The sequence below is a fragment of the Zootoca vivipara genome, chromosome 4 (genome assembly GCF_965207765.1).
Source record: "Zootoca vivipara chromosome 4, rZooViv2.hap1.1, whole genome shotgun sequence".
Classification (NCBI taxonomy): Eukaryota; Metazoa; Chordata; class Lepidosauria; order Squamata; family Lacertidae; genus Zootoca; species Zootoca vivipara.
The window spans coordinates 48,915,642-49,203,999 of record NC_142587.1 but is presented as its reverse complement, the minus strand read 5'-3'; the positions used below and the strand labels follow the sequence as shown (position 1 = coordinate 49,203,999).

Genomic DNA, 288,358 nt, shown 5'->3' with positions numbered 1-288,358 from the left:
TTATTTCCAAACAGGAATGGGAGGAACTAATGAGATCACCTTAAAAAATACAAGTAAGTCAAGCAAAAATGTGCAGAGAGGAAACTTGCCTTTGGTGTCATTCACAAAACACCCATGACTATGTAGGTGCAATGAAGTAAACACAGAAACCAACACCCCAGACCTATGCATCTTTTATCCATAGGGTGCCCATTCATTTCCGTGGAACTTACCGGTAGTTTTTTGGGGGGTGGCGGGGAGGTTATGGCAGAGGAGAGCAGCTTTTAGATCTTTTGGATCACTCTTGATTTTTACTGGAACTCCAAAACATACCAACTAGGACATGGCACAAAAAACATACGTTAGAATTAAATATTCAGGTAGGTAGCCATGTTGGTCTGATGCAATTGTCCAGTAGCACCTTAGATTGTTCAGTAGCACCTTAGAGACCAACTAAGTTTGTGCAGTTTGTTCTACAGATACACTGAAACAGAAGTCACCAGACCCTTTAAGCTTCTGAAGAAGTGTGCATGCACACAAAAGCTTATACCCAGAACAAACTTAGTTGGTCTCTAAGGTGCTACTGGACAATTTTTAAATATTTATTTATTTATTTCGTTAGAATTAAAGTACAGGTTGTCCCTGAGCCTAGGGATATGTTTTCAGTACCAGAACTGATGTGAACTTACATCATGGCCCACCTGTCACATCTGGACGACTGGGTGAGAGGGAGATTTCAGCTGCCCAGGACTGACCTACAATGAATCCTAAACTTGTTGATTCAAAAACAGGGCTAGCCCTACTGTTGGGCAGAGTGCTGTGGCTACATCAGCCAGCTAATATCAAATGTTATAACAAGACAGCCCATGATTAGTAATTATTGCTGTATTTGTATTGTCTGGGAGGAGGAGGTGCACTTGTGAGATTTTCTGTTACAGATGCCATCATAAGTTGGGTAGACTTAGATAATGGGCATTTTGACTTGGGGTGTGGGGAGGGGATACCACCTGTAAGACAGCAAAATGCTTTCAACTTGCCTTGATTAGAAGCAAGTCCTGCCTTGTTCACTGTACTAAAAACTCTCAAATGTTTTAGATTTTTTTTATCAGGGAAGTAAATATTTATGGATCTGTTTTAGATTTAATTTTGCTTGCTTTCATGAAAAGGCTAATGGAAGAATGTTGAAATGCCCTATGAGACCAAACAAACAAAGAATAGTTGAATCAAACAGCAGAAATTATTATCTTTGTCAAACTGATGGCATATCATAGAAAGAGTAGTAACAAGTTGGAAGCCAGCCTTGATTAATACCAACAATTATTGGTATAAATTAAAATGATCATAAATATTTGAGCTTAAACTGAGCCAGCAACCTACATTGAAATTGGTCAATTTATTGTATAAATTTTGATCCTTGAATAGGATCCTTGATTAATGTAAGGCTTTAAAATTGAATAGCTGCTAGCTGCTCTAAACATCTCTTCTATGTTTCACAGTTAGGCTGCAAACCCCCTAAACACACAATGTTGCAATCCATAAATAAACCCTAATGAATTCAGTGGGGCTTACTCCCAGGTAAGTAAGGTTAGAACTGCAACATTAAATAGGAAGTGAATACAGCTAGAAGTAAAGATACATATTCCCACTCAGGGAAGCCTTATACCCGCTTTTATTCAAAAGACTTTAGGAGAACATCTTCCGATGTTCCATCCACAGACATATAAACACCTGTTTAAAAACACAGGATTAATCCTAGAGGTAAAAAGCAATTACGTTCTAATGTATGTTTTAATAATCTTTCCCTCGTGTTACTTCCCCCCCCCCACACCCTTAAGAACTTTTGCTCTCATTGTTCGGGCTTGCCCCATATGCTTAACCCAGAAGATTAGAATAGTGAACAAGTATTCTAGCATATTCACTTACCTTATTGAACTCAATGAGACTTACCTCTGAGTTGACAAATATAGGAACGTACTGGAAATATGAGTCTGCACAGTAGTCATCCTTAAACACAGTAGTTTATATGGATGATCATATATTGACTGTAAAGGACAGCCAGGTCACTATGGCAGTGGGTAAATAAATGTAACACACATACAGGAAAGGAAAGCTAGTAGCATCTAGTTTTAGGTGTACATCCAGTCTGGTTTTTAAAACTTGAGCATCTTATTTCTTTTCTTTTTTTAAAAATCACTGCCACCACCAATCACTACTTACTACCCATTTGCATGTTATTCATATAGCACCTTTGATCAGCAAAATGGTATGTCATATGATAAACCACCCCCTTCATGGATCAATGCCTTGTCGTGGCGAAGGGGCTTGAATAACTCAGAGAAGCTATGAGCTATGCCATGCAGGGCCACCCAAGATGGACAGGTCATAGTGGAGAGTTTTGACTAAACGTGATCCACCTGGAGAAGGAACTGGCAAGCCACTCCAGTATCCCTGCCAAGAAAACTCCATGGACAAAGACAACAGGCATATAAAAGTGGAAAAGACCCTGATGTTGGGAAAGATGGAGGGCATAAGGAGAAGGGGACGGCAGAGGATGAGATGGTTGGACAGTGTTCTCGAAGCTACGAACATGAGTTTGACCAAACTGCGGGAGGCAGTGCAAGACAGGAGTGCCTGGCGTGCTATGGTCCATGGGGTCACGAAGAGTCGGACACGACTAAACGACTAAACAACAACAACAAATGATAAACCACAATATTATTACTATTTTACAGAGAATCAAGGCCACTGGGATTGCCAAGTATATGGCTTATTTTCTTAAGAGTTTCATAGAAAGCAGAATATTACCATATGCTGTGGCATTTTTCATCCCCTTTCTTCATGGCTTCTAGGCTCACACAGCCTGAGAGAGCTCTTGCCCTTTAAAAGTTTCACTGTATTTGTGTGAAGATGAAGGAAATAAAGAGCGCCCTGGTGATCAAAAGCCCTGGTGATTATAGGCAGTGCTAGAAATGCTTAGTATGCAATATAATTTTAATTAAATGAAAATAGGATGTTTATGCTTTGACCAGTTGAAACATGGTTTCTACTTATATTATATAGCATATACATATGCTAATACGGTAGCAGTCGCACAGTTAATGTCACCTGCTGTTTGGCTCTAATTAAAGAGCCAATAAGGGACTTGTTTTGGCAGGCATGAAAATCTCTGCAGAGTTTCCAGGATGCTGCTTCTCCTGGGATCTAGCAGGGCTCGTTCCCATCATGTTCACAATTTCAATTACAGCATTGTTGAAGTCGTGCATTGCTTTTTTAATTAGTAACCTTTTGCTCAAGGTGTACTATTCTGCTGCCTTAATAATGTTTCCTGTTGGATGTTTTACTCAAACAATATTATGATGAGTTTTCAGAGAAAAGAATTCTTTCTTTATCAGCTGTGGCCTCTCTTCCCGACCCACCCCGCAGCACTTTCACTTCATTGAAGATATCCTGTGCAACATTCAAAGTTACAGGAGGCCTCTCAAGTTTTGGACTGCAGAATGAAATCATCCCATTTTGCCATTAATGAAAGCTGTGTTACAGGAAGCATCTCTGTGATATTTATACTTCCTTTCCTTGTGCCTTTCATATTCAAATGCTTAAGAATGCTTTGCTTAGTTACAGTCCATCACATACACAGTCTTTATTTGCTTTAGAAACTTATCCATCTCAAGTAAATCCCTTTCACTCAAAAGCAAGTCTACTTCTGACTAATGATCTCACCATCAAAACAAAACAAACAGTACCACCTACTGATGGTAAGACAAAAGCAGTGTTGGACAAAAGTAGCCCAAGAGCGTATAAATTCTCATCTAACCCCTGTTTCATTGGAATTTTGTCACTGATATGGTCTACCTGGTTTGCTTCACATTGAGTACAATGAGCTGTAAATCCAGTTCAACTGGTCATTTAAGGGCATTTGTACCCACAGCAGCAGCTCTTGATAAATAATATAATGTTTGCTGCTGGCTATTTGCCTTATACAAACATTTAAATTTGTCTACAGCTTGAGTTACTGGAAAGGAAAGGCTGTAGGTTAGCTCAGTGGCACATCTGCCTTGCATGCAGTCCTCTGGTTGAAGCTGTCTACTTGAAGGGCTGCCCTGTCCATTTCCAGTTAAAAGATAAACAAGGGAGCGCAAAGGTATTAAGGCTGCCCATCAGCAGTTATTACCTGATCCTATGGTCATATCCTTCCCCATTATGGGGAGATTATTATATTTAAATTCTGGTAATTATTTCTAAATATACATCTATACATATAACTTAGGAAATGCAACTTTTGCCCTCTTTTTGGGAAGGATGCATTTACTCTCCCCACCCCATGCATCCAGATTCCTAGGAGAGGGCTAATGGAGACTGAAGTCCTGTTGCAGCCTGCCTCAAGTATCCTGGCAAAGGTGTCAAGTATCTCTTTTGTTAGGCAAATTGTTACAGGCAAATGGCCCACAATCTTCCTCTGCAGTAAGGGAAAGCCTTCTCATTGTCTTTTCACTTACAAATCCTGTTTTAAGGCCACATTTGTGTATGAATGAATAGGGTGAGCCTGTGACCTGCATTCAGGAAAAGCCAGGCTGCTCAGGTAATGCAATCAGTAACCATTATCAGGTATCCTGGGAGACAGGATTTCTGCTGTAGATGTATGATGATTTCGGGGTGTTCTTTGGCTAAGGGGGTTGGGCAATGTCAAAAGTCTTTAAAGGTTCCTGCACACTTTTGTTCAAGGTCTCTCCCTCCTTGGAAGGCGGGGAGGGAATTCTGTTGCAACAGAAAAAAATAAATACCTGCCTTGCATTCCACTGGATCCAGTCTCCATCCATTTTTCTCTGACCGATCATGGACTTAGGAGACTCAGAGCCCCATGGGGAGCTGGGCAGTAACAGCTAAACCTCAATTTTTACATCAAGACACAGAGAGGACAGAGTTTGTAAGTTACAGAATTGGGGTTGGAGCAGCTGCTTCTCTAGAGATCTGATATAGAAGCACTGGCCTCTGGTTATCTCTTGAAGTGTTCAAAGCTGTAAACCTGTACCTATGTTCAGCTTGTATATTTGCCAATAAACTCAAATATATATATATAAATAAACTCAAATATAATAAAACACTGTGTTCATCCAGTTGCTTCATTTCAGTGGAACCCACCCCAGGCAAGTTATGCATTACTTGAACAAAGTTGAGTGAGCATAACATCTTTTTCTAAGGACGAGTTCACTGATAGTAGGGATGTGACAGTGGCAGGAGAAACAACATGACCCGCCTCCCCCTTCAAAAAAAATCATCAAGTTCGAGAGATTAATGTAATCAAGTGAGTGTGTTGACTGTAAATTAGAAGAACTAGATTATTATCACAGCTCTGCGCATGGTATCATACTGCTGCTCATGATTAAAAACACACACACCTTTAAATGGGGATAATAATGAGCTGCAACTCTAACCTATCCATGTTTACTTAGAAGTAAGTCCCATTGTGTTCAAAGAGCTTTACTCCCAAGTAAGCATGCATAGCACTGTAGCCTATGCTATGCTATTGTGGATTTGGGGACTCTTAGATAAGATAGCCTCAGTTGACCCTGTTAACATGGAACAAACAAGCTCTGCAAATCCAGAATGTGCTCATGTAGTCTATGAGGTGTTTTTGTTGTTGTTGTTGCTCAATGGAAACAAATAATGATTGTACTTTGGGTGCAGCAAGTCCTTGGATATCCAACAAATGCCTTAGCTTGCCAGTCCCTGAAGGCAACTCTGTACATATTGCTTCTCCTTCTACAGTTGCTGGAAGAAACCACTATGAAAATCATCAGGCAATAATATCAACACAAAATTGGTATATGCCCCCATATTCAGAAAGGTCCAGAAAAGTCTAGGCTGCTCCTATACCACATCTGCCTCTTCCCCCAGTTTAGATCCCCAATTCAGATGCCAGCATCAGAGGAGCAATATTCTGAGGAGCACAACAGAAAAAGAGAGGGTTAACACTCCCCCCCACTGCAACCCTGACAATGATCAGCTCCCTCCCCAGTGGCTGCTATTTGAATTTTTGGCCCCACCCACTTTTGCCTCTGCCCCCACCCTCTGCAGATAAGGGGTCCCTTGAAGGTTCTCCCATTACCTCTGCTTGCTTATTCGGTCCTGTAGTTGGGTAATATTAGACTCTGGACTTCATGTCCTATGGGGTGTTTGTCCTCTTTAGGTGGAAAAAATCTATTATGTCACTCACTCCAAAATGTGGTAAGCCAGCCCTGGTGCTTTGGGGGCCCTCCTGGTCCTACGGCTAAGTGGAACCCTGGATGTCTGGCCCCAAGTCCTGCTCTGAAGACACCACTGCAATTTATTGATTGTGCTTTAGGTTTGCTCACGTTTTACCTTTTTAAAAAATGCAGTATCTTGTTCATGTCATAACTAATACTTTCTCAGATAAATAACAACTTCCTTCAGTTACTCCTAGTCCCCAGTCACCAACACAGAGGGATTTTGTTTTCCAAGAACACTTACATTTTATTATCATGGTAGTAATCTTGTACAATCCACCTTAAGGCAATAGTACAACTTCTTCTGTATGGGTAACAGCTCTCATCAATGTCTGCCCCTGCCCAGAATGAAAGCTATTCTAAAAAAATAATAATAGGTGAATCATTTGCTTGCAAGTCAATGTTGCAGGTGGGGCAGTGGCAGTGCACCCACTGGGACCATCTGGCTATGAGCTTGATTTTCACCCATGCAACTTCCAGCACTGCTGCTTCCTATTTTGCCAACATACCGTATATTGTTGACGATTATTTTCCTGTTTGAGTGCTACCATCATCTTGGTTTACGTGTTTGGTTGTGTATTACCCACAATCATTCTTTTCTCTCCAGGCTCATTATGGCAACAGCAGCTTTGTACGGCTCAGTTACAGTATCCTAGGAGATGTACAGTATATGCTTTAGTCAGTACTTGCCTACAGTTCCTTTCCTTCCCCCACACCCAGTAGATAGGTCAGAATCCTGGAGTCAGCTAAAAGGTTGGAGAGCACCCAAGAGGAAAGTGCATGTGCAGAGTATTTGTTGATCTAGGCCAGGGCAAATAGACCAAAGCAGTGCTTGCACTAGGAAATGTCAAGCGACACGCATGAAGTTAAATAAATTGGAGTTCTCGTTAATAAATGCACCAATAAAAAACAGACAAAGAACTCAGGCCAATATACGATTCAATAGTGAGAATTATCCCTACTAACAAATCAAATATGAATTGCAAAAACAAGAATACATATAGCCATATAGAAGTTGTAAACTCAAAGCTACAAGGTTATATACAAAAAATAATCTGTTACAGCATTAAATGTGAGTTTTTAAATTGGGTCGAGTTCATACTAGTCTAAAATCAGGATATATCAATGTCGTGTTTGATGTAGAAGTCTTAAAGTCTCAGACATGAGTCAGAAATTGATTTCTGGACAGACGAGAACAACTGAGGAACTTTGTTCTAAACATCATATGCATGAGTGTCTATTGTACAAAACACCATACAGGATTTTTGAGTGAACTTCTGCACTTTAGAGTTGATTCTCCTTGGAATGTATGCCACAGGCTACAGCCATTTAAATGATTGTCTTCTTATGTTAATTTTTGTTACATTTTTGTTATAATATATTCCATATTTTTCATTGTTTTCACAGTTTTGTTTATTCTGTAGGTGCCTATGGGAAGCTCACAAGCAGGACCTGAGCACAACAGCGCATATAGGTGCTGAACACTATTATTGCTGCTATTCCACTAAGAGCAGACTGCGAGGCTGATTTCCTGCCAACAGTAGATCCTCACAAGGGCTCACTGACCTGCCTCCTCTTTCATACAGGCTTTGGTTTTTGACTGCTTAACATCTGGTATATTAAAATTTAACGTTAATATCGAAGCCTATTGAATAAAGCCAGTGTAATATTCTGTATTTAGATCATCTTTCCTCATCTTTTTTCCACCACATAAAATGGTGGAGAATTTTTCAAAGAGGTGTATCACGTGTCCTAAAAAGTACACAGCTCTCCTGCCGACGGGAATTATATGCAACCCCCTTAATCTTGAAAAGCTCAGAATAAAACACTTCCTGGTTAAAGCTTTTCCTTCAAGAGAACGTAAATGCTGTTGGAACAATTTGTGCACCCCGGAGAAGCCAATATTCATGTTTTGCCATCCTCCGGTTTCTTCTGGTCACAAAACCACACAAAAGCTTTGAAGAAATGTTAAGGTTTAGACTAGGAGTGGGGAATGTCAGGCCCAGGTAACCAATGCAGTCTCCCAGCCTCTCTGTCTGAGCCTTGGAAGTCTCCCTACCCATGTTTCTCTGAAAATAAGACACCGCTTTTTAAAAGGATTGGACAAATTTAGGGAGGACAAGGCTATCAATGCATACTAGCCACAATCAGTATGTTCTGCCTGTGTCCTGTTTGCAGCAGCGTCACTAGCCTTCTGGCTGCCTGGGGTGGCAAACCTGAAGGCACCCCACCGGGGGGCGGGGCGTGCATCGCGCACATGCATCGCATGCCACGACACACACGTCACACTACAGAGTGGGTTGCCAGGGGGCGGTGCTCCAGTGCCCAGATCCTAGGATCCTGATGCTGGAGTGGCGCTGCCGGCAACCCGCTCCGTAGCTCGCTGACGCCCCTCGCCGCTCCGCCTGAGTAGGAAGAAGCACAAAGCGCGGGGCAAGCCGATCCATAACACGCTTTGTGCTTCTTCCTACTCAGGTGGATGCGGAGCAGCGAGGGGCATCAGTGGCCACCGCTGACGCTGCTCTCTGGCCTGCCCCTTGCCTCTGCCCCACCAGGAAGAAGCGAGGGGCGAGGCCAGCAACATCGGGGCCTCCGCGATGGCGGTCACGCCGCTGCCACGGTAGCAACAGCCATCAGTGGAGGTGGCGAGGCAGCACCGCGCTGCCCCCCGCAGAGTGGAGTCTGGGGTGCCCCCGCCCCCCTATTGCAATGCCCCTGCCTGTTTGTAGACTTCCCACAGGCCAGTCACTATGAGAATAGGATGCTGAGCTAGACGGGCCATTGGCTTGATCCAGCTGGTTCCTCTTATGTTCTTAGGGAGTATTGTCTGGAGTTAGAAGAAAAAGAGGTTGGGGGACACACACACAATGAATAGTTGATGTTCCTTTATGGCTCAAGCATACTGCCCCACACGTTAGGCACTAATATCTACCAGGAATGCCTGAAACATGAGAGTCATTTTGGAGCAAGTGACCCACCCTTTCAGTTGGCTGAGCATGAGACTCTTAATCTCAGGGACTAGATGACCCTTGCGGTCCATCCCAGTTCTACCGTACAATTCTATGATTCCTTCCTCCCCAACAGATATCCTAGAATAGGCCTTGAAATCTGTAAGCCACTGGATCAGAAGAAGCAGGTTTTAGAATGACAGCAGTTTGCAACAGGCTGGAAGAGAATCAAAGAGAGTTTTGAGCTAATAGGCTGAAGGTATGGAGCAGGCTTCCTCAACCTTGGCCCTCCAGATGTTTTGAGACTACAATTCCCAGCATCCCTGACCACTGGTCCTGCTAGTTAAGGATCATGGGAGTTGTAGGCCAAAAACAGCTGGAGGGCCGAGGTTGAGGAAGCCTGGTATGGGGTGTCAGAAGAGATGCCTTTCTCTCTAGAGATCTGGTGTGGGGTGTTCTGCTCGTGGATGTGCCTAAGTTGTCTGTCTCTACCTATGCTTAAACTGTATACTTGTAAATAAACCCAAATATCACAAAGAACACCACAAGTCTCTAGTGATTTAGAGGAAGTCAAGCCCAGGTAAGCAATGCCTCCCCAATTTCACACCACTTGAGGAAGTAGGGAGGGTGTAATCACATCTAAGCTTGCAACAATGTCACCATTGCTTTGTTTGTGTTTCAAGGCATACCTTTCAAGCTAGAACTGCTAGAAACTGGTAACAGGCTCTTACACATGTTGTTTACAGTGCTAACAGAGCTAACAAGATAGCATTCCCTTCACTCGAGGCCCTGCAGAGATAAATCAAAGGATTTGTGTGAGAAAAAAGAGGCAGTTATGCTAAAAAAACAATTGAGCAAGACCAGAGCTGAAGGGGAAGTAGAGTGGCGGGAAATGCTGCAAACCCAGGTGTCTTACGGAGAACCTGATTCACGGGATGGCCATGGATCACCACAAGGGATTCACGTTTCTGTTAAGAGCAAGACATTCCTGCACTGTGTATGAGCCACGGGCAAGCTGTGGCACTTCCTGTCTTAATTTATGGCCTGCCAGAGGTTTGCCTTCAACCCAGTTGCCCAGTATACAGTTTCAAAACCGCATGGCAAGGACAGACTTGCTGGCGGGTGACTCTTCTGGAGAGGTTGAGCCATTCACTCTCCTCCTCTGGCTACCTTGAGGTTTTTTTCACATAATGTGTGGAAAGGAGAGTACAATGGCACAACACTGCCTCCACCCTGCTGAACTTTTGGGATCCCTTCCAAACTGGGGCCAAGGTATTGCAGTTATTTTGCTGCATTTTGCAGTGCTCCCCACAAAACTGAGTAATTTATCAAACCAGGCTTTGTTTAGGATTGCTACTTGCAAAGCTTTAAATTCCACACTGAATTGAGTGAGGAGATGAGTTTTCTTGCCTGTATTTCTCAGTGTCTGCACCCTCCCCACCTGCAGTGTGGCACAGCTGGTGTCCTGCTCACTATAGCAGAGGGAGGAGGGACAGAGCAGGCAGGAGAAACTGCAGCTGCCTTATCTCTGGATTCAGTAGGGATTTGAAAGTCATCCTGCACAACTTGTGACACACTGAGTTGAGGGCACAACCATCTATGGCTGTCCATATAGAAGGGTGTAATCAACTTCCTACGTAATTTTGTTGCCTGCCTGGGACTGCCAAACCTGGGGGCAGAGAAGTTATCAAGTACCAGGTAGGTCACAGTCCTATGATTCAGTTTGCATTACATGTTCCTTAAATCAACATGAACACATACTACTGAAATGTGCTCCACTCTGTCTATTCACTCCAGAAAGCTGAGGCCACTTCTACACTGTGATACCACTTTAACAGAGCTACAATTTGAGGAGTGGTTTAACAATTAGGGGATTCTCACAACTCCCACCACCCTCAAACAGACTATAGTTTCCCAGCTTATTTGGGAGAAAGCCATGTCTGTTAAAGTGGTATCATAATGTACTTTTAAATGTACAGCTCAATGTGAGGAGGGAAGACACTCCACACCACCTCATGAAATTAATGACTGACAGAATCTCTAGATAATATTTGGGATCTTGAAGACAAAATACAAGTTGCAGAGGAATTCCTCCATTAGCCTATGCTAACCAGATGGCTAGCTAAGTGCAGAGCCATTATGAAACAATGGAGTGCCATTAAGGGCCATTGGTAATGCAAAAGAACTGCCCCCCCCCAGGAGTGGACAGAGATAGAAGAATTGACAGGTTGCCAAGATGATGGGGGAGTGTGTGGTGTCTGATGGACTTTTATCCTTTTTATAAATCTAGGGGTGTGCTGGGAGGAAGAAGGACCTCCATGAGTTGCTGGGTGGACCAGAGTTCACACAAACACACAAACACACACACACCGGATTTGAAGATAAGGAATCCTATGGGGCTGTCAACTCCCAGATATGAAAGTAAGGGTGCTGAATAAGGGAATTTCCTGCAAAAAAGGGAAAGTTGACAGCACAGCTGGAACAGAACTCCATGTGGCCCTGGCTAGAGGAGGCTGCAGGTAAAAACAAAAAGGTAAAGGAGCCCTGGACTATTAAGTCCAGTCAAAGGCGACTATGGGGCATGATGCTTTCAGGCCAAGAGCCAGCATTTGTCCACAGACAGCTTTCCGGGTCATGGGGCCAGCATGACTCTACAATTCAATGATAAAACACACTATCAATGACTAAACCACTTCTGGCACAACGGAACACCGTGACAGAAACCAGAGCGCACGGAAACGCCATTTACCTTCCTGCTGCAGCGGAACCTATTTATCTACTTACACTGGCATGCTTTCAAACTGCTAGGTTGGCAGGAGCTGGGACAGAACAACAGGAGCTCACTCCGTTGCAGGGATTTGAACAGCTGACCTTCCAAAATAACAAGCCCAAGAGTCTCAGTGGTTTAGACCAGGAGCCATGACTGACTGCTGCTTTGGCCCCAAGCTTGCTGAAGCTATGAGAGGGGCACCGAGAGATACCGTGTTTCCCCTTTTTTAATACGTAGTCAAAAAGTAAGGCATGGCAGGGTTTTTAATCGTTTGAGAAATGTAAGACATACCCTGAAAATAAGCCATACTTCCGCGACGTGCGGAGCAAGACCACCGAGCGCCCCAGCCAGCTAGCGGGACCCAGCACGGCGGTCGCAACAGGAGGAGGAAGCCTGCCGGGTTGGGTTGGTGTCCGGAAGCGGCGGCAGCTGCTGCAGCGCCAATAAAGAATGCAGCAGTCCCGCACGGAGCACGGAGGGCACAAGCCAGCAGGACCCAGCTCCTGCAATGCCGGCCGTGGCAGGAGGAGGAAGCCTGCCAGGTCGGGTTGGCGCTCAGAAGCGGCGGCGGCTGCAGCGCTGACAAAGCAGCGCCACATTCTCTGTGTGTGCGTGTCCGTCCCTTTCTCTGTGCGCGTGCGCGTGCGCGTCTCTCTCTCTCTCTCTCTCTCTCTCTCTCTCTCTCTCTCTCTCTCTCTCTCTCTCCATGTGTCTTTCTCTCTCTCCCCCCCGTGTGCGCATCTGTCTGTATGTTTGTGATCGCGTCTCTCTCTCCCCCCCCCCCCGACAGAGAAAAGGTGCCGCGCAGGTTCCTCTTCGGCTCGTCATTCAGCTGCCTTGGCCTCCTCACCGAGAGCTGATGCCGCTCCTCTCCCCCTCCTTCCCTTCCCCGCTCCCCTTCCTTCTGTCGGTCCCCCTCGCGCTTCCCTCACGAGCGTCTCGGAGCCAGCGTGAGAAAGCCCGGGGAGCAGCCTCTATACCTCCGCACGTGCACACACCCGGCCGCCGCCGCCTTCGAAGCCAAGCTGAAGCAGGAGGAGAGGCACCTAAAGCTGCTGAGGGAGATGAGCAGCCTCCCAGTGCTCCCACCCAACCGCAAGTGCTTCGACTGCGACCAGCGCAGTCCCACCTACACCAACATGACGGTGGGCAGCTTCGTGTATACCTCCTGCTCCGGCATCCTACGAGGTTTAAATCCACCTCACTGAGTGAAGTCCCCCCCCCCCTGTGCACGTCTGTCTCCTAGGCAGGTGGCCATCCAGCCTCTGCTTAGAAGCCTCCAAGGAAGGAGAGCCCTTGATTCAGGATGGGGAGGAGGGGAAACGGAGAGAATAGAAGAGGCAGAAAATGTGCACGGAAGAGAGCACCAGGCATCCTGAGCCAGTGGGACCCAGTTGTACCGGCACTTTTAAAAAAAAGACACCCCCTGAAAATAAGCCACCGTGTTTTTTTTTGAGGAAAAAAAGTTGTAAGACGGTGTCTTTAAAAAGGGGAAACACGGGTACTATTGGGGTATAATGTTCTGTGCCCCCTCCATTGCAGACTTCCAAGTGTAAATATGTGTTAATAAACCATAGTTCTTAAACCTCTGCTGTGCCTCAATACTGCCAATGGAAACATAACCACTTGCCTGAAACCCCTGGAATCTCGCACTGCTCATGGGGGTAGCATGTAACTGCACAGTGTGAATGTGGCTTAAGAGACTCCCTATTTCTCTACCGAAACTTTACACAGCTATAAAAGGCTGGCTGCGGTGGGTGTGTGGAAGAGCTGGGAAGGGGAGAATTGGCAGGCACAGAATGAATTAAGTACTACTCACTTCCTTGTACCACCTTTCCCCAACTCACCTGCCTGCTATTTTGGCAGAGAACCAAGGGCAAAGATCACACGCTGTTCCACCTTGAGAAATGCACTGCACAGGGGAATAGAAAATTTGTGCCACACACATATCTTCTGCATCAGACTTCATTCTATTCTGATTTATAGCTGATTTAAAGGTATTTAGTTTCACAGTGGCATGTAAACAAGGAAGCTTTCTTGTTTACTTCAAGGAATGGTGAAAACCATATTTGATTAAAGTTTACAGAGACTAGGTTTTTTATCTTATGTGAAAATGGAAGGTTGACCTTCTTGATTGAACTTGAAAGGAGAAAAGAGGCCAAACTCTTAGCAATATTATTTCTGTTTGGTCATATGACTGGCTAGCCCGCTGCATATTTTAACTTTTAATATTCTGCAGTGACTACTCACCTAACAAGTAAACCTTAACAGTAAGTGACAGGTCACATGCTTACGTTAAGCAACAGGTTAACCTTTAAGGAAGAAGTAAGATTGCACAGTCATTGTGTGATCAAATAAACACTGTATTACATCCATATTGACTTTGCCAATGGCCACACTGGCTGGAGCTGATGGAGTCCAAAACATCCCAGGACGGCAAAGTCTGGAGTAATTAGGAAAATCCGACTACTCCTTCCTTCCTTATCTTTTTCCCCAGGCTAAAAAATGTTCCAAATGTTGTTGCAGATCCACTCACAGCGTCTCTCACCTTAGTGGGCAAAGGCAAAGGCACAATAAGTGCAAACAAATTAGACAAGGCGATGTTAAGGGATTTAAAATTGGCCACACAACTCCCATTGATTACAGGTGCAGAGGCTTTGGCTCAGGCACTGCATGTATACCCATGGTCAGCCGAGGGCTGGAGCTTAAGCAGGGTCGTACTTGGGACTGAGGCCTCCTCCAGACAAGGATCTACTGAGGTAGCCCTTCCCTGGCTGCTGTTAGAAGCTCTACAGCCTGTCTGCGCCAAGTTTGGCTTCCGGACAGAGACTTCCACTTACACCCACTGGTGGAGGAAGGCGGGTTCGGGGGTGTGGTACGCACCAGGTGTCAGCCATGAGGGTGGGTGACATCGCCGCACCCCCCCCCCCCTGCTCGCTGAGTGGGTGGCGCCCCTGGACACTTGCTGCACGGACGGCGGACTGCTTGGGACGGTGCTACTGCGGGCAGCTAGCAGCGTTCTCCCCCCTCCCTGACATTCTGGGTGCCGGTGCAGGTAGCTCCGCCCCTGCTTAGACCCTTCCAATGGGCTACTCTGAGATCACTTCTGCTTGATGCTGGGGTGATGCACTACTTCACCCCAGCCCGGTATTGAACTAAGGATTCTACCCAATGCCTTATCCACCAAAAGTTGTAACTTCTGCTATGAGGAAGGCAAAACCTCTAAATGTGTCTGCAGGCATATTCCTTCCTGGATCCAAATATGGCAGCTATTGTTAAACCGTAGCAACCATAGCACAATTTACACTGGGCTCAAGGAAGCAAACAAGGTTAGCAAACAAGTTAAACAACAGCATAAAGCAGGCATGTCCAACAGGTAGATAGTGATAGTGGGCTTGAGGGCATCCTGAGCAAGTTTGCAGATGACACAAAATTGGGAGGGGTGGCTAATACCCCAGAGGACGGAATCACACTTCAGAATGACCTTATGTCAAGCCATATGTCAAGAATGCTTTGATGGTGTTTCCTGCTTGGCAGGGGGTTGGACTGGATGGCCCTTGTAGTCTCTTCCAACTCTATGATTCTATCTTAACAGATTAGACAACTGGGCCAAAGCAAACAAGATGAATTTTAACAAGGAGAAATGTAAAGTCCTCTTGGGCAAAAGAAATGAAAGGCACAAATACAGGATGGGAGACACCTGGCTTGAGAGCAGTACATGTGAAAAGGATCTAGGAGTCCTGGTAGACCACAAACTTGACATGAGTCAACAGTGCGATGCAGCAGCAAAAAAAGCCAATGCAATTCTGGGCTGCATCAATAGGAGTATAGTGTCTAGATCAAGGGAAGTAACAGTACCACTGTATTCTGCTCTGGTCAGACCTCACCTGGAGTACTGTGTCCTGTTCTGGGCACCACAGTTCAAGAAGGATACTGACAAGCTGGAACGTGTCCAGAGGAGGGCAACCCAAATGGCCAAAGGCCTGGAAACAATGCCTTATGAGGAACGGCTTAGGGAGCTGGGTATGTATAAAATGATGTCATATAGAGGAGGGTGAAAGGTTGTTTTCTGCTGCTCCAGAGAAGCGGACACGGAGCAATGGATTCAAACTACAAGAAAGAAGATTCCACCTAAACATTAGGAAGAACGTCCTGACAGTAAGAGCTGATCGACAGTGGAATTTGCTGCCAAGGAGTGTGGTGGAGTCTCCTTTGGAGGTCTTTAAGTAGAGGCTTGACATCCATATGTCAAGAATGCTTTGGTGGTGTTTCCTGCTTGGCAGGGGGTTGGACTGGATGGCCCTTGTGGTCTCTTCCAACTCTATGATTCTATGATCACTGGACGTCTGTGGTAGATCACTGGTAAATCACTGGCTTCCCCCTCCCCCAAAGAAGCTAAACAACTGTGGCTCCCCTAAAAAAAGCTCAACATTTTACCTTCTCCCTGAAAAAACTCAACAACTTTGACCTGAATGCCCAAAAAGGGGGTAGATCACTGCCAGTTTTTAACTCTGCAAGTAGATCGCAGTCTCTTGGGAGTTGGCCACCCCTGGCATAAAGAAAAGGTGGGTGGGTTGCTCTTCAGCATACTGTGGCACCGTGCTCAGGTGCAGCCTTTTATTTCCAGGTGGTGGACCAGAGTGAAAACTTCCCCACTCTGGTCTAACTGCTGCCCAGGCTCCACCCCCCCCCCCCAAACTGTTGCTGATAGGGCAATTCAAATTTGTGGATTGTGGCCTATCCTGCTGTCCATAGCGGCCTTCACGAGGAGATGACCCAATGCACTGACTTTAACACTGAAAGGTGTTATGTTAAAGTGTTGTGTAATCTGTGCCTCACAGCCTTTCAAAAGGAAGAAAACACAATTAACCACAAAATGAAATCATTGTGTCAGCTGACTGACAGCAGAGCAATAGGAAAAGTATTCCTTCCAGTAGCACCTTAGATATACTGAAACAAAAAAAGTGTGCATGCACACGAAAGCTCATACCAATAACAAACTTAGTTGGTCTCTAATGGGACCCAGGTGGCGCTGTGGTTAAACCACTGAGCCTAGGGCTTGCTGATCAGAAGGTCGGCGGTTCGAATCCCTGTGACGGGGTGAGCTCCCGTTGCTTGGTCCCAGCTCCTGCCAACCTAGCAGTTCGAAAGCACATCAAAATGCAAGTAGATAAATAGGAACCGCTACAGCGGGAAGGTAAATGGCGTTTCCATGTGCTGCTCTGGTTTGCCAGAAGTGGCTTTGTCATGCTGGCCACATGACCTGGAAGCTATACGCCGGCTCCCTCGGCCAATAATGCGAGATGAGCGCGCAACCCCAGAATCGGTCACGACTGGACCTAATGGTCAGGGGTCCCTTTACCCTTTACCTTTAAGGTGCTACTGGAAGGATTTTTTTTATTTTGTTTCTACTACACGGCTACCTACCTGTAACTAGGAAAAGTATTGACGTTCTATAATTGTGTCACTTAGCAGCAGCAAGTTAACTATTATGCCCTTAGGTTATTTTCCATACTTGGTGAGTTGTGTGGCTATTATGACCTTGAAAAGATATGGGGCATCAATTATAAATACACAGGCTGGATCTAGACACATCAAAGAAATGCATAGTAAATTTAAACAGGGAAAACAGGTAGAGTCCACAGTGCCATCTGGTGGCACAATGTTATATTGCATATACAACACACATCAATCTTTCTTTCTTTACCAATCTAGCTGAGTCCACAGTGAGGGTGAGTCAGGATAATCAATAAGAGAGAAGCTATCTGAGGTTCTCAGTATCATTTTCCACTATTATATACTTACAATGGCTGCGTACTCACCATTCATTTAAAGCACATGGCCTCCCTCAAAGAATCCTGGGAACTGGAGTTTATCTCCCATAAAACTACAGTTCCCAGCACCCATAATAAACTACAGTTCCTAGGATTCTTTAGAGGAAATCATGTGCTTTAAATTGGTGGTGTCTGCATAGCTTGACTGTTCATAAATTCCTTTATTTATTGTATACAGGCCTAGGATCCATTGGATCCAGGAATAAATAAATTTGCAGAGATTAGACTTGCTAATAATCTGTAAATTATCAGGGATGGTAATAAAATAAAATATAATAATAATAATAATAATAATAATAATAATAATAATAATAATATGTGGTGGACTTGCCAAAAAATTAAGCAGTTTTGGAATCTCATCTATGATGATATGATGAAGATCTTTAAACTAACATTTGCAAAGAAACCAGAGGCATTTCTACTTGGAATCTTAGGCAGTGATATCCCAAAATATATAAGAGAAATCTTCTTATACGCAACAGCTGCTGCCCGGTTATTAATTGCATTGAACTGGAAGGGGGGGGGAGTACCAACAATAAGGGAATGGCAGAATAAGTTATTAGACTATGCAGAATTGGCTCAATTGACAGATAGATTAAGGGGAAATGCAAAACAATCATTCACACAAAAATGGGATATGTTCAAGAAATACCTACAAAAATGTAATGACATAATATCTATGGCAGCATTTGAATGACCCTTGTGTAAATTATATACCATTAAACAAGGAAATACGGTACAATATGTTATAAGAAAGTACTGTTGTTGTTGTTGTTTAGTCGTTTAGTCGTGTCCGACTCTTTGTGACCCCATGGACCATAGCACGCCAGGCACTCCTGTCTTGCACTGCCTCCCGCAGTTTGGTCAAACTCATGTTCGTCGCTTCGAGAACAGTACTAGAAAGTACTAGAAATTATAGTAAGAGTATAGTAAGAAGTATAAGTACACATTCAATGTCGTAAATGTAACTTACGTCGGGAAATGACGGGAAGTGTGTTTTTATTTGATTTAGTTTATTGGAATTTAGTTCATTGGATTTAATATTCTGATATATTTTTGTTTAGTTTAAAATTATAAGAAAAGAGCATGTACAAGTGTAAATTAATATCTAATGCAGGTAGGTAGCCGTGTTGGTCTGAGTCGAAGCAAAATAAAAAAATTCCTTCAGTAGCACCTTCTTTAGCACCTCAGCCCAGGACTAATTGCAGCCTTCAGCAGCCATTAACAGCCATCTCCAGGTTTACCACTCCCATCAGCCCACCACCCATTCCCACCCACCCCCACCACCCTCTGTATATATATAGGGTCTGACACTTCTGTTTCTAGTGTATCTGAAGAAGTGTGCATGCACACGAAAGCTCATACCAAAATATAAACTTAGTTGGTCTTTAAGGTGCTACTGAAGGAATTTTTTTATTTTAATATCTAATGGTTTAAGTATTTAAGGCTGTACATGTAGCAAACACTATGTATGGCTGTAAATTAACAAATAAAATTAATAAAAACCGGGGGGAAAGAACCCAGAACATGGGAAGCTGCCTTATTCTGAGTCAGCGCATTGATTCCTCTAGCTCCATGCTGTCTACACTGCCGGTATCTCCTCAGGGCTACCGGTATAGACAGGTGACATTCCCAGTCCTTCCTGCAGATGGCAGGCATTGAACCTGGGATGTTCTGCATGCAAAGCAAATCCTTTGCCCCTGAGCCCTTCCCCCTGTCTCTCCAGCATGCCGAGGCTGCTGTCTTACGTCTCAACAGCCTTGTTTTGGCTACATAGCCCTGCCCATCACAAACTCAGCACCTGAATTTGCTATTAGTGTACACAATATTTATACAAATGAAAGTTTTGTACTGTATTAAAAGATCAGTGTAACATACTGTGGAGGGCAAGTGAGAATCCATAATCTGGAAGGATTATGGCAGGGAAACAGCTACATAAAAGAAACCATCCAGACAAGGAGCATAATCTAGTAAGAGTACAAATTTTCTGATGAGAATTGCCTTTCTCCATAACGTCCCTGAGCAGGTTACGATATAAAAACGGAAGATGAAAATCAGTTCAAACAATTTGCAGTGAAATTAAGAGTATGGGTCCTAAGACCATATCTCTCATGTGCCAAGGGTAAACAGGTGCATCTCCAGCATATGATGAAAGCCATGTGATGTAGGCGTCAGACACACCTCTCTCCACTCTTATAAGATGTCTATTTACATAACAACATTGATAAGGCAGTGTTAGGCACATAGGAGGGAAGGGTGCTGTCTGGCAGTGCAAGGCCTGGGTGAGTCAGAGGCAATCTGGGCGCCCATCTTACTCCTGCATCAAATAGGAGTCACAGGAATTTATTCCTGGTGCCTGCCACACACAATGCTCCTTATTATCTGGGTCCCTGAGCAAAGGCTTGAGGCAATGGCATGCTACTCGTGGATGTCTTAATCCAGAATATCTCATTTGTCACTGAATCTATCATGCTATCATGGGCTCTCATACAATATTGCAAACAACAAAAGAGGGGTTTGGGAATGAAATGAAACGGAAGCATCAGGAACAAAGAACAGGGGCGTAGTGCTAGGCAGCAGGTGAGGAGGTGGGTGCTAGTTCTCAGCAGCTTAACTGAGCATCCTTTTTCTCTCAACCTATGTTTCCTGTCAGGTCTATCTTTGCAGTGCATCACTTCTCCTTATGAAATCATACTTTCCACTAAGTTTAAGAGACTGTATATACTTTTAAGTGATATCTGCTCTGGTCTTGGCTGTGGGTTTCCCCATTTTCCCCAGACTATGAAACAGATGAGCAAAGCTGTGATTCATATTATTCAGATGGGCTTCCTGAAACACACCTGTTTTTCATTCATTCCTAGATGTATATATGAAGACGTACGAGGCATCTTATAGCAACAGAATCATATATAAACTGGATTAAAAATGTAATTGCTATTCACAACAGACACAAATGATGTGCTACTGATGGGAAAACAAACTAGAGATATTCAGACTGAGGGCCTTGCCACACTTCCGTTTGTCCCACATTTTCTTAGATTTTGCATCAGATCATTAGCACTGGTCTGAAAGCTTTTCATTTGTACCGCAAAGCAGAAACATGAAGAACTGCTTTTTGCCGCTGTATCAGAACAAGTGAAAAACCCAAATTGAAATTTGTTCCCCTTTTGAGTCAATCCTTTTTTGAGCTCCTGAAAAGAACAAACACTTGGGAAGAAGTTTGGGAAAAGGAACAAACACATTCCTTATGGCACAATGAGTGCATGTTCCTTTTTTTACCTCCATTCCTTCTCTCCCCACCCATGCATGGAGTAAAATTTGCCAGTGGTCTCCAGAGTCCATTTTTGTTGTTGTTGTTGTTGTTTACCTATTAGATTATCTGTAGTAAGGGTCAATCTAGATTAAATGTGGGTGGGCAGGGAATACATGCAGGTATTTTAACACAAGTTATATCATACAGATACAGTATTGCAAAAAGTTTGCATGCCAGAGAAGAGCCCAATCCCATGGTCTATGCTCATCTGGAAACACAAACACACACACACACACACACACACACACACATTTCACATTTGACAAAATGAGTTTGCATCAACATATTCATGTGAGTGACATGCTGTGCATCTCCTTCTCTTATACCCAGCTAGTATAGTCATGGTCATATGGTATTGGTGGAGGTAGTATTGTGTGTCAGTGTTAAGACTTAAAAATTATTATTAAACAGAAAACCGGTTTATTAACAGTAACTCTAAAAACTGGAAGCAAAAAACAGCAACCATTTGCTCTAAGGATAAAGAGCAAAGGCAGCCAATGTTGGAAAAGCCAGCATAGCAAATGGTCAGGGATGATGGGAACTGCAGTTCAACAGCACCCAAAGAACCCCTCGTTGTCTACCCCTGGTAAAGCAAACCTACTTGTTGAATCATAATTGCACAATTGCAAAAAAAGCTACCCTAATTTTTTTTTAAAAAAATCAGGACATCAACAATGGCTGAAATGAATGGAAAACTGCATGAAATGTGATTATGGTTCAATTGTGGAACTTTATTCCATGGGACTAACACACCACTAGGTGTCCTCTGTTAACCATTCTTGTCCCGCGCAGCTGTCTTGTCATAGCAAATGTGATGCTGCTGTTGGTCTAGTTTCAGGCAGGGTGTTGCTTGGGACTGACTGGTTTGGGGTTAAGGCAGGATTGCAGTTCAAGTCAATCGTGGCTGCTCTTGTGGACCAGCAATGAACTATGTCATATTTTCGTAGCATGAAATACAAGCCTCTAGGATACAAAGGGAATGATGAGCCTGAACAATGCAAATCTCTTAATATTTGAAACCTCCAACAATATTGTATAATATAACAATCACATCCAACTTGTAAATCTACCTCGACTGATAACACACACCTCACATATGAGTGAAATGCAATGGACAAGAGCAGGGAGGCACTCATCCTGCCTTGAATTCAGCCTTCTTCTTTTAATAGCAATTTACCCTTACATTAAGGTTACCAGATTTTTTTCAAAGAATCCAGGGACACTTTTTTTTGAAAAGAGAAAAAAGTTATTAAAAATATATATATTAAGTAGTAATATATTCTCTTCTGTGGTCTCCTCTGTCATGCAGCCTTCCTCTGCGCCCTGGCCTGCTCTCTTGGAGCGCTATCCACCGTGCAGTAGGCTTGGGTCAGGCCTGGGCTCGGCCATGTGCCCTTGCCCTCCCGGTGCTCTCCTAACTCTCCTCCTCAGCAGCGTCGGCAGTGCGGCAAGGTCAGGGCTCCCCTCTTTTTCTCTTTCTTCCTTCTCCTTCTCCTCTCCTCCTTCTCCCTGCGTCAGCTCCGGAGTTTTCCTGGCCCCGGAGTGCCACTGGGCAGGTGGCTGGGCGTTCTCGCTCCCGGCTCGATTTGGGTCATGGGGGGAGGGGGTCAGCGGTTCCCTCAGTTGACGCTCCGGGCATCCCTAGTTCCCCCTTGGCAGTGGCGACGGCAGTGGCAGTCTCAGCAGCCCGGAGCCAGCCTGGTAGCGCTGTTAGCTCTGGCTGGCTTCAGGAGCTGCTTGCTGCCGTGGCGCCCGCCATTTTGCCTCGCCGGAAGCCCCCATATGATGTGTCTTATATATATATATATATATATATATATATATATATATATATATATATATATAATTTTTTTATTAATTTTTCAAAAATAGAATATAGAATATTCTATAGAATATAGAATAGAAAATAGAATAGAATATAGATGTGTCTTGTGCCGTTGAACCAATCACGCAACATTCATTCCCCACTAATAAATCTACAACACTTAAAATATAAATCCGGGGACATTAAATGAAATCCGGGTACATTCCGGGGATGGATTTTGTCCGGGGACAGATTTGTAAATCCGGGGACAGTCCCCGGGACATGGGGACATCTGGTAACCATACCTTACATTCCCGATCCTTCCTTCAGGAAGCACCTTTACTAGGGCTTCTCAAGCCCCAGGTCACCTACTTTCTTTTGGGAAAGGAGGGGGGAAAAACACTCCCCCATCAGTTACAGTTGAAGAAATTTGTTGTGATTTAAACCAGTTCTTTATTCAGATCAGGACTGGCCCAAGACATTTGGCACCTGAGGCAAACCACAAAATGGCGCCGTCGCTCCCTGCCAAGGAAGAAGGGGTGATTGAAGATCTACATCAGGAACAAGGGTGAAATAAAGAGCTACATTGGGAATGGGGTGGGGTGGAGGGTCAAATCAACCTTACCCAACAGTTGAAGTGGCAATCAAAGGCCATGGGTAGAAAGGAGCCCACTCTAAATCATGCCAGGTGGGAACAGAGCCCAGAGACCCCATCATTTTCTCCCTAGGGGGTGAGGAGGCCAGCAGCACCTCCTATTCACCGAGAGGCTGTTATAGAGGCAGCATGGGGTGGGACTACCAAAGAGGCAACAGATCCAGCCTTCAAGGAGTCTGGTGCAGCCATCTCTGCCACCGCGGCAGCAGCACCAGTGAGCAACACGTTCTTTGGAGGCTGGATCTGCTGCTGCTCCTGTGGATCTTGCCACCCAAGGCTGTTGCTTCACCTTGCCTCTTGCGTGGGCTGGCCCTGACTCAAATGCCATTTCCCCAAACCTTAGATTGCCCAACTCATTGATTTCACAGTGACTTCAAACCAAAGTGCAGCTATTCTTCAAAATTCACACTTCTCGGAATTTTGTAATGCAATTCTCCAACGAAAACCTCTAAAATTGTTAATGTTGGGGGGAAATGTGAACAAAATAACATATATTCATGAAAATACACAAATGCATATTATTCTACTATGTTAAATGGCTTGTAGAAATATGCAAATTTGGTAAAATCACATGCAAATGCACACATTAAAACACTGACATTTGGGGGGGGATTCTTTTTTATTTCTCTCTCTCACACACACACACACAACACAATTCACAACCTTATGCAGAAATGTGACAAACTAAACTTCAGTTGGGGAAAAATACAAACTGAGTGAAAATGAAATTGACAGATTTGTCGATTCCTTCTTCATAGGATTTTACAGCCTCTCTGGGACAGAAACCCAGTGACCTCTGCCTCACATTTCTCTGCAAACCCACAATTCTATAGAATCATAGCATGAAGTATGGTCTCTTAATTAACAACATTTTCACATATGAAACAAAAGTGGGATATGGAAAGAGTTCTGAAGCACATCATCCTGATTGTTTGCACTGAAGTTGCTCCAGGTTTTACACAGTGAGGAAAGTGGGCTATAAAATTATCTTGAACTCTAGTGACATTTCATTGGAACTATGACTCAGCCACACAGTTGCAAATAAAATGTTTTAAGTGCAATATACGACGTGACATTTGATGGGGATGCAAAATAAAAAAAATCCTTCAGTAGCACCTTAAAGACCAACTAAGTTTATATTTTGGTATGAGCTTTCGTGTGCATGCACACTTCTTCAGATACCATGCACACGAAAGCTCATACCAAAATATAAACTTAGTTGGTCTTTAAGGTGCTACTGAAGGAATTTAATTATTTTTTAAAAAAATTATTTTGCTTCGACTCAGACCAACACGGCTACCTACCTGTAACTAGAACTATTGATGGGGATGGTAAGTCTTAGGGAAAATTCAATGTATTTTTAAAAAATGCTTTTTTTTAAAAAAAAGCATTTTCATAACTTTTAAAATATGTGCATAGATTCCACCTATAATAAGTTCAGTAAAAAAAAAACATAGAGGAAATGTTTGCTACAAACTCAGAAGTTTTGCTTTTATTCTATAAAAGTCTATCTGTGTTCACAATCACCACTAATTTTACAGGAACACGTCTTCTCGTTTAGGATTATGTTTACATGCATTTTATATAAAGACAAATCGATCTGGATTTTTTGAAGGATATTTGTGGTTTAGGCAGCAATTTTGACCCCCACTTACCTGCAATTTACTTCTGACATTAGGTTTGCTGTACTAGTTAGAGTACTAGCTGGTTCGCTTTTGGAAGCAACCAAGCCTTCAGTCGTTTATCCACATATTTTCCAAATGATACAGATTCCCTGGATCTGCAAATCAGAGCTGGAATCCTTGTAAGGTAGGCTTCTTATCAAGATACATGTGGTGAATCCTGCTTCTGGTGTGGATTAAAATCTTCCATTCCTCCACCCTTTAGAGATACAAGCAACTGAAGGAACAACAAAATCCCCAAGTTAGCAAAATAGACCTTAGGGGAAATAATCTCAATGCAGCTTTCTTTCTAGTTTGGGGAGAAATACTGCTCAGGTTGGCACTTGTTTTAGCTAAAGGGGTTCATTTCTTCTATTTGTTGTGGTGTCAATTCATAATGAATTCAACTTTCGCATATCCCCCACCCAACTCTGGATGGTGAGATCTGCAAGCCCATCCCACACCGACAGGTTATACATCGGAGTGTGAGAAAGATGTAGAAGCTCTGCCTTGGACACTATGGAGATATATGGAGACAAGGAATGCAAAGCACTTCTGTTCCTTGTTCCCTCTGCATCTCCACCAGGCCTACACCCAATCGGGTAAGTTCATTCATCAGGGTTGCTTATCATGGGGAAGCGACCATGGATACGTGATAGAGATTGGCCCCAGTTCCAATCCTTGCCATCTCCTGGTATGGCTGAGAGGGTCTACTGCTTGAATCCCTAGAGAGCCACTGCCACTCAGTATTGAACTGGACGGAACAATGGGCTGACTAAGAAGTTGGGGTAACATTTAGATACTAACACCAGTTGCCACCAGAAATGGAGAAGAACATGCAGCAGTAGATGTCATATTGACCACATGAAGAGCAAAAATGAAAAGAAAAAAGAGTCAAGCCCCAAAACTGTCCTGAAAAATGTGAATTGCCCACCATATTTTTGGGGAAACCTTTATCAGAGGCACAGAAAGTCAACTTGTTGGATCATTCCAGTAGAGTATGTAACTATTTTGTTAAAGTTCCACACATTTTTTCAGGACTATACAGAGGCTTGCCTCTTTCTCTTTTTCCTCATTCTGACGGTTTTGCTGCTTCCCTCTTTCCTTTCACAGGCAAGAAGAAACCTTTCTGCAGGAAGAACGTCTCGCTTCCTCCATGTGATCAAGGTTAATGTACACAAATAGGCCCGACAAGACGGCAGAACTAAAGACCAGACCAGAGGTCACTCGTCACTGCATCAGAGACGACCTCAAATGTAAAGCAACTCCAGGCAATAAATAAATAAACTCTTCTTACCAGAATAAAGGATGTACATTTAGAAAATCTGCATATGTTTTCTAATTTTGGATAACCTGCCAACAGGACAAAAAATGAACAGGGACTAGGGACAGATTAAATATAGTGACAAGACCTAGAGAACAGGAGTTCCAGGAACAGAACGACAATGCTACAGTCTATTTTATTTTATTTAATAAAATCTATACTGCTCTTTACCCAAGGGCCCCAGGGTGGTTTACAGTATAAAAACTCACTTCTGATTAGATACATCCAGGATTGTACTGTGAGGTATGTAAGTCAATGAAGACTTGACCTTTGGCAGTTCTGCAGATTCCCTTTGACCTCTGAGATCTTTTACTAGGAGAGCAATCCACATGTTTTCTGTCTTTCTATGCAGTTATGAGAGCCCTTTATTGCTTTTTATCACAAAGTGAAATCCAAGGTCCATCAGATGTTGGTAATAGATTATGTAACTGCACAGCAGTCTCTAGGCATAATAGTTGCATAGGTGTTGAAAAGCTGCCAACTCTCGATTTTCAAAATACTGGAAAGTATGTTGGACTTCCTTATATCAAATTAATTCAAAGGGAGTTGTGTATTTTTGATCATTGGAATTTATGTATTTATGCATTGCTGTTAGCTGTCTTATAGCTGCTTCTAGTTACAAAAAGAAAATACATTTAAAGAAATAAAAACGCAAACTGCACATTTTGAATGATAAACCCTGTATTTATTTGTTGTTGTTTAGTCGTTTAGTCGTGTCCGACTCTTCATGACCCCATGGACCATAGCACACCAGACGCTCCTGTCTTCCACTGCCTCCCACAGTTTGGTCAAACTCATGTTCATAGCTTCGAGAACACTGTCCAACCATCTCGTCCTCTGTCGTCCCCTTCTCCTAGGGCCCTCCATCTTTTGCAACATCAGGGTCTTTTCCAGGGAGTCTTCTCTTCTCATGAGGTGGCCAAAGTATTGGAGCCTCAGCTTCAGGATCTGTCCTTCCAGGGAGCACTCAGGGCTGATTTCCTTCAGAATGGATAGGTTTGATCTTCTTGCAGTCCATGGGACTCTCAAGAGTCTCCTCCAGCACCATAATTCAAAAGCATCAATTCTTCGGCGATCAGCCTTCTTTATGGTCCAGCTCTCACTTCCATACATCACTACTGGGGTGTATTTATTAACAAAGCACATTTAATAGGTTTCCATTCGGATGATGTGTACTTGCTTCGGGGTGTGTGTGTGTGTGGCGGCAGTAAATACCCGTGTTCAAATCTAGGAAAGAGGATTGTTGCACAGAAGCTAGCAGGGAGCACCCTCTAAGATCAGTTGCTGTAGCACATGTGACATGGTGTACAAGAGAGCACATGAAAACTGATTGAAGTTTCCCTCCACTTTCAGATCTGTATATACTGAGTCAGAAAAGGGATCCATCTCTGGCCATTCTCACAATATCAGCCTACAAGGATGTGTTTGCAAAGCTGTGATGTAAGCAGCATTCCTCAGTCCCATTCTGTTAGGCAGCTCTTTGTTCTTTCCTCCATCCACCCACGGCCTTCCTTGTTTAATGAGTGTCAAAATGAGCACTCCCACTGCTTTAAGCAACTATTTACATTTAATTCCACCCAACCTCAAACAAACCTTTCTGTACCTTGATGCAAGATTCAGAATTTGTTTTTTCCTTATACAGACATGATAAGGTTTAACGTCTCATTCAAAAGCTCTCAGAATGCAGCCTATGTGTGGAAAAAGGAGAGCCCTTTGGAACATCTGTTCAGAAAAATCAATTAAGATATTGGTGGGGGTGGGGGCTGTTCTTGTTATCCTAAACATTCTGCAATCGTGTCCTCTGTGTGTTGTGTGAGGCACAAGGTTTTGCCAGAGGGAGACTTGGACCCTTTCCTTTTGACCTCCAAAAAGTGGTCCTCTAAACTTCTCCCTTGTTTTGCATAACCACTGGAGAGTTTGGCAGCCATTGGCTGTGCAATATGTAAACCACACTTGCTGAGATAGCCCATCCTAGTTAGACTTCCTTTATTTGCTCCTCTTAAGAACACAGCGGCCCTCTCTGCATCCATGATGATTTGTGCTCATGACGGCATCAGGCTGTTTATATGCTGTTCCTCTTTCAATACTCTCTGCGCTTCAAAAACTTTCAGCAGAGATCTACTGCTTCATTTCCAGTCAGTCCATTACCTGTAGTTTCCTGTAACTTTTCATACCACAAATGCTTCTTTTTTTGGAGGGAGGTAGCCCTACTTTTGTTATGCTATAATGCAAGAATGCCCCCCCCCCAACACACTAGCACTCTAATGTTGGGGGGGGGTGCAGTTCACACAGCATTCTGCTTTATGCTTCACAATGCACCCCCCAACATTAGAGCGCTAGTGTGTTGGGGGGGGTGCATTGTGAAGCATAAAGCAGAATGCTATGTGAACTGTCCAGTATAAATGCACCACTAATGCACTATTATTGTGTCAATGACATGTTTGCAAGAAACCACCAGGTTGGAGAAGTGCCCAGCCCAAGGAAATCAAAGGTCCAGGACAAGTTTCAGCTGTAGGAAGAGAAGAAATGGAAACCTGGTGTGGAAATGGAAACTCATGCCTTCAATGAAGAAACAGATAGGATTTGTGAAGAAAGTGATTTTGACAGGTGGGTGGGACAACACACCTGTCAACCATGTGATGTGACAGGTCATGTGTAATATCATGTGACAGATGGGTGGACCCATCTGCCAGTCAGCTTTGGCCTGTGAGGTTGATCCTGATATGGGTCTGCCCTGTGGAGTCAAAAAAGGTTCCCCACTTGTGATTGACATCAAAACCTTCAGTCCTGCCCTTCCTCTCGACAGAACCTGGAGGGCCATGCCATGGGTGCAACGGTGGCTTTATGCCACCATCCATGTCTCGGGCTTCCACAAACTTAAATGGGATGGAAAAGCAATTCTATCCATGATTCCCTACAACAGTGGGCATGAGCTGGGGACAGGAACCCTTTGCCCAAGTGTCACAAACGAACCATACAAATAATCAAACCTGCACATGACCGCTCCCGAGAAAGCAGGTTTTCCTGCCTTCCCACTGCATTCCTATTCCTCCAATTAGCAAAGTACTGCAGACCCCCTGTTTTTTGAAAGCCAACCATGACCCCCCCCCCCACTTTTGAACATATTGGTATCTCTATGGTACTTTTTGCTATGAGAATGGTGCCACAGACCCACCCCCCTAGGTGGATTACATGGATCGACTAATTGGGACCACCAGTTAGGAACCACTGCTCTAGGGAGTAGCCACCTACTGTTTTAAAATAATGAGAAATTATTCACGTTTGAAGGGTGCTAAAATTATCTACAGGTAGCGTGTGATTTCATATTGACCTTTCACCCAAGAAACTGGTTTGATCAAGATGTTACTGTGTGGCAGTGGAACGTAGGAAAGGTGCTTTATGCCAACTCAGTCCATTGATCCATCTAGCTCTGCACTGTCTACACTGCCTGACAATGGCTCCTCAAGGTTTTATTCCCTTCCAGCCCTACCTGTTTCATGCATGTCAACCTAGGCATGCTAAAATTACCTTTTTCTTAGAGTTATTGCATGCATAATGCTTTGACAGGCCATTTACCTAGCTTTGAGAGATGAGAGTGGTTTCTTTGCCACCGGAGACTCCTGCATTGCTTCTTAAATATGTGGAAATAGCCTTTGGGGCACTGTATAATGGGGCATCAGATTATTTATTTATGCCAATATGAAGTGAGTGAAAGCAGCCACTGCTTGATAGCTGTAATGACTACCTGTGAAAAACTCCATTCCTGACAAGTCCACTCAGAGCCTGTTTAGCGTCCCCGAGAAAGCTAAATATCTCCCAGTCTAGACCTTGGATTTGAGAGCTTTAGTTATGCCTATGCATAAATCTGCCATCTAGCTGTGCACCTTCCAACTCCCTAGAAAACAATACCTCCCTTGATCCTGATTGGTTTCCCAATGTCTGTGACCCTGCCCACTCCTATTCAATGAAGCCATCAGCTGCACATGCAGTCATCTGCACATGTGCAATGAATGTCCAAATGTGCACACATCAGCTTAACCGTGGCTTACATTTTTTAATTGCCTGAAAGCTGGTTTGAGGGAAAGTGCATCAATCAGCAGTATTTCTCAAGAAACTACAGGATACAGATAGATTGTGTCTAAAATAGCATGGCCTCAGCTTGAAACACCCGCAGAGCTGATGGATACAACCCAAGTGACTACTGTATGATTATCAAGAATGAATTGTTTATTTATTGTTTAGGGTCTTCATTGTAAAGTAATTTGATAAATATCACCATCAGTGCTCTTATTTATGGATTCACATTTACTGCAGTGGCCCATTTTTAGTCAGACAATAATGAGCCATTTTTAGTTTATTCTGTGAATCTTCCTCATTGCCACCACATTATTGCTGTCTGGAAGGGGATACAGCACAGCACAGCACAGCAAGAGTGCGTCAGAAATAAAAACATAGTATTTGCGGTATATAAAGAGTTATTGGATATCAGCAGGAAATTACAGGATATGCGCTGAGTGGAAAGGAAACAGAATGACTGCCTCCAAAACTGTTGCAGAGGCAAACAGTATTTAAGGGATGTAACTGTCCCAACAGAATCATGAGCACAAATCATCATAAATGCACAAAAAAGACACCATGAAAGGGTCCTCAGGCTCCCAGACTCCTCTGTTATCTGCAAGGAGAACTATGAAAGTGTTCCTTTCATTTTTCCTTAGCCACAGCTTGTTGTTTTACTTGAACGGATGAACTGGTCTGGTTTGCATGGAATGCTAAGCAAAAAGCTACCTGGAATTCTAAGCCAATGTTGGCTTAGTGTGCCATCCAAACCAGGCCACTGTCATTAATTCTAACTATGGTTTGTTTGAAACAAGCCAACTATGGTTTTAAAAGAATCTCATAATTTACAGTTGTAATTTTCTCCTATTCAGCCCTCCAACCAAGGCAACAGTAAAATAAATAGGAATAATAAATAGAGTGTTAACATTATGATTTATTTATTTATATACCACCTTTTCCACAGAACCGGGACACTGTATTCTGCTCTGGTCAGACCTCACCTGGAGTACTGTGTCCAATTCTGGGCACCACAGTTCAAGAAGGATACTGACAAGCTGGAACGTTCCCAGAAGAGGGCAACCAAAATGGTCAAAGGCCTGGAAACAATGCCATATGAGGAACGGCTTAGGGAGCTGGGTATGTTTAGCCTGGAGAAGAGAAGGTTATGTTCAAATATATAAAATGATGTCATATAGGGGAGGGAGAAAGGTTGTTTTCTGCTGCTCCAGAGAAGCGGACACGAAGCAATGGATTCAAACTACAAGAAAGAAGATTCCACCTAAACATTAGGAAGAACTTCCTGACAGTAAGAGCTGTTCGGCAGTGGAATTTGCTACCAAGGAGTGTGGTGGAGTCTCCTTCTTTGGAGGTCTTTAAGCAGAGGCTTGACAGGCATATGTCAAGAATGCTTTGATGGTGTTTCCTGCTCGGCAGGGGGTTGGACTGGATGGCCCTTGTGGTCTCTTTTAACTCTATGATTCTATGATTCAAGGCAGCTCACAAAAATTAAACACAGATAAAACACAGATAGCTAAAAAGATATAAAAGATAAGAGCTTAAAAGTAGTTAAACTATAATAGAATTAAAATGATGCAAACGAGAAAGATAATACCCTTGTTACCTGTTTCATCAATATGTGGCAGGGGCCAATGCAAATTAAACAGCGAGACAACTCCTTAAAACACACACAGCCTAATGTATAATACAGACGGAGACAGATTTTTAAAGTCATTACTCAGCTCTTATTCAGACAGAATTCCCTCTGACTTTAATGGAAGCTCTTTCTTGCGTAAAACCTTGACTAAAGCTTTCCGAGGTGTGATGCAAGAATATTGTTTTATCAGGCTTTGTGTCGGATAATTGTTTGTGACTGTAAATGTGAGTCTGACCCAGTACTTTGCTGAGTAACGATAATGTCATATGTGAACCTTCCTCACAGAGCTCCAGTGTAATTACATCTAATGGAGTATGTTTTAAATAAATTCCCTGTAATATTAACAGCTGGGGTGCTGCAGTGACAGACTCTTTTTTTTTATTACGACCTCAGATTAAAGAAAGTTGTGGATTCCCTGGAAGCCTCGGGGGGGGGGGGGGCAAGTCTCTACCTTCATTGGCAAAACAAGGGGTTAGCAGTGAAGCAATCAGTTAGCACATGGCAATTATACATCAGTACACAGCAGAGGGATGTTGGGGCTCGCCTTGTTCACACACAATGCAAAATCAAACCATGGCTTAGCATGAATGAGAAAATGCCTGGGTTCCCAGAGAGAAGGTGGCAGATGTAGTGATCTTCCCTGGGTCCTGCTGCTACTGCTGCTACTGCTGCACTATCCAGGTTGGCTAAGCCATAGTTTGTAAACATTGTTTGGTTTAGGGAACTGTATCACACAATTCAATCCAGGGCCATTTTAAGCTTATCTGCCACGGTGGTGCAAGGATCCCTCTGGCGCCCCCCCCCCCACGTTTCCCTCCAGGTGGGCAGCAGCTGGAGGGTGGCTCCTCCGGCGGGACAGAGGCTCTGGAGGCGGAGGCGGAGTTTTGACAAAGTTTTTTAGCTGAGGCGGGTTTCTAATCAGAGTTCTCTAGCTTCGCGTCCCTGCCCCACCTCCACATCCCTGAGTTACCCGAGGCTACCCACGCGGGGCCAGGCTGCCTTGCTGTAGCACCTATTCCCACCAAGGGCGAGGAAAGACGGAGTTTGAGGCATGGCAGAGGCGGGCAAGGGTGGCACTTCCAGTGGGACTGGAGGGCGGCTCCTCTGGCAGGGAGGAGGCCCCGGGCGCGGTGTGGCATGGCGAAGGCGCCCTCAAGAACTTGGCACCGTGGCACCTCACGCCACTAGCCTCTATGGCTAAGACGCCCCTGATTCAACCAAGTGTGAATTTGACGGATTTGGCTTTAAATGCGAATTTAATCAAAGTCAGCCACCATCCCCACCTGCAACACAGGTGTAACTGTTGGACTGAGACAAGGTGAGTGCAGTTTGAAATCTCCACTCAGTCACAAAGCTTATCGAGTGACTTTGGCTAGACACTAACCTACCTCATAGAGTTGCAGGCACACCAATTCTCTTGATATTTGTTTGAAGGGGGCCTGGTGCATGCATGGCGTCACACACACAACACACGCCATCAGCACACGCTGCCATTTTTGTGAGCACAGAGCCTATGAATTCATATAGGCTCAGCATGCTGCACAGGAATGGAAATATCCACTTGAAGTTTAGAGAAGGTTAAACTTTCTGTTCCTCCAACACTGCTGCCCTGATCCAAATCAGACATCAAAATACACTGGTCAAAATAATTTTGCATCACTGTAGAGCAGAACACCACACATTGAAACAAAAGGTGCTTCCAGACAGGTGGCTCTTATCCTGTCATTGTTCTTCCACTGTTGAGCTACCAATGGAATTGCAATTGTATAGCCTGCTATTTTCTGTTCATAGCAGTGGGCATGACATAGTTGTTGTGGGAAGGGAAATGTCTTATTCATCTCTCTCTCTCTCTCTCTCTCTCTCTCTCTCTCTCTCTCTCTCTGTGTGTGTGTGTGTGTGTGTGTGTGTGTGTGTGTGTGTGTGTGTGTGTAGATATATATCAGCATTTCTGGTCACTGCCATGTAAGCAAGGTGGTCAATGACAATGACTGGCAAGGTTCCTTAATACAGTGGTACCTCAGTTTGTGAACGCAATCCGTTCCCCGGAGCAGTTCGCTCGCCGAGGCATTCGCCTGCCGAAGGCACGCTTTTGCGCATGCGTGAAGCGCCAATAGAACGCTTCTGCACACGTGCATGCTGCACAGACCACATCTGCGCATCTGACGCCACGGAACCCGGATGAAAATACTTCCGGGTCTGCGGCGTTCGTAAATGGAGGTTTTCGTAAACAGAGGTAGGTGTAAACCGAGGTTCCACTGTATATATTTTTAATAGCATTATAGCACTATTTCACTATAGTGTTGTGGTACGCAGCTAATATTTTAATATTAAATAAATGATGACTAGAAAAGTGTTCTACTGCTAATTAAAGACTGGGGTTTAAAAAGAAAAAAGAAAAGAAATGGGCTCATAAATTTAAGCCTGCCTAAGACATTGCTGCCCACATCAAAATCCTGCCCTTTTAGAAAGCCAGAGGACTAATGCTACTCCTACATTCTTCTGGGTGTTTATGGTGGAAACCAGTCTTCCTGGAAAGAAGGAAAGGAAAGAACAAGAAGGAAAATACAGAGTTGCAATGACTGTGCCATGTGGATGCCTTGTGAAAAGTGAGTGAACAAAGCATGACAATTCCAGTTGTGGGAGCACCTTAGAAATGGGGTCCCTCTGAGTTGGGCAGGCTGTTGGCAAAACACCATCTAGTGTGGACCTCCATATCAGCAAGCTTGCCAGTGGCAGTGGGCAGCAGCCAGCGCTGCTATCTTAGTGTTCAGTGGCTCCACAGTGCTCCACCACAGTGTCACATAGGGCATTGTGGGGAAATTAAAATGGCATGCAGCTTCTCAGAGCCAGCCAGATAAGTCTGCTGCTTGAGAAGCAAGCAGGTGGGAGGTACAGACAGGCACCCGGCAGAGGTGGGCCTTGTAGGAGTGTGTGGGCCCTCACAGCTGTCCAAGGCTGCTGGGTGATATGCTCACCCCACACAGAAGCTGTGCCTTGAGCATTGATCACTGACGCTTTTGCTTTGGTGAAGAGAGCGAGACACGCAGATCAACAGAAAAGGGAGGAAGAAGAGTCACAGACACCTCAGCATTTTGAAATCAAAGTGTAGATCTGGGGTGGGGAACATTTTTCTGCCTGAGGGCCACATTCCTTTAGGGACATATTCCAGTAGTGGGAAGGACAATGGATGCTTTGGAAGATTTTACACTGACCCTCGCATCTCCATCCTCCACCTAGACATGAACACTGTTCAAGGACACCTTCCAGTCAGCAAAAGTACTCAAGGAGGGTTTGAAGTAGGCTCACTAGGGTCATAACCTGGGGAGGTTTCTAAGGGCCTGACAGGGAGCTCTGAAGGCCCACACATGGTCCCTGGACCTGGGAACCCCTGTTCTGTCGATTTTCACCAGGTGTTAGAGACCAAAGAGCTTTGGTAAGCTTCCCTTTGAACACCAGTGTTGTTGCTGTATGTTCCCAGGGTTATAGACTTATAACACAACAACCAGCTAGTTATTTGCCTGCCTTTTGGAATAACAATAAGTCTCCAGTAATATTTGCATATTTATGCCAGGCTCTTATTGGGAAATTTCAGTCTCGGAAAAGCTGCCTATTAGTTGAAATGTAGTTATTAAAAAGGTATATAGTATGTGGAAGAAGTTCAGTGTCTCGTCACTCCACCCACCCTGGCATCTGATATCGCTCTTAAGAATGCATCATGGCATGATGAACATTAATATAATACCAAACATTACAAAACCACAATTACATCACCCCACACTCATTCAACATTCACTAAATCAAGCACATGAGCCTACTTGATCAAAGGACTACAGGAGAGCAAAGGTAAACTGACTGCCATCTCACTGTCTGTTATTGAGATGGAGCAATACGATAAAAGTTTTATGGGATACACCAGGATTAAAAACCTACCAGGTTGTGATCTAATTAGCTGTAATTTATCTTAGTTTAGTTGAAACATAGTTCACTAGATTTATACTGCAATGAGTGCTTAATGGACATTTTTTTGTAAGAAGTCTCAGATCTCTGACATAGAGGGGAAAGTTTCCAATGTTTCACCTTTTCTATGTCTACACCTACCAAACCAAGCCTCACATAGCATTAAGAACATAAGAGCACTGCTGGATCAGGCCAAAGGTCCATCTAGCTCAGCATTTTGTTCTCCCTGTGGTCAACCAGATGCCTATGTAGTCCACATGATGTTACTCTTAAAAAACAACACACTTTCCCCTTGTAAATTCTGATTTACCCGATTTAGGGATAATCAAATAAATTGGGCTGGGCTGGGCTCTGAAACACTCTACTTGAAGTCACAGGCTATTTCTTTGGGTGTTTTTGAGTGGGTGGATCAGTTCTCACTGTCAGCTACTTCCCCTTTTATACTTAACTAAGTGTGCACCTGAACAGTATGTATGTTGATAGACAGACAGACCCTGCACAAAACCAGATTTGCACAAAACCAGAAAACTGCACAAGCAAACCACATAAAAAATATCCACACCAGATGCAGCGTAGCAACCTTAATCTGAAAAGTGTGCATTTGACATTTACAATGGTTTTCATTTATTTGCTGTGCTCTGGAACGGAAGAGCTTAGCATTATATACATATTTTCCTTTTGATCCTTCAGATTTGCACAAAACCAGAAAACTCACAAGCAAACAGCATTAAAAACATTCTCTGCTGAGAATTTACAATTGCCTGACTTGGCGCTTTTGCACACTTCCTGGATGGTATGTAGGTATGTATGTATTTTAAAAGTGCACATGCAGCCCTCTGCATGTATGCCCTGTCACTACCAGTAGTTAATCAGCATAAACAGAACCAGCAAATTAGAAGGCAGGGCAAACGCAAATGAGAAGACCTACTAGTATGAATGGGGAAGACCAAAGTCGCTGCACTTATACAAATGCAAACATTTGTGGATGTGGACTACTGTGACTTAATTCAAACAGATAAAAAGTGGGTTAATAGCTAAATAATGCTTAGATGTTGACAAGCCCTCAGAATATTGCCATCATGGCCAGTAGTCATTTATAGCCGTATCCTTCATGATCTTGTCTAATCTTCTTTTAAAGTAATCCAAGTTGGTGGCCATCACATCTTGTGGGAGCTAAGTCCATAGGTTCATTATTAGGCACCATCACTGTTTTTTATAAGTTTTGTTCTCTCTTTCCACATACTTCCATAAAGTATGTTTATGCAGAAGCTAATTCCACTCAGTTCTATGTAACTTTCATAAATATGTTCAGGTTTAAGCCCTCTAAGCAGGGACTATTGTCTGAACAGCAGACACTATAGCTCATCCGGGTTTAAAAAAAGGGGGGGTTAATTTATTCTGAATTGCAAATGTGGATCTCCTGTATCAATAACATCCTTGGCTGGCACATGCACAAGGTGTTTCGTGTGTCTTGGATTAGTATAGCTCTCTGTATTGCACCCATAACATGTGTAACATTCACTTAAGACACCTTGCAACAGCCAAACCTCATCCATAAACATCTGCCAGTCCCCAACTTCTGTTCCAAGTCACAAGAAGAGATTTCGAAATATCAGCCCACAGAAATGAAAAAGCGAGAACATATCACATATCACAACAGAGCCAAAGCTACTCACCCTGGGGCCGGTACTGGTGATGGGAGCTCCCTGGTCTATGCCATTGCCACCTGCTCACCCATTCTGCCCCAGAAGGCAGAGTCCGAGGAAGCAATGAGAGTGAGCAAAAGGCACAGCAGCTGCCTGGTCCTGGTACAGTAGTTGCAAGCCTATTTATATCATTGCTGCTGATATTGTGTTGTACATTTATTTATGTTGCAGAGAAATGGTCCTGGTTTTAAAAGCTTGGGTCAATCAAACATGGACTTGGATTTGGCAAAGCGTACAAAGTTTTGCAAACCTTTGAGGTTGCAAGCAGCTTGAGGGCAGGATCCTCTCTTTTGTTTGTCGCTCTTGTTGTCCCACAGAGCAACAACCTGCACACTAACAGTACTATGTAAATAAAGATTCTTATGGATGACCAAGCAAGTATAGTGTGTTGTAAAGGTATAAGACACGCAGGTCCAAACCATACCTCAAGACACCATAAGCAACTACAGTATGAGAGTGTATAATAAATAATAATAATAATAATAATAATAATAATAATAATAATAATAATTTATTTGTACCCTGCCCATCCGGCTGGGTTTCCCCAGCCACTCTGGGCAGCTTCCAACAAATATTAAAATACATTAAAATGTCACACGTTAAAAACTTTCCTAAACATAGAATGGTTCATGCACATCATACGCTTAAAGTACATCTGAAGCACACTCCTCCCTCCAAGAATTCTGGGAACTGTGGTTTACACTTCACAGAGGTACAATTCCCAGTACTACTGTGCCCTGAAGTACTTTTTGGAGTTTGTGTGCTTTGAGATTTGGGGCAAGATGCTTGCATTGCAGGGCATTGGACTATTATGTTGGACTGTTATTTTCTCCTACCAATAGTGAACCCACTTAAGGACTCTATACGTGCTCTTGAATACCCCATAAGGGAAAAGGAGCAGGTTTTTTTTTCTTATAATACATAGCATACATTTTCCCCTGGCCCTTTCCTTTTTGCTGAACTCTCAGTTGTGTTATATTCCTTGTACTGTACATGCCAATTGGAATTATAACACTTGTCTATGGCAACTAGCCCACATCCAGCTACGCAGGTTTTCTTAATAGCAAAGAAGGCAATTAAATGCCTTTGCATCACAAGAGACATTCCTTTCTTTCAAATGGTTACTGATTTTTATTTTATTTTAAATCCTTTAACAAGGCAAGAGATGAGCTGAGATACTGAGGAGCTGCATTAGGATATTCTAAGAGGTTACGATAAGACAGGGAGTGGAGGAGACAGACTGTCTTCCAAAAGGATTTGCTTAATTTAATATTTAAAAATGCTTAATATAATATGTTGAAATATGCACTCATTTTTCACTGGTAATAATTTTTTTAAAAAAAAAAACACAAACAAACAACTTGCCGCTGCAGATTTCAACATATTGTATAAAGTGTCCTGTAAAAACAAATTAAAGTTACTTTCATTTTAAAAGAGCTGCTTTTCCTTTCAACTGCACTTGAAACAAATGCTAATTTAAAATTATGTCCCTGTTAAGCAATCTCCATTTTAAGTAAAGGGGGGCTACTTGCTCAGCTATGAGGGGAATATAGAAAATGTATTTATTTTAGTATTAAACATTTGCTAGAGCACCTTTAAACTGCAGACCCCTAATCCGCCTTTCTTTCACTCATCCTGAGATCCAGGTGAGGTTAGATTGCTTCTGTTTTACAAAGAGTCTATTGAAGTGTGAGGCTTAGTGACCCTGAGCAAGGTAGACTTTGAACTGAACACACACAAATATACACCCACACAGGTGGCATAAAACGCCAGATCTTACCTTCCACTATTTATACTAGCACCTGGACTGTTGCTCCTGTGAAAGAGAAAGTGGAGAATATAACTTTGAGAACTGGCTGGCAAAAGCAGGCTTAACATTCGCATGACAAGCACAGGTAAACCAGTGTGAAAACATGCTCCAGCTTCTGGAGAGTGTAAGTCCTTCAGGTGCCCTCTAGATCAGAGCATTCCAAACTTTTCATGTTGGTGACACACTTTTTAGACATGCATCATTTCATGACACTGTAGTTCAGTTTTACCAGCAAACCAGAGGTTAAACTAACCCCTTTCCAGCCCTGGGAGGAGCGTGGGGAGCATTTGTGCGACTCACCTACACACTGCAGCCGACACACTATTGTGTCATGACACACAGTTGGGAAAGCTCTGCTCTAGATGCTTTGGACTACAAATTCCATCAAGCCATGCTGGCTGGGCCTGATAGGACTTGTAGCCCAGAAAATCTGGAGGGCACTGGTTGGAGAAGCCTACCCTACATTCTGCTTGAGAGGCATCACCAACCTTTGGAGACCCATTGGCTCACACAGCATAGGCCACACACTCTTCTACTGGCTACAACAGAATGCTTTTTCCAAGCCTGATTACAGCCGGGGAAGGGATCCTGCAAGCTCCAGAGAAGGCTTCTGCTGTCACACATGTGCCTACAGGCACCAGCTCGCCACTGAACTCCCTCTGAGCATCAGTGGTCAGCATAGTTGGGCACCTGCCAGGCGCGTCACAGAGAGGCAAGGAGCCCAGGCCACCGCTGCCTGGAGAATGCTGCTACAGTTCCTCCAGCCCACCCATATCTTCTCTGCAGCAGCGCTTTTGCCATCCAACCCCTCTCATTCTGCGCCATCCCCATCATAGGCTAGCAAGGGGTGGTGGGATGATGAGGGAGCCACTATAAACCTGAGCTGGCTGAGGAAGAAAGGAAGGAAAGTCAGGGCGGGAGCTGTTGGTTCCACAGCATCATTCTGACCAGGTTTAAGCTGAAGCCAGTGCCCAAAGCCATGTTAAATGCTTTAACTTCAGAGCACTGCTAAGCACCAGAGAATCTTCTTACAGGTATTTCTCAGATCAAGCCAATTAGATGGCATTTGTTTGCTTCTGCCTTTCCTCTTGGAGAGCTTCCAAACAGAAAGGGTTTGCAAAACCCGGATAGCTCAGCTGGTTAGAGTCACACATGCTTAATTCAGTGTGCCTCTCATCCTTAATCCACAAGGAGACTGTGACAATTGGTGCATTGCTGACGCCAGACCAAAGAGCAGGATCAGTGTAGAGGAACCAAAGTGATTACACAAGCACTGACAGCACCAAACTCCCTTGCACTAGATGGAGCCTCTTGCTGGAGGTACTTTTAGAAATGCACTGCATTTCTTGCTTAGAGCAGCAAGCCCTGGAGAAGCAGCCACTGCGAGTAGGGGTGAGAAACCTGATCTTGCTGGCAGTTCAGATCCTACCTCTTGTGGGCCAAATTTGACAGGTGGGCAGGGCTGTCCACCTGTCAATCACCCAACATCACAATGGCATCCAGTGAGGATCATTGGGACTTCAAAGTACCAAGCCGGGCTTTGAAGAGTCACTAATGAGCAGGCTTGAAGTCGCTGCCTATCAGCTGTTGGGTGGCGGCCTGTTTTCCGTAGGGATTGGCTGAGCATTGGTTCAGAGTTATCCACTTCTAAGCTTTACAGTAAAGTTGTTGTTTAAATTCTTGATGCAAGACCTATCTGGGCAGTCTTCAACATCGCCTCTCTTTTTTTTAAAAAAAGAAAAAAGTAAGAACACCCAATTATATGCCTGTCTCCACAGCTTTTGTGGACATAAATCATGTTGTTTTCAGCAAGAGCAACTTTCGCTCCATGTCCTCAACCCAGCTCTAGTCACACATAAGGAGGAGTGGCACGTGGCTGGCAGCAATGAGGGTGTGTATAGGTACAGGTTCCTCCAGCAATTATTTATTTGCTGGATTTTTATACTGCTTTTCCTCCAAGGAACTCAAGATGGCACAGATGATTCTCTCTTTTTCCATTTTATCCCCACACCACCACAATGTGAGGTAGCTTAGACGGAGAAATAGCGAGAGACCCAAGGGCACCTAGCTAGCTTTGCCAATGAGTGGGAATTTGAACCCCATTCCCATTTCATTTCCAGGGATACTCTACCAACTGCATAGCATCTCGGGTTAAGAACTTAATTCGTTCTGGAGGTCCATTCTTAACCTGAAACTGTTCTTAACCTGATGTACCACTTTAGCTAACGGGCCCTCCCGTTGCTGCTGCGCTGCCGCCACACAATTTCTGTTCTCATCCTGAAGCAAAGTTCTTAACCCGAGGTACTATTTCTGGGTTAGCGGAGTCTGTAACCTGAAGCGTCTGTAACCTGAGGTACCACTGTACATACAAGGGGATTTAATGGTGTTGTGCATCCAAATCTCATCCAGAGGTGTGTACATGTGGATGCATTATCAATGTGTTTCTGCATTTGCATTCAATCTGTGCATGCATGGGAGGTTACATTGTATGCAGATTTCCCTTGCCAAACTGGGTCAAATGTGTTTAAGAGCCTACCATCAGTCAAAAAGGGACATCTCTAGAAAGCAAGTGTTGAGGGCAGCTCTATTATGAAGATAGCTTGTGGCAGTACCTGCCTTGCGGTTAGCATTGTTCCCCATTGCAGAGAAGAAAACATCAGTTCCTCCCTTATGGAACATAACAGGGCGATATGGAGAGGTGGAAGGAAAGGGCAACAACTTTTTGCAAGACATCAGCGCTCATTGGCTGTGCGGCATGCCCTGACTTGCCTCACGAAACAAGCTGAGTAACTTTGCTATACGATGCTCAAATACATCAAAGAGCACAGCACATTCATGAAGAGTCAGGAAACCAATTTTGTGATAAAAACTCAGATATACTTTAAGCCTACCACCACCTGCTGTTTCTAGATGTGTGCTTGCATCACACAGATTGGGTTTTATGAAAGGGTTACTACTGAAGAGACAGCCTAGGAAGCCATTGTTCCCTGGCACATGCACATGCACAAGCCAAGGCTTGCCCAGTGTGCTGGACTGGGAGCGGAGATGGCTGGTCGGGCACTCCCTATGCCAAGGCTTGCCTCAAACACCCAGCACGTGGCATGAACACAGAGCTGCACCCAGCACTGCCTGCAGCTGGTCTTTAGGGACTGGCAGGTGATCTTGTGCCATGGATCCAGTTAGGCGATAAGTACATAATACAGGCATTGGGTGTGAATGAACATTAGGTTAGGCTGCTCAGTTATTATGATAAGAGTTCACGTGTCTTGAGACTGACAAGGAATAAGGTGTGCATTCCATGCACTTTGGATACCAGTACCTCCAGCAGACCATGCATGGTGGTGTTCACCCCCCACGATCATCTGTCTTCCCCCAACAGACGACATTAGAGATAGGGTGGTGGTAGATACAGGATCATCTGGAAAGACTGATAGCTCTGCAGTCTGAAGGAATGTAGGGAACCTCCAGAGTTTTCCCAGAAGCAGCTTTCAGAATTATACACAAAATTGCTCCACTGAGGTCAATGACTTTTTATGGTCAGATGGAATTTTTCTTCGACCCAAAGCCAATGATTTCCCAGAGTAGTTTGGCCTCTGGCACTTGGGCCAGATTTTATAGAAATCTGAATGGTTACTAATGCATACACATGTTCAGGTGGATAGAGTATTCGTCCAAGTCTGCCAGCATTGCACCACCGTAGGACAATAAGGAAGCAGTCTCAGTGGCGACAGCTGAAGCTGAGGAGTTTCCTTCTCCTTGAGATGCTCCAAAGCAAGCTGAGCTGGAATGCCTTCCAGTAATGTTGGGATATATTTTAATATATGATATGATCATTTAGATTGGCTTTTGGTAGCATGGGTTATGCCGGTATGGGAAGATAATTTCACTTTGTGTCAGAGTGCCAGAGTATGGTCTGAAGGCACATAATGCAGCCACTTTGCTGAAGCTAAGCAGGTCTGGGACTGATTAAGGCCTGAATGAGAGGCCACTTGGTGTATTAGTACCCCATGAATACCACCTTGGTGGAATAAATCATATACACGTATTAGTAGATCCACATTTTCTAAGCAGCCACGTTGCTTAAAAAATGTGGGTCTAGTAGACCCAAATTGAGTTGCACAACTCAAATTGAATTTTTTGTTTGGAATATATTTTGAGAATCCCAAAGTTTGAGAGCACAGATATTGTGTAGGTAGAGTGTTGTAGTAAGTTGGCTGTTCTGCTGTAGCTAATGCAACCCACCCCAGCCCTTTTATCAGAAGTCAAGACCCTAGAGGACTAACAATGAGTTCAAAAATGTACTTAAGTGGATACAAAAAACGCAAATTCGTGGACAATTTGTGCTGATCTGTCGTGGAACAACCCCATTGAAGAAGATGACAGTAGTTACCCAGAACTCGTTGCTGGTTGTGAGGGGGGACCTATCACAGTTCAAGCTTCAGGGCCCCAAATGTCCTGAACCCGTGGCCTACCTGGCAGCAGAAGTCAGTATACCAAGTCTAAAGGCCAGGAAACGCAGCCCAGAATCAATCCAAGTAGCCAAGCCTGAAGTCCCACAGTCAGGATACAGTCCAGAGTCAAACCCAAAGCACAGTCCTGTAGAGGTCCAGGAGGATCCAAATCAAGGTCCATCAACATAAGCAGTTGAGCAGACACAGCTCTTTCACTCTGCTTTGCTTTTGCACCTTGCATGCTGATTGCAGCACCTGGACTTGATGAGGCAGGTGACCCTCACCTGTTCTGAGTCTACTCCAGCTGAGGAATCACACCCCTCCTCCCAGAGCTAGCGAGCCCCACCTGGCCATTTCTAAACTCTAAGCCCTGTGGATAACTCAGTTGGTAGAATATGAGACTGGTAATCTTAGGGTAGTGGGGCAAAAGATTCCTGCATTGCAGGGAATTGGATTAGATGACCCTCGTGGTCCCTTCCAACTCTACAGTTCTATGATTTTACCATCTTTACAGAAGCCCATTAGATCCAGTCCTGCCTCAGAGATAGCAATGCGGGAATCTTTTGCCCAACGTGGAGCTCAAACCCACAACCCTAAGATTACCTGTCTCATATTCTACCAACTGAGTTATCCACAGGGCTTAGAGCAGGCATCCCCAAACTTCGGCCCTCCAGATGTTTTGGACTACAATTCCCATCTTCCCCGACCACTGGTCCTGTTAGCTAGGGATCATGGGAGTTGTAGGCCAAAACATCTGGAGGGCCACAGTTTGGGGATGCCTGGCTTAGAGTTTATAAATTTATTAATGGTAAGAGCAGCTTGACAATGGAACCAGTTACATAGGGGCAAGGGGGGCCCCTTGTATAAAACTTGTATAAAATATTTGGGGGGCATGTAAGCCCCTCCCCACATAATTGATCACAAGATGAAGTTCACTCACACCATTTGAATGGCAATGCCCATTAACCTTGGGGGCCCCTGGACCCATAAAATATTTTATTGAGAGGGCTGAAGGGACCTCAGTCCCTAGGAGTTGTCTGGGGATCCATTGGCAAATAGTAGGCTCTCCCTCACAGAGGTCTTCAGGCAGACTGTTGAGGATATTTTAGCTCTAGATTTCCTGCATCAAGCAGAGGATTGGACTAGATAGCCTACAAGACCCTGTGATTCTGTAAAACAAATATATGATTTGACTCCAGCAATGAAGATACATACACAGAAACCATTTCCGCACATGGATTCCCTTGCTAGTTGTTGTGTGCCCCCACAGTGTGCAAGGGAATGTGCATTTGAACATAAAGCACCCAGTGCAGCTGTGTTTGCATTATATCTGGAACAGGGCCATGGTTCTATTCTCTGAACCTTTGGGGTAGTGTTGGCTATGCATCCTAAAGAAATGTTAAACCAATGCACGTCCCTGGTATGAACTGTCTCACCAGGTTATAGCAGGTGGCCTGGGATCATTGTAGTTAAGTGATTACTCTTCTTGTGCACATGCAGCCCGTTGTTGCACCTACGGATCTGTGGATTGGTGCACGTGTGGTTGCACAAAAGTAGATAATAACCAATTAATCAGAGGGCATTCCTGAGAATATGTTAATTAAAAATGCAAGATTTCCATACAGGAACCTGTAGTTAGCCACAAGAGTCTAGAGACATCAATAATTACTCACCCACTCACCCACCCTGGATAAACAAGTTAAGGGAGAGCCCAAACAAGAAATTCAAGAAATAAGAAAACAGATCAATATTCAAAATCCTACACATCTCTACTCACAAATAAGTACCAGCCGGTTCACATTACTTACTCTCAAAGCAAATGAGCATAGGTGGGCAAGGCTAACTATTACAAATGACTCCTACAAGGAACATTTGGGGAAACTGTGCAGGGCCGGCTCTAGGCCTGCCTCCGGTGGCACGTGGTGCCAGGGCGCCAGGCCACCAGGGGCGCCGCTGCGCCCGCTGAGAGGCGCGGCTGAGGCTGCCCCAGGCGCACCTCTGCTGTTCAGCGGCTTCAAGCCGCTCTCCGGAGGCGCGCGGGCCTGTGGCCACCTCCGCCGCGCACAGGGGCGTCGCAACAGGGGGTGGGCAGCGCCCCCTGGCCCAGGGCCGGCCCTACGGCAGGCTGGGTGGCGCAGTGCAGCTGCGCCGGGGGGCAGCCGCACTGCGTGTGACGCCTGCACGCACGCCGCGCTGGGAAACGGGGCGGGGGGCACCGGAAGAATCAATCGCACCACAGCGCCAGGGCGCCGGGCATGCTTAAGACGGCCCTGAAACTGTGTGTATGAATTAAATAGCTCCATTTATTTATTTATTTATTATTTTACATCTGAAAAAGGTCTGGCATCTGTGTTATATATCAAAACTGGGGAGAGAAAGTCTGTAGAAAACTAGTAGAAGACCAGGGTTCTTCCTCAGAGGATTCTATGAGATAATTTGAAAGAGGCTCAAGTGGAAGCAAGCAATGGCACACACACGCCAACAGGCAGTTCTGCTGAACAAAGAGGGTGAAGCAAGGATGCTTTTGCAACCAGCTCAAGGAAAGGGTTCCAGGCCAGTAGTGTGCATCTGCCCAAGTGATTATGCTTACCCATGCTTAGATTGAAGGTCACAAAACAGTCACAGCAAGGATAAATGGTAGCTAAGCAAATAACTGGCTTATTCCCAAACATGGTGGGGGGTCCCCCCCGTTAAGAATGAAAATATTTGCACCCCATTAAATATTTGCACCCCATTAAATATATCCAAGGAGGCAAACAACAACAACAACACAAAAATACAACAGCAAAAAGAACTGTAAGAAAAAATAAAAGTCCAACTGCTTTTAACCTATACAGTTCAGCATCCCAGTATCTTTCAGAGTTCTGCCCAGAGTTCTCCCTGGGTACTTTGGCCTTCCATCATAGGCCATCTCCTGTTGCAACCTCTAAGTGAGGTTCAGAGGTTGGCAAGAAGGGAGAGGGCCTTTTCTGTTGTGGCTCCCTGTCTGTGAAATGTTCTCCCAAGTGAATGCCTCCTGGCCTCCTCATGAACATCTTTCCACTGCCAGACTAAAACTTATCTCTCTCTCCCCCCCCCCAGTTGTTCTTTTGGTGGGTTTATTTAGGAGTTATTGAAGTGGTTTTAGTTTAGTAGAATACACTACAGTATTTTGCTTTTATGTTATGCCTTTTTTACTCTTGTAATACACTTAGATGCTTCTCTGAAGTAAGGAAAATAATAAAAGAATGATGCTAATAATATCATCTTACATTAGACCCTAAAATGACATTACCAAAAGAGATGACACCCATCATACCATCTGTGCTATTCCATGCACACTTGCCAAGGATTGAGTTCCATTGAAGGCCATGGGGCTTACTTCCAAGTAAACATGCCTAGGATTGTGTTATTAGAAGAAATGGAGCTAGAGTGGCTGCCTCTGCTTTCACACAAGGCCCACAATCTGGTGTCCTCACCTGAGCACAGACAAATCTCTTGCATTGGAAGGTAAATGCATCTCTTGGCACAGATGGAATTCTGAGTGGGTGCCTGATTGGTTTGCAGATGGGCTTGTGCATGTACTTCTCATGTTTTGTTCTCCATCATGGGCATAGCTTGTGGAATAATAATAATAATAATAATAATAATAATAATAATAATAATAATAATATATTTATACCCCAGCCACTCTGGGCGGCTTCCCAAAAAATATTAAAATACAATAGTCTATTAAACATTACAAGCTTCCCTAAATAGGGCTGCCTTCAGATGTCTTCTAAAAGTCTGGTAGTTGTTTTTCTCTTTGACATCTGGTGGGAGGGTGTTCCACAGGGCGGGTGCCACTACTGAGAAGGCCCTCTGGCTGGTTACCTGTAACTTGGCTTCTCGCAACAAGGGAACTGCCAGAACGCCCTCGACGCTGGACCTCAGTGACCGGGAAGAACAATGGGGGTGGAGATGCTCCTTCAGGTATACTAGACCGAGGCTGTTTAGGGCTTTAAAGGTCAGCACCAATACTTTGGATTGTGCTCAGAAACGTACTGGGAGCCAATGTAGGTCTTTCAAGACCGGTGTTATGTGGTCTCGGTGGCCGCTCCCAGTCACCAGTCTAGCTGCCACATTCTGGATTAGTTGTAGTTTCTGGGTCACCTTCAAAGGTAGCCCCACATAGAGTGCATTGCAGTAGTCCAAGCGAGAGATAACTAGAGCGTGCACCACTCTGGCGAGACAGTCTGCAGGCAGGTAGGGTCTCAGCCTGCGTACCAAATGGAGCTGATAATTCTGGACACAGAATTGACCTGCGCCTGTGAGTCCAAAATGACTCCCAGGCTGCGCACCTGGTCCTTCAGGACCAGGGAGTCCTCCACACCTGCCCCCCTCAAAACAGTACTTCTGTCTTATCAGGATTCAACCTCAATCTGTTAGCCGCCAACCGTCCTCCAACTGCCTCCAGACACTCACACAGGACCTTCACCACCTTCACTGGTTCTGATTTGAAAGAGAGGTAGAGCTGGGTATCATCCACATACTGATGAACACCCAGCCCAAACCCCCTGATGATCTCTCCCAGCAGCTGCATGTAGATGTTGAAAAGCATGGGGAGAGGACAGAACCCTGAGGCACACCACAAGTGAGAACCCAGGGGTTTGAACCCCCACCACTTTCTGAACACGGCGCAGGAGGAAGGAGCAGAACCACTATATAACAGTGCCCCCAGCTCCCAGCCCCTCTAGACAGTCCAGAAGGATGTTATCGTCCATGGTGTCAAAAGCCACAGAGAGATCCAGCAGAACTAGGAAACAGCTCTCACCTTTGTCCCTACCCCACTGGAGATTATCGACCAGTGCGACCAAGGCAACTGCCCCATGATGAGGCCTGAATCCCGACTGGAAGGGATCCAAATGGTCCAACACTGGATCCAAATCACTCCAACATTGCACACTGTTCTTTTTGTCCTACCCAAAAGGAAGGATGGCGAGTGACTTGTTCTGGCTTTTCAAGGAGGCATGCCTCCTTATCTTTTCCACTCCTTTACTGAGAAAACCATCTCATTAAAGTGTCGGCAGGTGACTGAACAGCACACAGGTTATCTGATTAAGCCTGACATCTCTTCTTAGCTAGGAAAAAAAGAGCTAATGGCAGCAGGTGACAGTGGAGACACGGGCAGTGGCGGTGGCAAAATCAACCTGCCAATGTCAACCTGAAATGCCACAAGAACGGAATAAAATCTAAAATGCTGACCCTACTCTTTTGAAAAGGGAGGCTTGTTGCCTCTTACTCAGAATCATGTCAGGACAGGCTGGGCAAATTACCGGCATTAGCTTGCCACCCAAAGTCAAAGGGTTTGCAAGAAGAGAGATGTGAAGTGAGTCACTGCGCTTCATTCATGAAAGGAAGAATGGCTTTGTGGTGAACGCTCAGGATCCATATGGCTCTGAAGCTGCCTTGGCTACAGCAGTTTGTTGCCTGTGATCTGCCTTGGGCATGTTGCATCCAGTACAGCCACAGCTTTATTCTGTTGTGGCTCAGAAGCCTGAAAGAGAATGTGTGTGCCTTTGGGTTGTTGCTGCTTTTCAATCACTTTCTCATTCTCATGACAGATGAGTCAAAAAACTATTCTCTTGTAGGGTTCTGCCAGATACAATGCTGAAGTTTGTTGCTTGTTTGTAAAACACACACACCCCAACCATTTGCACATAAGTTTGAAACACAGCTCCACTGGGAAACATAACAAATAATTAAAATGAATATGTCCCTGTACCTCAAGGTACGTTTTGGGCTGCTCCACTATCATATATTACCATGACTGGTGAACTAACAACTTTAGGTTCTGCAATAATTTTTGCCAATCAAAACAGTTGTGTTGCAAATACATGATGGCCTCAGGTGTCAATAACAAAATATGAAGTCTGTATGCTTTAGGCCATTCCAAATCGTACATCAAAACCTTCAGAAGAGTGTCCTCTAGGAGATGGCTTTGAATTGCATCTGGCTCAAAGCTTCCTTGGGGTGTTGGATAATGTCAAAAATGGTGTCCCCATGCCAATATGTAGCAATGGATAAGGATTTGGGAACCAGCAAGCAATGTCAGTATCATTAGCCAAATTCCTTTGGGAAGTTTGCAAGTGCAATAGAGAAAGCAATCCCCTTTGTGTTGTGGTTGTTGTTGTTTAGTCGTTTAGTCGTGTCCGACTCTTCGTGACCCCATGGACCAGAGCACGCCAGGCACTCCTGTCTTGCACTGCCTCCCGCAGTTTGGTCAAACTCATGTTTGGAGCTTCGAGAACACTGTCCAACCATCTCGTCCTCTGTCATCCCCTTCTCCTAGTGCCCTCAATCTTTCCCAACATCAGGGTCTTTTCCAAGGATTCTTCTCTTCTCATGAGGTGGCCAAAGTATTGGAGCCTCAGCTTCACGATCTGTCCTTCCAGTGAGCACTCAGGGCTGATTTCCTTAAGAATGGATAGATTTGATCTTCTTGCAGTCCATGGGACTCTCAAGAGTCTTCTCCAGCACCATAATTCAAAAGCATCAATTCTTCGGCGATCAGCCTTCTTTATGGTCCAGCTCTCACTTCCATACAACACTACTGGGAAAACCTTTGTGTTAATCAAGGCTAAATCTCCACAACCTTAGCCTGTCACCTCCCTGCTTTGCTGCAGATGTTCTATTTGACGTTCAGTAAGAGACAAATGAGTAGGATCCATTATTCTGAATGCTCATTGCAATGCAGGTGCACAGCTGGATGCAGGTGCTTCACCTGTAAGCTAGAAGCAGAAGTGGACATACTGTTGTGAGGAGGACAGAAAACCAGGAAGAAGGAGCATGGAATGGAGTGACTGGAGCCCTGGACAGAAGCACTACATACTGCAATGTTTTGTTGCGGGTCCCACCTGAAACATTAAAATACTCCAGCAGCCTAAGAGGAAATATTCAGAGTAACATAACGGAGGTTTCTGCCACCTTGCAAAGGTTCACTCATTTATAAATATATGGACAAGACTGCTTGCTTGCTTGTTTTCCAGAGGAAAAGGGCAGAGATTGTTATATTGTACTCTCAGGGATCAAGTGTGCTCTAGCAGTGCTGCTGGCTACGCCACAAGGTAAACAATATACATGGAGAACACTAGCATATTCCACCATTGTTTGTTTCAACTACAAAATTGCCCTTTCTTTCCTCTGGCAACATTAACAATAGCTTGCGGCCAGCTTTGGCTGTGTACACATTACCGGCTTAAAAACACAGCTAGGTCATTCTTTTTCACAATTCAAATTGAAGCTGGTTCAGGGACAAACACATCAAAATGCAGCATTTCATAAGAAAAGACAGGATGGATATGGACTGTGGCAAACACCAGTTGAACACACAAATCGGAAGTAGGGGTTCTGGCTAGCAAACTTTGCCCCAGAAGACGAACAGTGGAAGGGCACTGGTGTTGGGAGGCCTCATTAGGGAAAGCGCATCTCAGTTTAAGAACGCCTTGGGTGTAAGAATGGATTTCCGGAATGAATTAAGTTTGTACGTAAATGGAGGTACCACTGTATAGATCTCCTGGGAGTTGCCAATAACTTGAGAATGGGCCAATCGTATCTTATCCCGCTCTTGGTTTCCTCATATGAAATTGATATTGGTAATGTGGACTGTTTTTATTTTATTATATTATTCTTATTAGGACTGTTTTGACTATGTTTTGTGGTGTATGTTATGAACTTTTAAAATACACCCATCCTGGGATGAAAAGCACAGTATACATTTCTAAATTGAACAAAAAGTATTATAATGCAGTGTTAAGACCATGGCTGTATAATTTAAAGCACAAGACTTCCCTCAAAGAATTCTGGGAACTGTAGTTTGCTAAGGGTTCTGGGAAAGATAGCTCTGAGGGGTAATTTAAATTTCCCAGGCTTCTTTGGGGGATGTAATGTGCTTTAAATATATGGTGTGTGCACAACCCATAATAAAAAGGATGCCTGCATGAATTGGAGGCTTTGGCTCATGGCTGGGATTGAAATGGTGCATGCATGGGACTTTTTAAGAGGGATTTATTTAAGGCAAAGGACATCGCATACCAGAAAAGCAAACTGTGTCTCATGTGACCCAACAACACTTAAGAGCCAGTGGACAGCATTAAAGGGATAAGTAGGAGCTGGCAGAACCGTGTCTCTAATTGACATGAACACCACCCCAGCCCAGCAATGAAATGTCAACATGTTCCTGCCTTCTGAACAATGCTTGGACGTTTGTCTTCCAAGGTGTGGCTCCGTTGGGAAGGCCTTCTGGGTAGAACACCAAATTAACTCCCTGCCACTGAAGAAGGCTCCTGGGTTGGCGCACTTTGGGTGCTCCTGCATTGCGCCTCTTGCACACTATAATTTGGGTATGACTCGAGTGCAGTACAGCCCAGTGCAAATATGCACAGGAGTCGGTTTGTAGAGTTTCTGCTGCCCATCTGCCTGCTTTTAAAACTGCTGCCGGACTGTAAGCAGGGCATCTGTTCAGGCAGTGTGTTACCCACAGCCAAAAGAAGAAGAAGAAAAGATAATTTAAAAGGCAATGCCCAGCCTGCATTACTTCAGCTGACCGTTTGTTTAGGCCAGTGGTTTGGCAAGGTCCTCACCTCACAGAACAAAGAAATGGCAGTCTTTGTTAAAACCGCATCTACCAAAAAGTGCATTTAAAGCATACAGTTCCCCCCATGGAATCTTGGGAACTGTAGTTTGTTCAGTGTTGGGGACCCCATGATTCTTTGGGGAAAGCCATTACTGTTAAAGTGGTATAAATATGCTTTAAATGCATGATGTGGATGTGGAAGTGTGTGGGTGGAAGTGTTAAAGATAGTAGTAGTGGTGGTAGTAGTAGTAATGATAATTTTATCATTTGTACCTCACCCATCTGATTAGTTTGTAGATAGGAAGTGTAGATACAGGCCTTGGCCACAGGCATCTCTGTTAAAGGAATGGAGCTTGGAGAAGTGATTTGGAGGAGGGAGAAGGAGGAGGAGGGCAGCTTGATAAAAAGAGTAGACAGAGCCGGCCCTACCTCAGACAGCAGCACCCTCCCGAGCCTCAACTCACAAGTTGGCAACATGTGTGCCACGTGGATTGCTCTTCACCCTCTAAGCTAGTTCATTGGCCTCACAGAGAAGAATGTCTCATCATCAATGCTGAAGTAAGATTCAGTTGTCTCCCCAGTCAACTTCTGAGCATGGAATGTTGGGCGCCATCTTGTCCTTTACCTCAGGTAGCAAAATGTATTGGGTCAGCCTACTGAAAGCAGTAGGATGCAGGTGGCGCTGTGGTCTAAACTACAGAGCCTAGGGCTTGCCGATCGGAAGGTTGGCAGTTCGAATCTCTGCAACGGAGGTGAGCTCCTGTTGTTTGGTCCCAGCTCCTGTCAACCTAGCAGTTCGAAAGCACATCAAGTGCAAGTAGATAAATAGGTACCGGTCCAGCGGGAAGGTAAACGGCATTTCCGTGCGCTGCTCTGGTTCGCCAGAAGCGGCTTAGTCATGCTGGCCACATGAGCTGTCTGCGGTCAAACGCTGGCTGCCTTGGCCTATAGAGTGAGATGAGCGCGCAACCCTAGAGTCGTCCGTGATTGGACCTAATGGTCAGGGGTACCTTTACCTTTACTGAAAGCAGAGGAGCTTTCCCCAAACATAGGGAACAGCATGACAGAGAGCACAAGTATGGGTGGAGAGCTAATGGGCAATAAGCAGGAGAGGGAGAGCTTTTAGAATCAGGACACATTCTCACACAAGCATCCTTACACAAACCTGTGTTATGTAACGGTCAGAGTGTTTGTCATCAATGTGGGAAACCCCATTTCAAAGCCATCCTTGGGCATAGAGCAGTCAATTTATAGAGTGCTTATTCTTAAAACACCTCAGAGAAGTTTTTAGTATGGAGTTAAAAGGTATGTTCACATTAGCACTTAACTCTGCATCCTGTGCTATCCCACTGCTTGTTTAGAAGATGCATTCATACTACGTTAGCCACATTCCATATCAATCCTGTAGTTTCTGGACAAATATTTCTGTTTGATGCGTGCTTTTTTCAAACCAGCTTCAATCTGACTTGAAAACTGGATGTGGAGTAACAGTAATGTGTACATTTGAGGAGGCTGTTGCGCATATGCAGCGGACAGCTTTATTGATAGGAGTTCTGGTGTGTGGGTGGGTGTGGGTGAAAGCATACCCACCCCCCAGAGCTGGCTCTGCTATTAGGCAAACTGAGGCAGCAGCCTCAGGCACCAGAAGCCCCCAAGATGCCTCGCTGCCTCCACCACTGGCACAGAAACAGTGCTTATATCGGGGCTGATTTAGGCCGAAACCATGTCCAAAATCATGCGAGATCTCTTGTGATTTCAGTGAAATCTCACCCGAAATTCCAGAAGCAGCAGGGTGGGTGGAAAAGTAGTAGCTGAAGTTATGGTAGTGGCAGCAGGACAGGGAAAGGTGGCGCTTCCTGTTTCACATGGCTTGAAGCACCGCTTGGAGAAGGAGAATGATCTCGCTGCATTTGCAGATGCAAATGTGAACACCCCCAAAGACTCCAGAAACAAAACAAAGGGGCAAGCACTCTATAACATACAGCTTGGTACCCATAGTCTGGAGTGGGGAGCACATGGCCTTCTATGCAAATTTCTGGGGGTTATATGCCAGTGGAGGGCAGGGCCAGAGACAGAAAGGGGCAAAGCAGGTGAACTTGTACAGTACTGTAGGCTAGTTTCTATATACACCCAAGTACCTCTCTCTCCTCCATCGAGGCAAACAGGAGTCATTACCAGAGCTCAAGGACACATTCCAGCCAGTAAAAAAACACTCACGGGTGAGCAATGCTGTGAGAGGTGTGTCCTGCTGGGAAATGGTGTGCCCAGGGAGAGTCCCAGTAGCCAACTAGAGAGGACTGAAGAACTGCGGTTGGTCTTTGGGCCTAGGGATCCCCACTACATTACCTATGCAAACAATATACAAAGCTAGAAAATTGGACAAAACAAAATGAATACTCAGACTATAAAATATTTAAAAAATAACAAGTCTGAAAATGGAAGATAACCAGATCCCAAGTTGTACAAGGCCTTGTATGTTAGCAACTAGACCATGAATGTGGCTCAGTAGCTAACAGGCAGCAGGCGCATGCTCCTCTCTCTGCGCATCATGTAAAGAACTATATGAATGTGACGATCTAGGTGCCAGGCACTTTGGATGGGATGGGATCTGCTCAGACTCGAGGGGTGTCAAACTACCACATCCACCAAGCCTTTACAGCTGAAGCGATGGGAACATGGCACTAATACACTTCTCCGTAACAAACGACTTTCCCAACTGCTTAGGAGAGTTGATGGTCAGGTTATATAATCCCGGAAACTTCTTTTTACTTTCAGAATTTTATTTTCCTGCGATTGCATACAATGAAGATAAGATTGAAATGATGGTGTTTTTTAAACAACAACAACAACTGCAGTACAAGGAGATTTCTGGAAGCAGAGTTTCCTTTGAATGTGTGTCTCAGTCACTCAGATAAGTCCACAAATTTGTCACATTTGACACTTTTCGTGTATCTGTTAAACCAAGGTTTCCCAAAGTTTTGAGTTCATTGACCCTTTGACCATCTTATAAAGTTGACATTGGCTATTCTTAGGAATGTACATGAATTAAAATCAATAAAAAATGCTGCATTGCAGAATCATCTTATTAAATCCAGATCTTCCTCATTGGCAAGGTACTCTTCCCCTTTATTTCTGAGGCTTATCGTTCCCAATTATTTTTTGTGTGCTGTACCTTGTTTCCTTCTTTTCCATGACGAGGCTCTTTCCAACCCCTGGGTCTATATTCACCTGCTACACCGTCCCATCCACCCTAGCAAGTATCAAGTACTTTGGAAAACTCCGCACTAAACTTTGTGAGTATTACACCATCCTCCCAAAAAACACCTCCCTAGAAGTTGCCAGGACAACAAATGGTGTTCAATCCAACTCTTCTGCTTCTGCAATGCAAGCACGGAATAGCAGTGCCCCATTTTTCCTCTGCCTTCCCCAATTCTGCCCAGCAACATGCCTGTTATTTCAAGCCTTAGCTTCACTTAGTCAGAGGCAACAAATTATGCCACATAGTTGAATTGCTGCCATGAAACAGCAAGTCTGGAACTGTTCCGTGTTCCATTATCTGCCCAAGCAGCTTTCTATGTTATTATAGGCTTATTATTATATTTGTGGTGTGTGTCTTTCCCTCAGTTCTGCATAGTTACATTAAAGCTTAAGTCCACAAAGCTAGGACAGCTGATAGACGAATGAGGACACTTCATATACCCAGAGCAATGTAGTAGTTACTACTGGTTACTTTGTCCTCTGAAAAAGGGGGCTACACAGATCACTGCCCTCCATGTATGCGGAGATCCTAATATCAAAACACGAACAGGATTGCAGGATCTGCTCCATGAGATCTTTCTTTGTTTTCTGGGTCAGCCTGAAGTTAACTAATTGGAAATCTAAAACAATGGGCTGTGCACATTATTTATTTATTACATTGAAAGTCCCACCTTTTTCACACTTGTAGTTTTGGATATAATGGAGATGTAAAATATTTGGATTATTGTAGGAGGAAATGGTTAACAAAAGGACCCACAAAGGGGAGGAGGGAAGTCCAGGAGATTCTTTGGAATCTTGTTTATATGTTGGTTATTGGATAATTGATTGTAAAACTTCAAACTGAAAAACTAAAAAAATTTTTTGAAAAAGAACGTCCCACCTTTTTCTCCAAAGTGCTCAAGGCTACATACATAGTTCCTGCTTGGGAGAATGTAAAAAGAACTCTGTTGGATGCCTATCTAGGTCTGGAGTACTACTTTCCCACAGCAGGGCATGAGCACAATAGCGCCTTCCCAACTCGGATAGCCAGAAACTAATACTTATAGGCATACAACCATTGTGATTAGAAGCAGTGTTTTGTTTCTTAGAGGGTACTTAGAGGTACTTGAGGGTATGTGGTACTGGCATGCCTTTTTGTTGTTAAAAAGTGTGGCACTTACTGTAACAACTTCATGATGAGTACTAGCATCTATTTCTCTAGAAAAAAAAGCACTGATTAGAAGACATTAGATTTGTCCTCCATTGAATTTATCTAATCCTCTTTTAAAGCTGTCCAAGTTTTATGTTGTTAGGGCATTTTATTTCAGAATTTTTAACTGCTTTACGTTCAGCTGAGCAGCAATGGCAGCCACCATTATATCTTCCATTAGTGACTATTAACTAAATTCTTAGCAGTAATTTAACTATGAGCTCTTTCCTAATTGCCGCTTTTTATTCTCATGCAACCCACTGGACGGCAGTCCAGTAATGAAAGTTAGATCCTTTAAGTACCCAAAATCCCCACCAAAGATTGTTGGAAATGTCAAACTGAAGATTGGTTATAATCAATAGGCAAAAGTGTATAGGTTTTTATAAGAGTCCAGTGAAACAGAGCAGTAGTATTTATGTGCCTTAAAACTGACTTAGGGCCAAACTTCTTGTACTATTTTATACTTTAGTGCAACAGTGGGACTATAGAACTGGGGAGATGTTAACCTCCCCACTCCCATTTCTCCCATTAAAAGTAATCTCCCAAACCTATTTTTGCCCCATGACTACCTGTAGGTTTTCTCCATGGAGCAAACTGCATGAAAATTTTAAGAAGGTTAACCCCCATCCATGCTGCAATCCTGTTCCAATTCCCCTCTCATCTTCTGTAACTTTCCCCCCTCCAAATAAAAACATGAGAGATCCAAAGCTTGCATCATTTCTAGTACAATATATCACAACAAATGCAATTAATCCTGTAGCACCTTAAATGCTAGCACATTTATTGAGGCATAGGCTTGAACTGTAGTCCATAGAAATTTATTCCATACTATATTTGTTCAGTTTATAGGACTCTTTGTTGGTTCTCCAACTCCTTTAATAAGTTCAGGCTTGGCATACTAGCTATACGTCTGTCCAGTTAAAAAACAAAACAAACAGCTTGACAGTTCTTGTTTTTTAAAGAAAGCTTCATTTTTTAGGCTAAAAACATTTTTGGAATGTAAAATCCACAGATCTGATTAACTTTTTATTTAGGTTTACCAGAATGCAACATTCTAGCTTAGCAGGTTGGTATTTTAAGAGGCCAATTTGGACCAAGAAACATGTCCTGGTGGTGAGCCATGATCAAGAAACATATCCACAAGTTTTTTTCTGATTCCTGTTTGAAACTAGGATCCAACTGGGTGTGGCTTGGGTATGGACTCTCGTATAGCTCAGGTTAAGACTAAACTGATGCATATTGTAAAAGTGCATTGTCCTTAGTTCAGGAAGGCTCCTTCCCCTCTATAATATTATGGGTCTTAATAGATGGCTCTTTCCACATTAAGTATGGAGGGCAGGCACTGCCAAATTTAAATTGCCTGGCTTTTTAGATGAATAAAACTGAGCTCTCCTACACCCCTTTTGGGATATCTTTTATTCAGGGATGGGGGAACCAGCAGCCCCATCCTCAATGTTGTTAGGCTACAGCTCCCATCATCCCTGAACCCTGCCCAATAAGAGCTGAGAGTCCAACATCATCTCAAGGGCCACCCAGGGATAATGGAGCAAAGGAGGAACGAGATAGGGCAGGAGCAGCAAGCAGGGGAGCCTGCCTTTCTTCTCACGTGATGGTCATCATGTGAGTGCCCAGGACATAGGAACATTCTGAGAATCCCAGTGCAGACTCAGATCTGTAGCAGGAAGGGTTAACTGCATGGCCAGGCACTAATTAAGGGGAAAGGGGTCCCAAGCTGATCACCAGCTCCCAAGAAAAGGTGCATTCCCACGACCCTGCACCTTCTGCCCTTAAGGTAACAAGTGGGTTCTTGATATATTATTAGCCTTCACAACACTCTTCTCAACTGACAGCTTTATTAAAATGCCGTGCTAATGGACGGATCTTAAGCTTTGTCCCTACAGGCCCCACAATGCATGAACAGACCTGCCACTTGAACATGCTCAGGATTCTCTGTGGCAACAGGAAAGAATGCTGTTTTATTGCTAACAACCCTGCAGGCAAGTCTCAGCCCTTTCATTCACAACTCCTCAGTTACACAATCTTGACTTCTTCGCAGGACAGGTTTACCGGAAAAACAAGATTCATGCAGGCTTGTTTTAAAAACCAGGATACCCTTATTGTGTGGTCTGTGAAGTCAATACGGTGTAAGGGCCAGGTTTTTCCCCACAACAGGAGAGAGCAAAGAGACAACCTGCACTAAATGGGGACTGCTTGCTAGGGAGCTGGGTGTTTCCAAGACTGTCTTCTCTCATCCAGGGAAGGCTGTTCTCTTTAAACTGGCCCATCACTTCCGTGAACACCCAACTCCCAAACAAAATCCAGCGTTTTCTTCCAAGGTACTTTATGAAACATATATTCATTCATCCTCCCCTAATTATTCCTTCCTTGGCACACAGCATGCTTGCAACAATCACAAGTGCTTTTGCTATGGCCAACACTTTCCTATTTATCTTCGGCGTACTATTATATAATCAGTCTAAAGCAGAAGTGGGCAGGCATCAAAGCTTGTACAATTGTATTTTTGTTTACTAGAATGCCCAAGGTCCACCACCTAGAGCCAGGAGCAAAATAGGGGCGTGGGGGCAGAAGATACACCAAGAAATAAAAGAACAAGGCATCTCTAAGTGCATGCATAGCCCAGGAACTTGTTTTCAGAACCGGAATTTTCACGTGAAAACCACTTACTGGTTTTATCCTAGGCCTTCTTCATATCAGTAGCCTGATAAGTGTGGAGAAGAGCTTTTCATTGTTTTTGTTAAAGGACTGGGAGTCCAAAAGGCTGGCCACTCCTACTCCAAATCACCCGAAGATCTAACTGTGGACCCTGATCAACCTTCTCCCTGTACCTGCTCTTATTCTTTCGTATTACACCTGCATTTGATATCATCTTTCAATCTGAGCATACGCCATTCCCACCATCCAACTGATAAGGAGGAACGCTCCACAAGATGGTTCCACGCTGGATCTTTCTCTCCCAGTTAGTCATTGGACTTTTAATATCAATGTTTGCCAGTTTATTTCACATGAAGACACCACTGGCACAAATCTAACTAGCAACACCCTCATAAAACCTGTTTAGGCAGCTGGTGACATCGCACCAACCAGATGGACAAGGCAGAGCACAGAGGAATTTCACCTGTCTTAGGAATTAAAGAAGAGACGCAAACTAGGTCTGGGTGCCAGTAGCTCTTCTGTGGAGCTTTTCACATTGTTCTGGTATATTCCCTAAGGCAGTCGGTGGCAGCACTCAAGGGAGAGCTGGGAAATTAGAAAATGCTTGCTGATGTTATGTGATTATTGTATGGAAATGCTTAGCTATGTGGAGCATGTGCCCAATGTTCTTAAAGACTGCCTAGAAATATATACCGGTATATATTAATAGGAAATTAAATCCTCCACTATTACCAGTGTGGCACCGCTGCTTAAACTCTAATTTACATTTTAAACAGAAAGCTACAGCAGGGAAAAGATAAGGGCAACCTGTAATTTTATTTTTGGAATTACCAACTCCCCTTTTCATTTGAGAGTGTGTTTGAAAGTCAAAATTCACAATGAGCAGGCTCAGCATAGTCAGCTGCCATCTTCAGCCTGGGTTCTTGATTAGTCAGTAAGAAATGCAAACAAATTTATTGCCTGCCAACTGCCTTATTGATGGGAAATAAAATATGTTTTAGCAGAAGTGGCATTTATAGTATTTCTAAGCCACTATTAAATAAAAGCTAAAGCAAGCAATGAACTGTTTTTAAAAACAAAGCTGGGAGACACTGTGGTCCATTGAGGACCAAGGTTTATATAGGTTCATTGAAAAGCCCTGGCCCACAGCTGTGCTTCCTGCTAAAAGGAAGATTGGTTGCAATACGGGTAGTGGTGTGTGTGTGTGTGTGTGTGTGTGTGTGTGTGTGTGTGTCACAGAGAGGGAAAGAGGAGAAACAACATCAAGATTGTGAAATGCATTTGCCCTTTGAACACAGTACATCCACAATTCAGTTTATTATGAAGGCGGTGAAGGTACTGTGTGAGTGTCTGGAGGCGGTTGGAGGATGGATGGTGGCTAACAGATTGAGGTTGAATCCTGACAAGACAGAAGTACTGTTTTGGGGAGACAGGAGACGGGCAGGTATGGAGGACTCCTTGGTCCTGAAGGACCAGGTACACAGCCTGGGAGTCATTTTGGACTCACAGCTGTCCATGGAGGCGCAGGTCAATTTGTGTCCAGGGCAGCTGTTTATCAGCTCCATCTGGTACGCAGGCTGAGACCCTACCTGCCCGCCAGAGTGGTGCATGCTCTAGTTATCTCTCGCTTGGACTACTGCAATGCGCTCTACGTGGGGCTACCTTTGAAGGTGACCCAGAAACTACAACTAATCCAGAATGCGGCAGCTAGACTGGTGACTGGGAGCGGCCACCAAGACCACATAACACTGGTCTTGAAAGACCTACATTGGCTCCCAGTACGTTTCCAAACACAATTTAAAGTGTTGGTGCTGACCTTTAAAGCCCTAAACAGCCTCGGTCCAGTATACCTGAAGCAGCATCTCCACCCCCATCGTTCTGCCCGGACACTGAGGTCCAGTGCTGAGGGCCTTCTGGAAGTTCCCTTGCTGCGAGAAGCCAAGTTACAGGGAACCAGGCAGATGGCCTTCTCAGTAGTGGCACCCGCCCTGTGGAACCCCCTCCCATCAGATGTCAAAGAGAAAAACAACTACCAGGCTTTTAGAAGACATCTGAAGGCAGCCCTGTTTCGGGAAGCTTTTAATGTTTAATAGACTATTGTATTTTAATATTTTTTGGGAACCTGCCCAGGGTGGCCCAGATGGGTGGGGTATAAGTAAATTATTATTATTATTATTAATAATCTCAAACACCATTTTACAGGCAAACCACAGCTTCTTTTTTAATGGATGAACCAGACTTTATTTGAACACTTGAAAAAATAATGAACATTACAAAAGGCGTATTAAAACATACCCATGTCTGAAGAGGCACAACTTTCTGCAGTAGAAAAAGAGGCACAATGAACTGAAATACTATATATACACAGTATATCTTTAAATTAGGCTACCGAACACAGCAAAATTCAGAAGGCAGGGCAGTACTGTACACGTGGTTCATAATCTACACCATTTAAAAACTACAACCATTTAAAATCTTTTAAAGAAATTTAAACACACCTTGTGTGTGCCTATACAGTGGGCCCGCCACCTATGCAAGGGTTTGGTTCTGGGGGTCCACTTCCAAAGGCTGCATTGTGTAAAGTCAGGAACCCCAGGAATGCCCCCCCGCCCGAGAACCCTGCTAACTGGGTTCTCGGAAGGTCTCAGGAGGGCCCTGGGAGCAACCTTCTCAGAGCCTAGGAAGAAAGCCTTAAAAAGCTCTTTGCATGGCAGGAAAACCCACTGGGTGCACAGGTGGGGGTGGAAATAAATAACTGGAGAGTGGGGAATAGTGCACTTCCCCCACTCTTCGTTTATTCCCCCCCTTCCAGCCCATGTTAAGTTTGCAATCGCTAAGTTGTGGGCCCTGTGTGTGTGTGTGTGTGTGTGTGTGTGTGTGTGTGTGTACTTTAAACGTGTGTGATGTATTCTACATCACCAATTAATTTCTATGCAATACTGCCTTCAGTTAACTTTTGGGTGCTAACAGTTCTAATTGCAAAGACTTGCTGACTAGGGTAAAAGGAAAGCTCAACAATTTGAGAAAACAGAAATGTGTGGCTTTGAAATAGGCACTTCTTACATTCTTTTTCAACAAACTCTTGCACATTGTGAAACAGATTTTGATTGCTAGAGTACTTTTTGTACGCTATGGTGTCAGTGTGGGGGGGTGAGGAAATCAATTTCAAAAACATTCTAGCATGATTTTTGAAGACATCTTCTTCCCCATCATTTGTCTGAATGTAAAAAAGAAAGAATAAAGGATTGAAATATTAAGATACTGACTCTGTCCGGAAAGCAACAAGTGTCCACTTCTTAAAGCAATGCAATGCAGATTGCTCCTCCTACCATCTTCAGGGCAGATCAACTCCCCCCCCCCCACTGCTGAAGCCCCGGGGAAAGAACACAGTGTCTTTACATATGGCTTGCTCAACAGCACATCACAGGAAAGTGCCAGGCTCCGTGCTCAGGATTTCATGGCTCCTGCTCCCACGCTCCCTCGGTTCATTAGAACGCATTGCTACATCAACAATGCTGCTTCTGCCAGGATGGAACTCAGACTCACCTGCAAATTTAAGCAGACTCATACACATGACACAAGGAGCAGTCAGAGGAAAAACCCTGATCGTCAGGCTCCCAGAGTCTCCATGGAAAGTCAAAAGACATAAACCAGCAGTCTGTTCACTTAGCTCTCACCGAGTAGCATAGTAACGGCACTGTATCCATTTTGTTTAGCCGCCTGCAGAGGGGTCTGAAATGTGAGGGCGCCATGCTTTAACAGAACCTCAAGGGTGTGTGGATGTCCCCCTTTGGCTGCCAGATGTAGAGCTGTGAAGCCTTCCTCATCGGGGTCGTTTACATTCTCTGGGCTGACAAGCTCCTCTACTACTTCCCAATGTCCATTTCCAGCAGCAAAGTGCAGCGCCGTCCTCTTGGAAGGCCCCTTGGCCAGGACATTGGCACCTTCTTCAACCAGCAACTTGGTGGTTGATAAGTGGCCCCTGCAGGCTGCCAGGTGGAGCGCAGTGCAGCCGTCGGCCGTCGTGGCTTCTACGTCTGCGCCCCGGTTGAGGAGCATCCTCGAAGTGCCCGTGTGGCCGGTTTCAGCAGCAACATGGAGAGCGGTGTGGAGTGAGGCATTTCTGATGTTGACATCCGACTTCAGGTCCACAAGTGTACGAGCTACTCTGTAATGCCCTCTCTGGGCTGCCAGGTGCAAAGGGGTTCTCCCATCCACTGTCTGTGCATTCACATTCACCCCGGACTGCTTGGCAAGAAGCTTCACGATGGATAGGTGACCTTGCCATGCTGCATAATGCAAAGGCACCCAGCCTTCCTTCCCTTTGATATCTGCATTAACCCCTCTTCTCAGGAAGATGCGCACAATGTTCTCTTGGCCATACTGGCAGGCCACATGGATGGGAGCTCTTCCTTCAAAGTCTACTTCGTTCAGCGAGGCGTTCTTCTCCAGAAGAAGCCTGGTGCTTAGCTCGTCCCCGTTCAGCGCAGCAAAGTGAAGTGCCGTCCACTGGTCCTCATCCTTAGCATTCACGTTGATTTTCCTCGCCAGGAGCAACTCCACAATGCTTTTATTCTTCTTCTCTATGGCCATGTGGAGGGGTGTGGAGCCTCTCTTGTTGGTCAGGTTGGGGTTGGCATTGTAAAGGAGGAGCCACTTGACACACTCTTCTTGGCCCGACTCAACAGCCAAATGCAGGAGGCTATAGTTCCCATCCAAAACCAGGTCAACGTCTTGTGGCTGGAGGATCTTCATCAGTTTGCCAGTGTCTCCAGATGTGATCGCCTCGGCCAGCTTTCTTTTCTGGATGTCCGTTGAACCAAGATCTGGAGAAGCAAAGAGCAACATTAGAATTCCATGACAATCATACATTAAAGGCACAAGAGAAATAAATAAATGGCAGCTCCACTCTTCATGGCCCTGCTAAAGACCCTGGAGAGCCAGTGGCAGAGTAGATAATACTGGGCTAGATGAACCATTAGCCTGACAGCTGCCTGTGTTCCCTATGTAGATTCATTAGTTCAGGTTGCACAATGCATTCTTCATACTATCACCTCCCTAGGAACACTCAGGACACATTTCATGGAAAGAAGCCTTTGACCCTCAAATGCCTTGGTTTTAAGGCAGAACTGGAGAAACTCTGACCCTCCAGATGTTGCTAGACTTTAACTCCCATCATCCCTAATCAATGGCCATGTTGGCTGGTACTGATGGAGTCCAACAACACCTGAAGGGCTAACGGTTCCCCAGCCCAGTTTTAAGGTCTTGGCAGAATTGTGGTGTGCAACTGGTTTGCTATCAAACAAACAAGATAAAGATCAGGCAACTCCTCTGAGGTGGAGGCTAACTTCAAAACAGAAAGCCTAAGTCTATTGATTTCAATGGGCTTACTCTGAATATGACTTAGTTGGGTATCACCCCAAGAGACGTCATGATCATTGCTCACAACTTCTTTGGAAGCCTATGAAAATGAGGGGGAGCAGTGATTGATATGCAACAACTTAAAACATATAGCCAGCCGCTTGCCATGGAAAAATGAGGGAGGGGACTTTCTGCTGGCTGTGCCGCATCCTCCCACAAACGATCATCTCATGGCAAAGTTGCCTTCAATATAGGACATGAGAAACCGCTAATTCCACAGCCACCCAGTCCCAACACACACCCAGAATTCATTTTTCCAAGTTATTGTTTGCTAAAACTATAAAACCCTTACCGCTTTCAGAATTCTCTCTCTCAAATGACAGGGATAGGGAACCGCGTGAAGAAAAGGCAGAGTCTACTGAGGACACTCCTGAAAGCCTCTTGTCGCTGGAAGCAAGCCTAGACTCAGAAGCACTACGACTGAGTTCTTCAGGCTCTTCTGTTTGTGAAATTCCCGAGTCAAGTTGGGACAACAACTCCGAAAGGCTATAATCCTTAGATGAGGAGGATTCAGACCCTTGCTTTAGCTGGGATAGTCCAGGCAGCTCCTGGAACAAAGAGTGTGGGGTGGAGAGAGGGAGGAAATTACAAATTAAAAGTGCTTGTCAAATGTTACCCAGGAGGGGAAGAAGGCACCAATATCAAGTTATCTCTATTTTTCACATACAGTACTGCTGAAATACATACCTTGGGGTAAGTCCGAGTATCTTTGGTGTCCTCCTGAACTATCAGTTCCTTGTTTTCAGTCTCTGGCTTTTCACAAAGGTCTTCTGTTTCAGAAGTAATTTCTTAAAAACCAAAACAAAAGCCAAAGATTAGATTTATACTAGTAGAAGATGGGTCAAAAAATATGTGCATCATTTACAGCAACTGTGTATTTTTCCCATATACCATAATCTCTTTCTCAACAACTGGCCAGTTTAGATAAGAGAAACTAAACTTTAAACTACCCAGCTGCTAGAAGATACTGCTTCCTACTTGAAAGTTTGGCCAACCACTCTTTATATAACATTATCATAATTTTTGAATCAAGGTGTTGTTGGTCCAAACTCCCACTGCTACAGCAACATATTTCCCCAATGTGCTTTACTTCCTCTGTGTAAGCAATTAACTCTGTGGGGAATTTCTGCCCTGTAAAGACTGTATTATGTCACCACAAAACCTACTGAGATGGAATAGAGTATGCCAGTTGCACAACATAGCAGGTTATGGTGCCATGTTCAAATCTGTCACCAGGAGAGAAGATTAGTTGTTGTGCCAAGGGAAGGATTTGCATTCCCACCCCAGCATGCTTTTGTGCGCACACACACACACACACACACACACACACACACAGCTTCAAGCTGCCAGCTCTTTTTCCCATTTTACCAAAATGATCAAGGGGCTGAGGAAATGTTTGGGACCTTAGTTGAGAACAAGGGCAGGTATAATGTGGGCTGTATCATCTGTACATTACAGAGAAAATGGGTAGAGAGAAATTTATCTCCCTCTGCCATCATCCTAGAACCAGGGCCAGCCAAAGAAGCTGAATGGTGGAAGGCCCAGGACGGACAAAATAAAGCACTTCTTCATATCATGAATAGTTAAAACTATAGAGCTCACTACCACAAAATGTGGTGATGGCCACAAACCTGGATGACTTTAAAGGGAGATTAGACAATTCATGGAACATAAGCTACCTATGGCTACTAGTCCTAATGGTTCTGTTCCACACCCCCAGTCAGAGGCTTCTGAATATCAGCTACTTGGGATTATGAACAGGAGAGCATTGTTGTGCTCATGTCATGCTTATGGGTTTCCCATAGGCATCTCACAGAGAAAACAGAATGCTGGACCAGTTCCAGCAGGGCTCTTCCTATAGCAGAAATTGCACAAGGCTCTTACCCGCAAAGTTAACTGCAACATAAGGAAGCTGCACAAACTGCAATATGGCAGTAAAACCACATCCAATCACCTGCTGTAACATTTCAGACTATGCTGATTCTTCAACCTGCTTTTTAAAGCTAATCAAACATGACCTTAACTCACTCTTCATGACACCTCTTTCATGCTACGGAATACGCAGTCAGAAACAAGAGACACCTAACGTTTTACCTGGGATTTTAAGGATCAAAACGTTAAACCTAGGCAGCAACTTGGGGAGCTAGCCAGATCATTTGACATCTAAATCAACACTTTCATGATCGGACAAGTTCTTTGATAATCCCTTCCCTGTAGTGAGGAAGTGCCCCATACTGCTGCCTGAGCAAAAGAGTGGGTTGGGTATATTTGCATCCATCATTTTTACAAGATTTTGGTGGAGCTCTCTACCAGGGATTAGTAGAGTCCCGAACACTGAAATGACTCACTGGGTTTGCCAACTAGTCGGTAAAAAGTTTACCTTGAAATGTTGGCCTTTTGCTAGGATCATCTTGCCAGCACTTTTGCATCAGTTTGATCAAGCTGTTACACGCATGAGGTCTGGATCTGGAGACAGCTGGCAACTCTGGGCGGTGGCCATTCACTACTTTCACCATAATATGTAGAATATTATTCTCTTCTGCAAAGGAAAAGGCACAAATTAATATTACTCTGAGAACTGAAGCAGCCTCGGACCAATATCTCAGATCACCTTAATCAGAGTCCTCTTTCCTGTTAGAGTTCTCTTTCTAGAAGAGAAAGAGGTATGCATTTCAACTGACTCAAGAGTCTCATAGATTAGGGTCTCTGGATCAGATGGTAATGGCAGAAGGTATGTTGCCTAGCTCCCTGCATACATTGTTTCAGGTTAAAGTCAAGGCTGCCTGCTCTTTACTTACCTGACGTTGAGGTCTGAACAGCTTGGCTAACTGTTAAGAGGACACTGGTGGATGCAACATGTCCCCATCTATTCATATGAGGGTAGATGCAATGACCCTTTTGTTCCTTATCAAGCCTGACACTCTATGGTCTCCAGTCTGGCTTTCAGTGCAGAAATAATAGCTGAGGCTTCCTCAAAGCTATGCATGAAAGGTGGTGTTGTTAAGCAGCTAGAACAGGTGTATAATCGGCAGTGATGAAGCTTGGGCATTCTGAAGGCTAGTCCCCTCAGGGTGGGCCTACACACATTTGAGGAGGACTTTTGTTTGATGTGCTCATCTAAAATATGATCCATTACACAAATATTTATTTGCTTACCTGAAAAGGGCTTTTTCTGTGTGAGAACTCCCCAGATAACAATGGAAAAGCTGCAAATAGAAACATCAGTTAATGTTAACTTTATAAAAATCATAGGATGCACTCTCTTCTTCTTGATTACTGTTAGGCTTTCTAGTGCTAATCATCTCAGGCCATCAACTAAAAATTTGGTATGATGCTATAATTGAAAAAGGGTCTCAAAAGAACATAAGAATTGTATTTGTAGACCAGACCAAGATCTATCCTGGTGCCATCCAGATATTTAATGGACTCCAAGTCCTGTTAGTTCTAGTCTTCTTGGTCAGTAGTCATGGATGATAGGAGTTGTAGTCCAACAACTTCCGGACAACCCTGTTCTAATTATGCCTTGTGTACAAAATTACTTTCTATTCCTTGTCCTGAATCTACAGCTGATCAACTTCACTTCTGGCGCACAGAAAGAGATGTTACACACCCATGGTGCTTGCACACTGCTTCTCCACAGCCTGTTGACAATGTCACCTTTGGGCTGGACGTTAATGAAACATGATCACTGAAACAGCACTTGCTACACAGTGCATAAACCTTGCTTTTAATGGCTCTCAAGTGGCTTGGCATGTTGAGGTGTGTAACCCAGATCAGCTTCACCCAGATGGCCCCAAAGAAAATTAGGAGGTCTGGAAAATGATCAACTGGGTTCCAACACTGCTCCCTAAAGAATCAAGAAATATCTGCAGGTGTGACCTTGGTTTTGCCAGTTCAAGAAGGAATTCAAACACAGAGGTTGATTTATCAAAATTTTGGTGAGCATGAGAAAAGTGCATTGCATTAAAGCTACAATGACTCCCTTAAGTATCTCCTAAGTTTTGAAGAGTTGGCCTTTGTGTCCTGTTTTGTTGATAAACAATTGCAACAATATGGTTAAACAAAATATCAATTCTAAGGATTTCCCAAGAGTTTAATTCTACCAGAGTTATCTAGCAAATACGGGCGAGAAATAGATGCACTGAGGAAGAAAAGTACAAACCTGTACACATCATGTTTAGTATCGAAGTACCGGGTCTTCTCTTTAATGCGTTCTGGGGGCAGGTATGCTATAGTGCCACAAAGCCCATCCATGCTGAGATCATGAGAATGTGAAAGGCCATTGCACTTGGCTAATCCAAAGTCTGAAATCTGATAAAGTTAAAAAAAAGAGTTCCAGTTAGAGTAGTCTGCAAAATCATTGCTGCATGTGTGGTTGCACAAACTCAAACACAGTGGTTTTGAGGACTGGAGACAGTTGGGCTTAAGTGCTTACTCTGGGCCTCACAAATCAGCACTGTTTGTGCCTCCCAAGCAAGAAAACATGCTGATGTCTGCTAAATGTTATGCAAGGAAATAATTTTAATAATAATAATAATAATAAAATAAATAAATAAATAAATAAATAAATAATAATAATAATATATTATTTATACCCTGCCCATCTGGCTGGGTTTCCCCAGCCACTCTGGGCAGCTTCCAACAAAATATTAAAATAAAATGGTCTGTTAAACTTTAAAAGCTTCCCTAAACAGGGCTGCCTTCAGATGTCTTCTAAAGTCTGGTAGATGTTTTTCTCTTTGACATCTGGTGGGAGGGCATTCCACAGGGCGGGTGCCACTACTGAGAAGGCCCTCTGATAGATATACACTGTAGAAATTGCAGCAACCTTGCATACCCAGGGAGTGACCAAAAAAAAAAGGGATTCTTCTTTCGAATAAAGATATGAAAGCAACAACTGGTGAGCATCAGGCAGATGGCTATGGAAAGAATAAGCAAGTAACAGCAAGCACTTCTTAAGAGTTCTCACACCCAATTATGTTTAAGTGTCAAAACAAAATAAATCCATAGATTTTCTTCCAGGATTTTGCTTAGGAGATTCAAAGGGAGGGAGCTGGCAAGAGACAAAAAGCTCAACAGCCTCATAAACAGAACTGTTAATGTTCCACACATTTGAAGCATTTCTGTACAAGGCTAAAGGCCTTATTATTCTACCTCCTGAGACACTTGGTTCCCCCCCCCAGCTATTTAGGAATGTAGTGCAAGACATTGCAAACCTAGGGAAATACTTAGGAGGAGTGACTTTATAGGTTAGGTGACTGTTGCACCAATGTGGATCACTTTAAGAGAGATTTATCTTTGTGGTTATGTACTTGGAACAAAATGATGTGCAACAGAGGCAAAAGAAAGAAAGAAAAAGGAAGGAAGGAAGGAAGGAAGGAAGGAAGGAAGGAAGGAAGGAAGGAAGGAAGGAAGGGAAGGTTACTAACTGCTTCTGGTTAAAGATTACTTTATTTTCATATGTAATTTGCCAACCCTGAAACTCAGGGAAAGTAATTTTTAATAAGTACACACCACTGCAAACCACTTACATTGTTTTTGATAAGTTAGTTGGCCTGATAGGAGAAATGACAGTATGGGTCGGGGGGAGAAAAAAAATCTACAGTGGTACCTCTACTTATGAATTTAATGCGTTCCGAACGCACATTCGTAAGTAGAAAAAATTTGTAAGTCGAATCCCATGGGAATGCATTGGGAGAAAAAATTAATAAGTCGAAGCAACCCTATCTAAAAATTCGTAAGTAGAAAAAATCCTATCTAAACCGCATCCAAGATGGCGGACGGAGCTCCATTCGTAAGTAGAAACATTTGTAAGTAGAGTTATTCGTAAGTAGAGGTACCACTGTAATGGGAAACAACAGCAAAGACGTTTCAGAAGTAGTTAGATGCACAGGGTGGAGAAGGAAGTGGGGAAAGATTCAATGTATTTGTCCCTGAATGTAAATATCCAGACACACCCTGAGTTCACATATTTTTGAAGCAAGAGCTTTTATCGTGATTCCTGAAGTCCCAGCTCAAACTTCAGCCAAGCCAAGGGGAGCAGGGCAAGGTAAACTACCAAAGGCTCATGTTTTAGATATGCCCCCCCTCCAGTCTCCCACACTGAGTGACAAAAGAGATTATTGTCTAAACTTTTGTATAATTTGATTTCAGCCATGCAATGGCACACAAATTTTTGGAGGACCCAGGTGCAAAAGTGACTAATTTTGGCATTATGAATCACTAGACAACGCAAACTCATCTTACAAGTCTCTGTTTTAAGCAAATTGTTATCATTATAATCAGAACACAGAAGTCAAGCTGCAGCTTTGAGCATATCAGAATGCTCTGACAACTAAATCAAACTGAGTTGTGCCTTCAAGGACTCTCCAAGCCTTGGCAAGAGAGCTGCATTCTGGAAGGAGTCGTGTGGGTTTGAAATTAGATGCTTTGAAGTAAGTTTCTAGCACTGAGCATGGCGTTTAGTCATACAGCTCCTATTAACATCAGTGGGAACCATGTAGCACACACAAAAATACAGTCATAAAAGAAGGGCTTTTAATTAGATTCAAGACACCTTCTGACATGCCTATGGGTGGCAGACAGTACAGCCAAATGCAGCAAAAATCCAAGAATTCTCCGAGATTTTTTTAACCTTTTTGCCACGTCTGGGGTATTTCTTTGAGAGGTTTTGATTTCTGCTGTACACCATCCAAATAAATGGATAAGGAGCAAAAGAAGAATTCCACTGCAGGAAGCCAACACCTCTATTTTGTATTCCATCCGGTAATCTGGATACCAGTTTGGATAGGCATGCACAGATTAGCCAAATTTTGAGGGCCTTGATTTCACCCTTTGTACAACTTCGGGTGCAAACATCAAAGTTCTATGGGAATTCTGCAACAGCCTCCCACACAACCAGGTAATAACATCTGGCAAAGAGAGAAATGAAACCAAGTATCAAATCCCCTTTACAAATAATGTGATCTCAGGCTATTAAAATTATTGCAGAGATATGTGTGAACAGCTACAGGGAGTGACTAACACTTGCAACACACATTCTTTGAACCCCATGGAAGAGAGACAAAAGCAACTTTAGTTACAGCAAGCTATGTCTCCTCACTCATATTTCCATGCAAAGCACAGCTTGGACACCTATTTTCAGCTAACCTGAACTCCTCGTTCAGCTGCTCTTGCCTGTTAAATAATATTGGCTGGAGCCCTATTCTGGAATGTTGCAACCCCTTACAAGAACTGCTTTCAGAAAAGCGAATCAAGATTGCTAGGGTGGGCCCGGGTGGTTGCTCTAGGGCTCCTTCCACCCCCAAGAACTCCAGCAACCACCAGAAGCTCTGAAGAGTCCTGCGTGTGCCCTGAGTATTTAGACTCCTGGAGACACCCTTGAACATTATGGCACCTGCCCCCTCCGTGTCTCCCAGTCTCAGTCCTACTCAGTGCCTCCTGCTTCCTTTCACCTCCTGCCTCTGTTCTTGCCACTCCCTCATCCCCACAGTCGCTATGCCTCAATGTAACTAAATTAAAGGATGCACCACTGGAATAATAAACTATTCTTCCCATTGCCTCTGTTTCCCCCCCTTCCTCAGCTGCTTGCCTGATTCTACGTTAGACTGGAAGGCCCTTCTTGGAGTAGGGACTGATGACACCTGTTCTTTAGATAGTGCCATGCACATAAAAGGCACTATAAAAATAAGCTAAACAAACAAACACACAACACGATCAACAACTTAGATCACAATCTAACCATAAGGCTGGAACTAGAGCAGCTTCAAAGGTTATAGAGCACAACTATGGAAGGTGCCAGGTGGGTTTCGGGTGGGGAATGAACAGAAAAGTCATTGGTAAGGAGTTTTATTGCACCGCACTCTAAGCCAAGGATAGCCTATCGAGTAATAAAGCTGGATTAAAAAGTAAGCCCTTCTGCTATGACTTCTGTGTGTTTAGTTGTCAGATATAAGCATGTGACTGGAGAGCTTTGAACTTGGATTCAAAAGGCACTTCTGCTTGTGAGCACTTTCTTTTGGAGAAGGGCATTACTTCTGTTCCCTTCTAAAAATCCCCCCCCCCACGCTATGGAGTTTCCTCCAAAACTCTGGAATCAGTTTTTGGGGTGAGAATTAAACACAAACCTCACAAATAAAATCAGAAACACATTTAAGTCCATTTCCAGGGGTGTAGTCTGGTGGGTTTTTGTTTTGTGCAACAGAGCCTTGTGGCACCTTAGTTTATTAGTCCTTAAGGTGCCAAAAGATGCTCTGTTGTTTTTACATCTAAGTAAAGAAAGGTATTCTGCTACTTTCATAAAAATGCATGGGACTTAAAACATCTATTGCACGGAACCGGCAATTATAAGTATGCAGTTATAATTGAATATTTATATATAAATATAACTGAATATAATGTTTATATATAATATCTGTAACCAAAGCAATTTCCTGTATTCTGGCAGTGTAGCATACCATAATGTTTTTGGGGGGAGCATCAAAGGTTGAGAAGATGAATTTTTAGAAAATTAAGGAGTTTTGAACTGGGAACAGAAACAAGCTCTAAACTCCTCATCCCCCAAGGAATCCAGGCATCACTGTAACTTTAATGCTGTGCAAATATCTAAAAATCTAGGGTGCAGGTCAGATATTAATGGGAAACCATGGCTCCCCACTGGTACATGAATGAGCTGTTTCAAGCACTGAACACACCAACTCCCTCCTGAACCATATCAATATGTTCCAAAACCAAACATAGGCTATTTTTTACAAAGATCTGTCTGTTCTCATTCACACCACAAGTAGCAAGATACTAAGCACATTACACAGGAACAGAATTTTGGCAATTAATTAGTTGAAAAAGAAACAGTGAAATCCGTTTTCAGCTCTAATAGTAATCTTTGTTTTAGTGGACTGCAGATGAGCCTCGGCACGTCTGAGCAAGTAATCAGGCTCTTATGGCAAGGAGAAGGGGCTTCTGCAGAATTTCCTTTCTATTTCTAAGAACATTGGCTTAGTTTTACATGTGAACCAAGGCTCCTTGTTAACAGTGATGGTTAGTTAAACAGGGCAGCTTCATAACCCATGGCCTGAAATAAGCTTGTTTGGCAAATTAACCTCTCTTTGTTGTGTTGTTATTAATTATTATTATTATATAACAACAACAACAACAACAACAATAATAATTTATACCCCACCCATCTGGCTGGATTTCCCCAGCCACTTTGGGCGGCCTCCAACAGAAGTATTAAAATACAATAATCTATTAAACATTAAAAGCTTCCCTAAACAGGGAAGCTGCAAGATGTTTGTTATATGCCACAATTCAAGATTATTTATGCACACCTGCACTAAAATATTCCATAAATGTATTTTATATAGAGGAAAGATGTTGGTTTGTAATACCACACTGCAACTAGCCATCTATGTAAAGAAAAACATGGGTATCAACCTTTACTTTTCCTCTTTACTTCCCCTAAAGAAGTATCATTATCATACAACCTCTTACACAAAGAGCTTTCAATTCTAAACATAAGATTGCTTACAGGCATGAGTTGGGATCTGTCTGTATGATCACCACAATAGCATTTTCTGAAAGTTGAATTATTATTATTTTAAAAAAACACCTTTGCAATATCTTGCTTTTTTTCTTTCCCGGTACTCATTTTTTTTTAAAAAAACTTTTAAAACAATGGAAAAGCTGTAACTGTGTTTAGAAAACAGTGACAAACTTTTAAAGCAGGGGTGGGTAACCTTTGGCCCTTCAGATGTTGGTGAACTACAACTTGTATCACTTCCGGCCATGCCGGCTTGTACGGATGGGAGCTGTAGTCCAACAACATCTAGAAAGCCAAAGGTTCCCCACTCCTGCTATAAAGCAAGGATAATATGTGACTTACTGAACTCACAATCAAGTTGCACGTCAAAGCAGAATTTGCACTGAAAGGCCCAGAGACAAACCTCTCCTTCAGTCTCATCATGACAATGATATGGCAAAAAAAAAAATGTGGGTCAAATAGCAATGGCCTAGGACATACCTTGACATGATAATGGCCATCAAGTAGTATGTTTGCTGGTTTAAGATCCAGGTGAAGCAGAGGTGGGGACATGCAATGAAGGAAGTTCATGCCCACAGCTGTTTCATGGATAATTCGGAATCGCAGGTCCCAGGGCAGCGGTTCTGCAGCCAGGAGCTTCTCCAGTGATCCTGTCTCCATGTACTCCATGACCAAGCCCACAGGCTCTTTACAGATGCCATAGACTGGAAGGATGTAGCGAAATTTTGCCATTTCCATCTTCTTGGCTTCTTCCAACAGTTCCATACGCTCCCTATGTAAAAAGGGTAAAGTGCAGGACTTTAGCATTTCAGTCATCTATTAGCGTCAAATTTTGTATGGGAAATTCTTCCGTTTTACTGATATTTAGTGCATACATTTTTATGTATCCATTAATGTATTCACAACCTTTGGCACAGCATTATGTCTGAAATGGAGATCATGGTTTGTTGTTGTCCAAACAAATCATGATCTGAAGCCAAGGTTTGTTCTTGCTTACCAGTTGTGATCTATGGGTTTGGTTATAATGCTAAGCCAAGGATTGTGGTTTGTTCCTCCCACTGACTAGTGGGGAAGACCAAAGGAGGAGTGAATCTCCTGTTCACAGCACACCATTATTATGCATGGCTTATCATGATATGCAACTCAGCCGCTGTGTTTTACAGAGCTGAAATTTAACTTCTCTGGAATTTCTAAGTTGTGTACATTTTATCAAGCCAAAATCATTTGTAAATGGGTTTCATATGAAAGCTGCAGGATGGTCTTACAGTTACTAATCTCATTTAGGTAGTTACGGAGAACTAGAATATGCACATAATTTTGGCTCATAAATTATCACCCTTTTGTCCAGGCAGCACAAAAAGGTTAAATAGATAAGAGTATTATAAAACTTCCCTTTGTGAAGCACTTAAAATATTCATCATGGTATTGAATTTTATCTGCACTACGATGAAAAAGTTAGGACACTGATCTGAAGTGAACTCTCCTAGGCTTCTACTCCCTAGATTTTAGATAGGCATGGGAACAAGCACTCTGAGAACAGGATGCCTCTTTGGTCTGCTCTAGAAAGATTCTTCTTGGGTTTTCAAGTATCTAAGACTTATTATCCACATTTTCATTCCAACCTTTTCCAAGAAGCACACGGAGGTTATTCTATTTTATTCTCACTGTAAACTATGGGGTAGGTTAGCAGAAGATAGTATGCATAACTTGTCCCCAAGTCATCTAGCAGTTTTCATGGTTACACTGAGTTACAGAGTTACGCTGAGCAAACTCCCAGATTCAGATGCCTAGCTAAGAGCCCCAAAGCTTTAGACTACCAATACAAATCTCCCTATTCCATAGTTTTGAAATTAGTTAGAGACCTCACGACTGCAGATGAAGGAGCAACAGGGAATAAAACTCAAGCAAAGCTATAATTTACAGTTTGTAAAGGACTGCAAAAAATAAATAAAATTGTGCTGTTTGCAGGCCCTGTTAGACACAAGCTCTTTCCATTTCCTGCTAGTGCTTCCATTTTAAGACATTTTATTCCACTGTTTAGGACCAAGGGAGAGAGTATAATTCAATGTAGCACAAAGTACAGGGGGTATGTATGCAAGGAATGAGGTCCACTCACACAACAGGACTTTCTCCTCCCACCATGTGCCCCCAGACATGTTCTAGGGCTTTTCCCCAACCCTCAAGAGCAGGGTTAAGTGGTGGGGCGTGCAGAAGAGGAGGGAAGGAAGAGCTCCGTTGAATGAGATGTTGCTTCCCACCCAAACAGCAGCTAAGTTGAGTCCAGCCCAGTGTGTAAGAGAAGATAGGGTTAAGAACACTATGATAAACAGAATCCAACCATGGTCTTTGTTGATGTGAAACACAATGAAGCTGATGTAACTTGAACATGGCTACACATAGCAAGATGAGAAGTCTGTTCAAGTCACTGCATTCACCTTACTTGAAAGCAACATAAAAATAGACTCATGGGTGACCTAAATACAAAAGCAAAAGTGTCCGTAAGACTCCTAGTATTTTCAAGTTTTCTATATTATTTGCTAAATGCCCCCAAAGATGCTATGAGGCCAAGTCCTCCTAATTCATCAAATGCCATTGTGTCAGCCCAAACGACTGTATGTGGCAGAAACAATCCAGTATTGTTCAAGAATTCAGTACATCAGACTTCAACAACTGGGTGCCCTCCAGCTGCTTTTGACTACAACTCCCATCAGCTGGAAGGCAGCAATTGGTGAAGGCATCAATACATAGTAACAAGGGGAAAGGGTTTTCCTACCTAAAATTGGGACAGAAGGGGATACTTATACAGTTGCCCCCGAAAAGAGTTTCATTTGAGAACGGTGAAAAATAAGTGAAATCAGTGCTAGGTAGCCAGTCATTAAATTAAATCTACAGTCATTAACTAGCAAGTCCATATCTAGAAGTAAGAATCTGGTGCAGTAATGTTGCCTTTAAGGACCAATGAGTCACATCAAGAAGGTTCAAACTAGAGAGATGCGTTGGAGTCTCCTTGGAGAGGAGACTTGGAGGCCCTTCTTTAGTTCTCCTCCCCACTTCAATACTACCGGTACAGACTGGGTGTGGGAACAGATGGTGGGGTCTCTTTCTAGTATCCAGTGTGGCTGCTATTACTGCCCTGAGGCACCTCTCTTTTAAGATAATTACTTTTGAAGAGAAACATCAGGGTGCTTTGACATGACAAGGAGGAAGGGAGTGTCAGTGAATGAGCAGCGCAGCCAACTCTTGCCCCTAAGCGTACATAACTCACAGAGCTCCAGCTAGCGTGGGATACAAACTGTAGAAAATCTCTGAATACTGAGGTGGAATTTGTGAAAGTGGGTGGGCAGTCGTAGACCGAACAGGCAAAATAAAAGCCACCACCAAGTCAAAGGCAAATTTACACACAATGTTAAATGAAAGCTGGTTCCTGGTTTTAGGGAGCCCTTGGGAGAGAGGCTCTCAAGCCCCTACCCGCAGTTCTCCTGCTCCTCACTGTTGCCCACCTACTTGACACACACCCCCTCTGGGCCCAATTCGGACCACCTCTGAGAGACAGAAGGCATAAGGACATACTGATCCTTGGTTCTCAAGCTACTTATTTACTTGCCATCTCCAAATGAGGGAGTAAACAGGTAGCTACAGCAAAGGGGAATGGCAGTAGGGGCAGAAGATCCCATGGACTGACCCTGGGATTCAACTGTGAGATGGAAAGGACATGTGCTGAATACTACATACTCATCTCCAGCCACTGACACTTTTTTGACTGGGGAAAGCCCAGTTCTGGGTCCAGTGGTGGGGAAAGAAGCAGGAAGCAACTTGATAGAAACTAAGAAAGGTAAAGTTTACCAATAATTTCCATATTAAACGACATTTGCCTTGAGGACTGCATAAATCTTGGAAGCTCTGTATGGGAGAGGAACTTGAAAAGGGAGATTATTGCTGTGGGCAAGAGAAAGCCAGTGGCCTCCAACTTCTGTATGAACAGAGGTTTGTTTCAGAAAGTTATTCCTTGCTTTATGCCTCGTTTGCCAAGTAAACAGAAAGGGGAACGAACTAGCATCCTAAATTGGATAGGTACAGTAGCCCTATTCAAGAGTTCACCTGAATGTGTGTGGGCAAAAAAAGGGGGGGAGGCAATGCATCCAAGCCCCCTCCTGAAATATCTTCATTTTGTATTTTACTACATTGAGAGGGAAAGGTCTGAAGGGAGGTCCTAAGCACATTAAGCTAAACTTGCTTAAAATCATCCTTTTGATCAGGAATCCTGCTTAACAGGGGTCCTGGTCACAAAGAGGAGTCTAAGTGGATTCACGAGAACACACTTCTGCTCCACTTTAGATGTTCCATCTCAATGCAGGAAAGTCTGAAAGAGGAACGAGCATGCGCAGGGATGTTGGTGGCAGGACCGGTGCGCGCGCTTTCCCTCCATTCCAAATTTTATACCACACATATTCACACCGAGTGCATGAAGAGGGCTTCAGAATATTAGCTATCAAATATTCTCAATTTTCCCATCACACTGAGGACTACTAAAGTGTCCCGAGGACACCACGTGTGCCTAACTGAACAACGATGAAAGATACCTGCACTCACTTGGTTGACATTGCTCAAGTTCTAAGCACAGGGCACAGCTTGTCAAAAGCTTTTAATGGCAAGGTCCTGTTCCATTATCCCTAGTGATATGTATCTATTCTCCTTGATTAAATATAATAAAGGACAAACATGTTCATCTCACTTTTGCACCTTTTCATCTCAGTCTTAACACAATGGAGGTATCTAACAAAGTAATAAAGAGTAGGCACACTAAGAATCAATGGGCTTAAATTCCGAAATATATCTAATCCTAACCTATCACCCAAGAAGATAATGTTTAGAGTATCACAGACATCTAGCTCTCTTCAGGTGCCCTCATAATGTCCCCCCCCCGCCACCTCTGCACATTCAGCAAAACATCTGGAAGGGACCTTTGCACTCGTCCAGCTATATCTGCAAGATCCTGAGCACATGGAAGCTGTCAATGTGCTGAAATCCTTTTCAGATGTGCCACTGAATCTGAGGAGGTCAGCATGCACAATCCCACTCTCTGCACATTGAGTGAAGGTGGGTTTTGAAAATGTGAAATGGCCTCTTTCCAATGCCATAATTCTAATTTCCCCTTAGTCTTTCAGACTAACATTAAGCAGATAACAGAAAAGCCCATGCGGCTAAAAGTATTTCTCCTGAATTAACACTTTTCTCCCTATCCAGAATGCTGAATGACTGGGAAATTCCATGGGGGCCAATAGTCACGGAATGTTATTTATTTTCCAGGTGTAAAATTCCTACCATTGAAAAAGAAAGAAGTCTTCAACATGGATCTAATTTTCTAATGCGTAAGTAGCTGTAAACAGTCACACTCCAAATCAGCCTACGCATGCTTTGTATGGGGGATAGATTATATTTTTGTCAATTGATTTCCCCCAATCAGCAGCAAGACTACAGCTGTGTACACACTTTGGCTTTAAAGCATGTTCAAAACACATTCTTTCCCTCAAAGAATTATGGGCACTGTAGATTGTTAAGGGTTGTTGGGAACTAACTCTGTGAGGGGTAAACTAGCCCAGAATTATTTGTGGGAAAGGATGTACAGTATTTTGAATGTGCTTTAAAGGTTCGGTACGTGCACAGCCTACCTGTTGGACAAAATCCATGGATCAGGTGATCCATCAAATATGTGTAATAATCAGAAAAGCTTTTAAAGGAACCCCTAAGGTACGCCGCCTTACTTCTTCTGCATCCCTCCCGTTCCCTCTTAGAAAGTTTTATTGTTCCCTTTGCATTGTTCGAATATGTATCTCCTTTATTATAACACCCAAAGGATTGTACTCTAAAATTTGCAATTATAAAAACTTGCTAGGCAAGCTTTAAAAGTACATGTTTCTAGCATGTACTTCCTGAGAGAAGCCAGTTAAATGCTTCATTATTACTCCAAAGAGAGGAGATAATGATCCCACAGTAGTCAGTAAAATATATACTGCATATATATGCAAATGATCAGGACATTAAAATACTCAACTTGGAGATCTCTATCAATAATAATTACTCCACTTATTTAATTTTTCCAGCAAAAAAAAGATCAACTTTATCTATATACCTGTGCACATTCCAATACAGGACCCAAGCCGAACCTGCAAGAATATATTATCTGCGTTGGGACAAGGAAATCTGCTTTGTCTCCTAGCAATTGTTGCTAGTTTTGAGGGGTTTTTTGCATGACTCCTGTGCATATCCTAAAGTACTGAGAGGCACGAGTTCTAAATCCTGTGAGTGTTCCGGCAAAAAAAAGAGTGTCTACTTATGGGAATTTCTTTTTGAAAAAAAAGTGCCATATAAACATTCACACATAACACCAAACCACGGTCTACTGTTAGAAAAATGAGCTGCAGCAAACCTCAGGCTCTCAGATTTCCTCTCCCAATCTGGAGAGGTCAGGAGAAGTTATTAAGCTTTCGTTCTCTTTTTAAGTAAACTGTGGGTTGTTGTGGACAGACAAACTGTGATCAATCTCAAAGAAACAAACTGAAAACCATGATCTATGTAGATGTCTGGTTTCAATAAACCACAGTTAAGGTTAAGCACGTCTAGGTTTGGATGTCATAACAAGCTGCAGTTAATAAAAAAATGAAAACTTCTGAATTTCCCTTGCAGCAACCTTGAAGGAGAAGAGGGGAGGTTGAGTGCAGGAGCCCAAGGATTAATGTGGCTCCTCCTTGTAAGACAACCAAATTTAAGAACTCTTATGTAAGGTAGAACACGCAAGAGCAAAAAACATGGAAGGGCAATGAAAAGGAGAGCAGGGCCCCCAAACTAGGAAATGAGGTTTAGCGAATCAGAAAGGGAATTTATTTTTCTAAAGTACTAAAAACTGCCCCAAGGCTTCCCTAATTTCATTGTTTTGAAAACACATTTTGAATAGGAGGAGACAATATGCTTTTCTCTATTAGGTATAACTGAATAACTGAATGAAAAGCTGTATTCCCTTCCTTATTTGCCTCTCAAGAAAAATACAGTGGCACCTCGACTTACGAATGCCTCGACAACCGAATTTTTCGACTTTTGAATGCGGCAAATGGCCACACGCTTATGAATTTCTCGACATCCGAATGGAAACCGTGGTGGTTTTAGATAGGGTTTTTTTAGATGGGGTTGCTTCGACTTACGAATTTTTCCGTTTCCAATGCATTCCTATGGGAAATCGCGTTTCCAGTGGCGCTTTTCGACTTACGAATTTTTGACCTATGAAGGTGCCTTCGGAACGGATTAAATTCGTAAGTCGAGGCACCACTGTATTTTGGTGTTTGTTCCTCTTCATGTCTCATTCACTTTTAGGCACATGAAACACATTTCAGTTTCCTGATTATAATCCTTTTTTTTCCTGTTTGCATTATCCTTCTAACATCAGTGTGTCTCTATGGAGAAGAGAACTGTAGAATAAAGGTAACTCTCTGCCTCTTCTTCAAGTGGGCTCCAAGCTGAGCTCCTCCTGGCTTTGCAACTGCAATGCCAGGTGTGAGTACTGATTCAACCTTCAGTCTTATCCTACCAAGGTGTACAACCGTGATTACGGATATTCTTCTACATCTAAGTCATGATTAAGCATAAAAGCAAAAATAGATTTGAGTTTGTGGTTTGTGACTATGACTCAAAAGGCAACTGGATCAAAGGGGAAGGGGGGGAATACTACCATACCGTATATACATAGTATATGGGATGAGGAGCTGGGCAGGCATCAGATGTTGTGGGACAGCAGCTCCCATCATCCCTGACCCCTGGCCGTGCTGGGTGGGTCTGATGGGAGTTGGGAGTCCACAATATCTGCAGGGCCACAGGGTTCCTATAGCTGACAGCATATTTTAAGGGGATTGGTGAAAGGGCTCCAGAGAAGCAGCAACTAGGCTACAATGAATACACTGGGAGAAATGGAAATAATGAAAAGTTTTGAAAAATAACATCTCTGCCAACTTGCATTTAACTGAGGCATTTTGCAACATAATGAAAAGGTGTCTATCTATTTACTGCCATTAAAAAAGAAAACCCACCACAAAAGCTTTTAGGGCTTAATTTTGCTTTTGCTTTGCTTTTTACAAGGAGCCAAGTGGCTTCCTGTTACACTGTGAAGGCTTGCAGGGCTAAGTGCTTTGCAGCTGATTGACCATCATCATCAGTCTGTTCTCAAAGAAGAGCTGTTTCCAGAGATCCCCAGCTCCTACCCAAATTCGCAGGCCACATTCCTGATACTAACAAAGTTAATTTTTACAACATGATGTCAGGGGGAAATCCTTGATAAATGGAAGGGATCTTAGCACTCGCTTTCCCAATTGCTGCTGCTGCTTCTATTTTACCATCCTCCCCAGTGCAGTGCTCTGAGTGGACCTAGCTGCTGTGACATAATAAGGCACAGCAGCTGGTGGAAAGGAGTAGGCAGCAACGTTGCTGTGCAGTGTCCAATTCTCAAAGGTCCCATGCAGAACTGTAATTGCCTAGATATTATCTAGCTTTAAAAAGCAATAAAGTTGTGCCTTAGTTGCCCATGGCAACCTGGCTCATGTGATATAAAAAAACACAGCACACAGATGTTTATATGCTGTGATCTTATTGTCTTGGACTCTGGATTTTAAGAGGGGGAATTCCTTATTTAAAAATAATTGCACCCAGGGAGAATTATTTCAAGCATAATAGCTTTGGCTTTCTTTCTGAGCCCCCCCCCCAAAAAAAACCAGACTGCCCCGAAAGTAGTCTTGCTCCCAGTTCCAGCCTACAACTCTCACAGCCTAAATAGTTTGGGGATGGCAACAATATTCCAATAGTGACCTTGGTGAGAAAGTCATGGTAAATTTCAGCATAGGCCAAACACAAATACAGAGATACCTCTGAACACTTATGAAGTTAGAATGGTAGTCACAACACGCACATACTGTGATCTTACCCACTACTGGGCTACATCTCCTCTCTCCAAGGAAGCTCACTTGGTTGGTCACCATGAGAAGATGGTGGACTAGATGAGGCTCTGGTCTGATCTTGTCTTGTTCTGAACTAGCAAGCTGCTTCCTGGGCTCAAAGAGCATTTCAATACAGCTCCACTCTGTCCGCCTCAACACTCATCTGTCTGAGATGCCATTCATCATTAGTCATGCTGTGTGGCATTTACTCTATGAAAAACTCTCTCAACTGTAGAGAAGCAATCTCTAGTTCATAACAAACACACACAAACAAGAGTCAACGATTATGTCTCTCTCCTCCATTCTTAGGCAGTGACCTTCGGAGAGATAAAAAGAAGACCCACACAAAGAGAGGATGAGAACCTGTAGACACTGGCACATCATCCATGGAAATCAAATCACATTAAGTGGAACCCCCAGTTGTAAATCTATGACAAGTCGCACAAAGAAAAGAAAAGAACCCAACGACTCACTTAGAGAAGAATTATCAACCATACAAATTAATCTAGTAGCAACTTGGCTATACAAGGGTTTGATACCGTGACACAGATAGGCCATCAGGAAACTATCCCTCCATTATAACCCAGCCTTTCTCCACTCCCCACCCCAGGCACAGGCCTTTGTGTTTTTCTAATATCACAATGGGCCTAAAGAGAAGATCCTGCTTGCATGCCATTTCATTTGTTTGCACTTCAAAAGAAAGCACCCAAAGCACTTTCTGCTTTGGTGGTGCCTACTTTGACCTCTGGAGCTGCAACGGGCAAAGCTTAGCAGCACAAGCCACCACATGCCCTGATTGAGGTAGGGCCTATAATGTGCTGGGAACTGCTCCCAGCCAAGAGTGCATGACGTTTAACTCGGTGAGCATGAAGTTCTTACCACTAGCCTGCCCAAAGTGGTTAAACCCCATCATTACCACCATCATCAACACCACAGTAGGCCCACCCAGTACACTGTAGGCAAGAAGCACCGCAGACAGACTGTTGGAGGTGTCCCTCGCTTCTTTCTGCTTGAAGTTCGGCGAAGGTCATTAGTTATACACAACAGGTTTAGCAACTATATTTAGTCACCATTATTGCATACAGTTATGAAGGAGCGAGGTGATCGTGGCCAGAGCCATCCAAGACCCCACTTCAAAGTAGCCTTTAAAAAGCAGCTCTTGAGGCATTAAAGTAACCAGCTTCTAATTCTTTTTGGAAAGTATTGCAGTCCTGCCCAGCTAGGCAGGGGAGGGGGGAGGAATCTTCTAATCCTTCATTTACCTAGATAAAGTTTTTAGCATCATGGTTTATTCATTACTGAATCACACATTGTTCTTTCCAAATCCAAGATCAGCTTACTTCCTACAGCGAGGCATTTTTTAGAAACAAAAATATTCATTGTCCCTCTAAGCTGTACGAGCAAACAGGTACAGGCACTATTGCAACAGGAGTCATGATACAAAAGGACAAGTTAGCCAGAACTTTCCTTCACGTTATTATCGAACGCTTTTTTTTACATAATGAGAGAATATAATGTGATTTTTCACTATGGAAGGGGAAACCTTCTTAGCTTGAGGGCCACAGTCCTTTCTGTGGCTAGAGGCAGAAGTGGCCAAGCTAAAGGATGCGGCCCTCACCTTTAAATAGTAGGATACATCCCAGCCTGCCAACACAATATATACACATACACACACACCATCACAATTTCTTCATCCAGGCAAGCAAGATACATTATCACAGTTCAAGAACACATTCCTTGAACAGACAAACACACAAGAAGGGTGCAGAGCAAGGTCAAGGAAGGGTGGGTAGGTCCTGACAAGAGGGTGTGGCCTAGGGCTTGACATTTGGTCCCTAGGCCAGAGGTTCCCAATATGGACTATCTCCAAACAACAGGACTTTCAAATCCTTCAGCTAGCAATCTCCACAACTGGAAAACACACACACACACACACACACACACACACACACACACACGATGATTTCCTTCAGAACACTGCAAGTCCAGAAATATGTACAGAAATATTAAGAATAGATTCAGGAAGAGGAAACAATTAAAAATGATGGTGGAGAGCTACATGCTACAGTATTTGAGAACATGCACATTTCTTGTGTCACAAAAAGGTGCTCATTTTATATCTCTATGCCCACTTAGGGCTTGCACTTTTCCCAGAGATATTTCAGGAATGGTATTTTTAAGCATTCTTGCCTCCATCGAAATAGAAGCAGCCAAGCTAAGTCTTCAACAAAACTAACACTGGTAGAACACTCCTGGTGTTACCTCCCACTAGAAGTCAATCATAGAGTTGGAAGGGTCCACAAGGGTCATCTAGTCCAACCCCCTGCAATGCAGGAATCTCAACTCAAGCATCCATGACAGATGGCTACCTAACCTCTGCTTTAAAAACCTCCAAGGAAGGAGAGCCCACCATCTACTGAGGGAGACTATTCCACTCGTACAGCCCCCATTATTAACAGACACTTACTACATACGCCAGTGAACAGAAGAGCTCTTCCATGGCTAGAAAGTGAACTCGTATACCCAGTGTGGGTGACTTACACAGCGTGTTCAAACTTTCCACATTCATCTACCTGCTGTGGGCCTCTTGCAAAACGGCAGAGAATCAGGGATGTGCTTTCTGGAACACTCCAAGGATAAGCTGGGCAACAGCAAGATCTGTTATGTACTGTACAGCCTGGCAACATACTGCAATGAATTATCAATAATAGTGGGCAACTGGATTTCGGGCGATTTGTCTTATGGATACCGTCAACGAACCCCATGATTCTGTGGAGCTACCTGTCTTAGGCCAGGATATGGTTTCTGTCAACAGAGATCATTGCACTTGAGATCAAATAGTTTCCCCCGCTCCAAATCAGGATGGGAGAATGTGCCCTTCCCTAAAATAAAGGGCTTGGCATTTGAAGCTATATTCTTTCATCTTGTTGCACACTATGGTATGGGTTCTACAGCTTGACCTGTGGGGGCAGGTGAGTAGATGGGCAGACAGAGAACTGGGCTAGATCACCCCAGTGGTTCCTTTTTCAATACTTTGCTGTTAGCAGCGTTGTGTCAGAATCAATATTTTTAACATATGAAAAGCATTTAAATGTACAGTGGCTAGGTCTTGTACCAAAAGTGCTTTTCCCTGACCTCCAGAGGTAGGGGTCAAATATTTTAGTCTAGATATTGCTCAAAAATCATAACTGAATAGTGAGTACCAAGTGTCTGGAACATTTTGCAATAAGCATGACAACTTAGCAATCAAATTCCATTGTAGCAGTTTAAAGTGATGTCTGAGTGATGTAGCTAAATTGACATATTCACATATATAAGCCCAAGTTTTCAAAAGCGGTAAGAGATTTTTGAAACCAGTGTTTGCAGACACGTTGGTCCTGCAATACAATATCAATGCTCTACGCACTCAAAGTGTTTAGTATTTCCCTCTGATGCTTGTTTTTCCAAGAACTACCCAAGCTCTGAAAATTAGGATACATATAAAAATATGACTATAACACATTTAGGGCACTCTATACACATCATCCACCTGCTGTGAGATGTTGCAAACTGCAGGGACTCTGCAGTGTGATTTAGAGTTCATGTAGAGCGAAAGTAATATATATATCCATCAAATATACATCAAATGAGGGATGACTTTTACAGGTTTGTTAAAGCTTTGTTCAGCAGACTTTAGTACAGCATATAAATGTGAAGATAGTGATCGGTTTCATATTTTTGATGCCTACAAAGTTGCCCCAAGAGAATGAGCTATGCTCGGGGGTAGAATCCCAAAATTAGAAAACTTCACAGGTTCTCAGATCAGAAGCCAAATATTTGTGATCTGTTGCTAAAAACAGCTCAAGGTATCACATTGAAGCCTTATACCAGGTCAGATTATTTGTCCACCTGGCTCTAACTATCATCAGGTCTCCAGGGTTCTTCCCACATTTTCCCATTACCTTGCTACCTGATTCTGAGGTGCCAGGGACTGAACCAACCTGGGATCTTCTCCATGCAAAACAAGTGTTCTGTCCCACAGAACTATGGTTACCACTGAGGAAGCCCACCAAGCACAGTGACAACTTGCTTCTGAGGAGATCTGAATAAGGGTATGCTTTTAATTTCCAGAATTGACAATTTCTAAATGGCAGCTCAGGGCTTTTGCTGATGATTTCTGGGATAAAATGATGCAACACAAGGTTATCTGGCAGCCCAACATTACATGGAAGCAAAACAAACCCCAACAGGATTTGCTTTCAAATACATTTAGGACCAACGCAGGCTGCATTTTGCAACCTAGTCTCATGTGTGAAGCAGCAAGTGACCCCTACAGCAAGAATTTTAGGCTGGATTAAGACTTAATTTGCAAATGGGTTGTTTAGATCTTGCAAACAGTCAACTGGCAACAAGATTTTTGTTTAATCCTATGGGAAGAAGGGCGAGAAATAAATTTAATAAATAAATATCAAATTTGCTGCAGAAATGGTAAATCTCTCTATATATTTTTAATAGGGCCTTTTTTCTACCAACAATGTCATATGGTCCATGCAAAAAAACTTGCACGCATGAGGAACACCGACCTTGTTGTTTAGTCGTGTCCGACTCTTTGTGACCCCACGGACCATAGCACGCCAGGCACTCCTGGCACCGACCTTGCAACACCCTAAATTAGTTCCACTGAAATTAATGTCACACCATGAGTAACTTTTCACACTCATTTCTGTGGGGTCCAAGTGCAACGAAACTTTTTAGTCTGGATCCAACCCGTTGTTGCTAACCATTCATTCAAGTTGTTACAGGTAGGTAGCCCTGTTGGTCTGACGTAGTCGAAACAAAAAATAATTAAAAAATCATTCCAGTAGCACCTTAGAGACCAACTAAGTTTGTCATAGGTATGAGCTTTCGTGTGTATGCACACTTCAGCCTTTTCCAAACCCACCGACGCAAACCAGCTTCGACCCAGAAAACCGGGGGTGGGGGTTACATCTTCCTTCGCCTCCACCGTTTCCGTTGCACGCCACCCTTGCAGAACAGCCGGTCCTTTCTGCAGAACTCCGAAGCACAACTCTGCAGGCAGCGACAAGCCGATCGCTCCCAGCGTCCCGTACTGTTGCCAACGCGTTTTGCTTATAAATGCAGCCTCCTTTTCATTAAGCGAGTGCATTACAAAGGGGCCATTACCGCAAATCTGCAGGCAAATTGGCCTCGCGGTGCAAAAGTGCCCTTTGTAAGCAAACGTATTGCATGCGCGGCGGCGTATAATGAAAATAATCGTTTCACAAGCGAGGAGCAAACAACCGGAGGCAGCGAGCGAACCGGAGCTGCATATGCTGGGACGGGACAGGACCGTGGGAAGCGGATGGTGCCCCTTTCAAAGTGTTTCTGCTTCGCTTTCATGGAGCCGAACTGTTTCGCCAAAAGGCCCTTCAAGTGGAACGATGGCGTGGCAGCCTGCCAAATCGCCCTCTGAGTAGAACCACTGACTTCAATGGGTCTACTCCGAGTAGGACTTAGTTGGAAAGCATACATGGGGTTTTAATGCACACAAGTCTTTTCTTTTATTTCCTATCCCTTTCCTTACTTCAGGCGGCTCAGCAAACTGAAATTAACTCTGCACCTTTCCTAGGCTGCGCAAAGCAAACCAGCCGAAGGAGGGAAATAAGACGGGTGTTTTTTTTCGTCCTAGCTTCCTCTCTACGCCATCCGAGCCGCACAAGAGATAGGCTTTTAACTACCAGACTTCCTTAAGAAGTCGATGACACAATCAGGACAAATTCCTTGCATAAAGCGAAGCCTCGCATAGGAAAGCAGCGCCGTCTTTAAAACTGCAAATTACTAGCATATTTTTACGCGCGCGCGCACCGCGCTGCCCCGGACCCCGAACTAAGCAACAAGAAACGAAAATGCGAACATCTCAACCAAAGCGGATTTTCAATACAAAACAACACTTTATATTAAGTTCTCAAACCCAGCAGCAGACCTGTCTAAAACGTGCTTTTGACCAAACGGAGAATTCTTTCCTAGCTAGCAGCAGCCCAGGACTGCAGCTGGGCTCAGCGTGGGAAGTTACCAAGGGGTGGGGTGCGTGTGCAAGCAGGTTTGCCGTTTACGACTTGCAGCGCCACCCTGAGTGTGCCTCCTCAGAAGTAAGCCCAGCAGATCTGGCTCCCTCGGTCCCTGGTGGTTCGACACCTGCACGACTCCGCGCGGCAGTCTCGAGGGCAACGGGACCGTCCACCCCCCGCCGGCAGCCCCCTCTGGAAACCAAGGGAACCGCTCCAAAGGTCACAACGCAGCCCGGGCAGCCTTTCAACGGGTTCGCCGCGGCGCCCTTCGCGCGTATTCTGGACTGCACTTGCAAAACGACGCCCAAAAATAAAATAAAATTGCGCCACTTCTAGTTGACAAGACACCCCCCACCCACAAGCAGCTGGAACCCAACTCAGGGGTCCCGACTCCTCCGCTGCCAAGCGAGCCGAGCTCGCGATCCTTCCCCGCTTCGGTCGGGGAAGTCCAACCAGGCGGCGCGCCTCCCTCCTCCTCCCCGACGCCCAGCCCGGCGACGCGGGCAGCCCGACGGGCCCTTACTTCTCATCCACATGCAAGCTGGGCGAGCACTTGATGGCGAGCCAGGTTTTCCAGTGGATGTGGCGGACTTTGTAAACCTGCCCGAAGCCTCCCGAGCCGATCTTCTCCCAGCTGCCGAACTCGCTGGCGTCGAAGGTTTTCAGCAGCCCCATGGGCCACGCGGAGCGGCCCTCCTTCTCCATACGGCCCCCGGATTCTTCCCCCAGTGTGACAGCCGGACGACTCGCCCCCCGCGCGAGACACACCTGAACTGCACGGCCTCCCTTCGCGGACTGAGCGCCCTCCCATCTGGCGGCGCCGTCTCCTTTCCCCAGGTGACTCAAGGTGTGCTCATTCGCCAGGCCCTGACGTCACTTCCGGCGTTCAGCAAAGTCGAGCGGCCCCAAAGGGAACTGCCAGGCGAAAGCGCAGGGGTGGCATCAGCCTGGCTGGGCGGTTGCAAGATTTGCGCGCTGGGGGTGGAAGGCAGCTTCCCCGCGGGAAGGAGAGACCACTCCGAAGCGCCTCTGGAGAAACTTGCACGGCTCCCGCTCTTTAGGGTGAAAACGGGAGTGTGCGAAGGGATGTAGCTCCCAGGTTCAGTCTCCTTCGCCTCCAGAAAAGGTTAAGAATGGCCCCACCCAGGAGTGCCAACTTGAATAAAATATTGGGGGGGGGAGGTAAGCCCCGGCCCCCGGCCCGCATAATCGATCACAAGACACAGCACCCGCACATCATTTGAATGATATAAAAAAAAATCCTTCAGTAGCACCTTAAAGACCAACTAAGTTTTTATTTTGGTATGAGCTTTCGTGTGCATGCACACTTCATCAGATACACTGAAACATTTGAATGGCAATGCTCATCAACTTTTTTTGGGGGGGGCAGCCCCCACGAATATTTTAGGGGGCTGCCCGAAGGGAACTCAACCCCTAGGTGTTGGCTGCTATGGCCCCATCTGATAGTCCCTCAAGACCGGTGAATTACTAGCAGATCTGTAATGGACCATCCGCACATCATTCCGATTTATTGTGGTTCTGCAATGCATCCCTCATGTTGGTGTGTTATTGGTGCGCTGTAGCAAAACAAAAGTGGAGCCGCCACTGCCACCACCCAGAACATTCAGAGTACCAAAGGTTACCCGGCAGCTATCAGGCACGCACCTATTGCAAAGGAAGTGGTTTTATTTGTTGTTCATTTAATGTCCTAACTTTCTCCCAGCACAGTACCCCAGGTCACAACATGCATTAAAAACAGGTGCAGGTTAAAAACACACCTATCAGTTGTATTTTTAAAGAAACAAGTAAATTGTTATATTAAAAACCACTGAATCCATGCAATTTAAAACCACTTAAAAGCACAAGAGAAGAAAATATACAACAACACCCACTATTAAAAGACCCTGGCCTGCTGCAAAACAAAAACCCCTCTTTGCCTTCTGGCAACAGGAAAGCAGAGAGGGAGTCTAGCCTTCTGCAGAAGGGAGCTCCACAGTCTGGAAGCAGCTACCTAGGAGGCCCTCTCTTGTGTCCTTACCAAATATGTCTGCGAGGGTGGTAAAACTGCTGCTATTTAAAAAATGTTTTTACTCTGTGTTCCCTGTCCCACCCCTGCTTTACACAAACTGCTGTTGTTTAAAACCAGCTACTATCCCCCCCCCCTTTGTATACTTCCCCCTTCTCATTCCCGTGCCATGGTCATGGCTCTTGTCAACCTGCCTTCTCTTTTGCTCCTCTCTGCAAACCCAGGATTGTGGTGAGGCAGTACAAATCTTCCAATGTGGGATGCATAATGGCAGCCTTCCATATTTTATGTATATAGGAAGAAAAGGAAATAATGGATGCAGTGTATCACACCACTATTATTGGCAGCCTTCATTCATTTCAGTAAATAGCAGTTTCTACATAGTGCAAGTTAGTAAACAGAAGCCATATAGCACCAACATATGGTGTTATCTTGCCATTCCTCCCGCCCCATTTGCTCCAGATGGTTGGGGGGGGGGCTTACTGGAGCAGATTTTAAGGGATTGCAGGGAGAGCAGTTGCCAATTTGTTTCCAGTTCCAATATAATGTGCTCATGTTGACCTTTAAATCCCTTAAATGGTTTGGGATCAAGTTAGTGGCATTTGACCACAGAGTTGACATGAGTTTCTTCAAATGCGAGCAAGCCCTTTTGTGTTCTTTATTTGCATTTCTGTAACCTTTTTATGTGTGAGGTTACGTGCACAGATTTCAAAGTGTTTTGTTTACAGCTCCTTGGTTTGAGCTCACACCCACCCACAATGCATGTAATTTTGAGCAAGCCTTGTAAAGCCAAACTCACTCTGTGTTTTATTGATGCCCACCTTCAGCGTCCTCTTGTTGTGCTTGCCTTAGGAATTGCAAGGTCCAGGAAGCAGAAGCACAGTAATCCACCTCACAGAGCTGAACTGTTGTATGTTTCAACATGTTTATGCAGATAACAAGTGCTCTTCAAACCAAAGAACATGGAAAGATGAGACAAATGGCCTTTGTAGTTAAAACAGAAACAATAAACTAAGAAGTACCGACACCCCTCCTCAGGGCTAGTATGTTTTTCTGATGGTTTGATAATTACAAGACTCTTAGTAGACAGAGACAGAAAATGGGAGAGTAGGGATGGCAGAATATGCCCATTTTGGTGTCTCTGAGCTTATCATTTTTCCATTTTTTTTTTAGTTTTTAAGGAAACTTTATTATTACAGAACATCAAGTTTTCAAGATTACAACATCGAGAGTAATAATATGGCAATATCACAGACACAATGAATGTATAGAACAGTACTTATTTCCAAAAAGCTAATAATAATAATTTATTTATATCCCACCCATCTGGCTGGGCTTCCAACAAACATTAATATATATCGAATATCACAGATTAAAAAACTTCCCTAAACAAGGCTGCCTTTAGGTATTTTCTAAATGTCAGGTAGTTGTTTATCTCTCTGACCTCTGATGGGAGGGTGTTCCACAGGGCGGGTGTCACTACCGAGAAGGCCCTCTGCCTGGTTCCCTGTAGCTTTGCTTCTCGCAGTGAGGGAACCGCCAGAACGCCCTCGGCGCTGGACCTCAGTGTCCAGGCAGAACGATGGGGGAGGAGACGCTCCTTCAGGTATACTGGACCGAGGCCGTTTAGGGCTTTAAAGGTCAGCACCAACACTTTGAATTGTGCTCGGAAACGTACTGGGAGCCAATGTACATCTTTCAAGACCGGTGTTATGTGGTCTCGGCGGCTGCTCCCAGTCACCAGTCTAGCTGCCGCATTCTGGATTCGTTGTAGTTTCCGGGTCACCTTCAAAGGTAGCCCCACATAGAGCGCATTGCAGTAGTCCAAGCAAGAGATAACTAGAGCATGCACCACTCTGGCGAGACAGTCCGCAGGCAGGTAGGGTCTCAGCCTGCATACCAGATGGAGCTGATAGACAGCTGCCCTGGACACAGAATTGACCTGCACCTCCATGGACAGCTGTGAGTCCAAAATGACTCCCAGGCTGCGCACCTGGTCTATCAGGGGCACAGTTACCCCGTTTAGCACCAGGGAGTCCTCCACACCTGCCCGCTTCCTGTCCCCCACAAACAGTACTTCTGTCTTGTCAGGATTCAGTCTCAATCTGTTAGCCGCCATCCATCCTCCAACTGCCTCCAGACACTCACACAGGACCTTCACCGCCTTCACTGGTTCTGATTTGAAAGAGAGGTAGAGCTGGGTATCATCCACATACTGATGAACACCCAGCCCAAACCCCCTGATGATCTCTCCCAGCGGCCGCATGTAGATGTTAAAAAGCATGGGGGAGAGGACAGAACCCTGAGGCACCCCACAAGTGAGAGCCCAGGGATCTGAACACTCATCCCCCACCACCACTTTCTGAGCACGGCCCAGGAGGAAGGAACGGAACCACTGTATGACAGTGCCCCAAACTCCCAACCCCTCTTGACGGTCCAGAAGGATGTTATGGTCGATGGTGTCAAAAGCCGCTGAGAGATCCATCAGAACTAGGAAACAGCTCTCACCTTTGTCCCTAGCCCGCCGGAGATAATCAACCAGTGCGACCAAGGCAGTTTCAGTCCCATTATTAGGCCTGAATCCCGACTGGAAGGGATCCAAGTGGTCCGCTTCTTTCAGGCGTGCCTGGAGTTGTTCAGCGACCACTCACTCAATCACCTTGCCCAAGAATGGTAAATTTGAGACTGGGCGATAATTAGCCATATTTGCCGGGTCTAAAGATGTCTTTTTAAGAAGCGGTTTAATGACCGCCTCTTTCAGCGGGTCTGGGAAAACTCAGTCACAAAGGGAAGCATTCACCACCCCGCGGAGCCCGTTGCCCAGCCCTTCCCGGCTCGCTTTTATTAGCCAGGATGGGCAAGGGTCAAGGAGACAGGTGGTCGGTTTCACTCGTCCAAGCAGCCTGTCCACATCCTCGGAGGTAACAGATTGGAATTGATCCCATAGAATATGACTAGACAGGGCTCTGGCACTCTCCCGCCCTGGCCCTGCTCCCACGGTGAGTCTACCTCTTTCCGAATCTGAGCGACTTTATCTGCAAAAAACTTTGCAAAAGCATTGCAGGAGATCTTGGGGTCCTTGCCAGGCCCCAATGACGAAGGTGGTTCTGATAGATTTCGAACCACCTGGAACAGTCTCCTGCTGCTGTTTTCTGCAGATGCAATGGAAACGGCGAAGAAGGTCCTCTTCGCCGTCACCATTGCCACTTGGTAGGCTCAAAGTTGAGCTCACTGAGCGAGTTTTCCACCACCGGCGCTCTAGCCGTCTTAGCGACTGTTTCATCACCCTGAGCTCCAGGGAAAACCACGGGGCTGTCCGGGCGCCATGCAATCGGAGAGGGCGCTTCGGAGACAGACAGTCAATAGCCCTGGTTAACTCCACATTCCAGCGGGCCACCAGGGAATCAGCTGAAAGGCCATCAGCAAGGGATAAAACATCCCCTACCACTCTCTGGAAGCCAATTGGATCTATTAAGTAGCGGGGGCGGACCATCCGAATCGGTCCCACCTCCTAGCAGAGGGGAAGGGTCGAGGAGAAGTCCAGCTGCACCAGGAAGTGATCTGACCATGGCACTTCTTTTGTTTCGCTTTTACTTAGTGTCAGATCCCCAACATCCATAGAGGTAAACAATTAATTCATTTTTCCATTCTTGAGTTCTCAACATTTCCATATCAGTTTGCAATTAAATAAAAAATTCCTCGGAATTTTTTTGGTGAGAATATTTTATAATATACACATTTTTCTTTGCAGTTCTTCCTACTTCTACCGGTATATATGTGCTTGTCTAGTCCTGTGGCTCTGGAAAACAAATAGGCAAATGACTGTGGCCTTCTGCTCTTTAAAAAGAGAGATGTGGGCCATGTCAAATGTTAAGACATCATCTTAGCTTGTGTTTAGCCATGTACATTAACCTCTGCTGCACCTGCTGATTGATGAACTTCGTAACCTGACTTATGTACTGAAGTTATCTATGCATCCAAGCCTTTGGCAAAAACAGAGTCAAGGGTCCAGTACAGTTTCCACCAGGGAGAACCAGGACAGTGAGCGCTTTGCTCAGTAGATGTGAGATTAGAGTTTAACTGTCCCTTTCCTTGCAAGCAGCGGCAGACAGACGACTTCAGTCACACTGTGGCAACAAAAAGGAAAATTCCCCTTCTTTCCCCACTTTTAGGAACTACAGAGTTAAGGATATGAACTCTTGAGTTCCTTCAGAGCTTTTTGAACTAATTTGATGAATGTCATTAAACCAAACTAGTCTATTCAAAGCACTGGTCAAACTGGGGGGGAGGGTTATGGCAAATGTCATGTCTAGTTTGGCCCTCAGGCAGAGCAATCGGACTCTGGCACTGTTATATCATAGCTGACATAACTTCATTCCTGTTTAAAGTGATCCTGACTTTCTATAAGTCTGTGTAAGTGCACTATGATTTTCACCCAGTAGAAACAGAATAAATTTATGTCATCATAGTTATGCACTAAGAAAATAATTCCTGTGTTTGCTGTGTTCTCTCATATGCTGCATATTGGGCTGCATATTGTAAGATTTTCTGCAGTAACAGAAAAGGTAAATTTAAAAGAAGAGGACTGTTTCACAGCAAAACTGAACAGCCAGATTAACCCACAGGTGAATCTACTGAAATTGCAGAGGAAGGACACCATAGAGAGTTAGAATCATAGAATCATACAGTTGGAAGAGACCACAATGGCCATCCAGTCCAACCCCCTGCCAAGCAGGAAACACGATCAAAGCATTCTTGACATATGCCTGTCAAGCCTCTGCTTAAAGACCTCCAAAGAAGGAGACTCCACCACACTCCTTGGTAGCAAATTCCACTGCCGAACAGCTCTTACTGTCAGGAAGTTCTTCCTAATGTTTAGGTGGAATCTTCTTTCTTGTAGTTTGAATCCATTGCTCCGTGTCCGCTTCTCTGGAGCAGCAGAAAACAACCTTTCTCCCTCCTCTATATGACATCCTTTTATATATTTGAACATGGCTATCATATCACCCCTTAACCTTCTCTTCTCCAGGCTAAACATACCCAGTTCCCTAAGCCGTTCCTCATAAGGCATCGTTTCCAGGCCTTTGACCATTTTGGTTGCCCTCTTCTGGACACGTTCCAGCTTGTCAGTATCCTTCTTGAACTGTGGTGCCCAGAACTGGACACAGTACTGACCAGAGCAGAATACAGTGGTACTATTACTTCCCTTGATCTAGATGCTATACTCCTATTGATGCAGCCCAGAATTGCATTGGTTTTTTTAGCTGCTGCATCACACTGTTGACTCATGTCAAGTTTGTGGTCTACCAAGACTCCTAGATCCTTTTCACATGTACTGCTCTCAAGCCAGGTGTCTCCCATCCTGTATTTGTGCCTTTCATTATTATTATTTTGCCCAAGTGTAGTACTTTACATTTCTCCTTGTTAAAATTCATCTTGTTTGCTTTGGCCCAGTTCTCTAATCTGTTAAGGTCATTTTGAAGTGTGATCCTGTCCCCTGGGGTATTAGCCACCCCTCCCAATTTGGTGTCATCTGCAAACTTGCTCAGGATGCCCTCAAGCCCATCGTCCAAGTCATTGATAAAGATGTTGAATAAGGCTGGGCCCAAGACAGAACCCTGTGGCACCCCACTAGTCACTACTCTCCAGGATGAGAAGGTGCCATTGATGAGCACCCTTTGGGTTCGGTCAGTCAGCCAGTTACAAATCCACTGATTTGGTAGCATTGTGTAGCCCGCTTTTTACCAGCTTCTTTACAAGAATATCATGGGGCACCTTGTCAAAGGCCTTGCTGAAATCAAGATAGGCTACATCCACAGTGTTCCCTTCATCTACCAGGGTTGTAATTCTGTCAAAAAATGAGATCAGATTAGTCTGACATGACTTATTTTTCAGTTTCTAAGGAACGCTTTCCATGGTCAAAATACATTGACAACAAATGTGTAAGAGAGGTATCAGTTTCCCTGCCTTTCCCCCCTTGCTTGCCCCTCCATTTAATACTTTTTTTCTGAACTAGTCTAGCCTGTTGACCAAGTTGAGAATATACTGTTTATCTAATAAAAATCAGAACAGAAGATGGAACTTGAAAAAACATGCATAGGAAGATTGAGCAAAGTGCTACAGATAGTAAGGGGGAAGGGAGAAATCAAAGTTATATGCTAGCTTAAGAAGTGAAGCAAATCCAAACCGTCCCCAAAACCTGATTGTCCATAAAAGTTAATTATAAGTTAACACACAAAAAATGAAATTGCTACCCTAACAAAACAACTCCCATAGGTGTCATTTTCACATTCTCTACAAAAGGGCAACTTGTATATGCACAGCCAAGACGACTCCTGAGCCTCTATTTAAAAATGTTAAGCTCTCTCATTATGATATTAATGGTTAAAATTAAGAAGTCCTTGCGACACATGTATTCTGTTGCAAGGCTTGTCTATAAGGAGAGAAAAGGGTATCTCTTTGCCTTTTCATGTAGACAAGCCCTTAAACAGAATATACGGTATGTGAAAGTGTTGCCCAAGGTCTTCTCATCTGGAAATGGTGCAATAACTGGAATGACATTTAAGGAATATGACAAACACTAGAAAATAGCTGTTCTTCTTTAAATCTGGATTTGATTAATGAGATTTGGAAAACCGCACCACACAGAAACGTACTTTCAAGTAGCATAGTGGAAGATACACTTTGATCCAGCTGGGTCATCTACGTATTCAAAGGTTAGGGTGTCTGTAAACTGCTCACCACTTTACAGCTGTTCAGTAATCTGTTGTCTGATCCTTGGAAGCCCTGTGTTTATCTATAGTGGCTGGTCAGGGTCAGTGGAGATAATAGTCAGTGTCTCTCAATAGGGCATTTTGCTGCAGATGGCCGAGGCCCCCAAATGATCACCACTTTGTATGGTGCATTAATTCCATCCTTACACCTGCATTTTTCACTGGCTTTATTCGAATGCTCTCTATTTCTATTCATCTGTTTTAATTTTATTTACTTTCAAAGCTGCCTTGGGGGCCACTGATTTTCCAAACACAGGTAACTCCTTGTTTACACGAGGGTTGCAGTCTGGGTCATCACGCACATCTGCAGAGCACACATACACAGCCCTGCTCCTCCCCCTCCCCCTTCTGTCAGTGGTCATGTGCCAATTGAATGCGCGCAAAATGGTCTATAATAAATAGAAAGATGCAAAACCACAGGAAGCTGGATTATACCAAGCTAGCTAGCTCAGTATTGTCTACACTGATTGGCAGCAGTTTTCCAGGGTTTCAGACAGCGGACATTCCCAGCCCTACTGAGGATTGATTATGGGACCATTTTACATGTGAAGTAAATGCTCTTTCATTGAACTGTGGCCCTTCCTCTTTATATAATAAGTTATTATAACTGAGTTATGTTTGCAGAACTTCTTGTGTCATCTTTGTTAGGAAAGCTGGAGTTGTGCATGTTGAAAGTAATAAATTGGGAAGGTCACAGGGGCTGTCTCTACAGAGCCCAATACCAATACGTTGAACAAGTCATTGTTGGCTGTAGTGGCAAAGACCTTTTCCACATGTAGGATATTAAAACGTATTTTGTGAATTATTCAACTATTTCCTGTTCTCTCCCCAAGTAGCCGTGCAAGGGATGGGGAAGGTGTCATGCCCAGCCCTTATCCAGAGAGCATCTCCCCAGAGGAGGAACCATGCCTCCCACTTACTTGTGGGGAGCAGGCAGGGTCCCCCATTGCCAACCCGAGAGTCCGGGGGAAGCTGAGCAAGGCTGAGTACAAGCCAGCTCCTTAACTGATGGCAACTTTCATGTGCAAAGTGTGCTCCTTTCCTTATCTTGTCAATCCTTTCTATTACAAGATTCTAATTCCATTTAACAGATAAGGAACAAAGACAGAAAGATAGTGAGTGGCCTTGGACAGGATTAAGTCCTTCAGCTACCACATTTGAACCAGGCTTCTCTTGAGATCCAAGTGTCACAGGGTTTGGTGGCCGGAGGGTTGCCACTTCAGTGCGCCTGTGCCTTCTAACAGTCCGTGTGACGGGCAGAAACTGATATGCAGCTCTCCTTAGCACTGTAGCACATTTCTGCCTGTTATGAATCTGTTAAAACCAAAGGCACCTTACTTGAAAGAAAGGGGTTGGTGGAAATAATAATCTTAATTGGAAGTGGTGGGAAGATTAATATCATAACCTTGCCCTATTGATCAAAATATCACAAGAGGACAGTGGAGGGGGCGCGCGCAGATATTCTCTCAGAAGGGTTCTCGTCAGTAAAGCTCCTCTATACACCCCCCCTACAAACTTTTCCATTTCACATGGTAATACCAGTTCGGATGGCTTGAACTTGATTCCAAAGACCATTTCTCTAAAATCCTTAGGAGTATGTAGTAGTTTCACAGATTAATGTCACAATTACACCTTTCTTTTGATTAAATAAGAGTCCAAGTTCCCGTTCTTTGGAGGATACTGTATCAAATGCCCAATTATATCTATCATTTTGCAAGCCGCTACCATTATAGAATAATAAGATCACAGAATTGTAGAGTTGGAAGGGACCTTAAGGGTCATCCAGACCAAATCACTAACCACTTGGCAAACTACAGTTCCCAGGATCCCTTGGGGGAAGCCATGGTCTTTAAATCTATGGTGAACATGCAGCCACTCTGTAAAGAGAGAGAGAGAGAGAGAGAGAGAGAGAGAGAGAGAGAGAGAGAGAGAAGCTGTAAAGTTCCTTGTACTCACCACTGCTTAACAATAGGGAAGCCCGGTGGATGGCAGCTGTAGTCCAAAACATCTGGGCAAAGTTGGCAAAGGCTGCTTTGAAAAACTAAGCTCTGGTTGTGTTAATTGTCAAGTCAATATTGTCCTGTTCCCAACAACAAAGTGTGCAAACCTCCTAATTGTCAAGTCAATATTGTCCTGTTCCCAAAAAACAAAGTGTGCAAACCTCCTAATTGAATAGAACAGACGTTTTTGGATAGTCCCTCCAGCCTCACTCGAAACAGAACAGGAGCCCTATTTAAAATTTGGCTGGGGGATTGTTTTCTTACTTCACTATGCAGCTCAATTAACAATTACAACGATAATAGTTTCTAAATGTTAGGTTTGAACTAACTTCCACCGTGCACAGAACCAGGCTGGATTCATGCCTTTCATCTTCGCTAGGCACATAATTTGAGTACATACCATGCTGCAACCTACGTCAGCAGCTGCATATGCGCGCATGAAACTTTAAAAGGTGACATCCCATTTCTTCTGTATTGGCCATGGAAATGCCACTGCTTGCTTTCTGTAGTTTAGCTGTGGTTTCATGCATAAACCCCAGGAAGTGTCTTTGCATTGTTAAGCCAAGATTTGGGGGCAGAAGTCTACTTTACATGCGACGTTTTCCCCAATACACACAAACACCCCTGTAAAAACAAAACAAAGCAGTAAAATGAAATGAAATATGTAGATGATCATATATGACGATCATGCAAGGGTCTGTTTTGCTGGGTGAACATCCTCTGCCAGTTGCAACTTTCAAATGAGCATACAATTTGCACATTGAACATTGCACACTCTTCACACACATTAGTGTGCATCAGTTTGTTCATGCAACAATGTACACCTGTGTAGAGAAAAATACTGTGAAGTGCCACTCAGTTTCCCTCTTTTTGGCAGCTCGCCCCTTTGGCTACATTCCTGTGATGTTTTATGCATATGCTCAAAGATCCTAAAAATGCCCTCGCATCTGAATGACTTTAAACAGCTAAAAAGGTCTTTGGAGATCAAAGGAACCCTTTGCATGCCTAAAATTACTCCTAAGTGTTAAATATTTGCTGTATTTGCTTATAAGGGGCTTTGGGTTTTTCGGAGATGAAAGATTCAAATAATCCTCTTTATCTACATTGGTAGGTTAAGACAGCAAACAGTCGAGCTTCACAGAACTCTTGGAACATTAGGAACACAGACCTGATTTCTTTGTTGTCAAAAGGAGCAGAAGTCCAGCTAATTTGAGCTTCATTATCTTTCCCTCCCCCAATAACATAAAATTGAAAAAGAACCCACAAATGCAACTGAACCACAGCATGAATATTAGCCCTGATTGCAGGATTCTTCATTGAGGCAAGCGGCTCTGTCCTCCTTGCTGAACTGAAAAACTCCCATTTCCAAACTGATCATGCTCTTTAATTTTGGTAACACTGATTGCCAGGCAGGCAAGGCAGGCAGAATCCAGTAGAATCTCTTCTCTCACAGGGAAGTTTAGGGAAATTTTTAATGACTGATGTTTTAATGAATTCTTAACCTTCTGTTGGAAGACGCCCAGAGTGGCTGGGGAAACCCCAGCAGAGTAGAAATAATATATTATTATTATTATTATTATTATTATTATTATTATTATTATATCACAGTTCTTTGTGATTCTAGTACCTGCTTCCATTCAAAGATTGCCCCTGTGTGTGTGTATGAGTACATAGATGAATTTATAACTGATTTATTGAACCCACCCACCCACATAATATTTTTTTTATATAAAGGAGTTATACTAGGTTGTTTCACTACACACTTGATGCGAAGCAGGAGTACTGCAGAATCCAAGGGCCCTTTAACAAGTGACAATTAAGAGTCTCTTAGGCCAGTACTACTAGCATCAGAGATTAGCATCAGGGCCACTCCAAGCTGTTTCTGTGCATTAGGAAAGCCATTTCATGGAGTCTTACTTGGAAGTTGAATCTTAACTCGGCGTGAAAACAGAATAATGTTCCTTACCACAGCTTGTCCTGGTCAGCATTGTGGGGCACCTACAAAGGTAGAGGGCCCATGGCTCACCCCATGCAAGCAAGGAAAAGATGGAACATGAACATCCACTTCATCTGGCCTTGCACTCCTCCCTTGGGGGGGGGGCTATTTGGATTGGGCTCATTGTGTTAGAATTGAGGAGAAGGGAGCCCTATTCAGAGAGGGCTCCCATCCTCAGTGAGGATATGATGCCCAAGAACCCTCCAAAGTCCGGAGCTGGTCCCAAAATGAGTCTTTGATCCAGGTAAAAGAAAACTTAGTTTCACCCTGTCCAATTTTAGTCCTTTTTGTGCCTTGTACACATGTGCAAAAGACTGTAACTCTATTGGCAGTTTTGAATGCTCAGGGACCTGACTTTTAAACAGACTGACATCCTTCATGTACCTCTTGTGTTTCCTGGGGAGAAGATGCTTCCCACATCAACAGATCACCCTCCATCCATCATTGTTACGCTCAAGACATGTGCCCCACAATAGAGCTTCAGCCTAGGCTTCAGCACTAGCTGATTCAGCTAGGATGAAAGAAGAATGCACCTAAGCAGGAGCAGCCTTACTCCTGTCCAAATATAATGCAGTCAGCAGGAGCAATGGGCAAAGATCTGCAAGCAAACAAGAATGCAATTTTCAAATGACTTGAGTGGAAAAATCCTAAGGCTGCAACTCCCTGTGGACATTTGCTTGGGTATAAGCCCTGTTGAACTTAATGGAATCGTTTCTAGGTAAAGATGCTTAGGATTGCATTGCAACACAGATTTGGAAAACTGTGCTGTATCCTGCATAATAACGACATGAGAAAGATCCTGTCACCTTCTTCTTAGCATAGGTCGTTCCCTCCAGTGCAGTTTTGCCTGTCTACCAGAGTAATGGCGATTTAGATACCCATTGACTGGTTTTGTGCCAGGCTGCTAAAGGTGTGGGAGAGAAAGAATCACCAACTGGGCTTGCTTAAAGTGCTTCAGGAAACAACTGTATTCCAGTTTATCTTTCACATGATGAAATGCCTGATTTCTATCCACATATTTGGGTCAGAAACCTTCCTAGAGAGAGTCATCTCCAGGTTTCCCTTTACAGCACAACCTATACCCTTCTGTTGCAAAGTAATATTAGGTAAGCATCTCTAGGCCTGCAGTGCAAGTCTATATACATGTTGACTCAGAAGTAAACCCAACTGAGATCAATGGAACTTAATCTTAAGTAAATGTGTAGAATTGGAGCCTTAATTTGGGGATTCAGTTGACATGGTAACTTGGGGAACGTCTTTCTCCTTGCAAAATATCCCAGGGATATAAGGGTATGGAGAAATGTGGGTTGTGCTGAACTAAGTTCTACACCCCCAGTATGGCTTCCTTTTATCACATATACAGCCCAACAAGACAACAACAAGAACCCACCAACAGCATATGAATCAATCTGGCTTACTTGATCTAACAAGCCCTCCACTCCCTCACAAATGCAAACAAACCCCATTGCAGCTAACCACAGATAACCAACCACAACCTGGGCCCCCAACCTCTCTCGCTACCAAGGGAATATAACAAGTAAATAGAACGAGAACGTATCTAGTTGACACTGACACAAAACCCCACACGTACACTGTAAAAAATATAAATTTCACTACCACCCCTCCTCTCCACCCCCTCTTCTTATACTGTACTCAACACTAATGTCTCATAACAAATACTGTACTCAACACTAATGTCTCATAACAAATGTAACTGATCTGTAGAAAAGACTGTAAAACTTGAAAAAAGGGACAAGGCATGTACTTTCGTAAACCAAGAAAATCTTTAATTATATTTCTAAGGACACCTAAGTTCTACTCCACTGAAATTAATGTACCTAAGTTAATCACGCTCATTGATTTCAGTGGATCTACACAGAATTTGACTGACATTGGATACAGCCCTGCGAGAATTAGCCGTATGTGGGCACGGTCTGCAATGATTTCTGAGACCACTGAGATACATGATGGGGTCACCTCAAGCATGGAGATCATTGCAGGCTGCATCCATGTGTCATGTTTTCATGGGTGATCATGTGAAGAGAGAAAATGACCAACAGCGGCTGTGTGAAGTTTCCACTAGTACAGGAGAGTCAAGTTTATTGAAGCCTGTTAGGGCAAAATTCTGGGTGCGAGAATGCTCATCAGGCAAGGGCCTGTGGTCGTTGCGGAGTATAAAAGGAAGGAGTCCAGCCACGATCCGGAGCAAACAGCAAGGTTTATTACTGCGCAGCAGGTTCAATGCCAGACTGAACACCATGAACAGGGCTGCAAGAACTTTTAAAAGTTCCCACCACCACCCCATACTGCACATCGAAAGCATCATACATACATCACTTGTGACAGGGGTGTTGTTGTTGTTGTTTAGTCGTTTAGTCGTGTCCGACTCTTCGTGACCCCATGGACCATAGCACGCCAGGCACTCCTGTCTTCCACTGCCTCCCGCAGTTTGGTCAAACTCATGTTCGTAGCTTCGAGAACACTGTCCAACCATCTCGTCCTCTGTCGTCCCCTTCTCCTAGTGCCCTCCATCTTTCCCAACATCAAGGTCTTTTCCAAGGATTCTTCTCTTCTCATGAGGTGGCCAAAGTATTGGAGCCTCAGCTTCACGATCTGTCCTTCCAGTGAGCACTCAGGGCTGATTTCCTTAAGAATGGATAGGTTTGATCTTCTTGCAGTCCATGGGACTCTCAAGAGTCTCCTCCAGCACCATAATTCAAAAGCATCAATTCTTCGGCGATCAGCCTTCTTTATGGTCCAGCTCTCACTTCCATACATCACTACTGGGAAAACCATAGCTTTAACTATACGGACCTTTGTAGGCAAGGTAATGTCTCTGCTTTTTAAGATGCTGTCTAGGTTTGTCATTGCTTTTCTCCCAAGAAGCAGGCGTCTTTTAATTTCGTGACTGCTGTCACCATCTGCAGTGATCAAGGAGCCCAAGAAAGTAAAATCTCTCACTGCCTCCATTTCGTCCCCTTCTATTTGCCAGGAGGTAATGGGACCAGTGGCCATGATCTTGGTTTTTTTGATGTTGAGCTTCAGACCATATTTTGCGCTCTCCTCTTTCACCCTCATTAAAAGGTTCTTTAATTCCTCCTCACTTTCTGCCATCAAGGTTGTGTCATCTGCATATCTGAGGTTGTTGATATTTCTTCCGGCAATCTTAATTCAGGGTAAAACGTCAGAAAAGGGGAAGGTGCAAGGGGCATTAGCATACAGGTAAACAGGAGGTAAACAGGATTAACATAAGGTAACTGAGCCTAGGGCTTGCTGATCAGAAGGTCGGCGGTTCGAATCCCTGTGACGGGGTGAGCTCCCGTTGCTTGGTCCCAGCTCCTGCCAACCTAGCAGTTTGAAAGCACGTCAAAATGCAAGTACTGTAGATAAATAGGAACCGCTACAGCGGGAAGGTAAACGGCGTTTCCATGTGCTGCTCTGGTTTGCCAGAAGCGGCTTTGTCATGCTGGCCACATGACCTGGAAGCTATACGCCGGCTCCCTCGGCCAATAATGCGAGATGAGCGCGCAACCCCAGAGTCGGTCACGACTGGACCTAATGGTCAGGGGTCCCTTTACCTTTAAACAGGAGGTTGTTGTTGTTGTTTAGTCGTTTAGTCGTGTCCGACTCTTCGTGACCCCATGGAGGTAAACAGGAGGTAAACAGGAGGTAAACAGGAGGTAAACAGGATTAACATAAGGTAACAATGCACGATGTCCCAGGACATTGTTAAGCAAGTACCAGTAAGTATCTGGGAGGGGATCCTTGAGTACCTGGCGGTGAAAAACAATGGGTCCAGGTGTGAGAATTGCCTCTGGCTTCGGAGGGTTGGGAATGGCAGGAGATGGTACCTGAATGGATTATGGATATGCAGAGGAGCACCACCCTGGCTACCTGACTTCTTGCTTAAGGGATTATGGCTGTTCCCTGCATCCCTGAGAGCCCTTGGCCAGAGTAGAAAAAGGGAGTTTCATTTAGAAATAAAGATACACGGTATTCATTCATAAAGAAATATGGTTACATAGAGTCTCAGGCAACAGAGAAAGGGTAGGAAAGGGAGCCTTTATTACTCAGGGCTTGATCTTGAGGGGGTTCCTGTTGGTGCGATACTAGAGTGGTGTTGTAGGATCAAATGGGGTCCCCTTGAGGGCATTTGTGCCAATCTTGATTCCCAAATGAAGCCTCGTTTGGGTGCCCCCCCCTATATATTTACTGCTACTCATAAGAACATAAGAAGAGCTCTTCAGGATCAGACCAATGGCCCATTTAGTCCAGTGTCCTGTTCTCACTGTGGCAAGCCAGATGCCTGTAGGGAACCCACAAGCAGAACCTGAATACAACAACACTCTCCCTTTTATAAACTGATGTGTACATACATAAAGGTAAAGGGCCCCCTGACCATTAGGTCCAGTTGTGACCGACTGGGGTTGCGGCGCTCACCTCGTGTTATTGGCCGAGGGACCAGGTACAGCTTCCAGGTCATGTGGCCAGCATGGTGAACCAGAGCAGCACACGGAAATACCATTTACCTTCCCGCTTGGAATGGTACCTATTTATCTACTTGCACTTTGACATGCTTTCAAACTGCTAGGTTGGCAGGAGCTGGGACCGAGCAATGGGAGCTCACCCCATCACAGGGATTTGAATGCTGACCTAATCGGCAAGCCCTAGGCTCTGTGGTTTAACCCACAGCGCCACCCGCGTCCCCATATACATACATAATACATGCATAAATATTAAAATGGCATTCATTCTTCTAATTTCATGCACATTACTTTCCCCCAATCTGCACAAAAAGAAAGGCACAGGTACTTCTGGTATGTAAGCCAGGCTACAGGACTGGCATGCACCCTGAAATATTAGCATAGCATTATTATCAAAGGGGAAGCAGACTACGTGTCCTCAAATCCCACCCAGAAATCTGTTAGCTACTTGTTAGGGGTGTTTTCATAACCAATCACCAGAAGAAGTAGCAGTGGTAAAGATGGCTGTAGTACATTTCCAAACAAGTGCTCAAATAGGCAATAGCAAGAAATAATGGGGTTTTTCCACACACCGAGAAGCTTAGTAGACAAGGTGTATTATTCCATTTATTAACTTGTCTTATCTAGGAACGTTTATCACTAGCAATTGAAGCAGAACCCAGCTACTCTGACACTGTATTTACACAACAGACTTTTTCATCTCCTAAGCTACCAGTATTTAAGTGTTCCCTGGGTATGTATGCACTTGTATGGAGATATATAATGTGTGAACCAGGTGATCACCATATGGATAGCAGCAATTCCTGTAATTTCAGTGTCTGGAAAAAAGAGTTGCTGTGACAGTCCACCATGCCGATTTCTTGTTTCACATATGGGCACATGCAGGCAAAATTTACAACAAGGCCAGGTCTAGATATGCGGGAGTCTAGGCAAAGTGTCCTCTCTTCCATCCGTTGGCCCTGGTGGGCTTCCCTGGCACTGTTCCAAGTGGCACTGGGCAGCTGGGTCCAGTAACCCTGCTGAATTTCCCACAATGCTCCAGAATGACACCAGGTTGGGGACATTGTGGGAAATGTAAAAATTGGTTGGACCAAGTTGTCCAGTGCTGCTTGGAGTGCTAGGCATCAACAGTGGGCCCTGCCAGGGCAGCGAGGCCCTAGCAGCTCCCCAAGAATGATGCCGACCCTGGTATACGACCACAGAATTGTATTGCGTGAATCAGACAGCCCTAAATGTTTGTACGGCCAATGAGAATGACAAAAAAGAAGACACCAACATTGTTATTTCTTTGCTTCTTGTGATATTTTGTTGTTGTTGTTGTTGTTGTTGTTGTTGTTGTTGTTGTTGTTGTTTAGTCGTTTAGTCGTGTCCGACTCTTCGTGACCCCATGGACCATAGCATGCCAGGCACTCCTGTCTTCCACTGTCTCCCGCAGTTTGGTCAAACTCACGTTTGTGGTTTCAAGAACAGTGTCCAACCATCTCATCCTCTGTCGTCCCCTTCTCCTTGTGCCCTCAATTGTTATAAAATCATATTGGGGGGGGGGCTGCAGGACACCATTATTAATGAACAGAGAGGGGTGACAGAATTTGACAGCTGCAATACCCAGAATCCTGTTCAATGCCATCTTCCCTGTCTCCCCACCCCTCCCGCTAGGACGCGACCCTGCCTGAAGGAAGGCTTAAGGATCTGCATATGCACAACAGTTAGCATAAACTCACACATTTCCCCTCTCCACCTCCCCTCCGCCCAGAACAAAACAATGTTTCCAGAAGAAGGGGGGGGGAACCGCCCAAATCCAAAGTGACACTTTTCTACTCAAGTTAATAATACAGCCTATTATATGTTCTCTTACCATGAAATCTCTATCCGCTGCCTCTGTATTAGAATTGCTAGTATCTCTCTGTATTAGAGTTGCTGTTTTATATCTTAGAACTGTATATGTCAGGACTGCTACCTTTTAATTAGAAATCCCTGTATTACGTAGGTATGTTTTCCAGGTATATTTTCTGTATGAACCCTGTATGATCCCAACCCACCTGAACCTTGCCCTACTACCACCCTATACCCATTCAAGGACACACGGACAATAGAGGGATTAGCTGGAACAACTTTATTCAAATAAATTGCCATCCTCAACGTAGCCCACCCTTCCATGGCCTGGAGGAAAACACCTGCCGGGTGGACTTCCACCCCACGGAAATCGCCAGGAACTGCCCCACCTCTGCACCCATCTCGACTGATTGCCCTTCCTGCCAAACAACAGGGAGCACCATCAGCGACAGGAGAAGAGCGATTGACATCTCTCCATCTGAAAGGAAAAGTCATCTCCGCACCCAGCTAATCCGATCCCCCACCCGTCGCCCTTGTCTCCCCCTCCCTCCCAGTCCAGAGATTTCCATGCAGGGACAGGAGGGTATATAAGGGGACTTTACCATTTTCCGGGGTTCCTTCCTTCTTTCCAGAGGCAGGGACCCTACAGCTGTAGCTTTGCATTCTGCAATAAAGGGATCAGTTTGTTTTTCCTGACAGCATCGTGTGGTCTCTGTCATTTTCCCGGCGGAGCTGAACTTAGTGCAAATTTTGGAGCTTCCGACCCGCGTCTGTCCTTCTTAAAAGGCAACGCATTTTGGGGTACATTTTTCATAACACAATCTTTCCCAACATCAGGGTCTTTTCCAGGGAGTCTTCTGTTCTCATGAGGTGGCCAAAGTATTGGAGCCTCAGCTTCAGGATCTGTCCTTCCAGTGAGCACTCCGGGCTGATTTCCTTCAGAATGGATAGGTTTGATCTTCTTGCAGTCCATGGGACTCTCAAGAGTCTCCTCCAGCACCATAATTCAAAAGCATCAATTCTTCGGCGATCAGCCTTCTTTATGGTCCAGCTCTCACTTCCATACATCACTACTGGGAAAACCATAGCTTTAACTATACGGACCTTTGTCGGCAAGGTGATGTCTTATTTGGTCACAAAAAAGTATACAAGGAGCCTGTTAAGTTTCTAAGCTGCCACAAGAGTATTTGTTATTGTTTTGAGCTAACATGGCTGGTCCTCTGACACCTTTTCCTGGCATGGGCAGAACAGTGCTAGCAGGACTGAGAGTATCTGTGTCTTTCCTTTGGCTTACACACATTCACCTCCCATAGTTACAACGGCAGAAATAATAAAAATGCCAGGCTGGCGTATTGCCTCCCCCCCCCCACCAGTTCTAGGGACATGTCAGGTGAAAAGGAGGTATTTGGATCTGCTGGACCCAAAGCCCCCCTCCATCTCTTATGTGCACCCTATCCTATGGCCCCATGAACACTCTCATCAATCATAGGATTGCACTTTTTTGAGTATGCTGAAATGTATCAGGAAGTCATTTGCTGGTTACTTGGCTGCCTATTTGCTGCCCGGAAATATTTCTTTATTACATGCCAGAGAGTAAGAGATTCCACCACACAGAGATTCTCATACCAGGAACCCACTGATTGCACATTACACATTATATATCTCTCATCTCTCTCTCTCTCTCTCTCTCTCTCTCTCTCTCTCTCTCTCTCTCTCTCTCTCTCTCTCTCTCTCTCTCTCTCTCTCTGCTTCTGGAAATTTTCAGTCTCTTTCAGCCCATTTTTCTCATTCAAATAACCACAAAAGTAAGCTTATGCCCGCAGGAAAAATGTGAGCATGTTGAGATCTGCCGCATAGCATGGGAAAATAGCAGAAGAGGGAGGAGAGGGAGTGAAGATAAGATATATTTGCCCCCTGGAGCAAGTTTCCCATTCTTTCTTCTGGTTCTGTAAGTAGTTTTAACTTGCATTAGTGCACATGGACACAAGTTTATCATCGCTCATTGGGCTAGATTCCACCTCCTCCGTGCAGAAAGGATCTCCTTTAAAACTTGCAGGGTTAGGGCTAAAATTAGCAGATCTTGACTTCATACACCATAAAACAACAAAGCAGAGTGTTTTTTGCATGACTCATGCTCTCCTGCATATAGCTATTTTCCTCATTAGTTCCACATAAGCAGCTGGCTCTGAGATCACAAGCAGGCTTTTTTCATAGTTAGCCTTGATACATACACGTGGGGTGCTACTTGCTGTGCAAATGGGAAGTAAAAATTTAATATTTTGTTTTGATGATTTGTAAGCCGCTTAGAGGTTTTCTTAAAATCGAGTGGTATGGACATTTTGTTAAAATGGAAGAAAACGATGACATCACATTTAGTTCAGATATGTGGGCAACACCAGTTGAAATTCTAAAAGCTTGAAGCTGGGAGAGAGCTCAGCTAGGGTAGCTAGATGAAAAAGGGGACAGAACTCCTATATATTTTAATAGCTACACAGAACAGGAACCGTCTTCTTTACCAATGAATGATAATTTTATTACGGTCAAAGACCAGCTTTTGAAAACACATTTGGGAGAACAGTCCCGAAGTACAAAACACACATAAAAAACTTTATACAACAATAAAATTAATATTTATAAATGCAATGAGCATAAAAATACTTAAAACTTTAGAAAAGCTGCTGCAGAGAACTGGCCCTGGGTCGCTCGGGGAACCGGAATTAGGGACTTTCAAATGAACTGGTTTGTCTCAGGGGAAGGTCTCTGTCTGCAGATCTGGACACAATCTGGTGACCGTCTGGGTTGTCTTCTGGTCTTTGCCTAACAGGAGCATGTCATATATTTGCTTTTCCGGGGTGTCAACTTAGTAGTATGGAGTCCAGGGTCTACCTGCGTGCCTCTTCATAGAAGGAACATCTAAAGAAAAGGTGCTCTGGGCTTCCTATTTCCCCCAGTGCACAGGCACAGAGTCTTTGAGCATATGGGACTTTTTGTAAGATCCTTCCAGGACAGGCGTGAGCAGGGCCGAACTTCTGGCAAGTGTGAAAGCCTTTATTGCGTTCTTGGCTAAGAGAAAGGAGAGGTAAGCTGCCGGAGCGGCTATATATCTCTGTTTCTCCAATTTTGTATTCGGGGCATCTTGAGCTGTCCTGTTGTCTCTCAATGTCTATTGTCTGACTGTGGCTTTTGCTTGGCTCAACCCCATAGTTAAGAGGGCTTGGGGAGCAAAGCCCATTTTCTGGAGAGTATTCAGGACTGCTATCAGCCAGCCTGACTGGAACTGACCGCAGAGGATCAATGGAGCTATTCCTGGGGGGGGGGGAGCAGATTTAGTGTCAGCCATTTGTAAATTGATGATAGGCAGATGAAAGCCTCCACTCTCATCATCCCCGTTTCTAGTCTAACCCATGCGTTTGAGATACATCTGGGGACATGTAGGAGAGCTCTAAGAAATTTAGATTGCACACTCTCCAGAGGGGAGAAGGTAGAGGAAGGTGGGCCCAGAAAGGCTCCATAAAGGAGCTGTGCCAATGTTTTGGCCTTGAATAGTTTCAGGGCCACGGGGACAAAAAATCCCCCTTGGGCTCTAAAACATTTGAGGATGCAGTTTGCGGTTTTTTCCGCAGAGCTCTTGGTAGAATTTGTGTGGAGTTTGTTGAATCCTGAGGCCTGTATCACCATTCCAATATATTTGTTGTTTGTGACTTGTTCTAATTTGTGGCCTTGAAGTTCCCAGCTTCTAAGCTTTGGTTCTTTCCCAAAGGCTAGTATCTTGGTTTTTTGATAGTTGCTTTTGAGACGTTTGGATTCACAGTATGTAGCGAGCTTTCTTAGTGCCCTTTTGAGTCCGATAGGAGTTCTAGATAGAATTACCACTTCATCGGCATATAACAAGACCGAAATGTGCCAGTTTGCGAGCTTCGGTGGATGGAGTTCTAAGTCATTTAGTGCTGCTACTAAGTTATTTAAATAAAAGTTAAATAATAGAGGGGCCAAAAGGCACCCTTGCCTGACTCCCTTGTAGGTTTTAATGGGGTCTGTTAGGTGTCCTAGACGGCTGCACCTGACTCTGAGAGCTGTGTTTGCGTGCAGTGCCTGAATTAGTAGCAGAAGCTGTCTATCAATTGCGGTGCCCACTAGTCTGTTCCAGAGTCTAGTTCTGGAAACTGTATCGAAGGCTGCTTTTAGGTCTACAAAGGCAGCATCTAGTGAGGCCTGCCCACTTGATTTGTACTTGTCTATGAGGTGTTGTAACGTTAGGCAGTGGTCTATCGTGGACCTGCCGGGTCTGAAGCCCGCTTGTTCAATTGCCAGAATATCCTCCTTCTCTACCCATTCAGTGAACTTGTTAAGCAGGTGCTTTGCATAGAGCTTACAGTGGAGCCTGGTTTTGCGACCGCCTCCGTTTACGATGAACTTGGAGAGCGACCGCCGCGGACCCGGAAGTATTTACATCTGGGTTCTCCGTGTGTGGGTGCGCAGAAGTGATCTGCGCAGCTCACGCATGCGCAGAAGCGATCTGCGCAGCGTGCACATGCGCAGAAGCACTCTATCAGCGCTTTGCGCATGCGCAGAAGTGTGCCTTCGGTGAGCGACAAACTTGGGGAGCGACCGGCTCCCCGGAACGGATCGTCATTGTAAACCGAGGTACCACTGTACTTATCACACTTAGTAAGCTGATCGGCCTGTAACTTCTTTACCAATATTAAAAGTTGCAGGAGCTGCTACTTATCACACTTAGTAAGCTGATCGGCCTGTAACTTCTTTACCAATATTAAAAGTTGCAGGAGCTGCTGACTCTACACACAGTACAACCCAGACATAGGTTTATCTTCTAAGTTGAAATTGTTGGAAGTGCAACAGCAGGAATCAGGACCAAATTAGGACCTTTAGAAGCCCCACACACTTATAAGTTTTTGGTGACCCCATATATATCTAATTCAAAGAGGAAGAGCTTAAAATGATGATGGCAGATAATAAGCCGTAGCACTGTATATTTTAAAATAAAAAAATAAATTTAAAATGCAAATTAAAGCTGACATTTAGTTGTATGAATATCTAATTGTGAGGACCACTATCCCAATGATACTTGAAGTTTGGAATAATGAGCCTCCATAATTAAAAGTTTACAAGATTCCTTTTGTGAAGTAACATTAAGGACGTGTTGACTTGTGGGATCCCTAGGAGCAAGCAGATCAAAAGAAAGGAAAGAATGTTAGTTCAGTTCACAGTATGCATTAGGGTGCCTCAGAAAAAGGCCTTGAGGGGGAACGAGAAAGCTTAAGGAGTACAGTGGAAAGTGAAGTGATTTGTGACTGCATTACCTCCTGATGCAATCATAAGGCCCCTTGCCAGAGGTCAGGGAAGGGCCTGCACCTCTCTGATGACCCATCTCGAACCTGTGCTTATCAAGACGACTAACTACAGAACACAATACATAGATATCATTGTTTGGCAGTGAAACTTTAGCCCTTCTTGGTATTATCTTCTATATGTGTGTTGTTGTTGTTTTGCAGAAGCTGGAACAGATAGTATTTTATTAGTCATGTTATGCATGTATCTAACTCATTGTTCCTTGTTCATACAGACTTCTATCTGCTGATAACCATTTCCTAAAACAAAACAAAACATGGCAGGATTGTACATGAAAGCTGGGAAAGGCATCTGTCAGGGGAAACATCTTGAGTAATTTCTTGCACCTAAGGGGCAGTATCTAATGAAGTACAGTGGTACCTCTACTTACGAATAACTACTTATGAATGTTTCTACCGTACTTACGAATGGAGCTCCATCCGCCATCTTGGATGCGGTTTAGATAGGATAGGATTTTTTCTACTTACGAATTTTTAGATAGGGTTGCTTCGACTTACGAATTTTTTCTCCCAATGCATTCCTATGGGATTCGACTTACAATTTTTTTCGACTTACAAATATGCATCCGGAACGCATTAAATTCGTAAGTAGAGGTACCACTGTAGTTCTGTTGCCATAAGGGCATCTGGCTGTGCAACATAACCTCCTTTCCTTCTCCTTGTGCACCACTTAAATCTGTTCTGTGGGCTCCTTCAACCCTCCAAAGCAGATTTGGGGAGGGCACAGGGTTGGGGGTTGAGGGAGGGGGAGTCCTGTTGTGCAGCCATTGAGTTAATGGAACTATTTCATTGGATACCTGCCCAGGAGTTTCTCTCTGATGACTTTTTAAAGCAGTGGTTCCCAACTGGTGGTCCAGGGGCACTATTCACATAACAAAAACTACCAGATAAATGAAAATTTCGAAAGTAGGGGGTCCATGGCTTGGCTTTTGAAAAAAACAGGGTGTTCGCAGCATTTAGCTAACTGGGAGTACTTACTGGAGGCAACTGTGCTGGTCCATGGTGTGTGTGTGTGTGTGTGTGTGTGTGTGTGTGTGTGTGTGTGTGTAATCTCAAAGTCATAGTAAGGTAATACCTTTACTAGGGCTAACTAAATCATTGTTAAATTTGCTTGGCATTTTACTTTGTTCTAATCAAGGTATTACCTGTGGCTTTGGAGCTCTTAAAATACTTGATCATATACCAGTTTGTAACTTTCCACAGTGTGCATGAAACTATTTGAATAAGCACATTATCTGGTTCATACCACCAGGTGATTAGGAGTAAATCATTATCAAGTGGCTATAAGCAATGTTGTCTGTACTAATAGAGAGAAGACACTGCTTTCCTTAGTTTCCCATTCCTAAGAATTTGTTTATTATTTATTACATTCCTATCCCAAATTTCTTCCAAGGAGCTCATGACGGCATACATCATTCTCCTACTCCCCATTATATCCTTATGAGAACTCTGTGAAGTAGGTACGGCTGAGAGGCAAGTGACTGGCCCAAGGTCATCTAGTGAGCTTCATGGCTGAGCAGGGATTTGAACCCTAGTCTCCCAGGCCCTAGCCCAACATTCTAACCACTACACCACAGCTTGCACGATGCTTTGGTTCCATCATGCTGTACCTATATTCCTGAGAGACAGTGGTGATAAAGGGTCAGCCTGGATCCCAATAGATGAAACAAATTTGGAGGCCTGTGATGAGCAACACCCGCCCCCCGGGCCCAATTTCCAAAGGCAGTGTGGCAGATGCCCAAGCAAAACGAGACTGTTGTGTATCTGTGAAGCTTTCAACTTTGCACACTAGCCATGAATGGAGGAAATGAAGATGGAAGGTAGGGGGTTGGCCAACCATCTGAACTGCAATGTTGACTAGAAATCCTGTATACCAGCAGTGCCCCTCCAGATGCTGCTGCAGTTTAACTCCCATCAGCCAGCCAGGGCAGTAGTCAGGGCAGATGGGTGTTGTAGTGCAACATCTGTAAGGCCACAGGTTCCCCAGTACTGCTACATACTAAAGCACAGGAAGACAGGCAGCTGCCTTTAACTGAGTCACACCATTGATCCCCCTAGCTCAATAATGTCTAAACTGAATGGGATCTCTCCAGGATCTCAGATAGGGGAAATTCCCAGCCCCATCTGCTGGAGACTGAACCCAGGACCGAAGGGGCACCATCCATGCATCAGCAAGCTTTGTGGAACCCCAAGATTTCAAAAAGTACAAAATAAAAAGCGGCTCTGAAAAACAGCTCGGTGAGGACTGAGCATGCTCAGAGGGCACAGAATGCTATTGGCAGGCAGCGGGATAATAATAATAATAATAACCATAATAATTATTATTATTTATTTATACCCCGCCCATCTGGCTGGGTTTCCCCAGCCACTCTGGGCGGCTTCCAACAGAAAAATAAAATAAAAGAATCTATTAAACATTAAAAGCCTCCCTAAACAGGGCTGCCTTCAGATGTCTTCTAAAAATCTGGTAGCTGTTTTTCTCTTTGACATCTGATGGGAGGGCGTTCCACAGGGCAGGCGCCACCACTGAGAAGGCCCTCTGCCTGGTTCCCTGCAACTTGGCTTCTCGCAACGAGGGAACCACCAGAAGGCCCTCGGTACTGGACCTCAGTGTCCGGGCAGAACGATGGGGGTGGAGACGCTCCTTCAGGGATGGAAAACGTAAGGGTATGCAGTGAAGTCTCCTGGGAAAGAACATGACTGGCTGGCACCCAAGGGCACTCCAAACTGCAATTTCTTTTTCGCAGGTTCTATAAGTACACAACTTTAGCATGCAACTTGTTCCTATGATGTGTACTGGAAGGTTAGAAAAGTTTCTGTAAATAATGGCATACAGTTGAGAGCAAATGTTACTGTGAGGAAATCATCAGTCAATTGTCAAATCTTATTTTTCCTTTATGTCTTAGCTAGAACAGTTGTTCACAAAGGCAAAGGCAAAAGAAATGCTTATTCATTCCCTTCTTTGTCTACTGCTGGGCTCTTTAAGTCATTCCATAAAAGATGAAGACTGAATTTGTATTTAAACACATGATATGGCAGATACATTGAATACAGATGCAAAACAAAACACATCCTCTTCTGCCTGAACAGATGACACAACAGCTCTATAACTACCTAACTTTATCAAAGCAAGTGATTTTCATTAGCTTTAGTCTAGGCTGCCTCCTTGTGGTCAATATAACCTACAATCGGTATTATATTGTGACTTGCACCCAGGCAATTTGTTGCTGTGCATTTCAGATTTCCTCCGAGCAAAATCATGTATCAGTTATTATGAAGAAAGTAATCAAAAGATACATGAGATCACTTTAAAAAGTGCCCCTTAATTTGTAAATACCCACCAAGAATACAGTGTGAAGTGCAAAGGGTAATATCGAACAATGACTCCCAAATATTTATGACATGATAGAAGACTAATTGGCAAAGTCAGTTTCAATGGGAAGAACTGGTCTTTCAGATCTATTAGCTAAATGTAATATTTAATCAACAAGCAGTTCTGTAAACGATTCTAAATTATCACATTAAGTGTTTAGTCCACAACAAGCTTGATTCAAGTTTTAATTTTACTAAACAGAAGACCATAAATGTTGCTCTAACATCAGACTGGCTTTTTTTTTCCAGGTGACAACCCAAGCTGTCTTATTGGTAAAGTGGGTTCTTCATCACCAACATGGAAATGATTCATGAAATGAGGCATATTTCACATCACGGACTATCCCCACCCACTTATTTTCCCCAAACGTTCCATTAGATACAGGAATGGTCTAAGGAAAACAAAAAACATTTCTTATTTGCTCAATTCCATCCTTACATCCCGCTGTCAAGTTAGTCGCAACCTAACTCAGTGTGACCGTTACACTTAAACGCTCTTGCTGTGCGGTTTTAGAAGATACTGCTGTTGTATTTACTATTTCTTATTTCCCTGTCTCCTTGCCAAATGTACCACAACCCCCAAGACCTCAGACTTCTCGCTATTCCCAGCAGCTGATTTCACCCCATATTTTGAACAGGGCTGGCGGTGTTGGTAGCGACTCTCAAGGCCTCTGCCTTTCAAGCTGTTGGGCCAACATCAGCATGCCCTTATTGCATGCGCTCTTTCCTCCACCTCTGTTTGGTTTCCAGCAATCGATTCTTCGGTGTATGTGTCCCATGGGCTCCTACAAGCCCCTTCACAGTTTGGTGTCTCCTTTCAAGTATAAGTTAGTAGCTGTACATCTGCTGCTGCTGCTGTTCTGTTTGAACCTGTGGCTGCCCCGCCTGCTGCTGCTGCTGCTGCTGCTGCTGCTGCTGTGTGGGCTGGGCCTGCGTTTGAAGGGCATCCGTTTGAGGCACCGCCCTCCAGGTTAAGGGATGCTGTTCAGATATCTGGCTCCCTAACGGAGCGATGGAGTTCACCAGAGTAGTCAGGTTTATAAAATGGGCGACTGACTGGGGGTTTGCCGGCTCAGGCTGCGACTGTATTTGGATATCATTTTGGCGGTTGCCGTGCAACATGGCAGAACCGGTGACTGTATCGAACGTCACAGTGAGGATGGAATTGTCTAGCTGCAACTGGCGCTCGGGAGTAGCCAGGTGGCCCACAGCCACAGGCTGCAGGTTTGTAAACTGGGTTCCAGCTGGTGTAGTGACGGGGGTAACACTAATATTGGTCAGGCCAACAGAGCTAGAAGGGGCTGTGACATTTGGGTCTCCAAGAGTCACCACCACCTGGGGGAAAAAGAGAGAATTGAAAAATTCAGATTTATCTGTAGTGATCATTTTTAGAGCAACTGTTAGCACTAGAAATGCATGCTGTGAGGGACAGTCAACTTTGCTACCTCTCTTTTTTGCCTGCCGATGGCATGGTGGGAACGAGTATGTCATATAAACCAACCCACACTCTCTGATCATCACCTGAGGACTTCTTCGTGTGTCTCCTCCATGGAGCGGTCTGGAGGTTGGCAACACGAAAACAGGCCTTTTCTAGCTCCAGGAGGCTTAGTTTGGTCAGAATCTAGTATACACTTCCAGAGTTATTGCTAAATACATTAATTCTGGTAAATGAGCCACCATAGCAGCTAGACGACTGTGGAAAATTGTGTTCTGGGTTTTTGGACTCCTCTACCCATGTGGTTCCTGATACTATTAGTTGCAAGATGTGAAATACATTGACATTACTTTCAGTTCTCCTACCCCACTATAATAGAATAGCTTTCCCTCCAAGCTGGTGGCCACCGGATACTTTGGACTGCAGCTCTCATCAGCCCAGCCTGCATGGCCAGTGGCCACGTCTGATGGGTGCTGTGGTTCCAACCATATGAAGGGCAGAAAGTTGGGGAAGGCTTTAGCAGAAGGTCTTCCTTCCACCCCTCATACAATATCTGTTGTTATATTACAGGGTTGAAAGCAAACGGTGATAAATCAGTGCACTTCATGGATTTAGGTCATACATAGTGGCGCCCACCCTGTGGAACGCCCTCCCATCAGATGTCAAGGAAATAAAAAACGATCTGACTTTTAGAAGACATCTGAAGGCAGCCCTGTTGAGAGAAGTTTTTTAATGTTTGATGTTTTATTGAATTTTTAATATCCTGTTGGAAGCCACCCAGAGTGACTGGAGAAACCCAGCCAGATGGGCGGGGTATAAATATTATTATTATTATTATTAATAATAATAAAATAATTTCCATCAAAGGTGATCACCACTACTGGCAATTCAGGCAATACTTTCAGTCGAGTTCCCCAAATTGAAGGCAAAATTCTCTCAGATTAGAAAAATCTGGATTTCTTAAACTCTGGTATTTCCAGTCATGTGGTGATGGTATTTCTGATTCCCCTCCCATTGCAATAGTTCATCTCTAGTATGTTTTGAAATTGAAATTACTTTTCAGAACAAAATACTTCGCTTGTATCTCACCATCAAGCTAAGTTGGTCATAGTTACCTGGGCCAAGAGATGAGCAAGGCTATGGTGACTGCAGGGCAAAACAATACGGCTGCCATAAGTTTGGGGGCTTTGGGGGATTTTTAAATGATTTTTAAAAAACCAAAATAATTCCCCCTTGCCATACGTCCAGGTTTTCTTGGTCATTTTGCCAATTTCACGAAAATCCCCCCTGGACACCAAAATGCTGTCTGATTCCCGGACGTGTCTGGGAAAATCCGGACATATGGCAACCCTACAAAACGAAGAAGAGGGGCCCAGGCTACTGGTTGTATTCATTCCTACTGAAGAAAGAAAGTGGTTGCATTGAAGGGTCTAGTGCGGTTGGGGCAAAGTCTATTCCTCCCCAACGTCAACAATGAGGTAATCAGTGTTTGCCCCATGAGAGATGTTTGATCTAAATGGTGCCTTAGCAGACGTCCCCAGAACGCAACCTAATATTTGCTCACATAGAAATGAACTTAGCAACTGACACTGACTCTGCATACAGAGGCATAATGAATTTTCAGGGGATTTCAGCCACCAGGGATCTCTTCCTTCCTCTCACCTACATATTATACTGGTGAGATTTCCACAAATTCTCCTACTGAAAAATTCCATGCATACCTTTTAATATTCCTAGGATATAAAGCCACTTTTTTTGGGGGGGGGTAATTACCACCTTCTCCCGATTCCTTGGTAAAGGGCACTCACCTGCTGAATGCTTTGCACAGCTGAATTGGTCTCATCTCCCACATTCCCTGTGAATTCCACTTCTTTCTCTGTGTATTCACTGAAGGCAGAATCCTCAGGCACTTGGGTTTCTTCCTCTTCATCGGGCTTATGCTTTCGTTTATGACCACGTTTATGAGCCTTCATATGCTTGCCTTCCGGTAACTCTCCCGGTTCCAGGGCTAGGTCTGACTGTAAGGGGAGTTTTCAATGAAAGCACAATGTCACTAATTCAACACTTCAACATCAGGAAAAATTCCTGTTCAAAACTGCTGAATTTTTAAAAATCAGTAAGTTTGATTTGATCTGTTGAGGACTCAATTGAGACTGTGGTTTCCTTTCATGCTACGCGTGTTTATTAGTGCAGCAAAGGCAGGAAGATTTGTGCTATTCCTGATGTTGTGAATGGTCAGTGTGCTTATTTTGCATAGATTTCTACTACACAGAAATGTCAGGCTGTACCTCTTCCATTTCATGGCCTTCCAGGACCCTTGTTTTTTCCCTCTGTACTGATGTGTATCTGGCAACGGAGGACAACATTTCATGCACCTGGTAAAGTGGGCTTAAGCCCAAGGGTGGGGAACCTTTTCCTGAAGTCTTCTGAGCGCATTCAGCAGAATATGCTTGGAATCTCCCTTCAGACCTTTCCCACTAAATGCAGGAAGGTCCGGGCTGAAGCTGGCACATGTGGGGATACTGGGGGGTGGAGCTGGCACATGGGTACTTTGAATGCCCCCAAAAGGTAACAAAAGTGTTAATATCAGGCTACACTTGCATTTTACCTGTACAATTCCTATAGATGAAGCATCAACAGTTGTGGTTTCTGAGAGCTGATCCAAGTCATCAATTCTAACTGAAAGCACCTGGAAAACAATATTTATATGAAGGAATAACATATTTATAGTAGTATTAACCTGCAATTGTGTATAAGGAACAGTTATGCTTATATGTAACAGGCAGATTGGTTTGTTTTATATTATGTTTTATATCATATATGTATATTACATTTTATACAGCCATTCAAATCTGGCTAGTCACTCTATCAGCTCAACTAAGGCTAGCTACCTTTTGGGTCCTTCTGAATGTTTTCTATTCAAGCTGGTCATTGTATCCACTACATAAGGAACCCTGAACTTGTGTTCCTCATCCCTTTTCTACTTACATTATGCCTTCTAAATGTCAACCTCTGGATTGGGACTGGGCTGTTTTGTTTTTAATCTGTGTGCAGCATTTTAAAGGAACACACCAGTGTTACTGCTACAAGTTCTGTTTTCTGCCCAAAATAATCAATAAGTGGTGTGTGCTGTATTAAGAACTGGCATTCCTAAGATGTGAAAAGCAAGTGTTGGCAGCCATCACAACAAAGCTGCACAAAAATTAAAAATTCAGAGCAAGGTACCGTAACATGTAAAGGATGCGTCTCCCCAGGAAGTCAGCAAGAATCACAAACTCTTAATCTGTCATCAAACTCACCTCTGGATGTTTTCGCCTCATGTGACGACTCATTGAAGCTCTGGTGGAAACCTTCGTCCCGCAGAGCTGACAACTCTGCGCTTCTACCTTATCGTGAGTTAGCTGAATGTGCTTCTGAAGCATGTACTCTGTGACGTACTTTTTATCACACACTGAGCATGTCCATTGCTTTCCCACTAGTAGTAGCAAGTGAAACAAGAAGTTGAGCATTAATTTTCAAGTAGGGCATCTTAATATTACAACATTTCAATTACGGGCTTTCCATTTTTTAAAGAGATATAAGGTATGGAACCTGGAGGAAGTATTCAATATTTGCATAATTGGGAGACACTTACATACTAATTAGGATGGACTGGAAGTTAAAGCAGAGTGATGAGTTCCATGGAAATGTGACACTTGGGCATCTGGGGACAACAATCAGGCTGTATTTGCCTTCTGAGATCAGGGGCTGACAGGATCTGATATTACTAACCTTAGCAAACCTGAACCAATGTGGTTTACTGCAGATGAGGGAATGTGGCTCAACTCCCCCTCAAAGTCTGAATTATGTCAAATAGTTGACATGAGACTTGCTGTCATATGGATGAAACAAAAAGAAGTCTTGTGGCACCTTCAAGACTAACAGGTTTATTATGGCATAAACTTTCATGGACTAGAGACCACCCCATCAGATGTATTAAAGCTTACCCCAAGTTGGCAGATATATGTATACATGGGTTTTTGGGGGCAGGGCAGGGTGGAATAGAAAGCAATGAGATCAGAGGGAACTGAAGTGCACCAAACACAGGCTGTTACAATTATGTTCAAAGGAAGCTTCACAGAGAAGCTCCAGTGTGAAGCCACTGAATTACCAGGTATCAGAAAGTTCAGTTCTTATAAGGTGTGGTCTGATTCAAGATTAACAGGTTTTTAAAAATTCTACTACAGGTGTCAGATCACCAATGCATGGCATTACATGTTTTGCATTACACCTGTCAGTGTTTTGAAAAAATATAGCAAAGGTTCTGACCTCCTTTGCCTGCTTTGCCTGGTCCTTGGACCCTAGTCGGCACAAAGAGTCCTTGATAAAAAAACTTTGCAGAATGCTGCTTTTGTTATAAAAACTCCTCCAACCATGACCAACACCACACACAACCAGCTACCAACCAACCCACCAAACTAACATTGACCACTCTATATATACAGGTACAATTAGGTGAGGGGCTACATGAGTCATTGTAGGCCGCTGACTTAGTTCTTTTAGCATTAAAGAAACAGCGGCCAATTTTTAGCCGTGACAACATCATCCACACTGCTTTGTGAATGGTCATTGGAATGATATTGCACACATTTGTTTAATGGAACAGTTTAATGTGTTCTTTTGCACTGCACTTCCCGCTAACCTCAGCACCAAACATCTGCCGCAGATGTGCATTCATAACTGCCAAGTTAGGATAGTGCTCAATGCACCTGATGAAGTCAACTCTAGTCCACAATAATTAGATAACAGATTTGTGAAAGGTGCTAAGAGACTCCAGTGTTTTTGCTGCAACAGACTAATATGGATATGAGACTAATATGGATGTCAGGCAGCTGTTAGTGCTTCAAGGGAAATATATAATTGTAGGCACGTTTCTTACAGTATACTGTACTAACCAAGCTACCTTAAAAAACATTTCTGTTTTTCAGCCTTCTATAAAAGAGAGGTTAGATTCAGGGCTATGTATTCTGCATGCCACTGGGGGTACACTGTAAGTGCAAAATCTAGAGCAGGGTTTCCCAAACTTGGGTCTTTCGCTGTTTCTGGAGTACAACTCCCATCATTCCTAGCTAGCAGGACCAGTGGTCAGGGATGATGGAAACTGTAGTCCCAAAACAGCTGGGGACCCAAGTTTGGGAAACCCTGACCTAGGGTCTTAGCATTTATCTTTGTAAAGGAAATTTTAAAATCAGTGGCATAGAGTTCCAGCCAAACATTACCTGTGTGAATGAGCTTATGGGTCTCCATTGTATTCCTCTCGCTAAACGTCTTCCCACAGAGCTCACACATGAAATCTTTGATTCCTGCTAATTAGAAACTAGGTTAAGTACCAAAATGATAATCACCCACAGTTCCTTATGGCAAATGTGAAATTGTGTGCTACAAAAGGAATGGCCAATTAATTGTTCCTTTAGGCCCAAAGTCATGCTGGTGTTTGCTAAGATAAGCAGTGTAGTGAATGCTAAATGGAGAGCAGATTCCAGGCAGCGCGCGCGTGGGGGGGGAGGGGGGCTTATTAACTTTTTGGCATTTATGCAGGGCTCCATCTGGTTCCCCAAACTTCTTAACATTTGCACAGAGGTGAGGAACCTGACACCCTCCAGGTTTTGGTAGGCTAGAACTCCCACAATCCAGCAGGGTATACAATTTATGAAATGGAACAAATAAGCTTTGGCACAAGTCATGCTGACATAAGAAGCTGTAATTGGAGACTCTTGCAATCACTTAAGTCTGTGAGTCCCACCTACACCTAGAAAACCTCAAAATTGCACTATTAGTACAGTACAGTTGTACCTTGGTTCTCGAATGCCTTGTGACTCGAAGGTTTTGGCTCCCGAACGCTGCAAACCTGGAAGTAAGTGTTCCAGTTTGTGAACGTTTTTTGGAAGCCAAACGTCCGACGCAGCTTCTGATTGTCTGCAAGAAGCTCCTGCAGCCAATCGGAAGCCCGCCTTGGTTATTAAACGTTTTGGAAGTCAAACAGACTTCCGGAATGGATTCCGTTCGAGAACCAAGGTATGACTGTATTCATGAAATCAAGGAGCCCTTAAAAGTAGAAATAAGCAAAATGGAATTTATTGACAAAAGACTACATAGTCACAGTTCTCCTCAGAGCAAAGATTTCAGCTCTTCATTTTGAAAGCACTAAGAGTTTTCCATCTCTTCACATGTTTAAAAAATGCAGGCATCTTCCTCTAGCTTTCTACCTATATAAACCATAAATAGTTATGGACAAAGTTATGTGGGTACATTGTGTGTGTGTGGTTTTTTTAAGGGGCTAATGGTATTAACCACAGTCAACATCTTTATGTGTGCCTGTACACATTTGCACACTCTCCACAGGAACCTGGAAATTTGATAAAGGGTCTAGGGCAAGTAAAACGGCAACCTGACACACTCTTCCCTATTGACTCTGCGGCAAATTATCTTGCCCTGCGCAAGGGCTGTGGAGTTCCTCCTCTCCGTGGTGTTCACCTGTGTGCCTTTTGTAGTGCTTCAGCATGTTGACTTTCTGTGCAAACTTCCGATGACACTCCATGCATTCGTACTCCTTTATCCCTTTGTGAAGCTTCATGTGGTGCCGCAAGGCGTGTTTTGTTTTCATGCCTGTAAGGGATAAAGTCAAGGCTTAAACATGGTGGGGAAGCCCTTTCCACACCCTCTGCTCGAGAGGCATGCCAAGGAAAAGACTCTGCACGAGAATGTTCCAAGCCAATGGCCACCTCTAAGGAAACTTGAAGAGAACGCCTGTTCTGTACCAGTTGGCTGAACCATGGTCTGTTTCAGAAAACAATTCACCCAAAAGCTTCAAGAGACCCGTGAAAAAGGGCAATGAAAGATCTCTGAAAGGCTCTTTATTGGGAATAGTGAGGCTCAGCATGCACGTGCGTGCCAGTTTATTTATTTAAAGAATCCTGTTCATTCAGCTGCTGTCTTTGAAAAGCCTAAGAAGTAATTCTCGACGTTTCAAGGCGGCTCTTGGAATTCAAGTGAAGTGGAAAACCATCACAGAATGGCAAGAGGGCAAAAGGCTGTCCTGTTTAATCCTACTGATGCAAGGCAGGAATGTTCACACACTGAATCGTGCCATCCAGACAACATGTGTTATCGCAGAAAGGGGCTTGCAGAGCAAGCAGCTGTAGAAAACACAAGCGTGCAAATACTGGGAAGTTACAGGTGTTTTAAATAAGACGGCATCGATACAGGTGTTTGTTTGCTTTAAGTGGGAATTTAAAACCACCCTGCATGTATGATGGGCTGGGATGCAAATATTTTAAATTATTCACTGATTAAATGAAACACTTAGAAACAAGATCCAACAAAATCAATGGGACTTCCTCTGCAATAAGTCTTAAAGACACTTACGCTTCTTGTTCACAGCCAATTCTGTCATTATTATTAATAACTACATTTGCATCCTATGCTTCCTCCACAAAATTCAGGACAGTGGGCAGAGTTCCCCAGGCCCTTCAGTCCACACAGCCACCCTGTAGGGTAGGGTAGGTTAAGAGATAGTTACTTGCTGGGTGGGGATTTGAACCCACACCCAGTACTCCTATAAGGAGTAAATTTCCTGGTAAATTTCCTGCTACATCTTAGGCACAGTTATAACATCCCTGATTTGTGAGTGTCAGCTTTGTGCAGAAAAGATCCCAGGGTCTGTTCTCTGGAATTTCCACATACAGCTGGCAATGTCCTCTATATGAAACACTGGAGAATTGCTGGAAGGCAGCGATTGCAGAAAATACTGGGCTAGACAGAGCAATAGTCTGGCTCAGTATAGCATTCACGTCCTTAATGAAGCATGTTCACAACCAATGAAGAAAAAGCCACTACCCACAGTCCTGCAGTGCCACATCACCCAGGCACACATCGGCCCAGAAATGAGATGTGCTTTGCGACAGAGCAACTTCTCATGAAAAATTAAACAAACATTAAGCACCCCAGATTCCTGATCAGTACAGTATAAACGCAAAAAGAATGGTTCCAGTAATTTGAAAGGAATCACTCTGATGATCAAGGTAGATTCATATTCTGAAATAACTATTTTTTTAACCATGTACCATTTACTTAGGGATATAAAAGCGGCATTTCATACCTTTGCCACATTCTGCGCACAGATATTCTCGAATATTATCATGGACTCTCATGTGCTCTTTCAGCATGTCCTTCCTTGCAAATGATTTACCGCACTGTTCACAGGCATGATTTTTCACACCTTAAAAATAAAATAAAACAAATTGCTATTTTAAGGGGACTGGGGTGGGGTGGGGAACGTTAGGTTTTGCGTGCAAGTAAAAATGAAGTCAACCCTTTCGGCGGTCGTCCCTCCCACTCTCAAAATAAAAGGGTTTTACGAACTGGTGTGGAAAGAGATAGAAACAGGGAAAAGATACATAGAGAGCTGTAAAGGAGCCTCTAAAAAGAGTTGTGGAAAGAAGATGCAAATCAAAGAGGCAGCAAGGAACAGAAGGAGAGGGGACGAGAGACAGGTGGGGGGGGGGGGAAGCTATGATCAGCACGACTGAGGCAAATTACAAAATAAGAGATGCACTGAACTGCACTGAGTCTTGAGGCTACAGAACTGAATGAGAAATGAGTCCTCTCCTAAAGAGAAAGAACATCCCATTTGACTTGTCCACCCGCAAGGCAGAGGTGTGTGTTTCCCTGATAACACTAGCAGGCACATCACTCCCCCTTGCCATGTGGACAGCAAGTGCACAGAGTCAATAAAGAGAAGCCAGGGGAATATGAGAAGCACAATGAACTGTAAAATGCTCGGCAAATTGCATTGGTTCTATAGACTTCACGAGTTGCAGGTAATGTAATGATGGACACTTTCTGTACGCTGATGAATCTCCTCCCCCCTCCCCCAAATCTTCCCACCCTCACAAGAAAAAAATGCTATTTGGGGGCAATTTTTAATGCAGAATTTTCTCAGCACAGAATTAATCCATCACAGTCTATGTTCCCAACAAACAGGATTCAATTACGATTTTTTTTTAAAAGCACAAGAAAATATTTGTTATTGAAAGAACAGTAATAAAAGGAGTCTACCTGTATGAATAAGTTTATGCCGTTCTAAATTCCCTATGCTGTTAAAAATCCTTCCACAGATTTCACATGGATGGATATATCTAAAATAGGAAATAAAAATCAGCTAGAGACATCCTTTTTTCTAATTAATTGAAAATTGATTATCTGAAAGGTGTACTTTTATTTGAAGAACAAAATTATCTGAAACAGTTCATTAATAGAGTAACACTACACTTTTGAGGGATGTAGAAAACCAAGTTATATTTGTCTCTCTACCTAGACAATAGTCCCTGCATTAGCTCATGGGTTCAGGAATACAGATTTTAACATTTCTGTGCATTTCAAGTGAACACTTGTAATGTGTTACAAGTGCTTAGGATTTTTATGTTGTGCATGGCTTTACAGTTTTAAAAAAACTTTTCTTGTAAGTATATAAAAAAAAATACTGTATTGACTTATCCATCTAGAAATATTTAAGTAGCATCACACCTTCTTTTCTTTTTTAAACTACAGTGGCTTGATTTGGACATCATGCTATGGTTTAGTGTTACAAAGGCAGTCAAGCCTTGGGCTTGCATGTTCTCTCACTATTGTGAATCAGCAAGGAGGAGATCAGAAGCTTCCATTTAAGATTAACCACACTATAGCATAATATCCCAACAGTAAACTGTATTAAGAAGTCAGCTTCTTAAATTGTGACTTGAAGTTGGCTTGTTACAGCAAACCATAGTTAAGAATAGCAACAGTTGATCTGGGTTTGACCACAGTTTGCTATGTCATCCAAGCCAAAACAGAATTGAAAGCTTTTACATTATTCCCTTCTGTGTCTCATCTTAATGCTATACTTTGCTTTAGTGCTAAGTCCATGCAATGCCCACTGTCTTAGCAGTTTCTTGAGCTGGGCTTTTTCTTGGCAGCTTCTTGCTGTATAGGATATAAACCAGGGCAAATCCAAAGCATGGTCAAGTTGACATACAGGTGAAACTTGGAAAATTAGAATATCGTCGAGAAGTGCATTTATTTTAGTAACGCAATTTAAAAGGTGAATATATGAGATAGATGCATGACATGCAAAGCAAGATATGTCAAGCCTTTATTTGTTGTAATTGTAATTGTCATTAGGCGGGTCAATTATAAATGGAATGTAATTAATGACATGTAATAGCGAGGTTTATTTATTTTTTATTGTAACTATTTGTTTTATTACTGTGGAATTTCCAATAGAAAGCATTTGTAAAAATAAAAATAAAAAATAAAAATAATAAGTTGCATTATTGAAATAAATGCACTTTTCCACGATATTCTGATTTTCCGAGTTTCACCTGTATGTGCCCTGGAAATGCTGCCTCTCATCTCCCACCCTTTGCCACACACACAAACCTTGTCTGAAGCAGAACATTGTGCTTCCACACTCATAATATTCTTTCACTAATTACATTCCAGAATTTCCCATCTTCGTTTGCTGCCATGGTCATTATTAACCTGTGAGTATCACACTTCAAAACTGCACCCTCTCCACGGGGTAGAGGGGGGGTGGGAACAGTAGCTGCTGCTTTTGGAGCACATGTGCAAAACTACTCAGTTACTTTTGCAAGGTAAACACACTTTAAGTAGGCCACAGTCCACCATTTCCCTCAGGTCTGTCTCTGACTGATCTTCTTTGCTAAGGCTCCACAACCATTGCTAAGAAATCACTCTCTGCTTGCAGTCCTGCCTCTAATTCATGTGTAGGTTCCACTGAAGTCAATGTATTTTCCCCATGCCCATCTGGCAAGACTGCATCCTTGATTTAGTTTTGTCAGACTTATCTCCTTACTTCTGCACATTGGGGTCTGGCAGGTTCTCCCGATGAATGACCATGTGCGCATGGTAAGTTGCCTTCAAGGCAAAGCGTCTATTGCAGATGCTACAGCCATAGCCTTTCTCCTTGTGAACTTCCATAATGTGTTTCAGGTACTCTTTTCCTCGGCCAAACGTCAACTGAAGAATGAAAGAACAGTGAATGCACCACACTGGGGAGATGTGGACAACCTTTGGAAATAGTAACCACAAGCTATTGCAGCATTGAAATAAACAACAAGGCTAGCTAATAATCAGACAATATCTGTGTTGATTTCTGCAATGTGGCACTGAAGACTATACCACTGTTTGGTGCGGTTTATATGATGACTCAGGATCTTTGGTTTCTAAGGGAATAAAAGCCGTTTTCAGCCCAATTTCTGTAAGGGAAGGCACTATTGCTAGTTTGGCTGGGATTAATAGGTCATGCAGGAGATAGCTAAAGACTGCACCTGGGAGGCAGGGAAGCTATAAAGGGGCAAAGATTGCAGATCCAAAGACGCTGAAGGAAAGGTGCAGAGTAGGCAATGGAATAAGATTTTATTTAGCCAGCTAATTTGTTAGCTGTGGACTTCTAGAATTATCAACAAAGAATATGTAAAGGAAATTGGATGCTTGTTTCAGCAAAATTTCACACAAACCTCTGTGGAAGAGGCGAGCTGGAAACCGGACTAATATTATTAACAATTTCAGCCACCTTCCTTCCACAATCAGCCAGACAGCTCCTGTTTATACAACACAGGCATGAAGTGGCAATGGCCTATCTCACATTTTACATGTAAACAGGCAGGACTTCCTAACATAGCAATAAAGAAAGATGGAGCGGTATTTTTTTTATTAAAAAAAACCAAACGAAATCATGATATCCTTACAGTGATGGAAACCTACTTTCATTTTTTTCTTTTTAAAGTAAAGTGCTTAACTAACATTGCCTGAAATTAAATGTATTTGAATGACAGATACTGTGTGAATAAGAGAAGAATTCCTCTCTTTTGCCAATACTTGTGGGTTAAGGCCCTTGATTAGCTGAGTCTCAATCAGCCTTCCAGTTTGCAAGGTCTACCTTGATTATTTCAATAGAGGCAGCACATTTTCAAGTGTATGTTCAGATCTCCTGCTGCCACTGAAATGAATGCTATTGACTGCATGTGCAAGAGCTCCATATACACAAACACACCAGAAAAGACACAGAGTTCTGGGTCAGGGAACATAGCTGAACATCTTTTCACTATTTTCAACATTTCTTTTAGCAACCCAACTCTCCCACTCCATTCCCACTGCAAAATGTTTGAAAGGAGTAAAACTACCTGGCACCTTTTGCAGCTATACTTGTGAGGCTCAGAATCCACACTTCCGTCTGAGTTTTCATCGTTCTCCTCTGAAGATATTCCGATTTTGCCAATGAACTCTTCTCTCTGGTGGTCATCCATGATTGCTATGTCCTATACAGAGTGGAAGCGCAAACTCAAAATGTTGTCTGACCAAAAAAAACTAAGTAAACACAGCCATCATGACTCTATTAAGTCTTCCGAAACAAGGAAAAACAATAGCCTCACTTGCTTCTCAGCTGAATTTACATAAATAACAAACCAGAACTATTGGAATAATGGCTTGTTGTTCTGTTGCCGGTTTTCAGATGACTGAGCTTTGTGCAAAATCACTAAATAGTGAAATATATCGCCTTCTTGCCTACACCTTGGTCAAAAACCAAACCTTTCAAAAACTAAATCTGCTAAGGTATTACATTCGCTAAATCTTCTGCATGTTCCCTTCAATGATGCTCCCTCTTTCAACAGATGCTAACTACAGTATTCTTCATACCTTAGTCGTATTGAATTGACAGAGGATAGGAAAAAAATGGCCCTTTCCCCCGGTCCACTACTGAGCTCCTTTCCGATTCTAAACATTATTGCAGACTTGCTGCAACATCTTTAAATGGGAATATTATTGCTTAATCTATTGTATCGCTCATAATTCAGTCTTAAGGAAAGCTGAAGCAACCAATGCCACATGGTTGGTCTCATGATTTCCAAATTGGCCTTCAGCCTTTATCGCTTGTTAAACCACTGCTCCTCTTATTTCAATGGTTTCCCAATTCTCCTTGGTAGCTTCTTCATAACCCTACACAGCTCCAGTTCTGAATCACCTCACACTGAGCACTGTCAAGTTTGTTAAACATTGTACCTTAAAATGAACATGAATATGATCTCTGAGCACATCTACTCTGAAGAATTTGCGGCCACAAATCTCACAGGTGTATTTCTTATCTCCATGGGTCAGGAGGTGCTTGTTCATATTGCTCCTACATGAAAATACCTGAAGGGGAAGAAAGATGTTAGCAGGTGAATTCTGTTTTCCTGTCACATGTGAGAGATCTAAAATACCCTTGGTTCATACTTTGAATTAAAGTTAGGTGACATTACTCAAGATTAGAACTTATTCCCTGACTAAACCAGCTAGAAAACTGCCCAATAATTAAACTTTGAATTCTAATACAGAACTACCCACAAAGTTTTCCAGTTGATCTCTATAACTTCATTTTCAAATCAAAGTTTAAGATTTTATTAAATCTGTTTTCCATTTTTTTAGTCATTTTCACAACACTTTTAATGTGCATTGCACTGTACATTTTATTATGATTGTTTTCATAACAACCTAACGATGACTATTAATTTCCCTTTCAATATTATGAACTAACGCCGAAAAGGGCACGGCAGCCTTGCACCAAGACCATTTCTTGAGAATGTCTCTTAGCAGGGATTTGATTCTAGCGAGTAATCCTATGAATATTTATGTGAGAATAAGCCACATTGAACTACAGTGGTACCTCTGATAAAGAACTTAATTCATTCTGGAGGCCCGTTCTTAACCTGAAACTGTTCTTAACCTGAGGTACCACTTTAGCTAATGGGGCCTCCCGCTGCCACTGCACAATTTCTGTTCTCATCCTGAAGCAAAGTTCTTAACCTGAGGTACTACTTCCAGGTTAGCGGAGTCTGTAACCTGAAGCACCTGTAACCCGAGGTACCACTGTAATTAGGATTTCTACCCAAATAAACTTGTACAGGATTGCACTGCACATATCTTAATTCTGGGTCCGACACTTTTTTCACTGGCATAATAAGGAGGGTGACTTCCGTTCCATAGTAATAACATCCAACTTAACAACAAAGTTCTTAATAGCCAGCAGTTGACCGAATAAGGTCACAATACCAATGAATGGATGGATGGATGAACAAGCCACAGGTTAGAACCCAAAGCATTGCATATCTAGTTCTGCATGCCCAAGGGGACTTTGAGTTGGAACTTCTTAAGTAGCAGAACACCATTCCACATGCTGTGTGTGTGTGGAGCTCAACCTATGGGACTTAACAGCACAATCTCTCACGATTCTTTGACTGTGTCTGTCAGAAGACCACTGGGACCATGCTCATGTGGTAGCTTCCCCTGCTTTGCTTCTCTCTCAACTATCACCCATCAAAAAGCATCCAAGAAAAAGGAAGGAAGGTCACCCAGTTGCTTGTGCAACATTAATCTGTGTGGACTTTGCCGTCTCTGCTAACCTCATGTCAGTTACACAGACTGGAAAAGTTTGCCATAGTTGTATGGATTTTGGGAACTCATTCAGAACACGTTCTGAATTGTTGCGTGTTAAAAGCACGGCAAAAAAAAATAATGTGTGAGAGTATGCCTGTGGTTTGAAACAAAAGTTCTACTAATGTAAGTCAATGGAAAATCCTACCTTTCCACAAACAGGGCACCCAGAAGGTTCTTTCTTGTAGCGAACCATGTTCTCTGTGCTGTGCTCAAAGTCCTCTCTTTTCACACGCCTCACTCCTTAAGAGAACAGTTCCCACCAAAAAAAGAACAAAGAAAGAATAAACCATGTTTCCTACTTCTATGAATAATGCACACCATAATCAATACAGCAATGCATGGAAATGACTGCTTAAGTGCTGCTTAATTTCAGGTTTGCACATAAACAAACATGGGTATTGGGCTGAGAGGTAGCACCTTGGTTGTGCAATGATTTGTGCCTCATGCATGCCATCTATTTTATTTATTTATTAGGCAGGTTGGGCTAAGAAAGGGACTGACCCAAGGCCAAGCAGTGAGTATTTTGGTTGACTGGGAATCTGAACCTGGGTTTCCTGGTCGTAGTCCAACACTATAACCCCATATTTCCACTGCAAGCACAATGGTTCAGCTATCTAGATGCAACTTAAGGACATACCAGAGTTTTTCATGTAAAAGGGGGGTCATCGTGAATAGCCCTTAAATCTCATCCTGAATAATGAACAATTTAGATCATACTTGTCAGACAGATAGCTACACTTGGATGGTTCAAAGCCTTCTCACCCTCAATTCCAGTGATTCATTACCATGAATGAAGAAAAGAACCAGCCTTAGTGTGTCATCCTTCGAATTTTAAAATGATTGCCATAGGGGAAAGGAAAAAATTATTAAAGGTCCAGGAAGAAGATCCATCACAAATGTACTTACCTTCCAGGTGCCTCCTCTGGTGATCCAACATGACATCCTTCCGGTAGAACAACTTGTTGCAGATCTCGCAAGCAAATTTCTTGTCCCCATGTTTCTTTTTGTGTTTTGAGAGGTTGCTGTTTGTGGAAAAAAACCTGAAGCACATCTCACACTGAAAGGTCTTGTCGTCTGGATGAAAAAGGGGAAGAAGGGCAGATTTCGTAAATGCAGTTTTTAAAAACCATTTAGTTGTTTCTAAGAATAAGCTGTGGAATCCAGCTGCACAACTCAAGCAGGGGCCATCTCTGAAAACCAACAAGCAGCTTCCTCTTGTCTAATCCTACACTACCCGTTTTAAACACAAGCCCCTGTCTCCAAAAGTAGGGCATTGCTGTAAGAGTGTCTGCTGTGGCTTGTGCCAATGGTATCTGGCATACCAGTTGCGACACCACTTGGATATTACCAAATAATTGATGCTTATCAATGTAGATGGTTCTGTGCTGAGCCACCTTGGTGGGCCAGTGTGGTGGATCAGCATAGTGATTCCCTACAATAATTTGGATACTGTACCGATACAGCACTCTACCCTGCACACGCATTTGATGGTGATTATGGGAAGCGCTGCAGTTCAGTGGTAGAATATCTGTCTTACATGCAGAAGAATCCAATCCTCAACGTCTCTCATTATGAATACTTCCTTTTACAGTTTTGCTGATTTTATCTGCATGTTATTGATAGTTTTTAAATGTTATTTTATGTATACCAGGTATTTTAAAAGCAGGTTATATTTTTGTCTGCATAAACAATAAAAACAGAATGTCCAGATGACTTCTATTACTCCCTCCTTACAATTCCAGACCATTTCATGTGACTTAGGTAACGTGGTTTGATTATCATCATACCTGTTCTGCAGTTGTGGAATTCTAACGCGCTCTCTATCCGAAAAGCTTTTTCACATGTAGCACACTTGTACCTGTATTCATTGTCAACCTGAGGATTAAAAACAGAAAAGGAATCACAATAAATATGTCCAAACATATGAAATTCATACTTTTCAAACAACAATTTTCTTTGATTTGTTTCCCCAACAGAGCTGTCACCCCTCCCACAAAAACCCCCAGAAAATTTAAACACTGATAAATTACAGGAGAGGTTTCTATGGTAATTTCTGAGGTTCTTAAGCTTTTGTACAAGTAAAGGCACCAGATTTTTCTATAAACAAATAACTACAGGTAGGAGAAGGCCCATTCTGAGATCTGCAGACCTTGCCTACCTATCATGGTGTGTAACCCACTTTCATCCCACAATGGCTTGCTGATGGAGACCCATACAAACCTCATTCCTACTGTGCTTGTATGAAACATGCTGCTTCAAACTCTCTTTTCGACTGAAAAGCTTGGCACATTCTTCACACTTAAACAATTTGTCACCTAAGGGATTAATCACAAGAAGACAGAGTTAAGTCACCTGCTTATGCAACTAAACCGCTACTCTAATAGGTGAAAATCTGCAGCCCATCTTCTTAGGTACTGCTTCAACATCCCATCATATAAAACTTCTTTTAATTTTGTTTTTCTGCTAGATTGGAGAACTCTCTTCGACTGCAGCCATGAGTTGTGGGAGCTCTGAAAACAAAACCAGGTGACCCCCCACCTGCACCCACCATGAGAGCGGATGTGCCTGCTGAGATTGCTGCTGTTCTGGAACATCTTGCTGCAGATGTTACACTGATAGACGCGCTTGTGTTCCCCAAGTTGCTTGATCATCTTGCGCCGCATCCCATGTCGGCTGGAGAGGAGCAAGCTCCTCTTGAGGGACATGGAGCTTTGATGGTGAGAAAACCTGCCAGATTGGAAAGAAAGAGGCAGGTAACAACGAAGCAGTTCACTGTGTTGCACAAACACCATCTCAGTGTCCTGTTACTATTTATCATATCTCTTATCTGTGCTCTTCTCGTACAGTCAGCCTACTGTAGGATTCATTTATTAGCAACCCTTTGGAACAGGACAGGGTGCTGGCATAGTCCTCTCACTGGCCAGCATCCTATAGCAGGAGCTCCCTACATATGAAGCTCCTCTCTGCTGTGTTAGCTTTCCATGGGGGCTCTTTCAAAGAGATGATCTGCCATACACTCTAGAAGCAATATTGTCTCAGGACTGAAATACCTCAAGGACCACCTCTCCCCCATATGAACTACCACTGTGTACATTTGCTCAAGGGAATTATCTAAAATAAAACCAATTACCGTACAGTGGAACCTCGGTTTACGAACACCTCGATTTACGAACTTTCGGTTTACGAACTATCCTAACCCGGAAGTTAGTAAACCGAGGTGCCCGAGGCCTACTGAGCGTCCGATGCCTTCGGGGAGGCCGGGCCTTCGCTCCGATGCCTCCCGGCCTCTGCGAAGGCATCGGAGCAAAGGCCCTGCTGCTTTAGGGGGTGTTTTTCCTCGTCTAGAACGGATTAATCAACTTCCCATTACTTTCAATGGGAAAGTTCGCTTCGGTTTATGAACACTTCGGTTTATGAACAGACTTCTGGAACCAATTGTGTTAGTAAACTGAGGTTCCACTGTATTTTTCAGTGTATAAGACACCCCCGTGCATAAGACCTTCCCTATTCTGGGGGACTCAACATTAAGAAAATGGGGGGAGATTGCCCTGTGTATAAGACGACCGCCCCCCTTTTAACATTATTTATTAGTAAAAAAACCTAGGCTTATACACAGAAAAGTACGGTATCATCGTTAGGGTACAAAATTTCACCATGGGTCTATTATCACAGACTGAATTGGATTTTTATATTTTCCTTCAAATAAGCAGAGTTTTGGTCTGCTTATGTTAGTGCAAATGATCACTTTTTAATCATGTTTCATTATGTCCAAGATAATAAAGGTGTTCCGGTGGGATCAGAATTGCTGGGAGTGGAAGGTCACGTATGGTTAGGATTCCTGTTTTTTCCTTTAACCCCATATACCTTCTGAATATCTACTCCAAAAGGTTGTGGAACCCGTAGAACAGTATGGGAGGGAAGGGATGGCTAGAGAGAAGATAGAGAAAATCACCAAACCCTCCTCTAGCTGGAATTCCTGCTGAATGTGAGTCATGTCTACAAACAGAAGGAGCCTTTCCATTCATGGAAGAGCAAGATTAGATTCAAATGGAAAAGTAAAACTGGATTCAGCATTTTAGCATTTGCCTTTTCTGGAGGGACTTACTTCGATATAGAATTCCTACTGTTTGCAGTACTGGGTATCTTCGCTAACACCACCTCCATAAACCTTGCTTCTTCTGTAGGAGGAAGAGCTATGTCATCAGGTGGAATCTCCGTTATAATTTCAGCAACATGTTCCTCTGTCAAATGAATTCATTGTTATCAGGAAAGGCCTATCAGTTATGAACTCTTAATATACAACCATACAAGACACTGAGCTTAATGGTTCGTGCACACCCTAGTTAAGCCAAAGGCAATGACTAGGGCAACAGTTCGGCCACATCTGGAAAGCCAAAAGTTTCCCACACCTGCCTCAGAGAGCCAGAGTTAGACAGGGAAGGCAATACCGGACTAGATGGCTCAGTACAAGGCACTTCAATATGCTCATGTGCTGTGATACACCACTTCTTAATAAATTTAGCTCCCCAAGGCAAATATGTCATAAAATGTAAAATTCAGCTTCTTCATGCCCTCTGCCTGTTAAACAAAGTGGCTGGTAATGCAAAGTAATTCGCTTAGGGCAGTATTGGCCAAAGGCCCTCCAGCAGTTTTTGGACTTCAACTCCCATCATCCCTAGCTAACAGGACCAGTGGCCAGGGATGGTGGGAATTGTAGTCCCATTGGCCTAATTAGACCCACCTGCGAGGCTATTTTGGCCACATCATAACCACCTATATCATATATGATGTCAGGTGTAGGACAGGTAAAAACTTGCTTCAGCTGCAGATGCCACCAATTAGCCTATAAAGCCCCATATGAATTGCTGGGGAGGTAGCACTTTGAAGGGAGTCCTGCATGCAAAAAGCTCACCAGATGCTACTGTGACTGGATTCACATGACAGGTGGGCAGCTAGGCCTACCTATCAAGCATGGCCTGAGGGTGGGGGGAAACACGACCATCTGGCCCACTGGGTGAAAAGTTTTCCCCACCCCTGAAATGAAGTATCACTGATAGCTACTTTTAGTAGTTTCTGGGCTCACCAGAAGAGTCTTTATTGTCCACAATCACAATGGGAGTTTCTGGTCTTGCCACTTTGGGCTTCCTGCCCCTTCGTGGTTTTCTTTTCCCTTCCACTGAGGTGTTGGCACTTTCACGGGCTACGGGCTGGTCTGCAGGGGGGGCCTCCATAACCTTTTCTGGAACTGCATCATTTTGGTTGCTCTGTGGAGCTCCTTTGGCTTGCTCCAAGTGACTCCGGCGATGCTCTGCAAGGGAAGAGCGATGAGACAAAAAGCAGTGAAAGGCCTTCCCTTCATTTACATTGAATGCCACCTAAAGTCAACAATATTCCAAACCCAACCTCTGTACAAAGTTGTGACAAGACTGCTGTTGCAGACAGTCTACTAATATTCAACGCCATGGGTAGGCAAACTAAGGCCCGGGGCCCAGATCCAGCCCAATTGCCTTCTAAATCCGGCTGCGGAAGGTCCGGGAATCAGCATGTTTTTACATGAGTAGAATGTGTGCTTTTATTTAAAATGCATCTCTGGGTTATTTGTGGGGCATAGGAATTCGTTCATTTTTTTTCTTTTCAAAATATAGTCCGCCCCCCCACAAGGTCTGAGGGACAGTGGACTGGCCTCCTGCTGAAAATGTTTGCTGACCCCTGTTCAACACAGTCAATGGGCAATATCCAGCTGTTGTGCCCCATTTACAGAATGGACTTCCACCAGTACAAATGGAGCTTATCCTTCCTCCCCTATGGAGAAGATTAGGATAACACAGAATGCTGAAGGTGACAGGGAAGGAGGGGAATCTATTCCTATCTCATGGTGTGATGTTAGACCCTGCACCATGAATCCACAGGAATCACTTAAACAAAAAGAACCAAACAACTTCACAGGAATTGCATTCTTTATTTGTAGCCAACTGCATGGGAGGAGAGTTTCAAAGGCACAAATGAGTGGTATTAAGTGCTATCCTGTCTCTGAAAACATACACCTCAAGCACTTTGAACTTCAATTAACTCTGTTAATAACAGGTCTGGATATAATATACAATTCCTCTGAAATCCCATGGGAAAAGCCCAGTGGTATGACAGTCATAATATTTCTTTTATTTCTGGTAGACATTAAGTTTCTTTCTGTCTAGATTGAGAACTGAGTCCATTTCCTTAGGTAGCTACTTGCATTTCAGGTCAGTCACTACTATATGGTTAACTATACTTCTTGGAATACGGGGAAGGGGAGGGTAGAAGTTCTTCACAATGTGTAATTTGAAGTATTATGGAATTATCTTCTTATGTATCCCCTAGAGTTCTAGAAGCAAATCATCCTGCACTTGTTCAATTCATTACGAATTCTAGACCATAACCCAAGGCTGTGTCCATGCACAAGTAGAATGGATTTCTACTTGCAAAAGGGGACTTCTCGTTACTCTCTTCCCCTCCCATGCAGCATTCATAATATATTTCAGAAGGTTCAGGGACTTTCTGTCATACCACAGATTTGGAGTCCAGGGGGTTGAGACACAGGGAGGGAAATTCAATTGCATTATGCTGGATTTCAGCCCCAGAGAGTTACTTAAGGCACAGTAGACTTTTGACCCTTTTTGAGGAGAGCGGACCTCGTGCCATAGTACAAACCTTCATTTCGACAGTGCTTTCAACTGGGGGGATTATCACCATTCAAGGACAAATTCCTGCCAATCAAAAGCACATGGCGAGGGACTGGAGCAGGTTTGCTAAAGGTGTGCCCTGGGGAGAGCCCCAGGGGCCAGATAGAGAGCTCTGGAGGGCCACATGTGGTTTCTGGGCCCGAGGTTCCCCACCCCTGTCTAAAGATAAGAGGCAAAGAAATGAACTATTCAAATGCTCTCTTTCGAAAACACAAGCCAAACTACTGTAGCTGTAAACACATTCAACCTTTAAAAAATACGCCTGTGGAAATGTGGATCTTAACAGTGCCTCGCTTTTGCTCATCATCAGCTGGGTTTATTGGAAAGCTTTCGAAAACACTGACACATGGATGGGGAAATGGAGCCAGACAACATATAGAGGACCACGGGTTCCCCACCCCTGCTCTAAAATGGCAACTGGCTGGACTCTGCTTCAGCGCCTCACTACTTTCTAGAGAGCTCACTACATCACAACAAACAAAAATTAGGGGCTTAGTATCTTAAACAAACTGAGCAGCAAGCTCTAGACTAGGGATGGGAAGCCTGTGGTCCTCTGGATGTTGTTAGTAACCCCATCTTTCATGAGCCCCAGGCAGCATGGCCAGTGGTGCAGTAACATTTGGAAGGCCACAGCCCCCATTTCACCCACCCAACCCCGGTCTAGACATTCAAAATATCAGGTTTAAACCGTTCCTTCAATACCCATCAGAGATCAGTTTCACCTCAAGCGCTATCATACGCCATCAGATTTTTCTCTAATACAGAGCTTTCCAAACTGTGTGTCATGACACATTAGTGTGTTGGCTGCAGTGTGTATGTGTGCGTGTGAACTCGCCCCATACTCCTCCCAGGGCTGGAAAGGGGTTAGTTTAACATTCTGTTTGCTAGTAAAACTGAATTACTGTGTCACAAAATGACCCATGTCTAAAAAGCGTGTCAGCAACATGAAAAGTTTGGGAAGCTCTGCTCTAACAGGTGATTTGGTTATGTAGTGTTCGCACAACAAGAACCGTAGAGTTTCCATACCTGAAAGTTTAGAACGTGAGAGTTTTAATTTTTTGAGAGAATAAGTGCCACTGGAACAGGGAGGCTTCGAAGTAATTTTGTTTTCTTCTTGGTCACATTCCATCACTACTAAACAAACGTCTGTCAGAGAAACAATGTTTGCATTAGTTTATTTTCCTACTAACCACATTGCTGTTACAATGCCTGGTGTGCCTCTGCTGAAACTCAGATCCTTGGAAGCTGTTTTATATTTAAAAGTAGAAAAGATCAATCAAAGGAAGCATTCCATTACGTGTAACGTATAATACGAACCAGGACATAGATTCTATCAATTTATTTTCATGTGAGGGAGATGTTTGCATGAAATAAGCCCCACAGAGAAAGTGGGAACATTTTTTTGAAATAGTTAAAAAAAAAACTACCCGCCACCCATCCACGAAGCAACCCAACGTACCATTGGCAACGCTAGAAACTTGCTTTAGAACGGGCTTTTCCATTTTTTTGGCGTAGAAAGCGGCGTACCACACTCGTAACTCTGTGCCTGGTGGGATGTCCCGGGATGTAGTGAAGTAAATGTCATTATCATGCTGGAAGGCAGACAGGTTCTGGTGTTCGTATTGGTTGGCTGGCCTCACCATCATCATCCAGTTGCAATCATCTTCATTAGATGTATCAAAATACACTAGAGGTCCATCCTTCTGAAAAACCTAATAGACACCCGTGCAAAGAGGGAATTCAAACTTTGCAGTAATGATCAACTAATAAGTACGCTTCCGAGCACAATTCAAAGTTCTGGTGCTGACCTTTAAAGCCCTTGGAGTGTCTCCACCCCCATCGTCCAGCCCGGACACTGAGGTCCAGCGCCGAGGGCCTTCTGGCAGTTCCCTCACTGCGAGAAGTGAGGTTACAGGGAACCAGGCAGAGGGCCTTCTCAGTAGTGGCGCCTACCCTGTGGAACACCCTCCCATCAGATGTCAAGGCAATAAGCAACTATTTTGCTTTTAAAAGACAACTGAAGGCGGCCCTGTTTAGGGAAGTTTTTAATGTCTAATGCTGTATTGTTTTTCATATTTGATTGGAAGCCGCCCATGGTGGCTGGGAAAACCCAGCCAGATGGGCGGGGTATAAATAATTTATTATTATTATTATTATTATTATTATTATTATTATTATTATTAAATAGCCGTAGACAAGGATGCATTTTTGTTACCATAGTATGACCTGCCCATGCGGTCCGTGCATCTAGACATTACTGTGACGACATGAGAGGAAGAATCTGGCTTCCATAGTACAGTGGCTTTTATTTCATACCCCTGACTTCACAGATACAGGCAAAGTGAATGCAAACCTTCCCCATCAATGTGGGGCACAGAAAGTCACGGCTGCAAAGGAACTATCAGGTGTCTTACAGTGCACTCCCAACTGTTCCTGTGCCACCCGGGCTAGTATTTTGAGCCTTTCAAATTTGGTACAAAGAGCAAGCCCTGCTAGGATCAGGTCCACTCCATAGTCCATCTTTCCCCATAAGAGGACTGCCAAGTTGAAAGTTAACAGATGGAACTAAAGCCAGAAGATTGCTGCATGCCATTCAAACAAAAACACTATAGCATTAGCTATTGGTACTGAAAAAGCTACTCTCTCTGTGTGTGTGTGTGAGAGAGAGAGAGAGGGGGGGGGCAGACAGGCAGAGAATGATTAATGAATGAACTGGCTAACTAAAAAAAGAACCAAATGAAGCAAATACACGTTCAGACAATGGTAGAGCCTGGTTGCTCCATTTCTTAGTGCCTTCACATTATCACCAACCCAGACAGCGTCAATGTACCTTTAATGGAAATGCTGACTCCTTTTCCAGTTTGGTAACTCTCTTTGATTCAAAGGGGCCAAACTGGGTACGCTTCACCAGCTGTGTTACTGCAAAAACGCCTTCAATCCCATCTTCAACTTGCCTGATCTCCAGGTTGGAGGGAAGGGATGATCTAAGAAATGAATATTTTGATGTATAAAAGAGTTGACTGTACAAAAGATCTGCCAGCATCCACAGAAGAAAAAATTCAGCCCTGACATCCACAGGGAAGAGCTGAGGGCTCATCCAGATTTCCATCTGTGCCATAATTTTAAGGCACAGGTACGGGCTTTAACCCTCTGTGTTCAAGTGGTCTTTTTTATTGTTGTTCTGGCAATTTCTGTGGGGAAACCCACATTTTACCATTAAATCGGAGCAAACGGCAATTGACATAGATTGCCATTTGCACCAATTCAGCACTAAAATGCAGGTTCCCCCACAGAAAGCACAGAAAGGAAGGGGGGGGGAACACCACTCAGACATGGAGCTTTAAAGCACGGGTCTGTGCCTGGAAATCGTAGTGTAAAAGAAAATCTGGATGGGCCTCTTTCCTCAGTGACAAATTTTCTATATAAACTTTCTACATTGACATACTACAATACTACATTGTTATATAGTATGAGGGTCAGTAATTGCCTATGAATGGGTTCAACAGCTCTCTAGTGAGTGGTAATCAGCAATTCCTCAGGACCATTTCAAAAATTATTTTTTCTATATAAACATAGGTAGCAACCTTATGCCAGGTTGGAGCATTTGTCCATTTCGACAAATATTGCCTGCTCTGATTGGCAGGCTATTCAGGCAGAGGCCTATCCCATCACCTGCTACTTGATCCTTTTAATGGAAAATGCCAGGAACTGAACTTGGGACGATCTGCATTCAATGCATGTGCTTGATCACAGAGTGCTTCCTCAGCAAGCACTTCCATATGGGCAGTGGCGGAGCTTCATGCTCCGGCACTGGGGGCGGAGGCGGGGCTGGCGCCCGTTCTGGGGGTGGGGTGCACCTCCCGGAGGGGCGTGACACACGTTCCAGGGGCGGGGAGTGTGTTTTGGGGGTGGGGCGGGCGCCCACGATGGCACCCCTTGCCCCTATCTTCCTACGCCCCTGCATATGGGAAAAGACACGAAAACCCTGTGCAGATCTACACACACTTTCCCCTACACTAAAGTTATTTCCATGTAGGAAATCAAAACTCTTAAGTGATCCTGAGTCTCAGGTTTTATGGTAGAAAATGCACATCATGCTACACTGAGGCATGCTATAAATAGCATTAGTAATACTAATAATTAAGAGAAGTGCAAACAAAGATGCTTAGGCTACCTAAGAAGAAGATCTTCACCTCAAGTTGCTGTTTTTATTGACAATTTATTAGCATGACCAATGACTGAGGAGAAAACCGATCTGCCATCCAAGTATTGTGTCCTTTGCCAACGAAAGGCATTTTCTCTGCTTCTCATGCTTCCAAACAAGACTAGTCCACTTAGAAGAAAGGGTTGTACCCAACTGAAGTCTCTGCACTCAGGCAATGACTTCAATGGAATTTCCCCTCCCTCTCTCCTTCCCCGGGACACACCCCAGACCACCCCCAAATCTGCCCTGGAGGGTTGAAGGAATCCCCAGAGCAGATTTGCAGGGTATCTGCTTGCACAATGACTTAGATACAACTAAACTGAGTCATCTGCAAATTCCGTTTTTGTGTCGTTCACATTGTACAATCCACATGCTCCACTGACACAAATGTGATTAGCCTTGCTTTTCTCCCTCGCTGCAATAAATGCCAGAAAGCTGTCATCTACATATAGGAAAAGGCAAAGGTTAAAAGGGATGATCTAGCCATAATACTCTGCCCTGGCTGGCAGGACTATTTGGCCCCCCATCTTCTCATGCTGCTGAAAACACTCCAGAATGAGAACTTGCGGCTTAGAATTGTTTGGGAGACATTTAAAGTTACATGCATGTGAGTTCTCCAAGACTGGGAGCATTCCTAGTTCAAAATGTGACACTAGAAGCAAAACAAATGAGAACAGAAGACTCCCTTTTGCATCTGGCTTCATTACTTTAAAATTAAGCAAGCCAACAAGGCAAGAGTTGGCTTACCTTGCCCGACTTAGCACAAAGGAGTCTTTGACCATCACCACTGGGCCCAGTTCTGGACATTCCGAATCATGATGCTGATTGCAATCTTCACACCCTGAAAGCAGACAAAGGAAAAAGCAGGTAGCCATGGACCTTCACAGTGTGCTCCAACAACTGTGATATTCAATTATCCGGTGGCCACATACAGTACTTGTTTGAATCGATAGTATATAGTTCAACTCATCCCAGGGATAAATAAGGAATAAAACGGCACTTGTGTTATCAGGCTATAACAGCACCTGCAAAAATTCCCAAAGAAAATAGGCTTTTAATAAATGTCTAACAATTATAGTTTTGTCAGTCGAGGAAGGATGCTTAAGAGGAAGGGGAAGCAACACTTGGCATAACCGATTCTGGCTGGAAAATAATATTCATATTCTCTGAATCAATGCGTGCAAAGCCGCTTTCTTCTGGATGTTACACAAACACCTTTCACCAGACTGTTTTGTAACCGTTCCAGCTTAATTTACGTCAAGTTCTGTCTCTTCATTGTTCAGAGCAAAGGCTATTCCAGCAACCAAGAGGCATCACCATTTTCCCAGGCTCCACAGAAGGAGCAAACATCTCTAGGAGTGAGTTATGTTTACAGCCATAGCTGCTTTTCCCTTTTTTTTGAAATAGTAGATCCATTCCATCATCCAGGCCATGCTTTTCAGAATGCCCTGTTCTAAGCACAGGCCCAGGACTTGCAGAGACTGGCAGGGCGAATTCGGGGATAAAGAATGCTAGCCTGGCTGTGGTTGTATGCAGGGAAAGAACTTCAGAATAAAAAAAGCTCCATCGACTGAGCTTCAGATGAACCCAGAGCCTTATTTTGAAGAGCCCCAGGCCTGTAAACAACCGTGGGCAAGACACCACATGAGTGTGCAGGCTTCCCTCCTCACAGCTGCTTTATTCCTTGCCTCCTGGTTGGGGAGGAGCTGTAGCGAGGGAGGAGCGCAAATGCTTTATATGCAGAAGTTCAATCCCTGCCATCTCCAGTTGAGTCTGAGATCCTAGGGAACTGCTGAAGTCACCAAGTTTACGGAACAATGGTCTTACTCGGTACAAGGCAGTTTCCAATTCCCCATTGTCCTCCGAGAGAGCTTATGCAGGCCTGAATAACATGCTAAGCCAAATATAATGTTATAAAAAGAGCCCCGTTGAATCAAGACCCTCTAGTCCAGCATCCCTTTTCTCAAAGTGGCCAACCAGATGCCCGGGGAAAGTCTGCAAGCAGGAGTTAGGTGCAGCAGCGTTCTCCAAACTTCTGGGTTCCAGCAACTGTTTCCCACAGTGGAAGTAGAACAAAGGCATTGTGGAGAGTAGCCTCCGATAGCCTTGTCCTCCACACACCTGCCCAATCCTCTTTGAAAGCCGTGGCTCGGCTTCCATCTCTTTTCTTTGGATCTTAGTCAGAAAGCACGTCCAGCATCACCTCTAATTGTCTTTTGCGCCAAGGAAAGTTGCTTCCAATCTTACCTTTCACTTATTCAAATTTTAGACCTGCACCGACACAGCCTACAGAGAGCTTATTTATTAATTATCCTCCATGCACAGGTCTTGAGGCAATGCACAAGATATATTTGGGGGGCGGGGAGAGCAAAACAGGCACCCATGGCAAAGATCCATTCGTCCAGCTGGAAAAGCCCATTGAAAGCCCTGCTCCGAGTTACAGTAGTGCAGGCTTCTGAGATCCTTGGAACTTGTAAGAGAGGTCTCCCACCAACCACAGTGTCCTACTGGGTATATAACCTGGCCCTGCATGGTATATGCCGACACCTTGAACTTGGCAGTCAGTGTAAACCCCACAGGCAAGGAGTTATATGTTGGCAGTAGTATGCTCCCAAGCTGCTACATTCTGCACCAGCTGGAACCTCCTGGTGGCCTCACAATCCCTGGTCTTCCAATCCCTGGTCTTCTGCTTTCAAACCATCACTACTGCAACTCACTATTTTGCTCTCAAATGATGTCTCTTGTAGTCCTGCTACAAGTCATCCTGTATTTTTTTTAGTAGTATCTTAGACTTGCTGGTAAAAAAAAGCGGAAGAAAGCACCACAGCTGTCAGCACTGCAGAGTCATCACAACTAAACAGCACTCTTGCATGCTCTTTTATGCCTTGGGGGCATCTGCAAAGCTATTAGTGCTGTTCTAACCCCTCAGTATTTATTTACTGTGATGGTGCATGAAGAAAAAACACAGAACAGCACAATAACGAAACAAAACAAATTGTTCGGCTTCTAAAATGAGACTGCTTGAAGCTATGAATCTGTGGTGTCAGTTGCTATGAATTAAGTACCATCCCCCTCACCACTTAAATTCCCACAGCGAACAAGAAATCCTACTAAGGATTATTCAAAAGCTTCCCACAGAACTGCAAAAAATGTGCATTTTCCAAGCACATGCATCTCAAACTTCTCCATACTCCTCTCTGGTGCATCTTTAATCCCTTATAATAACTTTACCTAGATTGCTCTCTTCCATGTAGTAGGGAGCAAAACACACCTTTCACCCCATGCCAAACAAGTGCACTTATCCCACCTTTGATATCACCAGACACCAATGCCCAGGCGTACTGTTTGAGAGGGTGTTCACATGTAAAATTCAGTGTGTGTATGCCCAGATTGAACAGCTGATATCTCAGATAAAATCTGTAAATCAACAATGCAATCTGGGCCCATGCATTTATGGCAGCGGTTCTGAAAGGTTGTGGTGCCCCAAACTGGTGTGGCAGGAAAGGATGGCAAGTGTAGCGAGAAGATTCAAGGACAATCAAAGAAACATTTAAACATTTCACTATAGTATAGTATCAAAATATTTTTTATTATTTGCAGAATATGGATGGGTATCTTTTCAAAATGACAGCAAGAACATCAAATGATACTGAGGACAATCCTAGTTGTGAGCTAAAATCACCATTAAAACATAGTGCTAGAGAAGATGCGTTTATCATTATAGTTTGGGAATGATTCAAGTTCTTAGCTGCATTGTTTCATACTTTCTGGTTTCCCATGATGATATTATAAAGTAGTTGTGTTCTATGTTATAAATCAAGCACTACTAGTTGTTGTTTCTTTTTGTTTCCCCCAATGTATTTCTAATCACTACAAAATTCAGTGTGGCACAATCAAATTTTTATTCTGAAAGTATGACTCAGAGAAAAAAGTTTTGAGAACCAGTCATTTATAGTATTGAACACCATGCTTCTTTCCCCCTCTCCAATCCCCCCATCTTTTCTGTAAATCCTATTTTAACCTCTCAGGTCTCATCCCCAGACAAGAGGAAGACTACGTAGATGTGCTTGCATTTGTTCACCTTTATAGCTTGCCAATGTGCCTACTAATACCTCCTATAGCAGTAGCAAAAGGTCTTAGTAAATATCCCCAGAAAATCTACAATGCATGGCAGACTGTTTGCTGTGCCTGCTCAGTTCCTGACTACACTGGCTCAGCCTCTCCTAAATGGAACACAACCACTTAAATTGTCCGCATTTTACTGGGTGCCGGGATCGGACATCCACCGTCTCTTCTATTTTGAACACAGGACAGGTGGCAAAGAGCCCAAAGTAGGATATGTGTGCAATAGCCCTCATTTGGCTCTCACTGATAATTAATATTCAGAGGCATACTTAATGCAGAAGTATTCTTGGATACTTACAGATAAGCACGGCCTCCTTGCTGCCATCCTCTGCCATTTCGGAGACCTTTGAAAACAGAAGAGACAAAGATTCCAATGAGACTATTAGGCACTTCATAGCAAAAGGCTCACCTACCCGAAATATGTGGATTCCAAGATACTAATGAAAGTGCTTTTTTACGCCTAGAAGAGGCTGGATAAAAACAGGCCCCAGGTTACATTCGGCTGGAGTTTTGCTATTGATTTCTAAAGGGTTATATTACTCCCTACAGTTAAACACAGAACATAACTCACAACATTAAAGGAACTACATTCTATTGAGTCAGACCATCAGTCAGATATTGTCTACATTGATTGGCAGTTCTCCAGGGTTTCAAATGGGATATTCCTAGCACTGCCTAGAGATGGTAGGTGCTCTATCTCTGAGCTACAGCCTTCCCACCATCCACTAATGTTATTGTTTTAAGAACGCTGTGCACGATAACTTGAAAATTTAACACTCAACCTTGTGTCTGAGTTGCAGAACATGACAAGTCCCCTAAACAAACATAACTTCCATACAGGAAAAAGCATTTACAGAGCTATGTACGGCACATGTCCATTCCATGTGATCTTATACATATGGTGGAAAGCCCTAGCCAATCCCATTTACAAATGGCCTTCACTTGAAAAATAAAAATAAAAGTGAGGTACCTAGCTTTGAGGTTGCAAAGAAAAACATGAGATCAACATATGTGGAAATATGAAAACCTCCTAAGACCACCCAAAAGTATCAAAATGTAATAATTTGAAATGTATTGATTTCCACGATAAGTTCCTATGAAACTCTGCATGTAATGGGACATTTGGAAGGATCAAACAGCTGGTAAAGGGTTATTATTCTCAGTACTGTTTCCTGAAACAGCAAATGGCAGGATTGTTGGCTCATTTTACAACGATTTATATGCCCTTCACCAGAACGTTCCAGGGCAGGTTATATCAATATAAGATACATCACTGAAAACAGTCTAAAAATATTTTCTATCACAACTAGAGTGGGTCCTAAATTATATGTATCTCAAGTGTAAAAAGAACAGGGTAGAGATGCATCTTCAGCATACAACAAAAGCAATGCAATGAAAGTGTCAGATGCACCTCTGTGGGGAGGAATTACACATCTCTTATGACCCAATATTCTCCAGAAATTATATGATTCTCAGAGCCCAGTACTTACTGTTGCAGTCCAGCTTTGGTTCAGCTCAGTGCAGTATGGCAGCGAAAAGGACCAGTGAAGGGCAAGGCAGCTGTGAGCTCCTCCCTGGAGGCTGCATGGTCCTGCTAAACCAGCGTTTCCCAAACTTGGGTCTCCACCTGCTTTTGGACTACAATTCCCATCATCCCTGACCACTGGTTTTGCAAGTTAGGGATGATGGGAGCTGTAGTCCAAAAGCCGCTGGAGACCCAAGTTTGGGAAACACTGCGCTAAACCATAGTTTGACCTGGCACGACATGCAAACCACAGGGGGTGCTGCTATCGAGAAAACTGAAGGCTCCTGGTAGCCCAAGAAACACTACTTTTTGCGGAAGGGTTAATGTCAGCTTTCTTGTACAAAACTAGTACAACTGGGATTCACACATTGCACCTTGAGGCGACAGACACTTGGAGCGACAGACAATCCACCACAATCTGAAGAATATGTCTGAAGTTTTTATTTCTAAGATGACACTTGCTGCTCACTCAGATACTCAGTCTCCCCACCCATCATTGGCGACCGCTTCTAAGCTTTCAATCTGGTACTTTCAGAAACAGCAGGTTCTGTTCTGAAATGTTTTGCACATAACTGCAATAGGTAAAAACGGAGAGGGGCCAAAACTGGTATTTATTTGGGCGTCTTCTGGAAATGAAACTCCTGAGTGCAGAAAAGACAAGCAAGGGCATAGTAATGGCACTTCTTAAGAGGGCTCTTAAGCTTTTGCTTATGGAGAGGCAATCTACAAAACAGAAAGAGCTCGATTTCAATTACAGGTGAAACTCGTAAAATTAGAATATCGCCGAAAAGTGCATTTATTTCAGTAACACAACTTAAAAGGTGAAACCAATATATGAGATAGATGCATGACATACAAAGCAGGATATGTCAAGCCTTTATTTGTTGTACTTGTAATGATTTGTCGTTAGGCCGGTCAATTATAAATGGAATGTAATTAATGAAATGTAATAGTGATGTTTATTTTTGTATTATTGTAACTATTTGTTTTATTACTGTGGAATTTCCAAAAGAAAAATTGTAAAAATTGAAATTAAAATAAAAAATAATAAGTTGCATTACTGAAATAAATGCACTTTTCGACGATATTCTAATATTCCAAGTTTCACCTGTATTTCCAGTAATCATTTTTTATTTGTGTATATTTACCTGAAAGCATAAAGGACCCTGGCAGTTCACTTTGGCTTAATTACCTAGAACGCCCATGTGGTTAAGCATGATATTCACCAACTACCTCTGAACTTGTAGGGCACAGGATGTTTCTCCTAATAGATATAGGGACTAAGTCAGGCATGGCCAAACTTGGCCCTCCAGCTGTTTTGGGACTACAATTCCCATCATCCCTAACCACTGGTCCTGTTAGCTAGGGATGATGGGAGTTGTAGTCCCAAAAACATCTGGAGGGTCAAGTTTGGCCATGCCTGGACTAAGTGAATAAGGGGTGCTTCACAATTTTATGTAGCAGCAAACATGTTTTCCACAACATTGATGTCCATGGATGCCCAGTACAACTAATCCTAGCTCTCTGGAAACACTATTTTGACTCTCATGTTGTTTTGATTTGTGGGCAAATCATTTCAAGTGTGTATCTTATGTAACAAGTACCCCGTAAGTCTGTTAGCTTGGATGGCTCAAAAAGTGATTAAATTCAAATGATATTCTCTCCATAGCTAATATATGACAGCTAAATGGCGCCTCCATACCCAGGAGTATTCTTCTGAATATCGCATGCCATTACACCCTGCTTGTAAACATCCCAGAAGCACCAGGATCCTAAACAAGACATGTCCAGGAAAAGGAGCAGACTTGACTATAATTGTGTTTTGACCTCCACCTTCCTCTAGCACAGTTTCCCAAACTTGGGTCTCCAGCTGTTTTTGGGCTACAACTCCCACCATCCCTAGCTAGCAGGACCAGTAGTCACGAGATGGTGGGAATTGTAGTCCCAAAACAGCTGGAGACCCAAGTTTGGGAAACCCTGCTCTAGTACTACTGTCCCAAACATTGACTTTGGGACACAAGTGGTATGACAAGAATGAACCCTGGACAGTCCAAAATTAGAATCATAGTTGGAAGAGTTCCAAGGATCATCTAGCCCAACCCCCTACAATGCAGGAATGTGCAGCTACCCCACATGTGGATCGAACCTACAACCTTGGCATTATCAGTACCACACACTAACCAGCTGAGCCATATAGATGACAGGTGGGAAGGGTGTCTGAAACACTGCACTATACAGTCTTTAAGTTGCAAATCAACATGTTGACAAAAGCAGTCAATACAGAGTCAATATACTTGGTTGCAGTATTTATACATTTGTGGCAATTTTCAGTGCTTATTAACTGCTGTTAGCACTATGGTTTTTCTTTTCTTCTTTTTCGTATTTTTAATACATTAGCTTCCCATTGACACGCAAGGCAAAATTCAAATGCACCATACTAATTAATTTTATTGCAATGCTTTCATTTTGAAAAAAATATAAATGAATAATCATACTGATATCAAGGCTACATGACTACAGAAATAGCATCAGTGAATAAACACAGATAATAACTTGCAGTAAACTGCTAATTGGTACATTTTTCTTAGGGCAAGATAGGTGAGGAACTAATTTAAAAAGCAGCATCAAAAGAGTGAGATCATATCTGAGTATAGCTGAGAAAACAGACACCTGATACTTAGTAAACAGTCCAATGCTAATCCTTCAACTAGATGAGATTTTAAGATAAATAAACGTGCAAGTATTTGCACGGTTAAAGGTATTAGAGAAAGTTTATTTACATCAATAACAGGAGAGGAAAGAGACTGCAAGTGGATTAATGGATTAACTATTATCTGAATTTGTGCAAGGAAACAAGAAAAATGCTTTCCAATATTTTATTTTGCTCACTTATTGAATATTATAGTATTGGTTTCAATTTTATATGAGATTATTTTGAAGCATCTTTGCCAACTTAAATGGCCCTCTAATAGTTAACTTCATGGGTTCCAATGGTGTTTTAGGACCATACAATGGCACCCATGCATCTTGTAGTTGAATGTATCAATCATCAAGTACGCTGTGGGCACCATTAAACCATAAAATTTATTGAACAAACATACCTCCCCCTTTATATCTACTATCAACAGTTGTTGGAACATGTAGCCTTAATTAACTTCCTCAGCATGTGTGAAGTGGAAAAAATAAATGCACTATGGAAATCGGCAGTTTCCCTTGAAAACACTCCATGACATTACACAAGCCAGAGTGCAAAGTATTAATCCAAAAATTGGAAATAAAAGTCACCACCCCCATATCAGATTAGTACATGAACAATAATCCTACTCTAAATTCCATCTTGGGGATTTTACAAACCACACATGACGGGTCACTTCCCACACTCCTTTCTGACATGTTAATATTTTTGACACGGTGTAGTATGTGGCCCTCGATCCAGGTAAACAGGTCAAGAAACACTGCATCTGCATTCTATGTCTTTTTTATTAAAACCAGTTAAACTTGCAGTTTTCACATTTATTTTCAAACATGGACATGACCCGCATGATTAAACTAGTATTTTGAAAAATGTAATAAAAAGAGAGCAATTTATGCCACTGGATGCATCTGCCTGGCTAAGAAACCTTTGCCAGCCCATCCACATCAGAGGATGAAATACAGTTCCAATAGTAACTCCTTATAACCAAATGGATGATTGGAGAATGGGGGAAATACCTGACTCAAGCATATATTTAATATTTAAAATATCATGAGAACAGAATATAATATCATCGGCATAATCAGCAAGCTATTCTACCAGATCTACTTCTCAACCGGGGCGAGTGGAGATTTTTTAAAAAGAGCATTTTAAATGTTTATTTCAAAGAAACCCACATTGTTTCAATGCATTGGGAAAACGCGACTGCAAGAACAGGACATGCCAGATATGCCGAATTTCCCCAAGGTCCGCGCGCGTGCGTGTGACCTTGTGTATGTGGCACAAAAGGACCAAGCGGGCGCCAGAGAGGGGGCACAATCCGCGGGAGAAAGCGCTGCCTGCGGGTCCCGCACCTCTCCGAATCGCAGGCCACCTCCACACGCCCCCTTCGCGAGAGCGACGCCTGCCTTGCACCAAGCGCAGGCACGGCGGGGAAGGGAGGGCGCTTTGTCCTGCACCCGGGCAAGCCGGAGCCCTTCCATTCCCAGCCCCAGGGAAGAGCCTTGCCTCTTCGGGTGCACCGCCCTCTCCCACCCAGAGCACAGGGGCTGCCCCACCCAGGTCCGGCGAGGGTTGGAGGGGAAAGGAGGAAAGGGCGCGGGGCGGCAGAGAACCGCAGTCCAGGACGGCGGCGCCAGGCGAGCCTTGCCCGCACGGGGTTGGCGGGCGGGCGGCTGCCTGGGTTGGGCTGGGGATCCGGGAGCGGCTCCGCCGGGTTTTGCTTCGGACCCGCCTCGCCCCCTCCACGCCGCGCGGCCGCAGGCGGCTCCTGCCTGTAACAAAGAACAGGCGGCGTGGAGGAAGAGAGCGGGACGGAGGGGAGGGAGCAGCAGGCGCCGCCGCGGCCGCTGCCGGGGGCCCCGCCGCGCCTCCCCGAGAAGCGCCCCGCTCGCGCCAGTGGGGGCCCGCCGGCCCAGAGTCCCCGCGCGAGGGGCGAGGGCGGCTCCCGGCGACGAGGGGGCGGCGCGCGGCGAGGCGGGAGGGTGGGGGAGGGGGGGCTGCGTTACCTGCTTTTGGAATGTTCACACCCGGATCGAATCCGGGCTCCAGGTTCCGATCCGAGCCGGAAACCACGCGCCACCGGAAGCTGGAGCTTTGTTGTTCGCGAGGCACCATGGGAATCGTAGTTCAGGGAGTCGGGGTGGGGTTGGGTGGAGAAATGTTGCTGTTGCGGAGGCAGTGAAACCTGGGCGGGCCGGCGAGGTGGATGGAGAGAGTGGCAGCCGAGCGCCTTCTGCTGAGCCGCTTTGTGCTAAGAAGAGGAAAGGGCAGAAGGTGTATTGCGACAGCAGCAGCCAAGAGAGGGATATAGAAGGAGGATGAGCAGCGCTGTGTGACACGCGTACATGCGCGCCACCGCCTGGCAAAGCTGAGCACGGGTGAAATCCTGGCACCTGCCCAGGATTACAGTTTCGGTTAAGCGGTGTTGGTTGCCGCCCTCTTTACACACTAGATTTGCAGCGGGTGGACAGAGTGGCCTCCCCTGGAACTGACGAGGGACTCGCTTTTGAAAAAAACATGCCGTGCATTTTCGTTTTTTTTAAAGGCAACGAAGTGCTGGATGACATTGAGGAAGGAGACGTCGTAGCGCAACCTTTTGCAGGGCTCCATAACCGCGTCGGAATGCACATGGAAAGTTGCGCGTCCAAACGGTTCGACGTGTCAGACAGAGACAGATGTTTAGGGGCGGATGAGACATTGGGTTCCACTTATTGGGGTACCAGCTTATTCTGAGAGCAATCAGCAGTGCTGGTGTTGACCTTTATTAAAACCAAAGGCTTGGGTTTAGGTTAGTTGAGGGACCGACCGCCTTCGTCCATTTCATCCTGCCCAAGAACTGAGACCTCCCACACCCCCAGCATCCCTTTTCTCCGTCTTTCAGGTATTAGCCGTAGATAATATCCTCTTGGGGAGGACGGGATACCACGCCCTCCCCTGAAAGTTTCGTCTGGCTCCTTCACTGCTTGCGTTTTACCAGAACAGTTAAATTTCTCTTTTAAAACAGGCTTTTAAATTCCATCCAGAGCAGCTGGAATAGGAGAGCATTCAATGCCAACGGCTCTATCACTCAAATTGTGCCCACCCCCGTTAGGATTTCTCCCCATCTTTAAGGGGTCTGGGAAAACTATATATTGGGGGGGGCACACAGCAGTTTAGAATACAGAAGCTTCATCCATTTTTGTCTGAGGTGCCCTGTGTGTTATGAAAATGATATTTTGGCAAAATCTTCTGGAGTTTTTCCAAAGAGTCTTCTAGACCCCTTTGCAATGGGAGATAGGTGTTGATCTTTTTTTTTTTACTTGCAATGCAGGTAAAAGGTTGGTAATTTTCTTTTTTCAGCTAAGCTTGGTGCACACTTAGTGTGTTAATACATTCATAGGTTAGTTCCCATGTGAGCATTCGTGGACCTTTGTCTACTCATGAGCACAAACCAGAGTGCAAACCAGTATTGAGGTGGGATAATCCAACAAGTGAGATGGTTGTATCCACACTGCCCAGGCTTGCACTCCGGGGAGGTCAATTTGGTGCCGCTAACACATTGATTTGACTTCACTCCCATGAGATACACACCATTGTCTCTCGAAACAAATGCCAATAACAAGGTTGTATTCACACTGTGTTGTTCCCTCCCCTCAACTCTCAATTAGTACTTCACCTACCTTAAGTTCTGGAAGCCTGGTGGTCCCCTGTGGACATGCAGACAGGCACTTGTGTGCACACACACCTTTTAAGTCTTTTTTTTTTTAAATCAAGTTTTCCAGTGTATTATTAGCATGATTGCCCACTCTTCACCCCAGGGTCCCAGGTGGATTATGATAGTAACAATCTATAGTATCTGACGAAGTGTGCATGCACACGAAAGCTCATACCAAAATAAAAACTTAGTTGGTCTTTAAGGTGCTACTGAAGGAATTTTTTTATTTAATTTAACCCACTGTTTGCATAAATGAGCAGTCAAATAAATGTATGCCACTCCAAGCAAGGTAAGGGTTTGGAGTCACTCACGTGGAAGTATGTTGCTTCCTTTCTCCACTTTTGCTTTCATGTTCCTGGAGCTGCAAGGGCAGTTGTTTTTTTAACATAGCTGTTTTGTGCAAGGGCAGTTCTGCACAAAAGAGCTGTTTAAAAAATACAAGTAACTCACACCTTAGGTGAGGGGATGGTACATAGCACAACCCACCCCTGACATACTCAAAGCACCCTCTTAGAACTGCCCCTAAGTGAACAGTCTTTCCCTCTGGAACACTGAACAGGTCTTGGCGAACACACACACAGACCGCCCACCAAGCTAGAGAGAGTTCTCAAGAGCAGTGTTTCTCAACCTTTTTGGGGCCACGGCACACTTGTTCCGTGAAAAAAATCACGAGGCACACCACCATTAAAAAAGTTAAAAAATTTAACTCTGTGCCACCCTATATTATAATTATGACTGTAAGAAACACTTGCCAAATATTGCTTTCCGGCGGGTCAGTGCTGTGTATTGGCGGCCGCCAGGCTCGTTTGCACTGAGCTTTGGGAAAGAGGAGGATAAATATTGTTTTCCGGTGGGTTAGCGTTGTTAATTGGCGGCCGCCAGGCACGTGACAATGCAAATCGCCCTTCTCGCCGCCGCACGTCGGGGCACACCAGCCAGCGTCTTACGGCACACTAGTGTGCCGCGGAACAGCAGTTGAGAAACGCTGCTCAAGAGAGCCTCTGAGAGCCAAGTAAACAAGTATGGGAACTTAAAATCTCTCTGCCTTTTGTGCATTTAATTTGTACGATTCCAACCAGCCAGCCTTCAACTGCAAAAAGTTGAAACAGCACATGTTAGAAGTGTGTAAGTTGCAAGTTACGTGTACTGCAAAACAACAACCCCCTCCCTATTAACCAATGGGAAAAGACAGGCTGCATCTTTGCCTTTGGGCTGCTAAAAACAAAATGGAAGTGGGGGTGGGGATATGTAAAAGGAAGCATGCAGTAATGAAGCTACACAATGCACTTTTGGCATTTTTTTTTAAATCCAGCAACAGAGCTTTAAGGTTTTCAAATAGTTTTTAAATGTCTTCAAGTATTTGTAAGTTAGAGCAACAAGTGCTTCTCTTTCTAAAAACAGTTTTGCATTTCATTCCACTTATGTGCCATCGTCAAGCTATACAATAAAGCAAAATAATAACTGAACACATTTGCAATCCATCCTAAATTCACTTACATGGAAGCAAGCCCCATCCATTATGAAATGGGCCTTACCTCCAAGAAAGTGTTAACTAGGATCACATGGTGCTTATACACAAATATTTCATTTTTATAAGTTAATACTCTTAACAGTCCATCTATAATAAGCTTTCATATTAGAAGCTAGCATTTGCCCAACATACTGGAAACTGTTGCTTCACCTCAACAGCCTTCTTTTGCATATTGGTCTTTAGAATGCTGCATCCAAACCATCATAACTTATGCAAACCACTAATGCATATCAGAAGCAGTATCCCTCATCCCAATGATCTCTCTTGATTCAGTGGTTATATGCAGCAGTGGTATTGGTATAGATTTTGCCTGAATAAAAGTTTACAAGGGTTGATTGTTTATTTCAATCAAGCCACCTGTTCCAAAGTCCCAATGAAGTCAGAATGATTAAAATAGGCTAACGTTTACAATTTCAGTAAGAAATATATATAATACGAATGTCAGTTTAAAGCTATACACATGTATTATTTCCCCCCTTGTCTTCCAGTCAGTAAAGATTCCCCAGCCTTGTTGATATTTTAAACAGCAAACTATTTCAATACTGAAATACAGACATCCCTCAATGTGTGCATTTAGCTCCAAAATGGGAATGAGAAAGAAAAAAGACTAAACATACTGTATTGTCAGTCATTACTTTTGTTATGATGGGGTACATTTGTTTAACAAATGGTGGGCTCCCCGAACTACAGTGTTGCACTGGCAATGCAGATCTCTCAAAGGATAACAGATAATTTAAAAGTCATTTATCAGCATACCATCTTAAAAATAAAATGTTTTTTTCATAATATATGCACATATTAAAATTAAGAGTCATAATAATTGCATAAATTACAAGTTTGTATGGCTACTATATCAAAAGCAAGTCTAATTTACACAGCTTTAGCAATTATTATTCCATCAGGCTACCCCACTCAGTATTTCATTTCTCCTTCCAGTAACATTCTGAGGCTGCAATTCTCTGCACCTGGGATTAAGCTGCTCTGCATACTGCAGGAATCACTTCCGAGTACAGTGGTACCTCGACTTACGAAGATGATCCGTTCCGTGGCCATCTTCGTAAGTCGAGGTTTTCGGATGTCGAAGCGCCGCTTGTGTGCATGCGCGAAGCGCGGTTTCACGAAAAGACTTCTGGGGTTGTCGACTTCGGGAGTCGAAACCTTCAGAAGTCAAAGCGTTCGGATGTTGAGGTACCACTGTAATTATATACTGGATTGCTTTGCAAATGCACGTATTCCACTTCAGAACATCTGGATCAGGGTTTCTTTGCTCTTTCCACTTCTACAGCTCGATACCCTGTTTAAAATTTGTATTGCTACTCTTCATTGCATTTTCTTTAAAGCACAACCATTATATGCCACTATTAACATACATTCATGCAGACAATTGTCCACCAAAGCTCCCTGGTACTGTATTTTAAGCCTGATATCTAAAAAGAAGTGTTTTTGAACTAAGGCATGCTGATTTCAATGCACTTACTTCCAAGGAAGAAGAAGAAGAAGAAGAAGAAGAAGAAGAAGAAGAAGAAGAAGAAGAAGAAGAAGAAGAAGAAGAGGAGGAGGAGGAGGAGGAGGAGGAGGAGGAGGAGGAGGAGGAGTTGTTTGGATTTGATATCCCGCTTTATCACTACCCGAAGGAGTCTCAAAGTGGCTAACATTCTCCTTTCCCTTCCTCCCCCACAACAAACACTCTGTGAGGTGAGTGGGGCTGAGAGACTTCAGAGAAGTGTGACTAGCCCAAGGTCACCCAGCAGCTGCATGTGGAGGAGCGGAGACGCGAACCCGGTTCCCCAGATTACGAGTCTACCGCTCTTAACCACTACACCACACTGGCTCTGTAAAATAGCCATAAGTCTTCTAACCAATACCATGTCCCTGCTTTGCTGCCCAGCCTTTTCCATGGACCACAGCATTAGTGAATCTCAGTAAGCATATAATAGTTTATATTTCTGTAAACAGTTGCTCATGTGCAGGTCATATACATTTGGCATGTACTACCAGGCTCTATGCATACGGTTCAACTGATGTGCCGTTCAGTTTGCTCTTGCTCTTGCTTTTGAAGAGAATTTTCTTGTTCAAAATGCGTGTTAAAGTCCCCCCTTTTTTTCGAGTACCATCCAATGTGGGTTGCTCTAGGTAGATGAGGTCATTATGTGACTGGCTCATTCCTGGGTCTTTTTGATGGTGCCGTCGGAGGAAAAATAGCTTTGCACTCTTTTTTAATAGCCCACCTGCAATAGGGAAGAGGCGAAACATTTTAGTAGGTTACGGTTTCTTTATTAAGTAGCCTTTATCTGAAATAGTAACACTCCCTAAGCAAAGCACCTGCCCCACTTTCAATCCAATTTCTCTTTTCTTTTTTAGTCATTGACTTTCTTTTTTTAAAACAGAAGTAGAAAGCATAGTCCCAATTATATATTTTAGTAGATGTGCTAGAATACCAATAGTAGTACATAGCATTTATATAGCTCTGAGTATTTACGGTAATTTATTTCAATCATCCACAACAACCCTATGAGGCGAGTCACTATTCTCTCAGGGGAGGAAGCTAAGGCCAATACTGTATGGTGGTTCTCCTGGTTCTCCTATTGCCATTTAGTCATACCGTAGCTCAGGGTCTATATGAAATCTGGAGATCTTGCTCATAGCTCACACTGCTAACACTTCATCATTACTGGAAACTACCCCAAATATTTCGGTAGCAGTTTGTCTGACAATTATGTGAAAGTGTAAGAATTCAGCTGTATCACTTTAGGACCATACCTGAGAATAAATGTAACAGGCCTTTTATTTTCCATAAAAGTATATATTAGAAGGTGTACACCTATTAGAAAGGCTTATGGAGTATACACATTTAAATCACTTCATGCCAATGTAACTTTTATACAACTGTAGGTAAGTAGAAAAGACAGGACAGGACAAAGAAAAGCATTCTATATAGTAAGGACCCTCAGTTAAGTTGTTTATAAACAGACAGCGATATCCAACTAAGTCATACTCAAAATCAGACCCACTGAAATAAATGGACTGAAAATAAAATCCATTGATTCAGTGTGTCTTCTCCAAGCACAACTTAGTTGGGTATCACCCACAGACCTAGTCTTCCTGACATTAAACTTCAAGGCTCAGATAGGAGAATTAAAGTTATTCACTCTCTCCTTATGAAATTAATAGTTCAGAGTGCTTAGCTTTAGGGGGATATTTCCCCTAGTGACAAGCTACAATGATAAACATATTAAACCACAAAGCAAGACCCACTCTTACTTCAGTGTACAGCTGCTTAGGGCTAGATGGCTATTACATATAGAGAAATGGAACTGATGCTTTATTTCTCTAGTTCATGAAGTCAGCAAAACGTATTTGATAAAAAATTTTTACCAATTGCTTTTTTTAAAGGTCAGGGTATCTGGCATAAGTGTCCATAGCTACTTTCAAGAAATGACATTTTCAGGTTTATTTTATTTCTATAATGTATTTAATCCTTCAGGTATAGAAAGTAAGTATAAGATGCGTGTGGAAAAGGAATCAGTGCAATGATATGTTGAAAGTAGCATTATTTTTATTGCATAGGATTATGCAAAGAGGCTAAGCAGGTATGTAACCAGCACAAAATGAAGCTACGATTCTAAATGAAGAATTCCTTTACCTTAGTGTGTTAATGCTAAATTTTGCAAACAGGTTGTTCCACACTGTTAAGACATATTTTGCCAGGGAGATTTACAGCCCCAGTCTAGCACAGTTTACAACTGCCACCTCAGAGTACAGCTCCCTTCAAAGGAATTGCTTGTTCTGCGCATGTTGATTCATGTTAACTATGTCCAATAATTTTTACCAAAATGTATGCTAAAAATGACAAAGAATTACTTCTCTAAGTAAATAAATGGTCAATCCAGTTTCAGACTAGGCAGGTGACAACACTAGTTTTTATGAGCAACCTGATTGGTCAGGCTTCAGAAAATCAGTTTATACTCCTCCTTCCCCCCCTTCCCTCCAACTACAATGCAAGTATTGGTGCAGTCTCCCATCCATAGTACTGATCAATAGCACCAAGAACCTGAACATCAGGGGCCATTAGCTTTAGAGGTCTTAAAGCAAATGATTATGCTACCACCTTTAATTTGGATGAACCTGTAGACAAATAAGTCACATGGTGTTAAAAGCCTCTTTGTTGGATCATATCTAACAATCTCACTTTATAGATTCCTAGGCAACAACATGGTTTACTCTGTGCTGTTGGGATTTAGTTTTAGGCATGACTGGCCAAATACATTTTGCTGTCTAAGGCAAAGGACGGGTTGATGCACCTGTCTTCCCCTCCACTGCACTTGAGTGTAGATGGCTAATTTAAGGGGCAAAGGGCAAACCACATGGCACACACCCCTCACATGGCACACGATGCCTCAACACTAGCTGCCCACTCTACCCAGTACCAGGTAACTGACTACTCAAACAAATGCTGCAATGCAGTTGTGTCAGCATGCAACACAGGAGCCCAGCTTTGCATGCACACACACAATGCCTGCTGTTGTCTGTGGCACCCATTTGTGGTGTAGAAAGCAGCTACTTCATTTGCTAAAGTTGTATTGTGTCCCATCATGCCATCTGCAGTTAAAATATCCAGCCAGCTCATTCCAGGCAACAAGAAAGTATAATCTCTTGTAAGGTGGGTTTGTGGGAGGAGGAGCTGCCATGCACTCCCACCATCCACTATTTAAAAAATGTATATACGTATTCCACTTGTCAGGGTTACAGAGCATGGATCGTGCAGATCAGGGTACTTTCTCCTCAGTACGAACCAATCACAACCAAGCCAAACACATCTGGGACTGAAAAGAAGAGCTTTCATGGCAAAGGACATAGCATCCAGCAAGCTCCGGAATAAGCACCTCTCCGCTCATAAATTAAGTACTGACTACAAATGCGTAAAGGGTACATTCCAGGAAGCCAAGTCATGCAAAGAAATGTTCTGTGAGCACAATGAGAAAATGGTCCTATCCAGAAGGAGGAGACTTCACATCTCTAGTGCAGAATGACTTTTGGGCTTCTTTGGATACTAGAATTTGCAGAGTACAAAATATTCTCTTATTGCAGTAGACATGAAGGCATACACACACACATGCAAACAACTACTTCCCTTTCAAAGCACATTGTTGTTGTTGTTGTTGTTTAGTCGTTTAGTCGTGTCCGACTCTTCGTGACCCCATGGACCATAGCACGCCAGGCACTCCTGTCTTGCACTGCCTCCCGTAGTTTGGTCAAACTCATGTTCGTAGCTTCGAGAACACTGTCCAACCATCTTGTCCTCTGTCGTCCCCTTCTCCTAGTGCCCTCAATCTTTCCCAACATCAGGGTCTTTTCCAAGGATTCTTCTATTCTCATGAGGTGGCCAAAGTATTGGAGCCTCAGCTTCACGATCTGTCCTTCCAGGGAGCACTCAGGGCTGATTTCCTTAAGAATGGATAGGTTTGATCTTCTAGCAGTCCATGGGACTCTCAAGAGTCTCCTCCAGCACCATAATTCAAAAGCATCAATTCTTCGGCGATCAGCCTTCTTTATGGTCCAGCTCTCACTTCCATACATCACTACTGGGAAAACCATAGCTTTAACTATACGGACCTTTGTCGGCAAGGTGATGTCTCTGCTTTTTAAGATGCTGTCTAGGTTTGTCATTGCTTTTCTCCCAAGAAGCAGGCGTCTTTTAATTTCGTGACTGCTGTCACCATCTGCAGTGATCAAGGAGCCCAAGAAAGTAAAATCTCTCACTGCCTCCATTTCTTCCCCTTCTATTTGCCAGGAGGTGATGGGACCAGTGGCCATGATCTTGGTTTTTTTGATGTTGAGCTTCAGACCATATTTTGCGCTCTCCTCTTTCACCCTCATTAAAAGGTTCTTTAATTCCTCCTCACTTTCTGCCATCAAGGTTGTGCCATCTGCATATCTGAGGTTGTTGATATTTCTTCCGGCAATCTTAATTCCGGCTTGGGATTCATCTAGTCCAGCCTTTCGCATGATGAATTCTGCATATAAGTTAAATAAGCAGGGAGACAATATACAACCTTGTCGTACTCCTTTCCCAATTTTGAACCAATCCGTTGTTCCATATCCAGTTCTAACTGTAGCTTCTTGTCCCACATAGAGATTTCTCAGGAGACAGATGAGGTGATCAGGCACTCCCATTTCTTTAAGAACTTGCCATAGTTTGCTGTGGTCGACACAGTCAAAGGCTTTTGCATAGTCAATGAAGCAGAAGTAGACGTTTTTCTGGAACTCTCTAGCTTTCTCCATAATCCAGCGCATGTTTGCTATTTGGTCTCTGGTTCCTCTGCCCTTTCGAAATCCAGCTTGCACTTCTGGGAGTTCTCGGTCCACATACTGCCTAAGCCTGCCTTGTAGAATTTTAAGCATAACCTTGCTAGCGTGTGAAATGAGGGCAATTGTGCGGTAGTTGGAGCATCTTTGGCACTGCCCTTCTTTGGAATTGGGATGTAGACTGATCTTCTCCAATCCTCTGGCCATTGCTGAGTTTTCCAAACTTGCTGGCATATTGGGTGTAGCACCTTAACAGCATCATCTTTTAAAATTTTAAATAGTTCAGCTGGAATATCAAAGCACATGCGAGTGGCCAATTCCTTTTTAGTTTTATTTGTTTAAAGGGGGGGGGAGTGGCCGTTACTATGCACACACACCTCTTTTGTTCTCTTGATACAATAACTAAGTTTGTAACATGTTACGAAGAGCTTGGCTTTGAGAGAAAATTCTCTCTTTCACAGCACCTCCATGCATGAGTGTTATATTTCCACAGTTTATGAATTCTAGCTCCAAACGGACTAGATTCTGTACATTGCTGTTCAGAATGACAAGAGCTTTGCAAGTGACTTGAAATGATATGTGACAGTCCTTTTGTCTTCTGATGCAGCTCACTTCTGCAGGGAGTGGGTGGGATTTAAAGCACCAAAGGAACATGCAAGCCAAGGGTGCTGAATTCTCTCCCCACTCACTGCCTTCCATCTGTGACCATTTTTCATAGAAGCTTTTCTTCTGGCTGGGCCTACTTCTGATACCTGAGCCTAGCTGGCAGGGAGGAAGGACTTTGGGGGAAGAGGGCAAAAGCAGCAAGCAGAGGAAATGACAATTTCTCCAGTTTTCTTAAGGAAAATTCATTCACACAGACTAACAGCTGTACCAACTAAGCTAGAGCTACAACCTATATTAATGGCTATGTCTACAAACACCTTTTGGAGGGGTAATCAGTATAGCCATGAAAAAAACAGATGAAATGTTTCTGGTTTGGTTTTCTTTTTTAAGTAAAAGGTTCAAGTTATATTAAGTGTCTCACAGTAAAGCTACACACTCTCAAAACATCAAGACAGATAACTTACTGTGTAGGCAATTAATTCTGGTTGGCATAGTGGTCCACTTATGTTTACAAAGAGAATAGGTAAGAAAGTTGGAGTCAGAAATATAGGTAAGGAGGTAAATATAATGAAGATTCAAAATATGCAAGTTCCAGGTTATATTGAGTTTAGTAACAATGGCTGAGAACCTGAAGTTATGCTTTACATATTTGTCTTCCTTATATATTTGTTGTTTAGTCGTTTAGTCGTGTCCGACTCTTCGTGACCCCATGGACCAGAGCACGCCAGGCACTCCTGTCTTCCTTATATATACGGTATATTAAAAAACACCCTGGTTTTCCATTTTTTAAAAATCCCTCCTCTTGAACTTCTCAATCTAAGATTAAAAAGAACCACCACCCACACTGTAATGCTGTCACACTATTGCATTTTTAAAGAGCACCTACTGACACTGGGTTTTTTCTACCAAATTTAGAATTCATATAACCAGTGTTTTTTCCTGGGGGGACGGAGGGGTACACATACCCCTAAACATTTTGTTAATCTTTGTACTTTTGTCCATTTACTGTATTTTCCCCCAATTTGAACTATAAAATGGTGATTTTCTTGAGTCCAAATGAGTGTACCCCTGAACATTTTTAAAGAAAAAAGGCACTGCATATAAGAAGTCATCCTTTTGCATGTGGCGCTCTTAGAGCTGCTTCACATACAAAGTTGTACAAACTCACCACTTTCAATTAAAGTGTCACAGGACTTGCCTTGGGTTGTTTGTATGCATTGGTGGGAACTGTAGTTAGTATGTATTCATAGACTGCACATAATTTTAAAGAGAGAACATACAGCCATCTCTCATGTTACAGGGTATGCTGCCAGTACACACTGCACGGGTACCCATGATGTGCTTACTAATTGTGTAGTGTGCAACAGCTCTTATTAAAGTGCTTGAACACCTTTATTTAGGATATATTAAAGCTGGGTTTTTTTAGTAAGAAAAATAAAGATGGTATAACTTGAATGAATTATTGAAGTACAACGGAAACTAAAGTAATATGTGGGCATTTTACAAGAATTGCTCATTGAAATTCTTGCAATTATAGAAAACTTATAAAAAGATTTGAGTCTAAACACTTGGCTGCCCTGGCCTGCTTTGGAAGAAAGGACAGGATATATGTTTCATAAATAAAACTATATAAAACAAGTAATAAATATAGGGCCGAGTACAACGTTCTTTAGAAGCCCTTTTATGTAGATACCTTTTTTTGCCAAAACTGTACTTTCTCAAGGGTACCACTTTTGAATGAGGTACAGCACCCATTTACTAAGGCAGAGAGATGAATAAATGCACTAGAATAGGGGAGAAGTTGGTGTTCTTAAACAAGTTTATATGTAGCACTAATTATGAAAAGGTCATGAAACTGCTTAAAAAGTGTGCTCATTTTTTTTTTAAAAGAAAAAGCTCCAAGAGAAATCACATTACCTTTGGATTTCTTCACAGTTCCAGGTTCCGAGATGCTTATGGAGCTCCCAGACATCTTATCACAGTCTTGGTCTAGTAGTGCATTGCTCTGCCATTGCTCGCTACTGTCATCTAAAGTCCAGGCATCATGGCTATTTTCCTGGGGATCTTCATGGGCGGGTATTGTTTGGGATACATACAGTGAGAGTTTTTCATTGGAAGGAGACTGTGCAAGAGACCCTTCTACACTGAAAGACTCATCTTGCTTATAGGAGCCATCCATGGTTGCCGCATAGTCCATCATGAGTGCAGCTTCAGTATCCTGAGATAAATTAGTCTGGAACAGTAAAACAAAAGAGATGCAGAGATAAAACTGGTTGAGAAAAATGTATAGGAACCGAGGAGCTGTTTTAGGCATGTCCAAACCCTTGGGGGATTTTTTGGTTATTCTGCCCTTTTGAGCAAGAAATTTATTTAGTTTTTAAAGTAAATTCTAGGAGGGAGGGGGGAAATTATGTAAAGGGTGGGGTTCAGGGGATGCTGACTAATCTTACCTTTGACACCCCTGATATTATGATTGTGCTTTTCTTCCTGGGAGACTTGAGTTTTTGCTTTGCAGATTCACTTAGTTGCCGAATGGCTACCTCAGCCACAGGATCTGTGCCATTCAACACCAGCAGCTCTGAAAAGAACGCGGTTAAGAGAATGAGAAGATGCAGGCAACAACTGAAGACACAAAGAATCAAAGCAGGAATATTTTAGTACCTAGTAGAAAGCCAGTTATTTATGTAAACTAAGCCTTGATTTACCAATATTTTTGCCAGTGCACACTCCACTGAAATGCTGGTTTCGACCTATAAAGCCTTAAACAGCTCAGGACTGCAATTCCTCAAGGACTGCCTCTCCCCATATGAACCAGCCCGAAACCTGCAGTCATCATCGGAGGCCCTTCTTCGTATATCCCCCTCTGTGAAAGATATGGAGGGCAGCAACACAAGAACAGGCATTTTCTGTGGTGGCTCCCTGCCTGTGCAATGCTCTCCCCAGGAAGACTCACCTGGCACCTTTGTTACATATTTCTGGTGCCAGGCAGAAACATTCCTCTTTTCCCAGGCCTTTGTTTAATTAGCCAGTCTATGGCCTTTTAAACTGGGAGGGAGGGTACTGTTTTTGTTTGTTACTATGTTGTGTATTTTTGTGTTTTTATATTGTAAACCACCCTGTGGTACTTGGATGAGGGGTGATATAGGAATTTAATAAATAATAATAATTCAGCTCTGACCCTCGAGTTGTGTTTATAGAGACAGACCAACTTTCAGACTTAATGCTATTTATTTACATGTTAATATTTTTAAATGTCTCTGTGAGCTCTTGCACAAGTAAAACAAGACATAAGGTTTACATTCTGATGCATTAGGTAAGGAGCTGCCTTACAACCATAGCAGAGTTCTCTCAGCCATAACTTACCTGTATCTGATGATGATAAAGCCTTGCTTACTGAAGAAGTATTTCGGCAATGGATTGCCTGAACAGACAAATCCTTTTCAATCACCTTTGTTCTAACAGGACTTCGCATTGGTGAATCTAATATACAGAGTATCAGTTATTATCTCAACTGCATATTTCAAAATATATTCCTTAATAAAGGTCTACTAGGCAAGATATGATTCGATCTACTGGCAACTTCAAAAACCAAAACAAAACCCTTAAAAACAGCTCTGGGGATTTCCAGATCGAATCTAAACACTAGGAAGTGCATTTTTAATTCTTCCCTCCCATGACATTTCTCACTTCCAAAATCCTTTCACCAAAACTGATAACAGTCTTGCTGGGTGAAACAGGTACATATATTGGAACGACTCACAGACCAGCGGTTTACAATTGGTCTTTATTTTTCGAGTTTCTATATATTTTTTGGCACATTTTAAAAGCTACCTCACTAGGTCATGGATGCAAAACCTGGACACGAGTTCAATAAACAGAACTGGACAATCTTGACAATTTGTGAAAACTGCAAGCCAGATTAATTTTATTGTGATTCGAGCCATTCAGCTAGTGTTAGCACTTTCACACTTATTCTGAAAGTGAGCCTAGAGTTACATTGCACAGATGCCTTTTATACTACAGTATAGTAAATTTATAATTCATGCCTGGTAGATCTCTCCACTTGCAGTCTGAAGGACTGACATGACAGATTTTAAACAGACTTCCCATAAATTAGTAAAAGTAACAATCAATCTTCTTTATTACTGCAATAGGATTTTATTACTTGGACATTCAATCAATATTGTGTGTGTGTGTGTGTGTGTGCGCGCGCGTGCGCATGCGCGCATGAATATAGTCTCAGGACTAAAGAAAACAAATGGTTCTAAAGTTGAACACATGCTGCAGACCTTCTCTTGTTTTCTTGTCTGTGCTACAATATATCTAACACACACACACACACAAAAAACCAAACAAACATACACAACGATAAAGAAAGAATGTATTGCAGATGTCTTTAAGTTTCCAAGTCTCCTGATGGCAGCCTGCCTTTCATCTGGTCACCAATACATTTTTACTTCTCATTCATTTCCAAGGACTGTTCAAAATGCATCTCTTGAGTACAAAGGTAAGTGCTTGGTCCTCCTGCCAACCTAGCAGTTCGAAAGCACAGGAAGTTAAATGGTGTTTCTGTGCGCTGCTCTGGTTCACCAGAAGTGGCTTTGTCATGCTGGCCACATGACCCGGAAGCTGTATGTCAGCTCCCTCGGCCAGTAAAGCGAGATGAGCGCCCCAGAGTCGTCCACGACTGGACCTAACGGTCAGGGGTCCCTTTACCTTTAAGTGCTTGGTCAGTGGCAGAATTTGGGCTCTCAAATTTCAGCTGCTCCCTGTGTGACTCTCCCCACTTCTCTTGCTCCATTCTACAGCATTCATTTAGCACCCCCTGCACTGTGGCCCCCAGTACAACAGCACCAGTTGTGCCAACTTGGTAATACTTGGCGAAGCTATCCATGCACAAAAATTAAGAAAATAAACCTCATGGAAATTCTTATGGTAGCAGCTTCTTACAATATTTTTGAAATTTTTACTCCTTGTACCCTTCACCTCCTGAAAGTGTATGAAAAAAATCGCACTCTTTTTCCAAATTAATTCCTTGTTTTCAACAATATTTCAGTATTTACACATGCTGGCATATGTACTTAAAGCATTTGGCTAGATGATAAAGAGTATGAATTTTTGAACTCATCATGCAGCTATTTGCAGAACTCAATACCAGGCTATACTGTGGAATCTCGGTTTACGAACACAATCCGTTCCACTGAGGCGTTCGTAAACAGAGGCATTCGCTCCCCGAAGGCACACTTCTGCGCGTGTGGGAAGCGCCGATAGAGTGCTTCTGCGCATGCGTGAGCTGCGCAGATCATGTCTGCGCATCTGACGCCGCAGAACCCGGATGTAAACACTTCCGGGTCCGCAGCGTTCGTGAATGGAGGCTTTCGTAAACAGGACTGTTTGTAAACCGAGGTACCACTGTACTGGTACAGGAACCAACCTTGTGTGACGTCATCATGTACCAGGGCCACAGATAATTAGGTAATTAGTTACCTGCCTTTCATACAACTTAAATATGTACCAAAGAATTGCTGCTCTTTTTTTTTGCTTTTTTTTTTAAAGTCAAGCTTTGGGAGCAATCCAAAGTTGTGTTCTATTCTTTCACCTGAATGCAGAATAGATGGTCTCCCTTCTATTAAAGGCTTGGCTTTCACAGCAGTAACAGTAGTGATCACAGTCCCACAGGGCATCACAGTTCGATCTGTCTCTACTTTTGCAACAGGAATCTTGGGGGGAACTTGCAAGGTTCTAGACTCTGAAGGTTCTATGTATAAGAACTAAAGAAGAAAAATAGTTAGGATTTTAAAATTCAATTAAGGACAGTTCAGTAGGGATAAATTGGTGACAAAATTTGGATAGGCCACATATAAGGGAAAAACCTGCAATGTATGACCATAGTCCCACTGATTTTTGGAAATCATGTACATAAAAAAAAGAAAATTTTGCATTATCGTTAGCTACTTTGCACTGGTATAAATGTGTACCATTTACTGAAAGAATTTATAAACTGTGTTGGACTAGAGGACCCTTGTGGGCCCTTCCAACTCAATAATTCTATGACCTTTTAAACGTTTCCAAAGTGGTGTACAATAGATAGACAATGTTAACAATTTTAAAACAAATCTTAAAAGCACCAAATTATGCAAATTCAGTATACACCTGAGTCATATTTCAGGGAAAGCCCTTAGTTCTCAATAGCTGCCTGAAAGCAAGAACACAGGGTGCTTGTCTAAGTTAAGTTGGGAGCTGATTAAAACTGGTTGGGTCAGGAGGAAAAAACTAGTTTGAGAAGCCAGCTTATAAACTTAAAATTCTACCTCTGCAGTAATGGATCCTACAGTAGAGCTACTACTGCCGAGCTGACTGTTCAGTGCAAAACCTTTGTGTCCAGAAGGCTGTCTCCTGAACAAGTCCAAAGGTACAGCAGCCAGAGCTGAGAAACCACCTGCATTGAAAAGAAAAATGCACTGAAATCTACCTGTACATGAATCTACTAGTAGATCAGCATCCTATTAGATTGTTGTTGTTGTTTCAGAAATAAAAGATTAGACATATACAGTAAATGAATTTATCTGCAATACTTACTATCCAGTCCCTCTTTTTCTACAATCTTTACTTGCAGTTCTTTTGATTTGGCATTTAATTCACTGTGAACAGAAAAAATGCATTTTAAACATTGTTCAGACAGTCATATAATTTCATATTTTGCGATATATGTTACTGACTACAGCCTATCCACATCCTGGAAAGTTTCATAAGGTGGATTCCTATCTGCCAAAACAGCTGCTAAAAGGTAAAAGAACCTTGCAAGAAAAATAAAAAAACTTACCTCTCCACACACCTCACTTATTGCAGTATGTCAAATTTACCAAAAAGTAGAAAAGAACATATTTGGTAAGACCACTGTAATGTCTTCAGCAATACTGAAAATGTATTAAGCTGCTAACAGTTAAGAAAATACAACCTCTCTTATTTAATCACTCTTCACTGGACAACCCAAGCACCACCTGTGTTTGTTTAAAACAAACAGCAGCTAAGACTCCCCCCCAAATGCATTTGCACTAGAATATTAAGGAAATATGATAACTTATGAATGCTTAGCAGATAGGATTTCCCACTGCCCCATAGTGACATCTGGAGGGTAATAGAAGGTGTGACATTTTCCATTGTGCTTATTAAAGTGTTATTAAAACCAGTACTTACAAGATGAATTCATCTTTCCAAGAGAAGTCCATGGGACTATTGGCTGCAGAACTTGAAAACTTCTGCAAAGGGTCATTGAGCTGAATTACACATATCGGGCTAATTCCACCTGCAATGAAGGCAAAAGATGAGGAGTTTGTTTCAAGTAAGAATTGCTTTTCACATTTGAGTGAACTACTGGCAGGAGACCTGATCCAAGAAACTCTTTGGGAGTTGTGTGAGAAGTATAGCCTGTACCAACATGGCTAGCAATGCAAGGTTTGTTATCTACAGGACAACAATGCAGGTGCAAAGTTACAAGAATGAAGTTAGGAACTCGGGAAGGTTCCTGTGAGCAGAAGCTTAATCATTCCATCTTTGGGCAGGGGAATGTTCTGTATGCACAATGGCAAATACAGATTATTTTCAAAACAAAAGCCTCCATTTCCCTTTTGATTCAAGCCCTTAGTAGCAAGAAATGCAATTATAGATGTATGCTTTAAAAAAAACCTGTTTTAATGTTTGAAAGCTGCTCAGGAGACTCAAAGATCCTGTTAGCCATTCATCTAGGGCTTCCTTAGGAAAAATACAACCAAACCACGATTCAAATCACAACAAAAGCAAGACTATACTGCTCCAAGATCAATTATCATCCAAATTAGGCCAAGATTTGGAAAGCAGGAGTAACACTCAGTTAAAAACAGTATGCAAAGTCAAGGTGAAGAGCTCTACCCTTAACTCTGGCCTGCCCTGAAGTTAGGGAAACAAGCAAGCATAGACTTGTAGAACCTTACAAAACCTGATGGGCAAGTTTTTAAGTCAGCTTCTCGTAAACATGCTACACAGTTCACAGCACACACAGTGTAATTCCACCTATAGCTTTTGGCTGTTCTGATGTTTTGAGTTGTGTAAGGCACTTCTAGTTAATGCAACAGAAGAAAGTGTTTCAGTTACTAAAATACTGTCAGCAGTGAAGCAACATATGAGCAATGTAAGGTATGAAAAAGGATGGCTGGAGAGAAATATTTTTCCATACTGAAGTTAAAAATAATATTTTTAAGAAGTATTATTATAGAAGGCCCATATGACAGAGATCAATGAAGAGTGCACTCTACATAAAAGATAAAGATCACATCTCTCTGGGGTGCTTCCCAGTGGGGGTATGGGTCACCCAGTGTTCAGAGTGCAAGGCAAGTTCTTTCCTAACCTCAGAAGCAACTCTGGGGATTTTATTTTGGCAAGAGTGTTGAGAAATGTCTCCTAAGGGCCTGGAGTCCACACATGGAACTGCAACTCAAAAGAAAAGAAAGCAATTTGTTTGAGGTGTTAGCATGCCATACGGATGTGCCTCCCTGTGAGAGTTCTCCACCCTACATACAAAATCCTGAAGCTTCAGAGAGGGGAAAAAATAAACCAAATCTCAACCAGTCAAGTAAACTATGTATCCCTGAGGCAAAACCCAAACCTTTCTCTGCAATTATGGGATATAATTATGACCACTGCTTGTAATTTTTGCAGAATTAAGAGATTATAATACGGGGACAAAGGGAAGGAAAGCCAAGTTATTTACCCGCAGTGCTTTGATTGGTCAGTGTAGCTTTGATGCTTTTCATCATCAGTTTTAGTTCATGAGCCCTTGGAGGTTTAGGAGGACTGGTGCCCTGAGGCACAACACCTGTTTTTTGTACATTCTATTAAAAGGAAGCAAAACAAATAAGATTATTTTAGATAAACTCCAAGCAATTTATGTTCACATCAATTAACTTCCAACAGTCATACATATGTGTGAATTGGACAAACAGATTTAGCCAAAGCCCTGAGTCATAACTTACCACAGCAGTAATGAAGATGGAGGCACAGCAGCGACAAAAAAACAAAACAAAAAACAGACTTTAAAATAAAAATAGATAAATACCTGCAATGCCTTTACATCTGTAGGTTTTGTACTCAGAATCACAGAGGGAGATGCTGAATTTATGAGATACCGCAGCACACCTTTAAGTGTTTCTGATACTGCACAGGCCCCAGCTGTCTGGTCCTAAAAAGGAAGAATACATTGATACATTGCACTGCTTGTAAAATTCAGAAGCTTGGTTCGCTTTCGAAAGACACTACAGTGGTACCTCGGTTTATGAACACAATTGGTTCCGGAAGTCTGTTCATAAACTGAAGCGTTCATAAACTGAAGCGAACTTTCCCATTGAAAGTAATGGAAAGTGGATTAATCCGTTCCAGACGGTCCGTGGAGTAACCGTTCATAAACTGAAGCGAACTTTCCCATTGAAAGTAATGGAAAGTGGATTAATCTGTTCCAGACGGGTCCGCGAAGTACTTAAACTGAAGCGTTCATAAACTGAAACATGGGTGTAATTGGTTCCGGAAGTCTGTTCATAAACTGAAGCGTTCATAAACTGAAGCGAACTTTCCCATTAAAAGTAATGGAAAGTGAATTAATCTGTTCCAGATGGGTCTGCGGCGTTCATAAACCGAAAATTCATAAACCGAGGTGTTCATAAACCGAGGTTCCACTGTACAGCTATATTGCTCTACATGCACTGTACTGAACAAAAACAGATTTTTGCTCCACTTCTCTGCTCGTGGAACACTGGGCTTAGGTTGCCTCAGGAAAATGGAAATATGTGTAGACATAAGCTCCTTTCCTATGCTCTTACTTACAGCAAAGGGAAATAGTCAGAGCAGTTTGTAAAGCCATGATGCACTCAATTAGAGCAACATTGTCAAAAGCCAAGTCTAAAACATAGCGGTGGTTATCAGCCAAGATCCAAGCAAGAGATCACACTGATTGGCTTACTTCCTGGCAAGGCCCCACAAGTCATTAACAAAATTGCTGATCCACATTGCTCACCAAGTAGGGTCTGTGGTCATAATGCTGCATTATGACTATTTATGGAGAATGCAGCATTTACTCTGAACAACCTTGACAATTCTCTGCATTTTTTTAAAAGCAATTCCTTTGTGCAGATGCCGATCCATGTGCAACATTTAGCTGTGGATAATGACTAAGACACAGGACCAACAGAATATCATCTTTAGCCAAGACCAGGGTAAGACACAGGTCATGTATGCATGTTGCCAACACCCTTTGAACACACACTGTTCTTCAATACTTCAGTCATGTATACCCCTCTGCTAACCTCCTTATTCTTACCCCTAAAAGGTGCGCTGCAACAACTTAAATACCAGTATTTGCCCCTTTTCTATTTCTGAATATTCAGTGGGAGACACAGAAGCTAAATCCAATCCTGACTCCTATGTGATATTTTAGTAGCATGACCCCCATAAAAACTGCTGCTCAGGTGGGGTCTCTAAACCTTGACTTTTAGAAGAGAGAGCTTTAAAAGTCCCCTTGTAGGATGAGAAAGCCAACCATAACATCCCCCCAATACATAATTTGGGGCAAACAGCGGCCCTTTTTGTTGCACCACAAAGTGCTTTTAAGTCTTCCAAGCTTGATGTGTGGTGGAAACTAATCCTCAAGGGGGGGGGATGTAAAAGAAGTCTCGTTGGGTGTGTGGAGTTAATCACTGTTCTCTGTAGTGTGGCAAAGATTAAAATATCTGTAGACTATTATTAAAGGTGAGCATTGGAAGCAGTGGCTTATAATTACTCATGCAAAACTGACACCTAAACATTTAATTTTAATCATTTCAAAGAGCCATGCTTCCAAACCAGTATGCCATGGATTGCAGCTATACATCCTGCTCCTAAGTAATCTGCCTTGGAAGCAGTCCTTCCAGGTGTCAGATCAAGGTATTAGTGATTATTTTAAAAGTTAGAATCAAATTTGTATAAGCTACTGCAAACATTTTCATTAATTTAACATGTAGTTTTGATGGAAATCATGCTAGACACAAGCAAATGCTAACAGACTTACCTCCTGTACTTTAGTAGGCTTAATTTCAGTGTTTGTTTCTGAGGTCCAGCTGAAAGACCACTTGACCTGAATGTCTTCCTCTTTGGATTTCATTGAAAGTTTCAGCTGTAAATACGATACCATTACCATTTTAGTTTTGTCCATTAACAGATCTTGTACCCTAATTCTACTAGTTCAGGCATCCCCAGACTGTGGCCCTCCAGATGTTTTGGCCCATCAACTCCCATGATCCCTAGCTAAGAGGACCAGTGTTCAGGGATGATGGGAATTGTAGTCCAAAACATCTGGAGGGCCAAAGTTGGGGGGTGCCTATACTAGTTCTTCCAGCAGTTCACAATGGTTGCAATTCATCAAGCAAGTACTGGGAATTTCCCATTGTCAGTCTCTGAATATTTTGTGCTTGTAGATATATATAGCCACAAAGGGAGCCCAGTCACCCACATAATTCCTTGATAACCATAAACAATTAGATCAATTTAACCTGCCATAATTTATAATTCACGCTTGCTAAAAGCTGAGCCACAGCAGTCATTAACTGCATATTAGGGACACAACATTTCATAATGTCTCCATATCGGTTTATATTTAGAATCCTGGTTCTGAGGGTTCAGTCAAACTATAGTTTTTAAGTTCAGATGTACTGGCAAACTATGGTTTGATTCAATAAGGAAGTAATGACTTAAGCCTTGCATGCAAGGGGAGGAGGAATAGTTGAGCCTACATCTCTAAACCATGGCTAGCAGCATTCTTCAAATGCAGTCAATATTAAACTTGAGGAGGACTTTTGAAAGAGTTCCACTTACTAGACTATCTGGGCTAACCTAATAATAGAATTAAATAAAACTATAGGTAAGATTTAGCAAAGCAAATTCAAAAATTTACCTGCAAATGAAGTGGAGACAGCTTTACACTGTAAGACTGACATTCCGAAGTAACAGATGAAGAAACAGAAGAAGGATTGGGCATACTGACAATAAAATGAAAGGCATTTCCAATTACATTACAAGAGACCACCTGGAATAAAAATAAAACTTAGCTTTAGAGACTGCATACACACATTTATACAGGAGACTACTATGTGCATTTATGTAACTGACTGTCACTCACTGACAGTAGAGTTCAAACCTTCATTGTGACAATGCATGTGGTCTAAAATTAAAGGAGGCTTCTCCCCCACCTCCTCAGGTGAATACAACCAGCATATAATATTGTCCATTGTATCAAAAAGTCTAATTTTAGAACCAAAATTGTATTCTTCTAAAGACAGAAATAGAACAAACAAGTGAGGAGCTGCAACACAAAATGGTGCATTATATGCCCAGCCTCTGAAAAGAGCATTCAAGGTTCCATTAAGTAATTGGGATTTGTAGGGGAGGGGAGAGAGGAATAGAGATTTCCACCCCCCTTTCCCACATTCCCGACACCCTTCCATCCTATGTTGCTATGTAGAGCTAGCCCTGAGCCCAATCTCTCCACCCTGCCTTGCTCTGTATTGGAGAATAAGGAAGTTTCTAGGGAAAGGGAAGAGGTGGGCGTTTTTTCTTCCCTCCCTCCTGAAACTGCCATGGATTGTTCAGGGAGTTTCTGGCCCCGCCCCCACCAACCAGGATACAAGCTGTTTGGGGCTTCAGCAGGTCAGTTCCTACTCTCTCCCCAGCCGCTTCATTTTCCTTTCCTTCACAACTGACACCCTCAACTTTCTATGGAATTTTGAATGTGTGTGTGTGTGTGTGTGTGTGTGTGTGTGTGGTGGTAGGGAGACGAGTGGTGTCAAATGAAATAACCAGAAAATGAAATTTAACAGGAAGATATATTAAGTTAGGGAACTAGCTCAGTTATTTTTCTGCAACATGCTTTTAACAGACCGGTTGCTCTGCTTCATTAGAGAGGGGGGAACCCTTTACACAGGCAGAAGCAGAACCCCCTCACTTTTTTCTCCGCCATGCCATTTAACTGAAATCAGTATCTTTAAAATTTGTAAATCATGTCCAGACTGTTTGTTGCTCTAAGTTTAGTTATTAATACAATCAGCCTCTAATGCGAAATCATGTGACTGACAGATTTTCAACATCCTATTAGAATACACAATTATTTTACTTGCTTGCTTTACGGCCACAGAGAGATTTGTGAAGGTTAGGTCAGGATGGTCAGACAAAATTAAGAAGACGCTTTCTCATTACCATTATTAGTCTGATTTCTGCTGAAAACCAATGAACCACCACTATTCGCCTCTAGGCTTAGCTGCAAGAGTACAGCATTTTCTCCCTGCCCCTGGTTCCTTTCCCACAACCTTTGCAAATAATAATGGCAAAGGCTATTATAAGCACATATTTCTCTTTCTCAACCTATTCTCTTTCCCAAGAACAGGTTTGCCTTGTAATTCCTATTAACTATTTCTTGTCTGCTAACTTTCAAAAGCAGAGTGGCATAACCCTAGTCATTAATCCTGTAATTAAGAGATCTGTGCAAATTTTTACATAGCTAACATGGAAAAGGTTGTTTATTTACCAGCATGATGCACAATTTAGCCAAACATTTTGTGAGAAACATCACAAGTAGCAAATTGGGCAAGACTGTATTGATAGTTAGTGAAAACCATAAACACATACTTCTGGGCGTAGTGATATTGTTACATTACTAGTCCTTATAAACGTTGTATTTTGCTACAAAAAAGAAAAGACCACAAATATCCAACTCTCCACTCAACAGCCAACTCATACAATACTCTCAGGACAGACTGTATAACAACAAGCAGGGAACTCCTTACTGTGATTCCACTGGTGTTATATATCAGCTTAAAGAAGTATTTTAAGCTCAGTAGGTCTTATTCCCAGGTAAGCATACATGGGATTTATGCCTTAAATTGTCACTATGGTTACTAAAATTGCAACACTTACAATTTTCCCCAACTGTGATGTTTTCGGGGGCAAATTAAGTGGTCTATACTCTTTTAGGGTCTAGACCAGAATCTACTGAAAGGAACTCAGGGAGAGGGCTGAATATCTATGTATCAAACAGCATAACTAGGTCTCTAAAGTACTCATTGGGCATTCGACAAGTGTGTTTATGTTAACATGCAGTGATGAGACAGTGACAGGGGGCTGCCGCTGTTCTGATCAAATGTTAACTCCGGTTGAGGAATGAGTTAGCTAACAAAATGCCTGAAGACAGTTCAAGTGATATTTCTTCCTTGTACTGATCAGGCCCACATCTCCTTAATTTCACTAGTGCTAGGAAGCCATTCATTAGCAGTAAAGTATTCCAACAAAGAAATGGGTTAACAAGGCACAGTGTGCAGGAATAGTTATGCTACTTCAGGCTGTTACTGAAGAAGTCTTCACATTGTATTGGGCATTCCCCCCCCCTTTTTTCAATATAAGATAATCCTGGCCATAGCAAGAAAATTATAAAGAGGATTATTGCTACCGTATGATTTTCTGTTATCAATATTTACAGGCACGTGACTGAGAGGACACACCCACTGCTAGAGAAAACCATGTATTTAACAATGAAGTGAAAAGTCTGCAGAATGCCACTCCCACAGTTCACAACAGTTAGGAATTGCAGACAAAATTATGTGAACTTTGTTCAGGGTGTGCCTTAAGCTAAGAACAGCAGGAACAGAGAGATAAAAGTGTAACCCCATCCAGAAAGGCCAGCCTACAAGATGAACGCATACCTCCTACTAGGCTTGTTTACAAGGGATTAAATTGAACCCTTGATCCTTCCTCCTGTTTTGATATTATTACCGGGGTACTTCTGCAACAAACTCAAAGATTGTGAAGCCAGAAGGACTTGTGCTCTTGTTTGCTTCTCATGGAGACACTGGTATGTCAATTCCTAGCATACTTGTGCCTGATTTGCAAATAATTTTCTTCACTGGAGCGATTTCAGATACACTCCAGTGAGAACAGCCTTGCAAAAAAGCAGTCCTAAAATATTTTGTAGTACCAGTTAAATTAAAGACTATGTAGATTCCAAAGCCTGACAACCAAGTCGGTTGGCATATTACTAACAAAGACAGAGTTCTTAAAATATAACATTTTTATTATTATTTCAGATTCTAACTAGGGCTTTCTGTGAATTCGCAGGGCTTCTATCTTAACACCAGATGCTAAAACACTATGCATATGCTTCTTAGAAAAACAAAATGCAGCCCTTACAAGTATATATTCATTCCTGGTCTTTATATTTGTATAGCTTATATTTTATGGGATGCAGTTTATAAGAGGGCAAGTTATTAACCAGTTGCATAGGGGCATACTGCATTTTTAGTACAGACCACTTTATTTGTGTATACTAATGACCATAAAAGAAAAAGGCAGACAGAGACAGGCAGACAAAGATTGGGTGTGCAGTCCAATAAAGAAAATAAATTGTTACACTGACAGATACGTATCATTTAAAAATTGTCCTTGACTCAGAAATTCTAGAGTTCAGAAATTCAAATACCTACATTTTGGTGGGGATGGGAAAACGAGACAAGAGACCCACAAAGTAAGGAACTAGCAGGTAAAGCAAGCTCACCTTTTCATCAGCAGACTTTACCACACTTACAACATGTTGTACCACAAGCTCCAGAGGCTGAGGAGCTGCATGTTCTTCAAATGTAAACAAGCGGGAGTCCTGGGGGAGAAAAGTAACATTTATTTGAAATAGTTTCCATAGCCAAAGGCAGAAATGCTTCTGAGTTCCAGTTGCTGGAAACCACAGGAAGGAAGAATGCTCTTGAGCTCAAGTCCTCCTTGAGAGTTTCCCACAGTCATCTGGATGAACATGGTGAGAACAGGATGCTAGACTAGATGGGTCATTGGCCTGATCTAGCAGGCTCTGACGTTCTTAGTTCCCTTTTTGGCATGAGTTTCAGAGTATATGTTATAATTGAAGTTCACAGATTCCAAAGAACCCCAAACAACTGGATGTTCAGCTAAATTCCAAGTCCTAGAACAGGACTAAATTTAGGAAGAAATATTTGACAATTAAGTATGCAAATATGCTTGCTATAACAGCTGCTTGATTTAATCTGAATTAGGTGTCTGAGAATCTCAACTGCTTATATTAGAAGAGCCAAAAAGCAACTTATATTTATCTTGCTTAGTAATGTGTGTCATAAATCATGTGGATACAAGATCATCACCTAACTGTGTCACCTAATTATTACTTCAGTATAAACAGAAACCAAGTAATGGCTACTTAATACTGTGGTGGACATAAGTTCTTAACCCAGGGTACCACTGTAAACTTAATTCGTTCTGGAGGTCCATTCTTAACCTGAAACTGTTCTTAACTTGAGGTACCACTTTAGCTAATGGGGCCTCCCACTGCTGCCGCCACACGATTTCTATTCTCATCCTGAAGCAAAGTTCTTAACCCGAGGTACTATTTCTGGGTTAACAGAGTCTGTAACCTGAAGCGTCTGTAACCTGAGGTACCACTGTAGTTTTAAGAACTACTGTAACCCCTGAGAGCAGTCCATGTCTACCCCATACTGACAATACTAAACAGAGTAATTTTACCAACAAGTTACTTAGCATTATACAGCATTTTAGAGTGTTCAAAGCATTCACATGAACTCCCCCACTCTACAACTTATCCAGAATGCGGCAGCTAGACTGGTGACTGGGAGCAGCAGCCGAGACCATATAACACCAGTCCTGAAAGACCTACATTGGCTCCCAGTTCGTTTCCGAGCACAATTCAAAGTGTTGGTGCTGACCTTTAAAGCCCTAAACGGCCTTGGCCCAGTATACCTGAAGTAGTGTTTTAATAAAAACATTTTTTTAAAGAGTCATGGTCACTTAAGACTGGGTACATTTACCTTTCTCTTTTGCACTTCCAGTCATGTATGATGCGATTTTAATGACCTGTTCACATTTGTCACGTAACAAATAAGTAAAATAAATAAAAGCTCGCACACCCCTTCATGGAAATATGAAGAATTTAGTAGCCATCTGCATTGCTAAAAATTTAGGATTTCAAGCCTCTGTGTGTGTGTGTGTGTGTGTGTGTGTGTGTGTGTGTGTGTTATCTCTTGAACTTGCAACATTAGCAATGAAGTCACATTTAACTACCAACTGCTTATTATATGTTGCATATGCTCAGTTGTTACATTAACATTCTTCTCGAGTCTGTGATGAAACAGAAGAAGCAAATCAGAGTTTCACTGGCTTCCTGATGACAGCATTGTTGTGAGTTGGACGGCTCAGTGAGAGAGTAAAAACACATTGCACTGCCAGGCAGTGAACTCATCAAAAGAAAAAGGATGCAGTTGCTTTCTTGGAAAGGATGTACGCATGCAAGGCATTGTTAGTTTCCTATCAGCTTTCCTACAGTGTGCTTGCTTCCTAGCCTTTGACCCCCCTCACAATTTACAGTTCAATTTGCAGGGGGTTTTTTTGTTTTGTTTTAAAGATATTAAGATCTAAAGCAGGCATCCCCAAACTTCGGCCCTCCAGATGTTTTGGACTACAAATCCCATCTTCCCGACCACTGGTCCTGTTAGCTCATGGGAGTTGTAGGCCAAAACATCTGGAGGGCCACAGTTTGGGGATGCCTGATCTAAAGGAACACAGACAAGGAACGTGCTAGGTCAGGTATCATTAACCTTTCCTGACCTAGGACCCAGTTTTAAGCCAAACATGCATTTGGGGACACATTTATTAACCTTTTACCATACATATAATTGCAGGGTGCTAGTCAGAGGCATGCCTAAGGGTTGGTGAAACTGGCCTTCATCGGGGTTGCAGGCCTGGGGGGCTCATGAGCAAAAATCACCTATCAGTGTATATATGTATGTGGCGAAGCACTGAAATGCAGGATAAGCTTCCCATCCTTCACACAAAGGGGTGCAGTAAAGTGATTTTTCAGGGGCGGGCACCAATAAGGGACCCTAGGTATGCCTCTGGTGGTAGTGCTCCTTTTGCAACCCACCTTGGCTCAGGCCATGATCCACAAGCAGGTCATGACCTACCAGTTGCAGACCAATGGGCTAGATGACTATGCATGGCACAACTGCTTTGATTTATATTTTATATAAATTTCATGAAACAAAAACATAAGAGAAATAATAATAAAGAGAGCTCGGGGGGGCAGCTACCCCCCTAGATCAAGTAAGTAAATAAAAAAAATACTTAACCGACCAATTTCATCACAGATAACTCAGTTCTGTCTCCCCTAACAAAAAGCCTGTTCCCTCCTAAATCATGTCTATGCCCATAGGTGGGAGAAAAGGATGGCTTAATGAACTCTTGGGATAGGAGTTTTAAAGGATAAGGTAAGTGAACAAAGTCACAAACAATAGTGAAGAAATTGCTCCATTTTCCAAAAATGTAAGAAAACCTATAGAGCCTATACATAACCTACTTGCAAATTGTTGTCTGGTAGCCAGGAGGAAAAGATCCCTTTTTTTAGATTTTAGATTAAACAAAATGACACTGATCATTCCACACAAAGTCTCACTGATTTTAAGGAACTGTACAGCCCCAATTAATTTATGCTTGGGCCCTTATCAACCACTCTCTGTTGACATCAAGTCCACTCCCTAAGCAAAGCTGAAAGATCCTGCCAGTGTGTGGTCAACGAAAATCGCCTGCTCTCAGATCAGTGCAACCAGTGCAACCCACAACACTTAAGAATCGAGCAACTTTTACGGTGCAATTCTCATGGCACCTTGACTTGAGTGCAAGTTCTCTGCCCCCGCCCCTCTGTAAACAACATTTGTCGTTGCTAAATTCCAGACTGCAGAGCGCCTGAGCGTATCCCCTGTAGTCTGTTTGCAGCAAAAACAGCACGCAGTCTTGCCGTGGCCCCTCCAAGACTAACTAAAGTATGACGATGGCGGAAGCTTCCCTGGACCACGGTGCGCTTCCTCAGGTGCACGAAGTCCTCTTCTCCCGAGTTGCAGATCTATATGACAGTTTGGCGAAGCAAGATCGCGACCAGCGAGGTGAGAAGGGAAGCAGATGGCGAGCCCAGCTCCCTACGGCTAAGGAACCGCTCAGAGATCCCCTCGATTCTTTCTCCGTCTTACCTCCCTTGCTTTGGCTTCCCGGTTAAGCGCCGCTATCCAGGCTTTCTGCCACTGGCTCCTCCAGCTGCTGAGAGACAGCAGCCAGGCGAAGAGGGGACCCTCGTCCTCGGGCAGAAGAAGTTCAGGCGTCGGCGAGGGCTTCCTCCTCGCGCCTTGCCGCAGAGCGCCCAGGCCCCACTGCACCAGGTAGACGGCGAGCACGGTCAAGGCGGCCGCGAACAAGGAGAGCAGCGAGAGGCGCTGCAGCTCGCCCAGCCAGTAAGCCAGCCAAGACATGACTGACCATAATTAGGCGAGCGGCGGGGGAAGCCTCCTCACATGGCAGCAGCAGGATCCCTCCCCGCCTCCCCGCGAGCATCAAGGCATCGGGCTCTTCCGCGCTGCCGCCCGCCCACAACGAAGAATCCCCTCTCCTGAGGGGCGAGAGCGAGCAGCGGCTCCGGCCGAGGCGCCCTGGCGACGGAAGGGCTCGCGAAGGACATTCGCCTCCCTCAGCAGCGAAGGGCGCGAGAGAGAAGTCGCCCGAGCGAGGAGCCAGCAGCGAGCGGGACGCGAGGAGGAGGAGGAGGAGCCCGCGTCACAGGGCAGGACCTGCCCAGCCGAGCCTTCAAGCAGCGCCACACGCGCGCAGCTACCGCAGCCGCCGGCCGGGAAGAAGAGGAGGAGAAGCAGCAGCAGCAGCAGCAAAGCGCGCCTTCAGAAGCGCCGCCAACAAAGCGCACTCCTCGGCCCTGGGAAGCGGAGGAGCCAGCAGCCGCATCCTGCCCTCGCTCTGCTCCTCTCCGGGCAACCCTGCGCGACGTGCGGGGCTCCTCGGGGCCCAGCAGCTGTCCTGCCTCCGCGCGTCGAGGGATTTGTCGTCCCGCTCTCAGCTAAGCTGCCCCGCCGCCTGTGGGGAGGAGAAGGGGAGGGAGGAGGAAATCCCCTCCCCTCTCACGCGGACCGGGCAGCAGCGGCTCCTTATCCCTCGGCCGCCCTTCCCAGCCGGCACCTCACAGCCCTTAAAGGCGCAGCAGCGGGCAGCAGTTGCGCCCACCTTTCCTCCGGCCAAGCCTGCGGAAGTGGCCGCCCAGCGGCCTGGACAATGGGAAACCATCTCAGATGTCAGGTCCGATTTCAGCCTGCGCGCGCAGCCTTGCGGTGCATCTCTGGGGCTTATTAGCCCTTTTGCGTAGTGCTGTCAAGGTTTCGAGGCAGGCCAAAATCGTATTGTTTTAGGGCATATTCTTTGATAAGACCCTTACTTTAATAATGCCAAAAAAAACCCCACAAAGTGTTATTGAAGTTCCCAGATAAATTGATTGGCCTTATTTAAAGATGGTGAGCCAAGACCCCACATAGGTATAACTGCTAAGCAAAAGGCATTTCCCTAAAATTGGTCAGCTGTTTGTCTGAATATTCACACATAGAACATGTGGATTAATGTTTGGGTCACCTCTTTGACTGACAGTTGAAGCAAGTGGTTTGATGCTGCATAACAATGAGTTTGACCAAACTGCGGGAGGCAGTGGAAGACAGGAGTGCCTGGCGTGCTATGGTCCATGGGGTCACGAAGAGTCAGACATGACTAAATGACAACGACAACAATGTACCATGAGGGACGCAGGTGGCGCTGTGGGTTACACCACTGAGCCTAGGGCTTGCCGATCAGAAGGTCGGTGGTTCAAATCCCTGCGACAGGGTGAGCTCCCATTGCTCGGTCCCAGCTCTTGCCAACCTAGCAGTTTGAAAGCACACCAAAGTGCAAGTAGATAAATAGGTACCGCTACAGCGGGAAGGTAAACAGCGTTTCCATGTGCTGCTCTGGTTCGCCAGAAGCGGCTTTGTCATGCTGGACACATGACCTGGAAGCTGCACGCTGGCTCCCTCGCGAGATGAGCGCCGCAACCCCAGAGTCGGTCACGACTGGACCTAATGGTCAGGGGTCCCTTTACCTTTAACAATGTACCACAAGACCAAAAAACAGAAATGTGACAGCTTTGACAAAATATAGACCTAAAAAGTGGATAGGGCATTTTTCGATGGCAGCTCCTCGAAAGGTGGCCAGGTTTTGGGAAGAGCTAAAGCAGGGTCCCCAAACTACGGCCCCCGGGCCGGATGCGGCCCAATCGGCCTTCCAATCCGGCCCGCGACGACCCCCGCCGCCCGCTTCCGCCGCCCGCTCTCACGGCGCGCGGCGCAGCGGCGATCTAAAAAATCGCCAAAAAATCGCCGAAAATCCTTTGTGCGCATGCGTATGGGCCTCTCCTGACCCGGAAGAGGTCATTTCTGGTGCACTTCCGGGTCAGGGGAGGCCCATACGCATGCGCACAAGCGATTTTCGGTGATTTTTTCCCCGCACGGGCGCGTGTGCGCATGCGCACGGGCGCGCACTCCCCCGCCCTCCGGCCCGCTGCGCGCGCACTCCCCTGCCCTCCGGCCCACCGCGCGGTCGGCGCGGCGGGCACCGGCCCGCCGCACGGTAAGTCTGGGGACCCCTGAGCTAAAGGGAGCTGCCTCGGCTTAGAAAAGTTTGGCAAGAACAGAAAAGCTGCCTCGGTTTGGAAAAGTTTGGCAAGAACAAACTGAAGGAGGCTAAAGGTCAGACTGTTATATACATGTATGGTCTGGTGTGATTTTTGGCACCTATAACAAGAAAACAGCAGAGAAGCATGGACACAGTATGCTTACCTATATAAGTGATAAATTGTAATTTCTAAGTATTTGTATATTGTTTTATGCTTATTGTTTGAGTTATTGAGATTATGTAAAATAAAACAATTTTTTCTTGTCGTGCATCCTCTGTGGGGAAAATGCTTTTTGAAAGTACTCTATGCATTCTCCAGTCAACTCCATGCAGCATGTTTACACATTAGGAAAAGTTGTACATCAGCACACCCGCCCCATTATGGGTCTGTATTACAGTGGTACCTGCTAAGATATATAAATGTGAAGGGGCAGGTGAGACATATGGTTAGAAGGTAGGTTTAAAATAACCAAAAATACTTGGGTTAAGCTTACACTTAACCCAAAACATCCCTGGAAGGACCTCACATGCCTGTAGCAGATCATTTCATCAGGTTTCTGGTTGTCCAACTAAAGCAGGGAAGAATCTCAAAAGCTAATTTTCTCCTCCTGAAAGCAGCCATAGGAGAACAGAGGGAGGGAATGAAGTGTCCTGGCTCTCTGACACCCCAGTATGGAACCCAGGGCGCCCATCTAAGCTGCTGCTTATCTTAACAGTAAAACAATTGCTTGGATTTTTAAGTGCTAAAGAAAAAAATGCCGTTTAATTTCACTGCACAGCTGGATTTTAATGAGATCTCAGCATCAGTTGCCTGGGCTGCCAGCTTCCATTATAAACATGGGAGCCAAGAGCAGGGAAGGAGACTATGCTGGCCTAGCTATTGATCCCAAGAATCAGAGTGCGCCTTTAAGCAACTACACAGGCAGGGCAACAGGGAAAACTACTGCAAAGGGAAGGAGGAACTGTAGTGGCAGAGGGGGAAGGGTGGAAAGGACAGGGCAGGTGGCCCTGGAAGCACTCCTGCATGCAACTGGGCTGCATGTGACACTTCTGAAATTTATTAAATTTGTATACTACTCTCTTCATCCAAATATCTCAGGGCAGTTCACAGCATGAAAATACAAAATTTATGTATCCCAATGCTGCAACACGTTAAACTAGTGATAAGTTCCTCTGCTATCACAGGGTCTTACTGCCACCTAATGAGAACTGGAGCACTTGGCAGCCTATTTCATATTAGACTCCCATGAGACAGAATCACTCGAAAGAACATGTTTATTTTACTCCAAATTTTCTTAATAAAGATCTAGGTAAAGAAAACATACAGTAGAAAAGTAATACAAAGCAGCAACGTTACATTAAAAGAAGGGATTCTGAAAACAGGATTTCTCAGTCCTAAAAAAGTTAATTGGATTGCTACTTAAAATTCAGCACAGATTTATTAAACCAGTATAATGCCTACAATATATAAATAATTATAAAAACAGACCCTTTTTAATGAAATTTGTATATATCTTTAGTTTGAGATCAGAAGCAATGTCAATAGAAGTTAAATTACAGTCCTTTTTGCATATTGGTGATGGCTACTCCAATTGCCCTTTTAAAGAAGCCCCAGAGTAGATAGGAATACTATTAAGAAAAATCAGCCTTTTTTGTTAATTTTCTTTTGAAACTTCCCTCAAGCCATTTAAATTTGACCTTTGGCTGTAGGAAGGGGATAAAATAAATTAGCAACCAGTTCACAGACAGCTGAAAGGTAACTGGCAGTATGTATAACCAAAAAAAGTGCTATGAAATGCAAAACTAAATTAAAATGTAACAGACACAAAAACCAAGAACTTGGTGCAGTCCACACAATCGGGTTCAAGAGATATAAAAAGAATTAGCAATATTCACATGTAGGCATTTAATTGTTTACCATATAAGTGTCAATGCCGCAATTAGAAGCAGATTTAGCTCTATTGACAACAGTGGTCCTTTAAAAATAAATGATATCGCCATAGGAGGCCTATAATTTAGATAGTTTTTTCATAATATAAAGTGGTAAAATGGTTAAGGACCTCATGGAGTGCTCATCTTGATAGTGTTCCTTCACAGGTCAAGTTAAGCCATACAAAATCTTTGAGATAAGAATATAGGCAACTCTTAACTTACACGGGGGTTAAGTTCCAGGAATAACACATAAAGCCAAAATCACATATAGTCAAAACACATGGAGTGCAATGGCGAGTGGAATTGCCAAAGGCCCCCCCCACCAGATGACCCCTTTTACTTGTTTTTTATTTGCCAAGAGTGTAAAGTTGAATGCGCACAAGTTAAATGCACGTAAGCTGTGAGTTACCTGTATACAACACTACAGCCCAGACTGTTACAGTAAAGTTCAGCTCTATACAAGGTTTCAGTACTGATGAACTAGTTACCACTGTAGGAAAAAGAAATGTACGTTTATTTTACCCTAATACTGAGGCAAGAAAATGTAAACAATGTTACAGAGGACTATAGGCACATACCAGCTGCTAATGACAATGGGTTAGGGTTGAAGAAGATATAAAAACACGCTTCCAGAGAAACATGGTAAAGGCATTTTTTACCTATGATGATACACCTTCCTATGGCGCTGATAAACAGGTTTGAAAGGTTTTTCATTTTAGAAACTTGAAAGATCTCCTGAATCAAATATAACTGTGGGAGAACCACCTTCAGCTCTTAAAAAATAATCTTTTGTGTCTCTAACCCAGGCATAGGCAAACTCAGCCCTCCAGATATTTTGGGATTACAACTCCCATCATCCCTAGCTAACAAGGATGATGGGAGTTGTAGTCCCAAAACATCTGGAGGGCTGAGTTTGCCTATGCCTGATCTAACCCAATAGTCAAGATTCAGACATGATGCTAAAGATGCAGAAAAAATTTCATTGAAGTTGTGGTCTAAACAATACATCGAACTAGTTTGGAATCAAAGTTGCTAAATGCAATTTTTTTTTTGGATTCCCCACTTCTGAATCCAGGAATTACAACAATAATTTGGAAAACTCTGTAATGTGAGAGAGGTAACTATTTGCTTTGGAGCAGGCCCTGATCTGACCTGGGATTGAAGCAACTCTGATCTGGACCCCTACCAACCCAAGTCTGTACACAGCGTTTAATTAGGTTTAAAAACCCTGATTAAGCATGGTCATTGGGTGGGGTGGGGGATAACACATGCAGGTTGCCTGCACATCTGCCCCTGCCCTTGACACTCCCAGATCACCCCAGGTGGACCTGATCTGACCTGGGGCTGCCTCAATCCAATCCAGCTGCACCCCAGTTCAACTTGAATTTGGTTTGGGATCTGGCAAGATCATGTGTACTGCCCTAGTAAATATAGGAGAGTAAATAAAGTAAAGGTATCCCAATATATAATCACAAGGGTGACACCCAGATGCAATTCTCTGAAATTATCCCATTGACCTAAGTGTGGCTATTCGAAGTGAGCCATCAATACCGTATTTTCCAGCGTACTAAGACGACCCGGCGTATAAGACGACCCTCAACTTTTCCAGTTAAAATATAGAGTTAGGGATATACTCGCCGTATAAGAAATACGACCCGGCGTATAAGACGACCCCCGACTTTTGAGAAGATTTTCCTGGGTTAAAAAGTAGTCTTATATGCAGGAATATACAGTAGTTGCTTTGTGGGGGTGGGGTGGGGTGGGGAGAATAACTTAAGCATCTATTTATATATATATAAAAGGTTTTCATAACCCTTCCTTTCCATACAGAAAAATCCAACAAAGGTAGATGGGAAAGTAATGCTACATTTCCTTAGTATGTTTAAATACCTACATGCTAGCTAAAAACGTAGCCTTTTTAGAGAAATACTGAGGTTTTTTCCACAGTTACTATTTATTTGTAGAAAGAATTCAGCAAAGCACTTGCTTAAAACAAAATCCAGTATACCTGAAGGAGTGTCTCTGCGCCCATCGTTCTACCCGGACACTGAGGTCCAGCGCCGAGGGCCTTCTGGCGGTTCCCTCACTGCGAGAAGCAAAGCTACAGGGAACCAGACAGAGGGCCTTCTTGGTAGTGGCACCCGCCCTGTGGAACGCCCTTCCATCGGAGGTCAAGGAGATAAACAACTACCTGACATTCAGAAAACACCTAAAGGCAGCCCTGTTTAGGGAAGTTTTTAATCTGTGATATTTTAATGTATTTTGGTACTTGTTGGAAGCCGCCGAGAGTGGCGGGGGAGGCCCAGCCAGATGGGCGGGGTATAAATAATGAAATAATAATAATAAATCACTTTTTCAAGTATTGGTGCTTTCAGAATTAAATGTCCATTTCCAGATGTTGATTAATCTTTTCTGGAGGAATACTCTTATTACAAAAGTCTGAAATTACTTTAATTTCAAGGGCTACTTCTGAACATGTTGACATTAAATTCTCATTTAAGTGACTATTTGGAGCAGGGCTGAATTTCGTCCATTTTAGCAACAGACCTAAATAAGTATTGTAAAATATGTATTTAAAATCTGCATATTTTTCTCATGTTAATATCCAAATCCCTCAGTTTGAGAGACTGTGAAATTTATTTGATAAAAATATATACTCAAACAAAAGGCCAAAGCCTTTTCTTGTGTAGAATGAGACTATTTTAGTATTTTATTAGAGCATTGCAGAATTAAACATGATAAATAACGAATCAATACTTTTCATTTTATTTTTATTATGGTCAAACTAAATATATTCCTTGAAGATTTAAGGTATATAATAAGCAACATATTCCATAATTTATAACTTTTAAAACATATATTAATCTTTAAGCAGAAGCATATTTATTCCATGTCCAGCAAAATAAACACTCTTACAGCTTTTTAAAGTATTGGATTAAAAACCTAGAGGGAAAACCTCTGTCTATAAACATGTACCCAAAAAGTATTCTGAGAGGCAGGGTTTTTATTTTATTTTTTAAAAAACAGAGAACTGATGTGAAAAAGGTAACAAAAACAGACCTAACATTAGAAACTAACAAAAATCCTTAGTATTATTTTTGTAAGAAAAAGCCCCACTTCTTAAAAAGCATATCGTAGTCTTTAAACTCCTAGTTATTTAGGTTTTATTACCTTACTATAACCCAAATAGTAATATAGCAGAACTCCTGTTGAAGTTTCTGCCTAAGGATTAAGTTAGTGAAGCACTTATTAGACAGGCTTCCCTTTTCTAGATGCTTGAGGGTTCAGTTAACAAAGCACTGCTATGAAGGCATATTTCCCTTTTCTAGGACTGAGGTGGGGGGACCTGGTTTTGGCAAGGCTTGTAAGCAGAAATTCAACAGGTGAAGCTATTCCCAGTATGGAGTCAAAGCTGGGGGAAATGTCTGCTCCATAGCTGCTTAAAGGCACAGGAGCCCTGCTAGTATAAAATACTGGTATCTAGAAAGGACGATATGGACTCCAATCCATTGAAATTAATACAAATTCTATAACTAACATCAGTGAAGTTCTGATGAATGAAACTGACCGCATAGTATAAAACCAATGGACAAACTGTAGGCAGGTTGAGTTGCACTTTCCGTTGCTGTCTACATATGAGTAGTCATACCCATCTCTAGGCAGATAAACATATGGAGACACGCAACGTGTAAACTAAAGGAGAAAAGATGCAACTAGCATAAATTTCTCGTCACAGCAGTTGGAAAAGGTTCTACTATTTCTGCAGAAGGTATTTATGTGCTACACACAGATATGGGTAAGGTATTCTGGAATGTGTGAGAAAAGCCCTGAGCATACTGCCCTAAATACCTTTTAAGTATGGAATAAGCAGAGTTTTGATACAAATATTTGCTTATAGCCCAAAGAAAAAGGTCTCGCTCCTAATCAATAGGCCCCGCTCCCACTTTTAGAATTGGCTGTTCTATTGCACGGCACAGAATCACAGGATTGCAGAGCTGAAAGGGACCCAGAAGATCATCTCGTCCAACCCCCAGCAGTGCAGGAATCTTTTACGCCACATGGGGTTCGAAGCCACAACTCATGCTTTTATCACTTGATGTTCTTATTCCACTTGAAAGCCATGCAAAATCTTAAGTGTTTGGGAAAGAAAGATCAAACTTTTGTATGCCTCACACCCTGTTGGATCTTAAAACGGAGCCATGGAAGATCCATGCAGGTAATGAGCTATTTTATTTGCATTTCTGAAGAGCAGTTCCCCATGCTTTTAATATATAGCTGGGTTTCAAAAGCAGCTTCTAATACACTAGTCTTCAGAAAACAAGTAAAAAAAACCCCAACCATATTTCACATTAATGGCATTAAATAGATCAAAATTACTTCTTAATGGGAAGTACTACTAGGTTCTTTACTACTATTTTCCAAATTTGTAGTAAATCTTAGGAAATGTGCTATGATGTTGTTCTTTCCGGACTGGCATGGAAGTTGATTCTATTGATATCAATATAATTCCTGAAAAATAAATTCAGTTAAAATTGGGGTGGCAGTTGTTACTCCCGCTCTACATGAACTCAAGAACCAAGTTCTCACTCCTTTTAATGAATCTCATAATTACTTGGTGCTGAACACCAAAGTTTATTGTCTTTTCCCACTTTCCCACTTAGCTTTTCCAAAAGCTAAGAATTCAACTACAGCGTTCATACCTTAGAATGAACCGTGAGGGCAAGTCTATTAGATTACCGTAAGTTTAAAATGCAACTAGCAATTCATTAGTTTTAAATGTCAATTCCTGAGTAGGAAACAAAACCGCAAGAGCTTCCTGGCAGATATCTGTATTAATGATGCCACTCTGCCATTTGGGAGCAAGTGCCCTGCTTCAACTCAATGACCCAACTCCAGTAGTCTTTTCCAACTGCATGAGTACCAAAGTGCACACAGAACTTGCCTACCCAATGGTTTCTGCCTTTATTTCAACAGGTATGAGAAAACTTAATGTGTACGAGAATTTGTGCATATAATCTAAGCACACATGGATCTTTGGAAAAGGTATATGGCTACCCCTGTCCTATAAATAGGTGTGTGTGTAAATTGCACTGGATGAAGTGGAATTTACATGCTCTTTACACAGTAAGAATGACCGCATGTCACCACAAAAATAGACCCACAAAAATCAACGAGTCCTATCAAACGCTGTGTGACAGAATTCCGTTTGCACAACAAAACTTTATCTCCCCCCTGTTACTCCCCCAAAATCTACTCGGTAGGGTCCCCCAAGCCTCTGGAGCAGATTTTGAGGGGTCTGCAGGTGAATGGGGGACATTCTATTGCACAAGTAGAAGTCTGCGGTACAAGTGGAACAACAGCGTTGAATCCAACCCATAGGCCTTAAGCATGCCTAAGTGAGCATTGGATTGTACTTCATATGCTTTAAACAATCTTTTTATTATTATTATTTAAGTACAAAACGAAAAGATATTCAAAGTATGATACAGGGTAAGAGAAACATTCTGCTCATTATTTGTGAAATACATTTGTGGTACTGTATTTTCCTTTCCGAACTAGTTATATTTAATATAGGTTCTGTGTTTTTATTTTATTCACTTATACATATGTAAATATTTACATCTGAACTTCCCCCCAAAAAACTTTCTTGTAGTCTCAGCAGAGCTCACCACCAAAAAAATTGCATTTGCTTCTCCTTTTCAGAACTAGCATAGTCATACATTCCACTGTAATAAAACACATCCACACCAATACAAATCAGAAGAAACAAAGCACAACTTAATTTTCAACATCCACTCAATGCTGTTTTGTATTTAAAACAGTAATATAGTTTGCATTAGGATATCAGTTGGCAGTTGCTTAGCACATTGTCTAGTTACCAAAATATCTATAGAATATCGGCCTCTGAGGCCCAAATAAAGCATCTTCATTTTGATACTCTTCCTTCAAAAATGCTTTAAAATGGCTGGAAGCAGGCTGGCTGCTACTTTATATATAAAAATCCAAATATTCACATATTGCTAACATTTAATTGTATTGTATCTTGCACAATATCCATACAGAAAATTTCAGTAACCAAAAAACTCCATGTTAATCAGTTTTCAATAAGGGTCAAGTTAACGCAAACGAGGTTTTATTTGTTATTGCTAACGTTCAATAAGATCAAGGTCAACACAGCAAAATTCTCAATTTCTTCCCTTAACATCAAATGAATGACCAATATTTCTATGGCGCCCATGAGAGAATTAATCTCTGTGAAAACAATAAACATTTTTCAGGATTTGCATTATTCTAAACTCTTTTAACTTGCTGTTGCCATTTTATATAAATCCATATATACCAGGCTCACAGGCTGAAGAACATGTAACCAGATTTAAATGAATGCAATTATTCATTAAGTAGGAGATCCTAGACCACAATGCCTTAAAATATGAGCAATTTACTAACAATAAATTGAGTTTACCTTAATCTCCACATCCAAAGCTGCACCACAAATGTCAAATTTAATTGCTGAGGGTTCTTGTCCCTTTATATATACTGTGTATATAAAAACTTCATTTCAAATGCTGTAACTTCAGAAACATCAGGGAAATTAAATCTTAAAAATCCATTGTAGGCATTCTTTATGCCTTTTTCTTTTAATTGTGTGTCTGTTCATGACTCCAAAGACTAAATGCAGTTTTGAATGTCCTATGGCAGAGTTTGCACATATACTGTCTTTTGAAAGTGATCGCTGAAAGTGGTGGAGCGTGGTAAAAGAGTGTGTCCGATTCCTGAGGGACAAATAATTTCTCAGTAGCTGAAGGAGTTTCTGACAACCCAGTAGGGCTATCGGGTTCCAAAGGTTGTATTTTGGGAAGGGGTGGGGGAGGAGGCAAAGGTGGGGGCGACGGAGAATTAGCTGGTGCGTAAATCTCAGGTTCCTTTCGCACAGGCTCCTCTGTAGCTTGTGCCATGTGGGACTGGAAATGACTCCACAGGCGGAAATTTGTGCGGAAGGCCTTGTTGCATACATGGCAAATGAAGGGCTTCACAGAACACAAAAGCTCCTGGTGGCGCTCTAGCTGCTTGTGTACTGTAAAGATTTTCCCACATTTTTCACAAGGCCACAAGCCAGTGTCTTTATTGGAGATGGTTTCCTTGTGTTCCTGGTTGCCTTCAGAGACCTCCTCTTCTAAATCATCTGCAGGCTCTTCTTTGATTTGGATTTTAAACTGCTTGGAGATGCTCAGATCTTCGGGGAGGCATGAGGAATCTTCCGAGTCAAAATTAATCTGCTCAGAGGAGTCGCTGAACACGCTGTCTTCTTTGGCTGCAACGAAGCTGTTCGTCTTGTTCGGCTCCAGCTGAGAATGCAGCCTGGAAGTGCCGCTCACTTCGCCGTTGTGTTCCAGGACCGGCAGAGACAGATTCTCTGTCGGAGTCATGGTATTTTGATTGTGAACCTCAACCTGGTGACGCCAAATACTGAAAGAGGATTTGAAAGTGCGCATACATTCTACACAGGTGAGCTTCTTGTATTCGCATGCCATTTCATGGTCATGCTTCAGGCTTAGAGAAGAAAAACGGAGGCTGCAGTATGGGCAGACGGTTGCATTCCGGCAGAGCCGCTCATGATTCCCCTGTTCAAGAAGAGAGGGAAACTTAGCATGACAAAGGCGGCACTGGTAAACTTTTTTGTTTTCTACTGGGCTTTCGATGCGAGGTTCCTCTTTGGGCTTAAGTGGCTTATTTCCTCCAACTGCTTTTTCCCCTGGATGCATTTTTATATGCTGCTTGAACTGTGAGAGGAAGCGATATGCCTTCCCACAGTAGGTACATATATAGGCTCCTCTGGTTCTCGACCTCAGGTTTCTTTTGATGACTTGCTGTGCTTGTGAACCAGCCTGTCCTTGAAAACCTTGCTTGCCACGCCTTAGCTTGACGATCAGGGCCTTTTTAATCTCTCGCTCCCTCACTATATCAATTAATTTCCTTTGGAACTTTTCATCCAAGATAGCGTGGGAACTGGAAGCCGGCGAAGGGTTCTTCACAATTCCATGCTGTGTCTGGCAATGCGTCCAAACTTTGAAGTTTGTATGAAATCTCTTATCACAAATATCACAAGAATAGGGTTTTTCAGGGTTGTGGTACATATTGACATGACGATGAAGGCCTGCTGTTGACCTGAATATCTTAAGGCAATGTTTGCACTTAAACTTTTTGTTAGGCTTTGTTTCTTCCAGCTCACTATATTCATCTTTGCTAATGTCAGAATCTGGGAAATCAGCATCACGGGGTTTAGGATTTGAGTTTTCCTCTAAATTGTCCTCGGACCCAGGGGAAGCATGTTCATCCACTTTAATTTTTTTGAGTGGTAGCCTTCTGTCTGCTTGAAACCTCCTTTTAGCTGGGAGTCTACTGAGAACCTTATGATCATCTTCTGTTTTAAAAGCATTGATCTTAATGGAAGATGATGAAGCATCCCCAACAGTAATTCTTATTATTTCAGAAGGCTCTGAAAGTGGACTGCTAGGTTCTGTTTTAATCCGTATTTCTCTAAGAGGTGAAGCAACCTCCCTGTCTCCAGACTGGGAGGCACTAAAGGACCTAAGGCGATGGGGGTACATTACATGTGTCTTGTCATTAGAAGCTGCCTCTCCCGAAGACTCTTTCACAGATGGCTTTTGTGACATTACATTTAACATTCTCCCTTGTGTGTTGTTCACCACTGAAGGTCCTTGAGAAAACTTGAAGTCAACAGAAGGAGAATAAACAGGAACTTGACTATCCATGGACAATGACCTTCGAAGGAGACTTTTTACAAGTGGCCCACTCCTGTCAACACTTTGGTTCGCAGGACCAGATACCTTCGATGGGATCACTAATCCTAACTTTGAATAGTATAGCAAATTCCTGTCTTCCCCTGGACCAGCTCCTTTTCCTGTCTCTCTCAACAAAAATGTGGATTCGGATGAGCTACGTAATGATAAGACTGGTGGACAAGGTCTTTTCAAAGGTACTTCTGCTGCCTTTCCTCTTAGGAACTGATCACTTCCTCCTGCTTCATCTGCTGCCACTTCTTTCTCTACTGATGTTTTCTGTGACAATACTGCATCCCTTTTAGTTCTGCTTTGATCATCTGCTGTAGCCGAAGAATGTTCATGGGACTTGGAATATCTTAAAGAACTGTCTTTCAGCCATCTCCTTTCATTTTGCGATAGGCTATGTAGAAACTCAATTGGCTGTGTAGATTGTGGCCGCTTAGGTTTGACAGTAACTGAGGACGAGGACTTAGAATTATGGCTTACATCATGTGGGGTTTGACCAACATTTTTTCCCTGTGCTTCATTTTTGCTCTGACAAACTATGACACTCCTTTTCTGGGAATTGCTTTCATCATCCTCTTGGAAAAATATTTTCTTAATAGGACATGCAGGCAATGGAATTTGAGGACTTTTGGAAACAATGTTAGTAAGAAAGGAAATTCCAAGACTGTAGCCCACTTCTTGCACACCAGCAAGGCTACTTTTCTCAACAAACAAGGATGATGAGTAAATGTAGTTTAATACATTGTCGAAAGTATCTGGTTCACAAAAGTCAAGCTGAAACACTGATTGAGACTCATTTTCTTTTTTAGTGAACAGAGACTGAAAATATTCACTGCTGGCAGCCAGAACATTTTTATGAGCTCGAAATTTTTGGTCTCCCACTATCAGAACAACATCACAAAGTTGCCCTTTTAGTCGTTCCTCATTTAAAGCACTTAGGAGAGAAATAGCATGTGCTGGATTTATATAATGCAAGAGTCCCTCCATGATTTAGGTATACCTGAAAGACAAGAAAAAATAAAACCAATAGTGTTTAGGTACATTTACAAAAAAGAAAGCAAGAAAGCTGTAAAAGTAGGAGTTTCTTCTCCAGTAACAGGCTGAAAGATCAATATATAAATAGTAATCTGTTTTCCTTTGGAGACAGAGGGAAGATGATATGCCTAATACACCATGGGAGTTAAAACAGCAATACATCGACCCTGATTCAACTAACCTGGTGTGTTAACAAAAGCCATCACAAAGGCTTCCTTTAGTGCCGTGTGGGCATTTCTCTTCCCAAATCCACTCTGGAAAGCCAGGTCAAACCCCAGAACAACATGAGGAAGGAGGAGAGGGGGGATTTTCCATCTGGCAGCAATGCTTGCACACACAGAATAAACAGAAGGGCGCAGATTGAATTCCTCCCACAGTAAGCCACTACAACAGGCCTGTTTTATATATACAGTAGCTGTTTTTATATATGCAATTGTTTTAACTGTTTTATATATGTTTTATTGTATTGCAAATCACTCCAGGATGCCTTATCAGTAGCAATTCATAAATGCAAACAACAACAACCAGATACGATTCTAGGCATATGAAAGCTAACTTATCTTTAAAAAAAAGGCAGCCCAATGTAGTGATTACTACATACAGTAGCTAGCAGAGTTCAAAAAAAATTGTTTAGGTATTCCCTCCTGTTCTGTAACAAAAAAAGAACCCAAAATATGAAAGCAAACTGCATGTAAATACTTTAAAGTCAGATTCTGGAATTTCTAACCAAATATTAAGGGCACAGTTCTAAATATACTTACGAAGGAGAAAGATATAGTCAACACAGCAGGACTTATTGCTAAGTAAACATGGACTGTGCTGTATAGTTTCAATCCCACTGTACACATGTGCAGGCTGGCTTGGATCGATACTAAATTAGTCTGTTCAAATTGTAATCAATATGACTTATATCCCATTGCTTTCAATGGTAATCAAGCGCAACTAACCTAGTCTGGCTCCAGCCCAATGTTTGGGAAACTGAGCCTTTTGTATCTGACATGCATAGCTTAAGGCAAGTATTGTTCCATCCTTTTTTTTTTTTTTACTGACAGCCTCATGAAACAACTGTCGCAAGGATTACATGAACAACTTTTCTAAAAAGTTGTAGATTATATATTTATGCTAGGCCAATGACAATGAATTATGCAAACAATTATATAGGCAATCCTATTATAATTTTGTTCCAGCCCAAGCAAGAAAACCCAAGAGGATTCTTCTTTAAAAAAAAAAGAGAGAAAAAAAGGTTACTGCTCAGTAAGATAGTGGACTGATAAGTTAAGTCTCACTGAATTCAGAGGGAACTTTCCTCCAGATAAACATGTATAGGATTGTGTGTTAGAGCAAGGTTGACTCAGGTTAGAAGGCTGTGTCAAGAGCAGGAGGGTTGAACCTGCTCATGTATCATGAGTTATGCAGCAGAAAAGAAGTGAAGGAAACTTTAGGAACAGTTCTTATTTATATAATTCAGCAGTGGAAACCTGTGTGGGACTACAACATCCATCAGCCCCAACGAGAATGGCCAATGGCTGTAAATGATTAGAGATGTAGCCTAGTAACACAAACTGCAGGTTCCCTCTGCCCATTCATGTAAGGCTTAGCTATAGTTTAGCCTTGCATCCAAAATGGGCTAGCTTTTCTCCAGCTAATTTTACTATTATCCTCCAATGCTATGTCCTTTGGGAAAGCATTTCAGGGGCCATAGAGTGTTTCAGACCTCCCACTCCAAGGGTGGAGAGAGAGATTTGACCCCAGAGGGGAAGGTCCAACCTTGGGTAGCACCCGCTTGACATGAAAACCTCCAACGCTCTTGCATCATTGACAATGGACTTCCAACACGAGAAGAGTCACAAAAGGGGTATGCTGGTGGCAGATATGGTGAAGGAATGGCTCTGAAAGACCCATAGAATTCCCAGCCCCTGGAAATACTGCTCCCCAAACTAGGGAAAACATATGCCTCCCCTGGAGCTCACCTAAGTGATTTCCCTCCCAGTGGAAAAAGTGGGAACAGTTCCAAAATGGAGAGTGAAGGAAGGAGGGAATGCCCAGAAAAGACAGAAGAACTGCAAAGGAGGATTATATAATATTTTTGTATGCGACAACCACGGCTAGGAATTTGTTAGCCCAAAAATGGAAAACTCAAGATTTACCGACAATTGAAGAGTGGCAGACAAAAATGATAGACTATGCGGAATTAGCAAGGCTGACTTGCAGGATCCGAAACCAGGGGGAAACAAAGTTCCAAAAAGACTGGAGTAAATTTGTGGAATATATGGAAAAGAACTGTAGAAGTTTAAAGACACTTGCAGGACTGAAATAAATCCTACGAATTGACTTTAAATAAGGAATAAGGAACTGCGAGACAAGAGTTGGAAAGAAAACCAAATGAGGGGAGGGAGGGAAGTCTAAGCTCGGCAGAGCATTGGGAATTAGAAATTTGGAAATAATTGTTTAAAAAGAGAAAACTTGTGTGTGTTTTCTTGGTTTTTAAATGTGATGTTGTGTTTATTTTTGTTTAATGTGTTTATTTGGAAAATTTAATAAAATGTCTTTTAAAAAGAAAAAGAAAAGACAGAAGAACAGAAACTGTCCCTTCACCCTCACTTCTACCCTGCAAAGTGTGTCTGCCAGGGCTCCCATTCCAGCAGTGTCCCCCTGTCCCACCAACAATGAAATTTCTCAAAAAAGTATAATCTTGAAACAAATGTAATTTAAAAATAAAACATACCATAAGACCTTCCTTCTCTCTTCTTGAATTTAGAATATGCTCAAAAACAACAGAAAGATTCAGGATTGAATTTCTTCCTTAATTTGCAGTTACTTTCAGGCCTGCATCTCAGATGATCTGGGGGAGATAAAACAGCTTGCTTGAAAAAAACTTATCTATGTGTGAAAGTTTCACATTTTCAGGTGCTTTGCTCCTCCTCCATTACTGCGCTGTACAGGGCATGTCACAATGTGCGAACACATGGGCCTGTGGTTTGTTTCCTTCAAACGTCCACAAGTGGCCAGCCATGAACAAAATTTTGCTCCCACTCATTCTGCCCATGTTCTTATATTACAAGTCAGGTTTTGGCTTTGTTTTCTTTCCCCCTGCTTAGCAGTGTCAGGCACGAGAGAGGAGGCCCCTGAGCAAGTTGCGCCCCTTAGTCCTACCTCAGATTTATCAAGCACTTCCCCAGGTTTACAAAGATGATCACTGCAGCACTGGCTGTATCTTTTCACCACCACATCTGCACAGCACAGGGCCATCCATTTGCTTTTGGTTTTTTTTTATATAAAAAAACATTTTTAAAGTGGTCAGCAACAGCCCAAGTGGGTCTCCTGGAGCTGGTGAGGCCCAGAATTTAGTTCACTATGCTGGGTACTGAAGCAAGACCTGTTTACCAATGTTGCTGTTCAGCCTACAGCAGGCACCCCCAAACTGCAGCCCTCCAGATGTTTTGGCCTACAACTCCCATGATCCCTAGCTAACAGGACCAGAGATTGGGGAAGATGGGAAATGTAGTCCAAAACATCTGGAGGGACGAAGTTTGGGGATGCCTGGCCTACAGTATGTGACATCCTGCAAAAACACCTGCACTGGTTTCTTGTCCATTTGCGTAAAAACACCTCAGCCTCACCTTTGAAGTGCAGTCCTCCATGGCTTTGAAGCATGTTATCTACACTACTGTATCTTGATATATCACTACCCGTGGCCTTCACTCCACTCTGCCAGCTATTTAAAGGTTTCCTGCTCACTTAAACAACTGTGCTCTTTCTCCCTTCCACTCCTTATGTCAAGAATGCTCATACAGAACACCTTCATGAGGCAACTTCTCTCTTCCTTCAAAGGTTCCACTTTAGTTCTCATCTCCTACTAAGCCTAAAGCACATGTAATGAAGCCCAACGCATACAACTGAACACATTGTGAGGAAAAACCCACCCCACCCGCACTTCACATCTTTCAACTGCTCTCCCCAGCTTAGTTCACTTCAAGTATTAGAGCAGAGCATGGAGAAAGCAGCCTGCATTACTCAAGCACAAGAGAGGCAAAGTGGGAGGGGGGGGGTAATAATCTTGTCATCAATCTTCATTTTAGCTTTTCACAAAGGGTCTTTGACACAGGCAGGACTTCAAGAGAGAAACACTTGGTGGCCCTCACTTGGAGGTCTATTATAGCCACGTTAGGTGATGTCTGACTGTGATGCCCAAGGATGCCTTCTGCCTCACCTTGGGAGCACAGGATGGCCACTCTGAGTTGGGGATTCTCTTTCCTGTGGTGTGGCCAAGAAATTCACACCAAGGGCTTCTTCTCCATGACTGCCTTCCCAGTGAAATGGCAAAGCATGTTGGGAAAGGAACAACTGTACTCCAACAGCACTTTTGTTTTCCTAGGATTTTGGATTGTTTAAACTTTGTGCCTTTGTGTGACTAAAGTGGGAAGGGGGCAGAGCAGAAGTGGTCCATTTTTATTAACACATGCTTCTTCCCCTGTACTTGGCTGTGATGGCTGAGCATAAGTGGCAGGGCCTTTTCAGTTGTGGCACCTACATACAGTATAAAGCAACTTTATCCAGGAAAACCTGCCCATCTCATTTACTTGAATTTCATCATCTTGTTCAGACCATTTTAGGAATGATATTGGCTGAAACTGATGGCATTGTTATTTTGTCACCTGCTCCTGCAATGAACAGTAACCCTCTATTCCTCAGATTCTTTTGTGTTACTTTGTGTGTTATGGGGTTGTTTTATTTGTATACACAATCAGTTTTCACTTAGATGACTAGACACCATTGTATCATATTGGGACATACATTTGCTAGATGTATCACAAAACTCATGTTCCACATGAAGCCATTCTGGTGCATCTGCTTGGGCCTACTGAAATTAAATCTAAACAGAATGCTTTATTTGTATGGGCTGGTTGTAGTTATTCAAAAGACGGCTGGACAGCACACAGGACATGGCCAGATGCACTTTATTTTCGTGTATCTCAGGGCTGGAACCTTGTAATGAAAACAGTTCTGGGATTGAAGTTGCAGATTCTATAGCTGACCTAGCTGGATCTCAAGTTAGTTCTTGTTGGTCTGTGTGGCTGGATTTGGCATCAGTATGGTCAAGTTGATTTCAGCAGGCAATGGTATTGGATAGCACCACACTGTATTTCTTTATCACATTTATATCCTAACTTTAAACTACAAAAGTCCCCTCCCCCTGCCCCAAGATATATATATACACCATAAAATATTCTCTTTGGTGCCTGAAATCTGAAGTGAGAGTAATTGATTTTGAAGCAATTGTAACTCTCCTAGCTCTTGCCGGAATTTACATTGCAAAATACAGGAAGATCAAAGCATGTGTTCAGTTAAAAGTCTGGTTGGAAAATAAATGACAAGTAATAGGATGCATTAAAATGCACATCTAAGAAGAGAAGACATAGATCAACATGAGAATAAGTCCACAGAGCACTGGATTTTTTTCATAAGTCAATGGAATGAGAAAACTGAAGATAATATTTACCCCTATAACTCAATCACAGTGATTTGATCATTAAACAGCTCTTTCATTTGGAGACTTTCCATTTTAGATGTTCTGCTTAATATTATCTCATTTTCGATTCTACTCACCATTTTTAAAGAATTTATCACCACATATTCTTCCACTCTATCCATTAATAAATAGTTTATTTATCTGTACATACATATGCCTCTGTGCTATGATTTCTCATTTCTCTCTCTTTTTATTTTTGACTTCTTGACTATAAAGCAATGATGAGATAATGCTATTTTATCTGATTCAATTACAGTACATGACAATAAAGCACAATTCTGATTAAAATAATAATAATCAAAAATCATCACAATATTACAGTAAGGCTTCAATTCCATACCAACTTACCTGGGAGTAAGCCCATTTGAAGTCTATAGGGCATACTTTAGAGTTGACATGCATAAGATTGTACTGTAAAATACAAAAATCGGGGAGTTAACAAAGCAGTAGTAACCTAGACCAACAAGGACAAACCTAAATCATAGTTTCTCAGGTACCAGTGTAAGTTCAAACCCATAACTATTTTCATTAAGAGGGGTGAGCAAGTGATAAAACAAAAGCAAAATCACATATGGCTATTATCACCAAAGCGCTCCCCAGAATCCTCCTGCATAACTAGAACCAACCCACGTGTATGTTGGTTTGGGGGAAAGTATGTCACAGGGTCATAGCTGCCAAGTTCTCCCTTTTTTTAAGGGAAATTCCCTTATGCTGAATAGGCTTCCTCGCGAGAAAAGGGAAAACTTGGCAGCTATGCACAGGGTGCAGATTCTATTTGTGCTTGAACCTCCATCTCCAAATGCTAGCATCTCAAGACGTATGAGAGGGCACATTAGCACCCTTTTCCTTCTGCAGAGAGCAATTCCCCCCTACTCCTTACCCAGAATGACATCATAAGGCTCAACAGCCCACCACACCCATTTTCCTGCGCACGCTCACCAAACCCTCTTTCACCCCACCCACAGGGACTACCCCGAGCATAGCGGGTGTGCGGTCAACTGTGTCCGTATGGGCAACGCACAGGCGCAGTGAAAAGAAGTAACCATGCACCGAGAGCGGGCAACAGACATGCGTAGTAGACACCCAGCGGAATACAAGGGCATGCGTATTCCATACCATGAGTGAGGCTGCTGGGATCGACGCATGCGCCGCAAAGGGGTGGGAACCCGTTTTGTAACCGGCGCAGGCGCAAATGAGAGCTCAGGGACCGCAGCCCTTACACGGTGGAGGGGGGGGGGAAACATACCTCAGAGTTACGTCAGGAAAAGACGCCTTTGTGCATGGGGAAACCCACGCCTTTGTGCAGGGTGGGGGGAGACCCGCCTTGAGCGGGCAGGACCTGGGGCCCGCTACTCACCTTCTCCGCCGCTGGACAGGCTCCCCCCTTCCTTCCCCCCACTCTCCGGGCGCCTCCTTTTACGATTCACCCGCGCGCGCTGCCGCCACCGCCGTGATTCCATCCATCTTGAATTTGACGTCATCCCACACCAGGGATGAGGTCATCGCAGTGAACGCTCGTCACGTGTGCAACATTCCGATTGGTCAGCGCCAGGCGGGGCGGCGGCGGCAAGGGAGCATAAATTGCCCGAAATGGTGGTGGAGCGTGTTGGTGTTTAATGGGGTGTCATAGCAATTGCGGGCGATGTTTTTCCTCCCCACTGCCAGCGAGCGCTCCCTGCATTGGCCGCCTAAGCCAAGTCGGGGAGCGGGCGGCGCTGGTCGTTGCTAAGGGCGGCGGGAACTCAGCAGGAAGAGGCCTAAGGGACATGAAGCCGACACAAGGCGGCCCCCCCCTTTTTAAAAAAAGAATGAGGAAGGGAGACTTTCCTCTGTGGATTCCCCTTAGTAAGCACTTCCCGCGGCAGGATACGCGACACACACGCGCGCGCCTCTGTCAGCTAAAAACTCCCGGGTGGAAACTTGCTGCCTGTGTGAGTTCTGAAGAAAGAAGGGGGGGGGGGATAAATATCTTTCCAGCAGTCTTTGTTTTCTTAATAAAATGCCGCTTGTGCCTTGGGAAACGCCAATAATAAGTGGCATCTATTTTCGTCCTCCTGGAGTCAAAGACTTTATAGTGCGAGCTGGCTCTTAAAAGCAGCCGGTGCCCCTGCTGAACGCGTTTCAGTCTTGCAGCCCTGCCGCTGATCAAGGCGAGGTTCCCCTTCCCACCCGCAAATGCAGAGGGAAACGAGGCTCTGATTCAGCGTCAAGTTAATTTTCAGGGAGTTTACACAGGCGAGGCCTTTCCGTGCCTCGTATCCAGTGCGAATCCCAAGCCTGCTGAGCAGCTGGATTGCGCCTTTGAATTTTGTTTATTGAAAAAAGCACACACAAGATGTGAAAATAACCTGGCACGGGACAAGCGCAAACATGCTTTTAGCATGTGTGAAGAATTCATGCTGCTCTCCCATGATTTGTGAGAACAGCAAAATGAATGCAACTTAATTGAGTTGTGGTTTTCAGTTTCTGTAGCTGCCCTTGTTACCAGGGAATCTTGATTCGGTGCATTCTCTGTATAAGTTTATTTGTTTTATTTATTAAGTTTGTATAAGTTATATTCATTAAGTTTGTCATCCAAAGCAACTTAGAACCAAACAAACAGACAATAAACCCCACATAGATACAGTAGCCTGCAACCCCAGGAAAGGACTAGCATCGTAGGTAGAGCATTAGACTCTTAATCTGAAGGTTGCGCAAAAGATTCCTGCATTGCAGGGGATTGACTAGATGACCCTCATGGTCCCTTCCAACTCTACAATTCTATGATACAATGATAACTTATGTGGGGGTTATGTTCTGGAGTGGGATTGCCAAAGTCATTTTCTCCAGAATCCTGGCCCCTTTCCACAACCATTTTATTTATTTATTACCATGCTTGTAAAGCTAGATGTGCACAAATTAAATGTGCATAAATTGTGGGCTTACTATAAAGGTAAAGGGACCCCTGACCATTAGGTCCAGTCGTGACCGACTCTGGGGTTGCGCGCTCATCTCACATTATTGGCCGAGGGAGCCAGTGTATAGCTTCCAGGTCATGTGGCCAGCATGACAAAGCCGCTTCTGGCAAACCAGAGCAGCACATGGAAACGCCGTTTACCTTCCCGCTGTAGCGGGTGCTTTCGAACTGCTAGGTTGGCAGGAGCTGGGACCAAGCAACGGGAGCCCACCCCGTCACAGGGATTCGAACCGCCGACCTTCTGATCAGCAAGCCCAATCATAGTCTGCCAAAGTGCCAGAAAAAACAGCACAGAAGGGGTTAAAAACCAATCTCTGGCGACCAGCAACAACAACAACAAAAAAGGATCCGCGGAGACAAGTTGGAGGAGCGGGAGAACAAATGGGGGGGGGGACAACAACAACAGGAATGGGTCGATGGGGCGTGTGCCAGCAGTGAGGGCTCTGCGTGTCACATCTGACACGCGTGTCATAGGTTCACCATCACTGCCCTAGGCTCAGTGGTTTAACCACACCCAATCATAGTCTGCCAAAGTGCCAGAAAAAACAGCACAGAAGGGGTTAAAAACCAATCTCTGGCTACCAGCAACAACAACAACAAAAAGGGATCCGCGGAGACAAGTTGGAGGAGCGGGAGAACAAATGGGGGGGGGGACAACAACAACAGGAATGGGTCGATGGGGCGTGTGCCAGCAGTGAGGGCTCTGCGTGTCACATCTGACACGCGTGTCATAGGTTCACCATCACTGCCCTAGGCTCAGTGGTTTAACCACAGCGCCACATGGGTCCCCTGGGCTTACTATACAGTATATTAAAACCAAGAGGAAAGAGAAATACATTAAATAAAGGCTACACATAGTTAAAGGCCAACTTATAAAGTTTTTGTCTGGCGCCTGAAGATGGCACCAGGCAGTCCTCTCTGGGGAGAGCATTCCACAAGCATGGAATCACTGCATAAAAGGCCCATTGCACATGAAGAAGGGCCTCAGATGATGATCACTGAGCCCAGGTTGGTTCATAGAAGCGGTCCTCGGGGTATTGCTGTCCTGAGCCGTTTAAGGCTTTATAGGTCAAAACCAGCACTTTGAACTGGCTCCGGAAACTAATTGGGAATCAGTGTGGTTGGGCCATGATTAACGTCATTTGCTCAAACTGTCTTGCCCCCGTGAGCAATTCAGCACCAGCCACTGGATTCTGCACCAGCTGAAGTTTCTGAACTGTCTTCAGACATTCTCACATATAATGTGTTGTGGTGATCCCTAGAGGTTAGATTTTCTGGCTCTCTCTCCCCCCAGTTCTCTCCCCCACCCCACCCTGTCAACCCCATATTGCCTATTACAGGGGTGGCCAACTCCCAAGACACCATGATCTACCTCATAGAGTTAAAAACTGGCAGTGATCTACCCCCCTTTTGGGGGTTCAGGTCAAAGTTGTTGAGCTTTATTAAAGAAGGACAGCCTTGTTTTTTTGGGGGGGGGTGCAGGCTAACACTGTTGAATTTTTTTAAAGGAGCCAAAGTTGTTGAGCTTGTTTGGGGGGAGCCAGTGATCTACCACAGACATCAAGTGATCTACCAGTAGATCACAATCTAACTGTTGGACGTGCCTGGCCTATTGCAACAATGTCTCAGACTATAACCAGGGCTTTTTTCAGCTGGAACTCGCTGAAACAGTTCCTGTACAGTACCTCTCCTGTGGGTGCCATTGCCAGTACTGTATAAGAGAAAAGGGAGGCATTCATGGGGAGTTCCAGCCCTTCTTTTTCTGTATGTTCTTTTGTTACCCATGAAAATCTTTTAATAAAAAACATTTTAAAAAACCTCTCTCTCTCTCTCTCTCTCTCTCTCTCTCTCTCTCTCTCTCTCACACACACACACACACACACACACACACACACACACACAAACAAACACCATGAGCCAAAAGCACAATAATGTACTTACAGTTGTTTACATATTGCATTTTTTAAAAATTGTTTAGCCATTACAAAGTACTAAAAACAAATGGAGACTTAGAGACTGTCTTCCATCTGTAACACATTAACTCGGTGGACATCTGGGTAGATGTGCATAGAATTATGGCAGAGTACAGTATCTCAGAGATGGATGAAATCCAAAGAAAATTAGCTATGTTTATTGAAGTAAAATTGATCTGGACACATACAATCCTGTTGATTCAAATGGGATTTGCTGTACAATCTGAAAATGCTTAGTACTGAATTCAGTGGAACTGCTTCTGAGTAAAGTCTACCAAACTTTTTTTGGTTTAAGTATATTTTCTTGAAATATACTGAACTATCAAAACCCTCCTGAGGTACAAATTCTAAAATTTCAAAGCAAAAATTACATTTTATTTATTTATTTATTTTTTTAAAAAACTGTGTTCATACCATAACTGTAGAGAAGTCAAACACACACCCTGGAAAAAAAGTCAATGAAAATGGTAATTGTAAACATTTTTGCTTCATTAGTATAGTAGTTATGTACAGCTGTTATTTTCCTGTTAACAAGGCTTTAGGGATTAGGTTTCTTGGCAGGACTTGCAGTAATGGAACACCATTTCTCTGTGTGTAAGAGGTTTGTGCATATAACATTCAGAAGGCTTTAAAGAGAAAACCTTGGGCTTATTTTGTGTGCGTCCTCAAAATGTAAAAAACCCGAAACCGCTCCCTGCCAATAGAAAGATAGCATATCATAGATAAAGATTTTATTCTATCATTCTCTCTGCTCATAGTAAGTTAAAACATTAGGACGAAGGCTGAGCTAAGAACCAAACTAGATGTGATGTGGGATATCTGTAGAAAGGTTTTCTCATGGTTGGTTGGTTTATTGTTAAATCAAAGCGGGGTGGGTGGGGATCGGGGCCTCAGCGCAGGGGAGGAGTTTAACCTTTTCTTCTGCCATGTTTTCTGATCTAAATTATATCACCAAAATGCTATTTGTCTCATGGGGATTTAGCAGACTTTCTTTTTTCTTTTTGGAGGTGGGGAGAGGAGGAATATAATCATGACTGGCCTGAAATGTTTTGCTGTCTGAGGTGTACTCCCTGTATCCACAAACAGGTAGGTGATGATGAGACACCATCTTCCACTGTGTCTGAGGGCAGCAGGCTAGCTTAGGGAGTGAAGGATAGCACAACTCTTGTCGTTGAATACCTCACCAAAATTGGCTTCCCTCTCCACCTGCCCCCTGCTCCCTCAAATATGCTGGAAATGCCAGCATGTGTTTCATGAGCACAGCAATACATGGGCAATACTTTCTGGAGTGCATGGCTTGGGCCGTTTGCCTCTCTGCTGACCTGGTCAAGTGCCTTTCCCAAATACATCGCAATACATGGCAGAAAGACAGCCCAGGTCAACAAGAAACAAGCACTTTTGCCTCTAGGGCACCCCAGCTCAGGAGGATGGAAATAGTGCATCTGGGGAACCCTCAGCGGAGGCTGCCACCTCTGCCTATTGGTAGGGCTGGTGTGCAGCTGGGCTGCATAGTTTCAGTCAGAAAAATGGTGGTGGCAGCAAGGGACTGGATTAAACCTCCCCTCCCCTCGCATTGCAGCCTGTCTGATTCTCCTTAGCATGCATGTCTGTTTTGAACTTAAGAGCAAAAATATAAGATATTGATAAAGAGGACCTCCTGAATCAAACTTAGATTGACCCTAAAAACCCTTCCTCTGGCAGGTTTTCATGCACACAATTTTTTTTCTATACTGGGGAGATGTTAAATATATTATTTCCCTACTCCCAATGAACTACATTTTTGAAAGGTGTATAGCACATAATATAATTAACTTTGGGATGCGGGTGGCACTGTGGGTTAAACCACAGAGCCTAGGGCTTGCCGATCAGAAGGTCGGCGGTTCGAATCCCTGCGATGGGGTAAGCTCCCGTTGCTCGGTCCCTGCTCCTGCCAACCTAGCAGTTCGAAAGCACGTCAAAGTGCGAGTAGATAAATAGGAACCGCTACAGCGGGAAGGTAAACGGCATTTCCGTGTGCTGCTCTGGTTTGCCAGAAGCAGCTTTGTCATGCTGGCCACATGACCCGGAAGCTGTATGCTGGCTCCCTCGGCCAGTAAAACGAGATAAGTGCCGCAACCCCAGAGTCGGTCACCTTTATAATTGACCCAGTCCTTAAAGTCTGTTTTGAAGTGGTTGTAGGCTTCCTCTAAGGACATCCTTGGAGCTGTTCACAAACAGCTGACTCTTTTTAAAATACAGGTATCACTTTGTAATTTCAGTTATGATCTTTCAAGACCTGGTCGCTTTCATTGTAAAAAACTTCTTTTAGCATGTTATTTAAGCCTGAAAGGGTGAGATGTCTGGTGAATAACAGTTATATAAATGAGCTTTCAGCCAGTTTGACAGAATCTGCTCTGTATCTGATGTGTTGCAGAGGTGAAAGAATTTATCTACAATCTATCGTATGTAGATTTTTATCGTTATCATTCTTGACCACAGGGTGGGTTACAAACATATGCAAACATTGCATTTCACCAGAGGAGAAGATAAAACTAATGCTCCAATTACTTACATTTCTTAAAACCAATAGCTGCTATTAAATCACAGTATTTAAAAGTACCGGGGGGGATGGGAATTGGAGCTGATGGCAAAAAGATTAAACCATTACTGCAAACTCCACAAGTGCCCCTATTTTCCAGGGAGAATCCCAGATATACAGAAGCCATCCTGGTTTCTGATTTGATCCCGGAATGTCCTACTTTTCCTATTTTCATCGAAGAAATGTTGGAGGGTATGGAGTTTTGTGACTCCCAAGCAAATGAGATAAGTGACTATATAACCTTTAGAAGACATCTGAAGCCAACCCTGTAGGTTTTTTAATGTTTCATATTTTATTATGTATAAAATGTATTTATTATGTATTTGAAAGGTATTTATTATGTATTTATTGTTGTTGTTTAGTCATTTAGTCGTGTCCAACTCTTCATGACCCCATGGACCATAGCATGCCAGGCACTCCTAAATACATGGCGGGGGCAACGTAGTCAGATGGGCAGGGTATAAATATTAACATGATGATGATGATGATGGAATAGGATGTCCCAATTTTCATCAGATAAATGTTGGAGGCTATGTTAGTGCCAGGTAGACTTCCAAAAGGAGGACATTCCACTTTTAAGGTGTCACTACTAAGAAAATCCATTTTATCTATATACCTCAGCACTACAAAATTATGAATAGATTGGAAGGAAGCACATACTGTTAGATGCACTCTGGGGGGGGGGGAATAAAGATAACAATTTTCTTCTCCCTAAAGTTTGAATGAATTTAGGTAAAAAAATCAAGGTATATTTAGATAATGGACATTTACCCCTTTCTTGTGTGGGTGTATAAAGCCTGTGTAGAACTCTGAAACAAAGGCTGTCAGTAGCTGAAAATAATGTTGAATTTTCTTAATCCCTTTTAGCAACTACAAAATCCTATATTTCCTTATAGGGTAAATTTCCTTGAAGTAGCTGCTATTGATGTTGACAGGAGAACTTATCAGATTCAAGCTTAGCTTCTGGTGAATGCAAATTCACTGTTTTATACTTAACTATATTTGTAAACCTGTCAGTTTTGTGGCTGCTACTTTGCTTTATTCAGCAGTATTAGCAATTGAGCCAAAATAAATCATAATTTAAAAAAGGACATGTAATGAACACAGGATATGAATTGCCCGCGGGATCTGCCCCCGATAGTTCACAAACTGTAATTTATCATTTAGCTCTTTCCAAGTGAATCACACACATGAGAAAAATAAAACTATTCCAAATTCAGTTGTCGGTGTCACACTGCCTTTGGGTGTTTACACATATAAAAAAAACAACTGTTTTTTTAAAACAGATATAAAAAAACCCATAGTAAATGGACACTTTATAAATATACTAATTTGAAGGCACATATATGTTTGATTTTGTTTTTATAATCATTATGTAACATGTTTTACTTGAATGCAAAAGTATGGAAAGGATAAACAAGTTAATAAGGTGCTATGGGAGCTGTGCAGGTTATGGCTTGTTAAAGTCAGAGCCTTGAGTTACATGCGCAGAAGAAGATGCAAGGTCATTTAGAGAAGGTCATGTGTTCTCAGTGTACTAATGGAGTGTCCAACATTACAGATGCTTCCATTAATTTAAATTTCCACTGCTTCTCACTATCTCCAGTTATCCATACCTCCCGCCCTCCCTGCCAAACACATGTACATCATAGGCCAGCAATTATACTACAGACAAACTTTGAATATTGATCGTAATAGGAACTAGCAAATAAGAGAGTTCTGTTTAAAACAAGGTTTATAACTTACTAGGATGGGTGGAATAATTTTTTAGAAGTGAGGAGATATGCAGATAAATATCCTTAAGATGGTAGCTGTCCTGTCTTTACACACATACCCAAAATTATTTTCAGATCAGCTTAATGAACTTATGCAGTTATGGGCCATGTGTTAAGCATGCAGGCTAGATAACAAGAGCGCTAGAGAGTGTAGCCCCAGGCAATTGCTCTTTCAAAACAGACGGACTCATCCCTCTCCATCTATTTGCTTCATAATGATAGACTCTGCCTAACACATTTGGAGCTAGGTAGGGGTAATATGACAGTACAGTTCAAAGTCACTGATGAAAAAGAATATTATTTGGGTACCTGGACTAGGGATGTCCCATCTTCTTAGACTGCTGGACAGTGGGCAGTGGTGGAGTGTGATATGCCTTGGAACCCAGCCACTGGGTACTAAAATAGCTTTTATTTTTCCTTTTGTGGTGGGGGTGGGTGGGTAGGTGTGCAGCCAGGGATCTGACACCTGCAAGCCACATTGGGTCTGTCTTAACCCTCAGTAATTCCAATCAGGATGGTCTAGAGGAGATCAGAGAGGTGGGTTTGTCCAGAGAGTGGTACAAATATAAAACAAAGCAACCAACGCTTACAACTTTGTATCTTCAAGTTGTTTTTGGTTTTTTTTTTACAGTTAGTGTTACCAGCAAATAGTGGTCAGTAACAAACCACACAACCAATAAGCAAGAAGCTGCTTTATGGATGAATTTCATTTTACTTTGTATTCAAATAAATGTACAAAAAGAAATGAGACAGAGGGGAAAAAATAGAAATGGTTGGGACAACTGAATTTAGGGAAGGGAAGGTTCAAATATTTTGGGTATCATGATAAGGAATCTGAGGTGTGAATTGAGCAGAATGTAACAGATTTTTAGAAAACTAAGACAAAAGTAAAAGACTACCAACCATATCCAAGAAGTAAAAAATGCCCCAAAGGGTAGGAAAATCCCCCATCTGACAAATGATGCAAAAGGGTGTTGAAAATATTTTCTGTTGTCCAAAATGGCTGGCAAATCTATTTTGAGTCCTTCGCTGAAAACCTCTTTTGACTTGTTTCCACGGCACTGAAAGATTCACTATAGTAACCGTAGCCAGGGGGGAATCGCATCCTCAGGGGATATGAAAGCTCCTCTTAAAGGTAAATGGAAACATTGTATAATCGAATTCATTTATCTTTTGATTGAAACCATTTGCAGCACAAAATTTGAACATACATATAATGTTGCAAATAGGACTAATCTTACAAGGAAAACCAAAACACTTTGTTCCCATGAAAACTCATGTGCACGCTGTAGAAGTTGAAATGAAAGGTAGACAAGGCTAAGAAAACCAAACAGGGACTGGTGTTGTATCTGCGTCCATAACAGGAGTTTTCATTTTATTGCCACACGACCTTCATGTCCTACCAGGTCTAACTTAAAACAGCTCTGCTAAAAGTCCTCTTTTCCATTTAACCACACACAGTGTGCTGTTTTTGAGCTGTAATTCAGATGATACTGTTGAGATGATCTTTCTTTTTGTGCTTTTATCCAGAAAGACATTCGCAGCATGTTTCAGAGCCACACATTCTTCCCTTGCTCATTCCACGCTCCCCTAATCTCAGGGAGCAGATTAGAACAAAGGAGGTGGCACAGAGAGAGACTAGGAGATTGAGAGACAGACAGAGAGAGAAGGGATTGGCTCTGCCAACATGCATCCTCCCCAGAGATTACCTCCCTCCTAAAGGAGTGGGGGGCCCTCAACAGCAGCACACAGATTCCCCATGATGAAACATGATGGTGGTTTCACCCTCTGACTCTTACCTACTCCTGTTCTCCCCTAAAGAAGTCTCTACCCTCTTCCCAGTTCAATCTAGACTACACACCAGCTCCCATCACAAGGGGTTGGGGCTACCCTCTAATCCTGCTGACCCCCCACCCCATGCTATACTCATGCACTGTACTTGTTTTTAAGACCAGTCGACTTTCGTGGAAGCTGGCTAAAGCTGGCTACAAATAAGTGTGGTTTAATCAGGGTGTTATTCAGCATGTTGCTGAGGACCAAGATTAGTAATTGAGATGCAGGGATTCCATGGGGAAAGCGTTAATGAACCTCCACAAGCAAGGGACTGCCTAGATTCTCTCTTTGTTCTGAGGCCAATCACTTTACCTGTACACCAAGGAGAAAAACGAGGGCAATTCTGCTTTATTTCCTAAAATCTGGATGTAAAACCAACTGCTATTTTGTTCCCTGGGAACAATGATATTGCAAAAAATGACGAGGACCTTTAATTCAGTGGCTAGGATCCTTGCTGTGTCCGTCTTCATTCTGTGTACCACTACAGGGCAGAGAACAGTAAACACCTTTACAGGCAAGTAGCAAAACACTTTACTGATACCTGCGTAGTTTCACATTTAAAATTTTAATTTGGACGCAGCACTGAACATTGCTCTTCAAAAATCTACTTTTACCTCGGGGACCATTTATTTTCAGGACAACTCTTGCGATCTCTCCTAGCTCATTGGTGATTATGGATTTAAAATTCTTAGGAGTGCTTGGTGTCTTTTGGATATAGGATTCTGGGTGGCAAGTGAAGCAGCTTTTTATCATGAAGCACCTTAAAAAAGATGCGAACCAGGGTCATTATGCTATGTAAACTATAGACCAGAGAAACTGCCTCTGCAGAATTATCTGAGAATTTGTGGATGTGGAGGTTTTTCAGTTCCGTTTCTAGCTCTGGAATCCTGTGATCCCGTTCTCGATTGGGGCAGTGGTGAGGTTAGCTTAGTAAGCAAGACTGGCTAGATCAGTTGCGGAGAGGCTTTCAACAAGAGATGTGAGGAATGGGAGTGAAGGATGTGCCTGCAACTGTGTGTGCTGACCTTTGTTTTTAAAACAGTTGGTTGATGGGTCAGAACCATGAAAGGACCCAGAATACGGTCCTCATGGGATCACCATGCTGTTCAGCCTAATCATGGGTAGAAACAATAAGACTGTGTAGCTCTTCTGTTACCACTGTATGTTTAATGCTGTACTGTTTTAATATTCGGTTGGAAGCCGCCCAGAGTGGCTGGGGAAACCCAGCCAGATGGGCGGGGTATAAATAATAAATTATATTATTATTATTATTATTATTATTATTATTATTATTATGTATTCAGATCAATATTTAAACATTGGTTTAATTTCTTAATGACCCTTATCCTCTAGGCTGGGCTATGATATCTGAATAATTAGAAATATTTGCTGTTCTAAAAGTGTATCCTTAAAAGTTGAAAGCTTTTGCAGACAGCTGCATTCTGAATGAATTAAAACCAGTAAAATAAAAAAATAATTGTCCAGTAGCACCTTAGAGACCAACTACGTTTGTTCTGGGTAGAAGCTTTCGTGTGCATGCACACTTCTTCAGATAGCTTAAAAACTTAGTTAGTCTCTAAGGTGCTATTGGACAATTTTTAATTTATGTATTTATTTGTTTCGACTGCGTCAGACCGACACAGCTACCTACCTGAATTTAAAACCAGTTGTTTCATTACAGTGGTAACCACTATGAATCTTATAAGATTGTAGCCTGTGGGGTGGTGGTGGTTGTGTAATCAGTATCATTGGCTCAGAATGTCAAGATATTGAGAAAGAAAACAGAAGCTACACACTTCTCCCTCTCCCACCCATGCTGCTGTTCTATAAGGCTATTGAATGAGACTGTGCCCTGAGCTGCTATTCGCTGCAGGAGGCCTGGCTTATCTCATTATTCTTAACTTGTCCCAACATTAAAAAGTGACGGGGACTTTGAATCCTTAGCTAGTGTGCATAACTTTATTCCCAGACATTTTGCAGTAGCCTTCCAAATATTGAATTTTGCAGAAACATATTCAACACCGGAATGACAAAGGAGAAAAAGAAAAACAGGCGGGTAGGAAAAAAGAAGGGTAAAAATGTGTTGGCATCACCCCAAAGGGGTGCACTTCTTTCGCATGCCACATTTCCACTGGTTACCTGCCACAGTATATATATATCATGTGCTATTTAACCAATTATGTATACCATGTGTAATTTACTTTACCTGCTGTGTTCACACATTGTTAGCAGTTTTAGTCTACTGAATGCAGGTATATTTTTTTTTTACCCAAGAACAATATTGCAAGACTGTAAGACATTTGATTCACATAACCTTTGTCACAGTCTCCAATGGATGTAGTAAATCAATATTTCCAAGAATCATGATATATTCCTATTATAAATAATCTGTGTTACAAAGTTGCAGGTTTTTTGGTATTGCTAGTTGACAGGATGGCAGTTTAATTTTCAGAAATATGTTGGACTGAAGAAGTACTGCCAAGGTGATAATCAGTCCATAATAATAAACCTAGTATTCACCTTCTTACGGTCATACTGGAAATTTCAGCTTGTAGCTGGTTAAAAGAATCCATCCAACAAAACACATTTTAATTAGTTTAATGGCAGTCTAATCCTTGTGTTTGGAAGCTAGGGAGCAGTAAATGCTAATTTGTAAACATTTTCTAAATTGTCCCTAGCAACCCTACACAGGGGAATTGTCCTTCTCTGAGTACTGAACTCTATGCTCTGAACTCTAGGCTGTAGGACGGGTGGGATAGATTTTGAATAAATACAACAACAACAACAACAACAACAACAACAGCACTACAACATAGCAATACATAATAATATAGGATTTTAGCAAATGTATAGGATTGCTCATCAGACTTGGATTTCCTCCCAATCTTCCTGATTGATGCACTGGCGGAGGAAGAGGAGTGCGGGGGGAGTGCACCGCCCCGGCAGCGTGATCCTGGTGGGGTGCCATCGCAGTTGCCCCCCGCCTGTGCTGGGCGCCATGCCCCCACAGGCGGCGTGCCACACCCCCAGGACGCACGCCATGCCCCTGCAGTTAGTGCACCACGCCCCCGGGGCATGCACCAGCCCCGCCCCGCTTGCTCTCTGCCCCCCGGTGCCACAGCATGAAGCTCCGCCACTGGATTGATGTACACATAGTTGCAAAGAGATCCCGTTTTGCTATAGACTTGGCAATACAACAACAACAACAACAACAACAACAACAACAACAACAACAACAACAACAACAACAACAACATATTTATACCCCACCCATCTGGCTGGGTTTCCCCAGCTACTCTGGGCAGCTCCCAACAGAATATTAATAATAGTAATAAAAAAGCGACAAAACATCAAACATTAAAAACTTCCCTAAGTTTCCCTGCTTAGCATTAGACCCAGCATACCACTTCATTCAAGGAAAGCAAGTTGAAAGAAAATTTACTCTTCCTTCAAAAATGTGAAATAGAACTAAATAAAGCTTTTAAAATGTTCAAAGTTACTTCTGTCTTTACATTAATTCTGGCACTTGTTGTTTATCAGCCTGGCTGTCTTTCTTCTGGATCCCCTGATTACTAAAATCTTTTGAATTTTTTATTAGAGGGTATGGAAAAATAGATTAGACCTAGACATACTCATTCTTACAGTAAATCAACTGAAATTCATTGGCTCTACTTTAAGCATGATGGGAAATCTGGATCCAACTTAATCTGTTTGAACACACACACACACAAACAAAAACCAAAAATGTGGCTGGTCACCTGCAGTTGTTCCCAAGTACATTGATAGGTGAGTGCTTTTGAAAAATCACCTACTGTGTTACTAATTCCTATATCACTCTGTCTTTCTCTCTCTCTAGAGAAAGGTCTCTCCTTGCTCAGCTACCATTTATGCAATTATACTATAGACAAAAATGTGAACAAAATGGTTGCCTATCGAAAGTCGTATGAAAAGGAAACACTATGCGGAGGGTGGATTCCGTGGAGGACTTGCTCCAAAACCTATTACAACGAAGAATATCACCCTGTCACAGTCCCAGAGAGTATGAATCTGACAGATTGTTGCAATGGGTATGAGCAAGTTGGTCTCTACTGTGCCTTATGTAAGTATTCAATGAAAAATGAAAAATTAGAAGAACTGCAAAAGTACAACACTAGAATACCTGCAGATGCAGCTTTGAGCCAAGTCACTCCAACCTGGGTATGTGGGCTTTCAACACAGTGGGACATGAGACAAGTTAGCTTTGTACACACCTAACCTATACCAGAGGGACGCGGGTGGTGCTGTGGGTTAAACCACTGAGCCTACCGGTAGGGCTTGCCGAACAGAAGGTCGGCGGTTCGAATCCCTGTGACGGGGTGACGAGGTCCCTGCTCCTGCCAACCTAGCAGTTCGAAAGCACTTCAAAGTGCAAGTAGATAAATAACGTAGGGAAGGTAAATGGCGTTTCCGTGTGCTGCTCTGGTTCGACAGAAGAGGCTTAGTCATGCTGGCCACATGGCCCGGAAGCTGTACGCCGGCTCCCTCGGCCAGTAAAGCGAGATGAGCGCCGCAACCACAGAGTTGTCTGCGACTGGACCTAATGGTCAGGGGTCCCTTTACCTTTACCTTTAACCGATACCAGAACTGTGACTCTTGCATATAGGCTCTCTTTATGCCACAGTGTGTCAGACACAGTAATCATTACAGTTTATATGTGTTATGAGGGAGGGTGTTGGGACCCAACGCTTGCTCTTGGGTGAACTATCAGTGCATAGGTAATCTTCATGCTCAGGCTGTGTATGAACAAGTCTCAACAAAACCTGTGGGTTTCAGCTATTTTAAGGGGGAAGTGTTCACAGGTCAGATCAATTATTAAATTATCACTGCTCTGGTAGCAGAGGTTCAAATAGATTTGTATAAAACAGCACGCCATTTGTATCTAAACTCTGTTTTGAGTTGAAAAGGCTTAGTAAAGATAACCTGCTTTCAGATTAGGCTGCGGACATTTTGTTGTTACCTGCATGATGATCATATCCAAAATATGTGTTGCATTTTATATGTCTCGCATAATATTCACTCACTTATGTTATTACTGAGTTCATATTAACTCGAAGGTCTTTTTGAAAAGTATCATCATCATTAATGGTTTTTATTTAGTTTTAAATGGGGTGGCTTTTTTTTTTGGTACTTAACAAAAATGCACATCTAAGCAGCAACACAAAGCAGAACATATTCTGTAGGAACAAAATTTCCATTAGCCTGAACAAGGAAGTGCTATCTCTGCCCTTCCATCAAAATAATCTATCAAGGAAAAGGATGTAGAATATTTCACATGAAAGATTAGCACATCCCTGCCTTAGCATCTATGAAGGCAAAATAAATTAAGAGAATTATTCTGAGACCTGCCTCTAAAATAGTACAGTAATGAGTAAATGCCCAAGCAGGGCCGGCCCTACAGCAAGGCTGGGTGGCGCAGGGCCGCCAGACAGCCACGCTGGGAAACAGGGCGGGGGGCGCTGGAGGGATCTTCGCACCACGGTGCCAGGGCGCCAGATATGCTTAAGACGGCCCTGTGCCCAAGCTCAGTTTAGAACAGCGTTTCTCAACCGCTGTTCCGCTGCACACTAGTGTGCCGCGAGACTCTGGCTGGTGTGCCGCGACGTGCGGTGACGAGAAGGGCGATTTGCATTGTCACGTGCCTTACCAACACTGACCCGCCAGAAAGCAATATTTCTCCTCCTCTTTCCCAAAGCTCAGTGCAAACGAGCCTGGCGGCCGCCAATACACACCACTGACCCGCCAGAAAGCAATATTTGGCAAGTGTTTCTTACAGTCATAATTATAATATAGGGCGGCACAGAGTTAAATTTTTTAACTTTTTTAATGGTGGTGTGCCTCGTGATTTTTTTCACGGAACAAGTGTGCCGTGGCCCAAAAAAGGTTGAGAAACACTGGTTTAGAATGGTCTTGGTGATTCCTAGTTTTCTTGAAAAATGATCTGGGGGGAAAAAAGATGGAGGAAGGAGAGAAGCGTTCTGGGAAAAATTCCTTTATTTTGCAGGAGTCTCATCTCCATTTGTAACACTGGTACAGGCACTCTTGTGGTTCTGCAAACATATATGTGTATTGTGATATTGCTCCCTGGGAACGGAAGTTTCCAGCACTTGTGATGGTGGACAGCTGCTTGAAAATTGAACTGCTTCCCCCTCAAACAATTGCTTGGGAACATGAAAATGTTGTGGACAATAAAGCAGTGTCTTGTTTGGTAGAAACAAATTGATCCAAATAAAGAAAATGTTTATCAAATAAATGGAAGCTTAGTTAGGTGGTCTGGTCACATAGTTTACAGCAGTTGGCCAGTGAGATTAGGGGCTTGACAATAGAAAAGGTGTTTTGTGAATCTGCCTACTGTTATTGTTAATGTCATTTCATAGTAAGCAAAAGAGCTGCAGTCATATGCAGCAATAACTATTGCACAGCAGCTGGGCTTTTGTGGTCCATTGAATGCTGACTGTACGTGTGTAAAATCTTTTCTAGCTGGAGAAGAGCATCTGAGAGAAATGCTGGGTGAGTTATAAAATAGCTCAGCATTACAAGCTTAACAAAATTATATTCTGAGTCACAGAATTGTAGGGTTGGAAAGGACCCCAAGGGTCATCTAGTCCAACCCCCAAATCAGAGAATTAAGAACTTCAGTGACATGAGCTTCTACTCTAAATGTGGGCAGGCACCTAGACAGAAGTTGCCCTAGGGTCCTGGTGGAGCAGAGGCTCTTCTTGTAGTTAGGTTAAAGCAGCTTTCTAAATTCTGAATTTCATACTCATTAGGGCTGTCCCATTAAGCTTCAGCAGCGCGTGTTTCATTGTCTCCTTCAGACCTTTCTTTCTAGACCTCAGAGCCTCAGTCACAGCTTCTGTGAATGGTAATGCACTGTCTAGACATGGTCTTAAATAAATGATGAAAAGAGGAAGTTGAGATGAATTAACAGCATGTCACTAAACTACGGTTAATGTTTTCTCTTATGTTAGAACCCAGACAAAGCTAGTTTGACTAAGTGATTGGAGCTCAGAGTTCTGTGGGGCTCTCCGGTGAGAAATTTCCCTTGATACATTTTCTCTAATCCCACTGGAAACCATAATTTACTTCTGCTTGGATGGCAGACTAAGGACCAAGTCACACTTTATGTAGCAGATAAATGTCCTGTTTGTCCACTCTGAGCTTCCACACACACACTCAGAATAGGGAACATATGCTTTGCTTAAACTGTAAGCTTGTAGGCAAGGCTGTGTTATCTTTTATCTGTGTACAGTGTCTCATTCTCATGGGCTATTGGTACATAAATACAGTACTATACTACTGCTACAAATCCTGCTAAATTAATTAACACATAGGGAGAGTGAACGCTCACAAGGAAGCTGTGGATTTCTGGTGCATATCCACGGCATAGACATGGTTCTCCTCGACATGGATCACCTATAACAATATTATAGGTGATTTTCAGGAGACCAGCAGTGGACACACAACAAATACATCAGCCTCAAAAAAATATGGACCAGCAAGTGGCGACTCTCTCTCTCTCTTTGGGTGGTTTATATAGGAAATCTGATCTGATCAGATATTTATGAATATTCACTATCTTTCTTCATCAAAAAAAAAACATTAAACCTGATGGTCTAAAGTTTTCAAGGCAGTTTACAGATTTAAAATAGTTCTAAAAATAAATAATAAAGCACAATAAATATTACAAGCGCTTTGTCATTCCATTCTCCTTGTATTAGTTATGACGGAGCTTTCATGCATGTATACCGTACACATTTTTGCCACCCTTGTGAGTAAATCAGAAAGGCTTCTACTCACCGGAGGAACATGTCAACTGATTTCCACCTTTTAAGCAGTTGCTTGACAGATGGCTCGCTCTGGGAGTTGCTCGTATAACAATTATAGCTTAATAGACTCTGACAGAGACATGTTGGATGGGTGTCTTTGTGTTTGGCTGATGTAAAAATGAAGACCTTGACATTTCAGATTAATGCTTTCTATGGCTCTGAGCCAGAATTGGTACACAACCCGGTTACTTGCACCAATTTTTCAGGGTACTTTTGTGGCTGTGACTTGTTAAATGTTTGTGCCATCATTTGCAGATTACATAGGCCGGATCTACAGGCATCTTTATTTAGCTCTGACAACTGCTGTTTCCTCTCAGCCATACCATACATTTACAGCACATGACATCGCTCAGAGGTGGTTTTAGGGTGGTGTGACTGGTGTGTTCGCACTGGGCACCCCACTGCAGGGGGCATCAAAACAATGCTTTAGAGCGGTGTGAGGAAGCGGGGGTGCCGAATTTTAGCGTTTCACAGGGTGCTGCTGAAATTTGAGAGCCCAAAGTCCACCACTGCTTCCCCCAAAGAATCATGGGAAGTGTAGTTAAGGGTACCAATAATTGTACACCCCTAAGCGGTAAACTGGGACGCGGGTGGAGCTGTGGGTTAAACTACAGAGCCTAGGGCTTGCCGGTCAGAAGGTCAGTGGTTTGAATCCCCATGACAGGGTGAGCTCCCGTTGCTCGGTCCCTGCTCCTGCCAACCTAGCAGTTCGAAAGCATGTCAAGTGCAAGGAAGGTAAGGTAAACGACGGGAAGGTAAACGGCATTTCTGTGCGCTGCTCTGGTTCGCCAGAAGCAGCTTTGTCATGCTGGCCACATTACCAGGAAGCTGTACACCGGCTCCCTCGGCCAGTAAAGTGAGATGAGTGCTGCAACCCCAGAGTCGTCCGCGACTGGACCTAATGGTCAGGGGTCCCTTTACCTTTAAGGGGTAAACTACATTTCCTAGGATTCTTTGGGAGAAAGCTATGTGTGTTAAATGTGCTGTAAATGTATGATGTTGTTCTCAAAGGAGCAGCTGTCTAAGCTGTATCCAGTGTTGTTATGAGAAAGATGTGTGCTGAATAGAATAGTTTTAATGAAAACAAATGCTGGCTAAGATCCAAAGCACTCAGTGAGTTTCTTGTTTATTAGTCCTCCTCCCCAGTCTCCAAAGAAAGACATTCAATAGCATCTTGAGGTATGGCATGTTGGGGTAAGCAGTGCATGTGTACGTGTGGTGGGAAGAGAGGGATGAAAAAATCCTGCTAAGCCATACTCAAGCTCTTGGACATGCCAGTAGATGCAATTTTTGTTGTTAAATGTCTTGTTCTGTAGCCCTAAACAGTTCCGGTGAATTTGCCTCAAGACCTGGTGCCTGTCCAACAAAGGAAGCGGAAGCGTTAAATATTTCATGCACATTGGATTTGGATTGTCCAGAACATAAAAAATGCTGCAAGACATCAAAAGGCACTGGCTGTTTTGATCCTGTATCAGAAGGTACAGTACTGACCAACATTTGCCGCCTTCTGACAGGTCTGTGATCAGAAATGTTGTGGTGAGGGCCTTAGAGTGCAGACAGTGGAGGATGCTACTAACTAGAGCATCAGTGCAGGGCAGTCAGAGCCCAGATGTAGGTAGACTAATATCCTTAACATTATTCAATTGTATTTGATATTAATAATAGGCATTGTAATTTTATGCAAGGCTAGTGCTTGTCTGTCATCCCAGTGCCTTTGCATACATTGGTCAGAACACTGGAAAGGGAAAACAGGCGTTCTTCTTAGGAAACAGTTAGGCAGGTTGTTAACCTTTATACTTGCACAATGAAATTTCTAGAAGGGACCTGAAATATTCATGTGTCTGTGGCCTTTCCCTCCAGCAAAAACAGCCCTTTATCTACTGAAGGTTGCAGTTTTATGTAAACACTTACCTGGGTCTTCTGAGTACTCATGCATGGGATAGTTTTGTATGGTGGTGGAAGGAAAAGACCAGATCATTTTGTCTGTCCTAATTAATTTAACAGGGAAACGAATTTGCCTTAACTGGGTGAGTAAAAGATTATGCTTCTCAGATAGCCTTCCTTCTAGCTTTTTATCTTTTAGAAGAGTGTCACTGAACCAAACACTTGAAAGGCTGAAAAGCCGATAGAACAATTGTATGCATATCTACTTAGAAATCCCATTCATTCCGCGACTTTGAAGTCCCATTCAAGTCAATGGGACATTTCCATAGGGCATAGAATTCCAGCCTGAATGTATGTTTAGGTGGAACTTTGAAAAGCCCATAAAAAAATTTAAAACAGGTTTATAGAATCTAAAACAAATACAGTATATGATTGCTCAGGAGATATACTTTTGATAATCATTTCATAGTTGAGACTAAGAAATCAGAAGGATGACTGGTTTTGATGTTACAGGTAGGTAGCCGTGTTGGTCTGAGTCGAAGCAAAATAAAAAAATTCCTTCAGTAGCACCTTAAAGACCAACTAAGTTTATATTTTGGTATGAGCTTTCGTGTGCATGCACACGAAAGCTCATACCAAAATATAAACTTAGTTGGTCTTTAAGGTGCTACTGAAGGAATTTTTTTGGTTTTGATGTATCACTGATTTGCTGAGCAGATTAAATAGGGCTGTTGTAAATGAAAAGTCCACTGTGATAACTGAAAACCTTTCCATTAATATAATGTTAATGCTCCATATAAATGGTTTCCTCTCTTCAATTCCAGAGCGAACAGTGCCAAGATACTGGTATGACGTGTCAGTCCTGGTGAAAATGGATTTCGATGAGTTAAGAAGAGTGGATCCAAAACTTCTGAATCATTCACGGCTTCTGCACTCTATGGTATGAATAAATACAGTAGTCTTCATTCTACTACATACACTTCTGTTGTATTACAACAGAACCTAAATAGGTTCTATGACTACCACCTACTGGAGAAGGCACAAATCATCAGAAAAGACACCTGTACTTCCTCCTTAACACACATGCACTCCTCACATTAAAAGGCATAGGCTCCTATAAGTACATGCATGCAATCTTCTTTTCATTCTACTCAAGATACACCTGAAGAGGCACATAAGGCTTCCCCTTAAATATGTAAGCTTGCAAATACCCATATTCTCTCTCTCCGACCTCTCGCTCTCAACGCACAGAGCCAGACTTTTAATCTGCATGAATCTTGATCAAAAGCAGGGTTTGCTTGTGAGTATTTTCACAACCAACTATGTGGGACGCGGGTGGCACTGTGGGTTAAACCACAGAGCCTAGGGCTTGCCGATCAGAAGGTCGGCGGTTCGAATCCCCAGGACGGGGTGAGCTCCCATTGCTCGGTCCCTGCTCCTGCCAACATAGCAGTTCGAAAGCACGTCAAAGTGCAAGTAGATAAATAGGCGGGAAGGTAAACGGCGTTTCTGTGTGCTGCTCTGGTTCAACAGAAGCGGCTTTGTCATGCTGGCCACATGACCTGGAAGCTGTACGCCGGCTCCCTCAGCCAATAACGTGAGATGAGTGCCGCAACCCCAGAGTCGGTCACGACTGGACCTAATGGTCAGGGGTCCCTTTACCTTTATGCAGCAAAGGCTTGGTGTGCAGAATGTAATTAGCAAAAACTTGGCATGCCAAAGGCAGAACTATTACGTGTTATGTTATAAATCTGGCTTCTAAGATCCCAGAGTTTCAGTAGCAGGTTCCAATTAACCCCTTACATGTTGAAAGCATAAATAAGAAAGTTGCAGGACCATGCCAGCTAGCTGCCAGAGCACTTGACAGCCATGCTACCACTGGCCACATTCATTGAAAAAAGTGGCTCTAGGCGCACACTGTGATGCCCATGCAAGGGTGATTTGGAGGTCAAGCTCATGGCCTTTATTTATTGACTAATTTTGATTGTACTATTTCCTCCATGCGTGTTTAACCCGAAAGGATTAATTGCATGACTTAAGTTTCACACAATTATGTAATATATAAAAAGAGTTTCTTCCTTTTACAGATTACTGGCGCGCTATGGCCCTTGGATGTCTCAGTGTATCATATTCATACCACACAGGCAGAACCTTATACAGAGACATTGGTTTCTCGGGTTCTGATTGGACTGCAAGAGCTGGTTCCATTGGCAAACGTTTCTTCTTTGTTGAAGGACATTGTGATGCGAGTGTATGAAGTTATCGACATAGTTGTCCAAGGTTGTAACCTTCTAAATATACCTGCCATTTGCATAGTTTTGATGAAAGAGTTACATAAAGCTTTATGAACTTAACTTACAAAGGAGAAATAGGACCCAGTGTAAGGTACTTTGTAAACATGAGAAACTGGGGTCCTTAGGCTGAAGAGGAAATTGTGTGGATCCCATGTATAATTTGCAATGTGTGACTGACATTGACAAACCTCTCTTTCGCATTGTGAGACTTTCCAGAAGCCCTTTTTGTTTTGGCTTCCAGCTGCACAAAATACTCTCGAGATTCAGCTCAAGGATTTATATCAACTGCTAAGTAGTCTCAAAGTTAGCTCAGATTTATATAGCAATTTTGGGATTTGGCCTAGCATGTTATTTTATCTGTGGGGTTGTTGTTGTTGTGTGTGTCAAAACCAATAAGTTTGTAAAGCCTCTCTTTTAAATTTAATTCCAGCAAAAGGAAATAAATGTTCTTAAGCAGAATTCAATGTCTGCTGCAGACAAGAAATTCGTATTAACCCAGGAGTTCTCATAAGCATACTTCTGCGAATGAATACAAATGGATACACATTTTAAGCAATCTATCAAAGTATAAAGTGGTAGGAAATTTTGGTCAAATAAAATGTGCTTTGTTTTTCAATTTGCATTCTTCCCTTCTGGCTAGAGCAAGTCCTTGAGAAGTTTTACAATAAAATCTATTTAAAACCAATTAAAAGCCACATAGACTATAAAATGATAACGAGTGGCATAGAATAAAAAGAACATTAAACAAGCAGACCATTTTATTGCACCAAAAACCTGAGGCAGGGTGGGGGAATCCTTTAAAAAAAAAAGTTGTGAAAGAAGAGCTTCACTTAGAACCACAGAAGATGGTACTGAGGCTGGCTAACCCTGATATAACTGACCACACTTTCCCAGCTATCAATCATCTGAAATTAGGAGCAGGCTAGGTGACACATTTCCCTTTGTTCACAATGGTTTGAATTTAAGCTATGTAGAGACAAAGGAACAGGGGTTTGCAGGCACCACTGATCAGTTTGCCTCTGTAAACCCCTCTTCCTTTGCTCAGGCACTTAGAAATCAAATTGTGTGGCAAGCACATGGGTTTGTAGCTATGACTTCACCAACCCAACACAAAATATCACACATAAGGGGGTGGGGAAAGCAGCCTTGTAGGCCTCGTGGATATAAGCCATACAACATCTGAAATGAAGGCATATAGAAGAAGGCAGGGGCTGATTCCATTATTATTAAAAATGCAAGATACTGTGTCTTCTAAAAACAAAAACTGCTGCTACAGTCTTCTTTGTCCTTCCACTTCTCACAATATACAGGTGGTGGTGGTGGGTGATTTTTTTAAATAAAAAAATCTAAAGTCTGCATCAGCTTTAAAAAACAAATATAACAAGGCAGAGCTACCACTGAAAAGGTCCTGCTCTTCATATTCATAGCTGCCAAGTTTTCACTTTTCTCGCGAGGAAGCCTATTCAGCATAAGGGAAAATCCCTGTAAAAAAGGGATAACTTGGCAGCTATGTTCATATTCATCAGCCTTGCTTTCAAAGATTGGGGCATTTAATCAGGACTGTCCTGAGTACATGAGCTTACGGAAGGGTACATAAAGACAAGATTAAACCAAGTCAAGCTACATACATATGTTACATAGCTGCCCCCTGCACCTGAACATTCTTTGAAGTAAAATGAACAGCATTATAACTTCCCATCTATAGACTAAATGTTTAACTGAAAATAGCTAAATGTTAAACAAAGGCAGGTGTAAATGGACAAATGCAAAAGCACACATTATTTCCAGCAGAGACATTGATCAGGGATAATGGGTGCCTTAGTTCAACACCACCACATTGGCTATTCCTGATACATGCAGATACTGATTTGAGTCTTCCCTTGCTCATACTTACATAGCCGAAACTACCAACAACACACAGGAGAGGGCCTGGATGAAAAGAAAAACACCACAATTTTTGTTGCAGGTTCCATTTGTTCAATGAATAGTTAAAGTGAGCACTTCTGAAGAGGGGAGTTCTGGGAATTGCTTTGTAAGTCTGTCTGCTTTATTATTATTTTAGATGCCACAGACAGTGGTCCAGATTCACTCAATGTTCTATTTAAAACAAGAAATTATTCTGTTTCGGCTACAAATTCAACAACTGCATCACAAGAACTCAGCAGACCAGTGGATTCGAAATGCTGTAAGTTACATTTCCTTTTTAAAACTATTAAATTTTGCATCCACTTTGTCTAAGGGAAATAGTGCAAGGCCACCCTTTGGCTCATTTTTTCTCAGAGGCAGTATGGAGTGGAGCACCACACAAACAAAAATAAGTCCTAAATGAACATAGAAGGCTATTTTATTTCTCTCCTGAAGACTGCCTGAGTTCTGATATCTACAGCGACATCTGGTGGCTTGTATGAAGAAATCGGCCATCCATTCCATTACAGATTTCTTTTTTCACAGACTTGTTTAATTCCTTTTTCACTGTGAAGAAAACTAATTTAATGTGCATGTGCATTACACGTTTTCTCATCACATGGCTGCTCAATACAGCTGAATGTGCAAACTGTAGAATGTGTTTTAATAGGTAGGAGAGGTGATATTTAATGCAATTTATCCCACCCACTCATGTGGGCTGAACAGAGTTTAAAGTCCCATACTTAACAGCAGAATGGAAGTATACAGAAATAGGCTGTGAACAGGGCCAGATTTAGATGAAGAGAGGCCCTAGGCTACTCCATTTGTGAGGCCCCTCCCCATCGCCCACCCTCACAACTAGAAGAAAATGGAAGAGTGAAGTACTAAAGATTTTGTCTTTTCTACATAGTTGGTTTTTGCCTGGAGAATTTCAATGGCTTGCATAATTGCTTATTCTGCTGTAGATTTAGCCACTTCTTTAAGCTAATTGAATCAAGAAACTTACATTTGCATGAATGAATAAACATGACGCTGTTGAATATTTAACTCCTGTCAAGACATGGCATGTGGTTTCCACAGTCCTGCATACCACTACTATTTATGTAACAGAACTCCTGTGAATTTGCCTTTTAATACAGCGCTGAATCATGTTTCAATTGCAGAATTCAGAATGCATTTATTAAAGAAGTCCCTCTCAAAATAATATAATATAAATATTCAACATTTTATATTGCTTTAACTTCTTAAGAAATGTAGATGTATTCATCTTGTGACAATCCATGTTGGCCCAAGACATTTTGGTGCCTGAAGTGGCTCACAGATTTTGCCTCCCCCACACTAGGGTTGACACTTTAGAAAAGTCTTGTTGCTCCAAATATACACCAATTTGTCTGAAGCAAATCATTTCACCCTGCTGCATGGCAGGACTGTCATTGGTAGCCAAATACTTTGGATGTGAGAAATAGCATGGTGTTCAGCTTAATGACTTTTTTTTTACTACACAGGAATGCTGCCACACTTGCCACAGTCAATCTTGTATTAATTTTTGTAAAAATAAAATAAAAATGACATGCAGTTTCTCGATCTCATTATAGTGATTTCTTTTACAGATGTTGTAATGCATTTCTTCACATTCTCTTATTCCCTGAGTAGTCCAGAGATTAAGATCAGCTTTATAAGATCTCATACCTTTGGAGGAAAGGGCCCTGGACACCTCTTGTGGTTTGCAGCATCTGTCTATTTAAAAATACATATAAGTTGGGCAGATAACAAGCTCCTAGTATATTTTAGTCAGAAACCAAAATCATGAATTGTGAGCCCCCTATTTCCCTTTTCATCACTGTGCCCCTAACAATCTGGAGGGTCAGCTATTCCTCTGACCATTCAACCCTTGGGGCCAAAAGTAAACAGTCCCCAAAGTCCTTCATATACATGGAAGCAATCCTGGATCATTAGGGGCATGGGGTACACTTTATATTGACTACCGGTATGTACTTTGCTGACTTCAGCTGAGTTTGAACATTTCTATTGAAGTGGATGAAGCATTTTTTATCTCAAAGAAATGCACGTAAGGTTCTATACTGAGGCAATAAGGTATGAATTCATGTATAGCAGTGATAATGGTATAGCTCAGAGTTTTGCTGGTAACTGTATTTTCCACACTTAAAGAACTATAGACAAGTGGACAATGAAGGAAGAAAAAAAGAGAAAATAATAGATGTATGGCAGATGTTTTCTGTTTGTTTAATTCTGTAGTGCAGAGGCTTTCAACCTTTTTGGGTCCACGGCTCATTTGACCAACTGCATTCTTTTTGTGGCACCTCTGTGGGGCTCAGGAGCCCAGTTTTGTCACCCCTTGCCTGCAGAGCTGGCAGCCCCATATCTTTTCTCGAACACCCTCCCTTCTGGAGTGTGTCCTCAGTCTCCCTTCCTCTCTCCTTGGGAGTCCTCTGGGCAGTTGCAGCTGCTGCCCTGGTCTCTGAGCTGCTCCCCCCCTGCCCCAAAGAGAGGTGCTTCCTCACACTGCCCCACAGGGGCCTGGGACTTGTCTGTCCATTCCCAACAGCAAGGGCTGGTGGACTGGCTGGCTGGGCTCCCTCCCTTGCTTACTCCAAGGCCACCAGCTCCTGGCAACCAGCACCCACTGGCCAGCCCCAGAGGCACCATTCGTCTGGGGATCTTGTAGCCAGGGCTGCTGCAACAAACAGCTGTGCAAGCCTTTGGGAGGCAAAGATGCGAGAGGGCAGCAGAGGGAAGGAAAGAGGGACAGAGGCCAGTATTGCCTACGGCACCCATGAACATCATTCAAGGCACCCCAGGGTGCCAAGACACACTGGTTGAAAACCACTACTGTGGTGCGTAGCATTTTAGTTTTTATTTTGTGTGCTTATTTTACAGTAAGCTAATCAGTCTTTGAGATTGTGCATGCCGCAAATGCAACTGAATGAATTAACAAATGATTAAAGTAGGATTAGGATTATAAATGGTCAATCTACCATTTTAATTTAATGTCAGGAGGCAATTTTATATAAATGCACAGTGAATATGTATTCCTATTATTACTCAAGGGCTGCAATTGTATGCATATTTGCCTTTGAATAAAGCTCATGGACTATAACAGGGGTTTCTTCTTTGAATAAGATTACATAGTAAACATGCAACTGTGGTAACTCTCTCATAATTGCTATTGCAGATGCTCTAGCTATTAGAAACCACAAGATCTTCAGTGTTACTAGCAGCAGTTTTGAAGTGGCTTGGAGTGTGAATTCGACACGGAACCATTCGTTCAATATAGAAATATACAAAGGCAAAGAACTTGTGCAACAAATGGAAACCCATGATACCAAACTAGATGTGTTCAATCTGGAAGCAGGCATAATGTACACAGTGAACATCAGTGCTGAAGATTGTGGCAAAAAGATTGTCTCAAGCAGAAAAGTAAAGACAGGTAACAAGCTGTCACAGTGGCCGGAGTGGACTACTTCAGAGTAACGACGCTACGCAGCTCTGCATTTTATTCTTTTATTGGTGCTGCGTATTTACAGTGCTCAAGTCATTGCTATTTACACGGAGCGATGTTGTCAGTCGGTTTCAGAACCTCCTAATGGCTTTTGGCGCGTCTTTCTCCAACACAAAAGCTTTGGCAGACCCATCCTCTTGCCCCTCCTCTTCCTGCGTAATTCTGGAGTTGGGGGGATGGGTCTTCCCCCCTTACTTGCCCCTTCCTGTCCCACCTGGGACCCTGGCTCCTCTACCTTGCCTGAGCCTCGGACACGACTTCCTGCTTCCCCACTGGAATCGGAACTCTCCCTGCTTTCCCCTTTGCTCGGGGACGGGCTTGAACTCAGGAGGGGAGGGACTTCGCGATATCCCCTGTCCCTCACATCCACCCCCCTCCCAAGCTCTCCTTCACCCCTCCCCAGGCCCCCCCCATGTGTCGGTGACGACTGGAAGCCTAAAAACTCGGTGCTCTCCGAGCCCGTTGGTGTGAACACCTCCCCCCAGTCCTGCGAGCCCCCCCCTTCCGCCTGGGAGGACGGGAATCCCAAAAAGTCCGTGGCGTCAGAGCTGGTGGGGGTAAAAATGTTTTGCCAATCTGCTCCTTCCTCTGACTGGGTGGATCTTGGCGACACCCATACCTCATCCTCTGGTTCCTCAAACTCCGCTTCCCAGCGCCATGGTGAGCTGTTCTCCCGTGCCTCCTCCTCCTCCCCCTCCCTTTCCATGTGCCAGGGCTTGGGTCTGTGGGGAAAGAGGGCGTGAAATTCTTCCACCAAGAATTCCTCCTGTATCTGAGTGGCGGGAACCCATTCATTCTGGGACGGTGGAGCATCCTCCCATGCCATGAGGTACTCCAGGCCCCCCACCCCCCACCTTGAATCCAGGATGGCCGTGGCCTCATTGAGTTGCTCCCTGCTTTCCCTCTCCCCCCCTCCCTCGGGGGTTTGTTCGCTGTCTCTGAGCCTGCTGCTTTCCCTGTACGGCGACAGCAGCGATCTATGAAACACTGGATGCACCCTCATGTCCTCTGGCAGTGCCAGCCTGTATGCCACCGGGTTGACCTGTTGCGTGACCGTGAAGGGGCCCAGCCATTTGGGTGCCAGCTTTTTGCACCTCCCTCTGGTGGGAAGGCCCTCCGAGGACAACCACACCTTGTCCCCCACCCTGATGACCTCCCCTTGTCGCCTGTGGCGATCTGCCCCCTTTTTGTACGCTTCCTTGGCCCTCTCCAAGTGTTCTCTGAGCTGCTGGTGCACCGTCTCCAGTTCCTCTGCCCAATCCTCAGCCTGTGGGCCCTCCTCCTCCTCCTCCCTCTCCCTCTCTGGGAAAGATCTGAGGTCGCGCCCGTAATTGGCCTTAAAGGGCGACACCCCTGTGGAGACGTGCACTGCATTGTTGTAGGCAAATTCTGCTAGTGGCAAGCGATCCACCCAGTCCGTTTGCCGCTGGCTGACGTAGCATCTCAGGTACTGCTGCAGAATGGCGTTGACCCTCTCCGCTTGTCCGTTGGTCTGCGGGTGTCTAGCCGTCGACAAGCTGACCTCCACCTGCAGGAGGTTCATGAGCCGCCGCCAGAACCTGGAAACAAATTGGCGGCCACGATCCGAAATAACCCTTAAAGGTAATCCATGCAGTCTGAAAATGTGATCAACAAACAGTTTGGCTGTCTCTTCTGCCGAGACTGCCCTGGCACACGGTATAAAGTGACACATTTTGGACATGAGGTCCACCACCACCAACACTGCAGTCTTACCCCTGGACGAAGGCAGATCTGTGATGAAGTCCATGGACACCACTTCCCACGGCCTGTGTGGTGTGGCTAAGGGCTCCAGCAACCCTGGTGGCGCTGCTCTGACCACCTTCGCCCGCTGGCAGGTGGTACAGCCCCTTACATAGTCTCGAACATCTTCCCTCACCCCTGGCCACCAGAAGTGTCTCATGACTAGGTGAGTGGTCTTGTCCCTTCCAAAATGCCCCGCTGTAGGGTTGTCGTGCATCTGCTTGAGGACCGTACGTCGAAGCTGGGTGGTGGGTAGGTACAGCGCACCCTTGTAGAAAAGCAGCCCTCTGCGTTCTGCAAAGTCTTTTGCCTGCTCCCTCCCCCCTCTCAGTTCTCTGAAGATGCGGTTGGCAAATTCATCCGCTGCCGTCAGTGCTGTGAGTTCTGCCTCGCTCACCACTGCTGCTCCGCAGGACCATGCCGACGGGGGGAAAATGTGCCTTGGGGCTGGTGGCGCCTCCTCCTCCATGTACTCTGGCTTGCGGGAGAGGGCATCCGCCCTGACATTCTGCTCTCCTGGGATGTAGTGTATGGAGAAGTTGAAGTTCGAGAAGAACTCCGCCCACCGTATCTGCCGCTGGTTGAGCACCCTGGCAGTTCTCCAGAACTCCAGGTTCTTGTGGTCTGTGCACACCTGGATGGGGTGCTTGGCGCCCACCAGGAAGTGTCTCCAGTGCTGGAACGCCGCGTGGATCGCAAGAAGTTCCCGATCAAAAACTGTGTAGTTTCGCTCGGGCTGGGTCAACTTCCTGGAGAAGAAGGCACAGGGTCTCCACTCTCTGTTGGCGTCCAGTTGCAACAAAATGGCGCCCACAGCCTTATCAGAAGCATCTGTTTCAATGCGTAGGGGCGCGTCCTGAACCACGTGGAACAGGTTCTGGTCTGAGGCGAACACCCTCTTGAGGCTTTCGAACGCTGCTTGCGCCTCTGGTGTCCACCTGAACTTCTGCTTGCCTCTCAGGCAGTCAGTGATGGGAGCCGTAACTCGAGAGAAGTTCTTGATGAACTTCCTGTAGAAGTTGGCAAAGCCTAGTAGGCGTTGGGCATCTTTGCGCGTCCTGGGGCTGTGCCAGTCCAGGATGGCCTGCACCTTGTCCTTGTCCATCGCCAGCCCCTTGTCTGACAGCTTGTAGCCCAGGAAGTCCACCTCCTTGGTGTGAAACTTGCACTTCTCCAGCTTCACATACAGGTGGTTCTCCTTCAGGCGCTGTAACACCTCCCTGACGTCCTTCACGTGCTGCACTGGGTCGTTGGAGTAAATAAGGATGTCATCCAGAAAGACCAAGCATTTCCTGAAGAGTAGGGACCCCAGGACGTGGTGCATGAAGGCCTGGAAGCATGCTGAGCCCCCTTGCAACCCGAAGGGCATCACCAGATATTCAAAAGAGCCCAGAGGCGTGAACATCGTGGTTTTCCACTCATCGCCTTCCCGGATCCTGATCAAGTTGTACGCCCCCCTCAGGTCTAGCTTGGTGAAAATCTTGCCTCTGCGTGCCGCTGTCAGGAGATCATCCACTCTGGGCATGGGGAAAGCCACTGGCTCTGTCACCGAATTCAGCCGTCTAAAATCCACCACAAGACGGCGCTGTTGCGTGTCTTTCTTGTCCACCCAGAAGACCGGGCTGCCCCCTGCTGCCTTGCTTTCTCTGATGAACCCCCGCTTGAGGTTCTTGTCGATAAAAGCGCGCAGATCCTCCAGTTCCTGGTCTGACATGGCGTACAGCTTGGCTGGGGGTATAGTTGCCCCAGGCACCAGGTTGATCTGGCAGTCAAAAGGCCTGTGTGGGGGCAGGTGGTCGGACTCCGCTTCACTGAAGACCTCCTGCAGGTCCCAGTATGGTTTGGGTATCGCCTCACCCCCTTTGACGTGCATGGTGGCCACCGTGGCTATCGGAGGCCCCTCCCCTGGTTGGTGCTGCATGCAATGTTCCAGGCAAAAGTCCGATCCAAAAGTGATGCATCTCTGATGCCAACTTATGGAGGGGTCGTGGCGCGCCAGCCAGCTCATGCCCAAAACGATTGGGGGGTCTGAGATGGTGGTGACGTTGAATGCCAGTGTCTCTGAGTGCCTTCCAACCGTCATTCTCATGGGGGGGGTTTGATGAGTGATGGCCCCTCCCAGCAGCTCTCTGCCGTCAATGGTTGCCACGTGCAGAGGAAAATCCAGCTGCAGAAGCTGGATCTGGTGCTCTTCTGCAAAGTTTCTCGAGAAGAAGTTGGCTGAGGCACCACTGTCAATGAGGGCGAGGACCGTCAATGGATAGCCATTTGGGAGCGTGAGCGTCACTTCTAGAACCACTCCTGCTCTGGGAGGGGTGGGCTGGCTCTGCTCCTCTCTGTGCGGGTGGGTGGGCTGGGGCTGTTGTCTGCTGACTGTGCCTGGCTGCCGCCCCTTGTCTCCTGCAGCCAGGCTTTCCCGTTTCCCTGCTGTGGTGCTGCGTCAGTGGGGGAGGGCACAACCGTTCCCGCCTTTCCTTGCCACTCCCTGCGATGTGGGCAGTCTCTGACGAGATGCTGGGGGGAGTTGCAGAGAAAGCAATTCCCACCCCTTCCCTCCTTGCGTCTTGGCGCCGCTGGGGTTTGAAAAGCCCGCGCGCGCGCGCTATCAATCTGCATGGGTTCCTGGTCCTGACTGGCCCCAGGCGTGGCTTGAAAGGGTTGTTGAGGGAGTGGCTTCTCCTGCGACCGTGGGAACCAAGCCCGCTTTGCGCGCGTTGCTTGCTTGTCGCTCCATCTGGATTCCTGCCTCACCCCCACCGCCAGAGCCGCTTTGCTCAGTTGATCCATATTACTGGGCTTTGGACCTCTCGAGAGCTCATCCTTCACCTCCTCATGCAACCCCAAGTAAAACGCCGCTTGCATTGGGGCAGACTCCAGATCCCACCCCAATCTGTGCACCAGCATGGTGAATTTCGCCCAATACGCGCGAACTGTCATATTTCCTTGGCGTAAATTATGAAGTTCCTCCTTAGTCTGGTCCATATGACTATCGGACGAATACATCGTTTTCAAACCTTCTAGAAATAGTTTGACATTCTTCATGCAAGGATTCCTTGTTGCAATTAACGGTCTTAGCCACTCCCTGGCCGCCCCTGTAAGGTGCTCCACAATAAACGCTACTCTGTGCTCATCATCAGGGAACTCATCGTGGTGCAGCTCAAGAGCATACACAATCTCAGTCTCAAAGCCCTGAAACTCCTTCGGGTCTCCATTGAACTTGCTTACTAGGGTCCCGGCTCTCCTTCCTGGCAGCACTTGGACTTGGGGTGCCCCTCCCGCCTTGTTTTTCTCTGCATCCAGCTTGTTTTGGAGGTCTACCGCCACCGCCCTTAAATGCTGCTCTTTTTCCTGGAGCTCTCTCACCTGTTCCGCAAGTTGTAGCCGGTCGTCCTGGACCTTCTTAGTCTCCTCTTTAGCTGCCTTCAATTCTCCCTGCGCCTGCAGCGACAGCTGTTGCAGTTCTAGCTGGGCTTGCTCAGCGATCTGCCGCCACTTCTCCGCCTCTGACACGCTCATCCCGGCAACTCCAAAGTAGCCCAAAAATGATTAGGAGGTTGCTGTCACAGTGGCCGGAGTGGACTACTTCAGAGTAACGACGCTACGCAGCTCTGCATTTTATTCTTTTATTGGTGCTGCGTATTTACAGTGCTCAAGTCATTGCTATTTACACGGAGCGATGTTGTCAGTCGGTTTCAGAACCTCCTAATGGCTTTTGGCGCGTCTTTCTCCAACACAAAAGCTTTGGCAGACCCATCCTCTTGCCCCTCCTCTTCCTGCGTAATTCTGGAGTTGGGGGGATGGGTCTTCCCCCCTTACTTGCCCCTTCCTGTCCCACCTGGGACCCTGGCTCCTCTACCTTGCCTGAGCCTCGGACACGACTTCCTGCTTCCCCACTGGAATCGGAACTCTCCCTGCTTTCCCCTTTGCTCGGGGACGGGCTTGAACTCAGGAGGGGAGGGACTTCGCGATATCCCCTGTCCCTCACACAACCATTTCAGAATTTGGTTTTCCTAGTATAAATCTGGACTGTCCAAGATATGTATTGTGTTCATATTTCAGGTCAGACCTTCAGCTGCATTTCATCATCTCTACTCAGCCCACTTGAATGAGTCAATGCAGATTTATAGCTAATCTTCATTGCCTAGATTAATTACTGTCACATCATAATTAGTAGTTCAGTCATACAGTTTTGAAATGTGTTTTGATTGATCTGTCTGTTCTGTCTGTTCTCAAATGAATATCACACCCCACCACCCATATTACTCACTTAATATTTTGTCTTTCAGATGCCTTAGTATTTGGTTTAACAATAAGGATCTTGAATTATAACTTCACGGATCAGCTCTTCAACACTAGCAGTATCGAATATCAGGCATTTTCTAGCATTTTGATGATTGAGGTAATATTAAAAAATATATACTCCTTAAAAAATCCAAAAAACCGGGATATTTTATTCACAATAAGTACTATATTTTATAGCAGATGGTCCTAGCAAAAGATATAGGATAATAACTGCACCAAGAACAACTTCCATTTTAAGTGTTAAGCTGATAATGCTACCATATCCTTTCACCAATGCAACAAATCCCCTTTCATAACATGCATAAATTCCAACATGGTTTCTCAAGGGGTTAGCTGTTTCCCCACCAACACCATTCTTGTAAAGTAGTGACAAATAATCATTAGGGAAGAGGCACATTATGAGTTGGATCACTTTGGATACGATAGGTATAGGGCATTAATTTATATGCTATCCCAACTAAACTGCTACATCTTTTTTACCATTGTGGAGCAAGTGAATGACAACTGTGTAGAACCATCTGAGTTAATGGAAGTTTCAGGTAGCCTACTAAATCACCACTTTTTTGTGGGTGCACCATGGAACAAAGGTTTTTCTACAAATTTTGAATACAGACTGTGATAAAGATAGTGTTGTGGAAAACAAAATTCAGTGTATACACTTTTACATTAAACTAGCAACAGTTCTCTTATTTCTTTTCAGATCAGAAAGTCACTTCCTTCAAATATTTCTGCATTATACCAGATGGGAAAGCTGAAAGTGCAAATAGTCTCTCTTAAAGCTGGTAGCATTGTTGTGAGACTTAAAATCAAGGTAGAAGACCCATTGTTTCCAAAAGACTTGTCTGCATTTGAGCCAATGATTTCATCACTGTTCAACAGTTCTGCATTCCTTGTTGACCAAAATAGCTCTCGACTAGAAGGTAGGCTATCCAATTTAATGTCAAACTTGCATAGCTGCTCAGTTATAGTACAGAGGAAACTAGTATTAGGTCTGTAGATCTCCCAGGCCTTGGATAAATTACTGTATTATTTCTCATTCTAGTCCCATTTAACCTAACCAAAGTTGCTTTGCTTATTGAATTTTGGTTTTTGAATTACAGACTGGAATGAATGTGCATCCCGGGCAGAGAATGATTGTTGCACGTATGCAGAATGTATCAATACATTGGGCTCATATATGTGCAGATGCAAGACAACCACAGATGCCAATCCATCCCGACCTGGGAGAAACTGTGAGGGTAAGATTCAGACTTATCCTTCTGTGGAGGCTTTTTCCCCTTCCAATGGATTGAAAAGGATTCTACTTTGTCCCCCTTCGTGCATTCGTTTACACGAAGGGGTTTGGACCAATTAAAGGAATGGCATGGCCATGCAGGTGGATCCACCCCCAGCATTTCAACTGCTCACCCAGATCTACCTTCACACATGGAGGGAAGGCCTGCAGGAGGAGCCACTCATACTTGTTTAGGCTACTCCATGCAAGGAGGTGCCTCGTGTGAATGGGGAAGGGCTGTAGTTCAATGGTCGGGCAACTGCTTTGCATGCAGAGGGTCTCAGGTTCAATCCTTGGAGAGAGAACCTTGTCTAGACTCTGGGGAGCCACTGCCAGTCACTGTAGCAAGTACTGAGCCATATGGATTGCTGTTCTGACTCAGTGTTAGTCAGCAGCTGCCTTTGTTCCTCTGTACTGTCAGGATGCCAGGAGATGGGCAAGTGCAATGTCAGAGGTGAGTCCAGTAAAATGGAGGCCCTTCTCATGGAATAAGATATAAGGGAGACAAGTGTTTCATATTTATTATTAATTGATTTATACTAGTTCGGCAGTGGAATTTGCTAACAAGGAGTGTGGTGGAGTCTCCTTCTTTGGAGATCTTTAAGCAGAGGCTTGACAGGCATATGTCAAGAATGTTTTGATGGTGTTTCCTGCTTGGCAGGGGGTTGGACTGGATGGCCCTTGTGGTCTCTTCCAACTCTATGATTCTGTGATTCTAAGCCGTTTCATGTATAGTTGTTTACCAAGGAAATGCCACTCATATTGTACACTTCAGTTTGTGTCAAATGCGTAAATGTTGCATTCCAGGTGATATTGTGGATCCGGTTACAGAAATGGTGCCTGCATTTGAAGCAAATGTTACAGAAGGACTGTCTGGGACAGGTTCCACTCCTCTGGCATTGTCTGAAGTAACTGCAGTGACTTCATTCACATCTAATTCCACTGAGACAATAATATTGCCCTCAAATGGGACCCAAGAGTCAAGCACTCTTCCATCAGACAAAACCCTGTTAGCATCTCAGAGAACGACCACTTCAGGGTATGTGAGGAACAATTACAGCCAGAGTACTTCAGAAACTCCTGCTCCAGTAACAAAAAAGTGGGACAATGTAACTACCACAGTGTATGTCAGGAATAATAATACCCTGAGTACTTCAGAAACTCCTACTCCAGTAACAAAAAAGTGGGACAATGTAACTTCACCAAATGAAAACTTAGTTGAAGAGAGATCAACAGCACAAGAAAGGCATAACTCTTCAATGTCCATGTTTCCTGGTGTTTCAAATATTACAGTTTATCCTTTTGTGAGAAATGGCTCTGAAGTAGAGACAAGCACACCTGGCCTTATAACTGAGAGAAGTTCTCAGCAAAATGCAACCTCAGCTCTGAATGTAACACAACACCCCACATTTTATGTTCCAAATCATACCCTTGATAAAGAGATGGGGAAAGACAACAGATCTTGGTCTGAGAAAAATCAATCCACAACTTTACCATCTTTGTCTGGGGGCTACACAGTTGCCACCCCTGCCTCAGATTGTGGTGGTGAGTCTGCCTTTACACTAAAATTTTCCTTAAAATCAACTTGTTAGTATGTAGAAAAAGACATTGAGGGTTAGTGTGTGTAGAAAATGCAAGAGAATGGCTACAGACCAAACACTTAAATTCATTTGAGATTTAAGCACACACCTTTCTCTTAAAGGTAAAGGTAAAGGGACCCCTGACCGACTCTGGGGTTGCGGCACTCAATTACATCTCCTGTTTGCAGAGTGATGTCCAAAGTACATAAGAACTGTCTAAATTTGGTGCTGAACACAAGCTGCACTGTTAGTAATGGGTCCAATTGGGAGCTCTGATTAGGAGTTCCCAACTGGATCCGACACCAGCCTAAAGCAGTGGAACTTACATTTAGAGTCAAATTTAAATGGTGCTGAATACAAGCTGTGCTTGCCAAGGGACAGTTCAGAGAGCACTTGAGATTACCCAATCAGAGCTCCCAAATTGATCCGATCCTGGCGGTTTAAATTTTGTGCTGCATGCCAGTAGGTGGCCCCACTGGTCATATGAGTCCTGCAAAGGGCTACAATGTGACCTGCACTTTCTACCCCTGGTGTAAAAGAACCTTTGCCTCAGAGGATGCATGCTTTCTCCAAACCCAATTTCCACCTCTCCCTAGTAGGATTCTTCTGGTGAGCATTGAGGCCAATTGCTCACTGACAGAGGGTATTTCCCCTCTTTCAAAGAGGTATCGTATAAACATAACAGAAGGGTAAGAGAAGCCTTGTCAAATTCTATTTTGACTGGTAACATGTATATTCCAGTATTATTCTAAGAGAGTGCACTTTCATTATCATTTAATATTTGTAAAAGCACCTAAAATACAGTATGTGTTTAATATCCATAAAAGTCAACCAGCTAATAGTCTTGGTTTTTTGAAATTTAAAGTTTCATGTAGCCTTCTCTTACTGAAATTATATACAGTGGTACCTCGACTTACAAATGACTCGACTTACGAATGTTTTGACTTATGAACAGAGCTCCGTCTGCCATCTTGGATGCAGTTTAGACAGGATTTTTTTGACTTACGAATTTTTAAATAGGGTTGCTTCGACTTACATTTTTTTTCTCCCAATGCATTCCTATGGGATTCGGCTTACGAATTTTTTTGACTTACAAATGTGCGTTTGGAATGCATTAAATTAGTAAGTCGAGGTACCACTGTATATTAATTTTCCCTTAGGTGCCAAATATCCAAACACTGTTTGTTTGTTTTTTAGTCAAACATAGTACATACCTCAACTTTTCTGCCACTTTAATTGCCACTAGTATATAGTTTATTTGGAGATCAACTTTGTTCCAAAATGTGGCAAATATGGGAAGATTCTTTCTACTGTAAAACTTTTAATTAAACTTTATATTTAAAATGTGGCAAATGGAATAGATGTTTCTTAGATAATTCTCTCCCCCCCTTCCTTCAAAGTTTTAATTGCCATCTCTTTTCTTCTTAGTGTGCTTTCCAGCTTCAAATATTATTTTTTCCAATGTAACCAGTACCAGCTTTCAAGTAACTTGGACCACAAATGTTACACTAAATACTTCTTTCCAGTTTCTGTTGCTTAATGGAAAGGAGATTATACAAGAGCTTAAGACCCAGAGCCACAACCTGACTATTTCCAGACTAGAACCTGGGATTTTGTACACGGTTGAAATTGTGACAGAAGTTTGTGGAAATAAAAGCAAACCAGTGCAGCATAAAGTAAAGACAGGTAATGGACACTCGCCCCTTCCTCCCGATGGGTGGTTGTTGTGGATCCTTGTGCTCGGTCGCCATCCCTGGACAGCCAGAACGCATGTGGCCAGGTGGCTGTTGGGGAATTCCCCTGGCCACCTGGGTAGTTGGCTGGAGTTTCTGGCAGCTCCTGCATTTTAGGTTGGCCAATGAGAGACCTGCTCTTGCGGGGGAGGTGCTTTGCAGGCTGAAAGGGCATTGGATGCCACCTGCCTGGGCAGCCAATGAGGCATAAAAAGCTGGCGGTGCCTCCCTCCCTCAGCGCAGCCAGTGGAAGAGCAAAATGTATAAAGCATAAAGTGTACAACATAAAATAAAGGCAGGTAAAACATACTTAGAAGTTATTTTTTTATATAATCTGGTGACCACAAGTCTGTAAAAGAAATGTCAGCCCTTTATACTCGTAAAGGTAAAGGGACCCCTGACCATTAGGTCCAGTCACGGACGACTCTGGGGCTGCGGCGCTCATCTCGCTTTACTGGCTGAGGGAGCCGGCGTACAGCTTCCAGGTCATGTGGCCAGCATGATTAAGCCGCTTCTGGCAAACCAGAGCAGCACACGGAAATGCCATTTACCTTCCCGCTGGAGCGGTACCTATTTATCTACTTGCACTTTGACGTGCTTTTGAACTGCTAGGTTGGCAGGAGCAGGGACCGAGCAATAGGAGCTCACCCTGTTGTGGGGATTCGAACCTCCAACCTTCTGATCGGCAAGCCCTAGGAAGAAGAAGAAGAAAAGTACTATTCACAAAAATTTGGCCATTTAGCTTATCAATGAGTTGGGTCAGATCCACACCATACATTTAAAGCATTCTTATACTGCTTCAACCGTCATGGCTTTCCCCAAAGAATCATGAGAACTGTGGTTTGTTAAGCGTCCTGGGAATTGTAGCTATGTGAGGGGATCGACCAAGAACTTTCAGCACTCTCAACAAACTAAAGTTTCTTGGCTTCGTTGGGGGTAAACCAAGTGATTTAAGAGCACTTTAAATGGTGTGGATGTGACCTTTCACATTTCCTGTTCATAAGAGGGAATCAAAATTTTTGAAGCCAGTCATGTCTTATGAATACTTGCTTCTCCATTCAGAAATCCAGAACAGCCCAATAGTGAAGAAAAACTCTCTGCATCTAAAAGTAACATTCATTATTTTCCTCCGGTTCTTTTAAAGTTCTTTTTATTCAGCTTTGCTATTTGAGTTTAGAAAAAGAGCTAGCATGAGTTATCTGAAATTTCCTAGCGGCCTAGAAATTGTATTCTGAATACCACACCTATAACCTTGTATGTTTACATTTTTTCCTCCAATATCACAGCTGCCCAGATACTTAGTGGAACCGTCAGGATATCAAATCTCAACTATAGCTCAGAGTTCAGCAACACAAGTAGTGAAGAGTATCAAAATTTTACACAGTTGTTTCTCACTGAGGTAAGTAAATATGATACGAGTGGGAAAACTCAATATGGTATAAAATGGGTATAATTATGTATTTAATGGGTTGTACTGTTGTCCTTCAGTGGAGCTTCTCACTTCTCTCCTTTCTTCTGAAGCCCCCACCACCCTCAAAACCTGCTCCAGAGTGTTGGAAGACCCTTGCGAGCAGATTTTTTTGGGGGGGGGGCATGAAGAGCACAGGGAGAGCAATGAGATACACAACCATTGTCTCTCATGTGATCTTGAATCTTGGGCTTCAATTAGGGCTGGTAGTCCTGTGGCAAGAACCTGACGTGTGTTCATCACTTGAAGATTGCAACATCATGTTGTCTCGCAAGTATGAAGCAGTGATCAGAGCCATGTTCTCACCTTCACATCCACACTGCCACTACCCAACCTGAACCTCCATGTATCCCTTGGCTCCCACATGTTCAGCCAAAGTCGAGGGCAGGCTCTATGCATGTGCAGCAGGATGCATTCATTGAATGCATGCGCTTAGGTCTATGGTTTTTGCCACCTCACATCCCTGCCCCTCCCCCGCATAAATTTCATACATTCAACTAAGAGTTATCAAATGATGAAAAATTGAGTTGTCTTGTGGTGGTGGTTGTTAACTTTATTTATATAACACCGCACAGTAACATTGTTATCTAGGCAGCTTACAAACATAAAATGATAAGATCACAACTAAAACAAGACAACCCTAAAATAACAATTTGCAAAACAAGAGAAAAGCTAGGTACCGGTACCTACTTATGGGAAACAGTCTTCTGTTCATACCTGTCTATAATGTGGGTTTCTCATTTATAATAAAAAGGGTAAAACCATGCTGGTCCAACCAGTTCAAAGGGTAGTAAGAAAGAATTGTGCATTATTGATTCAGTTCCCTGATGTAGGCCCACCCCATCTTCTGAATATTCTCTAATCTTGGGTCCAAACGTGAAGCAGTTCCCAGTGCCTGATAGGTTGAGTTGTCTGTAAAACTTCCTGCACACAAAATCCAAGTCATTCTCAGTGCACATTTTTATCCAGGACATTCATTCTGTTTTGACAATAGGTCCGTACGTCTCTGCCCCTTAATATTCTTCCGAAAATGGATGCTGGCTTGATTAAAATGTTGATAACGAGTGTGACTAATGGAAGTGTAGTGGTGAGCTTCAACCTCCTGATTCCAGCAGACATGGATGCAAGCAACGTTTCCAGTTCTTTCCTTGAGGCCTTTCTCCACAGCCGCCATTTCATGATTGATAACAGCAGTCTCTCCTTACATGGTAAGCAATGGTTTATTGTTGTAATTTCTCAAACCCTGAAAAATGGTAAGTGCTGGACTTCAGACTTCAATTCTAAAAGTAGGTCACAAATGAAAGTGGCAAATGAAAAGCTGTTATGGGACCTTTAGTGTTTGTACTGACTATCTCACAAAATAAAATGTACAATATGATTCATCATTTCTAAGCTAAAACAACTTATGTTCGGTCACAAATGTAGAACCATTCTTGACATTGCATTTTATTTGTTTATTTTACTTAATTTATATGCCACTGTTCCTTCGAGGGGCTCAAGGTACATGTTGCAGCCACCTCCACATTATCCTCAAACAACCCTGTGAAGTAGGTGAAGCTGAGAGAGTGTGACTCTATAAAGAGTCACCCAGTGGGCATTGTGGCCAAGGGAGGGTTTGAAACTATATATTTGCTTCCTAGTCTAATCACCTCCTTTAGTAACAGTAGAAAAGCAGCATCTCCAAAATGGCATCCAACACACACACAGACACACACACACACACACACACACACACACACACACACACTTCATGCGGCATAATCCTATGCAGGTTTATTCATTAGTAAATCTTAAAGGATTGCAGCCTTGGAATGATTGCTATGAAATGGCACCTCCCATTTCAGTCGAAATGACATCTCCTCTAGAAAACCTACATGCATTGCCTCTTCAGAAGTATGGAGCTGGTGGCATTCTTTTGGAGAAAGCTGGAGTTCATGGTGTGGGGAAGAATCAAAGTCCTTCCAGCTGGGGTTGGTACTTAAAGGTGGGGGAAAAAACTTCTCGATAGCCTGTGAGAATGCTGGCTTATAACACTGCCAGTACTATAACTGCAAGTGCAGCTAAATAAAAAAAAATCACTCATGAATTGTCAACTCTCTTTATTATTATTATTATAATATAAAAAACAGATTATGATGAGTGTGAGAAGGAAGAAACAGATTGTTCTTCTGATGCATCTTGCTCTAATACTTATGGATCTTATGAATGCAGCTGCAAAGAAGGATTTGTCAACGCGAATGCTGAGAGACCCGGGAGAAACTGTGAAGGCAATGTTTCAATATTTACTTTCATTTCCTCTTATGAATATAAGATCAGAGCCCATTTAGCAAATTCACCATAGGTGGGATTACAATACAGTCTATAAACATATTATAGCAGGTGTTCACACAAAATAAGCCTGAAATAAGGTGCTGGTGGATCAACTGGTGTATGTATAAATTCATTTGAGAAGGGCAGTAGAGGGGCAATTACATTATTTTGCTCACTGGAGTCCAAGGGGGCTCATTTCTGTGAACATTTTTTAGCAGAACTGAAAAGCTCTCCCCACCCCTTCACCCCTTTTGGTGATTGTTTGGGAAAGGCTTGAAAATGTTCACCTATTCAGGAAGCATTTCACTTGCTGAATTAATTTTGTCCTCAGTGGCATCAGCACATAGTCAGTTCCAATGGCCTACATAGCATTGTGACATCAGCTCAATAAATGGCAATCATTTAAACGAATTCTATGCAATTTTACACACATTTCATTTACCAAGCAAAATTAAATTATATTAATTTAACCAAAACATCTTTTGAATTCCCAAGTCATGTTACAACCCTTTAGCACCTTTCATTTTTTGGAACTGAAAACTGAAAAATTCAACAAGACCTATTGTTACAATTTAAGCTTTTTAAAAGGGAATATTTCAGCCCTCCTGAAACCACTCCTTTCGATGAGAAAATTAAAATGGAACAACATTCCCACTTTAAACCTATTTTAATAATGTGCTCTGGTTGACTCCCTGTAAGAAAATTAATTGAATGATGCGAGTTGCCATATCTTTCCCTTCCACTCTATAGCACTTTTTTCCAACCCTGATGCAGGAGCTACCCAGACAAAAGACCTGAGCAGCACAGTTTTACCTTTGACAGATCCGTATACTTCAAACCATGTGCCATCACCTGCTGGAGAGGATTCTTCTGTCCCCAAAACCAGAAGTTTGGAAAATGCAACCACCAGCACTATATTTAGCAATGCATCTACAGAACTAATACTGAATGTTCAAGTCTCATCCTCACCACCCAGTAAGCCTTCCCAGGGGGTTTTAATTAAGAAAGCAGTCAGAGTGCTTTGCGAGATTGAAAAAATTGTCATCACCATTCAGAAGGACTTTTTGAAGCAAGAATCTATCCCAGAATCTTCCCTGTACCTGGGAAGGCCCCACTGCAATGTAAGCTCCAGCAATTCCAGTCATGTCATACTTCGGACTGGGTGGAACGAATGTGGAACTGAAGTACAAACCGTAAGTCACTTCAATCTCGGAAGAGAACATTAAGTGATATTTACTGACATATATTAATAATGAGATCACTGAGATAACAAAGTAAGCATCAAAGGTCCCTGAAACTATAGCGTTCAGACTTGCACCCTCCAAAACTACTGGGGAACTTGCTTAAGAACAGAGAAGGTTGGAAAATTATTACCCACAATCCCTAAAGGAAACTGCTTACATATGAAAATAGGATAGCGAATGAGAGATAGGCTTTTGGTTTGGTGAGCAGTTTGGATATAAACCATTGCTCTAATTCATAATCATAATTAATAATGATGTGATATTCTTACCTTCCATTTCCTTTCCTTGCTCTTGTGCAGAAAATTTCATCACTGAGGCCTAACCTGCTAATTGTTCTTAGTGAGGATGAATAGAAGAAACACATGCCTCTATTCAATCTGTAGAGTATAGCTGGAGTTGCTTTATGGTCCTTTATAGAGATTTGGGAGGCTGAAGTTTTAAAGTTTTTGGCAGTAGTTCTGCCTTATTAATGCTGCAGGTGTATTTGTACAAAATAATCAATATGTCTGTTCTGTGGCCTCATACAGGAAGAACTACATTTTTATTTTGTCACTTGCATTAATATGTCTAAAGTTTATTCCTGTGCATAATGGTGGCTACATGCAATTGGTTAGCATGTAGACATAATGGTGTGACATTTCCTGGGAGCCATCATGAACTGAGGGTTGTGTGAATTAGTAGACATGTGCCAGCTCTATAATCACCCCAACCACTCCTGATTGTATTGTATTAATTATTTTATAAATATTTATATAATACCCTTTAACCAAATGCCCATATTTTCACTCTCATATCATATTTTCACTATGCTTTTCTAAGATGACTAACTTAATTGTTTTAATGGTGTTTCCTGCTTGGCAGGGGGTTGGACTGGATTGCCCTTGTGGTCTCTTACAACTCTATGATTCTATGATTCTAATCCTTCCTCATATGGAAAAGGTTCCATGCCCAATTGTTCTGTTTTATTTGCTGAAGCCAGTGTGTCCTCTTAAGTTATCCTTAAAATATAACAAACAAACCCCAATTTTTTCCCTTCTGTTGCATTTGTTTTTTTCAGAACACAACACACACCATAGTAAAATCAGTTCTTCGGAATGATCTGTTTTCTTCAAGGGTCATCCGCCACCTGAAGGTTGTCAGTCCAATCCTTTGTGTGTTTCAAAATGATCTCTTGACTTCATCTGGATATACTCCAGAAGGGTAAGTGGAAATGTTAAAACCCCAAATCCAAACGGTCTGGTGTACCTTCATTTTATTATAGACTAAGGCAGAGGTTTTCAACCTTTTTGAGTCCACAGCTCCCTTAACCAACTACATTCTTTCTGCAGCAGCCCTGTGGGGCTCAGGAGCCCAGTTATGTCACCCCTTGCCTGCAGAGCTGGCAGCCCCTCACCCCTTTTCGAACACCCTCCCTTCTGGAGTGTGTCCTCAGTCTCCTCTCCTCTCTCCTTGGGAGTCCTCTGGGCAGTCACAGCTGCCTCCCCTGGTCTCTGAGCTGCCACCCCAACACAAAGAGAGGTGCATTGTCACACTGCCCCACAGGGACCTGGGAAGCACCCCCTGACCAGCCCCAGAGGCACCATTTGCCTGCGGAGCTTGTAGCCAGGGCTGCTGCAACAAAACAGCTATGCAAGCCTTTGGGAGGCAGAGACATGAGAGGGCATTAGAGGAAGGGAGGGAAGGAAAGAGGGACAGAAGCCAGTGTTGTCCGTGGCACCCCTGGCCACCATTCGAGGCACCCCAGGGTGCCATGGCACACTGGATGAAAACCACTGCACTAAGGAATTGCAGTAAAGATCCCCCCTCCAAGAGACTCAGAGGGACACTAACACTCAGATAACAGCCTACTAAAAATGGACACACTCTCTACAACCTCCATAAAAGAGGAGAGGGAGAGAATGGGCTATAGTTTTGTGACAGTTCCGCACATTGTCATTTTTAAATTAGTTAATATTGTAGTTTGTTTCTGTTCTGCTGAGTGTTAGTTGTTATTAGGGGAGTCACTTACCATCAGCCCATCCCTATTCTGGTCCTAGCTGTAGTTGCACCTGCTTTTTAGGATAGAAAATAGCACTGTCTAGCTCTGTGTTTTTTGTTGTATATTTGTTGTGTCTGACTCTGTTTTATGTGTGTGCGTGCACACACAGAGTACTGTACACAGAATATAGAAAGAATGCTGGTATTATGCGCATATGGGACAGAGGAACAGAGGCCATAAAAAAAACAACACTCCATGAATTTTAACAACTGATTGTCTTGCAGGGTTTATACCATTTTTGAGGATTTACATGGATCAGGACACTTCTTAACAGAAATGCAGCTATTCATTGGAAATGCTCCAATTCCCAGAAATTTCACCATCTCTGCTAGTGACGACCTAATGATTGAAGTGGGAATACAGAGACATGATAGCAACCTCAAGGTGGTTGTCAGCGAATGTTGGGCAACTCCAACTAATAACTCAAAGGACCCTCTGTCATTTCCTTTTATAGATGACAGGTATGGTACATGCAATATATTCAGAGTGTCATACAAAAACCATGTACCAGGTATTGCTATCTGAAAAATTAAAATACAGCATTTAAGAGCATCATTTCGAGTTGGCAAGTCTGTGATTACTTAATATTTAGTTTAATTATTCTTTAGATTTCATCTTATTACTTGGGGTTACAAAAGCCATTATTTCTCAGTTTCTGCCCCCTGTTGGGATGATTTTATTGAACTACTGTCAATGGTAGTTGTAAAGATTACTAAATTAATGAATATGAAGTGGCTTGAATCCTCCCAAACAGTATACAGTATATAAATGCTGAATACCCAAGTTGACTGCAGCTACAATGGGCTTTCACAAGAACAGAAAAACAAAACTTACCTTTGATCATGGATTGATTATAAAAAGGAACGTGGTATTTCTTCCTGGATTAAATTAATTATGTTGTGGGGCGGGGCTAAGCAAAAAGGCAGTATTGAAAACTTGGTCTTTTTTTATCAAGTACAAGATAATGTACACCCATATATGCCTTGTTTAAATTATTATAATGTATGAATACTCTTAGGAAACAAAATGAAAATTGATAGGTATTGCAACTGCAGTTAATTGTTATAAGCTATTCCATAGCTGCCAAGGGAAGTGTGTCTGCTTCACTTTCTCTCTCTGGACGGCTACCATCAATTTTTGAAGGAAGCTCAAAAATAGAAATACAAGTTAGCATGGACAGTGTTGAATTATATTCTGTTCTCTTTTCAGTTGTCCAGTTCCAAATGCACACACCACTATGATTTCGAATGGGATATCCAACAAAGCCCAATTTAAACTGAAAATATTTTCCTTTGTCAATGACTCAGTGGTTTATCTACATTGCAAAATCCATGTTTGTCTGGAAATTCCGAGGAGTACTTGCAAGACGGTAAATAATAATAATAATAATAATAATAATAATATTTTTATTTATACCCCTCCCTCCCTGGCCAGGGCCAGGCTCAGGGCAGCTAACACCAAATATATATTACAATAAAACGTAATAGAAAACAACAACAACAAACAATTAAAATACGGCTTAAAATGCAGCTTAAAATGCAGCCTTATTGATAGTAGTCTATAAATCAAGACCATAAAGGGAGGAAACATCAGATATTCACCCAAGCCAGCTATCCATGCTGGTCCTACATGGGCCAGCAAAAAAGCCAAGGGAAAATTTATACAGTGGTACCCAGGTGGCGCTGTGGTTAAACCACTCAGCCTAGGGCTTGCTGATCAAAAGGTCGGCGGTTCGAATCCCTGTGACGGGGTGAGCTCCCGTTGCTTGGTCCCAGCTCCTGCCAACCTAGCAGTTCGAAAGCATGTCAAAATGCAAGTAGATAAATAGGAACCGCTACAGCGGGAAGGTAAACGGCGTTTCCATGTGCTGCTCTGGTTTGCCAGAAGCGGCTTTGTCATGCTGGCCACATGACCTGGAAGCTGTCTGCGGACAAACGCCGGCTCCCTCGGCCAATAATGCGAGATGAGCGCGCAACCCCAGAGTCGGTCACGACTGGACCTAATGGTCAGGGGTCCCTTTACCTTTACCTTACCTCTGCTTACGAATAACTCTACTTACGAATGTTTCTACTTTCGAACGGAGCTCCGTCCGTCATCTTGGATGCGGTTTAGATAGGATTTTTTCTACTTACAAATTTTTAGATAGGGTTGCTTCAACTTACGAATTTTTTCTCCCAATGCATTCCTATGCGATTCGACTTACAAATTTTTTCGACTTACGAATGTGCGTTCGGAATGCATTAAATTTGTAAGCAGAGGTACCACTGCATACCAAATCCTATATAAGGGGTCAGAGTGAGTCTAAGCCGAAGGCCAGGTGGAACAGCTCCGTCTTGCAGGCCCTGCGGAAAGATGTCAAATCTTGCAGGGCCCTGGTCTCTTGTGACAGAACGTTCCACCAAGTCGGGGCCAGTGCTGAAAAGGGGGCATACCAGGAGAGGCGGTCCCGTAGGTACGAGGGTCCTAGGCCACATAAGGATTTAAAGGTCAAAACCAGCACCTTAAACCTGACCCTGTACTCCACCTGGAACCAGTGCAGCTGGTAAAGCACTGGATGAATGTGATCCCGCGGCAAGGACCCCTTGAGTTTCTGGGTCAGCTTCAAGGGCAGCCCCGCATAGAGCGAGTTACAATAATCAAGCCTGGAGGTGACCGTCAAATGGATCACTGTGGCCAGATCAGGGCGAGAAAGGTAAGGGACCAGCTGCTTAATATGGCGGAGATGGGGAAATGCCACCTTTGCTCTGGCTGCAACCTGCGCCTCTATAGAAAGGGAGGCGTCAAAGGTTACACCCAGACTTTTTACAGAAGGTGCTGGCACTAATTGAGCCCCTGCAAGAGATGGGAGTTGGTCCCCCCCCCAACCCCATGTCGTCCTGACCCAGCCAGAGGACCTCTGTTTTCGAAGGATTTAACTTCAACCGGCTCCCATCCAGCCATCCAGCCACAGCTTCCAAGCATCTGGTCAGTGTGTTTGGGGCCGAGTCAGGGCAGCTGTCCATCAACAGATAAAGCTGGGTGTCATCAGACAACCCAGCCCAAAACTCTGGACAATCTGGAACAGGGGGCGCATAAAGATATTGAAAAGCATCGGGGAAAGGATTGCGCCCTGCGGCACTCCACACACCAAGGAGTGCCGCGATGACAACTACTTCCCTAGTGCCACCCTCTGTCCCCGACCTGAGATAAAGGAGCGCAGCCATTGTCGGACTGTGCCCTATAGGCAAAATGTGTATAGTCAGATAAGTTTGCTGATAAATTTTCATGGCGACTCTTCTAAAAAAATTATGGAAAAGTTAGAAAATGAGAGAAAGCAAAATTCTCCCATCCCTAGTTGCTGACCCTTCTTAGATGACATTTTGAAATCTATTAGTAAATGACTACTTTGAGTGTTATTGATTGAAGTCAATACTTAGCATTAGCTTGGAAGGTCCAGGAAAAGGCTTGGGAAAAATCTCTTATTAGAAGTATAAACTGTACAATGGAAAACTAGTTCCTACTGTAGTCTTAGATAAGTAAATGAACATGGTGATAATGAAATTAGTATTGGCAATGATGTTAATGGAGGATTCTTAGACTTGCTAGTATTTCTGAACTGTAAAAAGAAACATTCCCTTGAGTTTAGAGAATATGTGATACATATTTTCTCCTATGCAAGTGGTTCTGTTTTGAATTTTACTTATTTAAGTATTTCTCTACCGCCATATCATTAAACGTCTAGGTGTACAAATAGTTCTCAAACTAGCAGCTTTCAAAATCTGTTAAGATGGTCTGCAGAATGGTAGGCACCTAAACATTTCACGCTGGAAAAAGAGAAGGCCGCCAATGAATGTTTCTTCATTTTTATTCTTCCAGAACTGCAATGGTTTCCGTTTGATGAGGACTGGGGAAACTATTGCAATGCCCAAAGCATCTTGGGGGCCTCTGCGCAAATCCGGTGGTAAGCAATCAGTCACCAGGCTGGCAAAAATTAATACCGAGAGACTGCTGGAAGTAAAAAATGATAAGAATGGTCATAAATGGGTTGGGGCTGCTGTGAACTAAGCAACAGAACACTCCCTGTCAAAACCAACCAGAGCGGTCACTTGGCTCCAGGAGCAGGCCTTGGGCTGGCCCACCTGGCCCACCTCAGAGTACCACCCAGCCATACTGGGTTCTCACACTCACTCAGTGGCAGATTGTAGGCTCTCGAATTTCAGAGGCAGCCTGTGAGACACTAAAATATGCCTCCCCCACACCTCTCGCACTTCATTCTGGCCATACTACCCTAAAACTGCCTGACTCTCCTGTCTCCCTCCTTATAGCTATGTAGCATAATGAGGGCCACACATCAAGCACTGAAGTGCTTCAAGATGTTAACAGAGCAGACTGATTATTGTTTGTTAATGCTGTGCTAGCACTATTCTAATCTCATGACTATTGCACTTTATCCAGTCCCCAGACGTTGATAAAAATAAGTTTTATTAGTGGTTGTCTGAAAGTTCTCCACCGGCTGTATGTGGAGGAAGAGGACAGCATGGCCACTGCTGATCTGCTTAGGTCACAAGATCCTGTCATCTCTCTCTGTCTGGCTCCATCCCTTTCCTCCCTGAGCAGCAGCAGCAGTTTGTTGAATTGTGATAGTGAGAAGGTGGGATTATCTATGCAGACATTAAGGCTACAGACGTAGGAATCACCCACTCTTCCACTTGCCTGTGCCTAGAAAGTACAGGTCCAATCAGGGTTGTCTTTTCTTGTGCCATGCTTTCTAGACATGGGTCTGAATAGTTTTCCATTTGCCCTGCCACTTAATCTGGGAAAACACGCTTTCCACCACTGAATTGTAGCAAATTCCAAACTGCGGAAAACCCAGTTGACATTTGCTCCGATTCAGCAGTAAAGAGTGGATTTTCCTGGGAGAAAGTGGTGGGGTAAACAGAATTGTGGATGAGCCTTATCTTGAAGGCAAGCCCTACTGAATACAACAGGAGTTACTTCCAAGAAAACATGAACAGGTCTGCACTTTTGAAATCTGGTAACGTTTTACCTCATTTGCCTTTATGTTTTATAAGCATATTTAAAGTACCCAGTCACTCAAGGAATTCTGGGAAATGTAGTTTGTTAAGGGTGATGGGAATTGTAGCTCTGTATTGGGCAATCTACAGTTCCCAGGCTTCTGTTTTGGAAAAGGATATACTTTAAATGCATTGTGTGTATGCAAGCCAATATATCATCACATCTAATATTTTTATTTCCTTTATTTCAGCTGAAGAAAAGCGTGGCTTAGGAGCAGGTTATACAGTCCTCATTGTCATTGGTGTATTTGCTTTTATACTAGCTATAACAGGTCTTTCAGTTTTCCTACACCAACGCAAGACTGGGGCGTACAATTTCAAAATCAAGTCTGACAATTTTAACTACCAAGTGTTCTATGACTGAACATTTCAGTTTTCCAAATGTAAGTTCTAACTCTCACTAAACTATTGTTCAAAGGGCTAGCTTGTGTGGTCCCTAGGAAATCTTTTAAAATGAGTTTTCCCTAGTGAAATATATGGACTGGAGAGTAATTGGAGTTTTGCTGCTTCTTTCTGCAGTGTGTGTGTGTGTGTGTGTGTGTGTCAAAGGCCATCTACATGTAAAACCTAGTTTTTCCTTCAAAATTTGTCCTTTATACACCCAGTATCCACAATCAATCGGTATAGTGTGGTGAAAAAACCACTAGGAAGCAAGCTAGGAAGATGGGAAGTCAAACTCCTACTCAGTACTAAAGCTTATTGGGCAGCTTTAGCCATCTCACTTTGGGCTTGTTTGTCAACATTTAAGCATTCATCCACTTTCCTCCCACCCAGATTAGACCACACCTGCATGTATTTGAATTTGTATATAAGAAGCAACTATTTTTTTCCATGTACATACCAGTAGGGATTCCCTTTAGTGTTTGTCCCTGCCTTCTAATTTGTTGAGTTGTTTATGCTGATTATGTCGTGACAGGGCACATGTGTCGATAGCGGAATGAACACCTTAAAAAGAAAACCGCCCAGGAAGTGTGCAAAAGCACATAGTCAGACAACTGTAAATTCTTAGCACACATTTTTCTGATTGCTGTGCAGAATCTTGTGTAGATATTTGTAATGTGGTCTGTTTGCACAGCTTTCCAGTTTTGTGCAAAACTTGAGGGATCAAATGGGGAAAAACAAGGCTATGATTCTCTGTTTGGAGCACACTGGAAATAGCACAAGCACAGTCGGAAGAGAAATGAAAACATTAAGGGCATGTGGACAGGAAAAAGAAGATGATTGAGCTACCCGCTCCAAGACACAAAAACAAATAATCTGCAATCCTGAGTAGAGTACAGTGGTACCTTGGTTTGCAACCGTTTTGGATTACAACTGTTTTAGGTTACAACCACGCCAAACATGGAAGTGTGTGTCCCTTTTAAAAATTACAACCCATTTTATTTTGGAGGCCCCATTGGCGAAAGCGCGTCTTGGGTTACAACCTGTTTTGGTTTACAACCGGACCTCCAGAACGGATTATGGTTGTAAACCAAGGTACCACTGTAGTTTGAAGACTGATTATTCTCAGTTTATCTGATTATCTTGGTAGTGAATGAGCTTGAAGTTACAGGGGGAAAGCATCAAGACTGGTGTTGTTTGAGGGTAACAGTTTGTGGACTACACAAATTAAGTGTACAGTATCTGAAGAAGTGTGCATGCACACGAAAGCTCATACCAAAATAAAAAACTTAGTTGGTCTTTAAGGTGCTGCTGGGAGGAATTTTTTTATTTTGTTTCGACAAATTAAATGGGATTGGGAAAAGCTGCAAACCCACAGTAAACACCATTGTGGACAAGCTTTCCCTGTTTGCCCAATTGGCTTGTGAAGATAAAATAGAATCACCCCAATGAATGAAACAAAGCTTCATGGAAGAAGAGTGAAATAGAAATGTGATGAATAGGAAGACAGCCAGTGTCATGCCACTAATCAAGTCTTCCCCCCACCTTGGTATTCTAGCTGGAAACATTCTATGAATATAATGCTGATCCATATGATGTTGACCCTGATGCACCCCACTAAACTTAACCACAAACAGCCAATGCTCAGATGTATCTCCTGGTCTTGACACCAGTCCTCTAAGAACTTACCAGTTTCTGTTGCTATTTTGAAGCACTTTACAGATCTTGCATCCTTTCAGGAGGAAAAAATAATAATCACTTTAAAAAACCCTCTCTCACTCCCCTCATAGTACTATCATTGTTGATACCACTCATTCAAGAAAGGCAGACCATTTACTCAGTTACAGAGCATTTTATTTTCCTTTCAGGCACTAAATTAAAGGATTGTAGTATTGCCACCTTGATGCAAAAGCCTGACTCCTAGAATGCATTATGAGATCTGCATTATCATGAAGAAAAGCATGTTTGAAGCTGTTGTTTAAAACCAATCCAACACTGTTATATACAAACTTTGTAAAACCAATTTAACGTGTTTAAAAGCAACAAAGAGAAGGAACCACTTCTGCAACTGGTCTGGTCATTTCCCACCCCCCACCCCCCAAGAATATTCGCCAGTCAAGAATATTAATCATTGAAGCACTTCCCTAATATTGTAGCTTTTGCAGTGCAAGAACCACTAGGTGAATTTAAACATCTCCATGAACTTGCTTAAATTCCAAACTGATAGGAATGACAGTGGCAATAACATGAGACATGCTAGAGAAAAGGGTGATACTCAGACACAACCTTACTTACCAGAGCAAACTGTGCTTTAGTTGACTGGCAACTCAGCATCTAGAGTAATAGAGGAGTGAGAGATGGGTTATTCCAATGTACAAAGCAGCAATCATGTCCCAGCTGGGTCCATTCTATGTTGCCTCTATTTATTGTTTACTTCAGTGACAATGCATTGCAATTATTCAACGTTTCTCACTATGCCATTGTATGCATAGGCTAGGCTTGTCAACAAATATCCAGTGCCTATAATAGCTGAATTTCCACTTGACATTAAGCTGTTGTACATCTACTTGTGGGGAAAGCCTTAGTTGCTGAGTTTCAAATGTTGAAAGCACAGGATCCCTCAAAAGGGGTGGGGGAAAGAGCTGACAAATTTAGCACTGACCCATGGGCATGTAATCATATGTGGATTGTACTTACCGACGTTAAATATTCCCACAGCCATACAAAGGTACGGTAATTAAAAGATTCTAAAGGGTTAGGCACTTCTTTCTTTTAATCCTTATTTTATATCGCAGTGCTAGTTAAATCTTAACATGAAGGTAATGATTTGGTAAAATGTCTGCTGTACAAATAAAATTGTTGAGATAGCCTGAGAGACGTGCAAAACTTTTTTTTAGGAGTCTATATTTTTGGTACATTTATTGTACATTTCCACAATTTAATTGGCTTTTGTGCATAAATGAAAAGAGAAACTATTTTTATAGGTTGCGATTTATGTGTTTCTATGCTGTAATAATATTGATAGTTTTGACATGGTCACCCATCGGCTACCTAAGCATAGTTAGTATGGCTGAAGGCCCCTTCAAATGTTACATCCCCTGCAGGGAAACCTCCCAAAACTACTTCCACATAGTGGCGTTCGGTGCTGGAGGTGTAAAAGTGGCCCTAACTGGGTTATCTTAAGTAACCCAGCTAGCTTATGAAAGGGGCTAGCTAAAATCCTGGAAGCTTTCAGAATAGTCGAAAACAAAATGGAGCAAATTCCAATTGATTTATGCTGAATAAAACCCTAGTGCTGAATTAGATACAAAGTAACATTATTAGCTTATTATTGGCTGCTTCAATAAATGCATTTTTAAGCTTATTTGTGGTTTTTGATTTTGTTTTAACACCCTCTGAAGTCCAAAGGCTTATATGATTGTAGCTTGAAAAGTTGTTAATTGTTTGCTAAATTCAAGGCATGCTTACCTATGAATAAGCCCCACTTGCTCAGGAAGTCACGTTGGGAAATGGTTGCACTAGGCTTACAATAGATTCATTTCATGATATGAGATTGTAGGTCTTAGTGTACAAACAGATATACATAAAGCACAATAATAGAAAACAAGTACTACCTTTTCACCTCCGTCTCAACCGATACTTGGCTTCCTGCATGCTCAGTATGAAATGCTTCACTTGAAGAGCACTTTTGACCCATGAATACATCCGTCATGCTAAGGTTTCTCAAGTTTCTTGAGGAAGTTTTGTTTTCTTAAAAAACAGCAACAACCAAGTACCTTTTATTATGAACCAGGTTTTTCAGAGAAGAAACCCAAAATGAAACTTTCAGTGTTACTTTGGGGGAAAGTGGTTTCATCCATAATACCATTATTGCAAAGTTTTGGAACCACTATTACTTGAAACTCTGTTCTTAGTAGTTTACTGAAGTTTCCAGAATATAAGATTGCCATATTTAAAAAAGTAAAAACCAGGACGCAATTTTCTGATTGACTTGCCTAAGATCCAGGACAAAGTGCCACATTTAAAAAACCCCCCCTGGACGTCAATTCCGTCTTTGAAAATCCAGACATATGGCAGCCCTACTGGAATATAATTGCAGACACATGCATTGCTTGAGACAGTGGTTGGTGTCATTTACATCTGTTATGGAAATTCACCCATGAATAATGTGTAGGGATTGTACCCATTCACCCATGAATAGTGGGTAGGCATTCAATATCATGTGGAATCCCATAAATACATTGGTGGCAGCCTTGCTGGATCAGACCAAGATTCTGGGCCAAGTCATGCTGAAATCCAGTCTAGCAGTGTGCACTGAGAATAATGAGAGAGGTCTGTGTGGCTACTGATGCCGGGCTTTCTTTCTTGCCATTGCAGCACCTTATCTGATTTCCAAGAATGTGTCTGCAATAGTCCGCACACCTTAATATGATATAAAATCTGAGCAATAAAATCTGAGCACTACACTTGGGCAAAAAAAATGAAAGGCACAAATACAGGATGGGTGACACCTGGCTTGAGAGCAGTACATGTGAAAAGGATCTAGGAGTCTTGGTAGACCACAGACTTGACATGAGTCAGCAGTGTGATGCAGCAGCTAAAAAAAGCCAATGCAATTCTGGGCTGCATCAATAGGAGTATAGCATCTAGATCTAGGGAAGTAATAGTACCACTGTATTCTGCTCTGGTCAGACCTCACCTGGAGTACTGTGTCCAGTTCTGGGCACCACAGTTCAAGAAGGATACTGACAAGCTGGAACGTGTCCAGAAGAGGGCAACCAAAATGGTCAAAGGCCTGGAAACGATGCCTTATGAGGAACGGCTTAGGAAGCTGGGTATGTTTAGCCTGGAGAAGAGAAGGTTAAGGGGTGATATGATAGCCATGTTCAAATATATAAAAGGATGTCATATGGAGGAGGGAGAAAGATTGTTTTCTGCTGCACCAGAGAAGCGGACACGGAGCAATGGATTCAAACTTCAAGAAAGAAGATTCCACCTAAACATTAGGAAGAACTTCCTGACAGTAAGAGCTGTTCGGCAGTGGAATTTGCTACCAAGGAGTGTGGTGGACTCTCCTTCTCTGGAGGTCTTTAAGCAGAGGCTTGACAGGCATATTTCAAGAATGCTTTGATGGTGTTTCCTGCTTGGCAGGGGGTTGGACTGGATGGCCCTTGTGGTCTCTTCCAACTCTATGATTCTATGATTCAATATATGGGCAGTAAGTTATAGGTTAAAAAGCCATGCATTCTAGCTTGAAACTGATCAATATCTGGAAAGAGACATCAGTTGGCTTCAGTATTTGTTTCCATATGAGTTGTCTAATAATACTAAAATTATCCAAATAATATACACATTTAAATAGACAAATGTGAAACATACAATATAGCAACTAAGTAAAAGCATAAATCAATGAAAACAACCCAGCAACAATAAAACTACGCAAACAAAAGACAGTAATAGAATCCAACATAGACAAACACATCTCAAAACTTCAGCAAGAAGTCCAGCAGAACTCAGACCAGCTACAAAAGCTAAAAAGAGCAAGCAGTTGCAGGTTACAAGTTAATATTGTGCACACACCTTGTAATTCACTGTTAAAAGAATGATACAACTCCATGGATTTATAATTCTGTGGAAAGTTTCAAATTAATAAATAACTGGTCAATGTGATCAGTCAACAAAGCAAGAGCCAAATGGTTGTCATTTCTTCCAGGAAGGTGAATAGCCGTTGAAGTATTGTAGAGATTAAGTTGAGGGATTAAGCCGTTAATGTGGCTCCTGGCACTCGTAACACTGGTAGCTCTTTTGTCTTACTGCTGGCAATAATAATACTGTACATCAAGGAAGAAACTGGACTGTTTTATCTAACTATATAGCCCATCTCTGACCCTGGATAGATGACACTATCACCCTGACCAGTTCTGACAACCTCTGGAGATCATGTAAATAATGGCAGGAAGAGTGATTCCAAGGAGTCAGCCACTGGTGGCGCTCTGGACTGGTTTGCTGAGATAGTCACTACACTGGTGAAATTGCCTAATCAGGCCAGCCAGCAGGAGCCAGCTTCTCTCTCAGTGTGGAAATGGGAGCGAATGTATAGTATGCCTGCATGTTTGTGGGATGAGCTCAGCAGATATTCAGGAAAGAAGGGTACCCTACAGCAGGGGTAGCCAATGTGATGCCTACTCCATGTGTTGTTGGACTACATCTCCTATCATACCATTAAGCAGCAGAGCAGGGTCTAGCAGGGCTGGCGCAGGGGATCCAGTCCAAAAGAGAAACTGTAGTTCAAATATTCTTTTGAGAACTTATGCATTAAGGCATAGACCCCCCCCCCCATCCACCCAAGCATCATTTTCATTTGATCACTACAGTGCTAAAACAGCTGTGCATCTGGCTGGTCCCTTGACATGACCTCTTTTGCTTAACCTGATGACTACCATTTCCTGGTGCAATTATGTCAGTCAGCAAAGCAGGAAATCCTCAGTTTGAAGATCTGATAGTCAGTCTACATAGAATCATAGACAGAATCATAGAATTGGAAGGGACCACGTACATGTCCAGACAGTTACCACTTCAGATACCGGTAGCAGTTGACAAATTACCGTACATGTCATGATGCAATTCCATGCCCTGATTTAATTTTTTTAATGTGGTTTTCATTGTATGGTCTTATGTACAATGGTTGTAAACCACTCTATTTCTTATGAAATGTTATATATACATACTTTAATTAATAAATAAGACAAAACTGACTTAACATGCTAGTTTTCTCCCCCCCGATATGCTAGATTTCTAGGTTCGGGGACCTTTTTCCATGGCAAGGATTCAAGCATACCATATCCTACCTGCAGTCTGAAGTGGGTACCCCCATAGTCACCTTTGACTGGACTTAACCGTCCAGGGGTCCTTTACCTTTACAGTCTAGGTAAGGCTGCACCACATACTATCTCTTGCCTAGAAAAAAAAAGGTGAACACAAGCCTCAACTAAAACAACAGTTTTAAATGCAGCTGTGCAAATGCAGGTATGGAAGACAACTTCCCCATCTGTATTTGTAAAATCAGTTCTTGTAGGGTGTGCTTTTGTTCTTCTGTGACACAGAACAGTTTGTGTTGTGTGCAAATGACTCAGGTTGATCTTGTATACTGGAAATACTTTTCTTCTCTGTAAACTCTCATTGTGCAAACAACAGGCTGTGTACACAGCAGCAGGTAAAGTAAACTTTCACTTTCCCCTGAGAATTATTAAATCCAGGTAATAAGAGATGCCTACTTTTTGATGGCTATTTCTTAGTGGCTTGTCCATTTCTCAGAACACTGGTTTTGCAAATCCTGTTTTAACTGGAGTAACTAACCCCTCATTATAGAATGCATAGGCTGTAATCATATATGCAGGCTTATTTGGAAGTCATGTCCCACTGAGTTTCATAGAATTTATTCCCAGGAAGACACACTCACTTAGTCGTAGCGCGTAATCCTATACATGTTGCTGCAAGTAAGTCCAGTTGAAGTCAATGGCTGATGCTGTTGTCTTTATATAAGATTTAGAAATTACTAAACATGCGCGTAATCCTATACATGCGCGTAATCCTATACATGTTGCTGCAAGTAAGTCCAGTTGAAGTCAATGGCTGGCATTCAACAGCATCAGCACACAAGTAAAAAACTGACTTGTTCTCCCACAAAACAACTTCCCCTTCCTCTCTGCAACCCCCCCCCCCAAAAAAACCACCCCTCCAAGTCTGGTCCAGGGTGAGGTTGGTACAGAGCACTGCAGGGGGAAGAGAGGAAAGTGACGTCCTTCCACAGTGGAAACTTGTGCTTCATTGGCTATCTCCCAATGGGATTTACTTCTGAGTTTTGCTATTAAGGTCTCTCTGAGAAATCATCCATAGTGGTTGGATCACATCATGTCCCACACACAACTGGGACGTAGTCTAGTGAAGCAATTTGACAGTGTGTGATGTAGTGAGATTCAGGGAAATTCTGTTTTCATTCCCAAAAGGGGAAACCACCAAGCAGTTCCCCAGGAGAACACACATTTACACTATAAAACAAACACTAGCATTTTATGTTATTCATAGTAAACAGAAACTGAAGGTGCTAATCTTTTATTTGATTTCATATAAGTATCCAGCATTAGGCTTTGGTTGTGCTACTGTTGCTAGGTTGGCTAACTGTAGTACTCAGTCATACGTTAAAGCACTGATGTCATTAAAAACACAATAAAAAAAATCCTTCCAGTAGCAACTTAGAGACCAACTAAATTTGTCATTGGTATGAGCTTTCGTGTGCATGCACACGAAAGCTCATACCAATGGCTAACTTAGTTGGTCTCTAAGGTGCTACTGGAAGAAATTTTTAAATTTTGTTTCGACTACGGCAGACCAACACAGCTACCTACCTGTAAATAAAAAAACACAAATGTTGATGTAGGCTTATTTGATTGAGTTAGCCATAATAATACTAATACTAATAATAATTTATTATTTATACCCCGCCTATCTGGCCGGGTTCCCCCAGCCACTCTAGCCGGCTTCTAACAAAATATTAAAATACAGAAATTCATCAAACATTAAAAGCTTCCCTAAACAGGGCTGCCTTAAGATGCCTTCTAAAGGTCTGGTAATTGTTGTTCTCTTTGACCTCTGGACATATTTTGTCCCACACATCTTGTTCTATTATTATCTCAATATCTTATTTCCAGATTAAACAATATGGATAAAGGTAAAGGTAAAGGGACCCCTGACCATTAGGTCCAGTCGTGACCGACTCTGGGGTTGCGCGCTCATCTCGCATTATTGGCCGAGGGAGCCGGCGTATAGCTTCCAGGTCATGTGGCCAGCATGACAAAGCCGCTTCTGGCAAACCAGAGCAGCACATATGGATACTACTACCCTTTTCCTTTTCTGTTATTGATTTATAACAGTTGCAAAAAAGTAGACTAAGTGAAAAATAATAAGGGCAGAGCAGAAATCATTAGTTCATTTAAACAGAAAGTAAGTTCTATTACAATATCCAAATTTCACAATACACCATGGGCTGAGTCCCGTGTACTTGATTCTGTAGAATAAGAACTTAAGCCCCACCAGGTGGGATAGAATTGTTCTAGATTTTCTTTACCTTTAGAAACACGTGTATCACAAGCTGTTTGAAAGTCTAAGGATACACTGGATCATCCTTATCCAAGTGCTTATTGACACTCCTTGTTTGGTTTTAGTTTATTGTACCTCAATCAACCTATTGCTGAGCTCAAACACATTTAAGGAACTTATTGCTGAACCAATATTTAGAATTGGGTGTAGTCAGCCTCGCTTCGAGGGACAATATTGTAAACATTATATAAATATATTACAAGGTAGAGGAGACAAGATGAAGACTGTAGTACCCTACATGCTACATCCCTTAGAACAGAGGAAAAGTTGTCCAATGCTGTCTTCAGATTTTGCCCCCAAATGGAACCACTATCATGCAGTGCCCCAGCTACAAACCATTCTAAGCAGTTCAAATGTTTTTGATTAGTTTGTTGACACAAAAGGCATGGAGAGATCCAGAATAATGAGCAGCGCAGTCTTCTCCAAGATCCTGATTGTCCATCTGAGCCCTTAAAGCAGTTCATGTCCTGAACTTTGACTTGCATCTGATTAAAATGGGTCTAGAAAACAGTCTAGATTATTGGTTTCATCCAAGAATCCTTGGATCTGGACCACCATAGCTCACTAGACCACCATACTAAGAAATGACAGGTTTGAAATCAGTGTTCAGGTGTTAAGTTTGCTGGGTCCAGTTTCTTTTTTTGACCCTAACTCTGTCTCCACTCCCATACAGAGTACAGTCATACCTCGGTTTAAGTACGCTTCGGTTTGAGTACTTTCAGTTTAAGTACTCCACTGACCCATCTGGAACGGATCAATCCACTTTCCATTACTTTCCATGGGAAAGTTTGCTTCAGGTTAAGTACGCTGCAGGTTAAGTACGGACTTCCAGAACCAATTACACTCATACTTCGGGTTAAGTACGCTTCAGGTTGAGTACTCCGCAGACCCATTTGGAACGGATTAATCCACTTTCCATGACTTTCAATGGGAAAGTTCACTTCAGGTTAAGTACGCTTCAGGTTAAGTACAGACTTCCGCAACCAGTTGTGTACATAAACTGAGGTACCACTGTATAAAAAAATGTTTCTTCTGAAGGAAGAAATTCCTCCCTCTCCAATTCCTCTTCATCAAATCCAAGATGGGGAACTTGAGCCCTTCAAATGCTGCTGAACTACAACTCTCATAATCTCTGATAATAGACCATGCTGCCTGGGGCAGATGGGAGTTGGAGTCCAATGACAACATTAATGCTTTGCAATGAGACAGAGAGCTCTCACCTGTTAGAATTAGTTGGTCATGATGGAAAGGCACTGAGAAAGCATTCAGAGGGAATCAGAGCACTAAGAGTTTTCAGGCAACATTGGCTGAAGGTTATGCATAGAAATCTGCCAAACAGACACTATGGATACCTTCACTTCAACTCAATAAACTGTAGGCTGAAGTGGCTGTGAGGAATTTTATCCACAAAGTTTATTGCAAACTGGACGTAGTGGTCAGTCTTTATGTGACAACATTTTCACATAAGAATCAAAGGTTTACAAGTATTTTCTTCCAACGCATGGAAGAGCCAGTGTTAACTATGTGTTGTCAAGCAACAGGTCCGTACAAACTGATTTTAAAACTTAAATAAACATGCCAGAACAAATTCTGACTGAGTCACAGTTTAAGCTCTTCACAAGCTGTACTATTTTCATCAGAACCTTCTCAACGCACTTTGACGTAAAGACGTCAAAAATAGAGGAACACATCAAGCAAATAACTAAAAGCATTCAAGGGTTTGCTAGCTTAAAAAAAAAGCAGTTAACAATTCAGCAGTCAAAAGCATACATTGCAATGTCATTAACCTGGAATTTATTTTAAGCTTCTTGTTGAATTTAGGAGAAAAAGATTTTGTAGAGGAAAAGGGATGAAAGATAAAGTCCCTACCAGAGAAGAATGGCAGATCAAGTTGATGGATTATGCCAAAATGGCTAAAATGACCGGAAGAATCAGAAATCAGGAAGACAATAAGGAATGGGGTGAATTTATAACTTTATCTTAAACACCATTGTAAACCGTTAAAATTGTTAGTAGGATTGGAATATCACTTGTAGTTTAATGGCGAATTTTGGACACAATGGAGAGGTAAAAGATTTGGATTATCATAAAAGGTGCAGGAGGAAATAATTAACAATAGGGACCACAAAGGGGAGGAGGGAAGTCCAAGAGATTCCTTGGAATCTTGTTTATATGTTGTATGTTGGATATGTGAGTGTATAATTTTAATCTGAAAAATCAGATAAATAAATTTATAAAAAGAAAGAAATAAAGTTTGGGGAGCAGTCACGCTTGTATGGGGATCAACAGCTGGTTTCCATTGCTTACCATGTAGCCCAGGCTTTGACCTTGTGTGCCACTACAATGCATGATTACCCCAAGAGAACTTTGGTATACTTTGTACAGTGTTGCTTCTAGGGGGTAGATAACTGCCTTTTCTCCCACTACAGAAGCAAGAATAAATATAATTTTCAAATCTAGCCCTTTCAAAGACACTGTTCCATGAAGAGCATATTTAAACTGTGAGAGCCTAAATTCAACATAGAGTTAGGTATGCTTAAGCCCATTAAAACTGATGAGCTGAACCACTAGGCTTGATTGTTTGGGACACTTCTCTCCTAAATGTACTGTTGCATGCCACCCCCAATCCTCCACAGCAGTGCGAGATTTTAGACAGTTCCAGGTACACTTTACCCACCAGGATCTGCGTTTTCTTTGGAAAATGAGGCACAGTGGAGACTGTGGTGTTTTTATAATATATGGTTTATTTACACGTATACACAGCCTGAGTCTACGTTGGAGGAGCCCCAGCATTACACTCCAAGAGGGTCTTGCCTCTTCAATAAGCACAGCATTGGATTCAAACAGAGACTAGCCATTTTCTCTGCCTCCCGCTCTCTCCTTGTCACAAACATCTAGTTTGCCCAAACACTGACTTCTAATCCAAATTGATCTATTGTTGTGCTAACAGCTCATTACCTCTAGTTTACCACCTCCAAGGAAATTAGACTAACTCACCACTGTGTATACTTAAAAACGTTAGCAGGATTATTGTAACACGTATAATGTAATAATAGTTAGGGGGGTGGGCCGAGTAACAAAATGATCTAGAAAAATGTAATTAGATGCAAAGAAATATGGGGAAATTTGGAAATCTGGGGGGTGGGGGTGGGGGGAAGTCCGAGGGATCTAAGTAATCCCAGGAGTGCAAAATCTGAAAATGATGTGAATGTTTAAAAGTTTTGTTTTGTTCTTTAAATGAAAATAAAAAATACTTTTAAAAAAGGAAATTAGACTGTCAATTACCTTTTTTTTTACTCATGTTAGTTCCCTAGTATTAGCAAGTGCCTAATAAACAATTTAGGAAGTTCACCTAGCATAATTAGCTTTTACATATGCTAATTCCAGGGGATTAAAGTGTCTAACACACATTTTAAGATAACATGGGTTTGACATCCCATTTTAACACACTGACATTAAGCACCCACAAACCCATAACAATACAATAGTGTTTCCTTTACACTCCACCATGAGCACTGAGACCCTCAGATGCTCCCCTAAGCCCCTGGGGTTTGGTTGGCCTCCACTAAGGACTGTGACCTTCAGCTCTCAGTCCATATCTCACTAGTTCTGCTCTGTGCCTCCCTTGAGTTCATTTGCCTGGCTGCAATTCATCCCTGAACCGTGCCTCTTACTTGCCTGGGTAGAGGCAACAGTGTGTGTTGGGGTGCACAAAACTGATTTTTGCAAAACTGCAATGAAGGTGACTGCACAAAGGTGATAAGAGCCAGTGTGGTGTAGTGGTTAGAGTGTCAGGCTAGGATCTGGGAGACCAGGGTTCAAATCCCCACTCAGCCATGAAGCACACTGGGTGATCTTCAGCCAGTCACTGCCTCTCAGACTTACCTACATCATAGAGTTGCTGTGAGGATAAAATGGAGAGGGGAAGAACCAGCTTTCTACCTGGGATTGCAATGTAATAAACAAACTCACAAATAAATTCACTACACTGCCCATTTTTGCTTCTAGCAGTGACTTCCACTAGCAGGTGGCCCCTGAAAAGTTTTCCACAAGGGCATGGGGCCCTTGGGTTTTAGAAGATTCCTGATCCTTGTGCTTCAGGTTGCAAAGGCTCTCTATCTTCCAGAGGCATCATCCCTCCACCTCCTCTATTGATTCCCCACTCCCCAAACATGAAACCATCAATGGGTCAGGGTGACTTTTGTCAAAACTGAGGTCATAATAAAATGAGTTTTTTAGTAGTAAAAACACTTGTGGCTTTTTATAGCTTCTGTTATCTGTGCTGCCAATTTAATTGACGATATGAGTCAATGGCAAGCAAATATCCTGATGTTAATTCCAAAGAGGGCGTGATTTTCTTTTATTTGGTGCATGTGTTAAAATATAACATATTCAAATTGTTAGCTTTCACACGCTCAAGCTTTTGTCTACATGGGCATGGCCAGTGCAATGTTCCCTCTTTCCACGAATAATAGAGACTTCCATCATATCTCAAACAGCTATTCAAAGTTCGAACTCCGTTGAATTTCCAAAGCAGTTGGCTGTGTAATATAAGGGGAAGGGGCAAATGGACATCTGAAGCCCTACTGAATCTCTCTCTCTCTCTCTCTCTCTCTCTCTCTCTCTCTCTCTCTCTCTCTCTCTCACACACACACACACACACACACACACACAGAGAGAGAGAGAGACGCCCATATAGTTCTCTGCGTAGTAGTCTGTGACTGTGTACACACCATGAATTTAAAACACATTTAAGCTACATGACTTCCCCCAATTAATCCTGGGAATTGCCACAAGGGGTAAGTTACATTTCCCAGGATTCCTTGGGGGAAGCTATGTGCATTCAATGTGCATTCAATGTGCTTTTAATGGGTGGTGTGTCTTCAGTTGCCTGTAAAGCTGGTTCTGGTCTATTACTGATTTAACATATCCAATTCCTCATTTACTTGCTTTGTATATAACATGGTTTTGCAAGGCTTTACCTTTTTATGCTCAAGTGTTTGCAGTGCAAACCCACCTCAAAGACTGTAAAAAGCATGCATAAAAAGACAAGCTGAATAAGTCAGGTTTGAAGTACATTGATGAGATGTGCCAAAAGAAAATTGCTGGGAACATTGCTTAAAAGTCAATTAGAGGGCAGGTTTTTAAAAGCCCTGTATGACTCTATGTTGCTTGATCTAAACTTGATAGGATACTAGTCCTATCCTCTGTTGGTCACCCTACCACCCAAGCACACCAAACATATATATCCAGTAGCTCTGTCTTAAAGGATAACAGAATCCTTATGGTTTGTAGTAGGGCTGTGTGCCCCAGGATCCTTCAGAAGCTCCTAAAATCTGAAGCAATCTGGGGTGATTTGGACATTTTAAAACCCATGCAAACAGACATGTGAGTCTTTTGCAGCAAAAACAGCAAAGAATCTTGAGGCACCTTAAAGTCTAACACACAATGCTGATTTTATAGATGTCTTTCTTTCCAGTCCAATCCACTCTTCAAGTTAGAAATACTACTGTGACAGACTGTTTATGGATAGCCCTTAAAATTCAAACACATTTTGCCGATTGATGAGGACCAAACAACAAAAACTATGGGGGGGTCTATATTAAAAGGGGCTACAACAGGGGGTCTGATTCTGAACACATACCTAGAATTTCACATCCTTATGCTATAGCTCTGGGGTGGGCCTGAAGGCTGCATTGCATGGTGGGGAACCAACCAGGGTTTGCATGACAGAGATGGACTGGACCAGAGGCTAAAGTGGGCAGAATTAAGGGTGGGATTCTCAGATTTATACAGTAGGCTGCTCTCTATTGACACATACAGCTAAGGGGTTTCTGCACATATTAGAACAATCCTCTATCCTCCAACCAGGCAAGCAAATGCTGTTCTTACAATTCAGCAACACATTCTAGCCAGCAAAGTCCCTTGATGAAAGAGTGCAGCAGGTCTGATGAGGCGGATAGCCTGTCATGGGCCAAGAGTCAGCTTCACCTGCTGAACAGCAGCCTAATGGGGGAGAAGGCAGAGTGACTCCACCTGCAGCTAGCTGATCAGCCTTCAAGCACTCGGAGGAGAAGGCACTGATGAGAATCAACTAACTTCAGCCTTCTTAAGCAGAGCTTCCAGCAGCAGTAGCAGTCAGATGCTGCTAACAACGCTTGTAATTCCTGGTCCTACCTTGCTGCTTCCTGCTCATCTTGACCCTTGACCTCTGATCCAATGATCATCAGATTCCCTGACCCTGGACTGTCTGGCCATGCGGATTGCTGTTTGTGTGACCCTAGGGCTGGCCCTGACTTTGAATGCTAACCCTGCCTCAGTCAAGTTCACCTCAGAGCCTCTTCTGGTCGGCTGGCCTCCCATGTCACTTATTTCTGCATGTTGTTGCTCATGGTTAAAGTGGCATTCCCTAGGGGAGCCCCAAGGGCCAGATAGTGAGGCATGGAGGGCCATATTTGGTGTCCTGGGTTCCCTACCCTTCCTTTAGCTTGATAACACGCTCATTTACTCAGAAGCAAGCTCCACTTTGATCAGTGGGACTTGTTCCAGGTAAGCATTGAGAGGATTGTAGCTCTTGACTAAAATTACTCAGGAAGCCATGCATGAGTGTCTAGCCATTTATTGTGTGTCTGACTCATTCACATGCACAATAAAGTAGTAAAGTAGAATTAAAATTCCCATTTCTGTTTAGCTGATTATTAACTCTGTAAAACCTTGTACAAAGCTACGATGGAAAGATGTCAAAAAGAATGCTATGATGATTCTTTTAAATGTTCAGTCTCATCCACTTGAATGACTTTACAAATGGAAGCAGGTGAGTAAGGTAAACTGAAATGATTCTGTGTGATAACATTGAGTTTAACCACAGAACTCTTGCTAGAAGGAAGAATATCCTTCATTTATTTCCATCTTTTCTTAGCAAATTGAAATTCTTTTTGTGTTGCAGTTTTGTATGAGTTAGTTCAGCGTTTCTCAACCGCTGTTCCGTGGCACACTAGTGTGCCGTAAGACGCTGGCTGGTGTGCCACGACGTGCGGCGACGAGAAGGGCGATTTGCATTGTCACGTGCCTGGCGGCCGCCAATAAGCAGCACTAACACGCCGGAAAGGAAGCCGGCCGGGTCACAACGCGGGGCGAGCGCAGCTCTCAACAGCCACCACCACGGGAGGGTGGTTTTAGACAAACTTAAAGAAGCTGGCTGGATGAGCTCAACCTGAAACTTGCTGAGCAAAGGATTGTGCTGGCAGAGAAATCAGCGGCTTGTGAAGCCTTATTACAGGAGATTGCAACCAACACAGCAATTGGCAAGTGTTTCTTACAGTCATAATTATATAGTCAATATAGGGCGGCACAGAGTTAATTTTTTAAACTTTTTTAATGGTGGTGTGCCTCGTGATTTTTTTCATGGAACAAGTGCGCCTTGGCCTAAAAAAGGTTGAGAAACACTGAGTTAGTTTGTATATGTGGCTCAAAGAGAGACACTGGTCAGGATGATTACAACAACAACAACAACAACAACAACAACAATGCTGTAATGGTGGCTGGTGCCTATTGGGACTAGTAGGGTAGAAAGGTGAGAGGCCAAGAGAAAGCATAGCCAGAACAAAGGACAGCAGGAGAAAACTAATTTTAGTTTTGTCCCATTCTCCCTGCTGCTGAGTTCTCCAGGGTCAAAACTGGGACTAAGAAGGAGAAAGATAACAGCCAGGATCACCCCCCTGAATTGGGTGTAAGTTAGGTGAGGACTGGTTGAGGGCAGACTGAGGTTGGTAGGATAGTGCCCCAATCACCCTAATTGACCAGCTGTTATAATAATTAAGTTGAATGGAAAAATGTTTCCAGGTAACTACTTATTGCAGGATGGGTGCAACTCATGCACGCAAGTTTTTTGCAGGCTCCACAGACGTTGGCATCAAAATGTCAGTCTGGAGATTTCCCCCTCCCATCCCCACAATTTTAAATCAAGATTTACCCTTTCCATGAGAAATCTGGAAAGTTTTTTTTTTAAGTTGCCAATGGCCTATATTTTTATTTATTTATTAAATTTATTTACCAGCCTTCATCCAAGGATCACAGGGTGGTTTACAATATAAACACACACACACACACACACACAAATACATGCCATAGTAACACCCACTCCAGTTTAAAAGGCCATAGATTGTTTAATTGGCTAAAGGCCTGGGAGAAGAGGAATGTTTTTGCTTGCCACGTAAAGATATGTGCACCAGGCAAGCCTCCTTGGGGAGAGCATTCCACCAACAGGGAGACACTGCAGAAAAGGCCCGCACATAGCTTGGATTTGGTTTCATTTGGTTTCGTTGAAAGGAAATCACTGGAGACTGTAGTGTATTTGTGATAGGTAGTTTTATTTACACAAATATACAGGCAGAGCAGAATTTAGAATCACAACAGTAAGACAGGGTTGGGGAAACTTTTTGGCTCTATGGCCCATATCCTCAACAGGACTGGCCAATTTTGATAGGTATGTGGGGCCATCCATCTGTTTATCATATGATGTCATTAATACATCACCTGATTGGTGGGTGGGCTGCCCCTCCCACATGTCAAGAGCACTTGTGCAGGCTTCCCAAGCACCCAGCAACCAGCTGGCTGGCAGGTGCTTGGGAACAGCAGCACAAGCCCCATGCTTTGAGAAGTGGCAGCCTTATTGCTTCTTAGAACTATATTAGAACTATATTTTTTTACATTTGTCTTCGCCTTCTGCTGAACTGCAACATGATACTGTGTCATTTCACTTAACAACAGATCAGTTTACCAGGAACAATCTGGGATTTGTTTTATATTATTCTATATTTTATTTATCTTGCCCTTCTTCCAAAAGGAGCCCATGACAGCAAACAATCAAACAGTAAAACAATGCGATTAGAATATTATAAAAACTTAGCATTCTTTTAATGTAAAAACATTCTTAAAAACAGTCACATACCCTCTCAGCTAATCACATCAAGGTTGCCAGGAACAGGTGAACAGGAATATTTTAAACTTTCCCTTGAATGCTGCAAGACTTTGGTTTTTTCTGCAAAAGACCAACCCCTGTAGAAATACAACAAATGAGGGAAACAGACACACCTCACCAGAGTGTGTGTGTGTGCATTCCACAAATGAGGAACCACCACTGAAAAGACCCTGTCATGGGTAACTGCCAACTGGGCAACACTACCAATGGGGCCTCCGATGTCGATTGTAGGGCCTGAGGTAGTTAATATTGGGGAAGGTGCTATTTTAGGCACCTGAGTCCCAAGCCATTTAGTACTTCATACAGTAGTTCCAGCACATTGAATTGAGCCCAGTAGCTCACTGGCAGCCAGTGCAGTGTTTTCAGAACTGGTGACAAATTGGACCACCCCACTCGCCTACCTGGCAGGCGTAGAACTTCTGTTATTTGAATCTCAGTTACCCAAAATTCCAAATTCTAGTAAATATAGTATCTATTAAACTTCCATTCATGGATGTCCCTATATGATTCACTGTTACATAAAAGAATAATCTCAATAGTTTAGGTGTGGGGCTGGCCCAAGACATTTTGCTGCCTGAGGGAAAGGACAAGATGGTGACTCCTCCTGTCCCATGTATGAAAGCTGACCAGACAGGCAATTGCATTTTAATTTGACACTGGCAATGGAATAGCTTCCTTCACTGCACCTTAGGGCACATAGCTGCCAAGTTTTCCCTTTTCTCGCGAGGAAGCCTATTCAGCATAAGGGAAAATCCCTTAAAAAAAGGGATAACTTGGCAGCTATGTTAGGGCAGCAGGCTAGTTTAGGAGGCACCGGACAGAACCTGTGGTTTGTCTTCTTCCATAGCTTCTTCCATTCCCTGCACCTCAGCACTTGCTACCTGAGACAGCTGCCTCACTCTGCCTTGTGGAGGGCCAGACCTATTTCAGGTGCTTGTAGCAGCAACAGTATTTATGGGATATGTTCGACTGCAAGTTAGAAGGGGCTGCTTAGGTTGCGGGCGGCAATGGTGACTTTTACCTGTGTAGCAGGGCTTCTCTGCCAGCAATATCTTGATGCTGCTCACAATGTCAGCAAGTTGTGATGCTGTGTGGCACAGCATTAATAGTACATAAACACTGGATTGCAAGGCGATTCACGGGGAAAGTTGATTTTGCTACTCTGCTTCAGATGAAGTCACAGCTTGGCAATAAAAAACCACCACCAAGAACACCCCCTAGTGTGTCATTTTAAAATTTACAGCCATTCTGTGCAAGTATGTGTGAAGTATGCGTGTGTGTTGGAACAGTAAAGTAACTTTTGTTCCTGATGGCATGAGGAATTGCTTCAGGTGGAAACGTGACAATACAGCCTCACCCTTCTTATAACACAGACAGCGTCGGTGCAAAGTGGCAGTCTCACAAATGGAACGGGTACTGAAAGGAACCCCGAAGGAACCATGGGGCCTTGGAGATATGTATGCAATTTCATTCTTTACATTTTGCTTGGTAAGTTGAGACCTTCTTGAGTGACAAAACCTTTTCGTGTTTTTTTTCTTATGCAGTTGTCCACAAAGTGTCCCAAACAAGTGATTTGAAAGAGCTAGAAGCAGCCTTGTCGATGTATATCATTTCAGGTGTCCTCCCCTCCATACTACTTAATCTGTAAAGTCCATTCTGTGTTTTATTGTACGTAAAGACTGTTGACAAGCAGATTTCTTTTTTTTTTTAAAAAAAAGATGCACAGGTATAGCAAGCTTTCAAGGTAATAGCAAAATACTTTGGTTCTGGCTCGAAATGTGCCAAGGGTTTGTGTTTCGTTTTGGCTCCTTTAAACCTTGAGGCTTTTTCTGCCAGCTTTCTGGAGCAATAGGATTAGGAAACAATTCTACTGAGCCTATTTCTATTCCCTCTGAAAGAAAACTTCTTTTTCAAGTGGAATTAAATACTACTTATTCACTTTTTCCTGTTGTTGCTGATGCTATCCGTGTACAAATAAGGCACCCACTTGCATAGCAGCAAGAAAGCTTTTGGAAATGCATACATCTGTTTATCTAGGCCCCAGCTGGAGAGAATATTCCTAATGAATTCATACTACGTATCTCCCTGGCAAGGTTTGTTAGGAGAGGAAATACTTGAATTTGAGGTTTATGTACTACTATATGGGTATTCAGCTGCAGGTGATGGAAGATGTTTTCAGACAATTGCCAACTCACAAAGCATGTCATATGAATTAAGAGAGACAGAGAGAGAGAGACTCAAACTAAAAAGACAAGACACATTATGGAAAGGGAGTGGAAGGAAAGGTAGAGGTGGGAAATAAGTCCTTCTGAGCCACTGCGAAGTGGTTGGCTACAAGCATATACATCTGTTTTCCCCTAGGCTGATCTTCCTTTGCTTGAATAGCAATGAGTGGCTCTTGTTCTTTTGACCTAAGGATGGGGCCAGAGTGTCCTCTCCCCTTGTTTCCGAAGTCCCAGCGTACAAGTGGTTGGGACAGAGTGTTCTTTCTGGGAGGTAAAGGGGAAGCAGGCTGCGTGGAGCTGTTCCTTCTTTGGCCAGCGGATGGAGCCAGTTAGATCCCCCTTGCTGTGATGTTCTTCCAGGGGGTGGAGCCTCCCCTTTGGGCCTAAGACCCTTGGCTAATGGCAGAAGCCAAAGGATGCTTCCCTTCAGCGTTGCAGCCCTTTGAAGAAGTGCTGGCAGAGAGAGATTTAGGGAAATGTGACTGGTTCAGTTGCACTGGGCGCAGAGCCTTGGAGGCTCTGCTGGGGTCCCCTATCTGTTCCAGAAGCCTCCCTCATTTTACCTGGTATTAATTTTAACATTTAATGTATGTTGTGTGATGTTACGTAGGGCATGATACGCTTCTTCACAATAATGGCATTCACTTCAAGATGTACATTTTTAAAGGCTGATCTATACATGTGATACAGGAACTTCCCTTTCCCCTCCTTCCCACCAGTCTCCCCCACAGTCTTGTACCCCACAATCTGTTGTGGAAGATCCCTCAACCCTCTGGAACAATTTTAGGGGTGCTGCTGTACTAAATGACTATTTGGGTCCAGAATTACTATCCCATACATGATTTTGTGTTGTAGGCTGCACCTCTTAATTTCCCCACTATAAGAACACGACAGTGTGTGTGTGTGTGTGTGGCAACTATGAAAAAGACAAACTCCATGTTATTTGTATAATTAGGAAAGGCCATGACAATGAAAGTGCCAATACCATAACACTGTTATGCAAATCTATGGTGTGGCCGCATTTGGAATACTGTCTTCAGTTTTGTCTGCTGCATTTCCAAAAAGATATTGTAGCACCAAAAGATTCAGAAAAAGGGGAGCTGATCATGGAGCTGGAGGAACTTCTGTTTCAGGAAAGGTATATCATGATTCGACCTTTTTAGTTTAGAATAAAGGCTAGTGGGGAGGGGGAATGCGTATAAAACCCTGCATAGTGTGGGGAAAGAGAGGGGAAAAATCCTCCCTCTTTCATAATACTAGGACCTGGGACCATCCAACAAAGCTGAAAGTTCAGCAGTAAAAATCAGGATTTCATGGGGAAAGTGCTGGGCAGGGGGAGTGCTCAGACACAGACCTGGAAAGCCTGGACCTCTGCTGAGAAATGTGAACAGAGGTAAGGGAAAAGCAAAACCTATACTCAGCATGGCTTTTGTTTGCCATGTGTATAAACAGTACGTTTCTTTATTCTTTCAGCCAGCAGTCCTAACTAGATTATTTTTTTCTGCACACTGCTGCAATATATTTACCAAACTCCAATACAGTACTTATGTCATTATGTTCAGTCTCAACTTAAGGTGGGAGGAAAATCTTCGGCAGCGTTTCTGTGATGGTCATAACACATAAGGAATCAAATAAAGGAACCAAGGAAGGGTCTTAGAGGGAAGTCAATTTGTTTTGTTTTGTTTTTGTGATGTTTTTATTTTTGTTATTTTTGGGAAATTAATAAAATGTTCTCAAACAACAGCAACACATAGGGAGGTTCAGTGATCTCTGTCTTAAAAAAACCTTTAAAGAAAGGCAATGTGCTGCACATAGCACAGCAGTTATGTGTTAGGTCTGCTTAAAGTGTTATTTTTATAAAATAATATTTTTATTAGTTTTCCATTTCATAGAATTTAATTTAATCCTTATTATTCACATTAATTCTGAAGCAGCAGTGGCAACAGATATCCCCACTCCCACTTCTTCCACGACAGCGTCTGTCATATCTTCCCACTTTGGCTTTTCAAGTACGGGAACAGGAAAGCTGGAATTAACTTCTACCATGACAGTGTCTGTCATATCATCTGGACCCTCCGGCACCATGGCACCCTCCAGCTCAGAAACGGAGCCTAAGCTGACCACCACAGAGCACGTTACTTCAGAAACATCTCCAGGGGTCTCTCGGACAAATGTCATCTCTGCCACAACCCACATTGCTGACAACAGTTCCGAAGCAACAGTGGAAACAGAGAGCCCCCCTTCCACTCGGTCTGCAGGCCCAGCATCCAGTACCTCCGTCATGGACTCATCCAGCCCGTCTTCAGAAAGCGGGCAGACCTCTCCTAGCCGAGTGCAGGACACCTCCGTGGAATCCAGTTCAGGCGCCACACCTCACGTCACCTATCCCGTAACACCAAGGGGGACACCTGCTGCATCGTTGAGGACCACCACTACGAATGCAGCCAGCCCGACTGAAGAGACCGCGTCCTCGGCCGCTGTAAGCACCCTTGGCGGTCAGAGCCGTGCAACACCAGCCACAAGCATGGCTGGGGCCACCGGTTCCCCTGCCGCATCCTTCTCCAGAAGGTCAAGTTCTCCACAGGTGGAGGACTCTGCAACCTCTTCCCACCTGACGGCTAATTATTACGGGACAGAAAGCTCAGCGGGACCCAGCACCTCAGCCACAACACCGGTTGGATTTTCAGGTACGGGAACAGGAAAGCTGGAATTAACTTCTTCTACCACGACAGCGTCTGTCATATCATCTGGACCCTCCGGCACCATGGCATCTTCCAGCTCTGAAGCGGTGCCTCAGCAGACCACCACAGAGCACGTTACTTCAGAAACATCTCCAGGGGTCTCAGGGACAAATGTCTTCTCCACAACCCACATTGGTGACAACAGCTCCGAAGCAACAGTGGAAACAGAGAGCCCCCCTTCCACTCGGTCTGCAGGCCCAGCATCCAGTGCCTCCGTCATGGCCTCATCCAGCCCATCTTCAGAAAGCGGGCAGACCTCTCCTAGCCGAGTGCAGGACACCTCCGTGGAATCCAGTTCAGGCGCCACACCTCACGTCACCTCTCCCTTCACACCAACGGGGACACCTGCTGCATCGTTGAGGACCACCACTACGAATGCAGGCAGCACAACTGAAGAGACCGCGTCCTCGGCCGCTGCAAGCACCCTTGGCGGCCAGAGCCGTGCAACACCAGCCGCAAGCATGGCTGGGGCCACCGGTTCCCCTGCCGCATCCTTCTCCAGAAGCTCAAGTTCTCCACAGGTGGAGGATTCTGCAACCTCTTCCCACCTGACGGCTAATTATTCCGGGACAGAAAGCTCAGCGGGACCCAGCACCTCAGCCACAACACCGGTCGGCTTTTCAAGTACGGGAACAGGAAAGCTGGAATTAACTTCTTCTTCCACGACAGCGTCTGTCATATCATCTGGACCCTCAGGCACCATGGCATCTTCCAGCTCTGAAGCGGTGCCTCAGCAGACAACCACAGAGCACGTTACTTCAGAAACATCTCCAGGGGTCTCAGGGACAAATGTCTTCTCCACAACCCACATTGGTGACAACAGCTCCGAAGCAACAGTGGAAACAGAGAGCCCCCCTTCCACTCGATCTGCAGGCCCAGCATCCAGTGCCTCCGTCATGGCTTCATCCAGCCCGTCTTCAGAAAGCGGGCAGACCTCTCCTAGCCGAGTGCAGGACACCTCCGTGGAATCCACTTCAGGCGCCACACCTCACGTCACCTCTCCCGTAACACCAACGGGGACACCTGCTGCATCGTTGAGGACCACCACTACGAATGCAGCCAGCCCGACTGAAGAGACCGCATCCTCGGCCGCTGCAAGCACCTTTGGCGGCCAGAACCGTGCAACACCAGCCACGAGCATGGCTGGGGCCACCGGTTCCCCTGCCGCATCCTTCTCCAGAAGCTCAGGTTCTCCACAGGTGCAGGACTCTGCAACCTCTTCCCACCTGACGGCTAATTATTCCGGGACGGAAAGCGCAGCGGAACCCAGCACCTCAGCCACAACACTGGTTGGCTTTTCAAGTACGGGAATAGGAAAGCTGGAATTAACTTCTTCTACCACGACAGCGTCTGTCATGTCATCTGGACAATCCGGCACCATGGCATCCTCCAGCTCAGAAACGGAGCCTCAGCTGACCACCACAGAGCACGTTTCCTCAGAAACATCTCCAGCGGTCTCAGGGACAAATGTCTTCTCCACAACCCACATTGCTGACAACCGCTCCGAAGCAACAGTGGAAACAGAGAGCCCCCCTTCCACGCGGTCTGCAGGCCCAGCATCCAGTGCCTCCGTCATGGCTTCATCCAGCCCGTCTTCAGAAAGCGGGCAGACCTCTCCTAGCCGAGTGCAGGACACCTCCGTGGAATCCACTTCAGGCGCCACACCTCACGTCACCTCTCCCGTAACACCAACGGGGACACCTGCTGCATCGTTGAGGACCACCACTACGAATGCAGCCAGCCCGACTGAAGAGACTGCATCCTCGGCCGCTGCAAGCACCCTTGGCGGCCAGGGACGAGCAACACCAGCCACAAGCATGGCTGGGGCCACCGGTTCCCCTGCCGCATTCGTCTCCAGAAGCTCAAGTTCTCCACAAGTGGAGGACTCTGCAACCTCTTCCCACCTGACGGCTAATTATTTCGGGACAGAAAGCTCAGCGGAACCCAGCACCTCAGCCACAACACCGGTCGGCTTTTCAAGTACGGGAACAGGAAAGCTGGAATTAACTTCTTCTACCACGACAGCGTCTGTCATATCATCTGCACCCTCCGGCACCATGGCATCCTCCAGCTCAGAAACGGAGCCTCAGCTGACCACCACAGAGCACGTTACTTCAGAAACATCTCCAGGGGTCTCAGGGACAAATGTCTTCTCCACAACCCACATTGCTGACAACCGCTCCGAAGCAACAGTGGAAACAGAGAGCCCCCCTTCCACTCGGTCTGCAGGCCCAGCATCCAGTGCCTCCGTCATGGCTTCATCCAGCCCGTCTTCAGAAAGCGGGCAGACCTCTCCTAGCCGAGTGCAGGACACCTCCGTGGAATCCACTTCAGGCGCCACACCTCACGTCACCTCTCCCGTAACACCAACGAGGACACCTGCTGCATCGTTGATGACCACCACTACGAATGCAGCCAGCCCTACTGAAGAGACCGCGTCCTCGGCCGCTGCAAGCACCCTTGGCGGTCAGAGCCGTGCAACACCAGCCACAAGCATGGCTGGGGCCACCGGTTCCCCTGCCGCATCCTTCTCCAGAAGCTCAAGTTCTCCACAGGTGGAGGACTCTGCAACCTCTTCCCACCTGACGGCTAATTATTACGGGACAGAAAGCTCAGCGGAACCCAGCACCTCAGCCACAACACCGGTCGGCTTTTCAAGTACGGGAACAGGAAAGCTGGAATTAACTTCTTCTACCACGACAGCGTCTGTCATATCATCTGGACCCTCCAGCACCATGGCATCCTCCAGCTCAGAAACGGAGCCTCAGCTGACCAACACAGAGCACATTACTTCAGAAACATCTCCAGGGGTCTCAGGGACAAATGTCTTCTCCACAACCCACATTGCTGACAACCGCTCCGAAGCAACAGTGGAAACAGAGAGCCCCCCTTCCACTCGGTCTGCAGGCCCAGCATCCAGTGCCTCCGTCATGGCGTCATCCAGCCCGTCTTCAGAAAGCGGGCAGACCTCTCCTAGCCGAGTGCAGGACACCTCCGTGGAATCCAGTTCAGGCGCCACACCTCACGTCACCTCTCCCGTAACACCAACGGGGACACCTGCTGCATCGTTGAGGACCACCACTACGAATGCAGCCATCCTGACTGAAGAGACCGCATCCTCGGCCGCTGCAGGCACCCTTGGCGGCCATAGCCGTGCAACACCAGCCACAAGCATGGCTGGGGCCACCGGTTCCCCTGCCGCATCCTTCTCCAGAAGCTCAAGTTCTCCACAGGTGGAGGACTCTGCAACCTCTTCCCACCTGACGGCTAATTATTCCGGGACAGAAAGCTCAGCGGGACCCAGCACCTCAGCTACAAGACCGGTTGGCTTTTCAAGTACGGGAACAGGAAAGCTGGAATTAACCTCTTCTTCCACGACAGCGTCTGTCATATCATCTGGACCCTCCGGCACCATGGCATCTTCCAGCTCTGAAGCGGTGCCTCAGCTGACCACCACAGAGCACGTTACTTCAGAAACATCTCCAGGGGTCTCAGGGACAAATGTCTTCTCCACAACCCACATTGCTGACAACCGCTCCGAAGCAACAGTGGAAACAGAGAGCCCCCCTTCCACGCGGTCTGCAGGCCCAGCATCCAGTGCCTCCGTCATGGCTTCATCCAGCCCGTCTTCAGAAAGCGGGCAGACCTCTCCTAGCCGAGTGCAGGACACCTCCGTGGAATCCACTTCAGGCGCCACACCTCACGTCACCTCTCCCGTAACACCAACGGGGACACCTGCTGCATCGTTGAGGACCACCACTACGAATGCAGCCAGCCCGACTGAAGAGACCGCATCCTCGGCCGCTGCAAGCACCCTTGGCGGCCAGAGACGAGCAACACCAGCCACAAGCATGGCTGGGGCCACCGGTTCCCCTGCCGCATTCGTCTCCAGAAGCTCAAGTTCTCCACAAGTGGAGGACTCTGCAACCTCTTCCCACCTGACGGCTAATTATTTCGGGACAGAAAGCTCAGCGGAACCCAGCACCTCAGCCACAACACCGGTCGGCTTTTCAAGTACGGGAACAGGAAAGCTGGAATTAACTTCTTCTACCACGACAGCGTCTGTCATATCATCTGCACCCTCCGGCACCATGGCATCCTCCAGCTCTGAAGCGGTGCCTCAGCTGACCACCACAGAACACGTTACTTCAGAAACATCTCCAGACGTCTCTCAGACAAATGTCATCTCTGCCACAACCCACATTGCTGACAACAGCTCCGAAGCAGCAGTGGCAACAGAGAACCCCCCTTCCACTCGGTCTGCAGGCCCAGCATCCAGTGTCTCCGTCATGGCTTCATCCAGCCCGTCTTCAGAAAGCGGGCAGACCTCTCCTAGCCGAGTGCAGGACACCTCCGTGGAATCCAGTTCAGGCGCCACACCTCACGTCACCTCTCCCGTAACACCAACGGGGACACCTGCTGCATCTTTGAGGACCACCACTACGAATGCAGCCAGCCCGACTGAAGAGACCGCGTCCTCGGCCGCTGCAAGCATCCTTGGCGGACAGAGCCGTGCAACACCAGCCACAAGCATGGCTGAGGCCACCAGTTCCCCTGCCGCATCCTTCTCCAGAAGCTCAAGTTCTCCACAGGTGGAGGACTCTGCAACCTCTTCCCACCTGACGGCTAATTATTCCGGGACAGAAAGCGCAGCGGGACCCAGCACCTCAGCCACAACACTGGTTGGCTTTTCAAGTACGGGAACAGGAAAGCTGGAATTAACTTCTTCTTCCACGACAGCGTCTGTCATATCATCTGGACCCTCCGGCACCATGGCATCCTCCAGCTCTGAAGCGGTGCCTCAGCTGACCACCACAGAGCACGTCACTTCAGAAACATCTCCAGGGGTCTCAGGGACAAATGTCTTCTCCACAACCCACATTGCTGACAACAGCTCTGAAGCAACAGTGGCAACAGAGAGCCCCCCTTCCACTCGGTCTGCAGGCCCAGCATCCAGTGTCTCCGTCATGGCTTCATCCAGCCCGTCTTCAGAAAGCGGGCAGACCTCTCCTAGCCGAGTGCAGGACACCTCCGTGGAATCCAGTTCAGGCGCCACACCTCACGTCACCTCTCCCTTCACACCAACGGGGACACCTGCTGCATCACTGAGGCCCACCACTACGAATGCAGCCAGCCCGACTGAAGAGACCGCGTCCTCGGCCGCTGCAAGCACCTTTGGCGGCCAGAGCCGTTCAACACCAGCCACAAGCATGGCTGGGGCCACCGGTTCCCCTGCCGCATCCTTCTACAGAAGCTCAAGTTCTCCACAAGTGGAGGACTCTGCAACCTCTTCCCACCTGAGGGCTAATTATTCCGAGACGGAAAGCTCAGCGGGACCCAGCACCTCAGCCACAACACCGGTTGGCTTTTCAAGTACGGGAACAGGAAAGCTGGAATTAACTTCTTCTACCACGACAGCGTCTGTCATATCATCTGGACCCTCCGGCACCATGGCATCCTCCAGCTCAGAAACGGAGCCTAAGCTGACCACCACAGAGCACGTTACTTCAGAAACATCTCCAGGGGTCTCAGGGACAAATGTCTTCTCCACAACCCACATTGCTGACAACCGCTCCGAAGCAACAGTGGAAACAGAGAGCCCCCCTTCCACTCGGTCTGCAGGCCCAGCATCCAGTGCCTCCGTCATGGCTTCATCCAGCCCGTCTTCAGAAAGCGGGCAGACCTCTCCTAGCCGAGTGCAGGACACCTCCGTGGAATCCAGTTCAGGCGCCACACCTCACGTCACCTCTCCCGTAACACCAACGGGGACACCTGCTGCATCTTTGAGGACCACCACTACGAATGCAGCCAGCCCGACTGAAGAGACCGCGTCCTCGGCCGCTGCAAGCACCCGTGGCGGCCAGAGCCGTGCAACACCAGCCACAAGCATGGCTGGGGCCACCGGTACCCCTGCCGCATCCTTCTCCAGAAGCTCAAGTTCTCCACAGGTGGAGGACTCTGCAACCTCTTCCCACCTGACGGCTAATTATTCCGGGACAGAAAGCTCAGCGGGACCCAGCACCTCAGCCACAACACTGGTTGGCTTTTCAAGTACGGGAACAGGAAAGCTGGAATTAACTTCTTCTACCACGACAGCGTCTGTCATATCATCTGGACCCCCCGGCACCATGGCATCCTCCAGCTCAGAAACGGAGCCTCAGCTGACCACCACAGAGCACGTTACTTCAGAAACATCTCCAGGGGTCTCAGGGACAAATGTCTTCTCCACAACCCACATTGCTGACAACCGCTCCGAAGCAACAGTGGAAACAGAGAGCCCCCCTTCCACTCGGTCTGCAGGCCCAGCATCCAGTGCCTCCGTCATGGCTTCATCCAGCCCGTCTTCAGAAAGCGGGCAGACCTCTCCTAGCCGAGTGCAGGACACCTCCGTGGAATCCACTTCAGGCGCCACACCTCACGTCACCTCTCCCGTAACACCAACGGGGACACCTGCTGCATCGTTGATGACCACCACTACGAATGCAGCCAGCCCGACTGAAGAGACCGCGTCCTCGGCCGCTGCAAGCACCCGTGGCGGTCAGAGCCGTGCAACACCAGCCACAAGCATGGCTGGGGCCACCGGTTCCCCTGCCGCATCCTTCTCCAGAAGCTCAAGTTCTCCACAGGTGGAGGACTCTGCAACCTCTTCCCACCTGACGGCTAATTATTCCGGGACAGAAAGCTCAGCGGGACCCAGCACCTCAGCCACAACACTGGTTGGCTTTTCAAGTACGGGAACAGGAAAGCTGGAATTAACTTCTTCTACCACGACAGCGTCTGTCATATCATCTGCACCCTCCGGCACCATGGCATCCTCCAGCTCAGAAACGGAGCCTCAGCTGACCACCACAGAGCACGTTACTTCAGAAACATCTCCAGGGGTCTCAGGGACAAATGTCTTCTCCACAACCCACATTGCTGACAACCGCTCCGAAGCAACAGTGGAAACAGAGAGCCCCCCTTCCACTCGGTCTGCAGGCCCAGCATCCAGTGCCTCCGTCATGGCTTCATCCAGCCCGTCTTCAGAAAGCGGGCAGACCTCTCCTAGCCGAGTGCAGGACACCTCCGTTGAATCCAGTTCAGGCGTCACACCTCACGTCACCTCTCCCGTAACACCAACGGGGACACCTGCTGCATCGTTGAGGACCACCACTACGAATGCAGCCAGCCCGACTGAAGAGACCTCGTCCTCGGCCGCTGCAAGCACCCTTGGCGGCCAGAGCCGTGCAACACCAGCCACAACCATGGCTGGGGCCACCGGTTCCCCTGCCGCATCCTTCTCCAGAAGCTCAAGTTCTCCACAGGTGGAGGACTCTGCAACCTCTTCCCACCTGACGGCTAATTATTCCAGGACAGAAAGCGCAGCGGGAACCAGCACCTCAGCCACAACACCGGTTGGCTTTTCAAGTACGGGAACAGGAAAGCTGGAATTAACTTCTTCTTCCACGACAGGGTCTGTCATATCATCTGGACCCTCCGGCACCACGGCATCCTCCAGCTCAGAAACGGAGCCTCAGCTGACCACCACAGAGCACGTTACTTCAGAAACATCTCCAGGGGTCTCAGGGACAAATGTCTTCTCCACAACCCACATTGCTGACAACCGCTCCGAAGCAACAGTGGAAACAGAGAGCCCCCCTTCCACTCGGTCTGCAGGCCCAGCATCCAGTGCCTCCGTCATGGCTTCATCCAGCCCGTCTTCAGAAAGCGGGCAGACCTCTCCTAGCCGAGTGCAGGACACCTCCGTGGAATCCACTTCAGGCACCACACCTCACGTCACCTCTCCCGTAACACCAACGGGGACACCTGGTACATCGTTGAGGACCACCACTACGAATGCAGCCAGCCCGACTGAAGAGACCGCATCCTCGGCCGCTGCAAGCACCCTTGGCGGCCAGAACCGTGCAACACCAGCCACAAGCATGGCTGGGGCCACCGGTTCCCCTGCCGCATCCTTCTCCAGAAGCTCAAGTTCTCCACAGGTGCAGGACTCTGCAACCTCTTCCCACCTGACGGCTAATTATTCCGGGACGGAAAGCTCAGCGGGACCCAGCACCTCAGCCACAAGACCGGTTGGCTTTTCAAGTACGGGAACAGGAAAGCTGGAATTAACTTCTTCTTCCACGACAGCGTCTGTCATATCATCTGGACCCTCAGGCACCATGGCATCTTCCAGCTCTGAAGCGGTGCCTCAGCAGACAACCACAGAGCACGTTACTTCAGAAACATCTCCAGGGGTCTCAGGGACAAATGTCTTCTCCACAACCCACATTGGTGACAACAGCTCCGAAGCAACAGTGGAAACAGAGAGCCCCCCTTCCACTCGATCTGCAGGCCCAGCATCCAGTGCCTCCGTCATGGCTTCATCCAGCCCGTCTTCAGAAAGCGGGCAGACCTCTCCTAGCCGAGTGCAGGACACCTCCGTGGAATCCACTTCAGGCGCCACACCTCACGTCACCTCTCCCTTCACACCAACGGGGACACCTGCTGCATCGTTGAGGACCACCACTACGAATGCAGCCAGCCCGACTGAAGAGACCGCATCCTCGGCCGCTGCAAACACCTTTGGCGGCCAGAACCGTGCAACACCAGCCACGAGCATGGCTGGGGCCACCGGTTCCCCTGCCGCATCCTTCTCCAGAAGCTCAGGTTCTCCACAGGTGCAGGACTCTGCAACCTCTTCCCACCTGACGGCTAATTATTCCGGGACGGAAAGCGCAGCGGAACCCAGCACCTCAGCCACAACACTGGTTGGCTTTTCAAGTACGGGAATAGGAAAGCTGGAATTAACTTCTTCTACCACGACAGCGTCTGTCATGTCATCTGGACAATCCGGCACCATGGCATCCTCCAGCTCAGAAACGGAGCCTCAGCTGACCACCACAGAGCACGTTTCCTCAGAAACATCTCCAGCGGTCTCAGGGACAAATGTCTTCTCCACAACCCACATTGCTGACAACCGCTCCGAAGCAACAGTGGAAACAGAGAGCCCCCCTTCCACTCGGTCTGCAGGCCCAGCATCCAGTGCCTCCGTCATGGCTTCATCCAGCCCGTCTTCAGAAAGCGGGCAGACCTCTCCTAGCCGAGTGCAGGACACCTCCGTGGAATCCACTTCAGGCACCACACCTCACGTCACCTCTCCCGTAACACCAACGGGGACACCTGGTACATCGTTGAGGACCACCACTACGAATGCAGCCAGCCCGACTGAAGAGACCGCATCCTCGGCCGCTGCAAGCACCCTTGGCGGCCAGAACCGTGCAACACCAGCCACAAGCATGGCTGGGGCCACCGGTTCCCCTGCCGCATCCTTCTCCAGAAGCTCAAGTTCTCCACAGGTGCAGGACTCTGCAACCTCTTCCCACCTGACGGCTAATTATTCCGGGACGGAAAGCTCAGCGGGACCCAGCACCTCAGCCACAAGACCGGTTGGCTTTTCAAGTACGGGAACAGGAAAGCTGGAATTAACTTCTTCTTCCACGACAGCGTCTGTCATATCATCTGGACCCTCAGGCACCATGGCATCTTCCAGCTCTGAAGCGGTGCCTCAG

General features: G+C 43.7%; 5 protein-coding genes and 1 long non-coding RNA gene across 7 annotated transcripts; 1 reads left to right on the top strand and 5 right to left on the bottom strand.

The window, feature by feature from the left end:
- Positions 1–62,094: 62,094 nt before the first annotated feature.
- RIPK4 (receptor interacting serine/threonine kinase 4) lies at positions 62,095–90,745 on the bottom strand. Its single transcript, XM_035115444.3, has 8 exons — positions 90,385–90,745; positions 75,320–75,611; positions 69,464–69,612; positions 68,458–68,507; positions 67,682–67,840; positions 65,989–66,089; positions 65,594–65,849; positions 62,095–64,706 (listed from the first exon to the last, which is right to left on the bottom strand). The coding sequence occupies exons 1-8, from the start codon at positions 90,564–90,566 to the stop codon at positions 63,547–63,549; spliced, it is 2,349 nt and encodes a 782-aa protein (XP_034971335.1). The 5' UTR covers positions 90,567–90,745; the 3' UTR covers positions 62,095–63,546.
- A 4,487-nt stretch (positions 90,746–95,232) lies between these two features.
- LOC148685942 (uncharacterized) lies at positions 95,233–100,844 on the bottom strand. The gene is made up of 3 exons (XR_015949846.1): positions 100,617–100,844; positions 97,663–97,735; positions 95,233–96,014 (listed from the first exon to the last, which is right to left on the bottom strand). It is a non-coding gene; the product is annotated as an uncharacterized LOC148685942 (long non-coding RNA).
- A 16,441-nt stretch (positions 100,845–117,285) lies between these two features.
- Positions 117,286–155,043, bottom strand: PRDM15 (PR/SET domain 15). Of its 2 annotated transcripts, none has more exons than XM_035115206.3 (24): positions 154,935–155,043; positions 149,007–149,052; positions 145,331–145,424; positions 143,210–143,363; positions 141,839–142,091; positions 141,406–141,525; positions 138,744–138,968; positions 137,766–137,901; positions 136,209–136,387; positions 135,881–135,975; positions 135,448–135,535; positions 134,567–134,734; positions 133,806–133,900; positions 132,248–132,379; positions 131,371–131,505; positions 130,041–130,204; positions 128,246–128,325; positions 127,287–127,406; positions 125,663–125,794; positions 124,408–124,494; positions 122,449–122,624; positions 121,758–121,838; positions 120,958–121,167; positions 117,286–119,049 (listed from the first exon to the last, which is right to left on the bottom strand). In XM_035115206.3, the coding sequence occupies exons 2-24, from the start codon at positions 149,041–149,043 to the stop codon at positions 118,543–118,545; spliced, it is 3,468 nt and encodes a 1,155-aa protein (XP_034971097.2). In that variant the 5' UTR covers positions 149,044–149,052; positions 154,935–155,043; the 3' UTR covers positions 117,286–118,542. The 2 variants fall into 2 exon arrangements, with proteins under 2 accessions (XP_034971097.2, XP_060129542.2); XM_060273559.2 differs by having other exon boundaries at positions 124,408–124,491.
- A 2,863-nt stretch (positions 155,044–157,906) lies between these two features.
- On the bottom strand, positions 157,907–185,182 carry C2CD2 (C2 calcium dependent domain containing 2). Its single transcript, XM_035115725.3, has 14 exons — positions 184,166–185,182; positions 180,664–180,762; positions 177,019–177,150; positions 176,137–176,241; positions 174,157–174,279; positions 173,812–173,932; positions 172,263–172,371; positions 171,645–171,706; positions 171,377–171,504; positions 170,665–170,836; positions 168,429–168,545; positions 167,516–167,643; positions 166,983–167,298; positions 157,907–160,381 (listed from the first exon to the last, which is right to left on the bottom strand). The coding sequence occupies exons 1-14, from the start codon at positions 184,439–184,441 to the stop codon at positions 160,155–160,157; spliced, it is 2,115 nt and encodes a 704-aa protein (XP_034971616.2). The 5' UTR covers positions 184,442–185,182; the 3' UTR covers positions 157,907–160,154.
- Positions 185,183–191,357: 6,175 nt separating this feature from the next.
- On the bottom strand, positions 191,358–198,400 carry ZBTB21 (zinc finger and BTB domain containing 21). Its single transcript, XM_060273557.2, has one exon. It carries the CDS (start codon positions 198,398–198,400, stop codon positions 195,242–195,244), a length of 3,159 nt encoding a protein of 1,052 aa, XP_060129540.2. The 3' UTR covers positions 191,358–195,241.
- A 20,550-nt stretch (positions 198,401–218,950) lies between these two features.
- UMODL1 (uromodulin like 1) lies at positions 218,951–256,208 on the top strand. Its single transcript, XM_088668771.1, has 16 exons — positions 218,951–219,192; positions 232,235–232,489; positions 238,609–238,721; positions 239,325–239,544; positions 239,725–239,862; positions 240,705–241,442; positions 242,906–243,163; positions 244,497–244,609; positions 245,673–245,886; positions 246,808–247,004; positions 247,852–248,181; positions 249,290–249,432; positions 250,495–250,731; positions 251,480–251,639; positions 254,126–254,210; positions 255,516–256,208. Exons 1-16 carry the CDS (start codon positions 219,015–219,017, stop codon positions 255,686–255,688), a joined length of 3,552 nt encoding a protein of 1,183 aa, XP_088524897.1. The 5' UTR covers positions 218,951–219,014; the 3' UTR covers positions 255,689–256,208.
- The last annotated feature ends 32,150 nt before the right edge of the window (positions 256,209–288,358 follow it).

Excerpts from the sequence above, each read along its gene's own strand:
- RIPK4 (XM_035115444.3), bottom strand. The coding sequence starts at position 90,566 with ATGGAGAAGGAGGGCCGCTCCGCGTGGCCCATGGGGCTGCTGAAAACC. Across the intron at positions 67,841-68,457 it reads ACAGAAAAAGCCCTTTTCAG|AAGAGAATAATATTCTACAT; the intron begins GTAAGCAAATAA and ends TTTCCTTTGCAG. Across the intron at positions 66,090-67,681 it reads CAAAAGGCCAACATTTCAAG|AAATTACTTCTGAAACAGAA; the intron begins GTAAACTTTTTA and ends TTGGTTTTTAAG.
- PRDM15 (XM_035115206.3), bottom strand. The coding sequence starts at position 149,043 with ATGGCAGAGGATGGCAGCAAGGAGGCCGTGCTTATCT. Across the intron at positions 138,969-141,405 it reads CTCACGTTCTAAACTTTCAG|AGCATCGCCGGAGTCACTTG; the intron begins GTATGGAAACTC and ends CTTCCCTTGCAG. Across the intron at positions 131,506-132,247 it reads ATATTCATGTTCATTTTAAG|GACATAGCAATCATGGATGA; the intron begins GTACAATGTTTA and ends CACTCTGTATAG.
- C2CD2 (XM_035115725.3), bottom strand. The coding sequence starts at position 184,441 with ATGTCTTGGCTGGCTTACTGGCTGGGCGAGCTGCAGCGCCTCTCGCTG. Across the intron at positions 177,151-180,663 it reads TAAAGTCTGCTGATGAAAAG|GTGGTCTCTTGTAATGTAAT; the intron begins GTGAGCTTGCTT and ends TTTTTATTCCAG. Across the intron at positions 174,280-176,136 it reads AGCCTACTAAAGTACAGGAG|GACCAGACAGCTGGGGCCTG; the intron begins GTAAGTCTGTTA and ends CTTCCTTTTTAG.
- ZBTB21 (XM_060273557.2), bottom strand. The coding sequence starts at position 198,400 with ATGGAGGGACTCTTGCATTATATAAATCCAGCACATGCTATTTCTCTC.
- UMODL1 (XM_088668771.1), top strand. The coding sequence starts at position 219,015 with ATGGTTGCCTATCGAAAGTCGTATGAAAAGGAAACACTATGCGGAGGG. Across the intron at positions 232,490-238,608 it reads AAGCAGAAAAGTAAAGACAG|ATGCCTTAGTATTTGGTTTA; the intron begins GTAACAAGCTGT and ends TTTGTCTTTCAG. Across the intron at positions 249,433-250,494 it reads TCTGGATATACTCCAGAAGG|GGTTTATACCATTTTTGAGG; the intron begins GTAAGTGGAAAT and ends ATTGTCTTGCAG.